The sequence below is a fragment of the Cottoperca gobio genome, chromosome 23 (genome assembly GCF_900634415.1).
Source record: "Cottoperca gobio chromosome 23, fCotGob3.1, whole genome shotgun sequence".
Lineage (NCBI taxonomy): Eukaryota > Metazoa > Chordata > Actinopteri > Perciformes > Bovichtidae > Cottoperca > Cottoperca gobio.
This window is the reverse complement of record NC_041377.1, coordinates 2110001-2372500: the sequence shown is the minus strand read 5'-3', so window position 1 is coordinate 2372500 and position 262500 is coordinate 2110001. Positions and strand designations below refer to the sequence as shown.

The 262500-nt window shown below is 43.8% G+C and overlaps 8 protein-coding genes and 1 long non-coding RNA gene across 16 annotated transcripts in view; 4 read left to right on the top strand and 5 right to left on the bottom strand.

The window, feature by feature from the left end:
• Nucleotides 1-274: 274 nt before the first annotated feature.
• tulp3 (TUB like protein 3) lies at nucleotides 275-17021 on the bottom strand. 5 transcript variants are annotated; one of them, XM_029461728.1, is made up of 12 exons: nucleotides 16871-17021; nucleotides 10701-10742; nucleotides 8345-8396; nucleotides 4636-4798; nucleotides 4289-4525; nucleotides 2130-2260; nucleotides 1820-2008; nucleotides 1627-1739; nucleotides 1283-1400; nucleotides 1091-1189; nucleotides 839-1010; nucleotides 275-759 (listed from the first exon to the last, which is right to left on the bottom strand). In XM_029461728.1, exons 1-12 carry the CDS (start codon nucleotides 16888-16890, stop codon nucleotides 626-628), a joined length of 1470 nt encoding a protein of 489 aa, XP_029317588.1. In that variant the 5' UTR covers nucleotides 16891-17021; the 3' UTR covers nucleotides 275-625. The 5 variants fall into 5 exon arrangements, with proteins under 5 accessions (XP_029317588.1, XP_029317589.1, XP_029317587.1 ...); XM_029461729.1 differs by having other exon boundaries at nucleotides 10701-10791; nucleotides 16871-16912; XM_029461727.1 differs by lacking the exon at nucleotides 16871-17021 and adding an exon at nucleotides 13265-13320.
• A 300-nt stretch (nucleotides 17022-17321) lies between these two features.
• rhno1 (RAD9-HUS1-RAD1 interacting nuclear orphan 1) lies at nucleotides 17322-19473 on the bottom strand. Its single transcript, XM_029461733.1, has 3 exons — nucleotides 19288-19473; nucleotides 18938-19125; nucleotides 17322-18747 (listed from the first exon to the last, which is right to left on the bottom strand). The coding sequence occupies exons 2-3, from the start codon at nucleotides 19100-19102 to the stop codon at nucleotides 18034-18036; spliced, it is 879 nt and encodes a 292-aa protein (XP_029317593.1). The 5' UTR covers nucleotides 19103-19125; nucleotides 19288-19473; the 3' UTR covers nucleotides 17322-18033.
• A 51-nt stretch (nucleotides 19474-19524) lies between these two features.
• On the top strand, nucleotides 19525-25173 carry foxm1 (forkhead box M1). The gene is made up of 9 exons (XM_029461726.1): nucleotides 19525-19715; nucleotides 20738-21223; nucleotides 21348-21487; nucleotides 21682-21873; nucleotides 21971-22099; nucleotides 22242-22301; nucleotides 22705-22753; nucleotides 22870-23042; nucleotides 23180-25173. Exons 2-9 carry the CDS (start codon nucleotides 20776-20778, stop codon nucleotides 23999-24001), a joined length of 2013 nt encoding a protein of 670 aa, XP_029317586.1. The 5' UTR covers nucleotides 19525-19715; nucleotides 20738-20775; the 3' UTR covers nucleotides 24002-25173.
• A 13-nt stretch (nucleotides 25174-25186) lies between these two features.
• On the bottom strand, nucleotides 25187-35082 carry LOC115028186 (cystine/glutamate transporter). Its single transcript, XM_029461732.1, has 13 exons — nucleotides 34844-35082; nucleotides 34523-34752; nucleotides 33977-34103; nucleotides 33788-33903; nucleotides 33584-33709; nucleotides 26854-26953; nucleotides 26701-26745; nucleotides 26475-26598; nucleotides 26277-26380; nucleotides 26087-26183; nucleotides 25830-25979; nucleotides 25559-25736; nucleotides 25187-25476 (listed from the first exon to the last, which is right to left on the bottom strand). Exons 2-13 carry the CDS (start codon nucleotides 34746-34748, stop codon nucleotides 25412-25414), a joined length of 1458 nt encoding a protein of 485 aa, XP_029317592.1. The 5' UTR covers nucleotides 34749-34752; nucleotides 34844-35082; the 3' UTR covers nucleotides 25187-25411.
• Nucleotides 35083-60481: 25399 nt separating this feature from the next.
• ppfia2 (PTPRF interacting protein alpha 2) lies at nucleotides 60482-190527 on the top strand. Its single transcript, XM_029461695.1, is given in 33 exon segments — nucleotides 60482-60735; nucleotides 69337-69592; nucleotides 147946-147993; nucleotides 147995-148048; nucleotides 152030-152194; nucleotides 153312-153386; nucleotides 159328-159438; nucleotides 162275-162496; nucleotides 164745-164891; nucleotides 167144-167278; nucleotides 167887-167970; nucleotides 171357-171488; nucleotides 171596-171658; nucleotides 172037-172128; nucleotides 172686-172818; nucleotides 173592-173809; nucleotides 175914-176154; nucleotides 177016-177045; nucleotides 177169-177299; nucleotides 177918-178099; nucleotides 178595-178685; nucleotides 179993-179995; nucleotides 181991-182072; nucleotides 182426-182626; nucleotides 184775-184837; nucleotides 185645-185677; nucleotides 185768-185943; nucleotides 186057-186154; nucleotides 186237-186412; nucleotides 186791-186859; nucleotides 187084-187240; nucleotides 188613-188650; nucleotides 189840-190527. Coding segments are annotated over 32 exon segments (3711 nt in total). The 5' UTR covers nucleotides 60482-60735; nucleotides 69337-69343; the 3' UTR covers nucleotides 189852-190527.
• Nucleotides 190528-190982: 455 nt separating this feature from the next.
• acss3 (acyl-CoA synthetase short chain family member 3) lies at nucleotides 190983-213496 on the bottom strand. The gene is made up of 16 exons (XM_029461696.1): nucleotides 212944-213496; nucleotides 212397-212541; nucleotides 211819-212007; nucleotides 211012-211146; nucleotides 209974-210114; nucleotides 209290-209370; nucleotides 208975-209070; nucleotides 207851-208002; nucleotides 203903-204006; nucleotides 193792-193887; nucleotides 193510-193573; nucleotides 192509-192590; nucleotides 191882-192004; nucleotides 191691-191790; nucleotides 191367-191542; nucleotides 190983-191248 (listed from the first exon to the last, which is right to left on the bottom strand). Exons 1-16 carry the CDS (start codon nucleotides 213279-213281, stop codon nucleotides 191168-191170), a joined length of 2103 nt encoding a protein of 700 aa, XP_029317556.1. The 5' UTR covers nucleotides 213282-213496; the 3' UTR covers nucleotides 190983-191167.
• Nucleotides 213497-218244: 4748 nt separating this feature from the next.
• On the top strand, nucleotides 218245-249678 carry lin7a (lin-7 homolog A (C. elegans)). 4 transcript variants are annotated; one of them, XM_029461921.1, is made up of 6 exons: nucleotides 218245-218384; nucleotides 228951-229069; nucleotides 237477-237548; nucleotides 241557-241766; nucleotides 242161-242372; nucleotides 249325-249678. In XM_029461921.1, exons 1-6 carry the CDS (start codon nucleotides 218348-218350, stop codon nucleotides 249521-249523), a joined length of 849 nt encoding a protein of 282 aa, XP_029317781.1. In that variant the 5' UTR covers nucleotides 218245-218347; the 3' UTR covers nucleotides 249524-249678. The 4 variants fall into 4 exon arrangements, with proteins under 4 accessions (XP_029317781.1, XP_029317784.1, XP_029317782.1 ...); XM_029461924.1 differs by having other exon boundaries at nucleotides 242161-242376; nucleotides 249325-249446; XM_029461922.1 differs by lacking the exon at nucleotides 249325-249678 and adding an exon at nucleotides 243963-245819.
• A 5671-nt stretch (nucleotides 249679-255349) lies between these two features.
• myf6 (myogenic factor 6) lies at nucleotides 255350-257018 on the bottom strand. The gene is made up of 3 exons (XM_029462047.1): nucleotides 256462-257018; nucleotides 255945-256038; nucleotides 255350-255876 (listed from the first exon to the last, which is right to left on the bottom strand). The coding sequence occupies exons 1-3, from the start codon at nucleotides 256975-256977 to the stop codon at nucleotides 255767-255769; spliced, it is 720 nt and encodes a 239-aa protein (XP_029317907.1). The 5' UTR covers nucleotides 256978-257018; the 3' UTR covers nucleotides 255350-255766.
• Nucleotides 257019-259032: 2014 nt separating this feature from the next.
• The window catches only part of LOC115028435 (uncharacterized), a 25552-nt gene continuing 22084 nt past the window's right edge, over nucleotides 259033-262500 (top strand). Inside the window, exon 1 of the long non-coding RNA XR_003834561.1 lies at nucleotides 259033-259160. This is a non-coding gene — a long non-coding RNA (uncharacterized LOC115028435). The remainder of the gene's footprint in view (nucleotides 259161-262500) is intronic.

Here is a 262500-nt window from a genome sequence, read left to right as displayed (position 1 = left end):
CTCCAAGTAGACGGCAGAGCCACATTTAACTTTGCTTTTTTTTGTTGTCCCTTATCGCTAAATAACTCTAAAGTTTGGCCCGAGGGTGGCGCCAGAGGAAAGGCCATGTTATAATGAGTAACATCTGAGAGAGTAAACCATCAGTAGTGAGGCAAGAAGCGCAGTGAGATCAAAGGAAAACAGAAAATACATAATTAATGCACAAATCACAAACGACGACTGAGTCACACGTTTAACATCAGTTCTTTTTGCTCCAGCACGGCGAGTTCTTCTTTGTCTTTTCCCTTTTGAGTGTGTATACATATGTACACACACACACACACACACACACACACACACACACACACACACACACACACACACACACACACACACACACACTGTACAAGATGGTTACATTGATATTAAAATAACCCCACGATAAAATGAAGAAGAAGAAAGAACCGGGAGCGTTTGTTGGATGGGGCCAAACGTCTCCGATCGGTCTCCTCCTCCTCCTTCGGGCTCATGTTTGTTTTCGTGACTTCTTTGTGAACTGCTCCTCGTGGATGTACTCTGAAGGCTTCCAAAGAAAAGATCCCCGTCAGAAGAGTTTTGAGGGAGGACATGTGGAAGTGAAGGAGGTTCATTCGCAGGCCAGCTTGCTGTCAAAGCTCGACAGGCCAATGGCGAAGGCCTGAAGGGCACACATGGGGTAGTTGTAGTCCAGAGTGAAGATGTCTTCAGCCACTCTGCCAAACTGCATGACGATGTAGTCAGCTGGAGACAGGGGGAACGGCAGGTTAATCGCTACTGTACAGAAACCGTGAGGACAAACAGTGATTAGTGGAAAACTTACGGTCGTTGTCGTGAACTATTTGAAAGTTTTTGACTGACGCTTGAGTGACGCGCCCGTGGAAGTTCAGCACATAAGACTGGGTGTCATCGTTCCACACGGGGGCTTTGTTGTGCAACTCGATCAGGTTTTCCAGGGAGTGATTCTGCCACCTGCTCAGGAGGCTCTCCTGCTCCTGTAAAACAACATGTTCACGTTTCATGCGGCTGGACGCTCACGTTCAGAGTCAATGATTCCGGGAGCGTCAAGACTCACGTTTTGAGGCCTCACGGGGACTCTATCGAAGTTCATGTTCATTCCCGGAATGATTACGGTCATCTTACGTGGTCCCTTGAATCCCAGCACGTTGGTCTCCTGCCAAGTGGAACAGAGAGTGTGACAATTCTAACGTTATGAATGACCGGCGGACGCAGTGAAAGCTCGCGTGGGTCTTTGTGGTTTACTCACGTAGCAGATGGCAGCCACTTCCTGTCGTGTGTTGCTCTCTTCCAGCAGCGTCCCCGGGTGTTTGCAGGGGTTGGTGCCGTTGTCATACACTGTGAACTTGGTGCCCATGAGGTTGGACCTGTAAAATGTTTGGAGCTTGGAATCTTAATTCATAATAGTTTTCTACTTTTTGTATTTTAAGATGATCCAGTGGTGGCTGCGCAGGATTGTTTTCACACCTGAACAGCTGTTACTAAGACTTCCTGCTACGTGTAACTTGTGTGCAAAGCAGATTTGGGGTTTTTAGATGTATAGTTAGTGACGGTGACGATGTGAGTCCAGCTAAAAGAAAAATGGCTTTCTACCTCAGTTTGCCGATGAAGCTCTCCCCCTCTCGCGACAGATCAGTGGCATCCACTGAAATCAGGTAGTTGGACGTCTTACTCTTCTTCCTCTTCCTCCCTGCCAGCAAAAAGACCTGGAGAGAGAGAAAAGACTTTACTGTACACACACTCTATGCTCCCGACTCATCTTCTTTGTATGTGGCTGTGCACTCACTCTCTTGCCATCCTCTCTCTCCATGTGCATGAAGTACGTGGGGTAGAGGCCGCGGTCCATGCCCTTCTTGTCGCGGGTGATTCGACATTTAACGGTGACGCCACGCGGCGCCGGAAGCAAGACGAACTCCTCTAGATTGGCCACGTCGATGAGTGAGCTCTCTGCTGTGGGTGATCCGCCGCTCACCTCCTGGGAACAACACGGTGCGAACGTTTGTTAACATTTGTCCTCTCTCCCCCCCCCCCCACACACACACACGGTTTCAGTATTGCGGTTGGGATTATGATGCTGGAAGCTTTTATTCACTCACTGGAACGTCCTTGCCACTGGCGGCAGAGACAGGTCTGGTGTCTGCGCTGGGGGACAGAGAGCGCGTACGTTCTTCCTCCCCGTCGTCCTCGTGCTCGCTGGCTTCATCGAAGTTCATACTGCCAGACAGACCTGGTGACAAAGATGTGCGAGGCTTTTACACATTTCACACAGATTCACAGCAGAGGAAGAAGAAGTCCCAGAGGCTCTGTGTACGCTTGCAACTACAAAAGAGTCCCAGGAGCTTCTTTGTTTTTGGGGACAGAATGTGTTTTTGGTTCATCTATGGTCTTTGATATGCGACAACTCGTTTCTAAAACAAACTGATGCAATACTTAAGCAATGATTGAAGCACAAATCAGTTGAAAGGTTCCACTTGAAGCTCTGCTCAGCACTCAGGCTACCGAAAGGTCACATTCGGTGCATGGCCTCAATACCTGTCACAAACAATGCATCTTTTTCTAAGTCGGTTTCTGCAAGGGTGAGATTAATGTGAAGAGATGAGTCTGACGCCCCCCCCCCGCGCCCAAATAGCTTGCATCTGTGTACTTGTGAAGAGACAGCCCCGTGCAGTCATGCAGATGTAAGATGGCTCACTGATGCCAGTCTAGACCGCTTGAGACATCTGTCTCTTCATTGATAATTGGATTTATCATCCAAAGACGCTCCTCTTGGCTCCAGCTGTAGCGTCCAATGAATGTTGTGATGTGCTGTCAGAGGACGACGGCGGTCCTCTGGTCTGGAAAGATCTCAGTCAGCAGGGTGTTTCCCCAGTAGCTTATCAAATTATGACATTTTTTTACTGTGATTTAAAATCAAATTGCTTGACCAGAAATGACATTTAATGACAATAATGTGGTTGTAGCTGTAATCCAATCTTCAGCTTTAAAGTGATTAAAGTGAAAGTCATTTTGTCCCACCGCCGCCGCTTCTTCTTCTTCACACTTGTCCCGGGCGGGTTAGAGAGCAGGAGGGGTTGGGAGAGCGCTGACCTATGCACTATTGAAGAAGTATAATGACACGGCCCAACACGATCTTTACAGCGGAGTATCTCAAGAGAGAGAGAGAGAGAGAGAGAGAGAGAGAGAGAGAGAGAGAGAGAGAGAGAGAGAGAGAGAGAGAGAGAGAGAGAGAGAGAGAGAGAGAGAGAGAAGAGAGAGAGAGAGAGAGAGAGAGAGAGAGAGAGAGAGAGAGAGAGAGAGAGATGAAGCCAGGACGTGCAGCTCCTGAGAGAAAGCAAGTCTTATCATGAAATACAGAGTCCAAATGTTTCCCTCTCACAGCGGCACCGGGGCTCCAATTAAAACAGCCGACAGCGCTGCGCGAGCCAGCGGCTTATGAAATCAACCATGTGGAAATGTCAGAGAGGACCGATAATTCTGGAACCAACAACCTACTTTTAACAGGAGAAGAATATCACATGTTGCACCAAGTGAAAGTTACGAACCTCGATCAGATATGAGTGAACCACAAATGTTTTATTAAATCCCTGCCAGTTGGCTGGCGAGTGTGGGTGGCAGTATCTATAATGATGCCATAGATGAGCACTGCAGTGTGAGCAATGCCCTGGCCTATTATTAAATGACCCATTTCTCACTGCGTCACCATCAATCACCCCTCTGTCTGCATCCATTATTCCATACTGCAGCAGCTCACTGCTTAAAAGTCTTTGGGGATGTCAAAAAAAAGTCGGACTTTGCGCAACAACAGCTGCTTATCTGAGTTAGCGGTACAACTGCATTAACGCAGAGTGGATCGTAGAGCAGCATCGGGGGGGGACTCCGCAGAGTCGGTGAGGAAGGCAAATAATTAAGCAAGCGTGCTCATGAAACCAAATTGCCTCTTATAGTTGACTGAACACTAAGAATAAAAAAAATCCCTGAATGCGGGATAAAAGTCAATCAATGGGGCTTTGTGGATTTAAATCACTAATCCTTTATGGAGTAAATTAACAGGATATTTAAGTCATGAACTGTAACTTCTTATGAATTACTCAACATTGTCGTGTTGTATTCTTCACTAGGTCTGAAATGTTCCAGTGAGACTACATGAATCTTTATTTTAAGGGTTTAACAATTGATGCAAACACTTTTTTGGGTGAAGTATCTCTTCACAGTGTATTTCCTGTTGAAAAGCCAGCTCAGCTCTGCCAGGACTCACCTTGCTTCTGCAGTAACTCATGGATGTCTGTCTTGGGCTCGAGCAGCGTCTCGGTGTCTCCATCTCTCTCGGGCTCCTCAGCAACAGGGGACTGGGGTTGAGACTGGGACAGGGACTGGGACTTGGACTGGGACTGGGACTGGGACTTGGGCAGGGACTTGGACTGGCTCACTGACAGGATTTTCATTCCCAGATCAGGAGCTTCAGACCCCATGAAAGCTGCTGGGCCATCGATGCCTACGGCCGGGGAGAGCAGACAGATGTGGTAATCAGCAAACACAAACTCTTGTTGTCCTCAGTGTGCACTCATAGCATATCAATGCCTATACTTCCTGTGTTTTCCTCACCGTCCATGATGACATCGTTGGTGATACTGACTTGAGACTCTACCAGAGGGGCCTGTTCCTCGCCACGCCGCGTCCTGGAGCGCCGGGGCCGAGCCTCCGTGTTGGGCTGGACCATCAGAGGCTCCTGACGCTTCCTCCGTTGCTTCTGCTCCAGCAGTGCCCTCTGTGGAACCAGACAGGGGAACAGAAATGACATGAAACCTTAGTTTAAAGTACAAATGCGCGGAGCGACGAGGCACGAGAGCGGAAAATCGCTACATACACACACACACGCACGAGGCTTCTACTCCCACGGGAGGAGAAAAGAAGGCCCCGTCTGTTAGGCAGCGAGATAAATGTTGCATAGCTTCTAATGGAATAAGTGGCTCAAAGTATGAATATTTGACATAATAGAAATGAAAACCTTTCAAACAAAAAGGTGTAGAAAACTGCTTGATCTAAATAATGAGTGGAGTGATAAACACCCACACTGCATGAGCGATACAAACACGAACGCAGGATGAGTCACACGACAAGAAAATAACCTTAAGAGGGGCTAAAGAATAAAGCCATAATAAGACCTGAATACCTCGCCGTTCAACGGGTTCAGTGACCAGGATGCTGCGAGAGCCTCGTTTGCTTTTAAGCTGTATTCTATATTTTTTTTTTAATCACAATTTTGTTGATTGAAACTTTCAGGGCACACGGGGATTAGCAGTTCCGTTTATACGTTTCAACGCCACAAGCTATGTTCTATATTCAAGAATCCGTCCTATGAGGAATTGTGTAAAGAACTGAGGCACGTCTCTCTGGAGCCAACACGCCATCCGGGTCATCAGGGTCATCAGGGTCATCAGGGTCATCCGGGTCATGGCGCTTTCTATCCTTTTCCTTAGCTGGTATCTTTGCCTAATGACTACGCAGCATTAGTATACTGTAGGTGGTAGTATTCGTTTAGGTGGTGTGGTGTCGTGTATAAGGATTTGTGCATCCTGTCTGCTGTGTCCACCAGGCTCCCAGTCTCTGTGGTCAAAGCAGCCGATGGATTACGCAAGCGCATTAATTAGTGCGACAACCGCACGAGTACCGTTTAGTGAAAAAAAACGAAGAGACCAGGAGTCCTTGTCTCATATTTGCCCGGACGGAAAAGCTTTCATAACTCATCAGAACGCACAGAAGCAACATTAAAAAACAATCGGCGTGAGTGTGAAGAGGACAGAAGGGAAAATATACTAAGTACAAGAGAAATAAGTGCTTTAAATACATTAAATCTTTAAGGCACAAGTGCATGATAAGTCTGTGAGCTTCACAGTTTATCATTTCGAAAGAGGACCTGGATTTTATGGCTATAAATAAAAGGCGACAAATGCATAAAACATAAAGCAGGATCATCAAAATCGAATGTCGTTACTCTTAGTGTGGTAGATAGATGTGGAAATAAAGCCACCTTTCAATAGTGATGGGGGGGGGAAACACAGAACGGGGTATGTAAAGATGAGTCCTGAGTGTGATCTGCCTTATGTGGAGAAGCGAATGAAGTAAAACTGCATCAGAAACAACTGAACATGAGACTAAAGTCAGAGTTATTGACTTCTTAAGTTGGATTTTCCTTGTCGGTCCACACTCGTGAGTATTTCCTCCTGTAATCAAAGTCTGGCCCGTTTGTGTTGCCTTCCCTTCTAGTTGCTATTTCAAGCCGATCCATTGTAATATTGCATTCTTTTGTTAAGACTCAGTACTTGGCATTTTGAGACCAGGATGTGACTTCATTCAGTCTCCAACAGTCTTTCCTGCATCAGCCAAAAACATGAGATAAGCAAGTCTAGAATAAATCCCATTTGAAGCAGAAATACTGAATATTAACGTGTGTCACAAAAGTCAGAGAGAGATTACTGGCTGTCCTCTCTCACACGAGACCTACAAACTGTTATCCTCAGACAGATGACAAGGAAACATATCAGAACAATAAATACTACGAACCCGTTCCATTGACATCCTGATAAGTGTGACGCAAAGTTAACCCGTTTGGTTATAGAAGAAACATGACAGGTCTCATTTGTCTTTAGGTCAGACGAAAGAACGTTCTCCCCCAAAGAGAAGCACTCCTGCTGGCCATGACTTCGTCTCCCTGTCCCCTCATTCCTCTCCTGGAACTGGAGTTTGACAGCAGATAAACCAACAGCCTCCTCTGCACTATGTACTCCTCTGACAGAACAAGGTCTGGCTCTGAGCGCCAGCGTGCGTGTGAGTGTGAGTGTACGCGCGGTGTGAATCAGCCGTCATTAGTGCTCCAGCAGGAGGGGGGGAGAGAGAGAGAGAGAGGGGGGGGGGGGGGGGGGGGGGCTGTGAGGTGCGCTCAAAGTGAGTCGTACTATTGTCTGAATGGTTTTCAATTTACTATTTCAAATGGGATGGGAAGTAGTAAATTGAGTGGGATCACAGTAATAAGAATGGATTTAACTTTAAGTGTTTAAAGGCACATATTTGCATTTGTGTCTGCCATTTTCGTAGCTTCTTCTTGGCTGCGTGCTGACAATCTGGCACCTTGTTGCGACGGTTGGCGGGCAGAGACGTCCCGAAGACGGAAAAATAAGTAAATACAGGCAGGTGCACGTTTGCTGCTGAGACACACGCTGACACACACTTCTAGTGGGTCATAAGTGATGATTAAGACTCAAGAGAGGCTGTTTGGACAGAATAACTGAGTGGGACCGTGGGACCATGGGACACACACACACACACACACACACACACACACACACACACACACACACACACACACACACACACACACACACAAAGCCAGGCGCCCTGTACTAAATCCTTCCCTCTCTTTGAACTCGGCAATCTGTCCCTCTCATTCCTGTCTGCCTAATGTGTGAGATAGCGGAGTACGGCTTCCAGCTTAAATCAAAGCTCTACAACCCCGGGCTTCTTCAGCAAAGGTTTGGGATAAAGCGTCTTACCGAGACTCGGGAGGGAAAGGGTGAAAAGAGAACAAATGTGTCACTGGGGGTGGATAACAGGAAACTATTTCAGACTCGGGATAAGTAAGCATTAAAATTCCAAGTGATCGGGCAGGTGAAAAACTGGAGGTTTTCCGAACCAACAACATTAATCACTCAATTGCACATCACTGCGGGGGTGTTGAAGCTGCTCCTGCCAACAGCTGGCTCCCCTTGGTGACACCAGAGTGGCAGAACACGGGGTCATCTCAGCCCTGATTTGACTGGTTCCAATGCTAAATCTTGACAGGTGCTTACAAATACAACAGGTTCGCTTTCCAAAAGCACCATGTATGTGTGAGTCAGAAGGCTAAAGGTGCAGCGTAACAGCCATGAACTACAGCAGAGGGGGTTTGTAAGTGTAATGTCAAAGGTGTTCAGACATCGAAGTCCAAGGACATTTGGTTCTAATGAGGTTTTCGGAAGAAGCTTCGGTCATAGCCCGTGTGGTTATATATAAATGTAACTTATGGTGCTTTTAGACCGCCCCGTCAATGCAGGTGCGTGCCTCCCTTTGTGTGAGGCAAGCAGGAGAGCAACCCGCTTTTAGACTGCAGCGGAAAAAATGTTTCTGAAAGGCTCAACGTCAATAAATATGGATATATGGAAATATGAATATGGCCTAATCTTTATCTGCAACTGTGCAGAAAACACCGGCTTTAAACAGAATGAATAAAACAGCATTCTGATGTTGAACAAACGACAATAAAAGCGTGTGTTCCTACCTGTTTTTCCAGCTTCTGTTGCATGAGACTGGCGCTGTCGTCTTCGATGCCACTACAGAGGAAAAGGGAGAATGTTTACTTATAAAGATTCACACACATCTCTAAAAAGCATTCTACGCTGAATTGGATTTTTCCTTAGCAAACCAGTAGAGGTCACCACTGCTGTCGCACTTATACAAGGCAATAAAGAATGTGTATGGTCTTTTATGAAATAAACCAATTGGCATCTTTAAAAAGCAATACATCAAAAATAACACTACAGGCCAAAAAGTGACCTTTTCAATTTGTTGGTGAAAATGGCCGAAAGAAAAAAAAAGACACAGCTCCTGCTGGGAGAATGCCTTGAAGTCTAGGTCCTCGAGGAATTTATCCCCGGACAACTATCTGAAGGGACCGGGCCCATGTTGCTTAGCTACCGTGAGGAGAGAGAAGGGCAACAGCAGGAGTCTGTGCGGTCGGAGACCTACAGGGCTCCTGTCGCACACACAACGCGGGTCACTCACACAGGCTGATGCAACGTGTAGGTCACTAACTCCATGTCTCATTACTTTCATCTTTCCCCGTCGGGTAAATCTATAAATATCTGCTGGGCTGAAATTACTTTTTTGAGAAAAGGATTAAGAGTATAGGATGAGAATTCTTTAAATCGCATGGCCTATCTGTCCATCAGGTAAGCTCATCTGATATCTGACCCCCCCCCCCCCCCACTTCCTCCACTCACATCCCTTCCACAGCTCTGGTGTGTAGGTGATGACACACACTACATAAGGACCTCAAGCACAATTGCGGGTGGCATCACAGCACATCTCTCAAGGACAGTCACCGAATGTCAAAAGGTGACGCCTTCCAGAAACCCCATAATGCACCAAGTGCTTTAATGAGCCTGCTCCACTTTTCTTACAACAAGCACGGGCGTGATTCACGATTTGTCAATTCTACGTAAAGAAATCAGTTTCAATATTTGCTTGTTACGGGGAGAAGAGGTGGAGAGCGGAGGATGATAGTGGTTTTAATCATCATTTAGGACGTGAGGAAAGAGATGGGGGGGAAAGTAGTGCAGGTGCACTTCTAGTAACCGAGAGATAACGGTCTTAAGCGTCGGTTGTGGAGGTCTTAGAGCTGTGGATTGGGATACTATTACCGCATGTCCAATAATCTCTATAAGCAGATATCTATGGTATCTGTGTGACTGCAGAATCTGTAGGCAAGTTTTGGTTTCGGAAGCGTTTCCGTTTGTAGTCCGATTTGTATTGACCAATCACGTTTGAGTCGGCTTTGGTTACATGCAGGTAAAACGGTCCATGTTGAGAGCAAAACAGGCCGTACGCAGTGGTCGAAATGCAATCTCTGAAACCAGCGACTATCGCCTGACTTTCTCAACTCCGACTCCATTCACGCATCCGAAGTTGCTAATCGGACCGATAGGAACAATAGCCGGGTAAACGGAGGAGGCGGTATTGGCCCCATTGTCGGCTGGCTGCACCTGAACCCCTGAAACGTTGGCCCTTGCCCCCAGAGGTTTATCATCATCAGTCCAGTAGCCGATGGGTTCTGAGATTATATTTCCAATAATTAGACCAAGGCATAGATAACTGTGATTAGAGTGTTGAGCTGTGCCATTAATAATGCTGTGTACAGCCATGCTACAAAGTCTGATTAATGGCCCTGATGTTTAAAACTCTCTAACACGATGTGCGGTACACCCCTGAGGCAGTCTTTTGTTTGAGTAGTGTGATTAAACATTGTTATGGTGGCTTCGACATAGTGGAGCATGTTTTCCCAGACAAGATATGGCACTCGTTAACGACGGATGAAGCACATTGAGTTTGCTTGTAGCCTACAGAGCAATCACAAGTGATTAAAGAGTCTTAGCGGTGAAGCATCTCTGACGTGCCGTGAAGCAGCTGGCCATGTGTCAAATAAAGTTGTGAAAAGTCAGACAAATAATAATGATGATGATAATACTTTGTTGTCAGAGCGAGTATTTTTCTTGCATCAGAAGCAGCTCAATTTGCAACATCAACGTATTTAAGACGAGTAACAAGGATACACACATTTAATATAAGAGGACAATATGTTCAAAACCCTTCGAGCTCCATATTTAGCTTCAGTCGTGGAACCCTGTATCCCCGATATGATGGTAACAATTGGTATTCACTGTGACATGGGTGAGGTCAGAGATAGTGGTGTTGGCCAGTCTTAATATCTTATTATTGAAGGCTGATTCATTGTTTCTCAAGGGGTTGACCTACAATCTTTGAGCAGATATTCATTTGGTGGAGCAGTTTGGACTTTAAAAAGGGGTGGACAAACACTTGTACCCTGTACTTTGCACATTCAACATCACGCCGTCTACCTTGCTGTTGAGTTAGAGGAGAAGCTGGCAGAGCTCGAGGGTCTTCGGGGAAAATGGCAATTTGGCACCAAGGCAGCCAGTGGCGCAGGACATGTGGAAAACAAGAGAATGAAACGTTCAGCGACAAGATAAAGAACTAACAAGGACACAAATAATACTCCATATTCCTATAAGGTTTTACCGATTCTTGATTAAAACAACGGCACTTTAGCAGTCTAGTAACAGAGGTGACGCTTTAGGAGTAATTATATCAAACGAGCTGATAATTAAGACCGAGGACAGCTGATGAACAGGTGCAGCATAAAAAACAAGTATTATCATTAATACTTCAACCTGTTGAGAGAAGATTTTCTTGGAAAACACACACACACACACACACACTTCCAGAGTGCCTCTTCACAGCTGTGAGTGATCAATGTTTCATTAGTCCATCACAGCTTGGGTGACAAGAGGAGGATGAGCCCCTGTTGTCCCTTCCTTGTGTGTCAGACGACAGTCACCATGGAGATTTGAGCTCCGTCAACAGCGCACCTCCACCAGCATTGATTAAAAAAAAACCTGCAGCCGGTTCTTGGCCTTCACTGTAATTGGAGGTCTTAACACAGTGCTGTAAAGATGTACAGACTGACAAAATGTTTTAATTCAACCAGCTTCTTCTTTTTCAGGTGACAACACCAACGCTGCTGGGACATTGCATGGCACTAACCAGAAGGATCTTGTTATCGGTACATGTTGGCTGTTGTTCATTTTAATTAAAAGCCTTCCACTTTGCCACTTCTAAAAGGAATTTGAATGAGCATAATGTAATGTCTGCCACAGGCAATTAAGCTTCCACCTCAGAGAGAACATGGAATGAAAGGGAGGACTGATGAGATGAAATGCTTAATTCCCTGTGGAGTTGTACATACTTAATCTGTGTAAAACTCATCAACTGACACCACGAGTCGAAGTGTGTCCACAATAAGTTGTTTGTTTACAACTGAGCGGGCATAAAACAGTGAGGTTTGTCCTTCGGCTCAGTACTTCTGGGTAGCGTCTTGGACTATAATGTGGTTGCCAGATACTGCTGGTGAGCACAAGTTTCTGAACAGGTCTCTGTGTACAAGCACGGCGCCACCCAAACCTGGCAACCTCACTGCGATAGCAAGAAACAGTGTTTGCTGATATAAAGTCCCTTTTACCGTTATGGGATTATTAGGAGTTGGATCATCGATATAGGCAGGAGGTAGCGCCAATTCTCCCGTCGGAAAACCATTTTACAATTACAGAAAAAGAGGGCGTAACGAGATGGCATAATAAAGAGCGCCAGTCACACATCAAACGATGAAAGATAAGTGTTTGACGGAAATGTGACATTTATGTGTTGATGCGAAGAACGTTGCACATAAGATCTTTGTGGAGCGATGAGGAGACTATTGTCTGTCTCTTCAACAGAGCAGAAGTTTCAGTGGACGTTGAAGTCACTGACTTCATAGGCTGAATCTGTTTCCATTGCACAACTTTTCCACTTCAGCCAAGCAAAAAGAAATGTGCGATATTTCAAGATTTTTCCACTCAATGTGCAAATTGAAAATATGCATAAAATGTATCATAAACCTAATGTTGAACTATTCCTTTAAAGCGTTTTGATTTTAATGCAGGAGGTGTGAGTGATGACAACAGTTTTTTCCCCCTTCTCATGTTAGGCAATCCAAAACAAAAAGACACAAAGTTTATATGACGGGAAAGCTATAAATAGTTGGCGAGCTAAAACCTCAACAAACTAGATCCCTAATAAAAGGCAAAAAGTAGTTCCATAGGCAATACTGCCATTTCATTAGAATCCAAACCTCTCTGAGCCTTGACAAACAAAATGCTAAGAGGAAACATTTAACAGTCACAGTCATTTCAGCTGCTTCAGTAATCAGTTGGATATTCTAAGCTTATCCTTAGTTACATGATTGTTCCAATCTAGCAGCCAACGGCGAACGAAAACAAAAAACAACTAGGACACACACACACACACACACACACACACACAAATCACCAACTCTGGTTACAGCGTAGTCACAGCCTGATGCTCTGAATAAGTAACGACATGGTGGCAGAAACATGAGCAAGAGAGCACATCTTTGACTGCAGGTCAGCCGTTCAGCTGGCAGAAGGGATGGAGCAGCGACTGCAAGGAACATTATAGTATCGTGGCCTCTCGTCCTGGCACAGGCCACAATTGTCAACCCTGAAAAGTCAATACAACTTGGAGAAGTAAAGCAAAAAATGTGTTTGTCTGTCTGTGTGTGGTTAAAGCAGGAGCCGGTTGTGCTACTGGAACAAATAAACCGTAAGTCTCAGGGAGCACACAAGGAAGGATTCTCAAATAACCGCCTCTATAGTACCAAGAAGGGCTTTGGATCTTTCCTAATCTCACAATGCGATTCAGTTTAATTCAGTATAATGATTGACACAGCTTTGACTTGGTGTGTAGAGTGACTGTCCATCTGTAGCAATATCTAGGTTGTTTTGAACCCCCCCCACCACCTGGTATCCAGAGCATAATATATGTATGTGTGCCTGTGTGCAGCTACCTGTAAGACCAGCGACTGTAGACAGGCTGAGCTCCCACATTCTTTATAGTGTCCATGGATACGGCTGCAGGAAATCTAATCCAGGGTTCTCCCATCTTCAGTATCACAATAAATCCTTATTCACACTGGAGCTCAGAGTTACTGTGCGGTCCGACCTAACGGTAAGCTCGCAGGCTGACTAAGAGGAGCTATGTCCAACCCAGGGGAGTGACAGCTACCAGCGCTGAGGCAGACTGAGGTCGGGAGGCTCGGAGCTGTTACCATGACTTCACACCTTAGGCTACTCACAAGGAACTAGGGATAGGTATGGGAGTGACGGGCCTAAAGACACATTCACACAGCAAAGTCTGAATGTTCTATGAATATCAGCAAAGTTATTCCTTAGTCTCTTTTTGATATAAATTCACTCCTTCCCAGTAGCTGAAAAAACTTTGTGAAAGACTCAGCAATCAGTCGCAGCTCATTTCCTCTGACTCATAAGGGGGCACTGCATGTATCAAACCACAGATGCACATTCTGTCTGGCATCACAGTTATATGCAATAATGGGAATTTATTCATCTTTAAATAGCCCAAATCTCCTCTTTAAAAGTAATGCCCCGTCAACATTACTGGATTGTTCAACTGTCAGCATATGAGTAAGATACTCTAGTGTTCCTCATAATAGTATTGAAAAGCACATGCTGTTTTAAAAAGGTAACTCAATAAACTGAAACCTATAGATTACTTTCTAAATACAGGCATGGTGTGGGGATCTTAATCTAGTTGCTAGGAAACCAGAGCCTTCCAATCGTTTTCCTATTATTTGCAAGAGCGAGGGGAAAGAAAGCGCAGAGAAAACGAAGAGTATGTTTGTGTCCGTTTGTCCTGAGAGATGACGGTAAAATGGCATACAAGTCAACTGATGATAAGCAGGGGAATCATTCACCGGAGGGAGTAATTATAGAGCTCAAAACAAAGGATGGAAATAAGCTACATGAGTTGAGAATAATGCCATTTCTCTTAAGGGACCCAAAGTGACACACTCCACTCATGGCTCTCAACTTCTACGCTCAAACACTGTCCATTAAGTGTTTGAATCTTCTCGTGGTGAAGCCACTTGGCACTGACCAACAGTGAGCATACAGCAGAAACTAGAACTTCAGTGACTTGTATGCAGCGCTGTAGCATTCTGCAAGGAGAAAGTGAGTCCATTACAAATACCAGGGATGTTTTTTCAGTGTCTCAGTGATTGAGCAACAGAGTCAGATATTCTGTCCAGCTGCGCCATACAGTATGTGATTGGAATCCACTGGACAACCTCAGTAAATCACAACTCCACCGCAAGCCATTGTCGTAGTTGCAAAGGTCAACAGCCATCCTTGTGCTCTTTTTAATTGATTGATTTATAATGGTGGTGTTACGATGGTCAACTAAGAAGAGTACTGAATCTTCATGAATTTATTCCTCTTGGGGCATCGACACATTCCCCATTTGGCAATTTAGTCAGCTACATTTCTGTTTTGATACTTCCTTTAAACTATGATGTAGGCCTATGTTTTGGAAATGAAAACAACAAGAGATAGTTGCTTGCTAACTCCTGTAGCAGCTGGGAAGCTCAATTATAATCGTTCTGACCTTGTTCAACACTTTACACTGTATAGGATGTTCTGGACAGTAATAATGGCTGCTTTTGTGACACTGATGTTACTCAGTGATATTATACGGAACATTTGAGCAACTGTTGCATGCAGAATCATAGAAAAGAAAACACTCCGGTTAGTACCAAGCTAACGGCTTCACTCTGAGGTCCTTGTATTTTGAAAAGATCTGCAGTGACACACTGCAAAATTAAACAAAAAAGGCAACAAGAAGCAAAAGAAAAAGGTCCCTTTTCCAATTGTCTTTGAAGGCTGATCATTACAAACGCTGAGTCAGCCATCTGTGAACACACAAGCTATCTGGGTTGGTTGAGCCTACGGAGCAGTGTGCATCACAGCATGTGTGCTGATAAGGAATGAATCCGTCTCACATTTCTAAACTGACAGTTTTCCTTGTTTAAAATCGCTTTGTTTGTTCATCAGGGGAAACAAAGTGGTAGCTAGTCATCTTCTAACTCATGGACCAACTGACACTGACTGGCCCCACGAGGTCATGGATGTATGTAGTACAAAGACAATTCAACAACACTATTCCTGGATGAAAACAAGCCAAAACAAGTGCAATAAAAATAAAAATAAATAAATTCAACACCACTGTTACTGTTATAAACGGTATTGTTAATGTGTCAATGCCTTGAATAACAGCCCGTGTCTACAAACTGAAAAAAAAAATCAAATAATCACACTGGAACTATAACTGGAAAGGGTGGGAGCTACTTTGATTTGTATCCCTCTGCGAAATGAAAGCAGACCTCTGCTTCCATCATGCGCACACACACACACACACACATACACATACACATACAAGATCCCTTTTCCCAACACATGTTTGCATAACCATCTGAGTGAACATCAGAAGAAAGGTGTAGGAAGCACTATGGTGCATTGTGCTGAGGTCTGACTGTAGCTGTCAGGCTTTTGCTACATGTTTACAATCCATCCCTCCAGTAGCTTTCAAATGTAGAATAAAATCCACGTTTTGCATTAACTGACTGCCTCAGTTATTTACTAAACTGTAGTTTTAGAAGCTCATTTTTGGGGTGATGACGTACTACATTACAGGAATGCTTTGACACAGAAATAGACGGAGGCTACAAGACATGCACCAACATGCTCCCTGCTTCACTGTATTCAAGGCAAAGGAGCTTTAAAGTGTCTGTGTGATGAATATCACGTGGTACGTTGTAATTAAACAGAGGACGCTTAATTGTACATACTACATTCCTAAACTCGACGCAATCCTACATCTTCGGGGAGGTGGAGTGTAACTATTTTTACTAAAATAACATCGACGGAAATACCGCAGGAAATCTCTCGTTCAAATACACAAATGATTTACTTTGCAACAAAAAAGCCTCTTCAGAGGTTTGAAGTAAACAAAGAATCCCTGCCAATTAAAACATACATGAATCTAGTTTGAGGTTTTACATTATTAGATAAGATTAGTTCGCTCACTATTACTGAAGTAAATTGCTTTCTAAATGTGTTCCATTTGAACAGGCAAGTAGGACATGTTGTTTGTCATCGAGCAAATCTAAACACCATTAAAAGCACTTTGTGGAAACCGTAATGGAGCTGAATTATTCAGGGTTTTTTTTTTTTTCGATTTCCATGGTTCAGCTATCAGGTTAAGCAAATTGCGAAGCGGTTTTGTGCCGTGACGTTAGCTCGCCCATTAAGCATGACATTCAATGAGTAACATATATAGTACAAATTAGTTAAATGTGACTGGTATCTGTGTTTATCAGCCAGCCGGGTAATGTTAGAGCTAGCTTGTTTCCATTTGAAGCTAACGTTAGCCTCTTCGGTCCAGCCTCTACTGTATGCAATGGAGCCCTTATAAAAAGTTATGGGCGACAGTCAAGTTGTTTCGGGGTAAACGACACCGGGTAGCTTCTCATTCCACAGTTGGCAACACAGAACAAATGCTAACACAAAGTACAAGCTATGTGGGTTTTATTTTTTACCTTATGCTGTAGTAACTCATGTTTATCCACGGTTGCTAAGGAAGATCCTCGTGCAGCAGGACACTTTTTGTGGACGCGGTTGAGGAGAACTCTGTTACTGGGTCCTTAGTTACCGAGCACACGAAGAACGGACGTTCCTATTGGTCGACCGATTACTTACGCAGATGTTGATTGGCGGACATTCTGGAGAAGGGTTGAGAGTTGTGCTCGGTATAGAGCAGTTTTTTTTATTATTATTTTACCTTGAAAAAGTGTAAAATATCATTGATTTCAATTCAAAAGGTGAAGAAAATAAACCTATTGTCACAGAAACGGTGAATACAAAAGGAGTTTGTTTGAGAATGTGCTACAGTGACCAGTAACCATAACAACATGTAGACTTTCATGCCTAAAACATAAATCCTGTATGATATAATCTCTACAACAATAATTGGGTTTGTTCTTTGGATTTATACATTTATTCCATATATTTTATGCAACACCTTTGAAAGAGAAAATGGGTTCCAGTTACACAGCATTGTTCACAATCACCAACAGCATTGTTGAAATGATTCAGCAGCCCCCTTCGATGTATTACACCAGTGACACAAGATTTCACGTCAATGACACAATTATATAATGTTAGCTCCATGTTGGGCATGTGATTTCAGATACAGTCCATAGGGGCATGACTTTGTTTCTATACATCCGCCATTAAAATGTTGAAGCCGAATAATAAACAAAAGGCTTGTGTTGACAGAGGTCAGGATTATATTTGAATATAAAGACTGCCTCTAATTTGCAACATAATCTATAACAATAGAATATAAATTAGGATAGGTCAAAATAAATGGAAAAAGGCTCACAATTTGGATATTGCCGTCATTTTTCATTTTGATTTGACCATTATTTAATTCAATTCTTAGAATGATAACTATCAGGGCGGTGTAGAGCGGGTAAGTGAGAGAGTTATTTCATAACATCCTTGGCTTATCATTATGATGTTCAATAAAAGTAAACAGTCAATGAACTGAAATGTGACGATCAATTTAAAAGAATGCAGCAGCTCTGTTCAGTGCAATAAAAGGTTGTCACAGAAAGAATTCTGGTCACAGAAGCAGTCCAATGAATAAACAATATCTCTTTTCATCATTGTCTAATCCTCTTCTTACCAAATCTCTACATCAGTTGTGAATTAACGCATCTGAATCAGAAAGATGGCCCCTCTCTTTTAACAACAACATCAGACCCCTCCTCCTCCTCCATGTCACCTTCAACCCATAATCCCTCTCTGGTGTGTTAGCCACTAAAATATCAGGTGGCTCAGGTGGTGGACATGGCTGAGCCTGTGGCAAGGGTAGAGAGATGTGGGTGGGACAACTACTCCCTTCTTGAATTACTTTTGGCGTGTCAACATCAGGTGGTGGACTGACACTGCTGACCTCAGTGGAAACAGGTGTTGCAACACCATCTGTTGGAATTCTGCATTTCTCTGTCACTTGAATAGATGGAGTTACAGGCTGGTCCAAACATGTACTAGAGGATGCAGTACCTTTGGAACATATCTTCACATTCCTTTTTCTGCTTGATGTCGTCCGTCTTTTTGGTGTGTCTGAGGACTGTGCACTTGAAACTGTCCTTTTGATTTGGCATGATCCGTGTGGTTGATTTCCCGCCTCCGACACAACAGTGGACTCTGTAGATTTCTTTGTGCATGTACTCTTTGGTTGATGAGATTGGTCTCTTGACCTAGTCTGAAACGATAATGTGGGAAATTTGCACACACTCTTTTTCCTGGACAGCTGACTGCAACTGTCAATGATGCTTGTGGCAGAGAGGCATTTTCTCCTCCCTCGCTTCACTGGAGCTGCAACTGTACAGTCAAATTCTGGTCTTACCTAAAAAGAGTAGAGTAAACAAACAGCTGAAAAAACAGTCACATGTAATAATAATGATTATTATTATGTGACATAATAATGCACAGGAAGGTCAGGTTTAACTGCAGTCCCTTTAAGATGGAACACATTCAGTGATATACTCAAGGACACTGGCAATCTGCAATATCGCACTCCAAAAAGAACAATTTACCCAAGAATTCAGAGCTGAGCTGTTCTGTGCTTGCGTCTCTGTGAAATACTCTTTGGGATTGAGTGCTGCTCGGACATCAGGCACATTTTGGAGTCTGGCTCCACGCAAAGGATGCTCCAGGAACAGCAGGGGAGGCTTCTCTGTCTTTGTGGCTTTGCGGGGCATTAATAGAAATCATTCCTGAAGACCTGTTGAAATGAATACATCGCGAAATCAATGTAATTGTCTGATTAAAATACCATAGACTGCTGCCTGATCCAGATTACTGTTTACGGTTTAGATGTCAACAGTCAACTGTACACTTTTTAAACGTTTTCCTATTGTAGCTACTAGCACGACATTGTACTTACCTAAATGTGATACTTTGCGCAAGACATAGCCATCTTTGCAAACAATGAATACGTATATAACACGTTAGTATTCCACTTTCTTTGTGTACTATAACCTTCTTTTGTTTTCCGTCTTCTTGTTCCTTATTATTTCCCGGTTTCCACCGCCGTCGTCTCTGATTGGTCATTTGGGCCAACGTGGTCTTTTTGTCTAGCTGCTATTGGTGCACTTTTATACCACGTGATCAAAGTGACGGATGTGGCACCCACAGCGCCAAAATTCAAAAACGTTTCTGAATCGACCAGACAGCATGTAAATAAAACCAAATGAAAGACTATTATAAATATCATGGATCCTTTGATTTAACATCGATTATGAACCAAGTGTTTCAACAACAAGTTGGAGTCCAGCCACGGGGATTTGCCTGAAACGTCACAATAATATGAAGGTTTGGCTTTAACTAGTTTCGTTACAATGGTGTAGTTAGCTAACGTTAGCGGTTAACTTACGTGATGGCTAGCTGACCTAGCTTAGCTTTCAAACGGATAGCTGACGTTAACGTTGGAGAGAAAGTTGTAATGTTAGTTAGGTTTGCCAAATGCAATAGCTAAAGTGTAATCTGACAAAACAAATGTTTCCTCCATAATCTTAATTGCTGTCCTCTGTGCATGACATTCGTGAGTCACATCGAACTCAGTTTAACGAATAATACATTGTCATACTTCAGTATTAAAACCAATTAAAATATGTTTATCAATGATTACAATCAAGCTTTTAATTCGGCATGCATCACAAAAACAATGCAGCATTTGTTTTATATAAAATAACTTAATTGCAGCACTTCTTGATGCCACACTTAGCTAGCTAACTAGCTTTAATTTGCAATAATGTAGAAAGCGTTGTGAATCGGTTGTATAATGTGCTTTATCTTTCTGGTGTCTTATCTAAGTGTTTTCCTGAATGCATTTTTTAAACTATATGTATATAAGCCAGTTATGAATCAGCGGTAAACGTTAACACAACACGTCGTCAACTGCAGACATGTAACGTCTGTAGTTCTAGAAGGCATGAGTCGCCAGGGAACAACATTAACTGATCTGTCAAAAGGCGGCTAAACTGACAAATTGCAGAGCTAAAAAACAAAACAAAGGGACAATGTGGAGCTGAATTTCAACTTTGAGGTCCATTATTAACATATAACTCGTCCTACTCGTGCACAGTGTGTTCTGACTGGTAACGTTATTTGACATTAATTGATTTCTTCGTGTACATCGACCTGCGTACAGAGAAACGGTTTGAATCCAGCTTGCTTATATTGTTATCGAGCTAGCTAGTAATTTAACATTGACTTCATACCTTCTGCCAGGTAAACTAATCTACAGGTATTCCTATTCAGCATGTACAGCACAGAGGTTGTAAAACAATCGATGTTATTTAAATCCTATTTGTCTTTGTGTGACTGTTGTACAGAATACCAGTGAACACCAAGGAGTATTTTCAATCATTTGATGACCATGAGACGGAGCCCAAGGAGACCCCTGATCCTCAGAAGAAGAAAGTTGCCCTTTCAGCAAAATGATCAGCCAGCAGCTGAATCGCAAAGCCAAGATGATGCATCAGGCTTCAAAGAACCTTCAAAATCAGCTGCCAATCAGAGCTTCCTCGATGGTATCCGCATTATGGATCACCCTTCCATGTCTGACACACAGGTGGTTGTTATCCCCAAAACAGCAAACCTTCAAAGTGTTATCGGGGCCCTCACAGCCAAAGGCAAAGAGTGTGGCGTCTGGGGGCCAAACAAGTTCATCCTTCTGAGTGAGAAAAGCAGCCGTGACGATGGCTCTTTTTGTCAGCCTGCTGCTGAAGGGGATAGCGTCTCTACAGTCGAACAACCGATGAAAGCCGAGACCATGCACAGCTCCCCGGATGCTAAACGTTTCACTGGAATTCAAGCATGTATGGAAATAAGATGTTTGGGATGTGGGGGTTTGAATGTTTTTCTTTAATAGCACTGACATTAATCCTTCCCTCTGTTTAAGCAATACTGTTGTTGTTGTTGTTTTTTGCTTTTCCCTATTAGTGAATAAGGAACAGGAGTGCGGTCCTTTGGATGACAGCCTCACCAACATTCAGTGGCTGGGCAGAATGAACACATGCACCTTCCAACCGGACGCTGCCAAGCAGATGGCCAACAAGGAGAACCCAAACCCCACTTTTCAGGTCAGCTGCTTCTCTTTGTCACCTCAGTGTGATTGTTACCGGTGATGTGAAACACATGTGTAGAGGAGGGGATGCTGATCTCAGGCATGTGTCGCTTCATTGTGAGTTACAATGATCTCTGTAGTGTTGGGATTCCAAAAGATGTATCTTATAACAATTGAGGTTATTGTAACAGCCTTTGTTTTCTTTGACAGGCGCAAAATGCACAAATGGACGCGGGGACTCCTCAGCAGCTCATGTCAGAGAGGCCACCGTACTCCTACATGGCCATGATCCAGTTCGCTATCAACAGTCTGAAGAGCAGGAGGATGACACTGAAAGAGATCTACATGTGGATCGAGGACCACTTCCCTTACTTTAGAGAGGTGGCCAAGCCAGGATGGAAGGTAAATGTATAATCCTCATTCATCTCATGTAGCAGATTCAACTCGTCTACGGAGAAACGGGCGTTAAAGATTTATTTTTGCTCGTTCATTATTGCAGAATTCCATCCGCCATAACCTGTCTCTACACGACATGTTCATCCGTGAGACGTCACCAGATGGTAAAATTTCTTTCTGGACCATCCGGCCCGAGGCCAACCGCTGCCTCACTCTCGATCGGGTGTACAAGGTGAGCAAACGAAGGAGGTTTCTTTGTGCCATCGTTCATCATTGTGTGTATTTGACACGGTTATTATCGGCCGTGTTGACGACGGATTATTTCTGTTTTTCAATCTTTATGGTTTTCTTCCATTCCACGTCGTTTTCTACAGCCTGGTTGTGACCCAATGACTGCTCCTGTTCCGGTGCCAATGCTTTTATTTTCCCACCAAGTAAGATGGCTTTATCCTTTCAAATCTCTAGGTGTAACAGTCTTCATCTTTGCAGTCAGGGAGGAGAAAGCAGAAAAAGGGACATTTGTCAGCAGACACTTTGACCCAAAAGGCTCCAGCTGGTGCTTTAAGGTCGAGGGAAATCTTTTTGTTGCAGGAGGAGATAATATGAGCAGCAGGGAGGCTGAAGTCACACTGACAGACTGACGCCTCCATAGAGTGTAGGGACATTTAGAAGAGGGTCCACTTTGACTTTTAGTCCGTTCTCGCTGCCCGAACCGTAAAGCGAGGGACATGAAATGGTCACTGAAGTAGTCAGGATCGAGAGAGCGCAGTGAAGGCCACTGAGGCATTATGCTTTCCAACTGAATCATGTGATGTTCTGTCGTTTCATGTTTCACAGCAAAAAAGGAGGATTCTTCCTGACACAAGAAAAACACCAATTAGCTCCGGTGAGTTAAATGGCGGGGGGGGGGGGAGCAAAATGACAGTAATTGTTAAGTATGAAAAGTGGTCATTAAGATGCTTTGCTCTGAGTTGTTGTTGTTGTCGTCTCTTCTACATTCAGAGAGAAGGATGAAACCTCTTCTCCCTCGGACCGATTCCTACCTGGTTCCCATCCAGCTGCCCGTCACCTCCTCGCTCTACCTGCCGTCCATGTCGGCCCCGTTTCCCCCCTCTTGCTCCCAGCCGAAACGGAACACTTCGCAAGGAGCCAAGAGAGTCCGGATAGCGCCTAAGGTAAAGGATGTTTTGTCATGCTTTGCAGATTCTTCCCGCAGTCAAAGGACATATGGGATCAGCTGTGCAGCAGAACGATTGGTCCACAAACGCAGCATGTGGTAGAGTTGTAAAGTGCGTGGTTGTATGTCCGACAGGTGACGCAGAGTGACGTCCCGGCCGTGGTGATGCTTCCTCACACGAGCGAAGACCTCAAGGTGAAGGAGGAGCCGGTGCGTGTCCCAATCAAATGCGAGACTCCTAAAGCCCCTCCGAAGAGACAAGCCAGCAGCTCTCGACGCAAACAGCGCCTGGTTCACTCTCTGCACGAGGAGCCCGTCCTCCTCTGCCCCGATAATACTTTCTTCGACTCTGGCGTGGTCTCCGATGCTTCAACTTTCCAGGACATGCGGGACACCGAGCTGGACGAGCACCAGCAGGAGCAGCACAGCCCCGATCGGGACTGTTCCCTTAAGACCCCCATAAAAAGTAGCAGCCACCTGACCTCCTCCACGCCCAGCAAGCCTCCGTCTCTTGCCGTACCCGAGCCCTGGAAAGTGACCCCTGTGGGCAAAGGGCGCCAAAGCGCTCTGGACTTCAGCCCCATCCGCACACCCGGCGGTCCTGCAGTCACGCCGTGGCACGACTACACCACCTACAGCTTCAACAGCACTCCCTTTAAAGACTGGCCTCTGTTCAGCTCCCCCAGAGAGCTGCTCACGTCCCCTCCCCCCAGAGCGACGGGACGGGCAGACTCTCCCATGGACTGCCTCAGGAGCAACTGCTCCAGAGAGCTGCTCGAGGCAGGAGGAGGCGCCGCGACACCCGCTAACCGCTCCATCACAGAGGGACTCGTCCTGGATACAATGAACGACAGCCTGAGCAAGATACTCGTGGACTTTAGCTTCTCTGCTCTGGAGGATGAGGACCTGGGCATGGCCAACATCAGCTGGTCTGAGTTCATCCCTCAGTTTAAGTAGCCTGAGGGCCAAATCACATTACATCTTATTTACACCAACGTGTCATCTGTTTCTCTAAAACACTATCGGAGAAAATAGGAATAAAGTAAAAAATGTAAAGACAGGGACATTTTAATTTGAGTTACCAGGTCCAATCAGCAACCTGCTGACTTGTTCCTCTTCACCGTCTGGCTCACTCCTCAACTGCTTCTTTCCTCACTCCTGTTTTTCTTTGATCATTTATCCTACCTGTCATTATCCCGTCTGTACTCTTGTTGGAATCGCTAGAGAAGAGAAAAATGTATGTACGTATGTGAATACACACCTTTTTGTATGTTGATTTGCACATTTTAATATATAATTTTTAGCTTTTTGCATTTGTAAATGAAAAGACAATATATCGCCAGCGAGACGAGCGGCCTCCTGGAATCCACTTTTAGATTGTGAGATTGTTAGCAATAAGCGATGTCAAGGTAATAAAAGTAGCACTAACAGCAATAGGATTAATAGAAGTGTCATCAGTGGGCACTTTGTACCTGCGCAGAAGGAACAGCTCCTGACGTCGTCGCCATAGTTTACGGTAGTCTTTAGGAGCAACATATTTTTGTATCCATCTAGCACAGATAGTTTTTAGATGTATTGTTCTGTAAGCACCGATGGGATGTAAGGGTGGGGGGGGGGGGGGGGAGCGCGTGCGCCTCCAAATAGTTTTTCCTACAGCACCATCTTCAGAGGGCAGACTGGGACATAATCCCCGTTTTTGAAAAAAGGCCACAGAATAATGTACGGCTTTGATGATTCCTTCGGGTTTCGTTAGCACGTGTGTTTGCATGCGAAAGGTTTTGCGTTGCCTGCGAGTCGATGTCTTTGCAGTTGGTGCTGAATGGCGTGCGTGGCGTGGTTTGTAGCTGACAGATTTCAGAGCATGTGTTCTGTTTTCTGAAGTGTTTCTGTGACTGTACAATACATCTGCTGGTGTTGTCGCCTTAGACGGCGTAAAGGGCTTTTATTCATTCATGTGTTCTCCACCATAAGTACGCTGGGATTTGCTTCGCTCGGGTCACATTTAAAAAAAAAATGTAAATAAAGGTTTAACCAACCTCAACACAAACTACAGTAACCCCTCTACAGTGTACTACTGCATAGCAATGTCGCCTGTTTGTATTTATACTTGAATAAAAGTTCAAAAAACATTTAGAGTTTGTGTCAGTGATTCGGGAATGACTTTATTGGTCCTTTGTTGAAAGTAAGACTTGAGCAGAGTTTTAGAAACAAGTGTGAAACATGAGCAACGTAGTTACAACATAGTTTTCTCCAAACGGCATCGTAACATTCTTTTAGTATCAAAATGCACACTTAAAACATACAGTCGGTTCAAACCAGACAGATTATTCAGGAAGTCTCGTCAGTGGAAAGCGGTCTTTGGGGTCTTCAGTATGTCTGCACTTCCTGTTGAGCCACTTCTAGAAGAATCTGCAGCTGCTTGCTGAGGTAGTCTGGGAAATATCAAAGAGAGTCCGAATGAACTTACTGTTAAGTGCATCCTCTTATAACACTTTTATTTTTGGTGTGACTTACTGAAGATGCGACTCCATCTATGGGGCAGGCGGTAGCGGTAGACGGTCACATAGTAAACTGGGACCCCGGTCAGCGTGAGAGCGCAGCTCCACCCTGTGTTCCAGGGGTCCGAGTACAGAGACAGACCCACGATGAAGAAGCAGACCACGGTGAAGGTGACTGCGATGATCAGCGGCACCTTTGGGGTCATCAAAAAGAGCAAATAAAGAAAGCGCCCGGTCAGTTCGGCGTGCGTTAGAATGGAGAACGCTGCACAGTTTGACACACTGACCTTGAAAGGTCTCGGGTGGAGGGGGAAGCGATATCGATGGATGAGCATCCCCAAGGTTGCCAAGGCGATGAAGAACCAGCGAGCAAAAGAGGCAAAGTTGATGAGCTGGTAGATCTCTTCAGTGATCAACATCAGCACCGCCAAGGGGTACTAGAGACAGACACTACAGCTAATAAATACAGTACTGACAATACAAACAAATATACATTCTCAGAGAACAGCTGGTAAGTGAGTCAAGACTGCCCGTAACAAAGTACCAGTAACAGCACAGCGGGCAAAGGTGTGCGTCTGCGGATGTGAATCATGGAAAAGATGGGAGGCCAGTGGCCCTCTCTGGCTCCCACAAACAGCATCCTGCAACACAAACAGTAAGACTTCCAATAAGCCTGTTAGCAGTCATCCCTGGCTGATTGACAGCACACACATACGTGACAATAACAAGATTACCTGGGTGCCCCGAAGAAGCCGCCGTTAAGCGCTCCAAGGCAGGATAGAGCCACAAGAAAGGGAATCACGGAAGCCATTCCATGGAGAGCACGGTTCGCAAACGTCTGCAGAGACGCAGGATCAGACCGACATTTAAACATAGAGTACATATTTCTTAAGCTTTTCCTTTAAAATGCGTTGTATTAGTGCAGCACCGACCACAGCCACAGCGTCAGACAGCAGCAGCTCAGCGGGGGTCATCATCGTGTAGTAGGCCACATTAACAAGCACATAACAGACTGTCACTGTCACCATGGAGCAGATTATTGCCAGCGGGATGTTTCTGTGAAGACGGCACACATGCAGAGAGATATGGTAGTATTTACAAGGCAACAATGCTTTTAAAAATGGATTGAGAGGAGAGCAGACGTCACATGTCAAATACCTATTTGGGTTTATGACCTCTTCTGTGACAAAGTTCAGATAAAACCTAAAGGAAGAAGGAAAAGCCAGACATATTTTATAATATTTATAATAAAATAGTCATAGAGACAGTGAAAAAGGGTTTTGATACTATAAATAATAAATACATTCTTACCATCCACCGTAAGCATATAGGCCATTATAGAAGGCCAGTGGCAACCTGTCCAGTGTTAGTGAGTCAACCTCAAAACCATTCTGGAAATTCTCCGTTTTACCTTAAAACAAAAGAAACAGGGGGGGGGGGAGAGAGAGAGAGACAGAGAAGAGAGCGAGAGACAAAGAGAGAGAGAGAAGAGAGAGAGAGAGAGAGACATACAGAGAGAGAGAGAGAGAGAGAGAGAGAGAGAGAGACATACAGAGAGAGAGAGAGAGAGAGAGAGACAGAGAGAGAGAGAGAGACAGAGAGAGAGAGAGAGAGAGAGAGAGACATACAGAGAGAGATTTTTTTTTGATTTTTCAAAAACACTTTATTTACATATTCTTAAAACAAACAGTTTACTCATAAAGTGTAACGAAAAATCATATTATCATATCAAAAAATATACATTTATAAATAACAACTCTATAAATATATAAAAATTATCCAATAAAAACCTGTGCAAAGTGTAAACATTCATTGTTCACACTGCAGATAATATTTTTAAAACACCAACGTTCTTTAAAAGTGTCGAGATCCCCGGTATGTTTGTGAAACCTAAAATCGAGCCAGAGTCTTGCCCTGATATTGCACAGCCACACTGTCTTGGCCTCCTGCCCCTCTCTGTTCTCTACTCTGTTTTTCCTGCTAATGTATATGGCCATTTTTGCCTCTCCCGAGAGGAAATTTAGGAGCTGCCACTTTTCTTTGTTGTCTTTTTTGTAGGCAGCTCCCATGATAAAAACACTCTCGGTAAAAACTACGTTAAAAAGACTAAAAACCAATGTTAAAAGAGAGAAAAACTCTGTGAGTCTCTTACACTCAGTAAAAACATGGAATACAGTCTCACGTAGGTTGCAGAAAGGGCATTTGTTAAAAACAGCGGGATTAATAACGGCGATAAAAGCGTTACAAGCGACGGCACCATGTAAAATCCTCCACTGGAGGTCGGCTGTCCGCTTTTTGAGGGGAGGTTTGTAAAAAGACCCCCACTGTGGGCTTGGTCCACTTCCTGAACCCAGTCTGTTGCTCCACACAGTGGAGGGTCTGCTGCACAGGCCTTTCTTGTGGATGCTTTTGACACAGTTCATATATAGAGTCTTTTTGTCGGCTCTGTGCAGCGTCAGTCCTGCCGGGTTAATGACCTTGAGCAGGGGACCGGTCAGTTCTCCCAGCCCTGGGCTCAGGTTGATCTCTGGAAAAGGGTCTGCTGGGTCTGGAGAAGCCTTCCCGTCACTGTAGTCTTTTATTATTGTCTTCTCCTTCCCCGATAGCCTCTGGCTCCACAGCTCCAGAATCCTCTCAGCCACTCGAACGGAGGTCAGACCCAGCAGCAAGCCCAGGGCTCGGGCATCACTCAGCGCCGGCCCCACTGCATCCACCAGTTGCTGCAGGCACAGGGTTCTGGACCTGCAGAGCGCCACCATCAGGCTGGGTGTGCTGCTGCTGCTGACGTCCAGCCTGGCTCTGTAAATTAAAGGCTCCTTCAACAACCAGTGCAGAGAGTCCGACATTGGACACCTTTTATGATTAAAAAGGGCCCAAGACTTAAAAACACCCTGATAAAATGGAGGCAGCCCATTTAACTTAAAAAAATTAGAATCAGTTAAAAACAGAGCAGCATCCAGCCCCAGGTTATTTACACGTCTGAGAATGCAGCTGGTCACATCTCTCCACACCAAATCAGCCGGGCCGGTAAGATATTTTTGTACAAACTGAAGTCTAAAAGTGGCTGTTCGGCTGGCCAGGTGGACAAGGCCCTGTCCCCCCTCCTCTCTGGATAAAAACAGCACCCCCTGTGGCACCCAGTGTAGACCATCCCAAAAAAAATCTACCATTTCTTTCTGCAGTTTTGCTAAAAGGCCTGAGGGAGGGTCTACACAGGTCAGACGGTGCCACAATTGGGATGCTACAAGGTTGTTTAAAACCAAAACCCTACCTTTAAAAGACATCTGAGGGAGCAGCCACTTCCACTTGGAAAGCTTTCCCTGAATCTTTTCTGTGACGTTCTCCCAGTTCTTCTGGACAATAATTTCTTTTCCTACAAATACTCCGAGATATTTCAGGCCGTCAGTTCTCCAGGTGAGGCTCTGGGGAAGAACTGGGAGACCGCCACGCCACTCCCCGACAGCGAGGGCCTCACTTTTCTTCCAATTTACCTTCGCTGCCGATGTTACACTAAAACCATCTACTATATCTGTTAAAATGTCCGCATCTCTCTGGCTTTTTATAAAAACAATAATATCATCTGCGTATGCGGATAAAACAAATCTGCTATTAAAACCAGGTAAAACCAGACCTTGTAGGCTGGAGCGTATTTTGCAGAGGAGAGGTTCCAGGGAGAGCGCATAGAGCATCCCCGACAGAGCACAGCCCTGCCGGACCCCTCTACACACTCTAAAAGGAGCACACAGAGTACCATTAAACTTCAGCACACTCTCAACTTCACTGTACAACACCTTGATCTTGCCTATGAAACCAGCGCTGAACCCAAACTTCTCCATTACTTTCCAGAGGAAGTTGTGTTCAACGCGGTCAAAAGCCTTTTCCTGGTCTAGAGAAATCAGACCAGTATCACAGCCCAATGAGCTGGAGACCTCCAAAACATCTCGAATTAGGTAGACATTGTCTACCATGGACCTGCCGGGCACACAGTAGGTCTGGTCCCGGTGGATGACCTGCTCCATAGCCCCCCCCAGCCTGGTGGCCAGAGCTTTGGACAGAAGCTTGTAATCCACACACAGCAAAGACACAGGGCGCCAGTTTCCGATGTCCTGCAGGTTTCCTTTCTTGGGCAGGAGCGTTATCACGGCCCTGCGGCAGGACATCGGCATGGAACCAGAGGCCAGACTCTCGTTAAAAACATCTAAAAGATCTGTTGCTAAAATGTCCCAATATGCTTTAAAAAACTCAACAGTGAGGCCGTCGATGCCGGGAGCCCGCCGTCCTTGCATTTTTTGCAGAGCAGCCTGTAGCTCCCGTGTGGTCAACGGCCCCTCCAGCTGTGAGTTGGTTTGCTCTGCTACCTGAGGTAGTCCCCCTAAAAACCCCTCTAAAAACGTTTCCTCCCCCTCGTACTCACTCGAGTATAGGGAGGAATAAAAACTCACAGCCCGTGTTCTGATCTGGCTTGGTTCCGTTATCTCTTGCCCTGTGACTGAGAGCAGTGAGTGGATTACCCTCTTCTGTCCGTTCTTCTTCTCCAGGCCGAAGAAGAAACTGGATGGAGCATCCATTTCGGTGGCGTTTTGGAACCGGGACCGGACCAGTGCGCCCTGGACTTTAACGTCTAGCAGGTCGGCTAATGCCATTTTTTTTACTTTGAGGATTTCAATATATCCTCGATCTCCTGTGGACTCACTTATTTGTTCTAGTTCCACTATATCACCCTCCAGGTCTTTCATAGATCTGGTGATGTCATGTGTGACATTGAGGGTGTGCTGCTGACAAAGCATTTTAATTTCAGTCTTACCATGGTCCCACCACTGCCTAAGACTGTTAAAATCACTCTTCCTTTGCCTAAAAACACTCCAGAAATAAATAAAAGCTTCTCTAAAATTTTTATCAAATGTTAAAACTGAGTTAAAGTGCCAGTATGCGCTTCTTGGCAACACATTTCTTATAAAAACATTACATAAAAGCAAAGAGTGATCGGTAAAACCAACAGGTATAATATTACACATTTTAAAAATGTTAAAATGATGTTTAAAACAATAAATACGATCTAACCTGGCAGAGGAAATCCTATTCCCTCTGCAGTGGGACCATGTGTATTGTTTAGCCTCTGCGTTCATCCTCCTCCATACATCCACCAGACCATGAGAGCGGACCAGCTGCCTCAGAACATGCTGGGACGCTGGATGCGGCTCTGCGTGGTTCCGATCTAAAAAAGCATTTTCTGTACAGTTAAAATCCCCCCCCAAGAATAAAAAATCCTCCGAGGCACAGCTATTTAAAACATCATTAATTTTTTGTAAAAACAACTTCCTCTCTGCACCGATTGTTGGGGCATACACATTTATAAAAACAGCATTAAAAAGGTCAAACCGGGCTTTTACTAAAAGCAACCTCCCCTCGATAAAATGCTCGACCTCCAGTGAGACTGGAGTAAAAGATTTGGAGAAGAGGAAGCCCACTCCTCCACTAAGAGATGTGTTGTGGCTTAAAATGACTTCCCCTTCCCACTCCCTCCTCCAGTCTATCTCGTTAGAGCCGTCGCTGTGCGTCTCCTGTAAAAAAAGGACATCAATGTGTTTTAATTTTGCAGTTTCATAAATTTGTGTCCTTTTTTTAAAAACTCTGGCTCCGTTCACATTTAAAACACCCACTTTAAAAGTATCCATGGCTGACATGTTAAAATAAGAAAAAATAAAAACAAATAAATTAATTAAGACCCCCATCATCACTGTTTATTTGTTTTTTTACTTTAAGCACCAGTTTTTTTAATCTATAAACCTCCTGCTCAATGAGGCCAGACTCTTTTTGGCTCATATGGAATCTGCTTGAGCTAATAAAAACGAGTAAATCCGGAAAATAATCCTCCACTTTTACTCCGTGTTGGTTTTTTGTGTGTTGGAGGAAAACTTTCAACATTTCAACTGAGTACATTTTTGTTTTCTGGCTGTTGGTCAGAGTAAAACCAGGGATGTCGCTGCTGTCTGACACACACTCCTCTTCACTAGCACTGTCTTCTGCCTGTCCCTGCTTCCTGCCTGTCTGTCCTTCCTCCCCGACTTTACTATTCTTGGCATCACTGGATGCACTCTGACTTTTCTTTTTCCGTTTTGTGGCAGGTTTTGTTTTTTTAACCTCTTCCTCCATCTCTGCCTCTTCTACCTGCTCACTCCACGGAACCTGTATTTTTCCTGTCCTCTCTCCTTCTACACCACCCATTTCCTCCACTACATCGCCCGCTTCCTTTTCCTCTTCTGTCCTTACCTCACTCACCTCCTCTGCCTCACTTGCCTCCTTTACCTCTCCTACTCCTACTACACTCACCTCCTCTGCATCCCCCCCCTCTTTTGCTACATCACTTACCTCCTTTAAATCTTCTACTCTCATCTCCTCTGTACCACCTACCTCTTCCCCACCACCCATCTCTTCTACAGCACCTATCTCCTCTACCTCTTCTCCTCCCATACCACCTGACACCCCCTGCACTTCCTCTCCCTGTTTTTTTTGTTTTTTTTCCCCATTTTTTTCCACCACACCAAGTGAATTAACACCACCTATCCCGTGTACAAAGCTGGACACAGCAGCTGCGCGTCCTGGCGCGGCGCGTGGAGCGGCCACCGGCCGCCCCAGCGGAGAGCCCTCCTCCGAAGCCGCGGCTTCTCCCGGCGAAGAGCCCCCCGCCGGGGGAGCGGCAGCCGCTCCTCCAGGATCAGGCGGAGCTGGACCCCCGCGCTTCGGACAGGCTCTCGCGGTGTGTCCCTCCTCCCCGCAACCAAAACATTTCATAACCGATGAAGTTGCAAATAACACGTATTCATAATCATCTACCTTAACGTGGAAGCGGAGGTTGAGCTCCGCATCTCGGTTATTCAGTATCATATACAGCTGTCTTCGGTGAGACACTACGTGCTTCAGCAACTGAGACTTACATCCAGACAGAATCTTTTTTACCGGGGAAACAACTTTCCCGTGTCTGGATAGTTCTCTGCTGAGAAACTCATCGGTTATGAACGGAGGGACATTAGATATTACCACTTTGGTTGCGGGCAGAGTGAGTGGCATCACCTGCACAAACACTCCGCTCACCGTAATACCTGTCTCGATGACGCGGTGCACCCGCTCCACCTGGTCCAGGAAGATGACAACAGCCCCGTTCATCCGCGCCAGAGACTTCACACTGCCATGTCCGACCTTGTCTCCCACAGCTAACCCGATCTCCTCAACGCTACACGGGAAGCCGGCTGATATTTTGATCCCGTGCTTCCTCGTTAGCTTGGTATAGTCTCCATTTGCCATGACGTCAGACGCCGGCCGGCAGAACACCGGCAGGAGAAAAACACCCAAGAGCACCCCGACTATCCACCCAAACGCACCAAAAAGTAAACTAAATCAAACTGTCACCAATGAACTAAGTTAAATCAAAACCCATTATTAAATAAAGTAAGAAAAAGAAAGTATCGAATTAGCACCTGCTCAGCGTCTCACTCACACAACCAAACTCCCAGCATGCACCGAGAGAGAGAGAGAGAGAGAGAGAGAGAGAAGAGAGAGCGAGAGAGAGAGAGAGAGAGAGAGAGAGAGAGAGAGAGAGAGAGAGAGAGAGAGAGAGAGCAGAGAGAGAAGAGAGAGAGAGAGAGGAGAGACAGAGAGAGAGAGAGAGAGAGAGAGAGAGAGAGAGAGAGAGAGCAGAGAGAGAGAGAGAGAGAGAGAGAGAGAGAGAGAGAGCGAGAGAGAGAGAGAGAGAGAGAGAGAGAGAGAGAGAGAGAGAGAGCAAGAGAGAGACAGAGAGACAGAGAGAAGAGAACAGAGAGAGAGAGACAGAGAGAGAGAGAGACAGAGAGAGAGAGAGAGAGAGACAGAGAGACAGAGAGAGAGAGACAGAGAGAGACAGAGACAGAGAGAGAGCGAGAGAGAGCGAGCGAGAGAGAGAGAGAGAGAGAGAGAGAGAGAGAGAGAGAGAGTAACAAAGCATTATCATCATCTAACAGCTGGAAAGTAATCTGTATCCTCAGGAGAAACGATGACATCCTCCCACCTTTGGCCAGTGCGATCATACCCGGGACGATGATAAGGACCAGAGCAAACATCTTGATGAAAGTCAAAGTGATCTGAGTGCGAGAGGCCAGGGTCACACTCCAGCAGTTGATTGCCACGACGACAGCTACGGAGACACAGAGACAAAGTTTAGGAATCTATATTTTTGCACCACATGGGAACATGGGGGATGGGAGGGACTCACTCAATCCTAGGATGCTGACAAGTTTGATGAGCACTTCGGGAGCAGCACAGGGTGCAAAGAACGGCTCCACCACATAGGTGCCAAACGCCAGAGACACATACGAAGCCACAGCTGGCCTGGACACATAAAATAACCTTGTCATGTATTGTGCTTTGACTTTAAGTCAGGACAGAACAGAACTAAACAAACCTGATGAATATGAACTCCACCCAGAGTCGTAAAAAGGCTGGCAGCGGCCCCAGTGTCTCCAGCAGATAAGTGTAGTGACCCCCTGATTTAGTAAAACTGGTGCCCAGTTCAGCATAGCACAGGGCCCCTAATGGAACAGAGAGCAGACAACATATCACATGTAACCCAAGTGTTGATGTGTTGCGTCATCTGTTAGTGTTTATGTTAGAATGGCAAACATTATATAATGATGTGCAATGCACTTTGTTTCATTTACTTTCTTGGCCACGCTAGATGTGTTGCTCTTTGAATGGCTTTGTAAGACTGCTGGTTGGTCGGTGCCCCAAAGTCTGGCAAGAACATCCATGCCCCCCCCCCCACCCCATCTAATTAGCATGTATTTCATGCAAATGTAGACATATGCAAATGTAGACATATTAGTCATTGTGAGAATGTTAGCGGATGTTAGCATTAGCACTAGCATGGCACATGACTAAAATATACTCAAAGAGCTGAACAAAGTTTTACCAAGAGAGCAGAGATACGTTATACCATAAGGCATCCTACCAAACAAGGAGAGGACCCCACACAGCGCCCACACCAGCAGAGAGAGCCCCACGCTGCCGCTGTTTATCAGGACTCCCTTGGGTGCGATGAAGATCCCACTGCCCACCACTGTTCCGATGATGAAGCACACCGCAGGCAGGAGGCCGATCTCTCTCCGAAGGTGCACCACCTCCTCTTCCTTCTTTTCTTTCTTGTCATCCTCTTTCTTCAGTTGTATCCCGTCCATTTCTCTGTGGCAGTAGATCCCACTTAGACACCCCAAACGGGCCACACTTGCTCATTTGAAGGTACATATTCGTCCTACAAAACTTAAGTTCTTACCTCTTTGTTGTCTCAGCAGCAGAATCCTTCCCTCTTCAGCTATCAACAGTCCTCTTTGGGCATCCGCTTAACCCTTCTGGACACACATTTGCAGCAGTTTAGCAAATGAGCATGAAGCCGCGGTAGCAAGAAACAACACTGGCATCAACATGTCCCCCACTACCCCTAACTTCCCTCTTTCTCCCCTTATTGGCCCTAACCCAAACCGCCCAGTCTGAGCAGGGAACAAAGCCGGCACTTTAACAAGCTTCAGCAAGTTAATTACCACAGTGCATTGTACTGTGGGTACGTGTGCTCGTGCTCTTATATGTGTGTACAGCTTGATGGAGGTCTTTCAGGCTGTGGGGGGAAAGGGGTCAGGGTGATGTAGAGGCAGCTGCACAGACTGCAGGAGTTCAACAACAACATTCATCTTGTCCCATGATAGCTCTGTCTTACAATATGTACGTTGGTTTGATGTTAAATTCCTGTATTGGAGTAGTTCTGTTTCACAGCTTTCATGCACACGTGGCTTCGGCTAAACCTAAGATATTTGTGCAACATTTGTGCCAACATCAAACAGCTCAGCGGAGAGAATCACCGAGGCCACGATTAGCTTGTTTTCCCCTTGTTTCCACTTGACTGCATGGATGTCAGATTTACTTCATCAACGGTTGCTCTGCTTGTTACAATCCCTCCGCACCCAGTGCACACCGAGAGGTTCCTTTGGTAAAGATTCATGAAGTGCGTCCGCAGTCAGATGTGAGGATGGAGACGTCTTCTTGATTTACTCAAAGCCAAAAGGGGCTATAGAAGATATTTCAGGACTATGTGATTTTCTTTTCAGCACAACAGGATCATGTGATGTCTGATGTTGAGAAGCAGAGAGATGCCGAAATGGGGGGGGGACGCTTGTGGGAATTTCCTGCTGCTAAAGCCAATAAACACTTGAGTTTAGGACTTTAGTTTCATCTTTATGTTGGCACAGTAGCAAATCAAAGGACGTTTTTGCAGCATATATCTTTATCATTCTAAAAAAGTGTTTTAGAAATCTGTTATTGATGTTTCATTCTTGTGCACACGTCAAGTTTTATCTTTGCTAATTAGATTCTACTGGACAATTCACATGATTGTATATACTGTATAGAGATACATCTTACCTAAATAGAGACAATAAAACTTTATAAGCTTCAGTTTCTGCAAGGAAATGTTAAAGATGTTGTTCACCCTGATGATGCTCTCCCTTTGACCAGCAGAGGGGACTAAACTATTTGACTTCCTAAAGGAAACCATTTACTTAAAGCAGGCTGCACTTTGTTTTTCTTCCAGAAGATGGCGACCTAATCTCACACTAGATATTGAATATCAATCACAGTTAGTTATTACCTATCTCTCTCAGGTAAGGGCCCTGGGACACCTTGAGTATGGAGCTGTGAAATCCCAGGGCAGGTCTGAATTTGGCCCGTCCCTGCCACAAGCTCACACACCGGCCCCAGGAGATGTGAGGCCAACTCCCCTGCTGTTTTCCACCTGACCTCCCAAGATCCCTGCCTAGTCAGCTGGAGGCCAAAGCAGCCTCAACCGCTCACTCCTGACTGTTTCTCCCAGAGGCTCTACTCACATAGAATACAAAGGGAACATTTCCCATGAGCCTTTCACGGGAAGATCCCTCAAGGTTTTTCCATTTTTATAAATCACTGGTTGTCAGAGTGCAGTTTGAGGATGTGAAAGTACAGGAAGGCTTCACAAAGCAAAATGAGGAACATTTTTATTTAATATGTAGCCTAGATATCCCAAAGCATCACGTTAATCACAAAATTCATCACACAAAATTCATTACACCTAACATATGGCTCTCTGATAAATTGGGATCTTTGGGGATCTTGATTTGAAAATATGTTAGTACGCTCGTTGGGAATATATAATAAAAATCAAACGTCATCATCATTCATCTCTCTCTCCTTGTGGATTATCCCTCTCAAATTAAACAAGGTGAGGAAAGTCATCCTCCATACTGTCCTCATGGAGACAATGCCCTTGACAACGAGCTGAGGGCTTTGCATGCATGGAACAAAGTCTTGAATCTCCCAATTACAAGCGTGTGTGTGTGTGTGTGTGTGTGTGTGTGTGTGTGTGTGTGTGTGTGTGTGTGTGTGTGTGTGTGTGTGTGTGTGTGCAGCTTTCCTGGGAATGAGTTAACCCTAATACACACACACACACACACACACACACCATAGGCTACTGCCAGGGGTGGATATAGCATTTACTGTCGTTACTGTAACAAAGTCGTGTTGGGGGCTACTTTTATGAATATGTTTTAGAATATAATATATATAATATTGTATTTCGCTCCATCTCAATTCATTCAGTCATTAAGGGTTAGTGTTATGTGTAGAATTACCTCGGCATAGCTTTAAAATGGTCGCATAAACCTTAATTAATGACGGAAAGAATGCACCACCCGGCCAGCACGCAAAGTGACGCAAATCAAACACACCCAAAACACAGGTGAACAGTGCTGTGGTCTAGCTAAAATGCTAAATGCTAAACAGCAGAGCATCTTTCAGCTCCAAATGTTGGAACACTTTGAGGGCCGAGTGGACTGGTTATACTGGGACAGAGGGACAAGGTGGACTGGTTATACTGGGACAGAGGGACAAGGTGGACTGGTTATACTGGGACAGAGGGACAAGGTGGACTGGTTATACTGGGACAGAGGGACAAGGTGGACTGGCTATATTATACATTGAGAATGTACAAGTAGAGAAGTACCTGGAACAGACTGTGGAGGACTTCCAGGTGCACGAGACTCACAGAATGCAGTCCAGACGGGTGAGTACAACAACACACTAGCAATGTAGTGCGCGCGCTCGTGTGTGTAAAATGTAAAATAACAGTAGCCTACTTTTTACTTTAGTATAATACACTGGTACTCTTTCCATCCCTGCATACTACACACAGTATATTGTATGTGTATGTACCCAAACAACACTTACAGGCCTACATACACAGCAGGTCTTTATAGAAAAACACATGGTGTTTTATTTGATTACTGCAGTTTACTGTAAATGTCAAAAGTGTCACATAGTGTGACATTTAGATACATAAGATTAAAGAGTGTGATTAAAAAATTAAACACAGAGGGAAAGTCTTAATATATAGAGGTTATGGGAGTTATGATGATTTCCTCAACTGGACATCATGGGTTTTAAATGTGATCCTGTTTCTAAAATGACACAGGACCTCAGGATTCGGTATTAAAGTAGGACCCACCTTCATTTTTCGGTGTAGCTTTTTGCCCATCTGTTATTGCTCTGATTCCAACTCGCACACACACACACACACATACACCTTTCAGCTTACGTGTCTCAAATATGAAATGTGTAGGGTGTGGGGAAGAGGATCATCACATTAGATGACATACTGTACATACACACGATGGATGAAGTTGCGTAATACTTCATAGATAAAGCCAGGCGACAGAAAACAGCAGCGCACTGGAGCGTGCTGTTTAATTAAGTAGCTTACAGTGCATTCTGAAATTACAGTTCTCCCCAAGAGAGAAAGACAAACAGTACAGAAGTGACGGCAATGTCATGTTGTTGTTGCATTTTGGGGTGTAGATTTGACGCCAAGGGTTCTTTAGCCTGTAGACAAACAATAAAGGCTGCGATTTCGAGGTCTTCCCAGTGTCGAAAGTGTTTTTAGTTTTAGGTCTACAAAATGAAATTGATTTGTCTCTATGGGATCGAGTTATTGACCGACACTCATTCACATTCTGACAAGAATCATGTTGTTGGAGAATCTTTCATTCCCTTAAATGAATTCTAGTTATCAGGAAATGACACCCTCGTTTTATTCCAACAAATGTCCTGGTTCCCTTTCTCGTGACATCAGGTGAAGATACAATTAGAATCGGCACTTCTGATTGGCTCTTCTACCTCAAAGCCGGCTATTCTCAATCTAAATTCTTCTGTCAAATTGCTTTCTGCGATTTGCCCTCCATCCAATGAGAGGTGACTCCGACAGAAGAGCGTGCGTCATCAGGCGGCTGGATTTCCCCATGTTGCTCACAAAGCAGTGAAATATCTGACAGTCCTAGTTCGATTAGTACATGGCTAACATTTGATTTATCATGATTACACCCCCTGACCTTATTTGGGTTAATATAATAAATATGACAACCTTTGTCTTAATGATGTTGCATCAGTAAATCATTCAACAATCGCCATGAAAAATGTGATTTCAAGCGCACAAGTCATCAAAAATAATGAACACAATTAATAATTCACGCCCTTCACCGTGCGACGGCTTGGCAGTGACGGCACCCATTTGTCGCGAATGTACTTTGCTGTCATGAATGGCGCCCTGAGTTATGGCTGTAATTGTCATATCTAAATGTTTGCATTATTTTGAATTACGTCAGTCATTACAGGAGCGTGGCACTGATGCATCTACAAGGTGTACGATCTGTGCGAGTCTAAAAGCATCGTTGTTGACTCATTGAGACTGTTTTGCATCCCATCCCACACTTTAACCCTTCCTATTTAGCATATATAAGCACAAATATAAAATGATTAGAAGGTAAAATACACTATAATGAGGTTGTAAGCTGACAAATATTGTATAAATCTAAGTTTCTATTTTAGCCCTCCTGTATGTGAAGATAATGTTCCCATCATGCATTGTGTTTCCTCAGAGGACTCATTTATGAATTTACAATAGCATTAAGAAACACCCGCAGTGTCCGTTTCATTGCAACACAATAAATTGCTCGTTAAAGCTAATTCTCATTCAACAGATATTGATTTGGTGTTTTACTTCCTCTGTGATGGACTGTGGGGGGGGCAGCCTTGTCTCTGCCAACCTCCTCACGCTGCCGATGCAAAGCTATGGTGATGAGCTCTAAGGTGTGTCGTTAAAACAAGCTCAAAGCGCCGTGCTGAGCTGTTTGTTAACAAAAGGAGGACGGATAGAATCTGGCTGTCCGCACAACCTTAACGCTGAGTTCAGACTTCTAGCTTTTAGTACAGTTTCCATTTCCTTTGACCTTCTGGCATCTTCATTGTCAAGCCTTCGTTACCGTGGTGTCTTTGCATTTCCCAGGGATCACTTGTCAATTAAGCAACTTGACAAGGGGACGTCCTCACTGATGGGGTCTGTGAGGGAGGGAAAGATAGTGGAGCAAAAGGCCAGATGACTGCAGTGAGTTCATTGGACCGCTGGGAGAACTACCTGGAGCCACTGTCGATCATTCATCACTCTGAATGCATCTTACATGCAGAAAACAGTTCCCATACACACCAATAACAACATGTGTCCAAGACGATCGAATGCCCAACAGATGCATAACGCATTCCTAGCGTATTCCTTTTTTTGCATCTTTCATTTGTAGCGGTGTTGGATGAGTCAACGCTCCTCTGCCCTGAGGGGCATCGGATCAGACGGCGCTTACATGTGTCATTTCTGGAAGCAATGACAAACGGCATATTCTGTCATTTAGCTCGGAGGACAAATTGGGGAATCAATCCAGACATTTTCTGTTTTTAAAAACCTCTGTTTGTCCCATCCCCCCACAACAGTTGCATCAATCCTTTCTGAATCATAATCCATTAACTGAGATGCATGAAGAGATACTTGGGTAATTACATAGTATTTCTTTCTGGTTTACTGCCAACCTTCCCTGCTGTATACATTAAATAACCATAGTGATGCACTAAAATAGGTAGTTCATCACCATTTTGCACCAACTACAGGTCCAGAATGTGACTTGGTGATAAATGACTACTTTCAGGAGCAATGGAGAGGCCACACATCATATGTATGTCAGAAAGCACCACGGCTACACGGCTCCTGTTATATGTACAAGCACAACGATATACTGCGCGTGGTGCACAAAGTGCGTAAATCTTCTCAGGGAGTTGTAAAACATAGTGGACCCCTCCTAACCTTGTAAACGGGCACGACAAGTGTGACAAACGACGTGCACGTCAAAATCAAAGAATGAGGATCGGAACGAATATAATTAATTTCTGCCTTATTTGGAAAAGGTTTGCTATAGGAAGAAAAGAAGTCACCGTGGAGCTGTGTGGTGTTTTGACGAGCAGCCCATGGGTGACACAACCTTTCCTATTCTATTTTTTAAACGAGGTAACAAATCTGCCCCCGCCAACCTAAAAAAAACCAACAACAATACACTGCCCACTGAGGGACTGATCTGTGAGCGGCTTGTTGAGCAGATAGATGCATGAGAGCACTCTTATCACATTCATCTGGACAGCGGCTGACCCAGCAGATCACGCTGATGGATGAAACGTGCGGGGCATCTCTCTCTCCCACCGCCGAGGCTCAACCTGACTGGGCCGCCGTCCAGCTCTGCGGGAAGCGAACGAGTGGTCCGCTCTTCCTCAGCTTGTGACTTGCATTATCTGCCCAGGTAAATCAAATAAGCCTAAACTGCCGGCGATGGACTGCTGAGAGAGAGAGAGAGAGAGAGAGAGAGAGAGAGAGAGAGAGAGAGAGAGAGAGAGAGAGAGAGAGAGAGAGAGAGAGAGAGAGAGAGAGAGAGAGAGAGAGAGAGAGAGAGAGAGAGAGAGAGAGATGGCTCCCTTCAATGGATCTCTTACCGCAGTTGTTCTTTCACTTTGGATTAGTCCCAAATAACACGGTTCTGTTCAGAATATCAATAGGCTAACTTTCCCTTTTTAAACCCCCCCCCCCCGAGAAAAGCAGATAAATCATTGTATTCTTCTCCACATGATTAAAGCCAACCTCGGGAGCTTTCCTCATGTCGCTGTTGTCAAACTGCATAAATGATGGTGGAGATGTTGTCTTTGTTTAATCTAGCTATCAGGCGCTGTCAAATGTCATCAAGTCGACATGTTGTTTACCTCATCGGTGTGGAGAGTTGAAGTCCTCACATCACTGACTCAGTGCAATCTCGCATTGAGGATTTATTTCATTGGATTCCCACAGTTTCACTTTCCATATTGTGAGAAAGTATCTACTACGCTATGAAACAACATAGTAGTACGTCATGGCGGACTGTTTGTTGGCTGGCTGCAGAGCTTCTGCGGCGCTGGTCGGTGGATCCAGACTAGCCGTTTCCCCCATTTGTCCCTTAACCATCGGTATATTAGCGTTGATTTGATCTCCTCATCAAACTCATTTGCAAGAACGTTGGGAAACACGCGTACCTCAGAGCTCTAAAAAATAATAATAGACTGGCCAAATAATAGTTTGTATGACTTATGCCTCACTTATTATTCTTGGCAATGAGTTTAAAAAAAAAGAATGGTGTCGTTGACTACATCACAGCCCTGTCAAGTTAATGCAGCACAGTAAAGCAAAGCACTTCATCACATAGGACATAAATTCCCTGGCCGGACAGATTTACATTGATTGAGCGCACTGAGATGAGCTGAACACGCCCCTTTAGGTAATAAAGTGCCACAGTCGATCACCCATCACACTCTCATCACAGCTGTATCCTTGCCGCCCCGGCCAATCAGGCAGCTTTGTCTACAAGCTGTCCAGCGATATGTGGAGCCTGTTTGGACTGAGAGGGATGCAAAGACAGGGGGGGGGGGGCACGACTGAGCATAAGATGTGTTCATTAGGGGAAGAGATCTGCGGAGATGGCATAAGTTTGAGGTCGGTGTTAGTTGATCTCCATCGTTGGGGTCAATTGTATTCTGCAGGATGTCACAGAGCAGCGTCTGCTACTGTCCTCATGTGATATCGTAGCATGCGTCGTCTGCTGATTTGCTTTCCAGTATTTATGGCAGTTTGTCCCTGACGTTTGCTTAATTAATCTCTACATTGTGTCAGTTCTTCTGAGCCACCGCAGCGCTGTGCCAGTGTACTCCTCTTGAGAACAAGCCAGCTGACCGAACGCTCTAGCTGAGTGTGAGAACCAGTTGCTAGGAGACACCTCCTCCCTGCCCAGTGGAAGTCTGGGTAGCCCATTGTAAAAGTGTGTGTCTGTGTGTACAAATATCAATATCTCATTGCTAAATTGTTTATAAACAAATAATAGCACAATATATTATGTTATTATAATATTGTCCCATAAACTGCAGGTGTATCGAGCAACAGCCTGACTTCACCGCCTCGTTGGACGTCATCGAAAGGAAAAGACTTTTCACTTTCACTGCACTTCTCTTGTTTTGTTATGAACTGGTGGTTACTGGTGTGTGTGTGTGTGTGTGTGTGTGTGTGTGTGTGTGTGTGTGTGTGTGTGTGTGTGTGTGTGTGTGTGTGTGTGTGTGTGTGTGTGCAGTTTCTTCTGTTGCCATGCTGTGAAGCAGAGGTTTCCTCTAACAAGTGGTCTCCGCTGGATTAACTGCAGTAAAAGCTTTCCTGCCGTTTGCGTGGTGTGAAGCTCAGAGTGCACATGGGCAGTGGGAAGAGACACAGAAGTGTGTGTGTGTGTGTGTGGGCTGCTGTTGTCATGTGACCTTTTGATTCAATCTTAACCTACAAAGAAACTTATGCTTACCTTCCGCACATTGTGAGACCATGAAAATGTTTTGTATTATTTCTCGTGTATTTCTTCCTTCTTTGTAGCGCCAGAGATTAAATAGTTTCACTGCTCTCCAGAAGTTGTGTAAAACTCATTCCTAATTCCAGTTTTGTCAAGTCGCTCCAATTGGCCCCTGCCTGCCCCTGAGCCTACACAGATTAAAGCCTCCTCTCCTACCCTGACCCTGCGCGCTGACTCACTCTTTTGTTACTAAATCACCACGTTTTCTCCACATAGAAAAGCAAGTTTGCCCGATTAGTTAACACAATGTGTGCACTTCCTTTTGAATAGAGTTGGGATTGAATACAAGCGTTCCCTCATCATCAGCTGACTGTGATTAATGTGCCACTGATGTTTGGTTTGAGGTGGAAAATTGATTAAAAAAGACGGATATTTTCTTGGCAGGGGAGCCATTAAAATGAAAACCGCCATTGGTAATCATTTTCGAGACAGGAAGTCACACGTGCAGTCAACAGATAAATAGATTCTGAAATACAGCGTCCTCAGATTTTGTCCCACAAGTTGAGAGGCTGTCACAGACCGCATATTCCCCGATCAATAACGCTGCTGTTTGTCTGCCCCCGCCTTGGTTGATGGAGGCTCTGTCTAACTTGTCCATCTTTACTGTGTTTGGAGTGTCACTCTGGGAGAATAAAGCATGCAAAGCTTGGCAGACAGATGGCGAGGCACGTCAAGAATCAATACTAAATGTGAAGTAGAGGTAGTTAGATTAAAAGTATTTGATCGCTTTATTGTTAAGTACTCGTCGTGTTCCTTGGGACTAACCGCTGTCAACAATAGTTTTGCATATTTTGTGTTTTAGACCATCTTTAGTCATGTTAAATTAAGGAATAAAAAAGCAGTACATTGAGTTTTTTCACCAGACTCCCTGTTTCCTCAAGCACATCCATCCTGCAGTCAGCATTTTCTCCGGTGTCTGTGAAACAGCAGAGAATGTTTAAGCATCAAAAAAGTAAATGCACATTGACGGCAGCAGTTTGGACAGAAATGCACTCTTATATGTGTTTTTGGGAGGCCATGAAAGATGCTTTATATCAGAAGCTATGACAGTAACTCCTCTCCTGCCTGATTGAACTGCTCTCATTTTATGTTTTGTATGTTACCACTAGAAAACTCTGTGTGAATATGCTTATTGAAAAAACAAAACGGTTAGAAAAAGATCTAAAAAATGCTGTGCCAGATGGTATTTACAAAAACCTCCCCTCCCATCCATTCCTGGTGACAAGAGAAACGTAATTAGCATATTGCTTTCTAGTTGAACTCTTTTTTTCTCCCCACTTCCTATTACAATACATGAAGCAAACTTTGCTGCACTTTATTAATTGTGAACTATGTCTTACATATTCGGTTTAAACAAACATCCTTTTTCAAAAAGCAGCGTATTGGAAGCAAACTGGATGAGCTTCTCAGATAACTCTTAACAAAACAGTCCAATTTCATTGATTTCTGATTGTTGTTTGAGCCAAAGTTATAGTTCTCATCACACACATCTTCCATCATCACCTTCTTGCTAGCCTCTATTGATTCACCTCCTTCCTGTGAGGAAGACCCGAGCAGAAAGTTGTCATGAATAAATCATGGTGCAGCAAAGCATGAAAGAAAAAATTCAAATGAGGACTCAAAATGTCTAAAGGTGAACAGATCGAGCAAGATCTGCTAACTTCTATTTTTCTACCGCACGTACTCGGAAGACTTTTCCCAGAAGAACTTGTTCTGACCAGATCTGTCCGTGAAGGGTTGATTGAGCGGTTTGTTCTGAGGCGCTCCCAGCAGGCGTTGCTGTGTGATTGTGCTCAACAGGCTTCGCTGTGCGGCCGGAGTGTGTTATTGACATTCAGCTTGGCCACAGCAGCTGACCTTTGCTTCTCCATACGTTATGCTGCTGTTAATAGGGAGCAAGTCGATTTCATCCCATTCCAATCGCTGTGTGTTTTTTAAATGGTGAGCTGCCATTCCTGCATAACGTTAGCTAGAGAGCATGGACGGCAGCCACGCTGCTTGGATCTGTCGGGGATCTCTGTCAGCCAGAACAGACCAAGAGGTTGATGGTCCAAAAACGTGTAAAGACATTAATATCAGTATCCAATCATATATGGTTCCTGTGGGACCGGGTGGGGAGGCACAGGGTGTAAATCTACTGGAATGAGCCCGACCCCGGCCTAATGTCGCCACGGGTCGACGGAGTCTGCCCTGCCATGATTAAGTGGGTAATGTTTCGGGCTTTAAACGCATTGAGCTCTCTTCCTGCTGGGCTCCTGGATGCTCTCGAGGGAACGACCTTCTACCTGGAGGAGATGACTTTGAAGCGCCGGGCCTCCAATTTGAATTTGCAAATTCATCGTTGGCATTGACAACATTGAAAGCTGTCGCCAGTTATTCAAATGGCAGCATCCTGGCTTCTAATTTGCTTTTTTCTAGCCTCCAGAGAAAAAGAAAAATGAGTGAGCTTTGGAGAGAGCCAGTTTAGCAAAGCGAAATGCCTTCTGGCTCTACATTGCAGCTCTATAAGCACACACATGAGTGGTATTGATAAACTCATGCGACTCCTGGCAAAAAAAAGCAGATTTCCTAAAATGTCTCCTTTTAAGAGGGAATATTAATTATGCATTGATGAAATTGTCTTTTTGTGTATCCTCAAAGCAGCCATATTATATAAGACTGTAGCTTCTTTAAAGTGAAACAAAGCCTGCGGACAGTGGTGGGTTCCATCTTGCTTTCTGTTCCAATGGACTCCCAAAGGCTTGCTCTTTAAATGTCGCCTCCAGCCCCTCCCTTTTATATACTCACCTCTCCATTTAATCACACAGGTGAGAGAAAGAAAAGTGTCTCCTGTGGTAGAGAGACTTAATGAAACGTAAGGGATTGAAATGCTGTGAGGATAAGGGGCGAAGAGTGTCGAACACGCGCACAAAGCAGCCTCAAAACTGTGAGACGTTACGTGTGTGTGTTTGTGTGTGTGTGTGTCACATAATGTCTATGTGATATTGAATTGCTCGAATGCATCCGTGCTCTCAAAATGAACATATCAGATGCGGGAGTTATTGCACACATTTGGATACGTGGTTTGTGAGGTTGGTTTTTCCGTCACGCTAAAGGAATATGCTCAGTGTCCGTAAACATGGGGTGAGATTTAGACCACCCTAAGCCATGTTTAAATTATGTGTGTGTGTGTATCACACAGTTGGCTGAAGGTGAATGTGATGGGAAGTGTGGCTCAAAGTCCATTTCCCCTTACTGAATCAAACTCTGAGATTCCTCCGCCGAGCCGGGGACACTGGGGTTTTCTGGGAAGTGACTGATAGCGTGGAGTCCCAGGAAGTACTCTGAGCCCGCGGTTTCTGTCAGATTCTTGGCAACAGACGGCAAAGAAAGCTCCAGAGGCGGCTGGGCAGAGAGAATCACAGTTGTTGGCCGGACAGTATATATGACGAGGACGAGAACAATGAAAAAGAATAAACAGATTGTGCCTGCATGCAAGGGTACATAAAGGATACTCTTCATGTTTAAAAAAAGATTATTCTTTTCTGCACATGTTCTGGAGGGTTTAGGGTTGTGGAATTCTGGGCCGATACCGATGTTTAAAATAACTGAATGAATAATGTATAATATGTTTTTGTTATTTATTCCCCTTTTGGAAAGAAATCTTCACTATAAAAAACCTTTGTTGAAGTCCTTCAGCATTTCATTACACTATCTTTGAATGAGCACACATTCCACTATACAAACTCATGAAACAACCTTCTTTAAAAAGAAAATGTTCTGGAAAATAACTGCTTCAAAAGCCTTTTTAGCCTACAACTACCTACTCCATTAGAAATATGTTTCTATGTAATGTGAAGGTAAACATAAATAGTGCTATTTTTCACTCAAATGTTTTCTTTACTAAATGCAACGTCCTTGTTGCCGATCTTTCTGGGAGACGGTGTAAACCTCCCACAAAGCCATCTTTTTCTTTCACTTTTATTTGTTAACAAACCACACGTTGCGTACGCCACCCTTGATCCTCTCGCGTCATGCCAGAGTCGTGGCACTCGACCAAATCGACAGCTGCAGTCGCAGCATGCCGGCTGCCGCTGTTCGTCTCCGACTGCAAATAACCAACACAATAGATAAACCTCAGCCACTGCCATCAGCGAATATCATATTCGCCGAGAGGCGAATATCGGCCGATAGCGATGTTTGTTGTATCCCTTGGAGGATTTGATCGTAACACATGACATTGATCCGAAGAAGGTTTGCCCAGTTACCATGGAACTGTAAATGTTTATTGATTTTTTTCTGGACACTTGAAGGACTCTAAAGTTTGCAGTTCCCATATATAGACACAGTCCTGTCAGTTCTGATCATGTCACATGATCTGTTTCCAACGTCGACGTCATTTTTATCCATCTGTAGAGCTTTGGACCTGTGTAGCACAACAGTCGATCCATTCAACCTTTATAATCGTCTCAACGTGTAGATACAACTTAAGTGAACTGACCTTTTGAAGAACTCTCAAAACCAAATGAAACAAAATTGAGTAATTGGTCTGATTTCCACCCAGACGTCTTCAAGCCAAACATCAATAAGCGCTGACTTGCTTGTTTGCTTACCGATACTGCTGATCACCCTCCGCAGTGATATCTCTTGATTACATGTCGACAGCACTTCTGTATGCATGCATGTACCGAGCCACGGCTTGTACAGGGCTTCACTCTCATTTCATGCCTGAAGGATTTGGCTAATTAGCCTTTCTGTTTAATTCTAAACTTTTCCACTCTCCAGAAGACTTAATCAGCCTGCCTTGGCGTGTTATTTATACTTCCGCTGAGAGTACTAAATATAAAGTGTCCGGTGCTGCCGATGCTGGAGGAGGCATGTACTTTTAAGATCCATTGGAGGGGAGTGGAAGTTCCTTGGCAGCGGATTCGAGGAATGCTTCCCTGGCGTTGTGGATGAGTCACAATTATCAGCTCATTAATTGACTCTGTGATTCAGTCACCTCTCTGTCAGTCCTTCCTTGTGCTTCCTCTGATCCTTTTGCCAAGCTCGTTTGAGTGTTTTGATGAATTGACCCACCTTCATTTAAAGCTATTTTCACCAGTCCCTCGGGACAACAAGAGGACGTTTCTCATCAAAAGATTGCACCTGTTTTCCCTTAAGCAGCGCTCTCTCACACGTCTGTAATGCAGACTTCTCTTTCTGTTCGTAGTATCCAACCGGTGCTCCATCCAGGTCTTTAACCCCAGCCAATTACAGCCTCAGCTGTAGCCACATCTCTTATTCAATTAGTCCACTCCAGAGATTTTCAGTATCATTTTCAGCCCGAGAACCGTCCTGCATCAAAACCTCCCAAAGGCCTCGGGGGAAGACGTCAAAGCGTCCCCCGCACCAGCCTAAATAGTCTAGCACTGGGGAGATTCGCTGGTTTCCAGTCTCTCACCACCCGATTTGTATCCTGCCCTTGCTGCCGCTTGAATTATTTATGTCTGCTGCCTATCTGGCCTCTCGGCAGACCCAAGACACTTTGCCTTTTGAAATAGAGAGCACACAACATTCAGGAGGAAATAATGCATTGTTCAGAAGACAGTAGGATGGGGCCACTCGGGCGTTTTATACGTGCCATCTGTTGAAAAAGGCATTTTCTGTCAGCTACATAAACAAGCAGGCGGTTTAAGCAGTTTGAGAAAACTCAATAGCGGTCATGTTATTGTTAAAAGACGATCAGGGGGACACTTTTTTAGAAGTATAGTGTTCTAGATTGTATTTTAATTGCTTTGAGAATAAAAAGTGCTTCCAGTTACTCAAAATATATGATGCCACTTCAGTACATAACCATTCATTCCCTTACTGCATACTCCCATGATACCAGACAGGTGGTCCATCATTCCTCCCAAACATAGGAATCACTGCAGGTGAGAGTACAAGGCCCTTTTGACATTGGCCTCATAAAAACTTTATGGGGATGCGATCAATCAGCTGTCGCCTGGAGAGAGTGCAGAAAGTCCTTGAGGGGAGGTTCTTATCCATCGAGAGACCCTGCCATCTTGTTTGTCCCACATAACAAGATTCATTGCATATGAAAGATGTCAGACATGATGCTGCGACAAGCCCGGGTGTCTGTGGCGCGGATTTCTAAATGGCGAATAGGACTGGGTAGATGGACTGATCCAGTGGCTGCTAAAGTGCAGAGGGACATAGTGAAGCTACATTAGGAGCTCATGAACGCTGTATTTCATCAGGCATTCCCCGAAATGTGTCACAGCAACATCTCGAGCAATAAAGAAACAGTAAAGTACAAGACTGCATCATTATAGCAACATTACATGCATGAAATGTTGCTTAAAGCACAATGAAACACTAGGGAACGGTTTTAGTCTTACAGGCCCCACACTGCCTAAAAACATGCACACACACCTTTCTGGAAACACTTGGCCAATATTCATGATTTGACATACTGTAACTTATGGAAATAAAGCAGAAGTATATTTGTATTAGATTTCCAGTTAGTTCAAGCAGATTGAGCGGGACTCGCTGCAGGATCTGTATGTGTGACCTGAGCATGACTCATGCTCAAGCAATCAACGACTCTGCTCTGCGGTTGCCATGTTTGCGTGGATGCCATCTGTGTCTTTACACCTCTGAGTCCTCTATTTTCTCCAAGAACCTCTGACATTGCGGAGGGAAAAAGAGACTCCGCTCTCTGAAACCTTCTGAACATGTATCGTGATTACGCAGGCTGCTCCTTCCTTTTGCTGTGTAAATATTAGTCATCAGGTGATGAGGGGGATGGTGATGGTGTAAGAGGTGGGGGCTGTCTAAGACATGATTGCATTCAAGCAGCTGACTCTGGCCCCTGTGGGAGGATGCTTCACACACAGGAAGGAAGTAAATGAGTGTGCCTGTGTGTGTGCCTGTGTGTGTGTGTGTGTGTGTGTGTGTGTGCCTGTGTGTAGCAGGAGCCCGGGACGTGTGAGGCATGAGAAAGGAGGTCGGATAGTCCTTTTCTGCGGCGCGCTCCCTCTACCCGCCACCCCGGCTTCATTAGCAGCTGTCTGTCAACTAGGCCCCATACACCGCTGGATGGTTGCCTGGCAACTGGGACCGTGCTCGGCCAATCAGGGCCGGATGCAACAGGAGTTGTCTCCTTGACACATAAAAGAGAGAGACAGAGTTCTCCTCCAATTCAATTGATTTTGCGTCGGTGTCATTCACTTCAAGGGCAGAGGAGGCCCTTCCTGTGGAGCGAGACAGCCGGACAGAGTTGTGTTAACGGAGGTCGTTCGGGGGGGATTTTCCTTCACGAGCAAATCTTCGAGAAACAGCCCCGCTATGTCCTGAAAGGCACAGAGAAAAAAAAAGATGTGAGACGGGCACAAACCCTGCTCTTAATCAGGAATGTGAGGCACAGTAAAGCATCTCTGCAGCATTCATCTGTGACTTATGGTAATAAATAAGAGGCTGGGGCCATTTGCTCCAGATTATGCACCTGTAGATAAGACGGTAAAGACGGCCATTAGAGAGTCTGTCCCCGCGCTCAGTGAATCATTTCTAACTGGTCACCAACTAATGGCGGAGGGAGGTGGAGGAACACCGGTGCTGCATCATTGTTCTGAGCATCAATGTCGTGACGTGTCCCTCTTACCTTTTTTTAAGGCTTTCTTGACCTCTCAGTTCATTGATCCAAGACATTCTCGTCTCTGCGCTGTTGTTCGTCTTTTTGTCATGCTGCGCTTGAGCACAGCGACAGGGAATCTTCTCCAGGGGTGCGACATAATATGTTACAATTACATCCTCAGAAGACTCATGGATCTTCATTTAGTTTTTAAAGGTTCTCTTTGCACTGATGTTGCTAAGAGACCGTCAGGTTTCCACTGGGTGGACCTGCATGTCTGTGGTACATCATACATACATACACACATACAGTGCCAGATAGTGGTCCAGAACCAAGAGAAACTTCCAGCCCGGAGACATCTCCTCAGAACTACTGGATGATGGGAATTCTGAAGTTGTTAAGGTTGTTCAGATTAGTAATTGGTATGCTTCCCGCCAAGCCAATTAAGGCTGGAAATGTAGGAGCCATATCTAAAGGTGTATTTAATGCTGGATAGTATCTGGAACAATGCGCACCTTCTTAATACGTTTCCACTAACCATTGTCCTGCTCCTGACTTTACTTACTCTACATAATTATATGCCTCTTTTTCTAAATATATCAGGATGTTCCTTAATAATCTATTGTACAAAGAGATGGTTCTCATAGGAATATCTTGTCTGACAAAGTTGGCGACAGAACTGTAGATTCTGTCAAGCTTACTCCATTTGAAAGATTATATTGAGCCACATTTGAAGCCCTCTCCTTCTCTGACACACAACCTCTCCCGCACGGCTCACGGCATCGTCTTTGGGCGCGTTAGTAGATGTGAACAGTAACTTCATCGCGTCAACACAAATGTGTCAACCTAGAACGCCCAGCAGCATGAAGCAGATAAGAGTTTGAGGAGAAATGTGTTGGACTATGAGGCTGTAATTGCTCCCGGCGAACACTACATCACGCCAGGGGTTTTGGTCGTCTCAAAGCTCCACTGATCTCTGCCGCAGTTGAAGGCAGAGCTATCTCTCCTAACAGCCAGAGCGCCCTCCATCTCCCTCTCCCTGCCACCCTGCTACAAAATGTCAATTGGATTTAAAATTGCTGGGGAGCACACTCCATAAATACTTAATGGCTACAGCGGCGGTGGTTGTCGTGTGTCCGTGCGAGGTATGATGAAAGCAACGTACAGTATGTGGCCTCGGAGCTCTGACGCCGACCTCTGACGTATGGCCTCAGTGAGCGCCAAATTGAATTTTCTGATGCTATCGTATCCATGACGTCAAACTAGGTGGATACTCTCTGTCTCATAAAGACTGAAGCGTAGAGTAGATGCAGAGATGGCCGACTGCTAAAGTGGCTGGAGGGTGTACTACTTGGCAGCAAGGTGTCCACAAAGAAAGCGTTTTATCTATCTGCTTTGGGTACAGTAAGTCTGGCCTTTTGGACGCCCCAAAGAAGCAGTGGAGGATTTTATCTCCCGGACACCTGCTCGGCCTGTAAAGTGTGTTCCCAGAATGAAACCAAGCGGAGCACACACTAATAATTCTGCAGAGGTTTGACACCGCTGCGTCATGTAATGTGGCTTCAGTACATTGCACACTTCCTTGACCTTTTATTCTTCCAAGTGACTCGTGGGAGTGAAAATGTGGGTGTGTGTAAACACACACCCACCTCCTGTGTGTGTGTGTGTGTGTGTGTGTGTGTGTGTGTGTGTGTGTGTGTGTGTGTGTGTGTGTGTGTGTGTGTTACATTAGAATTTCGAAGAAAAGGACAAGATTCCTCTGTCATCTGTCGTCATCAGGTCGTTTTAAGAGCTCATGAAGAAATGCAGGTAGCTAACATGCTAAACTAAGATGGTGAACACGGTTTTACCCGCTAAACCTCCGCGCATTAGCTCTGTTCTAGCTGTGCAACGTATCTATGGCGCTTTTAATAAGTGAAGTGGCTTCTGACTTTACGCATTCTCATCCACAGTCCTGCTCACGCTGTGTTTTGGAACAAGAACTGAACTCTTTCCTCTCTCGACGCACAATTTGTCCCGAGAAGTGACATTTCCCATCTGAATAGGCTTTTGGAGGAGGACAAAGATCTTTCAGTGTTGAGGTGGAGAAAGGTTCTGAGAGAAAGGGAGAGGTAGATAAAGACAGTTATTTCTGACTAAGGGAGAAAGGTTCCCTTTTGTTAGGGCCACATCAGGCTATGTGAGATGTCTCGAGCTCTTTGAACGGGGCTGGTCTAATGCTGGTGTCGCTTTAGTTAACGCAGGCGGACAGCTTTCTCTCTGCCGTTGAGCGATTCTAAGGAGTTGGTTCATCAAGTAGGTGGCGCCACATTTCCAGTCAGACGCCATTATACCATCGCAGAAGAAGAGCGTAATTACATGATGGAATTAAGAGCGCCAGCCGGACCTGCAAACAATGCATAACAAAAAACACACCCACACGCACACATAAGGAAATACAAGCATCACCTGTGCAGCATGGATGAGACTTCACACACCGAGACAGTCAAGCTATTTATCCTTACATACTCTCCAACGCCGTCTTCTCTCTATTCAAACAGCCGATCATCCCTCAGAGATGGTTTCCTTATATTGTCCCGTGCACGAAGAGTGTTTGTCATAAAAATCAAAGGCCGCTCATGAGGGTAGTAAATGTAAACGCGGCCATAACTTTTCCCTCGCCGTTTTTAGTTAAAAGGCGAATGCTAATGAGATGAAACATACAACCTGTCAAGCAATGGGAGCATATGGTCGTAGTGTAATAATTCTTATGGTGCGAGTTGTTGTACAGCACCGAGCGCCAGAGGTCAAGACTGCATGAATCACCGCCGGCTGTAAGGTGTCATTTATTTTCATGCGTGTGGGTGATGGAGCTCTGCAGTCACTGTGAGATTCTGAAATCTGCCAGTGTGGGATTGTACCTTAAACGTGTCAGAATAACAGATTTAAAGTCTTATTCTAAGTGGTCATTTGATTTAACGATGAGTCGATCGATGCTTGTCAGTCCTTTTATCATGCAGAGCGTTCTCCGGCTCCCGCTCCTGAAATGTGAGGATTAGAAGCTTTCTCTGAATGTAAATTCTGTTGGTCAGACAACACAAGTCATGTTAACACCTTAATGGTGACGTGTTTGGTTAGTTAAAGGATATAAGACACTTTCAACAGATACGCAGTCATTCCAGCACACAGAGCTTTAAAGAAAGAGTATTACAACTGTTGAACGTGGGGTTATGACTTGTGTGTTTAACGCTGAGACACCGAGGAGATGTGTGTTAAGGTGCAATAACGTTGCCTTCTTAGAGGGTGGGCTCGACAGATAAAAAGATTTACAGGAGTCCAGACACCTGTAATCCCTCTCCGTTCTGTCTGTCTAATGCATCTCACACCGCAGCCCGAGCTCATCTCTGTTATCAGTGTATCAAGCTGCAAGACGTCGGCAGCCCGCTTCATTTATGATTCCAGCCAGGCCTTACAAAACACAGGTTCAAGAAAGTCATAAAGATAGCAGAACCTCTGGCAGCTCTGTCTTTGCACAGGCTGTGGCCGTGATATGTTGACGTGTGGATCTTCCATCTATCCTCTGCACTACAGGACCGAGGGAAGGGAGGCTGAGATGATGGACTTTCAAATAGGCACGTCTACCAAAACCATGTTCACCAAATGTCAGCCTTGATAATACACATTTTCTTTGATCTCCTGTGAAGATACCTGAAGAGGCAGTGGCTTCCTGCCGGGCACGATCCACCTCGTCTCCCTCCGCATCATATGGACGGCTTGTTTACGTTAGCATTTATTCATTAACATGAACCGGCCCCTCCATCATCCTGGGCAAACATTTGCATCAGCATTTCTGAAGCCTGGTGAGTGCGAGTATGTATGTGTGTGTGTGTGTGTGTCTTTTTAATTGGCCGTGAGGAGCTCAACCGCTTAGCCTTTTGAGATCATTGAGATTTTGATGTGAGATTTGCACGCACTAACCCCGCGTGTGAAAAGAGAGCCAGTTGCATGACGAAAGGGGGTGGGGGAGGGTGACTCGCTTAATGACACTCCAACATTTAGTGTGTCGAGCTCTGAGGAGGATAAGATTTGAGCAGCATCACAGGTCTCTTTTCTTTTATAGCTTTCTTTTTATAGCTTCTTCTTCATTCCTTTATCACTTTGATCATTGCCTTTTTAACTGGCACCCGTTTTAGAATAATTTCCACTGATAAGCGCAGTTCAAAAGATCCATCGTACAAATCCCCCGTTTAAGCTTTGCCCGTGCAACTGTCTCTGAGACAAAACCGTACATCATGAGTGACTTTTTGGCGTCAAGGTCTAAAGATATGGGTTTCCATCACCTGGCTGCATTGTAACCATTCATATGCAGAGGCTTATGCTAACTCCTCGAGGGGGAAAGAATACGGAACATCAGGAGCGATATGACAGCAGGCCCACGGTGGGTCAATATAGTGGGTGGGATGGTATGGGAGCAGTCAGCTGCATTATAAATAGGCAATGAAATGAGGTTATCATCATGTGTGATAGTCAAGAGGAAGAAAATGAAGGTTTTTATTCATGAATCCTTCCATAAAATGAGCCAAACCCTCCCCTCAACACTACGATTCATCACCATTCACTGTTCAACTCTGGAGTCAGGAGAGACATCCCGCTAACTTTTTTTGCATGAAGTTCTGGCCGTGTCAGTGCCTTCCTAATGCCTTCACACAGGCTTTATAACCCGCAAGCCGAGTATTTTCTCACTTGAGAGAAGAGCCAGCACTCCACTTCACCACTTAGCGCCGCGTTTGTTTTGGTAATTTATCAGAGAAGAGGAAAAGAACAGGGGGGGGGGGGGGGGAGGGGGGGGGGAGTACTTGGGGCTACAACACAGAAAAGAGGCATCTGAAAGCATTTTCCCAGGTGGGATTCAGTCCTTGATGAAGAGGGGAATGAGATGGGGAAACACCAAACTAGTGCTTACTGTGTGATAATTAAATATCCTGGCCAATGACGGGCAATAGAAAAACAAAGCCACCAGAATGGATGTTTTCCCAGAATCCCTGGGAGAGCAGATTCCTGTGACACAAGTCCACGGATCTCAGACGACATGTAGCGAAACACCAAAACATAACTTGTCATGCACTGGAAAGAAAACCTCCAAAATACACATTTAGGGGTTTATTTTATTACACTTTGTCTATTTGTGTCTGCAGATTTCTCTTCTGACTTGCATTAGATGATGCATCATTTGCATATTCAAACATAGAATTTCAGAAAAGTTCTCGTACAGAGAAATATTGTTTTAATGTAAGTAATCACCTGGGGAGGTGTCATGCTGATAACTAGCAGATAAAAGAGTTTCCCAATTCACCCAGGAGTGTCTCCCCTTAAAATATCTAAATGTAATGTTCTGAAGTCGCAACACAAAACTGTCGGTTGCAATACTTCCAACACACCCTGCTGTATAGGCTGCAGTGCCGCACATACACAGCGCATACAGGATTCAGCACCATGGACAGTGACATCAATCGCCGGTCAGTTTACAGGCAACATTTAGTCACGAGCCCACACTGCAGCGGAGGGAGCACAGCGGGAACAGAGGTGTCCAGCGGAGGGGAAGACAGCTGTTCCATTAATATTCCAAATGTTGCTTCATTTTGCATAATTTGGAATGTAAATGATCAGATTCTCACCCCCTAGTATTGTGTTTTTGTACCTCCTTGGATATATTATTTGATTGTGGGATGAAGAAAGCACAATTTGAAGAAACAAATGTTTATAAAAGGAGACGTGTGCACAGGGAGAGCAAATATCAGGGCATAATTAACCTCGACACTGAAGACGCCTAAGACTTAGATAAAGGATTTAATCGTTGCATGTTAAGTTTTAGGGATGCATCTTTCCTTTCTTTATCAATGATTTCTTTTGAACAAATAGAATAAAAAAGTGATAAAATCCCATCTGTGTGCACAAAGTCGCATCTTCAAATTGCTTGTTTTGTCCGACCAAAAGTCCCAAACTCAAGGATATTCAGTTTACAATCGTATAAAATGGAGAAAAACAGCAAATTCTCACATTTTTTAAGTTGAAACCAAATTATGTTTGGGCTTTTTGTTGAGTTCTGGTTCATTCTTTATTGGGAATTTTGCAAAAAAAACTGACTCGGATGAAGAATAAAAAAGAAACGTGAAACGAAAAAGTGTTAACAATAAGTTAAATATGTTAAAACAAATTAAATCAGCAACAGGATTGAATGGCTCCATATCGAATTACTTTAATCAATGTAGCCTGTGTGTAATTTATGTATTTTGGCATTACCAGAAGACTTTGTATAAATAAGGACTCAATTATAATCACTTATCTCGAACTTCCTGGAAACACACAAAGCACGCAGGCTGCTCTAAAACATTTATGCCTTTCTTTAAAAAACCCTCTTCTTATAAATCTAAATAATACCGCGCTCGGTGACACCCAGACACAACTTACTCAAGTTCTTTAATATTTGATGAGCAGAAAAAGGCTGTTTCTCTTTCAGTGATCACACCCTTGCCGTCATTAGGTAATATTTCACCGTGGGTCGATCGGTGCATCGTACAGAATAACATTAATGTGTGTAATTTTGCCCATTAGAGCAAGTAAATGTAAAATGTATTTAACTTTAATTTAATATCAGAAGCATTGAGAAGGAGGAAACCTCAGTGCTCCTTAGTTTATTCTGAAGTTTGTAATAAATTCTGAGCATTCAAACCGACTTGTATATTTTCAATCACAAACACACCTTCCAGGTTCAATTCTTAAGGACAACATTACGTACGGCAGCCTGGTCTCATAAAGTGTATGTTCCCATACAACGAAACTGCATACACATTCCCAGATTACGTTTGTTTTTGACGTATCACATCAAAATTCACGTAAAAAGGACAGTGAGGATGGCTAGGTGTGTGAGACAAAAATTCAACATTGGCAACGTTACGTAATGTACTTAACTTTACATCACAAATGTGACATGTGAAATGTGACAGGCTACATAACTTACGTACGTACTTAACGTAAGTCACATATGTAACATAGGCTACTTAACTTACATACTTAACTTACGTACTTAACGTAAGTCACATACGTAACATAGGCTACATAACTTACGTACGTACTTAACGTAAGTCACATATGTAACATAGGCTACATAACTTACGTACGTACTTAACGTAAGTCACATACGTAACATAGGCTACATAACTTACGTACGTACTTAACGTAAGTCACATACGTAACATAGGCTACATAACTTACGTACGTACTTAACGTAAGTCACATATGTAACATAGGCTACTTAACGTACGTATGTACTTAACGTAAGTCACATATGTAACATAGGCTACTTAACGTACGTACATACTTAACGTAAGTCACATACGTAACATAGGCTACATAACTTACGTACGTACTTAACGTAAGTCACATACGCAACATAGGCTACTTAACTTACGCACTTAACTTACGTACGGACTTAACGTGAGTCACATACGTAACATAGGCTACTTAACTTACGCACTTAACGTAAGTCACATACGTAACATAGGCTACATAACTTACGTACGTACTTAATGTAAGTCACATACGTAACATAGGCTACTTAACTTACGCACTTAACTTTACATCACAAACGTGACATAGGCTACATAACTTACGTACGTACTTAACGTAAGTCACATACGTAACATAGGCTACTTAACTTACATACTTAACTTACGTACTTAACTTATGTCACATACGTAACATAGGCTACTTAACTTACGTACGTACTTAACGTAAGTCACATACGTAACATATGCTACTTAACTTACGTACTCAACTTGCATCACGTAAGTAACGTAGGCTACTTAACTGACGTACATGACTCAAGTTACGCAACAAACGTACTTGTGTAGAATTCACAATGTTTACCACGTGGTTTAAGCGGCCACCATTATCCAGGAGATATACGTTTCCCTCAAAACGTAAAAGAGAAAGTTCGGTTGTATGGGAACGTCATTTTTAGGAGGCGGAGTTGAGTCTGGACACGTCAGGTGGAGACGTTTCAGTGTTTTCTTGCCTTTGGGCCACAGTTTGTTTTAGAAAGTAGAAAATGATGCAATGATTCAGAGCTGCTGTCTAAATGTTCATCGTGGAAGAACATATGTGTGAGTAATCCTCCCCAGCTTCAACTGCAGAACAATCTCTTCAGCATTTCTTACATCAAACAACACATTTTGGAAAATAAAACCGAAATCATAGCATTTATTATTTGTTTAGGATAAATATTGTGTCTTTTAGTGCCTCCTTGCTGGAAAGTGGCTACATTTGCTAGATGTCCACTGAAAGGTGACAGCTCAGTGTTGCTAGCACAGCTGTTATTATGAGCAATATCTTTTTTTAATGAAAATGTGAGTGTGAATATATTACCATTTCATTCAGTGTGTGTGCTTGCTGTACCAGGCACAGGAAGTCCCGGTGGGTCCTTAACCCTCATCCTACCAACCTGCAGAACCTTTCATGAGTTTGGTCTATCGTATAATAAGGAAACTTTTTCTTCTTCAGATGAAATAAATGCCATAACTAATAATGTTAAGAGAAGAAATGTGTTGGAAGGATGAAGGTTAAGGTGGCTTCTAGAATATATACTGTATATACACAAACAGATGGCCAAAAGTATGTGGACACACAGACACCACCTTCAAAATGTGTTTGCTAAACATCATTGCAAAATCATGGGCATTTATCTACAGCTATAACGGCCTCCACTCTTCTGGTTTCAGGCTTTCCACAATATTTGGGAATCTTGCTGCAGGGATTTGGGAAATGAGAAAAACACGTCTTAATCACTTTGTCCATGGAGACAATGTCATGTTTAAATAGGAAAGGGCCTTGGAAGAACACTTTTCACTTAAATATCATCATCAGAAACCTGTTTAATATAATATTGATGAACAACATCTTACTAAAAAGAGAACTGAGCAGAGGGGGTTACTTTAATTTCCAAAATGTCTGGAGTCATACCAGAGTAAATGCAACTGTCAGCGACTCAGAACAATCCCAAATACAACACTTGGATCCCGGCAGAGACCATCTGTGAGACAGGAGAAGGTGAGCTTCTTTACCGACTCTGGGGGGGGGGGGTGTTTCTACTGGATGGAAAGGCGTGACTTCATTGGTCCAGGAGCACGAAATAATTCTACATTTTATACAAATGCTGTCAGGATAAGGAGACATTTTAATAAAAAAAATGTATAGAAAATATCCGCACTATTAAATAATTTTCTATTATTAATATTTTATTATAGTATTAAAAAAAAGTGGATTGATACTGGAAAAAAAAAAACAATTTCTAATAGTGTTATTATTATTATCCTATTTATAAATATAGGTCTGCACACAGAGGTGGGGAAATAATTGCACAGCTGCAACTTTAAGACTCAACACGCCTCCCCTCCGCCAGCTCCGACAATGGTCTTTTCCAGCTCCACTTATCACAGCACAATTTGTAACATGCCATAATTTCTTAACCGGTGTGTGTGCAGCCCCGGAAATCAAATGTCATTACCCGACGCGGCTAATTTGGCGATTACTGCTGTTCTTTTGCTTTTCGACAATGCCAGCGGCGGGGATCAGCCGCACCTTCCCGATCGGATCCTCGGCGTCGCTGCTGCTGCTGCTGCTGCTGGCTCGCACTGAAGAAGCCTCCTAGGATTGCCCGCTTGATGCTTTAGCTCGCCGAGACCGCAGTTGTCATTGATCCGCTGCCCGAGCCTCACACTCATAGTAAAGGAATACATTGTGAGTATGCACACTGTTGCCGCCGGTATTGCGGTGACCTACATTGCCCTGCTTCCTGCAGGCTCAAGGTGATTTTTTCCTGCGGTGCCCTCCTTCACATCCTCCAACCAGTGGTGTGATGATGGGTGATGTTGGGGGGGGACCAGGAGGCTCCTGGCGTGGATTTGATACGTGGTGTATATCATGTACATTTCGTGCGTGTGGTTGACATTGTGGGGCTCTGCAGGGGGAAGATATACGGCCGGCTGTCACAGTGAGTGGAGAGACAGAGGAGAGAGTTAAAGGGGGGCGGGATGCAGACTGAGAGGCTGGCATGATGTAATGCACTTGAGACAATAGCCAAGGATTCTCCCCAATTATCATTTGAGAGAACAAGGAGGAGATGTTACAGCGGTGTAAAGACGTGATCAGCCGCAGTCAGGCCGCCTGGTGTGTGTGTGTGTGTGTGCGTGTGCGTGCGCGTGTGTGTGTGTGTGGTTAATAACAGTAAAAATAGGAGCTGTCATAGGGGGAACAGCTGCCCCTCCTATAAACAGTATTATTACCTGCTATTATAGAGATGCAGGCAGGGACAGAGCAAAAACAGCCTCTCTGTCATCCATCCACATCTACCATCCCATTCACACGATGAATGAATGAATGAATGAAAAGACACACACATGCAGGGGCTGCTGGTTTAATTTTTAATGCTAGGAGGTTAATAGCCCGCAGGCAAAGCTGCGATCCAGCTCTGAGCTCACAAATGAACATTTTGCAACAGTGATAATAAAGGAACATGACAATATTTGCGTTCACATGCGTTAAGCCTACATCTCGCTGAAGTTGTGGCACAAGTGTGATTACAGATGCATTATGCAGAAGCAGGGATGCTTAATTGAACAGCTTTGCATTAAAGAATGGGACTTTGGGATTCACATCAATCATGCAAATACACTCCGCTGCCTGATATGTCTGGTGTGCAGACAAAGCTTTTACTACCTTGAGGTGTCATGCAGAGGGGTGGCTACCTGTGGCAGAAGCTTTAATGTCTATAAAATGATGGTTTAAGTGCAGCTTTTATGAGCCAAGTTTAACTATAGAAAAACCTTCATAATGAAGAAGGTAACGTCGGCGGTGGTGGCAGGCGGCACGGTTCAGATCCGTTACAAGCCGAGCTTTATTTCTTTTCTTGATTTTGTTTTCTTTTTTTCACCTCGACCTGTGCTCGTATTCAATCTCCATCGATTGATGGTTTGCATGACCTTGCTGCAGGGGATTGTGGGCGATGTTATAGGCTACATGCTGTCCTTTGATGCTTTCATGTGCATGCAGACTTATTTCCAGTTGATCACACAGCCAATGAAACACACATCAGAAGACACACACACACACACACACACACAGAGAACCTCCCTTCCTCCCTCACAGATGCGCACACAGGTGGAGGTGAAGCACACTCAGACAAATGGAGACGCACACACTTCGCACACAGCCTGCTGTCCCTTTCCCGCCTCCCTAATGGCAGCAGGGTGGGTGTAACTCTACTCTACACCCTCTTCATCCCATCTCATTCACTTTTTACCGCTCAGATGTGTTTTTTGGATGTTTTTTTCCCACTAGTCTGAAAGAAGATGTGCTATGGAAGCAAAATACTTTAAATATGTTTTTGCCTGTAGCGTCTCGCCTTAATGTTCTGCTGTATGGATCTCATCATGCTGTTTAATATGGGCTGAAACTGATGTTCAAGGAAAGCAACAGTTGTTGGGTCCATCAGATGGGATTCTATATAACATAGATGTTTGAGGGTTAGGCTTACGTCGTCTTCCCAGTGACATCACTTTACATGCGGTGTGTTCTCTGTTATGATAAAAGAATATAGGCTTCCGCACACCGACAAGAAATCTGGTAAATGAAACCGCTTTTCTTGTTGCTTCCATATTTTGTTCCTCTTCTGATGAATGTTCGTTCTCTCCCCCCGCTTCTTTACTAAATCTCTGTTTTACACGTGTTTTTAACGGTCACTTGCGAAACGAAACATGAAAACAAGTGTTCACAGATTGCTGTAGATTATTTTACACAACTGTCAGTATGTTGGTGTCCTAATGTCACTTTACAACAAGGCAGTTTATTCATTAATCTCTCTCTGTTTCCCTTCATGTGCTGTCTAAATGTTGTTTTCTAAGAGCCCTCTGCACATTCCAGGAATAGCATTCATGTATTTATATTTCTTGGCCTAGAAATAGTCAAATATTAGAATATGAAACTGACAACTATTGCCACCAGCCTTTGAAAATCCCACCATGTCGTTGCTGTTCAGTGAAAACCTTAGCTTCGTATTTTCCACAATATTTCTAAGACCCTACCTGGCGAATGTCGGTCCAACATTCACTCTCCTTTTAGCTTTAGTCTTTCAACTCCTGAGGGAGATATCTTGCTCTTTAGCTGCTAAATGCTGCACTATGTTCACCTGCTAGCAGCTAACTTTATCTGTGCTGCCTGGCAGCTGGTGCACAGTGGAGTTATCAGCACTTTTTCACTGAAGATTGCTGCCTGAGAGCAGTGAGAGTGAACCAGAAGAGTAAAGTTGCAGGCTGTGAAACCAAAAGAGCCGATAGATGCTAAAAGGCTAATCTGACCCTGTGCTAATCTACATAGAAAAGCACCTTTAGATCTCTGAAATGCCCCATATCCCGTGACAACATCCAGAGGTCATGACCTAAATGTCTCAATGCCTCAAACCAGTCACATGACATTGTGGCTATAATGGCTTATTCCAACATTTTTCTGAACATGCCCGGTTTTTATTACTCCTCCAGTGTCCGAGAGCCTTGCACTGTATTGTAGTGACCGACGTTTTCATCCGAACCGCATCAATTAGCCTCAATATAACTTTTCATCACGCATGACTGTTGCATCACCCCAGAATGTCACAGCACTGCAGGTCACAGATCAGCTCGATGCAGCGTTTGGAGATGAGATAATAGTTTGCTCCATCCGCTCAGCAGACTCCCGCCTGAGTGCTGTTGTATGTTCCTGTGGCTGTGATTCAATTAAATAGACTTGAATTGTTGTTTTCTTGGCAGGCAGTCTCTCGGTTGTCAGATGTCTCTCTGGTGCTGGGATCCATTTGAATGGGATTTCTCAGCACTATGAGTGCACCATGCAATCTGGTCCGTTCCATTCACAAAAATGCCGCGTCACACTTTCTCCACCTGTCGGCCTGATATGGATGCCAAAGTGGGGAAGAGCGGCATGCAACAGTTTACCCATTACACTATTTGTGCTCATCAATGCAGTCTGTAGATGCACTTTGCGCTCAGCAGCATGCCAAGAAATCAAACACAGACGTTATTTAAAAGTAACATTTCCCATTAGTCAGCTCCCCTGACGGCCGCAAAGCGACGTGTGTAATCAGCCCAGCGCTTGTGGTACTGATGTAAGTGAAGTGCATTATCATCCAAACAATTTGGTGTAACATTCATGTTGTGATGAACTGAAGCTAGTTACAAATGTTTGAAAATTGACCTCGTATTTCATAAAAGATTGGTTTCCTAATGGGCTTTTTTTGCGCCTAGTTTTCGTTTCTAAATGAGCATCTCCTTGCTTAATGAGTTAAAGATTTAGGAATCCCATGCTTGATAATAACAAAGCTATAAACACACTATTAAATAATGCTGGTCTTATTTTTAGCATCTCCAAAAGTCAGCTCAACAAGCATACAGCGGCACGGCTTATCTGCAAAGCCACAGAGTGTCGTGTTCAGTCCTCTGCTTGTTCTGCACACGCTCGCTCCTACACATGCCTTTTGATGTTTCCCAGGTGGTGAATAGTGCTGAATTGGCCTCACATTGGCCGTATATTGCTCGGCAACACACTGCTGTTTTGTATAGCTGCTCCTTATCTACTCACACAATTGTTCCCATTAATGAGATTAACTGAAGACATTCAGGAAATTAGCCGCCGCTTGCTGATTTGTTCTTCCCAAACTGGAGTGTTTCTACTAAAGTGGCAACATTTACATGTGTCCCATATAGATAGCTCACTGCCTGCTTCAGTTAAACTCAGGGGAACTCTCCAGCCAGAAGTTTGTTCTTCATTTAGTCTATTTTACTGTGCGACAAGACATGAACTACGCTACACACCCGTCCACCACCCACGATCTCCACACTACTTCCTGTGTTTGACCTTAACCTGATGGTTTGTTCCATCTGAGAGGTCATCATTGGAAACTGTTCGCTACTGGCAGGTGATTGGATGAACCAATCTATCGCGTGGCCAACTTCCACCAATTAGATCAACGAACCATGTGCATATGCAAACTCTTGACACCGTCAGTCGGGAAGACATCTTTTCAATTGATGCCTTCAGTGCCGTTCTTTCTCTCTCCAGTTCAACTGATGCAGCATCTACGCTAGGAACAAACACACCTAAACCACACCTGTCGCTTCCAGTAACTCCTTACAGGAAGTTCAAATCTGTGGTTCAGATGCAAACGCATTACTTGAAACCTGACGAGATGGATTTTCGTGTTCTCATGAGATTGTTAGAATCTAGCCCCAGTGCGAGGTATCTCAGCCCTGTCATCGGATGTAAATTGTACATATAGATGTGATTTTGATTAATACTGGGCTGCAGCAGTAAACCCCTGTGGTTTTAGAGTGTCTCTCACACCCCGAGAGTCCTGGAAAATACCCAAAAAAGAACCTTAACCTGTGATCTCTTCAGTTTTAGTGTTCTGTAGGTTGTGAGTTTGCTCAGCAAATTCCTGCTGCCAGCTATAGACTTCAGCCTGGAGCCAGGTGTCTGAGCTTGGAAGAGGCTGCTAAGCGGAATAAAAAGGCCCTGGATTTGTTGCACTGATTGGGAAGAAAACCTCACTCCTATCCCTCTGAATAATTTATTGATTGGCATATGGCATGGAGAGAAAAGCCCAGATCCCTGCCTGTCTGTCTGTGTGCATTTCTCATTGAATCTGTGGCCCACAATATGTTCAATTGAGCGAGTTGACGTCCCTCCCTCCCATGATTTCTGCATAATTCCAGACTCACATTTAACATCTTTAACCAGCCGGGCTAAATTCAGTCACTTAGGGTTCATCTTGTTTGTACAACATTCTTAGTCTATTGCTACAAATAGCAATTTCTCTCCGCTAGTATCATTCTGACGGATACAATCGTATGCATCATTATTAGACATGCATTTATGCTAAGCCAAAGTCTGACACGCTAGTGGAATTTGAGGGCAGATTTCTTGGTGTACATTATCATATCATGTGCCATGATGTTACATTGCAGAGGAAATGAGCACAGAACGACACCACTTCCCGAGTCGCCCTGTTTCAGGCTCTATGAATATCTGTAGACCAAACAGCTGTTGTAATGAGGGTCAAATTGGCTGTTCAGTTGTGAGGAAGTAGTATTGTCGCTGCGAGCGAACGCAATCTAGACAACATCTGCATCCCAGCTGGCAAATGGAGCTCAGGCCACACATTTTTCACACTGCCCACTGTGGGTGATTTATTGTTTTATCTGTCCAAGAGGATCACACGAGCTCTTACCTATCATCACTTCTGCTTGTCTGCTTCACTCTAGAGAGAAACTAATGACTTGCTGCTCAAACATGCACTACACTGACAAAATCGAGCGGCAGAGGAGCACATTTTCATCACAAAAGAGGACATTTTAGGGAAAAGCAGTGGGTGTTTATCACGGCATTTTGCTTCATGGCTTTGCCGACATGATATTTTGTCTTTTCCCTTTTGTGAATCTGCACTTTAGCTGAAAAGACAGGCCCGATGCCTGTTTGATTGACAAAATTAAGCGGATACATGTTTAATTGAGCGATATGATTTGCTTTTGGTTTCCAGGAAGGCTGCTTAATGCGTCTAAGGGCGCAGAAAAAAAGTCAGTGCACTTTCCCTCCGTGTCTATTGATTTTTCATAGACAGTAGACCTGATCTAAGGGGCAGTCACGGTGAGATCAAAGCATAAGGTGCAGGAATAGGGCAAAAGGGGATTGTATGTGCCATGAAGCAGAAAACATCCTCGATACACTTTGCTTTCCGCATGGCTTAAAGGAGAAAACAAAACGCCATTAAACAACAAGAAATGCGCCTGGCAATTCAGGGCCTATTTGTCGATATATTGAGGAGACCACAGCGAGATGTGGGATCACTGGGAAGTTGTAAGCTGTGTAAGGTCAGTTTTTGCTGTTAAACATTCAGAAACAAGAGCTGCCATTTTGCATTTTGCCGAACAGTCAGAGTTAAACATTTCCGCACCAACAGTGTCAATAAAGTTTGACTTTAAATCTTTAACTAAAATAAAGTTAACTTGGTGGGAACGTACCAAGGAATCACTTATACTTTTTTCGTAGTAGAATATGACCTGAGGGTGGATTTCTTTCTTGTAACGGATTGCCACAAGCAACACAGACATTTACAATCAGCGTCGATACTTTTTGCCTGTAGTCTGTTTTGATATCAACTGCAAGATGCCATATTTGTATGGATTTGTATGCATCCAGCACCTTCCTCCCTGCACTCAACTGACACGCATTGAGCCAGAGTCAGGAATAAATCACTACTTTCTACTTAAAATGCATCACCCATGTCCTGGTCTGTCCGCCGGCTGGCTTGCTCTCTCCAAGCAAACGGCTGACATGTGCAGAGAGTCCAGCCAAGCAACACACAGGCTCGGTCTCTCAGGTCTAAATGGCAGCGGATGGTGGCTGAATGGTGAACTGGTGAGTCTGGCCAGCTGCCTGAAGAAGATTTGGGAGACCCCATCTTGCTGCCAGAACATGCTGAGGCACAGACCTTCCATTATAACCCACCCAGAGGGGAGCAAGTCTGGGCAATGGGATACTGAAATCTCACAACCTGGCCTGGGTCACCGCAGTAAATACGATCTACTGTTGAGATTAAATGGAAGTGATTAACCTGTTAGTATACGTGTGTTGCTTTTGGATTGTTGTTGGTACATTAAGCACCAGACTGACACCTTTTTAATATATTTGTGTAAGACTGAAAAAGGAAATGGTCAAAATATGTTGTTGGCTGTTCTTTGGGGTTAGTTTATACCATGAATCATGATTTATGTCGGTATGTGTTCTCTGGAAGGCCTGCAATGAAGGACTAACTGAGCTAACCAAACTAAACTAGCCTACTTTACCTTGCTGGGGGAAATGGTTAGCATAGCTTTTTGCCTTTTATCAACTTAAAGTCTGCTATATTCACACATTATATCATGTATTTTACATGTGTAATGAGAAGACTTAGATGTATGACTAACGAGCCAACTGCTCGTGTCCAGTGACTGTCAACGAAGCACTTCAGAAGTCCTCCTGAAGATGCTAGCTTCACACAATGTTGCAGCTCTAAATGAAACCCCTAATGATTCCTAGATGTATTAGTAACTGCCTCGCTTGTTAATAAGATATAATAAGTTGTTAAGACAACTTTGGTGCTGTTGGAAGGTGTATTTCTTAATGTTTTGATGGAGGCTAACTGTTTCTCCCTCCTTTGAGCGAGGCTAACTGTTTCCCCCCTGCTTTGAGCTTTAAGCTAGGCTAAACATATCTGGGTATCTCTTTCAACTCAACGCACTGGGATTAAACTGATATTAAATCACGGTAAGAAGCAAAGTATTCCAGTATCCTAAGTGCATCTCTCATACTTTGTTTACCTCACCTCGGTAAATCTTTAACGCATGTTTATTGCTAGCTTAGCTTAGCTTAGCTTGCTTCTTCACATGACTCTGAAGTGTGACGATGCAAACCTGGTTTTAGCTCATGAACTATTCCATCGGTTAAGATGACTCTGGAGGATTTTAAAAGTCCTTCGGGGGAAGCTGGAATATGGTTTCACATATCCACTATAGCATAGATATGGTGTATTATGCAACTTGATCTGGGCTGGATCATCAAACCGCACAAGCGTGAAATCTAGGGCAGAACGCCCAGCCTCCCAAGACATCTCTGCAGCTTGGGGTGACGCTGAGTCGAGCTCCGACTGTCAGGCCCGGTCACATACTCACCGGCCATCACAATTTCTCCATCACAAATGATTTTAAAGTTGGTCTTCAGAACTGGCCTCACCTTTAGTAATGGTTAGCCTTAATTTAACCAGCTTTATTTATGTATGTATATATTACAATTGAAGAGTGTACTCCTTCACTTGATTGAAAAGTGAATTGACATTTATTGTTTTTCTATTACATAATGGAGCCTCTTGCTGTTGAATGTGTTTTTAAATGGTTTCCTGTGTACACGCTACATTTAACGTTTTTATTGAGTAATGGAGTTAGTGGATTACTTCTGATTCATGCTAACAAATGGAGGCTAATTTCCTCTTGGGGGTCAGTAAAGTAAAGAGTGCAGCATGAAATGACCTTGAAGTTATCTCGCAGGTTGTAATAATCAATATATGAAACATAAAATTGTTATTCAATATATACTTAAATATATAAAAGGCTTCCTGCTAGAGACTGGAAATCGATGACTATATTTGACGATAAGCCAACAGAAATAAGTCCAAACACAATTTACCTTGTTTTACTGCGACACTGTCTTCATGTCCTGTCGTAACTCTGTCTTCTCTCCGATCTCCCTCTTCCCCGGAAGCGCCAAGATGATGTGCGAGGTGATGCCCACCATCAGCGAGGACACGGCGTTGAACCAGCGCGGCTCTCAGAGCAGCTCCTCAGACCCGGACTCCCACTTTGAGCAGCTGATGGTCAACATGCTGGACGAGAGGGACCGGCTGCTGGACACGCTGAGGGAGACGCAGGAGAGCCTCGGCGTGTCCCAGCAGCACCTTCAGGACGTCATCTACGACCGTGACTCTCTGCAGCGCCAGCTCAGCTCCGCCCTGCCACAGGTACACAGCAAGGATTTAGACGTTTTTTAAAGATTATTTTTGTGTCATTTGACAGTTTAGCTATAGGCAGGAAAGATGAGGAGACTGTGAATCCGGGTATTTTATCTGTGTTGATCCAATTTGCCAGGAATATTTTGTAATTTGCACTTAAACCTTTGTATTTAATAGCTTTTACTTAACAGTTTGGTGTATTTTGCCCACTTTGAACCTTCCTCCAGTTTTGTTGCTTTGCTGTCTTGTTGCATACACCATCACTTTGTTCTCATTTAGATTCCTACAAACCCTTTTTTTACTGGATGAACTACAACTCTCAATAAGAGCGATGTAATATATATTCATCCCGAGCAGTATGCCTCATTTAGAATTGGGTAATTATCTTCCAATTTGCACTAAATTATTCTTAAATGAACATGGCACAAATATTGTCTTCCAGTACCGCTACTTTGGAACATTTTCCAACTCAGTGACTCTTGCTAAATCAAAATTAAACCATGCAAGAGAGTTTAACAGTTTAGGAGAGCAAATTTGTGGAATGTTTTTGCATCGTTTTAAACATTTGGGAACTGGGGTCTAATTATCAGTTGGACTTCCATTGCATAACGATGGTTTATTAAAACGTTGGATAAATAATGGTATATTAGTGTGTTAAGCTTGCAGCACTTGTAATGCTACTCCAGTGCTGTGTTTAACCAACTCAAATGTCAGATTTCAGACATCCCCCAAACAAAACCTGATGGTAGTTGGTATTTAAAAATCCCAGGCACAGTTCTCATTCAGTGTGCATTCAGCCATGTTGGTTGTGTGACACTGCAGGCTCGCCTTTTTGTTTGCTGTCAAATCAGTGAAACATAACAGAGATATTGAGCTTGACATTTTACTGTGGCGTGTTCGTATTTGTAGCAATATGTGGAGGGGAAAAGTATTTCCTCATAAGTCCTACAGTAAGCAGAGATTAGCACTTTGTAAAAGTGTGTCAGTAATTCTAGTCACACGCTCTCCCCACTCTGTTTCCAGAAGACTCTGGAGGTTTGCTGGTGGTGGTGGTGGGGAGAGGAGGACTTTGTTTGATGGGCACAGTAATCCGCATGGTTTCAGAGACACAGGCGAGGCACACACTGTGTCTGCTTCGGTGTGATCTCACATTACTCCTTAAAAGGGGTTTGAAGTGTTAAAAATGATACTTCCAATTTTTGAATGAATCCAGCCAGAACACTATTTCTGTATCTGCTTTAGCCCTATGGCCTTTTAGAATAATGTGAATTAACCCACTTACACCTCTTCATTCTGCAGTGTGGAACAGATCGTTGGGAGTCTGGCGGTCGAGATGTTATAAATATGCCTTCAACAAAAGACAGCCTCTGCAGGGTTTTCATCTGGGCTTCGCCTCACGCTGTGGGTTTGAACTCGGGGTTATGTGGTTTCCAGCTCCTGCTTCGGCCTCGGGGATTTTTACCCTCCTCGGAAGTTACACACAGAGGACATAATATACCGTGTGAGAGTACGTGACAATATGCTGTTCATAGCTTCCACACAGAGTAAGGCATCTTACCTCTTGGAATAGCACGTTTGGATCCATCTTCCTCTCCTGTCCAAAACCATTCCCACCGCTTCGTTTCCACACAAAGCAAAAGCTGCCAAGAGTGAAATAACATTTCCATTATCAGATTATTTCATTGATATCCACCGGCAGTGACGGCTGCGTGGTGGCGCTGTGGTGATGTATCGGTTGTCACCGTGTAATGACAGAGCTGACATAGTGTTCTGGTGCTTTTCCTGACACCCGGCTTAAATTAGATGTCACTCCGGCGATTGGGATCCTCCTGGCGTCGTGCCGGCATTAACGATTCCATTAATTAATCTGATGGCGTTTCATTGGCTTGTATGATATCAACATCACTCTTAATAGTTTGTGAAGAGGTTTGTCAGACCTCGGTAATCACACAAGAGGCATTTAGCGAGCGGAGAAGTGCCTCTGCTGAGCTTCTGTTTAATATGCAGCAGGTATGATCTTGTGCTCGCAGCTTTTGCATGTCTGGACAATAAGAATGAGCTTTATTCCACAGAAGCAGCCGTCACCTTTTGTGCCGGTGCGTTAGACTGTCTTTGCTCTCGATTAGGCCTGTAATGATCGCACTGCCTCCGACACCTCTTTAACGCAGATGCAATGTTGCAGCGATTGAACCGGCAGCGTGGAGCAACGCTCAGATAATCATGTAGTGGGATTCTTAAAGAGGCGAATAAGTTTCCAGGTCTCCCTCCACTCTGTGATTGCAGAGGAGGTGGCGAACGAGGGGAGACAGAAGTGGCCTCCTTTAGACGATAGGCAGGCTGTGAATGTGTCTTTACTGATATCACTCCTCTGTTCCTGAAGCCGCGAGCGCTGGCAGGATTAGGCGTTGGCCCCTCCACAAACTTCCCTTCCACTTGTTCTTCTTCTCTCCCGCCCCCCCCCCCTCTGTCTCTCTCTGTTTCTGCTGTCACTGCCTTTTCTGTTATGTTGCACTTTGCCTTGTGTCTCCCTCTTCTCCTCTGTTTCTCCCCTCTCCCCATCAGAGGCCACGGCTCCACTACTTGTCATGACACTTTCGACCGATCGGAGTGACATTCGCTGTCCCCACTCGGCGCTTCCAGGCAACACCGCATCCCCCTCACCCCCCCCCCCCCCCCCTTACATGCATAACTATCTCAATAGTGCCCCTGTCCCTTCCGTGATGTGCCTCCCCTCCACTGTCCCTTGTTTTCTACATTTCATCAGGCCATTTTGTTACAGAGCAGAGGAAAGAGGGAGGCAACCATTAGCCGTATATGTGTCATCAGCCGCTCGCTGCATGACATGCCCTGTGTGTGTGTGTATATATATATATATATATAATATATTACATCAGGAACTTCCTTGAATCAATCCATCGCTGATTGGTTTCACAACACTCGCAGTTCTGAAGCTGCACTGGATGAGTGTGAAAAGCCTTTTATTGAACACACTTTTCAAGCCTGCGGGTGAAGAGCACTTATAGTGTACTTAATCTGCAACTCATTTTGGTTCGTAGTTTAAGTGATATTTCAAGCAAAAAATGCTCCAAAAGTAATTGGTTCTTGCTTTTTTAATAATCAGGAACTTCTGCTTTTCTGTGTTGCGTCTGTTTTCAGATGAACAAATACCTACAGCTCTAATAGATGGATACTTTATTGTCTCTTCCACACTGTGTGCATTCTCCATTAGTCTGTGTGTATTAAAATAAAAAGGGGAAATGACATTATTCTCATGAACTTACCTCTTAGTTTAATTATGTGGTATACATTATGAGTATTTCTGTTACAGGTGCTAAACACTATTCAGCACATAAAGCGACAGATTTACCCTCAACTGCATCGCTGCTGCTCATGTAACTTGTGTTTTATTGCGCAGGGTGAGCAATTTGTTCTTGCCCCGAACGATAAGCCTCCTCCGTGAAACGATGGGGCCCCAACTGTCATCTGAGAGCCTGGTGTGTTTCCATGTCTTACTTGATAAACTCAGTTCAGAGAAAGAGATGGACATGTAGAGCGTGTAGACAACCCAAAGCCATGGCGCACATGTGACCTCCCATCCCCCAACGCCCTCTGTATCGGGACATCGGCAGACGAACTGGCGTTTCCCCCGTAGCACTCAGCTGTGCGTTACTGTACTCGCGAGGGCCCGGAGGGGCTACGGGAGCCTTCTCCCCACGCTGTTTACTTACTGTTTCCAAACATGGTCTAATGAAAGCTGCTGCTGCATATGATTGTATGTGCAGCGCCAGCTTCTGCTCCCGCTGGACATGCGCGGGAGACGGAAACTGTTTCATTTGTTTAATTGATCGTTAGTGCGTTGAGCCAAAGTGTCACTTTTCCTGTGATCCTGCACGATTAGCAGGTGTCCTTAAGCTCGTAGGGAACACCAGAAGCCCAGCTGACCTTTAAGGATGTAGTTAAGGGAAGAACATCAACATAATGATTCTAAATATACAATAAAATGTCCACGAGACATGTGACTTGACTTGGGGCGAGGGTGTAGAACCCTGTACGGTTTGTAGCGGATCCACATCACGGGGTGGAGACACGACCCGCAGCTGCATTCATGTGCTTTCGTAACAATCTGAAAAATGTGTTCCCAACTGGGAAACTTCAGGTGCTCGTGTTGGGACACATTTTATGTCTCACATGATCCGTTCCCTTTTGCTCTGAGCTATAAAACAAAGTCCCTAGAACACATCTTCTTTGTATCGTCCATGTAGTTTCCACATTACGACTCAAAGCTCATGAACACACCGAAGTCGGAGGAATGACTTCTAAGCTCGGGACATGGGACTATCCGAGGATTTGCCTTGGCCCGGATGTAATAACGTTAAATCATATATGAACGTGTTGGTCAGCGTCTATGTTTAAATCTCGCCTATTGGTCACTCAGGGACACTCTGCACGGCCTGACCTCCCCAGACGTTGATCTGAGTGCTTTCGCTGCCCGGCCAGACGGTAATGAGACACCAGCCAATTGATCACCCGCACACCGGTGTTGTAATGAAAGCTAAGACGGCACTAGATCACTGTACAGAGCGGCCGATTGATCTGTGGTCTGCTCATTCATGACCGTCATACTGGCTTCAGTAGAAACCTCCTTGCAATGTCTTTCATCCAAAAGGGTGATTGAACTTGGAAACATGCTTTCATTTCACACAGCAATTATAGTTTCATTTAAAGATGAACAATTAGTGGATTTATCTACGTCTGGTCATTAGCACCCTGCATTTAGTCAATGATCCAGTCCTCCACCCCACTGTTTATTAATCATACATGACACGACCATTCGTCAAAGAGGCTCCCCACAGGCGCACGGCCATGTCCTCCCATCCTTCTTAAAGCTCCAGCCTGTATCGCCAAGCGAGCGCTTGTAGTCATGGAATGTACCACTCTGTGGACCTCCACGGGGGTGAGTTGTGAATGAGAGGATGGCACGGCGGTGGGAGGAGGGAAGGGGAGATTGTGAAGCTCCATGAAAAAAGGGCAGAATGTGGAAGCGAAGATGACTAAGCTTGTCGAGGCGAGGGGATGAGAGGTGAATCCTTCTCCTCTTTGCTTTCTGAAGGGGTTTTTTTTCTTCCTCCTCCACCCCCTCTCTGTCTCTCTGTTGCTTGTGCAGGAGGCCCTCTGGGCTCCAGCAGTCAGCCAGTCAGCCAGTCAGCTGGTCTCCTCCGCCAGAGCAGCACATGATTTTCCATGATTACTGTTATTGTTTGTGCCCCAGTTCACGCTGCCTGCGGGCTCGATGTGCAGTTGGATGCGTGGCAAGAAGAGAGGGAGAGACTGTACAAAGGCGAGCATGAGTGGGTTGCACAGGAGTTTACCAGTTATGACGACGCTAAGTTCACAATACATGATGATGCATCATAAATAGTAGGGGTGTAAATCACCGTACCGTACTCCTTTCTCAGGACAACGACACCATTTATTCATTTAATTCGGCGGCCTGCGAGCGCTATGAGACGATATTACATTTAACACACCAGCTCTGTAGGAAGGAGGTGTGCTTGGACTGACATGGCGACCCAAACGTGCGATGGTTTTCACTTCTGTGATATTTGGAACATCGACCCACATTCACACCCCCAACAACTGGCATAACAATGTCTGTGGACACGTGGGTTTGATATAATAACACTGAGAAATGTGGTTGATAATGTCTTCATGTCCTTGACACGGCCATCTTTGATCTAATATACTCACATGCTGATAGACAGTGGGAGCGCATTTTCCAATTTTCCTGTCTCGCAAGCTTTGATTTGCAAACTAAAGCCTTTCTCACTATTTCTGCTCAATTTACCCCAAAGCCCTGTTTTTCCTCTCCTCCCTTAATTCTTTTCTCACTTTAATCTTCTTCACATTGACAGAAGCAGGGATGGACCCTTGGCACACACCATATGCATCAAGTGTCTCTAATGGCTCTGACAGAGATGCTTGATCAATACCCTTGAAAGTTTAGTTCAGTCTGATTAGGGAGACGGATCCTGCCCCTCTTTCGGATGAATCATCGCCGCTGGTGCCGACGCCAAAGCGCTGGGCGCTGGCTGACCGGCGTCTGACAGTGAAACGGGAGAAGGGGATGAGGTAGGGGGTTCTGAACAGACGTGACAACACAGTGCAGAAGGATCTCCTGCAGATGTAATTCTCCCTCTAATGAACGGCACAGTTGGGCACCAGAGTGCTGTAAAGTCAGGAAGTTGCAGGAACAGTAGATCAGCCTAACAAGGACACAGCTGCTGCTTAGATACAAAGTCTTCCATCGGGTTATTCAGCGTGTGCACTCGGAGATCACGCCAAGAGTTTAAATTGTATGTATTTTGAAGTGTTTGGCAACAAAGAGGATTTCATTTGCAGTGTTCTCGTCTGTGTGGAGGAGAAGACGCCCATCACTGACTGCTGAATGTAGTTTAGATGACTAAAAACAGTAAGAGCTCAGTGGAGATGATCCCTAAGGACCCTGAATCAGTTGTCAAGCCACAAATACAAAATGCTACTGATGCCCGGGGGAAACGTTCCTAGATGGGGATGTATCATCGCGTGTTAACTGTTTAATATAAGCTTGTAAGTGCACTTATTAGGGATAAAGGGCCGAATCGCAGCACCAGTCATTCAGGCTGTCTGCAGCGTTGTGGAGACAGGAAGTAATTACTCAAGCGTGGCAGACACAGTTGTAGGATGAAATATTTGGTGCCGCTAAGCTACTGCTTGTAGTCGGCGTTTGCAAGGTATTCATTTTTAATCTAAGTTTCCTCACGCACCGCATCCATTTCAGAAAACGGTCTCTCTCCACATTTGACACGCGTTGTAGAGAATCTTTTTTTTAATGCGGTTCATCCATCCAGTCCTGGAGTTATCTGGAGTGAGGACTCTCTTAAAATGACTTGGGACACTCGCCGAACCCTTTCGTCTGCAATTGTGTGGTGGAGTTTAGCTGGCTGCCATTTAAAATAAGTGAATAATAATAATAATAATAATAATAATAATAATAATAAAATCGCCATTGACGGTAGCTTGACTATTTAAAAAAAAAAAACCTGTGGTTTTGAGCAGGACGTCCCGTGTTGCACTAGTGACGAATCCCTCTGACCAATCAGCGGTCTGCAGTGCTTTAACTCCACCTTCTCGTATCGGCTCAGCTCGCTTGGAACAACGACCGATGTCCCCAGAAAACATTTGATGATGAATTATTTGCGTTTATGACACTGCCTACGCACTGTCATTTAACAGTGCGTAGGCAGACACACTCTGAACACTTTGATGTAGTGTGTGTGTGTGTGTGTGTGTGTGTGTGTGTGTGTGTGTGTGTGTGTGTGTGTGTGTGTGTGTGTGTGTGTGTGTGTGTGTGTGTGTTACAGTTGCATCATTGTGGATAGAACTTGGGCATGAATCAGACCCTGAGGCAAGAAATACAGACATTTTCAAATCTTACTTCATACACACACACACACACACACACACACACACTGCTTGCTGGCTCTGGCCGAATGAATTGGAGAACTGGTCCCTTGAGAGCCACTTAAGTGAGCAGAGTAAAATGAGGTTAAGACCAATACTTAGTTCTCCTCTCAGTGCCGACCTGGAAATGTAATCCTCCCTCCAAAAGCCACTACATTTGTTTATTTTGCCTCCACCATTGATGGTTTTTACCAGTGTCTCTTAGCGAATCACTTGGTTTTCCCTTTTTAATAGCTCGATGCGATTATTTAACCGTAGCTCAAACATGTCACACACTGCTGCAAATGTAGGCCGACCGCTGAGGAATTAGACATTAATTTCTGACACAATATCCTGAGGACATGTTGAAAAAGACGAGCAGTGATTCGATGTTTGGCAGCTGCGCTTGACTCCTCAGAACGGATCTGTGGTACTGACTGGTGTTTCCGAGCGTGCAGCTGGTCCCCATTAATGGATACCTTTTTTAGCTTCTGAATGCTCCACTTGAAAGCCAGAAATGGAGCATGATGTCACCGGCTCCTGGCGCCGGCTGAGACTCTCGTTTCGAGGACTCCTGAGAGAGCCGATCCCATGATGCATCACAGCGCCCGCCCTATAATGTGGAGTGATGAACTGTGTCTTCAGCGTTACACATCTGCAGACGTCACTATCCAAATCATTACATTCACTGATGCTACACACCCCGCTGGCTCCTCAGAACGTTTACATCTCATGTACTTTACATTTGTCTGTAACGAGGGCTAATTGAAGTGGACACAGTGTGCGAGAGGGTTAAACGGGAGCTAGTTGGTGCATCTCAGCGTTGCACTTTATAATGTGGCTACTGATCACATGCCCAGTGTTAGGAAATACAGTGTGATGACCAAGTTTAGTCTAGGCAGTGCTGCAGGGGGCGGTGGGGGGGCTTACATCTGACATTGTAATGCGGTCAATGAGTCAGAGATGCTTGATATAATTAAGCCACGGCTTGGTATGTCTCGGTGTTTAATCTCTTCCACGTGATAATAAGTATCCCAGCCTCAGAAATGCTTTGTCAATGAAGAGTTATGGGACGTTGAACTTCTGACCGTCTGGTACGTTATCAGTCGTCCTACAAAACGAGGCCACACAAACAGACTTACTTTTGTGTCGGTCGTCTTTATCTCGAATGTCGACAATGTGGCACGACGTCAGACATTAAGCGTGTCGAGTGTGACTGCTGCGTAAAGCAAAACTGCGAATGTCTTTTTAGGTGTCAGTCTCTCAGAAGTCAAACGGCTACAGTGTGGCGTCCTTCATTTTGCCCTCACATTCAGCGCGTTGGAATAAATCAGAAGCAGCAGAGAGATCTGCTTGTGAACAGACAGCAGCCGCGATACACAATTCAAGAACACAGTGTGTGACATATTGCTTTCTGAGAAGTTTCTCCGTGACTGGAAGAGACGCTTGTCTGGCTTTTGCTATCACTGTTGCTGTCTATATAATTTACAGCTGAGTGCAGCATGTTTCCAGGCTCGTCAGAGGAACACTGGGATTGTAGGAAATCACAAAATGGACAAAAAGGGACAGAAAGGAAGGATGAAGACAAATGCAACATTCAAAGTGACCTAACTCACTGGTCACTCTTTTTGCTTTGACTCTTGCGGACGGTCATTTATATTTGTCGGCCTACAAGGCTCCTGTCTTCAAGTGTTTTCAGCACCTGGTGGTGCACGTGGTTATAGGGCAGAGGACATGTTGCACGTGGTTATAGGGCAGAGGACATGTTGCACGTGGTTATAGGGCAGAGGACATGTTGCACGTGGTTATAGGCAAATAATGTAGTGTTTGTATCTTAGGTTGTTTCTTTTCTTAAAACACATTACATTTAAGTTATTTAAATATTGACAAAGTATAGTTTGTTCTGTTTTCTGCCATCACTTTCATTGTTAAAAGAGGATTCATCAAGTGTATCCTCTATCTATATATCTATATATATATATATATATATATATCATTGTTAGAACAGATCGACGGCTCATCCAGCGTCAGAATTGTTATTAAGCCGCAGGTGTCGGGAGTTAAATAGCATCAAGTGTTAGCTAGCTGGCCTGATTATGTAAACGGCATTTTGTGGGCCCTCGATTTGCACTGTGATAATCACAGGCTGGCTTCCTTTTTAAAGTCGGGGGGCCAACCCACCCACCGCTCCCACAGCTGCTTGTTTTGTTCCCGGTGCTGAGAACAAGCATCGGGTGCAGGCCTCGTGTTGCCAGCTGCTGCTCGGCCAGCTTCTATCGCAGGTATCAAATTGGGGCACATCGTGTTCTGTGGCACGGCCCGTGTCCGCTCCACTGTGGTGCTGCACTGGAGCGGCCAAATTCTCATAAGCGCCATTGAAATAATCAACCAGATGAAACCCAGAGGTGGTGTTCTCTCAGTTGCATTTATTATTGGGTGGAAAACATGTCAAGCATGTTGGCTGTTCAAAGCCCCAAATCAGACGGGGTTAGCAACACCCCCCTGGAGCTGATGAAGTGTCCTTAAGTCCTTAATGTGTTTTTAACACCCAGTTAGTGAGAAGTGATGGAAATTAGCCTCAGCGTTAAAAGAAGAATTGGCTCATGGCTTAGTTTCATTTGATAAATGGCGATGGTCCCTTACAAATAAAACAATTAAAGACTAAGTGTAGCTAGGAAAGTGTGACTGTAATGCTTTTCCTATAAATAAATAAATAAATAAATAATTAAACTTTCCCCAGATAAATAAAGCTTTGAAACATCAAAGTAATAAAATTGGGTGTGAAGAATGCTTAATTTGTTGCGTGACTCATTGTTTTTGCTCTGACTAAAAGCATCCGAGTGCACAGAGCATCTTGTAACAGTGTTAGCAGGAGCTTGATACAAATTGAGGCACAGGATGCAGGTTTTTAAAAAGATAGTTTAGTTAATGCAGGCAGGCGTTCACTTGGGTTGTAGAATCAGAGAAATTGTCAGGAAACGGACGTAAAGGGAGGCGTCCTATCTCTTCACATGTTGAGAATGTCAATGAGCTGTGAGCGGGATCGTGTTTAATTTGAATCATGAGGTTAAACTATCCAGTATTCCACATATAATGCATATATGTTGTGTAGGAGAACTGTGTTGTTTCTTCTCAATGGGCCAGCTCTGAAAATAGTATTTGCCAATACAGCTCAAGGTGGCAAAATCTAGTTAACAAAAGATGAATTAGTCAATATTATTGTATGATTATTGTTGAGTGGAAGCTTTGTCAATGTTATCAGCTCATGCAGTTTCCCACCCACCACCTAAATTGGGGTTTAAACGCTGGTGCATATCCTCATTTCGGCTTTTATATCACGACCCCTCATCTCTACCTTAAGACCCTTCTGAGGGAGTGACACCCCAACATCTGGGATTGTACCCGGTTAAGGTGGCCAGCACACACAGAAACACTCCACAGACTAAACTGCTTGTAGTTCCATGTACCAGCGTTGCATTCTCTGTCTCTTCACGGATACAGGGGAAGAGCAGATGTGAACCCAATCAAAGCCAATTTTACCCCCGTTAGTTCTCGGTGGATGAATTTCACATTTGCGCCTCTTTATAGAAGTTTCAGGAGAATTGTAATCACATGGCACTGCCTTATCACTAATCCAGCTCTCTGCACATGGGTCCATGTTCTAGAAGGCTGTGTTGAGATAGTGCCGCCTGCAATGCTGCAGAATCCGAAGCTGTTCATACAGCACGACGCTAACTGAATTAGTCGGACTGTGTCTCTGTACGGCTAAATGTCTCCGTTGTTTCCAACAAAGAAGCGTTTGACCGAAGCCATCAGGCTGTATCACAGGATCACAGGTCTCATGCTTTACGGATGCCTTTTGAACGACTGATGGCTTCAGGGGACAGTGGTTTTCTTTATATTTCATTGAACACTTTTTCTTTTGAGAGTTTTTAACTCGGCGTACATTATTATTCCCTCCTCTCAAAACGCACAGAGCATATAGATTAGCAGCAGCTCCTTTTTATTTAAGCTGCTGCCTTTTGGCTCTGGCTTGCTGCTGAAATTCCCTAATGCAGCTAATTACCATCTTGATTGGCCAATCTGAGGCAATCTCCCTCCATCTCTGTCAGCGTTAGTCATGTAATATGCAGACAAATGCACGGTTGATCACAGATCCCCTGGAGTTTGGATTAGTAACCAAGTATGTTCCATGTCAATCTTTTTGTCTTATGAGCCGTGTCGTAGGCATGTTTGTGGCTGCCGTGCGTTGGGATCGTAATCACTTCTGGGCTGCTTGTTTGACAGATTCTCTCTGCTCAGTGTTTATCGTTTCCAGCCATGTGAAGAATACACTTTTGCTAAATTGATTGACTCATGTTTTGAGTCCGATGAATCGTACGCTCTGTTTTATTGACGTTGGATTAAAAGAAGATCTGTTTTGATAAATGTAGCAGTGCAATGACGCAACCTTTTCTTTCTGACTGAATAGATGCATTGAGAATCTCCCAGACCTTAAAAACTCAATGATCGGCTCGATCACTTGAGCTCTTTATTGATATCAAATATGGAAGGACTTCTGACCGGCATGCGAACACAATAAAAGTAGCTGATTTGTCGTGGTTTTCACCAGGAAGCCTCACGGAGGCTGAGGATATTTGTATCATATGAAAGAAAATGATGAAAGGAGCTTGGCACAAGACTGTTTGTACACACAACAATAATGCAATCTATATGCAAAGGTTATCAGGGAGCTGGAGGGGTTTTGATCCAGTAGAGCAAGTGTGTGCACGCACGTGTGGCTGGCTGGATAAATAAATGGCGGCTGGATGTGCACTGTATGCACATAAAGCTGTGAATTGAGGTAATTATGCAATTCATGATTATATTTGACTGTATAGTGTATTAGTGGAAACTAAATTACGATACAATAATGTTGATATTAGTAGATTTGGACACACAGTCTCTCTTGGGTCGTGGCGACCGAATCGGCTCTTTTTATCAGCGCCTTTTTTTATGAAGCAGTTGTCTAAGAACACAATTGGCCCCTGAGATGACTAATTGTGTTCTCGTTTTTTCATTGAGCATGATGTGCAGTTGTTATGACACATATCTCCGCGGCTGCGATGCCCGTCTATATTTGGCCGTCAATGTGACAAGTGATAATTGACGATTTCCTCTTTTTGTGGAGCGCATGAGATAAAAACGGTACATGAGAGGAAAGAAAGAAGAGGAATGAGCACGGAGTGAGAGAAGCTACGGCGATGAACACAAAGCGCCATGAGAGAGTGATGTGCTGCGAATGACACCGGGGTCACGCTTTTATCACCCGCTGCTCAGACATGCGCTAATCCAGGCTGTAACTCACCCTGTAACCTCCTCCCAGTACTTCTCTCTGTCTCCCAGTCACACTGGACACCACTCATTCTCAGAAAGGGACCAGCATTCATACACACACTGTACTCCCACAAATGCTCACCCAAGTTTTTGCTTCTAGTTAAGGTTTTTCTGCTCAAGGGGTAGAAATGTAGCTGGATACAAGTGGCATACAAAGCTATTGACTTGTTGTACACTCTAGTGCTTCAGAGAGAAATAAGTCTTCTTCAGTGCGGACCTTTTTCAAATTTAATTCATAACAGTTCTCCATAAAGGTTCAATCAAGTGGCTATTAAAGTTATGTGTGAGGAAGGATAAGCCTCAAATTGAGCAAGTAACCAAGAGGGGAAATGTTTTTTTTGTCGGCCTGCGTGGACTTTTAGACCGAGCCGTGTGTGTGTGTGTGTGTGTGTGTGTGTGTGTGTGTGTGTGTGTGTGTTGTTGTGACTGTGGTGCTCAATATTCCTCTTATAGACTTATTCATTGACTGTTTTATTTCTTCTCAAGTGAAGTCTCGAGTGACATAATCGAACTAAATGCAGTTTCACTGACTGTGAAAGCAATGGTGATATACAGCGTTATTACAGCTGCCTTCACTGCAGCTGCCACAACTACAGTAAACTTAACGGCCTTTTTACTTCCTACTGCAGCCTAGATTAGTCTGTAGTGGTGGTTCCCAACCTAGGAGTCAGGACTCCCCAAGGGGCCACAAGTTTCACCTCTTCAAGCACTTAGATATTTTGGCTTTTGCGTCGCTACAGTTGAGCTACCTGCATGAAACATGGTGGAGAGCAAGAGGTTCAACGTGCTACCAAGGTCCCTGCCAACAACCAAACTGGCAGTTTCACCTTTTGTTGGGTAGGTCATATAGAGGCAGAAAATGAGGGGGAGACCGGGAAATGATGGTCACTGGGTTGAATTGAACCTAGGACGTGGCAGTTGTGTTATGTGCCTTAAGTGTTTGGCTACTGGGACACCCTATGGTGGTTCATTCTTGACTTTGGGCGCATATATACTGTACATAGTCCGGTCAGGCAATGACAACTGAGCAAGGTGAGAAAGGCAGGAGAATACGATCTGGAAAAAAGTAAACCTTGAGTTTCGACTATTGGCAACCTGGGACAAGGTGTCCACATTGCTTCCTATTGAAGGGTCACCAAGCCAAAGAGTCTGGGAAGCACCCATCTATAGTTACCCTCGTGTGCTCTCTGCTGATGTTCGCTTCTACTGTATCTCTGAGAGATTAATTAAATATTCCAGCGTGTTGTTTTTAGCTTTGGAATCATCAAACATTTATAGGGTCTACCTATCATCCTCCCCATCCATCCCTCGGCTCTGTCTCTGTCTTGGTAGTTGTTTAAAAGCAGTGAAGGAGTGCACTGTTTTAGGCTTTAGCTTTATTGAGACAATAATGAGTTTATTGACGTAGATGCAGCTGTAGGTAAAAGAAATAAAGAAATCTCCTGCCAGCCAGATCCTGTTTAGTTAATGGATCGACCGTCGTTCGCCAAGATGTTCTCAATAATTCAGCCGCCGTTTATGTCTGAGCTAATGGATGCAAACGCTACCTTCCTACGCTAATGGAGCCAGTGGACATGAAGGAGGCCTGAATCATCTTCTACCTACCAGGAGCCACTTGATGATCACCATACTTCCTGTTTGTAGCATTACGCAAATAGCTTCTAGATTTTCTTTAGAAAGAGTTCCGCTCCTCGTTTCTTGTTCATTGTGCAAAGAGACGCAGAGGGGCGAACGAGCCGCGGTTGAAAGCTGAAGATATGATCCGGTGTGGAAGCTTCTACTGCGGTGGTGAGTTATGCGGGCCAGAGTGAGGCAGCAGTATCCTCTCAGCGGCCTGTAAGGCAATGTGACACACAGCTGCATGACTGACAGCTCAAGTTCTGCTTTGCAAAGTAGGTCGCAGCCAACTTCCCCCTCTGGTGAGACGCTGGCAGATAGACATGGTAGGGGGTATACCAATGAAGGCAATAGGCTGGTGTGACCAGGTTTGAACTCTGATATGGATGGTGTTCTGTGAAATCCTACAAATGATATCTTAATGTTCACAGTACCAACTGATCTTTGAGGGTCATCGTCGGGATGAAGGGATTTAGTACGTTTTGAAATGTCACTTGTTTGGCTGATGTCTGCATCAGTAGCAAATTAGGCATTGAGTCACCTAATCATGACACACAAGGCCCCGTCAAAGGACCCAGTCACTGAATAGAGTCCTATTATTGTCCTAAATGATGGGCATTAGATGTGAAAGTGGCTGTGACTCTGCTTGCATGTGTTCTCTTGCGATGAACCTACATTTGAAGCGGAGCGTCGCCTCGTCGTGTCCCCTCTTGACCTCTACACGCCGCACACACCACGTGATCGCCATCCTCCTTGAGGCTCGAAAGACCAAAGAGAGATATTTTGAGTTAGACGATGAAGCGAGAGGCGATGAACAAAGGCCTCTTTGCATGGAGTCACAGTTCCTGTGATAATTACAAATGTCATCAGTGAGTTCAGTCTGTGGGAAAATGCCACTGAAATACTGTAGGTAACGGTGCAGTGAAGGAAGTGTACAAGAATATGAAGTGTTTCACCAAAATGAAGTTCCCTGTTGGCCCTGCTAATGGCGCACTGGGATGAATAGTTTCTGTACACAGAGGAATTGATCATTTGCTTTTACAACTTCCATATAATACATATATATTGCATACATACAGATGCATTACTCTGCCTGGTGTGGCATGAAATGATCCTCCTGATTGCTAACTGCTCTCTTCCAACATGTCTTGAGTGGAAAATAGCCATTTCCCACACAAACTGCTTTGAACTTCATCTCTCACAGCTTAACATCCTTTATTTTTAAGCTGTCGGAGGCATCTGAAGTCATCCGAGGAACCGTTTGACATGTTTTGTTTTCGAAGACTGACCTCACGGATGATGTTCTGCGCTTCTCCTCGTGGGTATTTTTTTTTTGGTTTTGCATGCCTGGCCAGGTTTTCTGGGCTTCATTGAGGAGAAACTAGCCTCTAGACTTTTTCCACTAGTTTTAAAAGTGAGATCACGTTAACAGGGGCTCAGGTTTTGGGATTTGATGCTCACTTGGCCAGTATGGCTTTCAAGAGGGAGTTTTACAAACATGTTGGATCACAGCTGAAGCATAAATGGTCTAAATACAAAGTCCTGAAGGGGACATGCTTTGTTTCTTTAATTAGGTGCCTCCGTATCTCGGTGTTTGTTTTCACGCTATGCTTGGTGTCAGTCCCCCTGAGAGACCCAGCCGGGGTCCCTGAGAGCACCCAAAGGTTACCGCTGCACGAGAGGCAGAGAGATTCTGGGCTTCCATGGTGATGGTGAGCGTTAGGGGAATGTAGAAGAGGACAATCAAGGAGATTTGTCGGGAACACGGCTCAAGGGGAAACATAAGAGGGGAAGAAATCAAGGAAATGTTATTATGTTGTTAACTCCGGGGAAGTTTAGACTTTGGTACAGATCACACAAAAAGGGGGCCGTGTACGGATGGCTGGACATGTGATGGATGCGCTGACGAAGCAGGTAGAAAATAAAATAATAAAATGTGTCTCCTTTGATGGAGGATGTGTGTCGAGCTGTTGAGGGAGCTTAGTGGAGTGTCTCAGTTAAGTCTTTTAAAGCTGCGCTGATCAATAGTTTTCATATCAACAATGGAATAAAACGAGCACGTCTGCGAAAGGAGCCCACAGTGAGTTCATCACCCAACTCTTTTTTTTATTGTGCTGCAATCGTGCCGTATTTGAGTCCTTTTCTGCCTGTTGTGACGCCTCGGTGTCCTTTCTGTAGCACAGTCCTGCTCCTCTCCATCTCCAGAGTGCTAACACTTTCAAGATGTGGTTGTTGTTGTTGTTGTTGACGACAGTGTGAGTTTTACATGTTCAGTGGAGAAAAGCAGAGAGACACTGGAGCACAGATGGCCAGCGGGTAACTGATGAGAGAGAGAGGGGGGGAGTGTGTCCTTGACCTTCACACACTGACTCGATGTGGAGCCCACCATAAGGAAGCATCCCAAACACTCGACACGCGCACATTGACGCTTATTTATACGCACACTGCCCAAACACGGTATCTATCTGAGCAATCTAAGTGCACATAAATCTCCTCTATTTGTTTCCCTTTCTGTAGTCCACTCACATCAGTGAGGCCGTGATCACACCTGATCCATCATTTGGTTTCATTTGCATTGCCATGGCCCTGTTTCATGTTTCATCCCATCTCTGCTTCTGTTGGATGAAATCAATGGAGGAGAAAATGATTTGCGTCGTTTCGGGCTTTCATTGTCTAAACGGACTCATCTAAAATATAAACTCCCGACAGCTAACGAAGCTAGCTTTGTTTGTACAATACAAACCCCCCCCCCCCCCCCGATTTGAATAAGTGACACAGTTTCTACAATTATTTCCTTTTTTAAAAACGAAGTAAACCTTGAGATGTCGTGTCGGGTGCGATTTAGAGGAGCTGCACGGTTGAGTCATGTTGAAAGCCTAATGAGTTCCACTGTGTCTTTCACATCTCTATGTCATGCTGAGCCATAGGACACAATGGGAAATGTGACTTTGCAAAGTTTTGTAGACTGGATGAGCTCATGGCACATTAACTCGCTAAAGTGTGCGCACGACGAAAAGAATAGCGTCTGCGTGCGTGCGTGGAAGAGACAGAAGAAAGCGAGCGGCGGCCCTGAGGATTAGAGTTGTATTTGATAAACACCATGGGTTAATGTTTCATTTCTGTAATACAACAGAAATCTTACTTGAAATTTGATGCCTCAAGATTCACTCCATTAATCTCGCAGCAGCTCAGATGGTATCTCCCTTCATCACATATCATGATATGAATATTGAAGTTATCGTAGATCTTGATCTTATCACACATGTGTGATTTGATTTGAGCATTAGCATCTTTCCTCCTCAGCTTGTACTTCGAGAGCATCACGTGTGATTGACAACAGATTACACATTTGTACTTGACAACCTTCGAGGCGAGGGCTCGGACAGCTTTGGACACAAGTGTGGACGAGTACCCTCGATCCAAACGCACCGTTATCAGTGTTTCAGAAAGTAAAAGGGACGAGTTTCTCAAAAGGCAGCACACAACACTGACCTGTGAATTACATAAGGCAACATGACCCAGCTTCCCCCTGCTTTTATTCTTCCCTTACTCTGCTTTGTCTTTATCCTTTTCACCTTACCGCCAGCACTATCTCTCTCTCTCTCTCTCTCTCTCTCTCTCTCTCTCTCTCTCTCTCGCATATCAGGCTCTTTCCATGCTAACACACACACACACGCACACACACACACACACAGTACTCCCTCACTCTCAGACCTTCACTGTCTCTCTCCCTTGCACTTCTCATGCACTTCTTTAAATCTTTCCCATCTGGGCTTTTGTTTTTTTACCCTCGCTGGTCCATTTCTGTCACACACACACACACACACACACACACACACACTTCCCTCTTGTACTCGTGTATACTCACTGGTGGGGACCTCCACAGTATAAATCACTTTTTTTCACTGACGTACAAAAAAAGAAAACCCCACACACACACACACACACACACACACACACACACACACCAGCTTTGCTCTTTGTTTCTGACATTATTACTTATCGGGGCAAGAGCAAAACACACGTCAGCACACACACACACTGTACTCCCATTACTTCTTGTGCGATGACTTCCCTCTGTTTGATTAAGGACTAGCTATGGGAGGCATGTGCTGACTGACCTGGCCACACACACACACACACACACACACACACACACACACACACACACACACACACACACACACACACACACACACACAGATACAGTGGCTCATGTTGTGATAGGATGAGAGCATGTCCCCGGCCCAGGCACCGCGGTCTCCCTGGAGCCGCCTGCCAACAAATGATGTCACCATCTCTGTTTAGACACATCTCTCCCTTCAACAAGGGCAAAGCACTTTGTCTCCCTCTCTCTGGTGCACACGGAGTCTCGCACACTGTCGTAGCAGTCCTTTTCTCTCGCGCGGCCACCGTAGTAATGTTGTTTCGCCTTCACATCCATTCTGCTTCACGTCGGCATTCACACAGGCAATTCAAAAACCCTGCTTTGCCCCCGTCCAAGCTCAATTCATAGCTTCCAGCTATGCCCTCAGGCTAACGCCAGAGCGCTCATGCTGCAGCTAACACAAGTCTGAGGGAGCGGTGGGAGGAGAGGGGTCAGAGAAGTGACCTTGCGGCTGAGGGGTCTCTGGTTTGACCGACGGGCACAATGTTGGCGGGCAGAATCTTTAACACTCAACGACTTCTGTCGAGCACGGCAGCCGAATAAATCTCCAGCACTAAGGGCTTTTAAAGATTGTTGATATTAAGCATCACATATGAAGCAAAGCCTGCGAAGCTCGTTCAGGCTGGAGTCTCGCATGAAGCGTCCTCACACTAATAACTGCTGTATCAAGCGGCGTGTATGAGCTCCCACCTGTACGCTCTGACCTTCTGGGATGTGGTAGTTTGTGGTAAAGCTCCGGTTACGTTGCTTGAGATTAAGATCACGCTAAATCTGGATTGATTTAGCTTCATGTCGAAACACTTGAGTGATAGATGTTCAATTTTTATACTTATAGGAACAAACATTCACCAGTAGAAACTAGTGCAACTGGTTCACTCGTGCAGGTAAAGAGCGATCTATGGAGTCAAAATAAACCAATTAAATCAGTTTCTATAGCCGTTGATAAACTGAAGGGGCAGACCGGCTTACTGCACCTTATTCTAGATAAATAAAGGATTAAAGTCGTGTGAGTCCACTTCTCTACTCCATATACTTTATGCATGGGAACCCATGACCCACTGCAGCCGTACTGCGGCCTTTAAATCCTAAAAACTCTCCATCTTAAACGCCTGGAAGCCGACACTCGAAGGGGTTTGTGCTTCTATATTGATATTTAAATGCCAAACGGTGCGGAATATGTGAAGAGATGTATCTGTACGGAGGGCTGACATTTGTGAGGAGGAGAGCGGGCGTAATGAGAGGAAGAGGAGAGAGCTGCAGCGAGGAGGTGGTCTAATAGGTGTGTGTGTGTGTGTGTGTGTGCGTGTGTGAGCATGTACACTTTGTGTCTTTGCACCTGAATGCCCGGCGTGTGAGTGACTGAGAGCGCTGGTCATGTGACGGTAGAAATAGAGGTCATCAGTGATGGAAGTCACGCGTGTCGTGTCTGAGTGTCTCAGTTTTGAATGTGATCAGTTTGCTGACTCTTGTACCAGCTCTGCTTCTTTAAGGCTGCCCCCCCCCCCCTTTTTAGAGATGCACAGGTATGATGCATCTTTCTGCGATTTTTAAATATTTATTATCTCCGCCATGCCTGTGGGGAGATGATGTGTTCGTTCGGTCGTGTGTGTGTGTGTGTGTGTGTACTGTAACTGTCTGTCTGACTGTGTGCAGTTAAGCTTGCATACTGCTGGACCCCTCAGCCTAATGTTTCTTCGCTCATTTATGACTGTATGCTCAAGGACCTCTCGTGGTTGCGGTGATTCACAAAAAAAAACCCAGATTTAGTTATTTTATGCCATCATCGACTGCTGACTCACTCTTTTTAACGGGTCGGTAGGAGCGATCGACAACTGCTTCAGTAGCAAAAGGCATTTCCGGCAAAGAAAAGCCTCACGTAGTCTGCTGCAGGTCACATTTTGGCCTTTTGTCGTTGCTCAAGAACTGCCATCCGCAGGAAAGTTTGGTGTCACTTTAACGCAATTGACATGTTGCGTCCTGTGAAGGAAAAGTCCTAAAGACGTGCTGTTTATCACCTTCTATGCAAATATTAATGTTTGTAAAAGTCTAATATAAACACGGCGGCAAACACGTCCTTCATTTGCAAGTGCTGAATGATTTCTGTGGAGTTTGTACAGCCTCAAACCACAAATATTCTGATCAGATGCCCATATGTTGTTAGCACAATCTGTATTCCACTGGCAGAAGCGACGAGAGCAGGACGTGGACATTAGGATGCAGCACGGGACGTGGAGCAGCGAGGTTTTAAAGTTGTAACTGATGTTTAGAATAATACATCATAATAACAACTAGGGTCTTATGCTGTGATGGAAAACATATCAGAATCCTAAAGACATTTCAGAAGTCTTGGTTGTATATTTAGTTTGCCCATGGGGGGCCGTTGTAATTAATAAACAGATCCAGACGTATCGTGCAGTTTCCTCTAGTAGTACAGTTCATTCAGTGCAAGAGTAATCGCTCACTATCCTCGTCTTCCTCTCCTAAATTCCCAAAACATCCAGTAAGAGATGAGATGAGATGAATGGGGGGGGGGGGGGTTGTTGCGTGACAAGCAGCTCAAAAAACACATGTCCGAGTCTTTGCCCTGAAAGGTGATTTGGGTTTGTGCTTTTCTTCCGCTGGGTGATTCTGTCCTCTCCATCCCTTTTCCATCTCCCCGCTCTATCACCATCACATACAAGCACTTACAAGACACAAACGTACAGAGCAGGAACAAGGAGCGAGGGGGGGTGGGGGGGGGGGGCTGTCATAGGGAAACAGAGTGCAAAGTTTTCTGCAAACTCTCTGTGCGTCTAACATCACTGAGCTCACGAAGCCTGATCCAGAGTTATTTTGAGAATCCATCGCGACCTCTCAGCTGATTTCTCTCAGTCAACGACTCTTCGTGAGACTCATTCACGTGCCTGGCTTCAAAGAAAAGAGGGGGGGGGGGGGGGGGAAGATGAGGTAGGGGTGCAGATGTACGAGTGAAATAAAGATATCGCTCAATCGGCGGCTGGAGGAGCTGCACGGGAGCAGAGCGCTCTTTGAAGTGTTTGTGTGATGCTCACAAACGCCGGCAGCTCCAAATGTGCATGTTGTGTCATTTCCTTCGTGTGTGTGTGTGTGTGTGTGTGTGTGTGTGTGTGTGTGTGTGTGTGTGGGTGTAGCAGCGGTTTTCTTTAGCCCAGAAGACAAGTGTGTTTTAAATGTCCACCTGATCTAATGTGTTGTTTCTTTTCTCTCTTCCCATTGGCTCACGCCCTCTTCGCTCGCTTCCACTCCTGCACCACAGGTAAATAACTTTCCACTTTCATTCCCTGAAGAGTGCAGAGACACCATGCAGAGAGAGTCAGAGCTCTTCTGCAGACTTGTTGTGTTCTGTATTTGGGGTTTTGAGCACTGGAAGGTGCGGCACGGCACATTAAGAAGCGCTTCTATATTTGGCAGAGTGTCACCTGCTTTGTGCCGATTTACAGGCAACTGACATGTTCGGGTCTCACGGCGACTCCTTGCTTTTAATACCTGAGCTTGAGGCCCGCTTTTGACGAGGGTGAGTCACCCACATATGAATGATCATCTTAAAGGGTGAAGTATTCCTTTTTACGCTGAGATTGCTTTTTCAACTGCTGTTTTTTCAAAAGTCAGGGATGAACTGTGAAGCTTAAACTCTCCCTTTTCATACTTTTATGTTGCAATTTAGTTTTAATCAAATTTCCACATCACAGGTCTGGGGTCAGGTACTAGTCAAGTCCAGACAATTGCACATCGCACAGAGGATTGTAAGGCTGCTTTGTGCCACTCGGTCCTCTTTTAGTCCTGCTGAAGAGGAAGTGAATGTCTTTGTGGCAAAGAGAGGTATCGTAAAATACGACTCAACAACGCGTACACGTATAAAATGACCGCTCGAGCTGAAGCCTCACCTATTAGACGTCGCTCACTCGGTCTTTCCACAAGCCCACAGGAGCCCCATGGAGACACTTTAATTTGGGAAATTGAGTGCAGCGGGTGCGGCATCTCATTACTGTCTTAGCTTGAAGTGGGGTGAGAACCGGGGCTTCGCTTTCTCATCCAATATCAAGTGCAGTGAGCTGCAGTGAGCTGCTACTGCGCTGCACACTTCTGCTTACACTGTGGAGGATGCTCGGCGGTAAATAAAACCAAAAAAGATGAAGAGAAACTGGCGAGTGAGTCGACTGTGCTGTTTCCCAGGGCTGCTTTTAAGTCTTTGAGATAAAGTGTCATGTCAGGTCTTGGAGGACAAATGATGAGTCAAGTCTCAGGTCTGCATTAGAGCGCTGCAAGTCGAGATGCAATCTTCTCAGGACACCGAGATTATTAATGACACGGTGGTTTTAGTGTGTTACCCAGTCCCTTCTTCAGTGTCTTTTTTATTGGAAGCAAAATGTGTAAAAGCGCAATTACAGCCAGCGAAATCTGACTTTCGGGAGCAAAGGAACACACCGTGGATGAACGGCTACGTTCCGCCTGGATCGCGATGTGCGAACGCGTAAATCTAGATGCAAGACGTTTAATACCGGCCAGGGGAACACAACACCAGCAGCTTCCCTTCACAGCATTTTGCCCGTGTTGTACAATGGCAGGAGCTGTGAAATGTCACACAGCTAAAGGTTATTTCCTACTTAGTTCCCCGGGAGAAACAGCCACGCGTGTGTTCCGACTGAGCAAGTTGCAGCGTTAGTCTGAGATGATGTGAGAGGCATGCTGAGATTGTAGAGAAGTTCATTTGTTGAGGAGTTAGTGGACAGTACTGCTCTGCTACGTATTTTAGCCACCTAAAAAAGAAAGCAGTTTAAGTTGCACACTATATTTAGAATATTTACTGTAACTGTAACTGGAGCTTTTTTCCAAAGGAGTCCGGTGGCTTTGAAGAGAGCATAAATAACCGATTCAGTTCCCCGTCGGAAAGGGCTGTCTGACAGCAAGGTTAAGTGGTGAGAATATTCTAAATATAGCGTACATTTAAAGTGATATTGATTCTGTTGGGTGGGCCTTTCTTTTCTCTAAAATACAATCGGTTGACGGCCCTGTCCACAGCGGTAATCTTATAACTTTTAATATAGCCTTATAACTACACAGCGCATCACAACCCCCACTGAGTTAGAGAGTGACCAGTCATTACTCAAGCTCATTTTTGTTTTTAGGACTTGAACATTTGTGATCGGAAGTGCCAGCTGGATCCCCGTTGTGAGGTTATTATAGTAGCGGCTGTAATGTGCTGCTCTGATAAGGTGCTGCTCATGTGGATTGTGTGTGTGTGTGTGTGTGTGTGTGTGTGTGAGAGTGTGGGAGGATGCTTCATTCTGATGGCTGACACGAAGCCTTGTGATGCCGAGCGTCTATCGATCGCAGAGGCTTTACAAGTAGATACGTGCAGACAGACCGTTTCCTGTCTGGATGAAAGTGCAAAGCTCACGCCTGACGTCTGGGCACGAGGAATGAGAGATGGCAGCGATGAAAGTACAACATGTTGGGAATACCGTTTGGGGAAGTGCACCGAGGTGATGGCTGTTATTAAACCCGTAACGACAGAAATGTAGGTAATAAAAAAACATTTTAAATGAGGTGTCAAACAAACAACACAGTTCATATAATGTAACAATTGGACATGAATGCAGAAACACCCTCCCCATCACCAAATCTAGAAAAGACTTTACCTACAAAAATATAAGAATGACATGTTTCGACTTCATGATCACAAACACTGCATGTCTCTGTCATCTGTCGGTTACCTGCAGTCAAGTTTATTCTTTCTCTCGTTGTGAGACTCCGCCATCTTGTGGCCAAGCAGGGTATCACAGTCAACAGGGCGACTAATAAAGGGACAATCCCCCCCCCCCCCCCCCCCCCTTAAAGGAATATCCAGTAATGTTTGTGATTTCAGAATTTGATCACATTTCCATTTAGGGATATTTCTCTATCGCTTGTGTTATATGTTATAATACATTCTCTGGAAATGACATTACACAGCAGAATGTTTGTTTACCTGATTGATGCAAAACATATTGTCGTAAAGCATTCCCGATTATTGATTTTTTGACATTTTTAGTGGCCTCAGTATCTGCAGCATGGCAAATATCTCTGATAGTTGACACACTTGGTTGCACGTTACAGTAAATGTTGTCATATGGACTTTTGAATGGATTTAATTGTTTTAAAGTGCATTTGTTGTTCTTGTCTGCCCTGGGGACAACAAATGTAAAGTTAGCTGTAAGTCTGGTGCAATTACTTTTAATTGTGTGCAAAAATAAAATAAATATATATTTAAATATCACCAAACCTTAATGTGTTATGTATTAGCTCAAGCTCACACTCTACTGTAACACTTGCCTCTCCCCAGCAGATGGTGGTATGCACCAGTAAGAGTTTTGTTATCCTCCAATTTGCCAGCTCATGCTACACAAACTCCTGATTCACCTGCTGGTTTCTCCACATCCTCTACTGCACACAGCTCATATATCTCCTCCAATATCTCCCAACATGTCTCAAGTCATTAAACAAATCCATTGATCTTGGCAAATCGATGTTGATTTCTGAGACGATGCCTCCACCGGCGGAATATGAATCGACTCTCCAGCTAAAAAAAAAAAAAGGGGCGAATCAAAGCTATAAATCACGAGTGATTTGTGTCAGCGGACTCCTTCAGACTTCATAATGGTCTTTATCAGGGTAAAGCAGCAGCACACGTCAATAAAGATGGAAACGCATGGTTTTCTGCTCCCGGCGGCGTCACTGGGGGGCGTCACTGGGGGACGCTGTGTTCACTGCCTGCAGGAGTCGGATGAACTTGACCTTGGCAGCACAGACCCTAAAAACAAAAAAAGATCTCAGATTCTCGACAGATTGTTTCCTGAAGCTCCATTCGTCTGCGCCTCCATATGAGTGTTTGCACTGTCGGGGAGGGGGGGGGGGGGGGGGGCGCAATTAAGGCGTGTGATCAAGTGCGGGGCCCCGCTGTTTGCCGGCGACAGGCCAGAAGACGTAGTGCTCTGTGTCCACGTCTCGCAGGATGGATGGTGTGTTTGGGGGACAGTGTGTGTTCTCTCAGTAGAACAGTTGGGACAGCTTTCATTCTCATCCATCACCTCCGCCGGGATGATTTGGCCTTTAGAGAAGCGGGCCGTCCCTTTTAATGAGCTTTTGAGGGATTTTGCTGCACACAAACTTCCTTAAGTTGATGCAAGAGTTTTGTTTTTCTTCTCTGGAGCATAATTGTTCTATAAACTATACAAGATAGTTCCCGGTCTTAATTGAACAAAATGTTATAATATGTTGGAACATGATGTGGATTTATGGCGAACCTTTTGGCAATATCCGTTTCTATTTGTTGTAACCCGTACCCTAAAATGTGCTCAGTTTCAGCCTCTTTTTCATCATCATGAGAACTTTAACCTTATTTTCTTTGCCCCTTTTATTGGATTACTTAATGAGTTTCCGAGTCGGAAAGCAAAACTGCTGCAGAAATGGTATTCTGTGTCCCAAAAGCAAAGGATTGTTGTTATCTGTGAGCAGCAGCGGTGTTCTTCATGAGGCTGGGGCGGTAATGAGAAAGTTATGAGATTGTTCCTCCACCCCTTGCGCTGCTGGAGAAGAATGATGAGCCTGAATTTGCAAATAAAGTAAAAACAATCAGGGGAGAGGGTGGGAAGGAGAAAGACACACACACACACACACACACACACACATACCAAATAAAAGGAGATGTGCTTGTATACTCCGGGAAGATTGATTGTGTCAATATCCACTTCATTTCTGTGGTGCAATGTGTCTCCTCTTAGAGTTCTTCCTTCACACTCAGCCTTCAGCTGCAATGTGAGTCTCATCAAATGGCAACGCTGATGGGACCAGTTAGGATTTACTGCAATACAATGGCTTTAAAATCTAATTAGAGTGTCAAATGTGGCTAATGTGGGCTGAGGTTCCTGAGATCAACATGATTTGGAAAGAATCTGACGGCGTCCTCAAAAGGTTGGATGTTACTGACTCGGTCACATTGTGTTGATGCAAACTTAAGGGGAAAGTAATTACTTGAGGTTTGCCTTGTAGAAAAAGTTCCAGAGTCTGTGCTGCCCCGCCCTGCTCTTCTTTCTCTTCTTCTTCTTCTTCTTCTTCTTCTTTTCTTCTTCTCTTCTTCTTCTTTTATTTTTCTTCTTTTTCTTTTTCTTTAGGTTTCTTCTTTTTCTTTTCTTTTCTTTTAGTTTTTGCTTTTCTTTAGTTTTTTTCTTTTTCTTTTCTTTTCTTTTTCTTATTTTCTTTTAGTTTTTTCTTTTCTTTCTTTTAGTTTTCTTTCTTTTAGTTTTTCTTTCTTTTCCTCCTGTTTCTCTTTTCGTTTTCCTTTTTTTCTTTTTTTCTTTTAGTTTTTCTTTCTTTTTCTTTTCTTTCTTTTCTTTTAGAGTTTTTTCTTCTTTCTTTTCCTTTTAATTTTTCTTTTCTTTCTTTTAGTTTTTTCTTTTCTTGTACCTATGTTACATCTACTTAAGTCTAGCTATTGTAAACATTGGATTTTGGATATTAAGCGCGGCACAGTACAGCTAACTATGAGGTAAAAAAACCCATTTTGAACTAGAAGGGCATTTGGAAAGCGCAGACTTCCGTCAAGGCCAAATATCCTATCTCGGGATGTTAACAAAAGGTAAAAATAACTTGTGTATCCGCCCCCCCGTGATTCAGATCATTCCCAAATTGAATTGAATCTTCTTTGACCCATGCTACACCCTTCCACCAAGTTTCATAAAAATTGGGCCAGTAGAATTTCCATAATCCTCCTTTTAAAGACAAACAAACCTGAAAACATCACCTCCTCCTGTAATAACGTTAGATAGTGGAGTGTGTCCAGTGTGAAATATAAAAGGAGCATTCTGGTAGATTAATTAAATGTCTGTAGTCAAACAGCTGCACAGGTTGTGTTCCAGATTACAGTGTTAGTTCTGACAAAGACCAGTTTATATTCACAGATTCAAGGTTCCATTGCGAGACCGAGAACAACACCTAGGACTTGATCTTGGCTGGACTTTGAGATGAACATGAATCATGAAAAGGCCATGTCATGTGTGTCAGCCGTTAGATCCACCGTTGTGTTAACATTGTTTAGTGTTATAAGACCATGGACACACATGCGTGCACAGACGCTTGCTGCATAATTTTGCTGTTGACTCCATTTAAGAGGCATCAGCCACCCACACAGGGCTCTGCGGACTGACAGCAGTGTGTGTGTGTGTGTGTGTGTGTGTGCATGTGCATGTGTAAGCTCTCATTAAACCTTCAAAATGACTCCTGTTAACCTGTCAGCCAACCCACATCACTGTCCCAGAGCTGCCACAGCAAGGGCATTTTGGATATTGATAGCATTGTAATCAAGTAGGGGAGCTTTCTGCGTATCATGTTGGAGATTTTTTTAAAGTGTAATGTGGAGGATTCCACCGAGAGTCCATTGTGATAAATATATATATATATATATATTTTGAAGAAACATGATTTATCACATTGAGCTTGAGGAAGTGTAATCCCAGTCCGTCTGACTGCAGCAGAATCCGATCCTGCAGATCCCCAGAGGCTGTGTCAGCTGCCATCTTGTCTCTGCTCTGAGCTTCTCTGAGGTTTAACAATCTGTAGGAGGACTGTCACGCTTTTGTTGGACAATACATTGTCACAGAAATAATTGCGAATATTATTCTCATTTTAAGACCATTTTAAACACAATGATAATATAATAGCATAATTATGCAAGTACACCCTTTCAAAGAGCAAGGAACTTTTATTACTTATTCACAGATTGGAATTTGAAATATGATTTTTCTTTTTTAATGGCCTAAATAAATTAATAAACAAACAACCAAAACAATAAATAATATAGGCTCTCGGGCTCCCGTAACTCAAATACGCACGGTCACCATGTATCGTACGATAAGTCGATAAAGTCATTATCGTGACCAGGCTAATCTGTGCACAGCAAAGTTAGGTTGTCTCATTTTTATTCCTCAAAATGCGTCTCCATGGTCGGTGGAAGTGTATAGTTGCTTACTCGTCCAGTTCCCAGCTCTATCTGGGTCAACACGAAAGAGGCACCTTGAGAAATGTGGCCACAGTTCTTCTTCACTGAGCCCGGGAGGCTGTAGCTCTAATGGTCTACAGGCCAGCTAGCTGCTCTGTGAGCTTGTACTTGAGCTAAAGGCTTACACCTGCATGCTAACATGCTCGCAACACTTTAGCAGGTATAATATTGTCCATCTTAGTACAGTGCGTTAGCGTGCTGAGATGACCTAATTAACACTTAACATAAAACACAACCTCTGGGAATGTCATCATTTAATTTAATCATAAACTTAAGCACGTTAATAAAAATACATGTTGACCTGATGAAGTGTTAGATGAAAGTCATCGGGAAACATCGTCTGGGAACCATGAATCCGGTGCCATTTCATCAAGTTTAACCTGCTGCTGGCGCTACGGAAAGGTTGCATCTTCTATCTGAAGCCACTTCAATGGCTACCCCCCCCCGTAAATGTGTGAAAAAGTCTCGAAAGTAAAAGCCATAATTAGAATTGACTCTTTTTTCTGCAGTATTCCTCTCTTTTACAAGAAGTGCCAAGGCGTGTTGCATGCAAATTAAAACATAATCTAAATGTAATTTGGTCCTTAAATCACAAAGTAGTGCTTAGTGTAACAAGTAACAGGAGACACGAGTGAACAACATCCCAGCAGGAAGCCTGCAATACTGCGCTTTATTACACACCTGACGGCAGGTTTGGATGCAACATGAATGTTTGACACAATCGTTTTTGACGCTGTTTGCAGACATAAATGTCTTCCTCGCATTTACCCAGAAACATTTGGAGACACATGTCAGGCGGTCGGATGTCGTCTGACTGCTCTGATGTGTGGTTACTAAGCTAGTGGTGCATCCAGAGCTCCAGCACATTCTAATAAGACTGCAGAGCCAACTTGCAAAAATGAGATGTGGGCGGTTTCACATGGAAGCTCTTCATTCTGTGACTCAGCCGTTATGTTTGACTTTTGGATCTGATTTTTATTTATTTTCATTATGCTCAAAAATAAGAATAAAAAAAAAAAAGAAGCTTCAAGTAGGAGTGTGTTCTGGTGCTTAAAAACACTTCCACTTCTCTAGTGTTAACTCATTTGCATTTGCATTATGCACGCTCCGATATAAATGCATTGATATTACAGCTTTATGTAACAGCTTTGACCTTTTACAGACGATGTTGGCTGAGATGGAGACGGTAACGCTTCGCCACAACACCTTCACACTGTAAAAACAAGACGTCAGTGTATTTAGTCCTAACAAGAAGTTTTACAGTTAGTTATTGAGTCATGTCCAGTGCAGAGAAAGTCCACACATGAATAACTACACTGAATATAATGATTGACAGCTCGTATACCTGAATCAGCACGTGTCTGTGAAACTGCTGAGCTCAACAGCGCACGGGATCGCCACGTCTGCAATGCAGTTTGATTACTTTCCCCGACGGACTCTCCAAATACGTCCTGTAATCGGCTCTGGCTGTGTTGTTTTATGTACGAGTAAACAAATAACAGAGTTAAACACAGTATGAGGAAGGCCGGTGGCCAACTGGAAAGCAGCCATCTTTCTTTTTTTCTTCTCTGTGGTGACAAAATAAATCTTCATTACGAGGCTTGTTCTGCGCACTGGCTTTTAATATCCATCGTCTACACAATGAATGTGTAGCTTCTCTATTAGGAAATAGTCATGATCTCATTTGTAATGCACCGTAAGCAGGGAGACCTGAGGAGTGGACGGATGTGGGAATGCCTATAGTGAAGACATTAGTCTCTGGCATCCTCTGACGGGAACTGCAGAAGTGCGATTGAGAGGTCAGTCGACCACAATAGGTGAAACCTCAAGTCCTTCCTGCACGCGAGAGCTGAGAGGAGCCTGGAGCTCCATGTCCTGTCTTTTATGTTAGCGACACTGTAGAATGAGAGCGTTTTTCAAATGTCGACCTGCTGACAAAATCTCCTCCTTGAGACCAACTTCCAAGGGGAAACGTGTCAAAGGCTGTTTCAGCTTGTGGTACAGCTTTAGTGAAAACAACTTGATTGTTGAGAGGACGTGGAGTTTCCCAGCGGGTGGCAAGCGACACCATGAGTTATCGAGCGCCTCACTAACCAAAATGAATCGTTCTTTCTCGTGGCACTGGATGTCTTACACGACCTGCTTTGAAATCTTGCAGGTCAAAAATGGAGAATAATGGTCTCTTGGATTTCATCAGCTTTTATCGAAGGGCTTTTATCAAATGTAGGAGATTAGAAGAGTGAGGCAAAGGAAGGTTGAACAGAATACAGTGAGGTACGATAAAGCGCACGTTAGCGGAAAGGGAAATGCCCTGAAAATACTCCAAATAGTGCAATCCAAGTGTTCCCAAGCCAAAGTATTGCACTGCGAGTCCAAAAGATGACATCACCCCAGTCCGTTTGATGTGACGGCTCCGTCTGAAAGCTAAAGCTAAGAATCTAACATCACAAACCTGATTGTTTCCTTTCGGCTTAAAGCGGCGCCGACTGCCTTCATCTGGTAACAGGAAGTGAAAACACTAACCTGCTGTATCTGTTGTACGTGTGCTATTTGAAGCCGCTTGATCAACGAGGTCTTTAGTGTGTGTGTGTGTGTGTGTGTGTGTGTGTGTGTGTGTGTGTGTGTGTGTGTGTGTGTGTGTGTGTGTGTGTGTGTGCAGATATTAAGTTCAGTGGATGACCCGTGTTTTCACAAACCTGCATATTATGCAGAAATCAGCAGAAAGGCTACCCTTCTCTCCACAACCATGCCAGCATCCACCTGCTATCTGCTATCGTATTCTCCCACTGTACGCGCAGCGCTCTGTACTTTAGCCTCGGGCACAGCACTTTCCTTATGCACATGCCTACACAAGCAGATATTTTGTCTTACGAGTTATTACAGCTTTTATAATGATTATGACGCCAATATGTTAAAAAATCACATGTATGCAATTTACAAACTGTTTAAAAATGCAGTTATTAGGCAAAGCTTTTGTCTCAGCGGTACCATTAAGAGCTGAACACACCTCTTCTCTCCTCCACCATTTTGTTCGGTGAGTCAAATCTTATCGACTGAGGTTACACACACACACACACACACACACACACACACACACTCTACCCTTGACAATAGTTCTCTAATGTTTCAGCAGTGACAGGACCAGGGCAGCGTCCATTACGGCTGTCTGCCCACACATGGCCGTTGATGCGATCAATATGCCTCCACCGAGAAGCCTCCGCGCGGGGAGGGACGCGCAACCTTCACTGACACCTGCACCTCCAGTGGGAGCGTTCATCTGTAATCCTGCGAGATCCTCGAGCCGGCAGATATTAAGAGAAGCCAGTTAAGACACTTGCGGTTGGGGCAGCATTAGGTGCCGTGCTCAAATTATCAGAGCAAAAGCAATCTAAAAAGACTTAATAGCAATTTCAAGGCTCAACTGTTTGAGAGGACTTAAAGAAATGAAGATTCAGGTTATAAGGATGGAGCAGTTACACAATTCATTTGTGAGAAAGAAAAACAAATTATAACAAATATTTCTGCCCTGAATTTGGTGCGGAGCATGGCAGCAGGGAAAGAGACAATTAGGCTGCAACAAGTGTGATAATGGAAGGTGGCAGTGTTGTGCGGCCCCTAGGGACCCTTCAGCTAGAAGCTGAGCTATCCTACAGGACGTTGCTAGAAGAGAGACACACACAAGCTTCTCTTCGTGAAACTTTCAGGGAAATGTGGAATAAAAATCGATTTTCTTCAATGATTTGTCCTCAAAAATGTCCTATTTCTTCACAGTGTTTTGGAGATAGAGTTCTTGACGCTCATATATCTTTGTGTCTCTCTGTAATCTGACTCCACTCCCAGAGGATGAGTGCAGATTTGCAACTTGTTTCGGCTGACAGTTGAGCTCTTCGGGGAGCTCTATAATACAGTGCAGTCCGTGACAACACCGCTTCAGCACTTTTTAAAGGGCGTGTATATGCAGCTTGTTAAAGAGTGTGTGTTTGACACCGTGCGCCAGACACGGTGACAGCGGAGTATGTTAATTCTAACATGCCACCATCTCCCCAATGCTGCGGTCCCATAGTGATTCATCACCTGCTGCACATCTAATGTAAACCTCGGCGAGTAGCCAGAGCAGGGCCGAGTTCTGTGGAGCCGTGCTGTTCACACACTGTCATTAAAGCAATCACACGCTGTATGTTATTGATCTATTTTTAGTGCATTTCATGATCCTCGCCATAAAAACCATGAATAATGCAAAATGAGTCAGTAATGGAGCATAAATGTTCATCTTGTGTCCGTTTAATATCGGCGTAAATCAAATGCTATCGCTAATTAGCTCGTTTTAGCATGCTAATGCACTCCAAAACACCTTCCAGGGATGTTATGTTGGTACGCTTTGCATTTGTCAAGCATAAAAGAATGTATTCAACAGCTAGAACAGCCTGCCCACTGTGGTTAATGCCAGTCCATCTCTTCGCTTCCTGACAGCGTCCTGCCAAAGCCTCTTTAGGTATGCACAAAATGTTGCTCTTCGTTTGCAGCTCATTTGCAGTTTAAGTGGCAGCGAAGTCATCTGTCACGAGCTTACAATGTGTGTTCGAGACACACACGCACACACGCGCAGGGTAAATGAAAATGTGGGATTTCCATACATACCCTAAGGTTACCACAGGCCTGATTATCATCATCATCATGTGTGGCCTCATACTCCCTCTATTGTTGCTCAGGGTCAAGTGTTTTTGGGCTTTACGGGGAATTCTTATCTGCGCCTAACAAGACCTCTCCGAGCAGCGTCACACGTTCCTACCTGAACGCATATTTGCTCCACATAAAAAACGCAGATGCTTCCGACTCAATCTACGCATCGCCGCTGCTACTCTCTGATATATCTGTCGGAGGCTGTAGCCGGCCTCATAGATTAGGAGCGCGGACTGATCAAACACCGGCTTTCAAACCAAAAATCAATTTGCTTGAGCTCTTTGATTGATGAAAAAGGACTGTGTGTGTTTTTCTTCTTAAGGGATTTAGATGGAGAGAAGGGATGCATTCAGAGGAGACGTGCAGTCCTGCATGAAAACACACACACACACACACACACACACACATATTTTTTTAAATACCTTACTTTGATCAACAATAATAGCTGTTTGGTTTCTTCCACAATAACCTGTTTTAATGAATTGAAAACCGTTCTGGAAGCGTATCGGTCTCTCGTCTCCAAATGTCATTTCTCACGTGTGACGCTTTGGCAGCTTTGTTGAACGGCGGAAGACGAAGAGCAGTTTCGATCAGAGCCGGAGGAAACGCAGAGAGGATTGAGAGGCTCCAGCCAATGAGCACTTAGCAGCTGTAAGCCAGGCCCACTGCACATCTGTACGGTGACGTCAGAGTCCAGTGCACTGCAGCACACAGGCCGGTCCCTTTATGTCACTGATGTGCAGAAGGGCTTAGTCGCCCCTGATGGCAAAGATCCTGCACGTCCACTGTACTCCGTGGTGATGCTGCAGCAGGAGAGTGAAGCGCAGGAAGTCTCGTGTGATAGACGGACGACAGCGTCGGCCTTTTATTCGTTTGAAACTCGTACTTCTCTAATAACAATACCTCCAATTTGTCCCGGTGTTACATTAACTATAGCAATGTTCTTTTTTTAAACTGAACATCATTACCTCTGCGAGTCTGTACAATTGAACACTTGGACAACTTTGATTGATTTCAGGGAACACGACAGTGCTTTGGTTCCTTTTTAATAATTTAGCGTAACATTTTTGAGTGTATTTTTCTTCCCGTGCCAGCTTTGGTTTCTATCCTCTTCTGTATGATATGCAAATCCGTCATCAGAGTGAACACGGTGAGCCCAGTGTCCGAGGAGTCACATCCACATCTTTGCTCCTTACTAAGGTGTGAGGTTGAGTTTATTTACCACCATAACCAGGATCCAACCCTAAACCACACAGGAGATGCCATGTGTGGACTTTGTGGAAAGGAATAATTAAAAACAAATGTTGTTAATGGATGTAAAAATGATATCGCGATTGCATTTTCTGCTGAAGAGACTGAAGCGACCTTTACTGCCCTCAGGGACGCTTCTCACCGAGCGCTGTGGGTTATATCGGCCAATCAGATGCCTGCACTTTAGACCCCATCTGGAGCGACTCTGCTCGGCTCTCTCCTGGCACCATCCTGGGTAGATCAGTGATTCACTTCCCAGCATGCATTTCTCTGACAAAGATGCAGGGAAATGGGAATAATGATTTTTGACACTTTTGAGGTCCTTTGCTTTTAATTAGCAAAACTTTATTTATTTGGTCCATTTCAGCATAATGTGCTGCACAGTGTTTGAGTCACTACAAGCCCCAAAAGCTACACATATTTTCACCACTTTTCATTAATTGGTGCACCTTATCATCCCCCATGGGAAGCTGAGGCCACAGTGACTATAGGTGTTACAGTTAGCGTGAGCTCGAGGAGCAACCTCAGCTCAGTGTGGTTAATGGGATCTGCTGCCACACAGCTGGAAATTCTGTTAACCTGCGATGTAAAGAGCAAATACTTTGAAGTCTCCCGGATTCCCAAATCCCTCTGAGTCGTGCGCGGCTAGCTGTGAGTTCAACCCACTCAGCTTAATCAAGCTCAGCGAGCTGTGTCTAACAATGCAACATGAGGCCGGAGCACGGGCTGCTCGAGTCGTTCCCAAAGTGACTCGACTGCATAAGATGTCTGCAGTTATCAATTTGATGTTAACTTGAATGCCTGCACCCAGTTCAATGTAACAAAGGGAAATAAGTAAAGTGTTTTCTAAATGTCCGGTAGTTTGGACAGAGAATTGGATTAAACGTGGATTACTCTCATGAAAAGGCCACTTGACGAGAGCAAATTGGATGAAAAGTGGAGACGAGTCACTCCTAGTCTGCTAAAGTTGAAGGTGTTCTTTAGTATAATTGGAGATAAAAGCTGTGCGCTTGTCTTAAATTGGATGAAGCAGCTGTATTTTATAGAAACTTAAAGAAAGAAAAGAAATCAATACAGGGCTGCACATGAACATATAAAACAGAACCTGAACATATTATGTGTCAACTGAATAAGTTTGGTTCAATATCAACACTGGTCTGACATTTCTAACCATAAAGAAGTTACATAATCTTTCATTTCGGTGACCTATATTTAATCTCTCGCAGCTGAAAGGGATTGGTCACAATAATGTCACCTCTGAGTGAACACACAAGACCATCTTTCACACCTGTGTGTATTAGACAGTGATAACTGTTCCACAGAGAAGATTGCCACAGTTAAGGAATTTCGAGCATCCATCTCCTCCTCCAATCAATACGTAGCTACACTGCAAAAAATGCACACCTATGAAATACAAGTCATTTAATAATCCATATGTTTTTCCCTCCTGTAGTAGAACAAGGAGCAGTATCACTTTTCCCCACATGCATACTATATTCTCTAAAAAATAAGTGATACTTGTCTTTATTTATATATATTTTTTTAACACAGATGCTTCAAACACAAATGCAATAATAATGAATAATCCCACATTTCTTGCACCTGTTATTCCGCCGTGACTTTAAATGACTTTGCAACCAAAGCCTGTTTTTACAGTGTAAAAAAAAACAAAAAACAGGGCGAATGTGCGTCTCTGCTGCCAATCCAGGCACCCAGCATGTTGTTGGCTGAGCCGTGTCGTGATGCACTGCCTGATTATTGGTGAAGCCAGAGGAGGAGGGAGGCGATAATCCGCGCACAGACGGACCCATCCGAGCCGCTGCCAGAGCTGCCTGCAGCGGGCGTCGGGACACCATGGAGCCGCCGTCTCTCTGCGGGTTTTACTCTCCAGGCAAACGGCTGTGAGGACACACAGAATATTCATCTCGTGCGAGGAGGGGGGCGCACAACGAAGATCGGGAGAGTTGCGTTGTTTCTACGGGTTCTCTCGGAGCGTTGCGCATCTTATACCGGAGCTCTCGATCATCTGATGCCGGGAGCGCAGCTTCGGGTCAGGGGCTGATCCGACAGCTCGCCTCGGGTCTTGTCTCTCTCCCCCCCCCCCCCCCCGTGAAGCACACCCCTTTTGGCTGATACAAACCGGATCAGCTGTGGATTGTTTGCCCATCAAAGGGATTATGATTTTCTCAGACATGAGTACGGGGACCAACTCCCCGAAGGTGCACCCACCGAACGGGACGAGGTTCTACACATTCCAGGCAAGTCAGCTGTGTTTCCGTGTGGGCATCACAACCCAGATGTCAGCTGGTTCTTCTTTTAATGCCCTTGTTTTCTTTTCCTGACGGTTCTTTGTTGATGCTTTGTGGCTTTTATTGTGGCGCATGTGGAGGTGTTGGACTGTGTAAGATTGTATGCAGGGAGTGTTGGGTGTTTCCTACCTGCCTGTGCAGACACACTCCCCCAGACTCCCATCAATCCTAATGCACCTTCACTTTGTATTGGATTTGCATTGTTTTGTATTTAAAGTGGATATAGAGACATGTGGCCTAGAAAGAAATAGTCTTTAAAAAGGTTTTATTGCTTAAAGTGAGAGTACAGAGCATGCTCAGGAGAATATATGTGCATCATCAGAGTCCTTAAAGAAATAAAAGCAGGGGCTCAGTTTTGATACAGTAAAGAAAGAATATCAAACGAGTGTCGCTGAAGAATTTCACACTTGATAAATAAAACATCTGAGACCGAAAAGTTCATTTTCATACTGTATAATGTTGTTCAATTATTCAAGCTGTGTCTCATCAGCTGTTGAACTATATTTGAATGGTGCTCTAGTTCTATTATATACCTCCCTGTTTCTGAAGGCACACGTGTGCACAGCGCTCTACATTGATCACTGTAGTCTACCCTTCGCATATTTCAGCTCGGGCCCCAGAGCCCATGCACGGCAATGAAGCCGTGTCAGAGGATATTGATCGAGTGTGTGTCCACATGACTCTTGTAACCAAGCCAGCGCTTTCTGTTTTTACCGTGGGTGGAGAGAAGGAAATATTTTTACTGCAAGTCTTCAAGATCCTGCTGGTTGCCTTTTTTGACATGAAAGGGAGAGGGGGGGGGTGGAGGGTGGAGGGGGAAAAGGTGATGATGTTGAATTTCTTTGCATCCAGGTGCAGTCAGCGTGATTTGAGAAGCTGCCGCTCCACTGAAGATGAGTGGAAAGTGTGTTTGTGGTTTGCTTTTACAAGTGAGCCGATGTAGCTGACGGGAGCTCGGATGAGATGTTTATGTAGAAATACACCCGCCTCATCAATGCAGTCACAATCTGGGCCAGCATCAGAGCCGAGTGCCTCAGCCCCCACTTCTAACTTCTTTATTTCTCACATTTGTTTTGCCACTTTAGAAAACAAAGAAAGGCCAGAGGCTGCAAAAGTCCAACAAGATGCAATATCTTCAATCGCTCCATCCAACATCATGTTTGTCGGCCCTGTGACTTTCGCATTTAAAGTTTTTGCCCTTTCAGTGTCATTAAGTTCGCTTTGCCTTTTCATGTCTAATCATTAGTGAAGAAGAAGAAGAAGAAGTGCTCCCCCGGGGGCTCGTACCTGTTGGAAGAACCTCCTCTGATATCGCAAAGGCGTCCTATCTCACAGATTATAGTCCCAGGAAATCCCCATTTCTAAAGTCAGTTTTGGGCCGCTTCAACGCACATAAATCACACTTCCTTTTCTTCCACCCTTGAGGTGATCGAGCATTCATCATGCTTGATAAGGTAATAAGCATGCATCACTACATCGAGCCACGCCAAATCAGGGCGTTCTCAGTGCAGCCTTTTTAAACACGGCTCCCGTCAGATTGTTTACCAACTCCTAATGATATTCATTTTTATCAGATTACCCTTCCTCGTTTGCAATTATAAAAGCGGCCGGGGCAATTTGAATTAAATTGCAAAGCGGGTGCATTTTGAAGCCTCGGCGGCTCCATCAGGCTGCTGAAGTTATTGAGTTCCTTTTAGTATTCACTGTCAGGCTCTGTAAACATGTACTCAGAAGTGTCAGAGTTTGCTTAGTTAGGGAGCTCGCTAGTCTGCCACACAGCTGCGAGTACAGTCTGCATCTCGCTCCCACTCTCCATCTCCTCTATGTCCTCTGGAGGCAATACAAGTGGCACATTAACATGCAAAGACAAGAGGAGGCTAAAATACCTAACCTGAAGAAGACTAATGCCGCGTTCACACTGCAGGCGACAAGGCGTTTCCAGGAGAAGCTGGTGGCATGAAGCTACAGAGTTGAGCTGGCCATTGTTCCCATGACGCGGTGACAACCCATCATATGTTTTTGTTTCTCTCTGTTCCGTTCTTTCAAAGAAATTGCCAGTAGCCGCTTCCGAGTGCTTTTTAAGAGAGCCATTTTGTTGCTTTTGTCTCTTTTTAAGTGTGAACACAGCCTTCCAGCAGCTCTGTGAGGCACACGGGGGCTTTGTTTAACCATCAGGAGCTAATTCATCCGGTATTTCTGGAGATATTTCACTGAAAAGCACAAATGCCGAACCTCTTATTGGGGGGGGATCACCAAAGTCAGTCGGATTCCTTCTCTTGGGACGATGTTCAGAATGTATCCAACAGCTAGATATTACTGTCTGGACCAAAGTGGTCCAACGACATCGCTATGATTGTTTGAAACTTGTGACGACGGCTCCTTTAACATGTATTTGTGCGTCGTGACGAGGAGGAATGAGGTACATGGTGTGTATGCCTCCGCCTGGGCCTTTGTGTGTGTGTGTGTGTGTGTGTGTATTCCCTGGTGCTGGAGTGACATGTAATGAGGTTTCTCCCACGGGGAGAGGTTTTGCTGGCAGTGCTGTGAACCCACTGGACCATATTAGTGGGATCACAGCAGAGTCTTAGCCACGAGTCTCTTTGATGTGTCACTAGTTAATAGAGTCCAAGAGATATGTTGGATGCTCCGGTCGGCCATTGTTAGAAACAAGGAGAAGTCCATGTCATGTCTTTATCGAGCAACACTTCTTGCACTCGTTCTTGTAGGAGGCAATTTAAGAAACAGTGTGCACAAGACACCATGTCATCTTCCAACTGATGCAGTACATCCTGTTTTTAGTAGGTGTTACTTTAATAAGAGTCCCTTCAACTTCAGTTCAAGCCTGTATCTTTCCTTTGCTGCAGTATTACTTTGTCCACGTCATTGTGTTTAATATCCCACTGTCAGGGTTGAGCTACCTGAGAAATGAGATATAATTGTTGCCCAGTATTTGTCCTTGGTTGTCAAATTAGCGGCGCAGCATGTAATTAGTCTCCTCAGCTGCCCTGAAGGCCTCTCCCTCTCTCGCTCAATCTTAAATGCATTGTTTTCCACATGGCTCGTGCAGCCTGTCACCTCTAGCAATAGAAAGTACTATTACTACGAAAGGCTCCTACTGTACAGTTAAGAGAAAGAAATTGCCTTATGTAATCAGCGCCGAGGCAAATCCACCTTGGCAGCCGACGTCTAGACAGATTGTCTACGTTTCACTCGTCCCGCTGGTCTTTTTGTACGGAAGTATCCCTGTGGCTGCCGGTTAAAGTGGAGAGAAAGAAAATTGGCCTGCTCTCCTTCTAAGTTATCCTGCAGAGAACTGGCATTTGGGCAGTTTATGGCAGCGCGGCCGCAGGGGAACTTTGAGCTGCTGTTTGCTGTTGGATTCGTCTATGAGCATCTGTCCTCGGCCACAGCCTAGGCCAACCCCACTTAACCAAACCACGGAGGTTGGCTTCCCTTCTGACAGTCCGACTGAGAGTTTGCGGTGGTGCTTGACAGACGAGACGGGGCTCCGCACGCTGATTAAAAAGTGCTTCTTCTCATTTAGCCTGGTGCTTCACCTCCACACGGGGGCATTCAGACCGACGCTCGGGTTGAACTTCCGTTGTACGCTTCTTAAACCGAGTGCAGGAGCGGCACGGTGCACCTTCACACCCACAACACTTTCCCCAGCCCAATCAGGCTGTTGGAGCAGGGAAGATCTGCGAGGCAGGATAACTCACCAGGTGACACCAGACATCATTTTGAATGACAAGTAAGCGCCAATTTCTTCAGGGCGACGCCTTACCTGTCTCCTACTCTGCCTTATTGTTTATTCTCTCAGGGGAATGGAACATTTTCTTGCCTTTGTCAGTGAGGGAGTTGCATTTTGTGACAATGGGCTGGTGGAGAAAGCTGGTGTGAGAAGTTTTACAACAACCTATCAATTATTTCTGTCATTTATCAAGCAAAAATCCAAATGTTTGTCTGTTCCAGCGTCTCGAATGTGAGGATATTTTAGGATTTCATCATTATAAATCCAATTTCTCACTATTTTGATTAATCAGTTAGTTTCAAATGAATTGACAACTCTTCTGATCATCAATAAATTGTTATTTCTAAGCAAAAAAAGCAAAATGATCACCGCTTATTTCCTTCGTCTTCCACTTTATAACATTAAAAGATGTTTTTGTAATGGAGAACTCGACATTATTCAGTAAGATAAGCGGTTGTTGCAGCCCGACACGTGTTTAATTGAAATAATGATTGAGAGTTGCAGCCCTTGTGACATTATAACGCATTTCCTTTTTATCTTTACTCATCTCACTGTATTAGTGACCTCTCACTATCTACTGCAGGTCCACACTTAATCTTGGAAATCCCCATTTGTGCAGCATGATGATGGGCTGACTGCAGAGTCCCGCCCCTGTGATGATCTCTGCACATCTCGCCGTATCAAAGCAAACCGCTGTTACTCCTCTCGTCACATGACACCGGGACGGTGCTGCGGGTTGACCCGGAGGGAAACATGTGGAAGCTTTGCGAGAGCTTTCCCCGTGTTGCAAGCTGTGTGTCTCTCAACTGATTTAGACTATTTCTGTTCCGATTGGAAAAACATTGTTAATACACTCATACATTCATAACTACACGTGTGCCGACGTATCCACGGCACACGTGTAGTTATGAATGAAAGCGCACGATTGCGAAGAAACAAACCAAAAGAAGACACCAAAGCGGGAAGTGCACGGGAAAATGTCTCATGTCACTCAAACATAGAGCAAACACAGATTCATGTACGCACACACAGTAATGCACACACAGCTGTGGGAGCAAGCTTATCCCCCCCCAGCTGTCTTACCCAGCGCCCTGTCTCACACACACACACACACACACACTCCTCCCCGCGTGCCCCGCCCTCCCTGTATCATGTGTTCAGGGACGGTTGATGGAACAACAAAGGTGGCCGCATGCAAATGAGCACAAACACGGCAAATTGGTACACGACCGGCAGATTGGAGTCAAAGTGCTTGACCTTTTGTGTGTCACACTGGCACACAATTGCTTACACACCACACCCCCCCCCACACCCCCCCGGACATAGAATCGAACGAACTGTCCTCCCCTTAGTGTCTATTCCCGCTGCCGGTCTCCTGAGTGCTGCGCATACGTGTGTGTTGGAGGCGTTTGCCCTATTTTCTTGGTCTTTTTTTAATCAGCCCTCGTGCATTTAAAATCTGGCCGGGGCAGATGGGGAAGGGAGTTTGACCCACTTTGATGGATTCCACACCGATTAAAAGGATGAGTGAGCTTTCGAAAGCAAGAGGCCCCTGTGTACGTACGTGTGTGTGTGTGTGTGTGTGTGTGTGTGTTTGGGTGTGTGTCGTTGTGTGAACAAGGGAGAGGAATAGCAATAGAAGACCGTCTATTTATGTACCAGCGATGTGTAAAGCCTGTACCTCGTAGGTAGCAGCTCTGACCAATCCCTCCAGGAATTTGTGATTTTTGCAATCATAAGAAATGAATACAACAGCATCCAATCAGAACGGTTAAATAATAAACACATGTTCCAAAGCATCAAGTGTCAAATCTCACAGACTTATTGTAACAGTGGAAAGGACTTTGTTTCCTATAGTTTGTCTTCTTAGGCAACATATGCACTCAGGTTTTAAAGTCAACAAAAACAGTGAAACTCCCTCATAGACTCTCACACACACATGCACAGAGATTTTCGAGTGCACACACACACACACACACACACTATTTGAACTGGCATTTAGTTTCGCCTAATTCTGACATTCAACTATTCAGTAGCAATTGGCTTTCGAGCTGATGCCATTTTCCTTTGACAGGGGACGCTGCGGTTGTTAACTTTAAAGAAATGTGCCCATTTAAGAGTTTATATTTCTGTACATGGACTTAATCTCGTGCGTGCTTGATTCCATTTCTCTGTCGCCATTTTACAAGGTAGCTGGCTATGTAGGAAGATTACATTCCCTCTCCTACATATGTAATCAGTGGAATGTCTCTCGGCACAACAGCGGACCTATTTGAATTGCTAAACCAATCAGAGATGTGGCGGTGCAAATTGTGAGGTCTATTGTGAGGCCCAGATTGTGATACTTGAAGCACACATTTAAATCAATTCAAATGTCCGGTTGATCCTGTGGTCCTGTGAATTTTAAATCCAACTAATCATTTCCCAATAGTTCCACTTTCAAATGAAGTACCAGCCCAAGTGCTTGTGTCCTGTTGGGTCTGGGGTCCATTGATATTCAGCCAGTGTACGCAGCGCTGTGGCTGTCCGGTTATAGATGACTCTTTATCGTGATAAGAGTAAAAGGACGCCCTGATGGAATAGAAGTCAGTAACTGTGTCGTTTTTTTATCCTCTCACTTACTTTGCGGCTTTCACTTCAGTGACAATTGAACTGTCTTATTCCATTCAGCTGCTCATCCATACATGCAGTGTCCTAGACTCTGCTGATATCCATCTTTCCCTCCATCGCTCCATCTGGGAGACCGGCCTCTCTGAAACTGAAAGTACCTGTTCCATTAGGCACTCCTCCACGGCCGACGACTTTTATACCTCACACGTGCTCTGTAATTGGAGTAGTGGGGGATGTCTTATATTCCAGCTCTGTCTCTTTGTCTCTCTCCCCCCCCCCCCCCGCCCGCCGCTCCTTCTCCGATCGTAACAAACATCTCCATTTGTTCCACCGACCCATCACTGGTGCCGGTTTGATTAAAAGGCGAGACACGGCCGTGTTTCAAACTATCGGGATACATTCCTCTCATCCCCAGCCTCTCTACAGCCCGCTGTGTTGGACTTTAAGAAGCGCCTCACCCACACGGTCTCTTTGCAACATTAGATTTCCCCTGCAGTCCTCCACAAGAGGCGATACAGTACACAGTGGCCTTTGTGAATAATGCAGTGGCAATAAAATCTTTTGCTATGTTCAATTACACCAGCTTTGACCGCCTCCTCTTTTACTGCCGCTCCTATTCTGTTTGTGTGTGTGTGTGTGTGTGTGTGTGTGTGTGTGTGTGTGTGTGTGTGTGCTGATTATGGCAAGACCAGGCCATAAAGTCCCAACAACATCAATTTGATCCTCCTTTATTTCTCTATTAAACTGGAATGGTTTCCAAAAGTGGATTGACCTGTTAAATTAGTTTTAGTTCCTGTAAGCAGAAACAATGTTTTCACAACACTGTTGGAGTTTAAAGTCGTCTAATTGGTCATCCGTCTGGTCTCTCACATTGCAGTTCTCTATTCCTGCTCGGCCTGGTGATCTCTCTCTGCTGTGACCTTTACCATGGATGTAAACGTGTTGCCTCGCAGTCAATACACAAACGAGAGGCAGTCTACTTAATTAGCAAGACATGCTAAAGAAAGTGAAACCCCTCTCTAAGGGAGGAAGTCAATGCGTGGCTATTACACATCCCCCGACCTCTAACCCCCAGCGTGTATAACCAAGTCAACACAAGATAACCGGTTTTCCTTTTCATGGCATCCGGCCTACATTCCTACTCAATAGCCTTAAGTTTGAATGCTGATATTGTGAAGTGAATGACAATTGATTTGTGTGTACGTGACACAAAGTAGAAGGCAGATCCGCGTCGTCTATGAAACAACAGGGCTGTAAAGTTTACACGGTCGTGGTCGTCGTTAATCTGAATCTGAGGTATGTAAACAGACGGATGAGGTCTGTATTTTCACTGCTACCACCGCCCTCCCATCATGCACTGAAATGAAACCCTCTAAAAATCAATACATTAGCTGGCGGCTTCTCATGGGATAAACTGCATGAGTTCATCCAGCAGCAACACAGACACTCCCTGCTGAGACAACACCACCTCAGCAACTAATGTTTTTCCATAAGGGCTACCGGCGAGCATCTGTGTGTCGAAAGCCAACGGAGAACTTAATTATCTGAGATCTTCACAGCTCTCCTATCCGGTGTCAGTTTGTAGAAACATTCTCACCCGCTGTGGTTTCCCTCTCTCTGGCTAAAACACATTGAAGCTGAGAACTTTTTTTGTTTGTTTGTCCTACAGGTGAACTGGGAGCCTCGAGCCATTCAGGATGTTTAATGAAAGTGTATAATATCTCAGCCGGTAATAAGCTTGAACAGGACTCGCAGACGGGGCACTGGGGAGGGCCTGAGTCAGTTTACCAGGGGCACAGCAATCACCGTGGAAAGATATTGAGACACAGATTGGATTGGCTACCCCTCTATCTTTTTTCTTTAAGTGAGAAAATGTGATCACCTTGTTTACCATTTGATTGTGTTAAACTGCTTTGGAAGCACACCGCTGGCAACATTGTGATCCCTGATTCTCACCCAAATGACGCTTTCAGCTTCCATATTATGCTAATAATTCTGTTGCTCGGTCATTATAGCATGCCTCGCGGCTTGCGTCCATATATTTGCACTGAGGATGTGTGGAGTCTGTAACGGAGGCATGAACCTCATGTAGATTTCCAGAAGCAGCAGCTGCTAACAATCCCGCTCCCTGCTGTAAACAATATGGTAATTTTGGCATCATATCACCTTTGTGGATAGTTTAGTTTCCTTACATATGTTCGCTACAGTTTTGAGTTGGACCAACAACCCGTTCTCATTCCCAACTTTCATTCCCACCTTTTTAACGCACTGGGTTAGGGTTAGGGTTAGGGTTAGGGTTAGGCATCACACGTTGATGCTCCACAATTCCAACGCAACTACTTGGTTAGGTTTGGGAAGACATTGTGGTTTGGGTTAAAGTTAGTTTGTTACATAAGTTGAGTGAAGTTGAATTTTGGTCTTGTGTGTTTGTTTGAGCCATCCACCCCGACAACCCTTAGTGGAGCGACAAAGCATCGACAATTGGCATCCTGGGAATGAGAATGGTCTGGATTGACGGTTCCCCCCCCCACTACTATCTTTTTCAGTTATTTCTATAATGAACTAAGAAGCGTTTGACCCACTGTGGCCCGTCACAGAGGCTGAGGCACAAGTGCCGCTCTTTCCATCCATTAAAAAGCCTCTTTGTATTCAGAGGGTAATCGCGCGCTGCAGGCTGCAGCTATTGAGTTCCTCTATCATTAGATGTGGCAGTTCGAGTCAGCTGTTTTAAATGTGGGACGGCAGACTTCAGGTTGCCGTCAGACTCTCCGTCGCTCTGAAGGTGAAGTGTGTGGTCAAGTAGCTCTCGTTGTACCGCGACCAGACTCGAGTCAGAGGCTTTAAAGGCTGTCTTCTGTATGTTGAATACATGCAGGTGTTCAGGATAAAAAGAGCTAATTTATTATAAAGCAGGTCTAGTTGCTATGTACATATAGCGTGAGAGTATCAAAAACCTCAAACCACGGAGAAATGCACACAAATATATAATGCATAGAGGTAGAAAGTGCGGCTACAGTTTTGCTTTTACTGGAGGAGAACTTAAAGAGACAGGCGCTAAAACGGAGCGTTTCACAATATTCAGATGAACAGTACGACAAAAATAATGTTTAAACATTAAAGCGTGTACACATGTTCCAGTAGAAACCTAAAATACAAGTATGAACCTGAACATGAGCAAAATATGCTCCTTTTTTAAAGAATGCTTCGACTCCCCGGACCCTACCTACAAGAAGGGGACATTCCTTCTGTGTCTCCGTCTCTGTAATAAGCCTGATGTCGACACAAAGCAGGCCACTGACTGGCGTTAGCTCTGTGATCTGTGCTGATGTGAGCTGACAGCTCGCTCGGCATTGGCATGGCTCCGACCAGGCCCTGTGGCCCTGCAGGCCATTTCAGTCCTCTCTGAAGGAGGGGGCACCACCTGCTACATGGCTATCGCTTAATCACGCTACAGAGGCCCTGTCAGCCCCGCAAAGACCTCAGCTTCCACCACCGGTTGCCGTGGAGACGGTGACTGCGGCTCGGCTTTGCCACACCCATGGGTGTCTGGAATGAAAGAAGGGGGCGGTTTAGAGGGAAAGTGGGAGATTAATTCGAGAGAAGAGAGCAGCAGCGGGCTTTTAACGCAGACGAGAACAAAATCTGTGCTTTAGCAAGGAAAATACTCTGTTACTGTAACACTCAGGATTCAACGCATGATGTCTTATTATCCTGTAAGTCAGATGATATGCTGTGGGAAGTACAAACTAGGGCTACCGATGAGAAAGATTTGACAATGTATTGGTTCACATTAATCCCCCTTTTTGAGTTGTTTTCCGAAGGAAGATCCGAACATTTGCAACATTGCTTGGAGGAGCAGAGGGTCGGGATGTTCCTCAACATGTGGGTGTTTTCTGCCACGATGCTGCAAGCAACATGTGCTAAAAACAAACTGACAGGCTTGTGAAAGGGAGTGCAGGACTGTGAGATATCGAAGGAGCAACAGAGAACGAGGAGCCAGCGATGCGTGCAAATCAGTCAGCTGTAAACTGATTAATAAAGGCTTATTCTTTGGATACATTTAACAGGAAGGTTGAGATTACGTTTAACATTCATCTGAAAATGTAGTGTTAAAGATTTCTATTTTAACAACGCATCATGCCATCTCGCCTCCAAAAAAATTTCCCAGCATGCTTCACCAGATTCCTCCAAATGTCTTGAGATGATGATCTGTTGGGTTTGATCCTTAGCCTTGAAGTTATCTTTGCAAAAATTGTTTGAAAATGACCCCTGCAGGCTTCGGTTGTGTTACGCGGTAGCGAGCAATGCACGTTAACAGATTTCCTCCCACATACCCGAGTAAACACAAGAGACCCGGAGGCGGCAAATTATTACAACTGGGATTTGAATGCAGCACAGTTCATTATCCACAAAGCCAGGAGGGCTCGTCTGGGCCGTTAAGCAGAGCCGCAGCCTCGCGTGTACTGTACCATCGACGCTGATTTGCACTTGGATGGTGACTGTGAGGACAACAAATGAAGGATTAGATGTGAATTTAAAACAATAAATAATCTGCAGTTCCCTGAAATGATGGAGCTAGAGTACAATATATAGTGTGCATAAACCAAATGATTGGTACCTTGCTGCTGAAGGGTAAGATTAATATAGGATATATATATAGTATATTATATAGAGAAAGAATTGGAGGCACGTGTGATCATATGTTAGCTGTATATGTGAGGAAATAAAACTATTGCATGACAATTTTGCTTAGATGTGAGAGTAAAGCAAATAGTCAAAAGCTTTTTCTCACATTTATTACAGTATAAACCAGAAAAGTCTTGTTTTGAATCACTAACTAAGAAAAACAAGTTAGCACAAAAAACACTTCATTTGTGTTGCATATTTTAACGTGCAAATGCACATCTCCAAGACAACTAGAAAACATAAAGAGGATCAGACGATCGACAGTAAATGTGTGGATTCTTTTTTTATTGATCTGCTACCCTGATCTCGCATGAACCTCGACAGATTTGCACGCATCAGACATATTTCTCTACAGTCATGTGACATGTTTGGACTCATTAGGGCTCAACTAACGACATGTTGTTGTCTATCGGAGTCTAATGGGTTATTCATGGTCACGTTTACACAAGTGCTCCCACTTAAAAGCGCTGAAACCAACGTCTGTTGCGTCACCTCCCCGTGCCTCTCAACACATAAATCTTCTGTCTGTTGAAGTGTATGTTGGAGAGAGTAGGCATTAACGGTGCTGTCAGTGTGCCATGGGAACCGTGAGTGTTCTGTGTTTGACCTCCCGTGTGTTTGTATAAGTGAGTCCCCTGATGTTTTTGCAGGTCTTAAAATGAACTGGAAAATCCGATTATTGAGGCACGATGACTTCCCTTCCACGCGTCGGTTTTTCAGTTCAGTGGTCTTTGCACGACATTGCTTTCCTAAGAACATTAGAAACAAGTGGAATTACCTTGCATCACGGGAAGCTTGTCTTGCATATTTGATGGAAAGCAAAAAAAAAAGAAGAAGAAGTGAGATTTAAGGTGGATTTTCTGCACCGTGTGCATGTCTGACAACTTAAGCTGCTTCCACATGATCAGCATCAAAGCGCTTAACACCGCGTTAAAGCGTTTTAGTTTGAATGGAAGGAACGCTGCTGCTCTGATGGAGCAGCGATGTCACGCCTGCTGCGGGGAAACACAACAAAACTCACATCCCTGATGCTCAGTTTGAATAGTTTTTACACTTTGACCACGTTTGGCTCTGACCTTTCGTAGGATTGTTAGCCGTCTTCACTCCTCATGAATGCTCAGTGTTGCATCAGTGTTTGCTAGCAGCCACTGGTATCCTGCTAAGTTGCTAAAAGGCCTGCTCCATATACAGCCATGTATCTGTATATAGAGTCTGTGGGCACTTCACCATGCTGTCATACCACACGGCTCGGGGAGAGTGTGTTTGAGTGTGTGCAATAGCGCGCTTGGAGTATTGAGAGTGAGTGCCACGTGATTTATTTTGTTAAGAGCCAGCTCTCTGTGGCAAGTGAGGTTTTTTTTTTTTGTTCGTGTCGTGGTGAGAGCAGCTCCTGGGTGTGTCGCAGCTGACATGGTCTGATGTTGAAGAGGTGATTGACAGGCTTGGAGTTGCTTCAAATGCAGACTGTTTTCCAAAAGTGTCATCCTCAGCCATCCATCACCTCCTTTCTATTTGTCCTTACTCACTGCATGTGTCCCCAGAATACCAATGTTCCAGCCAGCTCTAATGCGTTTGTGCACTTTGCACACATTAATTAAAGTCAATTTCCCTAATGTGTTTGTTCCCAAAGAAATGAAGGCCCTGTCAACATAATACTACAATGAACACATTTTAAAAAACTAACAGAAAATAATTCATTTCATTCAACTTTTCGAGCAGATATCTGTCCTTCAATTTCCTGCACATGTCTTTTAATTTGGGATTTCATCAACAGGTGTTGAGTCATATAATTATTACTGAAAGCAGGATGTAAAATAGTATAAAAATTCCTTGCTTTGAACGATTGAGCCCCCGTTGTCTGTCACAGGCATTTCAATGACACTTGATATCGACCTCCTGACTCCATCACCTGTGTGTGAGTGTGTGTGTGTGTGTGAGAGTGTGTGTGTGTGTGTGTGTGTGTGTGTGAGAGAGTTTTGCTGCCTGTATTCCCCTCCTTGATGAGATTTCACACTTTAGTAGCGGCAACGATTACTTTATCCCTGTGTAATGCTGATTTCATGCTTGGCATAAGCCTTGTCGCAGATGCTGCACCCAGTTTTCCAGCAACATTCTCTTTTTTTTTTTAAACCTTCAGGGCGCTCTTCAATTTGACGCTGTTATCTTTTTTGCTCTCGGTTTAATCTTCGTTAAAACAGTCCATGGGAGCGAAAATGTGGCTCATTATCAGATTTGTTTGAGTGCAGAAGATATTGCTTTTACACACTCTTGAGCTAAATCTTTTTTTTTTTTTTTTATCATTGTGTGTTTTTGGTCTTTTGGAATGAAATACAAACGCTGGAGAAAAGTTTTTTTAATTTCCGAAGTCGTGACATTTCAGCACAGAGAAAGGCTTCCTCGCACTTAAACCCGTTTTAAAACAAACGTCCTTGTGATTGCAGTCCTTGCCTTTTGTGAATTTGTGTCTGTGTAAAACCAGTAAAGGTTGAATGTCAGTTGTATGATCCCAGCTTTGAAGAAACGTGGCCCTTTTAGTGGCTTTGAGGCACAATGTCCCCACGTTTAAACGGGCTCTAAACCCAAGTAATGCATCAAACATAGTGTGTACTTTTTCCTTTTCAATGTATCATGAAATGTGTCAAATATTTCTAAAGTTAAGCCCCTTTCTGTACAAAATCATACTTTTTAATCTGATGTCTTCCACATGAATGATAATTATCTCTCTGCATGCTGTTTGCATGTTGGTTGAGGAAAAACAAGCTGCAGGAATGTGCACAGATACACAAAGCTCCAACAGGCACTTCTCCCATACACATACACATACATGTATTTCTGCTGCTCTGTGTCTGTTTACTATGCATGGAATTTGGAGCGAATGGAAAGATGCATTGGAATTGAAAAATGGAGACACAACTCGCACACATTGACCTAATCTCAGTTCCAAAAGTCAATTTTGTGTCATTCCTGCCTCCGTGTCGTTCTGGCTGAATCTGCCGTGAAGTCCCAGACCAATAGATGCCATCTGTGGGAGATTTCAGTGACCCAATCATCGCCGCTCATTTTGCCTATTTCTGCTTCTTCATTGCGCGTCTACCATTTCTTTCTTAGCAACTGGTCATCTGCTTTATACATTTCCCACAGCTAGTCCGTTGTGAAAACACAAACTTTATATGGGTCGCTGCATAAAAGGTCAGAGGAAGACTTTTTAGGGTAATGCTTAATTAGGGTTTTGCAGAATAATAAATCACTTTCTTTCCACGTGTAATGGGAAAACAGACTGTCCACCCATGAGAACATATTGTCTTTAACTGTACTTGCACAAAGTCACATTTCCCAGAAGACCGATTGTGTCATTATTTTATAGAAGCGCCATTGTTCACCTCGCCTTAATTTCTCGGGAAAATATCCTCTTAAGAAAAGTACAGATGACGAGATTGGTTAACTGTATTAGGGGCACAGATGCTCCGTTCACCCTGCACAATCCTCTCATTGTTTAACATGCAGACAAGCCTCTCTTGGGTATAATCTCATAAGAGGTGCGGCAGGTCGTTTTATTAACTCAGTTTTAATAACTTCATCAAATGGGAGCGCAATTGGATGTGTAACCCATTACTGCATGCTGCCCTCGGCCATTCATAAGTCACTGAGAGGGTTATTGGATCATTTTATCTTTTTAAGAGTGATTTGAATAAGTATTTATGGGAAAACTCTCAGTAGTGGGAGCCTGGAATGCCAAGTTTTGTCTTTCAACCGGTCAAAGAAACCTTAATGTCACAGTGTGTGGATCAGCAGTCCAACAAAGCAGTTCTCCCATGGCTCCTACGACTGCCAGTCCTATACCACCGTCTTTCCTTCCTTATTGACGAGCTATCCAGATCTATCTATCTATTGTGGTTTCATACCTATAGCTATAACCTCCGCCAAGGCCAATGGTGCGTTCACATGCTCCTCCAATCCATCTTCCGTGTATGGATCCGATATTCATGCATCGGGCCATTAGTTTTTCTGTAATCCTGCTGACAGACGGACAAGCCAAGATAAAAACATGTCCTCCTTGGTGGAGGTAACTATATGTTTCTCTCTCTTTCTTTAAGAGCAATGAACATCAGTTCAGAATCCCAATCCAAAAATAGATTTTCCGTACTAAAAGAATCGGCATCTTATTTTCAGTATTCCTTCATTAGATTATTTTCCATCTTTCTGTTTTATGTTTCTCTGATGCACAGGCTCACCAGCAGCCGAACCAATCAGCTCGCAGGAGGCTCGGGTGGTGGTCAGTGGTGGGTGGGGGTTGTTTGCTCGGTGGTCCAGGAAGTTGATTTGGTTTAATCCTGGATGGAAATTGCAGATGTCTGCATATAATCCCATACAGTCCGATCTAATTACAGTCCCAGGGAGCCTCTGCTCATGTATGCTCTCCTGTGTAAGCTGGTACATACAGTCCTGCACGCGTCCCATCAGGAGGAGATGCGTGAAGGGACAGAAGTGGACGTGTGACGTGATAGGAGCAGATATGAAGGAGTTGGATGAATGGCAGGTTATCGCATGGTGTTCGGCAGCAGAACGCCTGTCTCTTTATTCATTTCCTCCCCACAGATCCACTTCCTGTCCGTTCTCCATGATGCTATCCAGCAGACAGGAAATAACATGTCACTATTTCTCCCATTAGTCATTATATGTGTCAGTCATGCGGCGGTCTCCCTGCTCATGATGCAACACTGCTGATTGTAACGACCTGTCCGTCAGCCATCAGCAGGCTTTATTTTGGCTTCTTGTCACGGTTGTTTTGCTTCCAACAGTCCCCTTCTTTTCATCCTGTCACTGCTCATTTGAACTCAGGGGAAATGTGGCGCTTCAAAGACTAGAGCGTTGGTGTCGCAGTGTCCCACTGCCGCACTTGTGACGTGCAGAGACGGGTTTGTTTTGTGTGTGTGTTTGACTTTATCGCGACACTAGTGAAGCTGATCTCTAGAGAAAATCACCAGCTCCATAAACGTCCCACTCCTGTGCTGTTCAAAACCTCTTTCAATGAACTATTCAAGCCCTCAATCAATCGCTCCTTTCTCCTGCGAGAGTGACAGCCTTCTTTTAAATGTGCTGTCATTATTATAAACTAGAGATATCAAAGCCAAAGTTCAAATGCCGGCATCCCCGAGTCCCTCCACGGGAGCGTTACTTTGCAGTATTAGCAGTCGGTCACACTGGCGGAAGTTTCACTCTCGCACTTTGATGTTTGGGCTTGTTGGTGATAAACCGCGAAGTCTGAGAAGCACAGAGATTGAACGAAACACCTGGAGAGACTCCATGCTCTGTGTGTGTGTGTGTGTGTGTGTGTGTGTGTGTGTGTGTGTGTGTGTGTGTGCTTTCTTGAAGTCAATCTGAGCGTCTCACAATAATCACTAACGTAACAGAGACGAAGACATGCTGAGGAGTTATCAGCGAAGGTTTATTAGTTTACTCGACCTTTATTAGTAGATAGGTAGAGACCTCATTTACAATACAGCTGAGTAATAACAATAACAGAATTAAGGCAAATGAATCAAATACAATACAAACTGGAAGTAAAAAAGGATGAAAGTTTAACTTTAATGCCCATTGGTCGACAGAAGAAGGTCAGACTGGCTGCTGTTTGGTCTGTGCAGGCCAGTTAAGTTCTTCCACAACCAAACTGGGAAAAGCACGACTTTAATGGACCTGGATCTTCATGGGAACATTGTCAGGTTGAATTAGGAAAGCGAAGACTTCCCTAAACCTTTACCACAAAGTTGGAGGCTGTAGAGATGAAATGTCCCTTCACTGGAACACAAACCATGACAAACAGCCTCAGACCAAGAGACATTATTTAGACATTACGTCCATATACTTCTGGCGATACAGTGTTTAAAACATAGGCCTAACGTCAGGGCCGATCTCACGCTGACACACTGCGGTGCTTTTAATATGTGAACGAGAGCTGCGGCATTTATGTCAATCGCGCACAGTGGAGAGTAATTTAAGAGCAGAAAAATGATGTGTGTGTGTGTGTGTATAAAATCTATATTTCAGCTTGTGTTGATTAATGGGAAGTAGGGTGGAGTTTCATATTCCAGTCAATACATAATAGGATTTGTCTTGCCATGTGCATTAATTAACACGCCATCCAAAGTTTAAACCAGGCCACTGGGGCCAGTTTTCCACACTGAGTTTGTGCAACGACTGGAAATGGATCATATGGTAGAGTAGGTCACACTGGTGTTGATTATCGCTGTGTGTGATGTGCATGAACAATACATGTTCCCACCATAGAAGAAGACATGATTAGAAAGTGGTAGCAGTAGTCAAGTCAAATGATGGTTGTTTAACTACAACCAGCGCCTCCCAGAATGACTATTACAGTCATTCTGTGTCGTTATGGATTTCATGTTTCATGTCATATTTATGCCAAAGGGCAGTAAACACTACTGAGCTGCAATCGATAGTCTTTGATTAGCTAGTCATTAATCTGTGCGACGTCAAGCCGAACATGGGGAATCTCCTCGGCCTCCATTAGTCCCACGTTGTTCTGGAAAAGATCCTCCGTAATGAGCCTCAATGTAATCAACATTATACGGACGCTCTGGAAGCCTCTCGGACTCATCACACGTTTGTTTGGATCAAATGAATCGCAGACACACAAAAAAAAAAAAGAACCCAATGTTGTTTAAAGAAATAATTGAGATGAATTTCAATTAGTGAATTAGATTTCCATAATGCAGTGTGTGTGTGTGTGTGTGTGTGTGTGTGTGTGTGTGTGTGTGAGAGTCACCGCTGGTTGTTGTGACTACTGCCTTTGTGAATAAAGATGAAAAGGGTTGTTTGCTCTCCGAGGCTCCTCCTCCACGAGATCATTCGCCGCCACTTTAAGAAAAAGTTGTAAACTTGTGTTGTTTATCAGAAGTTTGATTATGTGTTCTCCCAAAACCTTGAGTGCAGCAGCGTGGCCCAGTGAAGCTTGAACAGATTTGTCTTTTTTTGGGGGGGGGAGGGGGGGGGGGGTGAGCTATTGGAATATTGGATTTGCAGGCTCAGCTCGGTTCTGCATGAATGAACCGCTTCTGCTGTGTCCTGGAGGAAGCGCCGCTGGCAAATGTGCCTCCGCAAAACTGCTTTTACATTGCCGTCGAATGAATCGCAGACTTACATCGTTTTAATCTCGAGACGCGTTCAAGGAAACGGCTGAAGGGATTGTTCCCGTGCAGAACGCTTATCTCTGAATCTTCCCCTGAGGTAGAACACTTGTTGCAGATCACCATTCGTACGCAGTGTTGAATTCAGATCGTTTACTCGAGTAAAAGTAGCTCAAACACGCTGTAAAAACGACATTATATACCGTTTAGCATACAGCACTACATCATATAATATATATTGTGTGTGTAAAATGACAATAGCTGCTAATAAAGCATGAAATACATACAGTGGAGTAAGACATATGCCTGAATTGTTTTGAAGCTTTACGTGTGGGTTCTCTGGATGACATAGTGAACAGCAGAGATGTTTACCATATAAGAGAACCTTTTTTATCTGGATTTGAAGCAGAATTGGACAAATATCAAGTTTTTTTTTTTAGTATTAAGCAAAAAAAACCAAACACATTTCCTTGTTTATTCCTTGGGAGGGTCAAGAGACTCAGAAGGTAACAGTGTTGACCACAGATGTGCGACGCTGCTCACAGGGATGGGTTAAGTATGCGGGGCTGAAACGCAGCCAGAAGTAGTTTGCAGAGTGCAGCGACTGCACAGCACCAGCCGATAGGATCTCCTCGGCCCCCGTGGAACAAAACATCAAGTTGATGCATGACTTCTCCACAGTATTGAACTTCCTCTTCTCTCCCCCTCCCCCCTCCTTAGTACGAGCCTCGGAGCTGATCATGCCCTTTACTTTGCAAAGTGAAGAAAGATAGAAACACAAGCAGCGTCGTATGGTTGCTTACAGGATTTCTCTGCTGCATGTTTTGGAGTCAACACACCAAAGGCCTGTCTGAACGTTTTGATCATAGGCCACACGATGAGTTCAAGGACTCCCCTGCCGCCGATTTCCCTTCAGATTGCTTGAAGTTTGAAGTCTGCTGCAGACGCAAAGCTACACCGCAGAATGCACTCATTGAATTACTCGAGATCAAAGCGATAATAATAATCACATCAAAGAAAACAATACAGTATCAAATCTGATTATTTTCTGCCTGAACTAGTCTTGAGATCATTACAACACAGATTTTATTCATAACTTGTGAGTCATTTCCAAACACCTTCTGTTACCCTTGAAAGCAGAATCGCTTCTCTCTTTTACAAATGACTTAATATGAAGTATTTTTTACAGTGTTATCCACCTGTGGGTATTTGTTCCCTAAATACCAGGATGCACAATGTTCGTCTTGTGGTGCGCAGTATTTCTAAATATAGAAAAATCCAAATTTACTCACCAGCAGCCGACGTGTGCGGAGATCTGGAGGATGTAGGGGCCGCTTTTAGAACACGGATGTTCAGAGATAATACTGGCATGAAATATTTAAAGAGATGAGGATCTGTGCTCACCTGCTGTCTCGCAGCCTCCCGACAGCTAGAGGTCTTCTTTCCTGTGAGCCACGTTATTTTGTGATAACGTTACAGAACTGAACTTTTCCCAACACAACCTCTCAATGTCACCTTCAGACTGAGAACATTCATCAGGAGCCTTTTGTTCACTCCTAGAGTCATGATTGTTGTTTTGATCACATTTGCAATTAACGTAAGTACGACGGCTACATTTAAGGACTTTGCGGATGTAATTGACTGCTTTTGCTTTTTGCTAATGGAGAACGTGACTGCACATGTGGATGGCGAAAATCAAAACAGTTTCCAAGGAAACAAACAATTGTGACTCTCTTGTTTTGTCCCCAGATAATAATAGGCAGGGTTTGAAAGCATTGTGTACCCTCCACTAACTGAGAACATCCTCAGGCTTCATGTCTAGTTTAGATCCGTGCTCTTTTTAACTCTCGAGATCCCAGTAAATGGCACGCAGAAGTCTGTAGTGCTAATCAGCTAGCACGCTATCACGCTAAAGCTAAAATGGCAAACACGGTAAACAATTGTCGTTCTCAAATGTTCTTATTGGATACTTTTATCTCGCCAGCCTCTAACATTTACACAACACACACCGCATCAGTTTGTGGGCGAGCTCGTCATGCTCCACACACATTTGCAACAGCTGACGATGTTATTTCATCTTAAAGAGGTTGGCCACCACGACCCCAAATGTACCCGCCGAGATGCAGAACAGATCGAGGCGTGTTGTGAGCAGAATGTCTTATTTCTACACGTCAAGTGTACCAACATCCATATATGGATATTTTAAAAGTCACCTTTTTTAAAATAAATTCACCTGGTCATGATCACTTCTTAAGTTGAAGATTACGAGGACCATGCAGAAGACAAAGCGTTGCAGCACACCAGAGGGGAGAGGTCACAGGCTTTACTATGGTAACAATGCTCAGAGAAGAAGAATACTTGTTTCCAAGGTGATGTGTTGCTACATTGCAAATATGGGAAAGGGGATGAGAAGATGCTCGACCTCGACGCGGCCTTGATTTTTATATATATATATATTTTTTTTTAAACGCAGTCCTTCAAGTCGTGTTATTAGGAGCCGCTTATTGTTCCCAGAAAAATCTGTGATTTAAGTGTTTCAGATTGGAACATGCATCTTTAATCTGCGGCATCATCGTATGATTGCAGCTCTCTCAGGACGAACAGAAGATCGATGTTTTCTCTGGAGCAATCGGTTAAATACAGAGAAATGTTCAATTCCTTCAATCCCTCTCTAGTTTTAATCTCCACCGTCATCGTAACAATGCTATGTGCAGTTTTATAATCCAGAGATCGTGAAGATTACGTGTGTGGAAATATAAAACGGAATCTTATACCTTTAGTCTATATTCAGTGTTAATGAATCATGGATGGTGGCTCTCCTCTCATGCTGCAAAGTCATTTCAGAAAGCCCCGCTCTCTTTCCCAACACAGGTCTTTACAGATTACACGATAGGAGATCTTGTAATATGTCCGGGCTGCTTAACTGCCGAGATCCTAGTTGTAATTAAGGACTTTTGTCTGGGGAAGCCAACACCAGTGTTAATGAAAGGGACAGACAGTGGGAGAACTTGGGAGGGATATAAATAGCAGCTTTTGTAGGCTAGGATTCCCTGTCGGGTTGGAGCCAAGCTCGCAGCAGATCCCGCCAGCTGATTAGCATAGACATGCTCCCGTGGCTGCGGATGCAGATGTCGTATCTGTGTCTGTGTTGTGGGGAAACAAACCTTGTTCCTCCAGTGTAGACTCTTATTTGCATTATATGTGTGCGTGTGTGTGTGTGTGTGTGTGTGTGTGTGTGTGTATGTCATGGCCACAGGAGGACGGAGGGTATGAATCCACTCTGAGACAGCACTCACTTGTATTTCTTGTATTGTTTGATGTGTTTGTTTTATTCCGAAAGAGACTAATGGCCGATAGCACAAACTGTCAGGGAACATCAGGCTGATGTGTCAAGTCCTTCAGACGGGAAAAACCAGACTTCAATCTTAACCCAACATATTGCATCAACACAGCATTACAATGTGAAAGAGTCAGTAACGTCAGCAGATCATTGTATTCACATTATGCAGACATGATTCTCAGCTTAATTCTATTTCCTCCGGCACGTAAAGGTTAGATTTCCTGCTGCAGAAGGACACTCATCACTGCAGCTTACTGTAAACACGGTCTTATTGTGATGTGGACTGTTCAAAAAGCCGTTATGGTAATAGAGAATGGATGGAAAGTGCAAATGAGCTTCTGATTATGCACCAGGGTCCTTCTGCAATAGTACAAGAAATCAAATAAAACAATGAACGGTCTTTAAATTAAGCGTTTCCCAATTGTGTGAATCCTTGAGGCCCCACAGTCTGCAGCTGGAGTGCAGCTTCTTGGTGCGTGAAGCAGTCTGCAGGAATGTGTACAGGGGCAGCAGCGGATACAAACACGCTCGTCACAACATCGCAGGTTCTTTAAGTAAAATTATATATATTTTTTTTATTTTATTGTGTAATTTCTCCGTTATTGTTATTATTATATATATTTTTTTAATATATATTTTTTAAGAAAATAATGCAACTATTTTGATAATCAAATAATATTTTTTATAATTTGTCAAATATTTATTTTTCACAATTTTCTGACATTTTATCGACCAAACGATTAATCAAGAAAATAATCAAGAGATTAATGAATAATATAACTAATTGTTCGCTGAGTTATAGAGGGCGGTTATTTATCACACACTAAGCTTTGACTGGAAGCAACAAGTGATCCTGAGTAACGCAGGAGATCATCACCTGGAGCAGATAAAGCACGACACGCTGAACGCTAGAGTTTTATGGATGGCAGAGTTACTGGTTACGTTACGGCTGCTTCCCAACTACACACCTTACAGCAGCGAGGTTGAAGTCTTCCAGGCTGACTGGAAAGTGTGATTTGTGGGTCAGCATGGGGGATTTACTTTGAATGAAGAGCACATCCTCCCAGTTCTCTACATTCTGCTCTCTTGAGTCGCTCAAGGTCAGCCCATCCTGCTGCAAAGTCAACCATCACAACCTGAACAGCTTGTTGTATCTGCGTGTGTGTCTAACATCGTGTCGGTGTGTGTGCACTGTGTGTGCACTGTGAATGATGTTGTGCTTAATAAGAAGAATGAGGACTATGAATGAAATATGAAACAGAGAATTATCGTGTCTTCTTGTTTCCTCCTTTGTTCATAGCAGTTCTCCAGAACCGTATCTGTGTTTTACCCTCCTATTCCTGCAAAATTATAATAATAATAATAATAATAATAATAATAATAAAATGGACACAAAAAGCTTTTATCCGGAACCTGAGTGGTTTGGTTGACAATATGAAGCACAATTTGCATTTAGAAATATCCTTATCGACCACTTATTGCCGACTCCTACATTCTTAGCTGCAGAGCGGCAGCGGCTTGTGTACATTAATTCAGTCTGGCTATTGGTTGGAGAAGAAAAGAAAGCCACTAAACTCCTGCTTCTCTGAGTTTAACGCGGTCTGTAAGTCTTGCAGGCATGAATCATTACAACACTTAAAGTGTAGGAAGTGAACAAGCGGACTCATAAATCCTTGATCTTTGATTACATCACAAACAGCATATAATTCAGGATTATTCCAATAAAGGACACTTGCACTGTTAAATAAGTCATATTTCACCGACTGTGGCATTCATCTGGCAGCCCAACAGCAGATGAGAGCTTCTGGTGCCGTCAACCTACTAACGTCTGCAACTTGAGACAGAGCTGGCAACCCAGTAACCGTCGAGGTTTGAGGCAGAGTTGGCAGCAGCCCTCTTAACCCAGGAGATTTCTGACGCATATTTGACAAGCTCAGTGATCCTTGAGATTCTCAGACGCATATCTGGCAACGCGTCATCCCACCAGGGCTCCATCCACATGGTGCATCTTGATCTGGCAACGCGACGGCCTCCGAGGACTGCAGGGAGCAGACTGGTGCAGAGGATGGAGCTGGCAACCCACCAGGACCGGCCACTTTCTGCCGTCACATGTTTGGCCTTTTGTTGAATTCACACAAGGCAGCTATGACAACAAAGTTGTACGCTTGGAGTACTTAACAACTACTAGTATGGCATATACTGTAGTTGCACATATTTTAGTTCTTATAAAAAATTCACAAAATGATACCCTCGTCTCCCCCCCCCCAAAAAAATACATTTTTAAATATATATATAAATACAACTGAATATGAGAAAAGTACATTAAAATGTGTAAAAATAAGATGTATTTATGTCATATTCCTGCACGACTAATTAATAACTGTAATTACAGTATTTGTCATAAAGAGTGGGATGTTCATTTCTGTGTGTTCATTGAGTTCTTGAAGCCTCTTGTTAAGAAGGTCAGATGTGTGAGGCTCTAGAACAATGGGGCAGTGGAACAATAGAGAAGACTTGTACAATCACGCTGCTTTGCTGACTCGTGATTTCCTTTAATGCCATTGTTTTGCAGTATAATGTGTATTATGTTAGAACGCAGGACGAATTCATACACCTGCCACTTTAGTGTCATCTAAACCCTTTTAAAATTTCATAGAGAGCTTTCAGTGTCAGAGAAATCTGACGTTGACCCCTTTTTATAGATCAACCCTAACCCTAATGTATTATTGAAACGGGCTTCGAGTGTTTCTCTGTCATACTTTCCTCGACGCTGCGTCCTGCAGCAGATCAGTCGTCCTCTACCCTTGACGTGACCCCGTCATCGCAATAAGGTGCCACTTAGGGAACCTCCGCACTTGTTTGTGTCGATGCCGTAGTGCTTCTCGGTTTCTGTATTCTGGTCTTACATGCTGAAGTACGGTAGTGTGCATACCTCGGGGGCATAGGAACGTGGTTAGAACTTGCAGAGCATCTCACCTGTGTGTGATGTGTTTGATGTATCTGCCTGTACATGCTTTCAGGGAATACGTATTGGCACTTCTCTCTATATCGGAATATGTGGAGCATGTAACTTAAGGTGTATGGTGAATTCTGCCCTGTCATGCTTGTGTAGCACATACTGAGGGATGTATTCCCACGTCTACCCTTCAATTTCACCAAATCTGTTGCCATGTAAAGGCTAATAAAAAGCTTCACAGAATAGTTCTTTACACAAACTAGCACATTTGGTGCCTCAGAATATGAGTGAATGTGTTTGCTGTCGCCCTCTGAACGCGTGAGGCAGGACTGCAGCCTGTGATGCTCAGTGAGAGATGGAGGGAGGGCTGCTGTGAAGTAATCCTTCCTGCTGCGCCAACACAGCCCAGTCCGAGCCCCGGTCAGAGCTGCAGCGAACACACAAAGACTTCCTGGGTGCTCACTTGCCACTGCAATGACCGGAGCATGTGAGGATATTAGTGAGGGCATGTTGGGGCCGAGAACACGTGCAGACTACATGTGTTTTATAGTTACCTCTGCCATTGTTCTTGTTTGTCTGTTAATCAGCAGGATTACTGGCCCCATGTTCATGAAACTTGGTTGAAGGGTGTAGCATGGACCAAGGAGAAACCCATTACATTTTGGAGTCAGTGGGTGGATACATGCATTATTCTTCCCTTATGGAAACGGCCTTGGCGGAGCTTTGCGCTCTCAGAGTGCCTTTCTAGTTGATGCGTTTACTTGGAGCTTTTAGAATGTTTGTATTCGGTCTGAACTATTACTTGAAAGTAATGTGGTAGCTCACTCCACTCTTCCCTCCCTCCTTGAGATTCTGCCTGAAAGGACAGGTTTAAATGAACGTGTGCTGCAGAAATGTTTATCTGAAAAAGAATCTAATACTGAGTTCAAACATCTTGGCATTGAAGAGCTCTTCCGACCACATTGACCTGCCGTGTGCACGTGAGGGAGTTGTGTCTCGCAGCATGTGAGCTTTGTGTCGAGGCGTGATGGATGCCGCTTGTAACGGGACACTGGGGCCGAAACTCAGGCAAGCAGGCAAAGCGAAACATCTAGCCACCGAGTCCTCGAGGGTCTCGGGGACGTTAGCCTCCCAAGGACAACTCTCTCAGTCTGTGCACCCTAACACACCATCACCTAAGTGTGTGTGTGTGTGTGTGTGTGTGCTGCATGTGTAAGTGCAGCTTCCCTACCCCTGTCCTATAATCTCTCTTCAGCACTCACAATCAGTCCAGACCAGGCAAAGGAATGCTGCCTCATAAACAACAACTCATTTGAAATTCAAAACTACTACCGTGCGTTATCGCCGCTTCCTGCTGGACCCAATCGCAGCCGCTTTCTCACAAAAACAAAAGAACACAACTGATCACTGCGGGTCGTTGCTCAAACGTCGACGTATGCGGTCAGCACATACACTGCTGGACTTGCATGTTCATCGCCTGGGAGTTGTTTGTGTGTCCGTCCACGTTTCCTTATCTCAGCACCTATGCCTTGGCTGCCAGCATTATCATCCCATTGTGCCTCGGTCTGTCTTAATGTTTGATTTCTGCTGCGCGTTGGAAGAAACGAGGACCACGATTATAAGCTCGGTTTGTTTCGCGAATGTGAACTTTAAATGGACAGTGTTCGTTCACATACAGGAGAGAGAACTGTTTTGATCAGTGTGTGTGTCTCTGAATGCTGTTTCCTGAATGCAAGCTGACTCTCAGGTGGTCTACTTTGTGCCACAGACCTTTATAAAATGCCAGAGATTCACAGCACCAGGCCTTCTACACTAATTCATTTTGAACAGAGCCGGAGGCCATTTGACTTTCAGTGTTTACCTGCAGAAAATACTGGCAGCGAGGAAATACTAGAGTGTATTTGTAACAGCACGTCTTCTCCTGTAATCTTCTCTGCCAATTAATTATGTACATACTTGTCTGTCCAAGTAGACGTGATTAAATATACATCCAGGTATATTTTTCTCAGAGATCTTAAGTGTATTATAAGGAGCCGCCGTATGTCATCGCCAGTGGTTTGACCTTTAAAAGGCAACACTGCTGCTACAAGACGGCATGGATGACACGGGAGTATCAGGCAGGGATCAGTGATTATCTTAATGGATATTTCTGTGTTTTCTTTAACCAACTTGCAGTCACCGTGCCACGACTGTGTTTTTTCCGTTCGATTCCATACAACTCATGCGATCTGATTGAGAGTTTGAAACGGCGGGAGAGAAGGCTGGACGAGAGCGATAACGCCGCTGGCACAAAGGCAGCTCAGGTGACTGGAGAAGACGAGAGCAGGAAACGTTTTAATCGTGACCTTAAAGGCACCGACTCTGTAAAACATCTGGCCATTAGTTCTAGACATACTGTATCATATGATACTAAATACTAATACTATCATATGTATTGTAGTCATTTTCAAACTGTTCAATGACCTCTTGTTGTATCTTGACATACTTATAGTTTAGGGTTTTATTTCTCCCGTTCTGCCACTAAATTAGCCTTTTTCTTCAATTTAGCAGCAACATCTTTTTCCAGAAGTATCCCTGAGGATGATACACTGACCTTATTTTCAATGGTTTTACAGGGACTACTTTTTCTGTAGAACCTTGTTTCCTGCAGTGGGTGCCTTTTTTTAAGGTTGGGCCATGGGTGCCCGCAAGATTTGTTTGTTTTTACACATTTGTAATAACCACTGCTTAAGAAAAAAGGCACATTTACATAAAGTACAGTACGAAAGTGAAAAATAATTATAAACTCCAGAATGTAATAGGTTCCCTTCGGCCATTCTACACCTCCTTCACCTCCTTTCATGAAGATCGGGCCAGTTTTTTGCTTAATCCTGCCTGACAAACAAACAAACAAACAAACAAACTGAACCGCAAACGGTAATGAGAAGAAATAGTGCAGTTATTCCGCACCCGACCAATTCAAAGAGTTCAAAGAGATGCTTTTAAATCTCAACCCTCGGTCTGAGAGGACTGGAACATTTGTTTGTGGAAGGTGAATTTAATTAAATGTCACCAAAGATCTTCCGTTCACCTCCATTGTATTGCGGTCGCACATAGTTGTAAATCTAAAAAAGTCTGCAGATAACACGAAAACTAACTGCATGGCTGGATAACACGAGATAAATGTAAATGAGAAAGAAGATTTTGAAGCAATAAATGTGAAATGCCAGTGATTGAAGTGTCCCTCCCTGCGCACTACGCTGCTCTAAAATGCCATCCTCGGTTGAGAGAGGTTAATTATTAATTCATGCCGTTTGATATTTACAAGCCATTTAGCTTTAATGCTGTGTCCAGGACCAACACTACACCACACTGGGTGTTTTACAGGGGACTATAAACTGGCATTACGTGATCACCTTGTTGGTTTGAGGTGCCATTAGACGACGTTCTCCTCGTCGGTGTCGTCAAATAGAAGCAAATGTTAACGCATGCGTCTTAACTTGTACACGCAAGAAACAAATCCCCCTTGAGAGCTATAGAAGCAGTTCTACCTCTGTGCAGTAATTTCCCTTTAATCTAGTCTTCTTCTTGGGCAGCATAGTTTTACCCATATTGGGATATATTTCAGAGGATTCTTCCATGTAATCTCTGAGTTTTAGATTGCTTTGCTTTCGAGGGTCTGTGATAAATGAAGGCGAGGTTTAGGTCACTCGGGCCTGCAAACTCCCTGAGGGGCCGAGATCGCTTTTCAGCCTCTATTTTAGATAAAGCCCCAAGACCACAAAGCAGGTGAGGAGGAGAAGGGAATGTCAAGGGGTCAAGAAAGTACAAATGACCTAATTCCATGTCTGCTGCATTCGGCGACCAGACTAGTTTGAGAGGGAGTCACTGCTCTCTGCGTGAGCCTGGATATCTAGCTCTCTTCCCTCTAAAGCAGCTTCCCGCTCGTTAGTGCGTAGTCCCTTAAGATTCCAGCGATCAAGCTTTCCCGATCTTACCAATGTTTTTCATATCAGCGAGAAGTGAACATCAGACCTCCTTTGATGCACAGAGGGTGTTTTGTTTACCATTCCTGTCGCTGGATGTTATCTGCATGGGCAAGGATTGAATCATCAATGCTCCAAAGCCCACCCCTCTCTCCCTGCTGTAATCTTTGCAAATCCCACCACTTGTCAGATGAAGTTTTCAAATGTGGCATCACGCCCGCACCAAAAGGCTCAGTTGCGCACTTGGTTATCTGTCCTAACTAAAAAATTGCCATGCTTATCTGGCAACTGGACTTTGATTTACAATACCACACCGAAGCTCATGTTCAGTGGTGTCCAATTCATCTGCTCGCGCAGTGGAGCAGCCATGGGTTTTCTTTTGAATGGATTCGTCTCATTTCAGGCGCTTGGTGCTGTAGAACTAACTGTGCCTCAGTGGGCCTCTGTTCAAAGTCCAGCCTCATTACACCCACGCACATAAAGCCTCAGAACAAAGTTAGGCCTGAAACAGTCGCTCATGGTTTAGCTGATTGACGGAAAATGAATCTCATTGCTTGTGTCTTTGTTTGCATAGTTTTCAAATGTAACTTTTTTTCCCTCTGCATTGCATTGTGGGTCCATCAACACAAAAGTCTTTTGCATGACTCTTATGATTATATTACATTTTGACAGTTTTTCACATTACATACAAAAACCTGATTAGATTAGTTGTCACGCGTTCCACCCACTATTAGTTTGTTTTCATTTGTTTTCACCTTGTCAGCAATTCTCTTATCATTTCAGATCCTGGTTCATCCTCACTGCCTGCAATCAACTTATTCCCCTCACCTGGTTTCCACAGCCCCATCTCCTCACCTGCTTCTCATTCCCTCATTAGTTCTCTCAGAGGATATATACCAGTTCTCTCCCACTTGTTCCCTGCCAGATTGTCTTGTATTTTCCTGCCAAGCTCTCCAGCGATCGTCTAGTTTACCTGTTTAGTTTTCCTGACTTGCCCGTTTTGACCTTGCCTGCCTGTTTCTGGACTCCAATTCTTCTGCCTGTCCCTTACTGGATTTGTTTGCCTTTTGGACTGATTCGCCGGTATTTGACCCTGCCTGGATTACTGAGTAAACTGAACTATATTGTATTCTGCCTGTCTCTGTGTCGTGCTTTTGGGTTCAGTTCTGTCTGTTCCAGCGAACCTTACATTAGTGTGTAGTATGAAGATCTAGGACAAACCTAAAGGCCGGTTGCGATATGATTTTAACCCTCGGTATGCAAAACTCTCGCAAGGCGATTAAGGCTAGGATAGGTCGTCAGGCAGCAAGTGTCGCGAGAGTTCTTGCCAAGCTTTGAAAATCAAGGGTTACCATGTAGACACGACCCTAAAGACTCTGCGGCAAAATTGTACTTCCTGTTTGTAGAATTTTTGATATTGACATTGTCCTCTATTTAGATATGTTCTGTGTGTTGTAAACCTTTGCATAAACTGTACAGACACGTATTGCACGAAGATATTTTACATAAAATTCTTCAAGCATAGCACCACGCACATGCCAAATAATGGCATTTCTGAGTAGCCTTACTTATCAATGATAACTTATTATGACCTATAAATAAAAGTACTGGAATCTGAAAAATAGCATAAGGTTCAAAAGGCTGATTGGTAATGAAATGTGCAGTTAGTTGTGGCCCTAGACAACTAACTTGGAAAGAACATGAACTATTTGTCCCCTTTGGAGCGCTGTGCTCTCCATGGGTAATAGATGATGGATGGTGTGACATTTCCGGCCATGCTTGTTTGCGTGTTACATAGCGATACGCAGCTTCGTTGCTGCCTTATGCGGCATTATTGGAACCAAATGAGAAAAGCGTGACAGAAGAGTACAGGTGGAAAACAGAGAGTGGGAATTCTCATCGGGTGATAAAACGCTCTCCCCCTGCCTGACCTTTTTAATATGGGCACAGTATCCCTGTGCATTGCAGTGGCATCAATTTATGTCAGGGAACCATACATTAGAGCTGAGCGTGTCACGTCGAGAGCTCCTGTCTTGGAGAAGGGATGCCCATGAGATACTTTCATAGCCTCATTCTCATTTCCCCAATGTAAGGCAAATAATCCATTTTGAGATGAGGCTTCTTTTCCTCGAATTTGCCCTCAGAAATTCTCAGACACACACACACACAAGTCCAGGCAGATCTCTTACATGTAAGCGGAGTTCTTCTGCACTGACGGCACTTGTTGTTTGCTGTCCAAGGTGCATCAGACAAAAGTTCTCCGAGACACAAAGGAAGTATTTTGTTATTGTAAATTCCTAATTCGAAGTTTCCTTTTTAACAATATCATCAACGTTCTTTAACATTCATAGAAAAACGAGAGTATAATTTTACCGAACTATAGGTTTACGCTTTGGCCCTCAGTTTGGTGTGACGGTTGGCTCTACATACTACATTACCCATGAGCCTCAGCAACTGTTGCAGTGTAGAAGAAGCTAATCAGAGCTGAAGCAAATTCAGAAGGGTTGGTTGTTACAATTAGAAACAAAACATTCCCCCATAGCTGCTGGATGTATCTCGCATTGACCCAAATTCTGAAAGTCATCTGAGTTAAACTGACAAACGTTCTTCTACTTACTTTTGTGTACTCGCTTATCTTTTGTACTGATGATGGTCATGTCCATTCAAGCCTTGAAACTGCTTTTACTTCCATGAAGTACAAAGTAATCCCCCCCCACACTTCACTCCTCCATGACTATACCACATTTCCACTTATTCAATCCTAAAAAGCTTAATTCCCTTGAATGTTGGAGGTTAGAGGCTGAAGGCTGTGGCTGATGTTGTGATGGGAGGGTGTGGAAGGTCCTCATACAGGAGTTCAAAGGGATCAAAATTAGTTATTAGGCGCTGGAAGGGTAGTAAATTGTCAGGCTGTAATTTCCACTCTCAGATTTATGACTTGGCCTCAAGGGGCCTTTACAGCGTAGAGACGACCCCTCTTACCTCGCCAGCTAAAGGTTATTGTAAATCACACCCCTCCAACCCTCAATGCCATCAAACTCTCTCACACAAACACCCTTACTGACCTTTCATTTACCTTTTTTGGAGGGTTTGCTTTCCCTGAAATAATCATCTGCCATGTACAAGTTGCTGTTTTTATTCTGCTGTTCTGGTCATCAGCGCTGTGACCTGTCCTCTGCTGCCCTGATACAACGTCACATCATGCAAAGTCCATTCAGGACAACCCCTCATTGTCCTTCTCAAGAACTGTCTCTTTTGTCTCTTTTAGCGCGTTAGTTAAACACTTTGAATGTCCAATTCCAAAAATAATCACAGGCAATCAAGCTGCATAAAATCAATGCATTATTCAACCGAGAAAATTCAGCAGTTTTCTTTTTATTCATGGCTGACTCGTTTTAAGTGTATGGTTAATTGTGAATGATTAATTTCTGCTCGGTTCATTATGGGGAAAAAAAACTATCAACCTCCGGGAAGTGCCATTAGATTTTATGTGGAGGACGTGAACAAAGAGATATAACATCAGACGCACATAGTGCTCTATCGAGTGTATTGTGTTGCCTGTGTATGGAAAGCAATACAATTCAGCTTGATGTTTTTTACAACGGCCCCCTACAGCTTCTCTGTATGTATATTGAATCATCTTACCGTGTGCTCTTTGGTTAGAGCAGCTCTTTGAAGTTGTGATGGCTTTACAAGCTGCCAGTTTCTCTTCCGAGAATAAAAAGACGAGTGAGCTGACAAACACTGGCATATTCATGCCTTAAAAAGATCTCACATAGGTAACCGCAATAATTTGATTGTCAGTAGTGTTGGTGTGTCCTTGGTGTTACTTTGACAGGTACACAGATTAAAGGCAACTACATGGCTCCTGAAGAGGCTTCATAGAAGCACGTGGCTGTTGTCGTCGTCGCCCACCTTCAACAATGTCGCTGTAAAGAAGAAGACGTGCTCGCTCAGCACAGATAACCTTCTTGAATATTTAACGCTGAGGAATGAGCCTGCTGGCTTAGCATAAAACTTGTGTGCGGAGGCTGTCCCTCAAGGTCTCTCTGGCTCCTCGGTGTCCGATCTAGAGTCTCTATGACCGATCCTTCTTCATCAGCAAGATGTAGGCCAAGAATGGTGCTGGCACCAGTCTTGGGTGGACTGCTGGCTGTTGCAGTTATGTGACTGATGCAATAGAGGTCCATTCTCTCTTTAACCAACAGCTTCAGAAAAGTCCATTTGTAAAAACCTTAAAAACAAACTCGTCCATGAGTAGACGCACGCCTCCTTATATGCGGTAATATGGTTGAAAGAAAATAGTTCCTACATGAAACTGCTTACATGATTGAGCTGTTGAGTTTTCCAAATGTATTTGTTTGCCGCTTTGAGCAGCGCCAGTGAAGTACAATCTAGTTATATTATATTGGAGAGAAGGCAGACATCTCTACAGGCGATATCTCCAACACTCCAAAACACTCTAGATTGATAAATAGCAATACAGGTAAGAGGAAAAATATGTATCTTTCATTATGGGGTGAATTTTCCTTTTACAAAACCTTCTTTCCAATTCCCAACACCTATTGCATGTGACTTGAAAGAAGATGTACAGGTTTAAAACATTTTGTAAATATATAGATATTAGATACTTAAGTAAAACAAACAAACTGCAGGTTTTCATTTATCTAATTTGAGTGCTTTACCCCGTTCACGGAGATGATAGTCCATTTTAGTGCAGCGTCACTCCTTAGCATGTGTAGACATTTATTAACTGGCAAATGCAGGCATTCTTATTAATAGCAAGAGGCTCATCTCATCATTTATTTATAACCACCCTCTGTCCTGCCCTCCCTATGGTCTCAAACTGTAAATAAAACACTTTATCAAATATTAAAGAGCTACAGTATAGTGGAGCTCTCTGAAACTCACATGTAGTAATTTAAAAAATCACAACTATCACAATGAGGCTTCTGTTTGTGCTTGTTGCTCATTATCCGATACTTTCCCAGAGTGTTTTTAATTTGTGCATGCATTCACAAAGACCTCCTTTTTTGCTGTTTCAAAGCTTCTCGCTATGCAAGTTGTCAGAATGTGCCTAATGTATTCTTCGAATCTGCTGTTGGTTTCAGCTAATAGTGCTCATCATCTATTCCCTCACAAAGATTCCCGAGGCTTGGCCGGTAGCGTTATCACACGGATGGCACTTTGGGTTTTTTTTTTCCCCGAGCTCCTTTCTGTGTTTCATTTGGTGAATCAGCGTGCCGTCAATCACGCCAACGCTTCTCCGTCTCTCCTGAGAGGGATTGCCAGGGTTTGTTTCTAACCTGCAAGCATGACTCTCTTCCATTTAAAATAATAATAATAATATAGCTGTAGTTTGGATCCTGAGGGAGGAAGCCATGTCCACCATCTCACTTAGAGTTTACCTTCCAGGCAGACTCCATGCTCACACACACACATACTCACACACTACCTGACTTATTGCAGTATAGGCAGTTTGTACAGGTAATGAGATGTGAGGGAGAATGGTCCAGAAGGTCATGGGTAAAATAGTGCTAGAGAGAGGCTTGTGGACTGTTATACCTCCCAGTTGTTAGAATGGACTATGAAATAAAGCTGCAACACTTGGCCAATGATAAAACGACCTTGGAGAACATTTGAAAAGAAAGTGTTAAACAGCTCACACACTGTATTCGCCACAACATACTGTAGCTTACACTATTGCAGATGCTTTTTCCTCATTTAACAGTCGACTCAGCAATCAGAACCTCCTCATTATCCAAACCACAGTTGTGCTTTTGTTATGAGACGCCGCTGCTGTTCACAGCTGGCCAGCAGTTGGAAACAGCGAGGAATGTCAGCACTGCTCTTATCACTTCCCCTGAGGGACTTCTCAAACGTCCTCAGGGCACCCACAGTCTAATGTGTGTGTGTGTGTGTGTGTGTATATAGACTGTACATCACCCACTACCTCAGCACAGCAGAGGTGAAAGTCCACTTAACTTGTACATTAAAGATGCTCTGTCACGCAATCCCCAACATGTTCATCTTCACCTTTTATTTATATGCTCTTTTCCTCTCCGTGCTCAATGAGTCAGGATTTCCACCACAGTTCATATTCAGCCTTTTGCTTCTCTTTATCTTTTCCGACTTGCCATCCAATTTTCAGGTGTTTTATGAGAGCAGCGCCTGGAGGCGGCGTTTCCTGGGAATACAAATTCACCAGGTTGTGTTTTCCTTGCGAGATAGAGCAACAATAAATATCATTGAAGGGAAACAAACTTCCATTTGTTACATTTTCAATGCTGTGAATAATTCCGTGTTGCTGGTTAAGCATAAGTTACATATTTGTTATGTTTTTGTGTGTTATGGATGTTGCCAAACAACTTGCTTATACGGTATAAAAGACCACAAGCACAGTGTGATCGGTTGAATTGTAATGTCGTAAAAAAAAAGGAATTTAGTTCAAATTTAATACATTCTTTTTGTGATTTTGTGTCAGAATATAGTCTACCGTAGTTCATGCTGTCTACTGCATCAACTAATAATCTTACAGTACAACTATAATAGAGCATAAAGACGCTAATTGTTGCCAGGTTTTAGATATCAGATATGAAGATCTGGACAGGAAGCGGTTAGCTTAGCTAGCATAAAGAGCATAAACAAGCTAGCTCTCAAGGCTCTCTCAATCAAAGTATAGAAATAAATAACTTTTTTTGTGCAGATTAAACAAAAAGATGTCAATTAATGTGTTAATTAGTGAGTCGTAGAGTGCAGGACGGTATATTATTTAACTTTAGAGAGCACTAAGCTAGCTGCTCCCCCCTGCTCCCTGTCTCTTTGCTAAACTAAGCTAATCGCTTCCTGGCTCTAGTTTCATACTGGACACAAAGATATGAGAGTGTTGATTTATTTCATCTAACTAATCTAAAAGGAAGAAATTAAGAAAGTGAGAGTATTTCCCCAAATTGAAATAGTTAATGTGGAAATGCTTATCTAGAAACACTGCTAAAGCCTTCTTTTTCCTATGATTTATTAGCCTGCAGTTAAGATTCATCAGCGAGTTACTTTTTAAAGCGTTGTCTTGTCTTGTTTGATGCTTGTCTGAGCATGCCCTTTGATTATTTTCTTAACACTCCCTCCCAGCCTCTGTGTGCTTAATTAAAGTGGGTGTCAGCATGCTAGGTTATAAAATGACTGAGCTAACACCGTGTGTGTCTCAAAAAACCAACATCCAGTTCCATTATTTATTATTTCTTGTACATCTCGCATCTGTAACAACTTCTCTCTGTGGCTTGGAAAGATAATATCTGTAGTTTAGAGCTGAGATTTAGTGGATATTCTGGAAGCCACTATGTGAAATGTTGTTACAGTGGATCCCATAATCTGTCAGGTTCCTGCCAGCGTGGCCTTTAGGAGGAGCCCGTTTTAAAAACATCCCTGGGATCATAGCCTTTTCTTTAACTCCCCTCTAAGAGAAGGGATTGCTCTGAGATGACTGGTTTAAAGAAGAGCTCCAGAGGGAGGGAGTATACTGTAGGAAGTTGAAGCTTACCAGCAGTGTCGGAGCACTAGTAGGGGATTGTTGGGTCTCATAGGCATTAAAGCAAATGATGCAATTTGCAGAAGGGTTTTTTCTTAAGAGGAGGTGACTGCAATTAGCTACTCTCCTCTGGGAGGAAGATTTGTGAGCGTTAAGCTTCTTTTTTTGTGCCTGACCTACTGCACCAACCAAGTTTGGAAAATGCAGCAAGGCAAAGAAGTATTGTGTTCTATAATGAGACAAGAGCTTGATCTATGTAATCTTTTTCTCTGTGCTTCTTCTTCTGTTGTGTTGTGTTGGTCCGTTCTAGGTCAATTCTCTATAGAGATGACTTGGTTACCACGCCAACACTTTTTCCTCCATATCTCCTGTTGCTATGGTAACAGACAGGGTCATTACAGTTGACCTGATCTTCCTCTGTAGATCATCTTGTAGTTAACTCAGCATGCTCTTACATATAATACACACATTTGTCCTGACAGTTTAACCTTTGGCTTGTTGACTTTTGTATTAGGTCTTTATTGGTCTTAGTGATGTCAGGCCTCGTTGTGTCTGTGTGGTCACCAGTGGCATGATATGGTCATGTCACTGCTTCCACAGCGATATAATCCCAGGTTAAAGTTTTATCAACTAAAAACTGTTGTCCCTCAATGCTTTTTTTTTCCCCGGGCAGCAGGGCTGTTGTATTGGACTGAATGAGATGACACGTGTGTATCCAATAAACTAGCATGAGCATCAAACTGTGGCGGGCCGTGCATTTCACACCTAGGCCTTCAGTGATGTCCTACACAGTCCTACCTGAATTATTCCACCTCTTAATACCATCATTATGACGCCATGGCTATAGAAACTATACATTTAGACAGAAACGCAGTATAACCGGGCGTTGCATCACCTTAACATAGTCAGTACAACAGAGTTATATTAATATTTCCGAAGCATTTATAATCAATAAATCGGCATTTACAATTAAGAGTGTTAAACTACGAGCTTTAAGATCGCTAGGATACGGTCCAAACTTAAAAATAAAAGGCGCTTTTAAGGGATTAGTCTACAAAGTTTTATTAAGTCCACTAAAAGTATCTGAGCTTTAACAAGTGTGTTCACTAAACAGCCTACGCCTGCTAGCTGGCCCCGATGTCGCCAACTCGAAATCTGATTGGTTAACGCCACAGTTTTGTCTCCGTTCACTTTAAGCTACAGGCGCCCGCACTGTTGATTCTGAAGTCATCAGGGCAGATCTCTTGGACCCTGGCAACACATTATGGCTGAAATATGATTGGATAAAAGCTCTAACATAAAGGCCAGACCTCCAAATCTCCATCTGAGGCTGGAAGCAGTGCAACCAAGAGGAAAGCTATGAAATGAAGAGAAAAGACTATGGGGAATAATTTAATGCATATTTGTGGAAGAAAATATATCAAAATTAAATGTATATTCTGATGATGTTTAGGCCAGCAGAGAAGGCCTTGCTGGCCCTGACGGCCCGCCACTGGCACCAAATAATGTTAATTCATTATGAGATAATTAAACACACAGATGGGATGATTTAGTTATGATCTGAAGACAACAAGGCCAGAAACATTTATTACCACTCTGGGCTTCCACATTTGTGTAACTGCTTCCACAACTTCCAGCTGCTCCAATTAGAAAGCTGCAACAGCAGCCTGCAGCAATCCACTTGGAAATGAAAGATGCTGAAAGATCCCAAAGCCTTTGGTGATGATTGTAGATTGATTGGCTGATCAGCCAGAGTTCATATCATGACCAAAGCCTTCAAGCTCTGGTATTTTACACCATGAGGAAAGAGAGGCAACGTTCCTTTGCCTGCGCTGCACGTTATGACCACCTTTTGATTACAGAAGTAAATCCACTTGACTTCTTCGAAGCCTTCACTCATAATACAGAGTGAGAGTCTGTAGTAATTTGGGGATTTGCATGGTGTCTGTGTAGAGGATTTGTTGCTCTATAAGGTCTATAAGGATTTGTTGCACCGCTGTAGCTATGAGACACAATATTGTCACATCCCTGGAGTTTGAAAGTTATTGTCCTTGCCTCCTGAAGGGCAGATGGTGTACGGATTCAGAATTACAATGTGTACTCGGATAGACTCGCTGGTTGTATTTATCTGACAGCTTTTGAGAAGTGATTTATGATTACATCATTATTGCGTACTGTTGTCCCTCCCATTCTTGTGAAGGGGATATCTCAGGAACTCCTGGAGGGGATTTCTTCATATTTGGCCCAAAGGTCCACGTGGACTTAAGGATGAAAATATTAATCAAAGGTCGCGGTGATCTCACAAAACACGTTTTTAGAATTGGTTCTAATTATGACATTGTGACAATTTCACACACATGTCTAAAAGGATAAAATAATGAAGTGATGACATGTTGTTCAGACATGGATGTGAACTGGAACTTGACTGATTGGCGGAGGTACTGTATACAAGGTGGCAATTCTAATTCATTATGGATTTGTTTGTCATGTATTTTGTTAATTACATGATTAAGTGTTTGGTCTATAAAATATCAGAAAAAACTGATAAATGTCTGTTGTGAGTTCCCAGAACCAACGGTGATATCTTCTTATTGATTTTGTTTTGGGATCATCAGTCTGAAACCCAAACATATTTGATTCATAACAAGAAAACTGAGAAACTCAACAAATCTGGAAGAAAAAGTGTACATTGTTTTTTATTATTTTTAAAATGGTTGATTATTAAGCTTTTTTCTATCAATATTTTAGTCCTTAAGTATTTTTCTGATATAAACAAAGTTAATATTAACTGAACCTATTCCTATTGTATGTGTCAGTTCAATACTCAGCATACTGAACGCTCAAAGAAATACACACTTTTTTTATTCTGAAATCCAACACAGAGCATGGTGGTTATTGTGTCACATCAACTGGTACTAAATCAAAATATAGCATCACTCAGGAGTCACATTGGGACATCTATAACTGAAGTTTGATCCCTTTGTTCCCGCCTGATGTGACTCGCACCAGAGAGGTGTCTGCTCCACGCTTAATTTAGATCGGGATGACGGGGACAATGGTTTGAAGTGTTCCTGAGCGACAGGCTGTCTCACCTCCTCTGATGGTTGTTTACTAGTGTTATTGCCGCATGCATACAGCTCAGAATCCCTGAGTGAGTTTGTGAATCCAAACCGTGTTTAGGAAAACAATACCGCTGGGAGACTTGTTGTTGTGGAACGGGTCTGGAGGGGAGCAGCAGGGTGATCAGGCAGTAATTGGTGTATAAATGCAGTTCAGGCGTATTTAAATCTTTTGTCAGTATCCATCTGCAGAAAATGGACTGAAACACAATAAGAGAGCAAAGCTGGTGGTCTGGCAGAGCAGACCAAGGAAATGTCACGACAGTCTGGTGCTGTTCAGAGTTAGTGGTGCCATTAACCGAGAGTTCGGTTATTTGGTGTTTCAGTGTTCATTTAGATGTTTATGTTTTTGCACTAAAATTAAAATGTCGTCTTCTTCTTCTTTTTCAGATTATTTTCCCTCCTATTCCTCCTTCTCTTTATTGTTGTTTCTCATCTTCTGTATCATTATTGTTATTATCATTATTTCCATCATCATCTTTAATAGTAACAGTAGTAGTAGTAGTAGTAGTAGTAGTAGTAGTAGTAGTGTTATTGTAGTAGTAGTAGTGTTGTAGTAGTAGTAGTAGTAGTGTTGTAGTAGTAGTAGTAGTAGTGTAGTAGTAGTAGTGTTGTAGTAGTAGTGTTGTTGTTGTAGTAGTAGTGTTGTAGTAGTAGTAGTGTTGTAGTAATAGTAGTAGTAGTGTTGTAGTAGTGTTGTAGTAGTGTTGTTGTAGTAGTAGTATTGTTGTAATAGTGTTGTAGTAGTAGTAGTAGTGTTGTTGTAGTAGTGTAGTAGTAGTGTTGTTGTAATAGTAGTAGTAGTAGTGTTGTAGTAGTAGTAGTAGTCGTCGTCGTCGTAGTCGTCGTCGTTTGTTCTCGTCGTCGTGGTTGTTGTCGTCGTGTTGTCGTCGTCGTGTGTTGTTGTCGTCGTCGTGTTGTTGTTTGTCGTCGTCGTGTTGTTGTTGTCGTCGTCCTGTTGTTGTCGTGTTCGTCGTCGGCGTGTCGTCGTCGTGTTGTCGTTCGTCGTCGTCTCGTCGTCTCTGTTGTTGTTGTCGTCGTCGTTGTTGTTGTCGTCGTCGTTGTTGTTGTCGTCGTCGTCGTGTTTGTTGTTTCGTCGTCCTGTTGTTGTCGTCGTCGTCGTCGTGTTGTCGTCGTGTTGTTGTCGTGTTGTTGTCGTCGTCGTCGTCGTTTGTTGTCGTCGTGTCGCCGTCGTGTTGTTGTCCTCGTCGTCGTGTAGTAGTAGTAGTAGTAGTAGTAGTAGTGTTGTTATAGTAGTAGTGTTGTTGTTGTAGTAGTGTTGTAGTAGTAGTGTTGTTGTTGTAGTAGTAGTGTTGTTGTTGTAGTAGTAATGTTGTTGTAGTGTTAGTAGTAGGAGTGTAGTAGTAGTGTTGTAGTAGTAGTAGTAGTAGTAGTAGTGTTGTTGTTGTAGTAGTAGTAATGTTGTTATAGTAGTAGTAGTAGTGTTGTTGTTGTAGTAGTAATGTTGTTGTAGTAGTAGTAGTGTTGTAGTGTTGTAGTGTTAGTAGTAGGAGTGTAGTAGTAGTGTAGTAGTAGTGTTGTTGTTGTAGTAGTAGTAGTGTTGTTGTTGTAGTAGTAGTAGTGTTGTTGTTGTAGTAGTGTTGTTGTTGTAGTAGTAGTAGTGTTGTAGTAGTAGTGTTAGTAGTAGTAGTAGTAGTAGTAGAAGTGCCACATTTTATAAATGACCTACCTCCTCATCTCCCACATTTTGTGGGCGTCAATTTAATCTGCACATTGAAGTTCAGATCAACGAGATTATTTATTATTTCTGCCTCTGAAAAATATTAGTATGACTAAAACTGCAATCTGCCGTCCTGATGCAGCCCAGTCCCACCCAGCAGCCACACAAGTCTGTCATCTCAGCTGTTGTCCTTAGTGCCGTGCTCGGTGTGTGTACTACTACTCCACAGTGAATACAAGGCTCAGTCCTCCCTTCACACACACCACAACTGGCACCGTGCCTGCAGCGCCGTATAGAGCCAATCCTCTTTCTCCCACAGATTACCATTAGACCATTCAATCCTTCCCCCTCATTGTACCGTGGATTGAACCTTTGTTCCCAGATGTGATGGCATGCCTGACCTGTTCTTAATATAATACCTCTTATTAGATAAATGATGTCAATAATCACATCTTAACACAAAAGAATAAGACATCTGTCACTAAGAAACTAATAGAACAATCTGAGTTGTTTTCACTGTAAGAGGGGAGATTATTTATCATGTATTATTGAAATATTCGTTTGAAAATGTGAAATAAAACCTGACATTTGTCTTTGATGCTTTGTACAACGATGCTGACCCGTGTCCTCTCTTTCCTACTTGTGTTACTCAGGAGTTTGCTGCGCTGACCAAGGAGCTGAACACCTGCAGGGAGCAGCTGCTTAGAGAAGGAGGAGGAGATCTCTGAGCTCAAAGCCGAGAGGAACAACACCAGGGTGAGGACAGCATTGACATGCATTGTTAAAACATTTACTAAACTGATTTTACTGCCACCAAACTAATCTGATTTATCATGACAATTCTCTGAGGCATTCAGTGCACAAAGAGAGACAATCAGTCAATGTTGTTTTGACATTTTCAACCACAAAATAGGTTTATGACGATGCTTCTTTCTTCCATATCCAACCCACTTATATGTGCATTTCACAAGTTTCTCTAAAGTTTGCACAACTTGGCCCAAATGTTCATGTGTGCTGCAAAAAAGCCGGCTGCACACTGCGATAGCTTGTGAAAGCTTAAGCTATCTGTGGGGTACGGTTTTAAGGCTGTAGAAGCACTGAAGCAGCCATGCGCACCGTCTGTTTCCAATGCACAAACATACCTCATTAGCTTCCACATTTCGCCTGAGCGTTTTTCCACTTACTTCACATGGATGGCTACTCAACAGTAAAACTAAGTCCAAATGGCACTGATGCCCGGCAGTGTCCAGGTCAAAGTATTTGAGGGACAAAAAACAAACAACTGAAGACATTAGCGGATCTGCTCGATTTTGTGGAGCCGACGGCCTGTATCTTCAATAAAAAACATTTCCTTTTTAACGCAGTAAGCGCACTCTGCTGTTGACAGATAAGACCCTGTTTTCCATCCCCACTGCTGATTAAGTGTGGATTTTCAGTCTTGCACTATCTGTCTGAGTGGAGGCAGAAGATTTTAGCACAACAGCGACTGAGAAAAACAGAAAGGAGGGAGGTGAGGCGCAGGAGACAAGTCTTCGTCTCTCTCTCACTTTATTATCACCTTGAATCTTCCGATCGGCAATTAGCAAGCGATTTTAATTGAGCTCGGTTTTGTCGCTGGGAGGCTTTTACAGTTCATAATCAAATCTTTGAAGGCGTGTGCAGGCAGGAGCTGACAACAGATGTGACGACAGTGGAGAGACAGGTCAACTCTATTGGTTGTTGAGACAAGCACTACATCCAAATGACGTATTTATAAACTGGAGTCATGCAGAGATAAAGGATTTAAATGTTTACCGAACAGTGGCTGAAGTCAGAACTCGGAGTACACATTCACTTCCTGATTGATTCAACAGTGGGCATTTTGTTGAGTGTGCAGTAGTACGTCTGTAGACATGATGACTCCTGGTAAGACTCCCGGAGACGGTTGAGACAAACAAGAGAAGAGAACACTAAGTGTACAGGAGAGATGTGCACAGGGTCTTTTTTTCCGACAGCTCTGCATGTAGAGCTGCAACCATTAGTTGACTAATCGATGAGTCGAGCGACAGAAAACGAATCGCCTGCAAATAAAATGTTTTCTTTCTGCCCCATCCTGCAGGGAAAATAAGACATTAGTTTTGCTTGAGAAATATTATGGATTTTGTCCCTGTTTTTCTTAAAGTTTGGGTTGTTTCCAATAGCAACGGATACAAACCAGATGCTCTGTCTGACTTGATTGTATTGATTAGATTTGGATAAAGGACAGCAATTTTGCTCCACTTTTGTTTCTGTTTGGAAGTATACATGTTTACTGGATGCAGGCTCAAAGGAATAGTTTAACTTCTTGTGGAAATGTGCTTTCTTGTTAAGAGCTAGAGGAAACGATCAGCACCAGTCTTATGTCTGTACTAGGGATACCTGAAATTTAGTAGGGAAAATACCCAAAATCACGAATACCCAATTCAATTCCAAATAAAGGATTGTATTTTATTGAAAATTCATTCATTTTTAAATGAAAGATTGCATTTGAACATATCACACTAACATTATATGTTAGAGCTTGGACGCAGCATGATGTAACTCAACGAAACCTCGTTCGGTGTTGCCAGATTGCATAGTTTTTTTTGCCCAATTTTGAAAATTATAAGAAAACATAATTACCAAACATGCTAATAATAATTTCATGCTCAAAAACACAGATACAAAATTCAGTAATTTTCGTTGTATCCACTCTGTTATTGTTTTGAGAAACATTTGATTGACATGTATTCAATCACCCTTAGGGATAGAGGAGGATCTACTAGTTTGACGTCATCACTATTAACATTAACATGGCAGATTGTGTATTTGGTTGTCTGATAGCCTATTGATCTAACATTGTGTCGTTGGTAATTTGATGAAGATATAAAGTGCTTATGATATGTTTTCTACCGCATATGTTTTGCTTTCACACGGGTTTCTGACAAGGTTATGATTGGGCTTTTATTTTATTTATTGAATTGTACGGGTTTTAACTTGTTATTAGGCTGGAAACTGTCTGATCTGGCAACACTGACTTCGCTCTTTTAACGTTTTAGCCTTTAGCTCAGTTATTTAGCTAAGCAGGACTGCGCTGCCCAACGTCTGCGTCCCAAACTCATTTTCTACCGACGACGGGACGCCGTTAGTCTCGAGCCCCCCGGTACCTGAACTGTAGAAAAAAGAGTAACTTTACCTTTACCGTGGCATCGACTTGATACCGAAGTATCGGTTCTCGTGACAGCTCTAGTCCGTACCCTAACTATACAGCTACCGCCAGTAGCCGGTTAGCTTAGCTTAGCTAGTTAGCATGAAGACTGGAAACAGAAAAAACAGCTAGCTTGCTCTGTTCAGAGCTAACTCAATTATTTTCATATAGATAACGTAACATCTTTACGTGATGCTTATGATGCACAATGTTTTTTTTTGTACTTCTATCACTAACATAAACAAAGATGAGTATAACATTGGATTAATGGATTTAAATTGTCACTCAAACTCCCATTAGACCCTTTCTGTTGTTGGGTCCAATGCCTGTGCATCTCTGTGTACTGCATGTTCGGTTTTCTTACATTACATTTTCCACAGTTTTCTTGAATAATTAAACAATGCATTTCTCACTGCTTCTTTTAGTTTACCAAGTGAGAACTTGATTTCCTAACCAGAGGTTAACCACAGAATACTATAATCCAGATGCAGTCAGTTGGGCCGACTACAGCTGGGGATGGTTAGACCAGTGAAGCCGTGTCAGGGAAGAAGCCAGTGAACCTTTTCTAGGGAAGGATGGGGTCATTTTGAGCTGGAACTTAACCCTCTAACCAGATCATTATCTTGGGAATGTAATATTATGTCCATGGACAATTTCCGAGAGGGAATGAAGTGTTGAGATCTGCATCACCACAAAACCGCTCCAGTGTTTCCATAATCTGGCACCGATGACTCACAAGGGGAAATGAAAGAAGATGATCGTATACACTGATCCCAAAAGTGCAAGGAACGGTAATGAATAATGTTGTATCTCTCTGGTCTAGCAGAATTGGTATCCTGTTTGTTTACTCCCAGTTGCGATTGTTGTGTATTTCACCCTCTTTTTCCTGAAGTCAGCCCCCCAGCTCTGCTTCTCATCTTTCTCTGTCCTTGTGAAGCTGTCTGCTGGCAGTTGATTTGGCATGCTACCTTGCAGCCTAGACTAGCATTATCTCTTTTGGGCACTGCTGGAAGGATTGCAGTTACTTGCATATTTCATACCTTTACTCTGAAAAGCTGCGACATATACAGCACAAAAATGTGACAACATTACTTTTACGTTTAGCTTGAGTTGTGACTCTAAAAACTAAAATAAATGTTATGAACAATTTCTAACAATGTAGATGATGATGATTATTATAACAAAGTTAGCCAGAAGGGCACTCAGAGAGCGCAGACGTCGGCCAGATCGTTTCCATAAATGATGATGTGTGTATCCGCCCGGTGATCGGATCCGCTCCAAAATTTAAATGGTTGTTTCTTGGCCCGTGCTCCATCCTTCCACCAAGTTTCATGAAAATCAGGCCAGTGGTTTTTTTTCCCATAATCCTGCTGACAAACCGACAAACTGAACTGAAAACATAACCTCCTTGGCGAAGGTAATAAAATGTAATGATGTTGATGATGAAAAAAAGGTTGAAGGTTGCTGCGATGAGTATTTAAACGCTTCCGATGATGAAGACGATAACTGATTTCTCCCGTGTGTCTCTTCAGCTACTGCTGGAGCATCTGGAGTGCCTTGTGTCCAGACACGAGCGGTCGCTTCGCATGACGGTGGTCAAGCGGCAGGCTCAGTCTCCTTCGGGAGTCTCCAGTGAAGTCGAGGTCCTCAAAGCGCTCAAGTCCTTGTTCGAACACCATAAAGCCCTCGATGAGAAGGTAAGTCTCCATTAGAGCAGCTTTTTGTAATGTCAAGGTCTCTGCTTTAGCAGCACGTTCAGTAGCATCATGAATCAGTGTCTGCTGTATCTCGGTGGTTTTAAATAAGCAACACAAACTAATTACGGTTGTAGTTTCATTGTTTGCACAATTAATCAACGCAGCAGAAATACAACAACAAAAGAAAAGAAGCAAGAGCTCACCTCAATAAGCAAATACCAAGTATATTCAAGTATTCAAGTATACACGTTGAAATCAAGTGACAAGCAGCACAGATTTCCAGTATTTCTCCTCATAATGTGGTTGAGAGGCAGATCATCGATCCCTGTTAGTGAGTTTGAAATCTAGATTTGTTGTCATTTAACCGTATTGGCAATCATTTCATTCAATTTGATCATTTCTAACTGTGTAATCATATACTGTAGATTCAATGAGTCAGTGTCGTTATGTTTTCCTGCTATCATTTGTTGGTTTTAGTCCCAGCTGGCGTTTCTCCTGCCTCCCGACAGCCTGCTGATTTATGACCTTAGCCCCCTGAGTGATATCACCACCGCCCCCCTGTAATTCATTCATCCAAAAGCCATCATTTATAGAGCATGTCAAATGACCTGCTGTTCAGAAAAATAAAAACTGTCTTGGGCAGCAGGGGGGGCCGTCCTGCCTCGGACCCCGGCTAACTTCTAATCTCAGATCAACCTCCTCTGAGACCTGGCATCCTGTTGGGCCGCAGCAGCGGTGGTCGGTCCCCACGCGGTGCAAGTGATTGCTCCATCACAGGCACCGCACCGAGGATGCTCTGAGTTTCTGAGAGTCCACAGAGGAAGAGATGAGCGTAGGAGGGGACTATCCTCCCAGCAACTGGTGCTTTGAAAGCAATAAAAGCACGCTGCTTTGAAGCCGCAGTAAAGTGGTATTGTGAGGCTATAAGTGGGGGGAAAGTGGACAGCTCTGCTTGTTGTGTTAACCCTTCATTGCCTGGAATATTAAACGGAAGGCGATGGGAGTGCATGAATCTGTCAGACCCTTTGCTTTCAGTCCAGCTCAGTGACAGGTAAATTAAAGAGGAGATCTACAGGTAGATCCTGATGCACGTTTGCTTTTTTGTTTTGTTTTCCAGGTAAGAGAGAGACTACGGGTGTCACTGGAGAGGGTGTCCGCCTTGGAGGAGGAGCTCACAGCAGCCAATCAGGAGGTAAGAGCTGCCACAGCTGTTGCGTTTCAGATAATGAATGTTGTTGAGTCTTCTTTGTGTTGTATTGTTTCCTCAATGGATGGATGGATGGATAACGACATAAATTAAAGTATTCTAACGTACCAAGTAATGGCTCGCAGGTTGTTTTCATTCTGAAATATAGAATTAAAATGTCACTATTTTTTACATATTCTTGTGTATATGTGGAAAAGACATAAGACACACAGGGATTAGTGTAAGAGCACTGGAATTAAGTACAGCAACAATTGAAATATAAAATGTAATGTAACGGATGTACTGAGATATGGAAACATACTGCATGAATAGTGCAAATGTACATTTTATTCAGCTAATAATTGGAAACTAATCATTTTCATAAGAGTAAATCGAGAGAAGAAATGTAAAAGACAATACCAGAAAACGTACAATTTAATAGCCAGCTTGAAAAAATTAAACCGCAATATAAAAAGTCAACAAGCCGGATAGTGTAGCACAGTGTGCAGCCACGACACTATGCACTCTATATGCTGCTCGTTTATGTGGTTATAAATCTAATACATACTAAAATATGTCCTGAATTATGTATCAACCCAAACATCCATAACCCTCTGCAGACTTCTCTCATCTGTACAGAGAATAACACAATATAACACTGTGCACATGAGTGGCTGAGGCGTGTTGCTGACAGAAAAGTGGACACTTTTGCAACGGTGGCCCTAACTCCTTCTCACCCTCCTGGCTCAGGCAGGCTGAAGTGCCAGAGCAGCTCTTGCAATGCAGATAGTTGTGTTCCAGATGAGGGAAAACCCTCAGGCTGGCACTTCACAGCCTGTCAGACATGCCAGTCTGACACTCCAGCCTAGAATAAAAGCCGGTAAGGAGAGGAGAAGACGAAGGGCAAGCAGCGAGGGGGAAAGGTTGGGAGGAGTGTGGAGTGGGTTTAAGGACGGAGGAAATGCAAAAAAAAGAGCAAAGACAGAAATAGAGATGGCAGGTGGCAGGTGGGAAGCAGAGGCAGGTTGTGTGCGGAGGTGTGTGTGTTAATGTGGTCAGAGAAGCACATCTGACTGAGAAACACAGAGAAGACAGTTTGATAGACAAACTGCGTGTTCTTTGGATGGTAGATGGTCGAGTTGCTTGTGGTCTGAATCCAAGTTAAAAACATATATATATATATTTATATATATATATATATATATATATATATATATATAAAGTCTGCTTTTAAACTGTAAGCCCCTGACAGACATCTCGGTCGAGGATGTAGCACTTTGAAGACTCTTCTCACATTGCACAGCCGAGGTTTGAAAGACATCTGAGGGGCCGTCCCTCCTAAATGCTTAACACTGCACTTGTCACTGCGGCGGACAGATGAGTGATTGGACCTCGAGGCGGTGGAAGAGGCTTTCAGAATAAAAATGGCCACACTCATGGGAGGCGGGCAGGGGCCGCGAGCCAGCGGACCGGTAATTGATTAGTGATGGAGGTCTGGTATGAGTCCCTTCTCCCCGCGGGGGGTTTGGACAACACGGCCATGCCAGATGAAATCAGCGCCCTTTGACCTCTCGCAGTCGCAGGTGTTTAAGCGGCCACGTGCGGATTACTGCTGACGATTGCAACTTTAATTCAGACTGTGTTGGAATCTGAGGATTAATTGTTGTATGTTGTTTATTTATACGGACATTAATCAACACATATTGAAAAAGCTTGCAATATAAACGTGCCAGGGCTAGCTCAACAGCTAATTTGCACCCGTAGTCTCATCACAATTAGAAACGGACAACAGCTATAGAACCCTTAGCACACTATAAAATACTCCCTGTCATCCGTCCATGAAGTATTTCTCTTTAAAGCCCTTTAAATCTGGTTTCTTATATTAAATATTACTCTATAATATGATGAAAATTGCAAAAATCAAAGGAAAAGCTAATATTTAGAGTTTAAAGTGTAAGAGCTTAGTGTGATTGACAGGGGCCTGTCGCCACGAGCAAACAACCGACTGTCATCGAATGTCATTCAAATACCACAACGTCCTGATTGGTGCCCAGAATCACCTTTTTCCAGCCAATTCAAACCCGTTAGAGGGAAATGTTGTTTCCATGTACGACCGCACCCCTCGTAGTCCAAAGGTTATTTTTTAATTGAGACAAATTGAATCGGTTTTTCCACGTCTTTACAGAAAACAAGACTTTTAAGACTCAATAATGGCGAACAGCCTAACAACATAAAGGAAGTCTGTCTCGGGACCAGTCGAGTGTAAGTAAGATCGAAGGAGGAAACATGTTCCTTTTTTCCTTTTCTAATCCCGTGTGGTAGCTCTCACATCTAATCCCAAAGTAACACAGGAACATTCAAACACACAGAATGAACTTTTGTGTATTTGTTGCTTTCAGGACTCGTATGTGTACTTGTAGATATCTGTCTGTGAATGGATGTGCACATGCATTTGCTCCAAAGTGTGTGATTGATTGTAATTTAAAAGCATAGCACCATTCCCCCAGCTCTCACCTTGACAAAATCAATCTTTCATACTCTGAGACCCCCAACCCCCAACCCTCCCTCACATTTGTCCACTCTCTCCTTCATCACATTACCTCAGACAGTCCTCTCCATCCAACACAGAAGTGCTAAGGAAAGATAAGGAAATCACGATGCTGTGCAGTAAAAAGGCCCACCTCGTGCTTCTTGTCCCTCCTCTCCCCCTCCGTCAGATGTCTTCCTTTTGATGAGAGGTAGATCAACCACATCAACAAAAAGAAATAATAGGCGCCATATTCATTTTGCATCTGTCAAACGTCTCCTCTTTCAGAGTGCAGCACTATACTCGTTGTTCCTTTCTGTCAGGGGTGGTGTTAGCGTTTTGATCTGTGAGACAGGCGATCTCAGAAGAATAGTCCAGAAACACACGCGGGCATGAGTGTGCCCTCGTTTGAGATGATAAACGAAGAAGCCTGAGGCGGCACAAAGTAATGTCCAAGCTAAATGTGAGGTAAACCCTATCTACTGTCCCACATTTAAACCAATACTGACGTCACTCTGCCAGTGAGGGCCGATCACATCAAAGTCACCAGAGTGCGTTGTTTCTTCTACGACAGGTCCCGAGGCTTCCTCCGCTTTGATCTCAGAACACATCTGATTTCCAAGCGTCCCATTGTATTTGATCGGAACAAAGATGACCTTGCAGTAACTGTGTTGTCTACTCCTTGTGAAGCAAACTGTATGAATACTGTGATTGTGATGCATTAAGTCACAGACGCAGTAACTGAGCAAACAAAAGAGCAACGACGTGCCGACTTCAGAGATCAAAGCATTTCCAAAGCTATCTGAATACTCCGAGTCGAACAAGCGTGATGCAGCTGTAATCACTTCATGCTAACAGCGCGGCACGTGCACTGTAGCTTGATTGATTGACTAATTGAAAATTAGTCATTATCATTATCATTACATAATTCTTTATGCAAATATGCTTTTAAATATGGAGATTTCCTTTTTTTTCTCTGTTGAAAACAAGACATCACTTTGGATTTGAATGCACATGTATTCATTATTTTCTGCCCATTTATTGTCCAATCTAATGAAAGTAGTCCCTGGTTGCAGCGCTACATGTTCACTGTTATCTGTTTCTTCACCTTGCTGATAGTGATGGAGTGAGTTCCCTAATCTCAGCAGTTACTTTGGTGAATACATTCTTATCATAATTAATAGAAAGATGGCCAAAAGCATGAAGATAAGAAGCAAAACATTTGACTCCAGACTCATTTCGTTGTGATTTAAATTTCTTACAACTTCTATCATAGTTGGAAATAAAAGGGGATACGGCATAAAAGTTGTAACTTAATATCTTATGTTATGTGACAAAAAGAGAAAATGCACCGAAAAATAACCAAGAGAGAGAGACACACACACGGAGAGAGACACACACACGGAGAGAGACACACACACGGAGAGAGACACACACACGGAGAGAGACACACACACGGAGAGAGACACACACAGAGACACAGAGAGACACACACACACGGAGAGAGACACACACACGGAGAGAGACACACACAGAGAGAGACACAGAGAGACACACACAGAGAGACACACACAGAGAGAGAGACACACACACGGAGAGAGACACACACACGGAGAGAGACACACACACGGAGAGAGACACACACAGAGAGAGACACAGAGAGACACACACAGAGAGACACACACAGAGAGAGAGACACACACACGGAGAGAGACACACACACGGAGAGAGACACACACACGGAGAGAGACACACACAGAGACACAGAGAGACACACACACACGGAGAGAGACACACACACGGAGAGAGACACACACAGAGAGAGACACACAGAGAGACACAGAGAGACACACACAGAGAGACACACACAGAGAGACACACAGAGAGACACACACAGAGAGACACACAGAGACACAGAGAGAGACACAGAGAGACACACACAGAGACACAGAGAGACACACACAGAGAGACACACACAGAGAGAGACACACAGAGAGACACACACAGAGAGACACACAGAGACACAGAGAGACACACAGAGAGAGACACACAGAGAGACACACACAGAGAGACACAAGAGACACAGAGAGACACACAGAGAGACACACAGAGACACAGAGAGACACAGAGAGACACACAGAGACACACACAGAGAGACACACAGAGACACAGAGAGACACACAGAGACACACACAGAGACACAGAGAGACACACACAGAGACACAGAGAGACACACACAGAGAGACACACACAGAGAGAGACACACAGAGAGACACACACAGAGAGACACACAGAGACACAGAGAGACACACAGAGAGACACACACAGAGAGACACAGAGAGACACACACAGAGAGACACACACAGAGAGACACACAGAGAGACACACACAGAGAGACACACAGAGAGAGACACAGAGAGACACACACAGAGAGACACAGAGAGACACACACAGAGAGACAGAGAGACACACACAGAGAGACACAGAGAGACACACACAGAGAGACACACACAGAGTGAGACGCACACACACAGAGAAAGAGACACACACACACATAGAGACACACACACAGAGAGAAACACACAGAGAGAGACCGAGATAAACACACACACACACAGAAACACACACAGAGAGAAACACAGAGAGAGAGACACACACACAGAAACACACACAGAGAGAGACACAGAGAGAGAGACACACACACAGAAACACACACTCTCGTTTAGTCGTGCAGACAGTGCAGGTGAACTCCACCCTCCAGGGAGAGAGGGTCTACAAGCCTGACCAGAGGGTCAAAGGGTAGTGAGGCGTTATCATTTACCAAACTACACCAGTGTTTTTTTAAATCTGCACTGAAGTAAGAGGAGGATGTTTCACAAGAAGTTCACGCTGTTGGTCTTTTCTAATAGTTTGCGTGTCAGATTCTGTAAAGTCTTGTTTTGGAAAGTAGGAGAGGCACCACGAAGTCTCAGGGGGCTTCAAGTTATTTATGAGAGACAAGTAGCGGCCAAGTGTAACTTTCTCTTCCGCAGCGTGAGGAGAGCGATAATCACACGGTGTCTGTCGAGGAAGAACCTAATTATTGTTGTTGTCGGTCACCCCTCTGACAGCATTATGACTTCAGGACAGATGCTAAAGGTGGTGAAACGAGACACCCGCTCCACATAACATGATAATTATAGTGATTGAATCAGTGCTCACATGCTTCCAGCTTCATGTTGGAAGAAGAGAGGGACACACTGTAAGAGAGAAACGCATTGGTGCCGGTGTGCTAGTTTCATGTTCAAACATTGAGCTTTCAACATGTTCTGCTTGTGTTTTTATCTGCGCTCTCTTTAACCTCCAACATGAACTGTCTGCAGGTCTTCTGACGTCGTGCCTATTTCCGCTCTAACCTGTGCGCTTGTTGCTTTCCGGCAGATCGTGGCCTTACGGGAACAAAATGCTCACATTCAGAGGAAAGTGGCTTCTGGGGACGGAGGAGAGGACATACTGGAGGGCACTGAAGCTCAACAGAAGGTCCATGGCAAGGTGAGCCTCCTCCATGATGTAATGGATTTGATTGATATTCTACATATCGTTTGACTCACGAGGTCTTTTTGGTGCTAAAGCTTAGTATAAATCTAATTCGGCACATATAACATATACATTTTTAGAAACACTGACGGTGAAATACTAAATCCAACACGACATGTTTGGCAAACTCGTGCTATCTGTTCATCAAGCGAAACACTTTTGCCAATGGGGTACGCCCTAACCCTAACCCTAACCCTAACCCAGTACAAAACCTTAAAACTAGTAGCTGTTAAAGATTAATTCAAGCAATGAATTGTCAACAATTCAAGTTAAAGATGCTTGAAATGAGGTCTTAAAACGTCACACAGTACAACATATACAAGCGACACAACCTATGTGGGTCTTTTGTTCACAGAAGAGGACTACATTGCTCTGAAACAGCTGAAGTTGTATACTTTAATACGTAATCGTCCTCAAATGTCCTCGATGTAATATCCACAGCTTGGTGGTATAACACAAATCCTTCCTGCGCACTGATGTCGCTCTGCTGGCTGTCTGAAGGTGACCCAGAGTCAGACGAGAGCTCTCGCTGTGACCTCAGCCTCTCTGCTATTATGCGGGAGCACACGGGCACCTGCGGAGCTGAATACAAATGTCCCTCTGGTTATTAATTGAAAGACAGAGGTGTAACTGCTTCCACATCTACAAAAGAGCCCAAGACAGCTGACCCCAAATCCCAAAGCAGACCTTCAAAATCCTTTTACATGCAGACAGCGGCGTCTACGTGTCACAGAGGAGATACCTGGGCAGATCGTCGGAGACTCCACCGGTCTGCTGGAGGTTTTGTAAGATAAAGATTAAATCTGAACGTCGTGAAAGGAACGAGTGTGAAGTGCGTTCAGGTGAGAGTGAGGGCTGGTTACTCAGTGTTTACCGCCGTCACAGGGACTGACGGGCGTGCCGTCAAGGAGGTCAACCCTCATGTGCAGGACACGCGTCTCCGTGGAAGCACAATCCTCTCCACTTGATCCGCACGTGTCCTTCGCTTGTCGTTAAAGTGACGGGCGGAGAGAGGTGACGAAGGCGCAGCTCCCCAAGTGCATATTGACCCACGGAGCTCTCAGACCTGGATCTGCCTGATAACCAGCTAATGCAGTGTGACAGATGATGCCTGCTTCACCACTTTATATGTTATTAACGCTTAGCAGGAAACCTGGATTAGTTTTATCGGCCTTCACACATTTACTGACATCCTCTTCAACTGGGTTACTTTTGAACTTCTGTAACACAATAACAGAAAAAGAGGTTTTGTGGAAGAAACTAATTCTATGAATGAATGAAGTTAAGGTACATTTTTATTATTCAACTCTGAGAGTTCATGTTTTTTTGTGTATATGACAAATAACCCTCTTGACTCCACTCGAGTACGGTAAAGTTTAAGGGAATTTAGTTTTTGGTGCTCATAATATTGAGAAAAAATAAAAAGAAATTCAAAGAAACATGTCTGTCCAGAAAAAACCCATCTGTGGGACTGTTGAGACGTTTCGCAATAAAATGGAGCTAAATCCTATAAGTTGGTCCTTGTTTTTTTTACGAGAGCGGCCCAGTGCCAGAGCGCATGGTATTAAAATCAGTGGTGGGGTTTAGTGGGTCTTGTTCCCCGCTCGGGTGAATCATTGATCGCCGGCACAGAGGCCCAATTAGGTCCCACAGATGGATGGACGAGGATGGGCAGCTGGGCCTGATGCAGCGGAGAGAATAAAGAGATTCTCCTTAACGTTCCACTTCCACTTGCTTTACCATAATTACATCTGAACATAAAGAGAAATGTTTGTTATTTAAAAGGGGGGGGGGGGGGGGGTGTTTAGCAGTGGTAATGAAGTTGTTTTCCGATGTGTTATCTTTGGCTCTAAACTCCTGCTTCAGTTGGATCTCTTTGGCTTCCTCCTCATTAATCTACCTCATGCAGAGACCCGGGAAGCTGCGCTGGGCGAGAACTCAGCGAAACCTAATCATATTACGAATGCAAGTGTCAAAGCAATTTTTCCGACGGAGTCTGGAGTGATTCTCAGTCACCCAGTCGTCTTTTGTCACCATCCCAAATCAAAGCAGGGGAAGAGCCGAAGCCTTGAGCTCCCTAACGTGAATTTATTAGAGTGCTCCTGTGTGTAACTCTCAAAAGAAGAAATGCTATCTGAAGTGGGAGCGAGGCTGATTTCTCAAGGCCCACTTCGGCACACCGCAGGATGCCAGGAAATCAGAAATGAGTTTTCCACCTGGTTGATTCTCACATGCTAATTTCTGTTTCTAGTATTGGATGTTTCCAATGACTTTTTAACTTGTTTTTTTCCTTGTGGTTAAAAACACGTTTGCAGAAGAGAATGTCTGGAGTGATTGGCACATTTTAAATTGATATTATATATATTAATGCGCTTAAGTCTTAAACCAAATGGTGCCCAGCCAAATGGTCCTATAATAATAATAATAATAATAATAATAATAATAATAATAATAATAATAATGGCACCTTTCATAAAAGAAATGCCGCACAAAGAACTTTACAATAAGTTAAAATAATTAACATAAGATGGAAAATAAAACCCGCTGAATAAATAACATTATTAAACTCTGTATCCATATTTGCAGCATGCACATATACATCAATAAACACTTCTGCAGCATCAAAGACGCATAACCGTTCACTATTTACACATCTTGGACGACGAGACAAACCAGGACTCTGTAGCTGTATTCCTGAGTAAAGTGTATGTGGGGCAATGAAATACGAGGGTGTTTGCAGTCAAACTGAAGCTAAAGTTGTTCTCCCCTCTTCACTCATCTCTTCCCCCAGCGTCTGTCCAACGGCTCTCTGGAGTCGGCCCATGAGGCGAGCCAGGTGGTGGAGCTGCAGGACCTGCTGGAGAAGCAGAACTACGAGCTGGCCCAGATGAAGGAGCGCATGTCCTCCCTCTCCTCCCGCGTGTGCGAGGTGGAGCAGGAGCTGGAGACCGCCCGGAAGGACCTCATCAAGTCAGAGGAGATGAACAACAAGTACCAGAGGGACATCAAAGAGGTTACAGCACACACACACCGGGGACAGGGAAAAGCATGCACGCGCGCACACACACACACACACACACACATTTGCAAGGGAATAACAGTTTCAAGAGAGACATCAAAGAAGGCGCGCAGTGGCCTAAAAAAAAGCTTCTATTAGCATATACTCTCACAATCTGTCTTTATGACTATGTATTTCTCACACACACACATGCAGATGTAATTCAAAACACACTGCTTCTTTTAAAGTGCAAATATTATTTAAAAGCCTTTTTTAAATATTTGTTTTAAATTTTCAACAGTAATAAAAAATATGCAAAACACAGACACACAAACAAACACAAAAAGGTGAGCAACCGCCGCAGTCACAACCCAGAGGGTTTGCTAAATGTGGTTTGAATTTACTTATTCGGTTATATTTTTTACCCCCGTACATATTACTCTGAGGTTCATTGCTGTTGGGGACCAGAACCTTACAAACTCCTCAAGAGTATCTCTACACGCATGTGATAGTGTCTCCAAAATGGAGATAAGACATGAGGCATGCAGCGTACATGTACCTGTACCATGCATGTACCTGTACCATGCATGTACCTGTACCATACATGTACCTGTACCATGTACCTATACCATGCATGTACCTGTACCATGTACCTGTACCATGCATGTACCTGTACCATGTACCTGTACCATACATGTACCTGTACCATGTACCTGTACCATGTACCTGTACCATACATGTACCATACATGTACCTGTACCATGTACCTGTACCACGCATGTACCTGTACCATGCATGTACCTGTACCATACATGTACCTGTACCATGTACCTGTACCATACATGTACCTGTATCATGTACCTGTACCATGCATGTACCTGTACCATACATGTACCTGTATCATGTACCTGTACCATACATGTACCTGTATCATGTACCTGTACCATGCATGTACCTGTACCATACATGTACCTGTACCATGTACCTGTACCATGCATGTACCTGTACCATGCATGTACCTGTACCATGCATGTACCTGTACCATGTACCTGTACCATGCATGTACCTGTACCAACGTCTAATCCCAGTACAGAGTAATTTGTAATCTGTTTTTGACTGACAGCCATAAAATTGCAGTTTTAGGGCAGGACCACATAGGATTGCTATATTTACCACAGCTATTCATAGAAAGTAAATCTAATATGAAAAGCCTTTTATTAATGTGTCATTCTCAAACAATCTCACACACACGCAAGTTAGAAATCTAACAGACCCCGGTAGGCTACATAAACACTTCTCAAGGACGCACACTTAACAATACAAGGGAAAAAAACTCCCTAGAAAAACAAGCAGCTGCCACTGTTTGGTCCTCAGGCACCATTTCAAGCTGGAGTGCAGACATGTAAAGCACCAGACCAGCCAGTTAAATGCCACTTTACAGGAGAAATTAGAATGTTTGTGTCATACAATGCAATTAAGGAGCTCAATCATAAGCCCATTCAGTAAACGCCTGTGTGAGGTGGACTGCATATGAATATAAGATGATCTCTAGCCCTCGGCTGAAATTGCTATTGATTGCTAACGATGCAGGCAGAGGCGGTAATTGTGGCCTTATCAGACCAACCCTGCGTTATTCCCCTGCACTGCCTCCTCTTAGAGCTGCTGTTTATCCAGCTCTCGCAGCGACTACTATTTGTAGTGTTGTTTTTAAAACCCCGGGTTTGTACCATGCAGGAAATGAACTCAGAGCTTTAAGAGATAGTGTTGCCGTCTTGTTGCGTGGCAGCAGTGTGAGATACAAGATCCCAGCTGTGTGATGAAGCTTTATTGTTTGTCTTATTTGGAATTTGACATGTCTCTGCTGTAGATTACACTGTGGTCATGTCATATGTGGAGATAATCCGATGACAATATCTTCATTGTGTTAACATTTTTAGCTTCAATAACTGTGCGAGGGCTTCTGGATATTATGTTGTTGTAGCTGTAATTACAACTTCCCTCGTCATTCCAGAAGTATTTGTACTGATACCACGCTGTAATGAAATGATGGAGTGGTGTAAATGAAGCCTTCTGTGTGTATATATATATATATATAGAGTTGGAGCTGCATACCACCCACGTTTAAGACAAAACTAAGCAGCAACCAGAAACACGCTTTGTGCCCACTCTTCAAAATGACCCAAATAGCTTAAAGAACGCTCTCATCTGTATTTTGACTTTCCGTTATGCTCTGATTGCTCTGACTATGTGTGTCTGCATGCAGGCCATGTGTCAGAAAGAGGACATGGAGGAGCGGATCGTTACATTGGAAAAACGCTACCTGAGCGCCCAACGAGAGTCCACGTCGGTGCACGACATCAACGACAAACTGGAGAACGAGTTGGCCAATAAGGAGGCGTTCCTCAGACAGGTCTGTATAATCCAAGGAGTGACTGTGAGGTTCAAGTGACTTGATGATCTTTAATCCTGAGAGATTATCAAGATACTGTGCTGTGGGTCCAGGTGGCCCATTCAGAGCTGAAATGCCAGACATTTTCTCAACAATATAAGTGCATTCAGACGAGAGTTAAACATGCATGCAGCTGGCTGTGTAAAATAGATGCTTCCTGTCAGTTAACAGAAACCTCACAGCTGATCCACAGAGGTTTGGTAATGAGAGAACCTCTTGACATTGTGTCAAATAAGGTCAGAGGAAATGACTACCGGGAAAGGAATTTTTATTTTATTTTTTTATGAGTAGATGCACACGGCTGAAAGTTATCTTCATAACTTCTGTAATGCAAAAAAATAGGAACCAAACAATGATACAGATTTGTTGATGATTCTTTGTGATTCTTCGCAGCCAATTAGAGAAATTGCCTGGCCACAGAAGATGGAGTGACATTTTCATGAGTACAGGCTTAAGCACCAGCTGATCTCTGGGAGGTTAGAAAGAACGTCACACTAAGATGAGCAGAAGATGAGACACACAAGCACCCTCAGGCTTTGCTTAGACACCGTTGAGACAATGGTTTGACATTTTGGGAAATACGCTAATTTGCTTTTCTTTTTGTTGCTCCCATAAGTGTTCATTAAATATAAATTAAAATTAATAAACTAAGTGGAAGCTACAGCTAGCAGCCGGTTAGCTTAGCTTAGCACAATGACTGGAAACGGGTATAACATCTAGCCTGGCTCTGTACTATGGTTACAAAATCTGCCCAGCAACACCTTGAAAGCTCAGAAATGAAAGCGTTATTTCTTGTTTATTTAATCCGTCCAAAAAGTGTTAGTGTTTGCTCCCAAAGAAATAATGTGGATAGAGTCGGGGCTAGAAGTTTCCCCCCGTTTCCAGGCTATATGCTAACCTAAGCTAACTGCTAGCTCTAGCTACATATTTATCGTACAGAGTGGTACCACCTGTTTTCACAGATGGAAAAAAGATGAATGGAACTTAGAAAGATTATCCTGTTCTTGAGTCACACAGGAGAGAAAACTATTTAGACCAGACTGAGAAAATGTCTATTCCTTAGAGATGAAATGTTATTGTAGGTAATCAAGCTTTTACCTTTCAGCTTGTGCACAATCAACCATAATCTCCTCGTGAAGTCGACTAGGAGACCACTCCACACAATAAATGCATCCCAAAAGCGCTCTGCAGAACGTTTCAGAAATAACCTCCAAAGCCTTCGGGTTTAGCTGCTGCTACCACACACAAACACACTTCCTCGCTGGCTGTGTAATGAGTTTACTTGTTGTTGTGCCAGAAGCGGATGTTTGAAGATGAGTTGTTCAGGGGGATGTAGGCTTGGCCGTCGGTACAGAGGGATGAGCGCAGAAGAAGAAATGACGAAGAAAAAAAGAGAGGGATGGATGGAAGGGCACCTTTAGGGAGGATATCACAAAAACACACTGCCACGCTTCCACAGTGTCATCGCAGACACCGATGGGATGGTGGTGCGGGTAAAGACAGAATATCACTCGCACACAATACAACACAACACATTCCCGGCCCGCTCCAGTCTAATTATTGCTTATTGAGCTGCCAGGCCCGATGCTTTGGGGAGCAGAGCATCTGTCGCTGATGGCAAAGGCTGCCGAGCCAGCGTCTTAAAAGCGATCAGAGCCCCAAGGAAGGCAGGGAGAAATGTCTCGACACGCAACAGGGAACTACAAGTCACTCGGTGGCATCGTCACCGCGAATGCTGGGTTTGATTGCCATCTTTATAATGTATCTGAATGCCTTATCAGGGCAATTACCGGAATGTGCTGAGTAAAAAGTTGCCACTGTCACTCTTGGCAAGTGCAGAGCTGCTGCTATTCTGACTCTGTTATGGTGCTATTTCGAAGAAGGGTTGAGGCTCGCTGCCAGAGCCTTCAGTAGCCAGTCCTCCTACTAAAGATATCCGTGATTCTATTTTCTACCAGGCGATGATGCTCTGCTGACATTGACACTGATTTACTGTTTGCTGTTATTTCTACAGCACATCTGTACAAGTCGTTGTTTTGTTTGTCCCGTGTTAACAGAAACAGCCTTTCTCTCGTACGAATTAATTCCATCGGTTCGACTTCACCTTTCTTTTCGGTGAAGCTACTGTCAATAAAACTTCCTGCAAATGTTTCACATTAGAAGCCTTTCATTGGCTCAAAAGTCATTTCACACTTAATCCCATGTGTGTACAGATGGAGGAGAAGAACAGGCAGCTACTGGAGAGGCTGGAGCTCGCAGAGCAGAAGCTCCAGCAGACCATGAGGAAGGCGGAGACGCTGCCGGAGGTCGAGGCCGAACTGGCGCAGAGGATAGCAGCCCTCACCAAGGTAGGAGTGCACACACATACATTAACACTGTTTACACATTCCCACAGATGCCCTCGTCTCTCTATGTTTTTCTATACCTGTGTGTAAGTTGTCCCTCTCCTCTTCCTCGGCCACATAGTCTGACTCCAGCTCCTCTTCCTCCCCCGATGATTATCACTTTGTTATGGAAGCTAAACTCCAAGACATGAAGTCCATTCTTAGGAAGGTAGTCCCTCAGGGCGTCACAGCTACTGCCAACTCCTGTAGAGCAGATTTCATTCATTTATCTTATTAGTGTTTTGTGGCGAGCGTGTTTACTGGCTGTTCTACCACCACGGGACAGCTGCATGGCACTTCTGGCTGGAGCTCATACTTGGCAGTGCTGGAGGACCTCTCTTCCTCTTTCATTCTGTCCTTTTGGTGGCCTCGTTCTCCATCTACTCTTTGTTTCCTCCAGCTCTTTTTCCCTGTTCTGCTTTAAAACAATAGACATCCATCTTTGAGTTTGGGGGTAGAGGCTTTGGCTTGTGTCGTCGCCACTGCTTTTCTCTGTTGCCCTTCAGGCTGTCAAACACGCAGATCATCGTGCCCTCTTTTGTCCCGTTCTATGCCGTGTGATCCATCTGTAGGCGGAGGAGCGTCACGGGAACATTGAGGAGCGAATGAGGCACTTGGAATGCCAGCTGGAGGAGAAGAACCAGGAGCTGCTACGGGTGAGTCAGCACGGAGGCGTCGTGCCAGGCAACGTTAACCAGGCAGCCACGCCTGCTGCAGGAGCATGACAGCTTGAGGCGACTGCGACTGATGACACACTGTCTGTCTGATTTATCACCACTAGACACTAGACCAAATCAATGTTTCACACATTATCGTTTGTGAAATGCTCACAAATGATGCAATAATGTACTTCTTATTTTAGATCACATCTTCAAAGTCACATTTTTATACTATCATCCCAGAAAAGTGTATGAAAATATAACTGTAACCTCAGGGTTCAATAAGTTCATGTTCCTACTTGGAGACATGCATATATCTATCTATCCATCTCTAAATCTATACAGCTATACATCTATCTATACATCTATCTCTACATTTATACATCTATCTCTACATCTCTACATCTCTACATCTATACATCTATCTCTACATCTATACATCTATATCTATACATCTATCTCTACATCTATCTCTACATCTCTACATCTATGTCTACATCTATACATCTATCTCTACATCTATGTCTACATCTATACATCTATCTCTACATCTATACATATATCTCTCCATCTATACATCTATCTCTACATCTATACATCTATCTCTACATCTATACATCTATCTCTACATCTATACATCTATCTCTACATCTATACATCTATCTCTACATCTATACATCTATCTCTACATCTATCTCTACATCTATACATCTATCTCTACATCTATACATCTATCTCTACATCTATCTCTACATCTATACATCTATCTCTACATCTATACATCTATCTATACATCTATACATCTATCTATACATCTCTACATCCATCTATACATCTATGTTTACATCTATGTCTACATCTCTACATATATCTCTACATCTATACATCTATCTCTACATCTATACATCTATCTATACATCTATACATCTATCTATACATCTATCTCTACATCTCTACATCTATCTATACATCTATACATCTATCTCTACATCTATACATCTATCTCTACATCTATACATCTATCTCTACATCTATACATCTATCTACATCTATACATCTATCTCTACATCTATACATCTATCTCTACATCTATACATCTATACATCTATCTACATCTATACATCTATACATCTATCTCTACATCTATACATCTATCTCTACATCTATACATCTATCTCTACATCTATACATCTATCTCTACATCTATACATCTATCTATCTCTACATCTATACATCTATACATCTATCTCTACATCTATACATCTATCTCTACATCTATACATCTATACATCTATCTCTACATCTATACCTACATCTCTACATCTATCTCTACATCTATACATCTATCTCTACATCTATACATCTATCTCTACATCTATACATCTATACCTACATCTATACATCCATCTCTACATATATCTCTACATCTATACATCTATCTCTACATCTCTACATCTATACATCTCTACATCTATCTCTACATCTATACCTACATCTATACATCTATCTCTACATCTATACATCTATCTCTACATCTATACATCTATCTCTACATCTATACCTACATCTATACATCTATGTTTACATCTATACATCTATCTCTACATCTATACCTACATCTATACATCTATCTCTACATCTATACATCTATCTCTACATCTATACATCTATCTCTACATCTATACATCTATCTCTACATCTCTACATCTATACATATATCTCTACATCTATACATCTATACATCTATCTCTACATCTCTACATCTCTACATCTATCTCTACATCTATACATCTATCTCTACATCTATACATCTATCTCTACATCTATACCTACATCTATACATCTATCTCTACATCTCTACATATATCTCTACATCTATACATCTATCTCTACATCTATACATCTATGTTTACATCTATACATCTATCTCTACATCTATACCTACATCTATACATCTATTTCTACATCTCTACATATATCTCTACATCTATACATCTATCTCTACATCTATACATCTATGTTTACATCTATACATCTATCTCTACATCTATACCTACATCTATCTCTACATCTATCTCTACATCTATACCTACATCTATACATCTATCTCTACATCTATACATCTATCTCTACATCTATACATCTATGTTTACATCTATACATCTATCTCTACATCTCTACATCTATACCTACATCTCTACATCTATCTCTACATCTCTACATCTATCTCTACATCTATACATCTATCTCTTCATCTCTACATCTATACCTACATCTATACATCTATCTCTACATCTATACATCTATCTCTACATCTATACATCTATCTCTACATCTATACATCTATCTCTACATCTATACATCTATATCTACATCTCTACATCTATACCTACATCTATACATCTATCTCTACATCTATACATATATCTCTACATCTATACATCTATCTATACATCTATCTCTACATCTATACATCTATCTCTACATCTATACATCTATACCTACATCTATACATCTATCTCTACATCTATACATCTATCTCTACATCTCTACATATATCTCTACATCTATACATCTATCTATACATCTATCTCTACATCTATACATCTATACCTACATCTATACATCTATCTCTACATCTATACATCTATCTCTACATCTATACATCTATACCTACATCTATACATCTATCTCTACATCTCTACATATATCTCTACATCTATACATCTATCTCTACATCTATACATCTATCTCTACATCTCTACATATATCTCTACATCTCTACATCTATCTCTACAGCTCTACATCTCTACATCTATACATCTCTACATCTATCTCTACATCGCTACAGCTATATCTAGCATGATTAAAAACTTGATTTGAACCCTGAATTGGTTAACTCGGATATCATTATTTGTTGTAGTGCACGCTGAGGTTCAGAACGGCTTGTGGGAGATATTTCATCACTTTAAAAAACAATCAAGAACACTGGCTTACAGCGCTTAAACAAGTCATCTTATTGCAAAACTCACCCCAAAACTAGACATTTCTTGCTTCCATAATACCATCCTTTTAAAGCAGCGGGGTTTGCAAATTCAATCTGTGAGATCACAAGATTATTATATGATATGAAAGCCAAACAAACATTTGTACTGCACAGAATTGTGTTGTTGTTGTTTCAAACCTTTCTCTGCCTTTCATTGGAAATGACTTAATCATTATAGATAGTTCTAGTAAACTAAAGTATCTATTGGATTGTACTTCCCACAACTGATTGTGGGGAATCACTACTTTAAAGTAACCAATAGAGGGTTGCGGTAACATAAGTTTGTAGATATGACTTTGAAATATAACTCTTCAATTGTGTACTTGACTCGCTGCAGGCTCGCCAGAGAGAAAAGATGAACGAGGAGCACAACAAGCGCCTCTCGGACACGGTGGACAGACTCCTCACAGAGTCCAACGAGCGCCTTCAGCTGCACCTGAAGGAGAGAATGGCAGCTCTAGAAGAGAAGGTTAAACATGGCTGCCATTGTCGATGTCGATATCAGTTCAGTCCAATGAATGTCAGGAGGAAGTGGATTCCTCTCACCTCTGACTTTGTTTTCCCTTCTCTTTGCAGAATGTGTTAATCCAAGACTCAGAAGGTTACAGAAAACAGTACGAGGATTCAATCCATGACAAAGTAGGTTGCAGAGATCATTTTTTCATCTCCTACATTTTGCATAAGGTTGTTTTAATTCGTACTTTTTAATAGAGAAATATTGATGTCGGTTGCTGGCATTCTTTCATTTTTTATAAACCTCTGCAGTTGAATATTCATAAGCTTCCTGCTTAGGGGGGGGGGGAGGGTCATTTCACAAGCAGTATGGAAAACACTAGAAGGTTTCCCCAGATGTCAGTTAATATATAGATATTCAGCCCCAATGGCTCTCAGCCACGTCGCTCCACGGTGTCAACGTGCGGCGATGTGACGAATGTATGAAACAATAATCTTTCTTTGGGCTTTTAATATCAAAGACAGGTGCTGTAATGACGTCTTTGTCACAATTGTTTCGTCCAGACACATCTGGCAGACGAGATTGATAAACTGAGATCAGAGCTGGACCAATACAGATTGAGGGCAGGCTCCCTCACAGAACCCAGCCTGTCACGGTAGGTTGGCTGTGTGTGTGTGTGTGTGTGTGTGTGTGTCTGAGAAATAGGTCCAGACTACGTAACGTATCTACAGCCAAGGAAGCATCCCCATTACTTTGTTTTTGGATGACATTGACCGGCTAAGATCCAGTAAAGATTTATTCAAATGTGTTTATAACAGGAAGCACATAAACTGCTGGACAACAGAAAACTCTCCAGCAGCTGTCCTCTTCTTTTATCTGTCGCTGGTGAAACAATTTGCTCTGCACTATTGTTAGAAACACAGGTATCACTGAACTCTCCATATCTATTCTTGGATGTTTCCTGGCTTCCTGTTTTCATGCTGCATGAAGCCCTACTATTACAGCACCGGTGTGTTGCTAGAAGCAGCTTTAATCTCCTCCGTGGATAAACAATGTGCAGCCGTAGAGGATAACAAGCGCTGGGTCCTCTTGAAGCACTCAAACACAAGATTTGATTGGTTTACTGTCTGCATAAGTGGGAACGTTACAAATAATCTTCAATATATCAGATGTTTTAATGTCGGTAACTTAAGGTGTAGTGTTGCTTCTCAGGTCTCATCTGGACACATCAACTGAGCTCCGATTCTCATTGGGATCTCTGGCTGAAACGCAGTCGGACCACTACCGCTCAGCCAAGGTCATCCGGCGGCCAAGGAGAGGTCGAGTGGGTCTGCACGAAACCAAGGTGAGCCACAGAGTCTTGCTGTCTGTCTGCCTTAGATCTGTCTGTGCCTTTTTTATCATACAATGCTGGGATTTCTACTTCTAAATATTAATTTTTTAATTCCCTTGAGAATTCCTCACTTCTGCGTTCAATATGTATTAAGGCATTTTTAACATTTGAATTATGGTTTACGTGGGGAGAGATGAAGCCAAGTGTGAGAAGCGTGATCATCCCATTTGTGTAATTTCGGTGACACCGTGCACCAGTGTAGTACTAGTGTAGGTTTTATGTGTTATGGGAGAGTTTACAGTAGAGGAAATAAGCTCGTCTCATCTCTTTTTAATGGGCTAGGAGGGGAAGAGTCCAGACGAGCCTCTCCCAGGGAAAAATCATTTCTGTTTAGCAAATATTAGCATGCTGTACAGAATGGTTTTAAATGAAAAGTCTCCCGTGCATATTCTGTGAGGACATAATAAGGCAGCAGAAGTTATTCAGGAGGATGATGATGGGAGCTCTCAGGCTACAACTAAGGCCAATCAAAAAATGTGTTTCCATCATGTTGGTCTGTTGTCTATACTTTACTGAGATCAAGAAGCCGTTCAGTGAGTTAAGCTTACATACATTTACATGCAGAAGAAGAAGTCTCCTACAAATATTGTGAGAAAAGGGATTAATGCATAATTTAAGAGCTCCTCTGATTATCTGAAGAAAGGTTCCCTGAGGATTCCTCTCGTTCCCCTAAAGATGTTTATTATAGATCATCTGCTATTCATAGTGCCCGTCTTTCTGTGCAGGCTAAATCGCTGGGGGAGCATGAATGGCGCTCGCAGCAGCTCGGGGTTCTGGGAGGCCATCACTTCGAGAGCGACACGGAGATGTCCGACATCGATGACGACGACAGGGAAACGATGTTCAGCTCCATGGACCTGCTGTCACCAGGCGGCCACTCTGATGCACAAACTCTGGCCATGATGCTGCAGGAACAGCTGGACGCAATCAACAAGGAGATTCGGTACCTGACGCACACTGCAGGCCAGGTTTATTATACCAGGCCAGGTTTATTATACCAGGCCAGGTTTATTATACCAGGCCAGGTTTATTATACCAGGCCAGATTTAATTATACCAGACCAGGTTTATTATACCAGGCCAGGTTTATTATACCAGGCCAGATTTATTATACCAGACCAGGTTTATTATACCAGGCCAGGTTTATTATACCAGGCCAGATTTAATATACCAGGCCAGGTTTATTATACCAGGCCAGGTTTAATATACCAGGCCAGGTTTATTATACCAGGCCAGGTTTAATATACCAGGCCAGGTTTATTATACCAGGCCAGGTTTAATATACCAGGCCAGGTTTAATATACCAGGCCAGGTTTATTATACCAGGCCAGGTTTAATATACCAGGCCAGGTTTATTATACCAGGCCAGGTTTATTATACCAGGCCAGGTTTAATATACCAGGCCAGGTTTAATATACCAGGCCAGATTTAATATACCAGGCCAGATTTAATATACCAGTCCAGGTTTAATATACCAGGCCAGGTTTATTATACCAGGCCAGGTTTAATATACCAGGCCAGATTTAATATACCAGTCCAGGTTTATTATACCAGGCCAGGTTTATTATACCAGGCCAGATTTAATATACAAGGCCAGGTTTAATATACCAGGCCAGGTTTATTATACCAGGCCAGATTTAATATACAAGGCCAGGTTTAATATACCAGGCCAGGTTTAATATACCAGTCCAGGTTTAATCTACCAGTCCAGGTTTAATATACCAGGCCAGGTTTAATCTACCAGTCCAGGTTTAATATACCAGGCCAGATTTAATATACAAGGCCAGGTTTAATATACCAGTCCAGGTTTATTATACCAGGCCAGGTTTAATATACCAGTCCAGGTTTAATCTACCAGTCCAGGTTTAATATACCAGGCCAGGTTTATTATACCAGGCCAGGTTTAATATACCAGGCCAGGTTTAATATACCAGGCCAGGTTTAATATACCAGGCCAGGTTTAATCTACCAGGCCAGGTTTAATATACCAGGCCAGGTTTAACCTACCAGTCCAGGTTTAATATACCAGGCCAGGTTTATTATACCAGGCCAGGTTTAATATACCAGGCCAGGTTTAATATACCAGGCCAGGTTTAATATACCAGGCCAGGTTCCTAGACGTATTGATTTGCTTCCTTTACTTATTGTGTTCCTAATTCATTTGACTTCAAATCGAGTCAGCACTTGATATGTTTTTAAGATTATTTCCTGGAAAGCTTTGCCTTTTTTATTCTGTTTTTAAAGATTATTTCAAACATTTCTGACTTTGTGGTGATATAACCTTTCCCTATTTCTGCCCCAATCCTGCCCAAGTGATATTCCACCCACATCTATATTCACTGTTGGTAAGAAGTATTAAAAGAGCATCACAGAGAACCATACCTGCAGCATAATCCACCTGTCCGCCCTTATCATCACCAAATATGATAAAACATGGCTAAATACACTTCTGACCCAATTGTCACGCAAGAAATTGACACGCGTGTATAAATTACTCTTCCTGTCTATGAACCAAACACTTATCTTCTATACACTAAATGTTTCAGGAAATGTGATCTGCCTCTTGCTTGTTAGTGCTGTAATCATCTTGTGCTGATAAGTATTCGTAACCCCGGGCGTAACTCCATTTAGATCCTAATTTCAAGGGTTCTTCATGTGGCTTTTACTCTTTGCTAGTTTGCATCCCTATCGATAGACACAGTGGCACATTTCTTTCATTTAAATCTGATGGCAGATAGTGATCATCAATGCAAGGAGTCGAGCTCTGCTAATTACAAAGTTAAACTCTGGGTAAAAACTAATCAGACTTTTAGCCTTTTTATCTCCTCACTTTGGCCTTTAATTAGTTTGTCTTATACTTTAGGTATTTAATGGAGTTTGTGAGGCAAATCTCCATCAATCCACCTCCATAGATGAGGCGAAACTCTGTAGCAGGAATGCTGGGAAAAGGAGTCGCAATTGGATGTTTCCATTACTGTATAAGCTCTATGTTGCAGAATCTTCATGACCGTGTGAGATGATACTTACTGCTCCTTCTCCTCCTCCAAGGCTGATCCAGGAGGAGAAGGAGTCGACGGAGCTGCGGGCGGAGGAGATTGAAAACCGGGTGGCGAGTGTCAGCCTGGAGGGTCTCAACCTGGCTCGCATGCACCACCACGGAGCCTCCATCACTGCCTCAGCCACCGCCTCCTCCTTGGCCTCCTCCTCCCCGCCCAGCGGACACTCCTCGCCCAAACTTGATCCTCGAAGTCCCGCTCGCGACATGGAGCGCATGGGGGTCATGACACTGGTCAGTTGCTTTACTAAATGTACACCTCCTCTCCACAAAGTGACGTGAAGTACATCAGGACACAACACTAGAACCACCTTCTCTTTAACTGTTAGAGGAAGTGGTAGAAAAAACTAAGTCTGACCCCCGTGTGTCCGTCTCTGATTTTAGTCCGTAGATCTGTGATTTAAGGCCATTAAGGACTTCCTGTCCTCGCATCACACGGCAGCCTTTGAGTGTTTGCTAAATCTGAGTCCTTTCAGGGATTTAAGATGTATTTTTAGACATCAGACCACTTTTGTAAGTACGTAGAGAAATGTATTGTATATCATATTACTCAATCCTGTACTATATGTCCAAAGCAGCTGACGCATGGTTGTTTCTATCAGGAGTAAACATAATGTGTCTGTAGAAATAAGGAGGCAAAGGAAATGTAAACACATAATACATTTTTAGAGGCTTGCTGCAGAGTCAGCTGTCATCCTGCCGCCCGGGTGTCAGAGGGACGGGTGCAGTTTCTCCAAGAATAGACAATAATGTGTTTTACAGCTCAGTTCCTCTCCAGCTCTCTCCATGTTGACCTGAGGCCCAAACACTCCAGATGTGCCCATAAAAAAATATGCATCCATGCCCCCATATTCCACTCGAGCAAGAGACGTGCGTGTCCTTTACCCAGAGGCTTTATAAGAGAATTAGGCTTTGATTTTATTGATCGGTCAAATGACTTGTTTTCCTCCTTTTGTTCCTCTGTATTGATCTGTGAACTGAAGCTCTGGTATTGCACAAAGGTTCATTCGAATGAGCCAATAGTCTTTCATTTATCAGCAACACGGACCTGTGTTTTTGTCTTTGCTTTAACACGTGGATATTGTCTTTTCACAGCCCAGTGATCTGAGGAAACACAGGAGAAAGGTACGCTCGGCGTCAATCCCCTGATAAATAACACGATTGCTCTGACGAAAACCCTGACCACACGGGTGATTTAGTATCCGAGGGTCATATCTAACGTCCCGCTCTTTGCCCCTCGTCCCTCAGATAGCGGCGGTGGACGAGGACGGCCACGAGGACAAGGCCACCATCAAGTGTGAGACATCCCCCCCTGCAACGCCACGCACGGTCCGAATGACACACACACTGCCAGCCTCCTCGCACAATGACGCACGAGGGTAGGTCTCAGCTGCACGGACGTTTGTTAAGGAGAGAAGTAGCCTCGCTGGCGGAGATAACTTCACGTCGAATGTTTAGACTTCTTACTGCTCACTTTTAATTGAATCCATTTAGCAGCGGCTGCATCTTAACTCTCTATCTTGGATGCAAATGATATTCCTTCTTGTAGAAATGTTAGCTTGATGTACGTCGTCGCCTTAGCTCGGCCTGTTTCTGCTGTGGATGAAAATGAGATGTTTTATTTAGAGGCTGCAATTCTTGCCGTGCATCATTTTTTTAAGCACACCAGAGATAATCTGGGTCCTTTTTCAAACTTAAAAGCACAGGCAGGTGGCAACAAAATTAGATGAGTCTTCAGTAAGTGGCGTGGATAAATGAGCTCGGGGAAAGTCGCGGCAAATACTTTTAGGATAGTGCGCACGACACGCAGAACAAAGACATGAGGTACGTTGAGGGGACACTTCTTGGAAAGGTATGAAATACACATTGAGGTGTGCACAGGTGAGCCTTTCCAAAATGAGAATACCTTCGTCACAAGGTTATTAATGACGATCTAAAAATGTGGAGAAAACAATCTCATGAAACTGAAACCTTTCTCCGTGCGTTTGTGTCCTCAGGATCGTGTCCTCTCTGGAGGCTGAAGCCAGCGCACTGAGCAGTGTAGGCAGCAGCCAAGACTCGCTCCACAAGCAGCCGAAGAAGAAGGGCATCAAATCCTCCATCGGACGGCTTTTTGGCAAGAAGGAGAAGGGCAGGATGGCACATATGGCACACAGACATGTCATGGTGGATCCCCAAGGTGCGCACTGGAGACATGTTTTAACAATACTTCTGAATTGTACCAACAACCCCAAATGTGTGTTTGTTTGGAGGGTGTTGAGGTAATACGGTGGGACTCAGGCTGGTGCAAGAAAACTCATCACAGGCATCAGAACCAGAGAAAACGTTCGGCCTCAAATGTATCATCCTGTGCAAACAACATTAAGTGAATTATATCTCATTTATAATTCAAAGGAAAGATCGTAATGGTAGCACAGCAATTTAATCATACAACAAATGATGTTATTATAAGTGACAAATGTAAGCATTGATTGATATTGTGTCAAGAAATCACAATAAATACAATTATGTAGTCTTAAATACAATTATATAAGTATCACCTGTGTCGATTTCACCCCAACATCACATGAATCTGCCGTCCTTAACAAGTCAAACACTTATTAAAACATTTGACTATTTATTTCATATTATACGTCGTCTTCACTGATATCCTGTGTTCCTCCTCTTCTCTCAGCGACCATGATGGACCCAGACATGGCGGGCCAGGACATGGGCGTGGGCAAGCTGGGGACTCAGGCTGAGAAGGACCGCAGGTTGAAAAAGAAGTAAGCTTTGTCCAAAGAAGCACATCACTAGACGCCAAAGCAGACACACAAGTAGTCCCTTAGTCGGGTCTTCTCCTACACAGCCTGCTTGTACAAATGGCTTTATTAAAGTCATGGTCCTGTTGAAGAGAAGTCTTCTAGCTGTATGTTTTTAGACGTATATAATCCAATCTTTGACACAGACGGAGGCTATTACCTCCACCTGCTGTGTTTACTTTGAGCTCTCTCCCTCTATGAAAGCACGGCTCTGCAATACCATAACCCACACTGAGAGCAGGATCGATAGAAAGCAGAAGCTGGATCAGTATCCAGGAGCTCAGATCGGCCTCACTGTAGTCAGACGCAGAGCCAAAGTCAGACTATTGATCTCGGCTGAAAACCCAATTAATGTCACGCGGCTGCTTTGTCAATTTGGAAGCTATAGATGACTTTCCCAACACACCACCCATAGATCTCATTCACAGTCACATCAGGTGTGTCCTGCCCTGCAGGAAAAAGGAGGGAACCCCCTCACAAATGTTTCAGCAGAATGTGTGTGTGTGTGTGTGTGTGTGAGTGTGTGTGCGCGCATTTGCCATGCCCCTGTGCCAAATGATGAATGTCATTTGCTCGAAGTGCACATTGAGTTGTCATGACGAATAACTTTGCCTCCCATGTAGTCGATAGAGAGTATCGTTTGTTGTACGTTGACAAATGTGTTGTTTTTCTTCCACCGCACTGACTTCTTCATAGCAGTGTTTCCGGGATTAAGGCCACACCGCCACCGCCACCACCACCTTGCATCTTGGCGCCTCCTCCACACTGCATGCCATTTGAGCTGCCTGCACTACTTCCATTTCAGCATCTTGATCGATCAGTACCGCTGTGGTTCTCATTGTTGGTTGTGTTTTTATTCTCATTTCTCTTCAACGAGGTAACGCCAAGTATCTGAATGTAACTGAGCATTTGAATGTAAGGCCACGGAGGCGGTCTTGCTGTGTTTCAGTGCATTTTCTCATTTCCTCTGCTGCACGAGATGTGGTCAGGACTGCATTGTAGAAGATGACTTTTTGTATTTATTTGTTTGACTGGTCTACAGATGCTCCTGTAAACAAATGTCCTCCATTGTGAGATATATGTGTGTGGCTGTGTGAGCGCACGTGTTTTTTGTGTGTGTAGAGCCGTATCTTTAATTGCCTATTAACTCATTAACATATGTGTACTTTTGTCTCCCCGTCGCTCTCCCTCTTTCTCTCCCTTCTTTGCTCTCTGATTCTCTCCTCTCTTACCCTTCCTCTCCCTCTCATCATCCTCTGACTCTAACAAAGCGGGTAAGTTGTGAGGATGTATAACTGACCTCCTGGATATGACCATTGTCTCAGCCATTTTGCCCTGTCTGCCATCTCTTCCTGTCTGTCCGCCATCTCCCGAAAAAGACCAGTGCCAGCGCTGACGTCTCTTATCTATCTGTGTATCTCTCTATCCTCCATGGCTGTTAACGACGCCATTGCGTGCTTTCTTTTCTTTTTTTCATTTACCATCTGAAGACGTTTCTTCCCCCCTTTTTACAGTTCAATGGCAGCTGCATCCATGGCTGGACAGAGAATGTGTGCCGCCGCTAAAACTGGGGCCCACTTTTTATACCCCGGAATGTCTTCCTCTCCTTTATATGTGTCTCTTTCTATTTGTGTGAGATAACCAGCTGTAATACCTGGTTATGGGAATGTCAAATTTTGTTTGTATGATTTGTCATAACTGTTTCCTTACTTCCCTTTCCCCAGCTATGTTCAGTGGATGTATTTCTCCATGCATTAGACCTGACCTGAACATAAAACATGAGCTATCTCCCCATGTGCCGGATAGATAAGACAGCGAATGTACCTGGTTGTGTTTGGACGAACACATTTCTTCTGTGGCCTGTCGGCTTTTTTTGTGTGCCATGTATGCTGTGTTTAAGTGCCCTTTCTCTGTACTGAGGCCTTCAACGCTCAGAGTGCTACATGTATCATGTTTATTACCAAGCGCACTCTTTCCATTTGTCAAGTTCTTTGACAACACTCTCAGGAAATGCGTCGACGAGTTGTTGTTATGAAATGTTGTTCACTGAATAGAATAAGAAGTGTACTGTTGTGGTGCGAGTGTGTGGGGAGGATTCAGCACAAAGAGCTCAGCGGATGATATTCCAAGAGCAAACTATTCACTGCTCTTTGTCGATAAGGTGCAATTTACATCGCTTTGTGAGAGACGAAACAAAATACCGCTCGTCCCCCCCCCTCTCTTAGGTTACACTTTCAACACGGAGCGTAGTCCAGGCACACTGTAGCACAGGGCCTTCCAGGTGTAGTGTGTTGTATTTACACTCAGAGAGCACGTACAGTACCTCCGCCACTGTACAGGCCTTCAAATGTGTTATTTTAATCAAATATTTACATATTTTCAGTCAATGGTTACCTAATCACTGTTTGGAAATATTACGACTCTGCAGGGATTCATATTGCCAAATTGTGAGTGAGATAAACCACTGAGTTATAGGTATTTAAATGTTGCTATAGTGTCTCCGATGTACGCTACGCCATCACATTTCTCTTATTTGGTTGCAAATGCCTCGTGTGTTTAAGAGTCGACAGTAGTGTCTCCGGATGTCAGATCGGCCATGTGGAGGAGCAAATCATTTCATCACTCAAATACATAACGTATCAAATGTGATCGGCGAAACAATCGCAATCTCGAGTGCATCAAAATGACTATGCAGAGGCGCTATCCACACCGACATTATGGCCTTAACTTCCACCTAATGTCATTAAATCTGATAATAGATTAGTTTAGACACTAAAGAAACAATAAGGCAAATACATGTGGGCATACAAGGCCGGTCCTGGTTTCTACTAGCAGTGAGTTTAGGATTAGAAGTACTGTCGGTGTCTGACGGGGAGAGTGTAAACGTAAGAAGTCAGTGAATAAGTTAAGCAATACAATGTGCGCTCGTCTGCGCCGCTCTCTGGCAGCGCCAGAGATGAAGGATAAAACGCTGCCCTTTTCAACGCTCTTAGTGTACAGGCTGGAAAAGGAGATAAAATGTTTGAGTGCTCTCCTCTCATGTATTACACACACAGACACACACACACACACACACAGTCCTGTACACACACACACACACACACACACACACACACGACTCTGTGACAGCAGGGATTTGTGAAAGCAGTGTGCCGTAGTGGGAGAGTTTAAGAGGGTGTGTGTTGTTGTATCAGAGTGAGAAAATGTGTGTTTATTATGATGTATAAGTACATGCGTTCATACAAGCACTCCTCTGTCCCCGCCCTCAGACACGAGCTATTGGAGGAGGCCAGGAGAAAGGGTTTACCTTTCGCCCAATGGGACGGTCCCACAGTTGTAGCCTGGCTGGAGGTAAGTACTCACTTTGTTCTCTGACATGGGATTTTCTATTGCAAATATACTCAACTGCAAGTTATACATTTGTGGATTTACTGATTATTGGAATACATTGAATATACGTTGAATATATTGAATACAGTAGAAAAGGGCAAACTGCAGAAACTCTACTGCCCCCTGGTGTTCAGAGGATGACTTGCAGCCAATTCATGACCGTCCACCAATCCCAGACTACAATGTTCCAGTAACTGATGGAGTTCAATTGGATCATTGGGGCTGAAACTTTCTTATCATTATTGAGCAGCTGATGAAGCAGGATTTTGTGCTAAGCATCCCGTGCTCCTTTGTCTCCTCTCTGTGTGGTAAAGCTGTGGTTGGGAATGCCGGCCTGGTACGTGGCGGCGTGCCGCGCCAACGTGAAGAGTGGAGCCATCATGTCGGCGCTATCTGACACCGAGATCCAGAGGGAGATCGGTATCAGTAACCCGCTGCACCGCCTCAAGCTTCGCCTGGCCATCCAGGAAATGGTCTCCCTCACCAGCCCCTCAGCACCGCCCACCTCCAGAACCGTGAGTTGTTCAGACAACATGGGAACATGGACGCAGACTAGAATTTTAGATTTACAAGCATTTGTTGTAGACGGAGCTGATCAGGAGGAAGAAGTGGAAAACAATTTAATATTTAAAACATTTTTTAGGAACTATTTGTATAAGAAGCTTGATTAACTAGCCGCCTGTTAGCTTAGCATAAAGACTAGCTTGGTCAGAAAGTAACAAAATACTCCTGCACATCAAAAACGTATCAATTAAAAGTCTAAAAATGACCATGTGTGGTTATTAATATGCTAATGAGTGAGTTTTAAAAGTCCTGGTAAGTAGATATTGTAAAGTTTGGACAGAGCCAGCTGTTCTCCCTATTTCCAGTCTTTATGCTAAGCTAAGCTAACAGGCGGCTGCTTCATATTAAACAGCACCATCAATATTCCCATTTGACTAACACCAAAACAAACGAATGAGCAAATATCCCAACGTGTAGCACAACAATGAACGTTTGGCAAAGCTAGCATGCTAAACTAGGCAAGGCTGAAACTATTGTTCTGTTGTCTCGCCTCGTTAAAAACATGACGTATTCTCTGCCTCCAGATCAGCTCTGACACATGTTTGTGCGACTGACAGTCCTCTCTGCTTACATGCACGACACCTCCAGACATGAGTGACGACAGACTAATGATTAAACAGGCACATTTTCAATCCTACTTTGTGATAAGTGAGTATTACAGTCAGCGGTTTGTGTAACAGCGCTCCAGTGTGCGCTTTGATTTAGCTCCACAGTTACTTCACACCACAGTCGCTTTCATAGCTCCCTGTTGTCATGGTAATTGCACACGGTCTCCACGGACCGGTGCGGCTCCTTAATGATAGTGACTGTTCACGCTGCAGAGCTTTACACTGAAGGCACACAAACAAAGCAGACCATGCATCGCACCGACGTGAGAAGTTGCATTAAAGTTGGTGTTTTTAGTCTCAACACAGTTGTGTGTACGCATGCGTTAGTCGTAGCTCATGAGCTCTTGCACTTTTTCTGTCTCCTCCTTGTTGTAAAACAACACTAGTAGTACTCTTTCTATGCTCCCCCCCCCCCCAGTCCCCCCTTTACCTCTCCCTCTCATCTAGCACTTAGCTCCACTTCCACACCTCATGAAACTTTCATTACAGAGCACGCAACACCACGCGTCCGATCACAAACGAGCCCAACTGTGACGGGCCCCTCCGCCTGTTAAAACCCAAACACTTAAAAAGAGGGGGTTAATTGACCTTGTAAATATGGTTTGACGTGTATGCCGAGCAGAAAATCGTTAGAGGGGAAAGAATTGGTCACTTTACCTCCACTATTACAACTGGATCGCCCTCAAACACGCACGTGAAGGAGTGGCTTGCACTGCAGAACCATCACTGCTGCTGCAATGGCGCAGAATAAAAGGTCGGTTCACACGGATCGAGACAAGAAACGCCATCTTTTCAGTGTTTTGCGGAGCGGCCAGGCAGATAGTGTTGGAGTTATCTGCCTCCACCACTACAAATCAGGATCCACCGTCCACAGTTTTGATTGGAACTACTTTCTACTGAAGAAATAGTCCCCATGCAAACTATTAACCGCATGTTCTGGGGATTAGATCGATGGTTCTCGACCTCAAATACATGACCAACATAAATATACTGCTCACCCTCAGCCATCAGCTGCCGTTATGGATCCAAATGTATTCACTGTCACATTTCCTCACCACACACTTTAATTGGCGCAATAAATGTTCTCTAATCATTAGATAACACTTGAGTGTCCTTTCTGGGATTTGACCTTTACTAGTAGAATGCATCTTGAGAGGGATGAGTAAAGTGGGTTCACGTGTGTGTGTGTGTTGGTGTTAATGTACTAATGTATCCTCGTGCATGGCACCTGTGTGTTATCTGTAAGTGTACTGTGTGCTGAAACCTGGGATGTTGCTGTACTGTGTTGTGTTTTTGTCTTCTTCATATGCCCTTTGACCCCTGGCGGGTTTGGGGCCAGTTCATGATCTGATCTGATAACACTATTGGCTTACAGTGGTGCTGCTCTTCTTCTTTAACACTGCTTGCCCCTCCTACCGGACCTCTACTACCAACCCTGCTGCTGCTGCTGCTGCTGCTGCTGCTCTGTCTCCCGGGCTCTGCCCCTTGTAGCCGTCAGGCAATGTATGGGTGACCCATGAGGAGATGGAGACCATGGCAGCCCCTTCCAAAACGGTCAGTCCCCCTTGTGTCCTTTACCGTCACCCTTGTACTTTCTCCGTCAGTCATGTGTGTCTGTGTGAGAGTGGATACCGGAGGGATGGAGCCGGGTGTGGTGACTGACGGAGAAGTCAGGCGTCATTTAACCCGTTTCCTGATCTGCGAGCCTCCAATCGGGAGGAGCCTCCGTCAGTACTAGACAAAGTGCTAAAGCCTTTTGTTGCTGATGTGAAGAGGAAGGTGTGAGTGCGTTTGTGCTGTAGTTTCACTCAGTTGATCTCCATGTTGAGAGGGTAATGAGTCATCCGGGCCGGACTGTTTAATCCTGTCGTACTCAGCATTTAGTATTTACCTTCTTGAGTTATTCAGGCTGAGACCTGATTTACAGTGAGATTAGAACGTATACATCACTGTCAGACTGTTTGAAGAAGATGTTTCATTTTGTGAATTGTAAATGCAGACTGCCAGGCCACACCAGACGTTCCCCTGGAGACCATGTCACATGCCATTTTAGATTTGAGCTTTCTTCCCTTTTAACTTGCTGAGCAGTAACTTTTCCACAAGCTTGTATCACGTCTTGAACGCACCCTGCCGTTAGTACGGGCTTGTGAACGAGGTTGTTTAGAAGATGTAAGACAGCTACACTCAGAAACATATTGAAATATAAATCATGTAACTTTCTGATACTTCTGTTTACCCAGCATGCACTGTGTTTTCAGTCGGCTTTAGGTACGCGGTGGGTACGGTGCGGAACATTCAGATCACACTGTGCCCGTTATTTCCTGTCAAGTCAACTTTCTTTCTTTTCCTTCTTTTAATCAGAAGTCAAACTCTGAAGAGGGGAGCTGGGCACAGGTGAGGGGCAACGCTGCTGCTGTTCTGGCATTTGTCCATTTCAAAGTTTAGGATCCAGTAAAAGCATCAGATCTGTGTCTCTTCTCTCAGACTCTGGCTTATGGCGACATGAACCATGAGTGGATAGGGAACGAGTGGCTGCCCAGTCTAGGACTGCATCAGTACCGCAGCTACTTCATGGAGTGCCTGGTGGACGCGCGCATGCTGGACCACCTCACCAAGAAGGACCTGAGGGTGCACCTCAAAATGGTGGACAGCTTCCACAGGTACTCACCTGCCTCATGGCGACCGTCGGCAGAGAGGATCCAACATAGATCTCATAGATATTAGTACAAATGTGACACGTGACTGTGTATACGTGTGATTTTTCTACCACCAGAACAAGTTTACAGTATGGAATCATGGGTCTAAAGAAGCTCAACTACGACAGGAAGGAGCTCGAGAGACGCAGGGAGCACAGCCAGCACGAAATGAGAGGCAAGTTTACCCACAATCCCAAAAGGCCAGAAGAGATGCAGCAAATGAACAAAGAGAGATTGAGCTTCTCGTGTGTCTGCAGACGTGCTGGTGTGGAGTAACGAGCGGGTGATCCGCTGGGTGCAGAGCATAGGCCTGAGGGACTACGCCAACATCCTGTTTGAGAGCGGAGTACACGGAGCTCTGGTCGCCTTGGATGACAACTTTGACTACAGCAGTTTGGCGCTGCTCCTCCAGATCCCCAACCAAAACACTCAGGTACTCCAGCGGCCCCACGCTGCCTTCATCCGGGACGGTATTGTTGCTTTATAAAATAGAGGAATGAATTATCATGTAAGAAATGACAGTTTTCATTGTGCTGAATATGGTCAGAAATATCTTCTGTCATCAGCTTCAGTCCCAAAGTAGAGGCATGTTGGTACCAGCCTTCAGAGCGCTGATCCAATCTAAATCAGAACATGCCAACTGTCACTCTGGCAGGTTGCCCCGTGAATGTTCACGACTCATCTCCTCTATACTCCGGTAAAATGGATATGCGGTGCGAGCAACATAACGCGTCGACTGCCTCTGGAGCCATTCTGCTAAAAATAGCCTCGGTTTCTTCTTCTTCTTCTTCTTCTTCTTCTTCCCCCTCAGGCACGTCAGATTCTGGAGCGAGAGTACAACAACATGCTGGCACTGGGCACCGACAGGAGACTGGATGAGGTGAGATCATGTCAGACCACTCGCATCAATTACACTTCCTGTTAATGTCCACGATGTTGTATAAGAACAGGACGGTGAAGCTTCTCCCTGCTCTCCTCCTCACAAACTGCTGACGTTGCGTTTCCTTTAGAGCCACGAGGTCTTTTTATATAAGTGGTTTAATTTAAGAAGTTAAGAATATTTAAGTTTTCAGTCTGAATAAAAGCGGTTTCTCTGTCCATCAGTGTGACGACAAAGACTTCAGAGGTCCCTCGTGGAGGAGGCAGTTCCCGCCCCGGGACATTCACGGTATATGTATGATGCCCGGGTCAGCAGAGACGCTCCCTGCTGGGTTCCGCCTCACCGCCTCGGCTGGTCACTCCCGAAGATTGCCCCCAGAGGGTAAGTGCTCGTCCGTGAGCAGATTGTTGGTTATTTTCATAGCTGCAAAGCAAAGGTTAGCTCCACACCTGAGCGCAGGAGTCGCTGCTCCTCGCTGTGTTGTGACTCTGTCTCTTGTTCTCTCCGACTCTGTGACGGCTGCTCTGCAGTCCTCTATGAGGCGCTGGATGACAGCCCTGACGACATGTATTTGGATTGGTTTCAAGGTCAGCTACGCCCCTTCGAGGGTCCCGGGCTTGTTGGCCCTGCGTGTCGTTTTATTCTACATCTACTCCCTCCTCTTCACATGGTCTCTGCCAACCTCTCTCCTTCTCTCTGTGGTCTCCCCCCCCCCTCTCTCTCTGTACTGCTCTTGAATCTCTGATATCCAGCACAAAGGGTGTTTGTTTTGCAAAGTTGCAAAATAGTTGTTAAGTCGCCCTGGTTGTAAAAGCTGGGGGGGGGGGGTGTCAAGTTATGGATTGAGACCCATGCTTGCTGGTGTAACCCTGACGTTACAGTAACTTAGCAGCAAAACACAAGGCTGAGCGGCGCTATGTAAGTTCTGAATCAGGAGGTTTACATAGGTAACAAGAACTCTGTCTGTCATTCCTCATCCCGCTGCTGTTAAAGGAGCACACGGGCTGAACTGGGCTTCGATTAAAGGATCGCTCCGGGCCGTCGCAAGTCGGTCGTCGTTTCAATTTGTTCTGAAAACAACGAGCTCAAAGTAACTGTTGAGAAGTGGGAACACGTCACGCCAGATGATCGAAACCACTTCATCTGGAGGTGAACGTTGGCGAGAACCCCAAGTGGTGACGTCTAAGCTTTGGATGTTTACAGTCGAGCAATGTCTCCACATCCCAGGTCTCAGCGGTTTGACTTAAGTTCAAAGTCATTAGTAACAATTGGAACGATGGCCAAAACTAATATTGACTCAAGGTCTACTTACTCACTTGTTCTGGAGCTTTCAACCACATTATTAGTGCTCCGTTCAAACTCGTGATTATGAGCACGTTGATCCGAATCTGGAAACCATCCGCCCAGTGTTCTCCTCTAACATGGTGTTCCAGGTGACACTGAAAGCCTTCCTGCCCCCCCCCCCCCTCTCTCCCTCTGTGCTCCCACAACACACTCCAAGTCTTGTTGCTGCTTATCCACTCAAACGTCTTGAGTTCCTTTGAGTGCGTGATACACGGCTCTCCCCACTGAGGCCGACACAACAAGAGATCTCCGTTGTGTGAGAAAAGTGTCTTGCTTGTGATCTCACTCGTCCCGCCGAGGCGGCACATGTTGAGGGTGGAGAGATGTTTCCTTCCCACTCAATCTGATAAAGGAGAGGCTTCAATGTTTAGACTCAAAGATCTTTGTCTCTCGCTGTCTCCCCCTACAGTCGGATCGTCTACAGTGCAGCGGATGGACAGCTCCACGGTGAGAACCTACTCCTGCTGAGTGGAGGAAGAGAGGCACCATAAACTGTACGCTGTATGTAACACAACACAGACTCTCGCTCTGTTGAAATGCCACGCTTGCGTCAGAACTCCTTAAAGCAGATATTGGATTAAAGAGAGGCAGGATAAGTGTTTGTGTCATCAATTTGGCGAGCATGTGATGAGGAGAACGGCCAGCAGCGAGCCACAGTCTCGTACTGAACAAAGATGAGTCAGTACCTCACACAGACACGGGTTAACACAGTTCCTTTACATGACTATGATGTGTTCAAGGCTCCTAAAAATAGGCCCTTGTGAGATTTATCCAGATTTATATGTGGGCATAGTTTCAGCCACGATGGAGCCAGGTCTCCGTGAAGACGTTTCCCACTTTCTGGGCCAGAGTCTAATTTCATCCACCTTATTTATGTTCCTGCGACCGGACATCAGCCGGGAGCAGGCTGGCTGCTGGTCAACAACAAACATCCTAATTATCTAATATAAGAAATGTTCGCACCTCTTATACTCGGTGACACAGGGGCCACTATATCATGCTTTACCAGCTTCAGGGGGCCGCGGGTGCAACACAAACCTTTTATACCTAGACCGGTATCATTACAAGCCTCCAGAATGTAATAAGTGCCGAGGCTAGCCGACAGATAGTAATGACATACTGCTCTGACTGCAGGGTTATCATAGAAGAGGAATGTTAGGAAAATAAATAACACAACACAAGCAGAGAGGGGGGGGGGGGGTTTGTGCGAGTTCTATCTTCATAACCATAATTGTGCGTTTCCAAAGACTGTGCTCGTCCCACGAGGCCCCCTGCGGCGGCTTCATCACATTATTTTATATCGTGCTCCCACACAGCAGAACACAATATAGTGCAAAGTTCAGGAAAAGCAAAAGGGTTGAGTTGTGGTGCATGTGCATTAGGAAACAAAAGCAGATGTTTACACGCGTCCACTGCTTCACGATGTGACCCCCCCCACCACCCGGAGAAATAAGCGCCAGTTGGACTCTCTTCATGTCAGACTCGAAACATTCACACAGTGTGTACGTGTGCATTCTTATGAATAAAGGCTTTTGGATGTATTGTTTGAACGTTCACCCCCTCCCCCCCCCCTTAAGGTTACCTCATTCAAAACTTCTCGTTGCGCTCCCCCTCCCCCCACCCCCCTCCCCCTCAGGTACAGTTCTGAAGGGAGATGAACCAGCGGAGCCGCTGGACAGGCCAACCTGCCGAGGAACAAACCATTCTGACGACACGCACTGCCAAGAAGCCCTGCTCCCCTCTCTGCCCCCCCCTCCCCCCTCCCTGACCCTCCTCCCTATAATGTGGGCACCAGATGCCGGTGCTAAACTGTCCTGCAGGCTGCCCCGTTGTCACCATTTCTACCTTTTACATGTACAGTAACTTGTCGAAGCATAACGTACTGTGTATTTCTTCTACAGGAGATGTGTAGGTGATCTGTAAATAAATGCCATTTTTTTAATATATACACACACACATCTATGTATAAAAAGATATTCAGAGTTTGTGCAAAAAAACGTCCCTGCCACCTCATTTAGTGGACCATAGATTAATATATGCTGCTCTTTTAACTGTCTCCATATTACCCCTCTCTAGATCATTTTGTACATATGGTTTTATTTTTTCATTGTGAAGCTGACCCCAGTGCTGCGCCAGAGAGGAAGAGACTGGATGTTGTGTGAAAACCTGCCCTCTAGTGGTGTACAACAACACCCACTCCGAGCCCCAACAAACTCCATCCTCCTTTTTATGGACACGCGGTCATAAAACAAACAAAAAAAAGGAGCATTTTAAGAGGACACGTCGACACGACAAGCACTTTGATACAACCGCATCAACTCAACGGACGACACTTCTTCTCAGAGAACTTAAAAAAAAGAAAAAAGAAAAAGCAGGAAGTCCTTCATAGAACCTGTCACTTGTTGTACTGTATGTTTTGTCAGGAGATACATTAACACACTCAGCCAAGCTGGCCTTCTCCCCCTCCCCCTCAGACACAACAGAGCCGATGGAAATAACTGAAGGACGAGACGGCTTTAGCTCGTCGTGTGTCCGACCTGCGTTGAAGTGCGGCGACATTTAAACGGCAAAACTGCCACCGGCATCTCGTCTTTGAGTTATTTCCGACGGGCGACTCCGACTAAAGTCTCACGCTTTTCATTTGTTTTCACATCTTCAATTTGCACGAACGATGAATCATTTTATTTTGTGTCCATTTTTTTTATTTATTACTTCTTGTACTTTGGTCAAAACTAAGTGGTGAGCAAGCAAAATCATTGTCAATGAAATAAAGAACTGTCAGTGAACGAGTCGTCTTCATTGTAGGGTTCAAAACACAAAGCGCTCGTTAATTATGGAAGCCCACATGAGTACAAATGGAGATGTTAACCCTACTTCATGGATTTGGCACATCTCATAAGGTTAAACTTACATTCTGCTCCATTTAAAAAAATAACTGTTCACATTTGTGTTGCAGAAATGTCTCTAACTTCTAAGCCTCAGAGCTTTTTCCACCTGCCTCTCGATGTCTTTGAACACTTCTGGGTCCTCGATTGTTGGAGTGATCTGAGGGGGGGGGGGGGGGAGAAGTGTAATGAAGACTTCCACTGGCAAAGTAACACGAAGCTAATTGAAGGATCAGCAAAGTTTAATTGTGTTTATTTAAAAGAGAGTTGCGTCACACCTTGTAAGGCTTGCCGTTGACCAGGTTGGCTAAAGCGGAGCGAGGGATCTTTCCAGAACGCGTCTTCGGCAATCCTCGAACAAAAAGCACCTTCTTAAAGGCGGCCACGGGTCCGACGGTGTCCCTCACCAGCTTCACCATCTCGCCTATGATCTCCTCTTCGTTTTTCTGCACGCCTGAGACACGGAGCACAAGATGCACGTTTTAATTTGAGTTAAGGTCTTTGTTTTGTGGGCCGTCGTGAAGGTAAAAGAAGATGTTTGTGTGATATTACTTCAGTTACTGCCTCACTATATATAATATTATACATCTGTCATGCCTCACCATTCTTGAGTACACACAGGGCCAAGGGAACGACACCCTTCAGAGAGTCCTCGAGACCCACCACAGCACAGTCTCCCACTGCAGGGTGCCGCAGCACTGACTGCAAAACACACACACGCGCACGATAATACCACAGAAGAAGAGTTGGGGGGAAAACCTTCAGGTCACCTCCTCTGTAGCCGTTCTCCTACCTCCTCCAATGCTCCAGCTGACAGCCTGTGGCCTGCCACGTTGATGACATCATCAGACCGGGACATGATGTAGAGGAAGCCTTCCTCATCCACAAACCCTGCATCCATGGTGTCATAGTAACCCTGGGGGTGGGACAGAGAGGGACAACAGTTATGCTTTTGTTTTGGAGAGACGGAGGTTTGTTTATAATAATTACGTTGTTATAAAATGTACATTGTCACTTGTAATATTAAGACTTTAGTACGTTTCATATACATAAACGATTCTCTAAGTCCTTCCCAAAACTGGAATCATTGAGTTGAATTTAATTTGTACAAAAGATGCACAACATAAGTTATTGCATTTTAAACCATTATCTTGTTGTAGTCCTTAATTAAAGTACAGAACGTCCGACTCAATCTGAATTATGAGGGCTCATTATGGAAGAAGCTGCTCTGTGATGAAACATCTCAACACCAGGGGGCGACCTCTCAACACATAATGATCACGACATTAATAATCCAGCGTCGTCGTCGTCACAGAAGAAATAGAAACAGAACTTAAAACTAAATCAAATCAGACGGCTGAACAAATTATTCCATGTCCAATAAACATCTAAATGATGAAGAAATGATGGAATATCTTACTGGGAACTTAGTGAAGTAGGTCTCCTTGAACAGATCGTGGTTCTGCCACAGTGACAGCGCTGCACCAGGGGGCAAAGGTAGTCTGAAGGGGGGGGGGGGAAGGATTTTAAAATGAGGTCAGTTACAATACTTTTGCTTTAAGTCTGCAAAACAAGCAACAAATAAAGTCACACTTAGTATGTTAAAACAACTCTGTTACATTCAAGGAGCATTAAGAGCTCAGATTGTGCCCAATAACATCAGGGATAACTAACACACACACACACACACACACACACACACACACACACACACACACACACACACACACACACACACACACACACAGGCTTTGTTTATCCAGGGACTACCACTAATTCCCCTTCTTGACCAAGATGATCCCATTTCCCAAGTTTGAACCCTAAACATGCCTCTGCATAGATTAATTTCCCGTCCGGGAGAATATTCAATCGCAACCCGAAAGAAAGAAACTAATGTACGAGTCTGTCACACTGCTGAGAGCTGCCCCGAGCACCAAGGCATTTAATTGACATTAAAAACACATTGCTTAGAAGCCACGACACAGAACAACAAGCTCACTCTGTAAATATGAAGTACAGCTCTGCGTGTCTCTGTATGCACAGCACGGGGAAGTCCCCCGTGTTGGCACTGAGTGAATACCAGCAGTTACCAAGAACAGGGAAATGGAGTTGGAGAGTGATAACAGAAAGGTAGCAGGCTGGAAGATAAGGCAGCACAAAGGGCTAAGGGTTGACAGCTGGAGCGTTTGATCAAGTCCACTTTGCAACAGGCAGCTCTGTAACACGAACAGACGTGCACGTTTCCCTCTCCAGCCCCGGCAACAGATGGCAGTGAGGTTCAGACATTATTATTATTATTAAGATGGACGACTGAAAGATTGAAGTTTAAATGTAATTACAGCATTGATGTCACAATAGAGAAAAGGTGACGCAGTGACTGAGTCGCTCACTCAGGCTGTGAACATGATCGCTCCCGCTTACCTCACCACAATATTTCCCAGGGTTCTCGGCTTCACAGCCTGCATGTCATCATCGATCACTGTGACTAGTGGAAAGGGAAGAGCACGTAATTCATATTCAGAGGTGGTGTATCATCCCGCTGGCACACTGGAGGAGCAGAAATGTTAAATTCTCTGCAGGGAATGACGAGCAGTTGCTAATATTCATATGTGTTTGTAAATCAATGCAGCAATGACATTAAAATAATGACCAGACAGGGAAATGAAGTGTGTAGGATGTGGGCTGCACAGTTGAGACTCTTACCATTGTAACCTGGAACAGGTTTGCCAGCCTGACCTGCAGGTGGCGTGAGTGAGTTCCCCAGACCAATACATGAGGAGGTGATGGCTGAGCCCGTTTCTGATGAGAGAGACACACAGAAAGAGACGGATGAAGACTCACATCTGTGTGGGGGACCTTTAAAGCTTTAGTCAAAGCGCTGGATCTGTGGAGTAAAGCAAAGTGTGTTCTAATGGCGGGTACTGTGTGCTTGTGGGCTGCATTGCTTCTGTGAGCAGCTTTAACCTACATCATGCAAAACTATGACCGCTCCTATGGGCTGTGTGTCAGACCCGGTGTGGCCCACCTGGAGCACGAATAAGAGAAGCCCCCTCCAGCTCAGTGAGCACATTATATCCAACAATCACGCAGTTTGAAAACGCTGTCTGACGAAATATGATGCGTGTTTCTCGCCGTAATAAATCCAAAAACAAAGACGCAGCTGAATGCTTCCATCTGTCTGTCATGTTTTCCTTATTCCCCCCCCCCCCCGAGCGTAGAGTTTTACTGCAGCTGATGTCTCAACTAACATGCACACAACAGGTGACAGGCAACACAATGATTTCCATCATCTCTCTACTACACGTTCACACACACACACACACACACACACACACACACACACACACACACACACACACACACACTACGGTACATCTGGCTGTTTGCTTGCGTCTGAAGGTGCGTGCACCGAGGGGAGATATTAATCTTAAAGACAGGACGGAGAGCTTCCTCGGCTGTTTATTAAACATTGGATACATTTGACATTGCAGAAACCAGCTGTTGACACTAATACAGGTAAACAAACAGCAGCTGAATGACCTCATGTGCTGTCATCTCTTCTTCGCCAACATGCAAATTAACGCACACGCTGTTTCCACACAGGAAATCAGATCAGCTGCTCTATACGGCGTTCCTGTGACGTGTTGTGCTTGAGTTATTGTGGTCATGAGTGTCTTGGCATTTTATCCTGTTAATATGCAAATTCATGCAGCAAGGTGCATCAGATCAGTTATTGCATGGGGCAAGGGGGGGGGGGGGGCTGAGTGCAGAAGCGACTTGTCTTATGAGAGGGCAAAGGCCACTGGCAAAACATTCAAGCTAGCAGGCCTGTAATGCAAACGACAGCTCAGTCGATACAATGGTGATGTGCTAAAAATGTATCTTAAGACTCCTTATACAACTTTTGCAAACCCTGCGTTGTCTACTACTGGCTGGTTGCTGGTGCTTGAGGAGGGGAGTAAGTTATCAAATGAAGAGAGGGTAGAGGGGGGAGGGGGGGCAACCACATACGCCTCATTCATCAGTGGCAGGTTAGCCACTCCCCTGCAGGGTTCAAAGCCCGTCACAGAGGCAGCATTCAGCACCAATGATAAAAGAAAGGATTTCTTTGTCCCGCCCCCCCCTGGTCAGAGAGCAGCGTCACGAGATGACAGACTAATCGTGTGCCCTTTGCTTCCCCCCCCCCCCCCCTCAAGGAACACGCTACTCCTCGCACTGCAACCTTTATGGTCATCGTATACTTTAAAAATGGAACGAGGAATGACAAAGCACAAAGTCAGCGTCGACACTTTTGGATTGGTGGAAGTCTTTTGTGCCGAATACAAAAAGTGATACGATGTATGGATAATCAAACGGCGTCATAATCAACTTCTAACGAAGCCAACATTGGGCCGAACAACACATCCGTCCGAGCCTGAAGGTCTGAGCTTTAGAAGCTCCACTGAATTGCACGTCGATTAGGACCCGACGCGGCCGCTGAACCGTGTCAGCGCGAGTGCAGTGTTTAAACCTGGCTGTTTACAGGAGCTGGCGGCGATTCAGGTCCGAGTCGAGTAAATTCAAAACCCAAATGAAAAAAAAAGACAATATAATTGGACCTTGACATTTTACAAGGCATTTACAGTGCGGGGAGACGGGGAGACGGGGAGACGGGGAGCTGGCTGTCGACATCGAAGCATTACAAAAGCAAAGCGATCGCAAAGAAAGATTCCCCTCAAACATTTGCCCTTCACATTTACATGGGAGATGGTAAACTGACACGAGCACATGTCAGTTTCTAAAGGCCGACTCGTACGCTTCCCTCCTCAGCCCACAACAGGAAGACATGATAGATAACACAGCAGTTGATGTCCATCTACATTCCTCCGCCCTGTGGCTCAGAGACCATTCAAACATTTCGCTGACCTTGAAACACTTCTTACAGTCTGGCGTTTGAATTCATTTCCATAAATCGGACATTATTGATGTAGAAATATGAGTATTGACGCCGTTAACGCCACGATCTGCCCCCAAAATGTGTCTATTTAAAAAGAAAACTTCAAGATGATAACAGACAAAATACTTCAACTGCTACTATTCTGGTCACATTGTGCAGAGGAGATTAAATATGCTGGATGAGAAAGGACGACCGCACAGGCAGAGGCAGGTGAGTGAACGCTAGTGGGGAATGAGAAGGAGGGAAAACATCGTCTGTGGCACACACACACACACACACACACACACACGCTGACTGACTGGGGGTGTGAGTCTTTGGCACACACACAGACACAGACACACACCTTGGTATCAGTCTTCCTCTGCTCCCATGTTCCTCGACTCCCGTCTCTGTTTTATTCCTTGCTTTTGTTCCTTTGCCTCTGTGCACAAACAAATCAATCTTCCTCTTCAGGTGTTGGAGATGAGCTCGGCCAGTGAGAGGCATTTCGAGTGTGATGAATGGGTTGTGGGAGGGGAGGGAGGGGGGGGGGGGGGGGGAAGGGTTCGTCGGAGGGTATGTGGGCAATACTGTGGCGCCTTTTGAGCTGAGAAGGTGCTATCGAGACAGCCGTGCTCATTAGTAGTAGCTTGGGGGGGGGGGGGAACTGCTGCTCAGGAAAAACAAAGATGGCTCTGATCCTGCACCATATTCTCTGCAACTGCTCAAGCATGTAACTTCTGTGTATAAACAGATGAAATAAATGTCCACACACACACACACACACACACACACACACACACACACACACACACACACACACACACACACACACACACACAGGAGTGCGGAGAGATTCTGGTTTTTTCTAAGAACTATATTTGACAGCATAGTTTGCAACTTTTCTTAAATGTAAAATCTCATTGAGTGTTCATTATACACCGTGCATGTAGGGTTATTACAGAGAGTCCACTTTCTAGCCACGGGGGGGGGGGGGGGGGAGCTTTCTGTACATCATACATATGCACAGCGGTGTCGCGGTTCGTCCTGGTGACGTGTGGTTGCTGGAGTAACTCAGTTAGGAGTTAAACAAGATAGGCGACCCCAGGGTCATTTGAAGAGACGGGGAGAGAGAATAAATCCTCGTCTTCTCCGTTGTGCGAGTGTCAGAGAGAGGGAAACACTATGAAACATTTAAGTAGGAAGTCATAAATAATACTTTGGCAGCACACTACAGGATTGCAGGTCGTCAAACCTTTAAGACAACATGACGTTTTCTTATTTCCCCCGTCTTTTCTCATTTGGGTCCAAGATTGAGTGACGAGCAAATCTCACTACAAACCCGGTGGGATTAGTTCTGCTCGGAGTCGGTGTTCGACAAAACAAGTTAAACGGCTCAGACTAAGACGGCCGTTGGAAGTGTGCTGAGGAGCCAAACAAGAGGATAAAGACAAGTGAAAGAAGAACAGACAAAGTAAAACATGTGGGGGCAAGGAGAGAAGGTTTGGTGATGCCACCCACACAAGATGAGCAATCATGTATAACACACACACACACACACACACACGCTCTCCCATTTACAACTCGGACTCTTCAAGGGACCATTGTATTCCATCAGCTAAAAACATTGCCTCCCTTATCGCTCCTCAGCCGGCTCGCCTCCTTCGCTCAGAGCTAAGTTTATGCATACAAATTCACTACTTAACTTGCTAATGAAAGACTCCGGCTTGTGCCTTGGAAAACCTCCGCATGCAAATAACATAATGGCTTGGAATGAATGCAAGACGGATTCCCAGGTTAGAGAGCCGATGACAGCGGCACCCGGTAAACAACGAGGTGACGCAAACGTGGCACCTCGGCGCTCGAAAATGTAATTACAGGAGCCGCGACATCTGCGCTTACAGTCTCTGCGGCGCCGTAATGACACCAAGTGAGCAGCTTTGAACTGCTGTTGAACGATATGAGACACAAAGCCAAGCCCGTGCGTCTCCCCACAGATGGGGAAACAAGAGCACGAGGGTGACATGACTCAGGCATTCACCGTGTTCTCGTTTGGGACAGAGTACCAAGACGGTGAAACGTTTGTTTATATAGTTAAGGCAGCAACTGTACACTGAAGGTGTTGTGCTCAAACGAAAGGGCGTCCAAATGTTTCCCTGGGAAGGCCAATAACTAAGTAAAAAATGCTTTGGGAAGGGTTTCTACAAGATGTTGTGCAAGTATTGAACTATTTCATGCAAAACAGCGTCGTCCCGTCAATGCACCACCTATTTCTCGTAACACAGTAACAACCACTGAGAAGCTAATTATGCTACACATCCTCCTGTAGATTAGGCTATACGCAGATTTATGGGGGGAATATTCCCGTTGAGCTGGTGGGTTTCAGGCTAAGATGTGTCATTAACCCCCGGGTCAGCGTACTGATGTCCACAGTGTGTGCCGAGTTAGTGCATGATAGGCTGTTAAAGCCTCGATTCTTCTTCTTCAGCGAGAGAACGCTTTTTTCCAAAGCTGTAAAACTGCCCGACAGACTCTCCTGAGGCTCGGACATTTACAGGGCGAGGATGATGTGTGGGAAACGATCCTGTGCCAGAACAGCAATTCTGCAATTTATTTGACGAGACAGGTGGTTTGTGGAGATCCAGTTTACTTTCTTCTCATGGTAATTATGTTCTGTTTATAAGGACATCTGCTGTCAGTCTGAGAGAGTCAGAGAAACACAGACAAACACCGAGAGACCTACAACTCTACTGTAAGTCCATCCGCCAGCACTCACTGGTGAGGCAGCCAAACCCTGCCAACTGGAAACACACATTTGTTGCCAGGCAACACCAGTGACATCAGCAACCTTCATCATCAACCCTCTGCCAATGGCACTTGGCTCTTAAAATAGCGCACAGATTATTATCAGTCTTCAAAATGGCAGACATTTTCTCATATGCACATAAGGGGACGTGAGCTGGGCCGGCTGCAGGTGACTCAAGGGTGACAGACGCATGTCGGGCTTGGGTGGGACGGGGGGGGTGGGACGGGGGGGGGTAAACAGATGTTGCTCATTTATGTGTGCAAGTCTGTGTGCATGTGAAAGAAGCATATTAAAAACACAAGTAATTAAGTGAAAGAAGTGAAACTAAGCAGTGTGGCGTCATATCTGGGCTGATGAATCAGCATTTCAGGTGATAGTGGGAGGCTGAGAAATGATCGAGTCGGCTGCACATGGGAATAACGAGCACACCAATCACTTCCACTCTGTATCAGAAAACGAATCTCGCCTGCACCAGCCAAGCGTTCCAGTGAGTGAAAACTAATCAACGAGCTAAATTGGGCAAATTAGTCAAATTCTCAGCCCTGAGCTCGTTAGCACAATCAAATATTTCCAGCAAAGAATGTGTAAATGTGGCGTTGACGCGCCGACAAAGAAATGTCTGACAAATACAATACCACTTGGCGTGATACAAAACCATTTGTCTCTGGAAATGTGTTCTGCAGAAATCTAAGCCTGCAGGCAATATTGTTTTTCACATCCAAGGACCCGAGACGAGCTTCAACCTGTGACCTCCCCTCTCTCTGCTGTACTCGGGCTGCCTCTCGCCCCGGCTCCATCGTGGCAAACCGCCAATGCGTCAGCTGACTTTCTTTCATTTATCCAACCGGGGCTTTGTGCAGCTCTAAGAAGAGCGACTGCCGCCGGCTCTTTGAGTGATGCGACTGTTGATACACAGTTGGCTGCAAGGTAAGGAGAGTCTCCAGGGGATGGGGAAATGATGCCGAGACGCTTTTATAATCTTTTTTTTTTTTTTTTAAGCGGTTTGCGCCTGGCAACAGCTGATGAACTGTTTCCAGTGTAGGCAGATGATGTCAGAGATAATGAATTAGATTATGCATCTTCTAACAGGAGCTGGAAAAACACACAGCCGTATATTTACTATGTCGATCAACAGATCCAGGTACGTTGCGAGGCTGGTACCAGAACCCGAAAGGAAAACGTTGTGTTACTCTCTTCCTGTCATCGCTCATGGCGCCTGTTCTCTCACCATCGATTGCGCCTTTTGGCTGCTGAATATTGCATCGCAGGATTACAAGCATGCAGCAGGAAAGATTTATGAGCCACTGCACCGGTGATTGATTTTGTTCAATTCTTGTTTTTTTTGCAGGTGAGGTACAAGAAGAAGGACAGCTCTATCAATATTTATACATGAAATGTGTGAGAGATGGACTTTAAAAGTCTATCGCAAGTTTGAGAAATGCGATGATTCGGAGTTGGAAACAAACTTTGCTTTTCAGGTGTTCTGACTATAATGAGTTTCTCGAGGAGTAAACCAGCCATGAATGTTAAACTGCTTTCCATTGACAAAGTTGAAGCTCTTCCCGTAGAGGGGAAGATGAAGGAGACAGTGTTGAAAGTTGCTTGATGGATGCCTCGTCTCCAGAGAGAGAGAGAGCTGAACAATGCATAGTGACACTCCCAACAGGGGGACTCATGAACTCAGTACAGTCAGAAGGAAACTGTGCACACACACACACACACACACACACACACACACACACACACACACACACACACACACACCAGTGTTTCCCCTGGCTGACTGCTTCGGGGCGGCGGACTTTTTTGTTGGAAGAATGAATCAATATAAAAGTAGGTCACCCATATTTGTAGTTCTGGGAAAACATAAATAATTAATAATCAGGCTTATAGGAATACTTGCATTAATTGTTGCTTTTACTCTCTTCTGGGAAATTGCTGCAACAAAGTGGAAGTTGTTCCTTCTGTAACTTAAGGTAGACATGAGAAAGATGTAATGTACATGGCGGAGTGTCTTTCATCCAAGCGTTTGAAGTCAAACTGCCTCAGACACGCAAAGAGAAAGCAGGGAAGACGAGGAGTTACCCACTCTACAGAGTAAAAAGTGGAGAACACATTTGGATTGCAGCGCTGCAGCCAGTTATTGAGTTCAGCAGGGGGGGGGGAATCCAATGGGATTTACACATCGAGACAGAAATCAAGAGGTCGGCAGAAGTTTTCTCCAAACTCAGTAAATCACCTGGCTAGGTTAGCCTCAAAGTGTGACAGGATTGTGTCCGGGTGGGTGTGTGAGGGAGAGAAAGGGACGAACGTTCGTTCAAGTCGAATGAAATGTTATATCGCAAGCGCCGCCGCTACAGAGAGAAAGACGGGAATCAGCCGCTCTGTTCAGCACAAAGTTCTGCACTGCCATGATCTAAGATGGAGGTACAGGTAAAGAGTGTATTATGCAATGTGTTATACATACAACAGAGTAAACAACTAAATCACACAGCGCCAAGAGGCTTGCAAATGACATCATCTTGTGTTTGCATCGGTGCCTGCTCTAAACCCTTCGACTCCCACACTGCCAATATAAGCAGTAAATGCTCATCCAAAAGCCTTAATAAAAGATCAGTGTCTGGGTATTTAAACTGAGCATAAAAACACCACACGGGGAGGGAATTCACTGCCATTATTGCACTTTGGTAAATTGATTTTCACTTTATGGAGGCACCTTCAGAGCACAAACCCACAGTTTACAAAGCAGTGTCCCAATTCAAGGGCTGGATGGTCCTCACTCAGGACACACAGACCGAATTCAGACTACTAAACGGAGCAAACATTGGAGTTTATCAACGGCTTTCCTTGAATACATCTGGAAGACTTTTTGCTTTGTGTACAGTAGGGTTATCAATTCAAACCCAAGAGCCTGAATTGATTAATTACATTTCTGCATTATTACAATATTGAGCTCTTCACACTCACATTGAGCCTGGACAACACCAATCAGACCGAGTGGGCTAATCTGCGCTCGGATCAGAGAGCGCTGTCTGTACAAACTCAAGGTCGATGGCTTTCCAACGGTCCAACAACAGTATTGATCCCATATTTAACACAGAGATGTCGTCTTGTCCGGCATCGATCCTCCGTTCTTGCAGGCAGGATATATTACTAAACAAAGAGACACACAAGTGTGGCCTTTCGCTGTCGCTGGCACATTTATCATAGTCCGCGATTACTTGGGGAGGACAACAATCAAACGGAGGTGGCGATGAGCGGGGGGGGAACGACATTAGCATGATGGCATGCTGCCTGGATTCAAGCCTTACAACCAAGAGGCCAACACGATCCTACCCATCCAGACCCACAACAGAATCGGTTGATTGTGAGGTGAAGAGAAACTTTCTAGGCAACTGGAAAGTCGCCCATCCTTGTCTGATTGTACGACCACTGGACTGTGAGTTAAGGGGCATGACCTAGCAAGCATTTAAAATGGTGATCGTGACTCCTCGGTGAGCCTGACATTAATCTTAAATGCACTGGTGCAATGTGGCACTGGGATATTGACTGTGTTAATGGGGTTTTTTAAAGAGTAGTCAGATATAAATGAAAGCCCTTCTGCACAAAGACTGATTAACCACAAATTAGTGTCATTTTGTTGAAGTGAAAATCGACAGTATTCACACAGCGTTGGTTAAATCCGGTTGTATGTATTTCAGACTCTCAGTTAGGACTGAGACAGTCAACACTCATTATCAATAAAGCACGCTTCAGTGAGGAAGCCATTACTGTTTCCACTCCCGGACTGACAAGGTACCCGTGATTGTTTTCTTTCCTTTATCTCTTTGCTAAGCAAACAACTTAGTTCTCACACAGCCAGTCACTCAGCGTCCCATAGGAGTGCAAAGTCAATTAAACATTAGTGAGCTCAATGAAAGGCAATGCCAATCAAAACACCTGATTTAATAGCAGCCCAGGAATGTGACCGGTTGAAGTAATGCATTCTGGGAGTTTTCCCACCCGTCTACGGCAGACTTTGAGGTGAGCACTACTGGATGCTAATCAATAATATATAGTAAAGAAGTTGCACACTCGGGGAAAGTTCAGTGGCGATGACGCCGTTGCATTTTATTCTCATTTTAAATTGGTGAATGTTTCCCCCCCCCCCACCCCCTCTCTAAAATGATCTCCTGTGATTTCAGCCATCTGCCCCGTCTGCACATCGCCCCATCTCATTTGAATTGCGATTGAAACAACTTGTGCAAATGACGACGTGTCACTTTGTGCGAGAATCGTTCTCAAAGAAGCTTAGAAAATCAAACATTGGGGTCTTTAACTTCCTAATTATCCTCGGTAAAAGGGGTCCAATCCCCAGGTCCACAATACAAAACATAGAAGGGATTAATCAATGAGGGAAGTGTGATAAAATGTGCTTTATAAAGACAGCATGCATTCGAGGGAATAGTGATTTCCTGGAGTTATGTCTCTTCTCAAGGCCAAGTTAATGTCAATGGGCTAATAAAATACAGCAAAGACCACATTTATAGTCCTTTCACACTGATAAGCTTAAAACGAGTCTTAAAGACTGAATTAAATTAAAACATTGCATATAGTTCCTGCTAATAAAGTACTCAAGGTCCTTGAAATGCTTTCTCAGTATCTATATCATAAGTACTTCAAGTTTGATGGTAAAGTGCTTCTCAACCTACTAGACCGTCGTAATTAATTGGCAGCTTCACACAAAGCACATGGTCGGGGGGTGAATGCCTGAACAGTTTTAACTTCCACCACTAGGGATCATGTGACATTCAAGTCCATGAACTGCACACACTGTGTGCTTTGTAGGCCTGGCTTATGTGACGCTTTATACCAACGAGACAAAAGAGGAAGGAGAGCAGAACATAAAGTCATAGAGTCAGTCAATCTGCGGTTTCCTGTTGGGCTTTGAGCTGAAGGGAAAGTGTATGGAATCAGAAAAGACAGTTGCACTATATATTTATATCAAAACGCTTCCCGGTGCAGCTTTAACTACAGGCCACCAACAAGGTAAAACTTCATTGTCGGCTCTTTGTCTCGGCTTTCTGATCTTTAGAAAGTAGAAACCTTCCTACCGGTCTGCCACCAGTGATCCAGGACAGGAACCCCAAAGCTCTTCTTTGCCCATTCGAGCGTCTCCACATCACAACGCTCTCCAGCCAGAAATAATGACCGCAACCTGCAAGGACACAGAGTACATCTGTCAATCACCTTGAGGAAACATGACACGTGGATCTTTTCAATGGCAAATGGTGATTTTCCACATGCTGGATGTGACTAAATTTCCCTTCGAGGAACATGTTGTTGGACCACGACCAGTTTGCCTTCCAGGCGCACTACTTCACTTTCCATGTGATCAGCTGTGACTGAGGCATCCTTTCCCACTGCCTCCGACAATGTCAAGCAGATAGTTCTCGCCACCTTTGCTGACTAAAGGATCTTTGAGAACTGCCTGTGATGGTTTGCCTCCTCGCAGTGACACGTATCAGGACCGTAGAGGGTGAATCAGCGTTTGTGTTGAGTCAATGCTCTTTCTCCCTCTATATGAGCTCTCAGTCAGTACTGATGTGACCCTGAATCATGGGAGTACCCAGAGGCCACAAACTCTTGCAAGAACTTCTGCATCCGTCACAATTCTCCCTCCCTTTTCTTTCCTCCTAGTTTGGATAAGTGCTACTCCCTGGCTTCATGAAACCCTCCCTCTGTGCCCTACAAGTGACCCAAAACACTGCAGTTTCTATCTTCATTTCTCCCACATCATTCTCTCCAGAAGCCCCTCTTGATGGCTGCCCATGGCTGCTCATATCTAATTCACAACACTTGCTCGTTGCTCACTACAAAGCCGAGGAGAGACGTGTAACCTCCCTATAAGTCCAGGCCACGGTGTGCTAGACATGCTAGTCCCGTCGCTCGCTTTCCCCACTGCTGGTCATCTCATCGCTCTGAACTCTCCGCCACGGCGAAATGACTTTCAAACTCCAATCAAACTTGAAGTCACATTCCATCTTCAGTAACAGGCAAAAAAAAAAACAATTTCATCATGTCAATCTCCCCCCCCCCCCACTGAATCGTACTTCTGTTTCGCTCCCAGGATTATATTCTATATCTTTTTTCAAGCAGTACTTTCAAATCGTGATTGTTCTTTGCTCTCTGTGTTTGTCTGCGATTGTAAAACACAGGCTATAAAAATGTGTGATTTCATGTTAGTAAGCTGAAGAACATGATAAATATTCATATATATATATATATATATATATATATATTGTTTATCATCAACCCAGATGTTGAAGCCCTGGGGGGGCTTCAGTCAGGCGACAATGTTGAGGCTAAATGTTTGTTTGATACGTTTTCATGAGTTATGATTGTTTAAATATCTTTTAATTTGTATAAAGATTAAAGAGAACATGGCAAGTGTTCATCATATATCTAACATTAATAACAATTTCTAACAGGATTATTCAAAAGTAATGACTAAAATCAACACATAGCTTCCATTTGATTAATAAAGTGCACCTTTATTATACTGCTACTTATATCGTATAGAATGTGGACGTTGTATTTGTGTACTCTAAAAGGACAAAGCTTTAAACTCGATCAAATCGCGGAGCATAATGAAACCTCTGAATTAACAACGCACCATCAGATGGATCGTGCCCTGCAGGAACATGTGGATTACAAGATGCATTGACGCACTGCTCCTGACCTTATGTTCCTGCTAAACCAAAGACCATTCAGATTCTCTGTGCTTTATTAATGTTTTCTGAAAAGTTTGGAGGATTCACAAGGACACCGTGACCTCAGAAATGGTGGCGGGAGGGTGATGGTTTGGCTGCTGCCCAAACTCAGGGAGTCAGTCGACAAAGAAAATCTCTTTAGAGAATCAAGGACAATATGCGAAACATTAAAGACGGTGATGTGCAAGTTATTTCAGATTTTAAAACTACATAGCATAAAGAGACACTTTTTTATTTTCATGGCTCAACAGCTTGTTTCCATCTTTAGATTTGGATTTCACTGCACAGGAACATAATTACCTACAATTATGGTCTCTCAACGATAACACAGGTTAACCAATAACAACTATTTCTATGCTAGTTTGTAAAGACAAGGCCAGACTAATCTCTACAGTCTGAGGCCAATAAAGTAGAAAGCGTCGGTGGTCAGGGTGATCCACGTGACATTTAATCTCCTAAACTAGTGGTGTGAACCCAGAATATGTGTGTGTGTGTGTGTGTGTCCTATTGTGTTCGTTAAGGCTGCAATTGTGCGATATGGAAATAAATCTGCAACATTGGCTATGACAAGATATTTTGTTGAATGTAAAATGTAATCTGGAAAGCAAATATTCAGTGTATGTCTAAGGCTTTTATTGTGAAAGGGAGATCGCAACCCAGAGGCGGGCGGAATCGGGTGTCATTATTCTACAGCCATTACATTGTGTAATCAATATTTACTTCATAATTGATAAGTTAAAGCAAATATGTTCTCTATTGCCCCTTTTAAAAAAGGCAATCAAGTTGCAGACGTCACCAGCTTTAACACCACCGACGTTTACTGTGCACCAAAAAGCTCATTTACGTGCAGTCGTGCCATTTGTCGCTTGTTTACGACCGAGGCTCTCAGCATTGAGTTGGTTGAGCATTGAGCGCTCCTGACAGAGTGTCTGCCCCTTCTGTCATGCTACATTTATGCAGAGCGCTGCTGCCTTCACAATTTTAGACAGCCCTCCTGCAGCCAAACTCCCATTGTCGTTCTCACTCTGAGGTTTGACAAGTAATACGGCACCAGCACGTTGATGAGGGTCCAGTGCTGTTACAGTAGGGCGAGCTCTGGAGGGAGTGAACGTCTCACAATATCAATACACTGCACAGCGTATTTGAGCTGTATCAAATTATGCTTTAAGTCCTCTCTATCAACACACTTTTAATTAAAAGCAGCATTATTGGTATCGACATGTCCGTCCATGTGTTAGAGGAAGTGGCCAAATGCATAGAGTAGAACACACATTGTCAGCAACCTCCACGACACACAGCATTTAAATACCACGATATTATTACAGAGGCCATTCTGAGGTTCAAAGTGCCACATTTTATAGGCAGAAAACCTGTTTTTGGAAGTGTGAAATGGAAAGAACATATCATATGTGAGCGAGTTAAAGCCTAAGACATTGAGCTGCGCTGCGCTAAAATGAAATCGTGTTTTATTGCTTCCTTTGTAATGCTGCCTCTGTGTCATAGTGACATGTTGTGTTCAGGGACGAAGGGGAAATGCAGTAATCTTTCACCAACCCGCCTCCTCCAAGGGGAAACGACACATTAAGATTAAGAAAGTCAACACAGGAGCAGTCTATGTGCTATGTATTCAGCACAGCAAACGACCGAAGATCGTCACATTCAGCACACAATGCCACGTGTTACTGAATGATTCACCGGGGCCAGAGTTCACCTGCACTCAGAATTGCTTTACGATTGTGTGCTTAGAGGCATTTTCAGACTGCTGAAGAGAACGAAAGTGGTGAATTGACACCACAACACCTTAATGTCCAAGTTTTGAATTCGCATTTCACTCTCTGTGGCCAAATTGATGCCACAAGAAAACAGTTTGTTTTCAAAGACCTTTACCTTAAGAGAGAGACAGCAGCCGGAGAAACAAGCGCACGCTGTGTGATTTAATACAGGTGAGCTGCGGTGACTTCGCCGTCGCCATCCGTCCTGATTAACACTCAAGTGAGGTGAACTGAAGGGTACGGACGGTGAGCAATGGAGGTGGGGGAGGGCTGTGCATCAACAGATGGCCAGAGACTAACGAGAGGCTGGACAGGCCTTCATAGCCCGTGGTAACAGTTCCAGAGTCGCTTTACTCGCATTAAAGCAGCAAATCTTCACCTTAGAGAAGCTGCAACCAATCTGGCGTTTAAAGATGAATTAGTATCGGTGATCAGGATTGTGTGCGATTCATTCAACTGCTACAATATAGAAGCTTCACCGAGTGCTTCATGTGTTAGAAGGAGAGTCGCCGTCTACCTGGACAGGGGGTATTTCTTCCCAAGTGCAACGTCGGGGTCCTGCTGGCGAATGGCTCGGATGGCGGTGGGCGCCGTGAACATGGACGACGCTCCGTGTTCAGAAAGGACGCGGAAGAACGCCCCGGGGTCCGGAGTCCCCACAGGCTTACCCTGTGAGACAGACAGACACAGCAACAGCAGCTTAGTTCACAAACATGTGAATACCGTGTATTGATTAGAGCAAAGACACAAGGGTGGCAGCATCACGCCTGAAGAGAGGCCGTCTGTCGGCACACGAGCCCCGACAGACGACAACTGTGTCCGCAGTCAAACATTGATTTAAAGAAGGCAGATTCATTCACAGTTCTGCTTCCTACAGGTGAGGGCACACATCCCTCTAATACCCATCCACATAATAAGACGCCTGCAGAGACTCCACTCACAGAGCAAAGCCGAATGACCTGTAGTAATGGGATGCATCAATATCTAATGGATGTTTAGAAACACACAGTCATGCACAAGATGTTGCATGAAGAGCTTGTGTATTCCTTTACCATTCCTCTTTATGAGAGGTGAGGTAGCTGCATGTAAATATTCTTCACATTTCCCCGTTCCCTCCGACGTTTTAGAAGATCATCGTGCCGAACAAGACGCGTAAGTATCGTAAACTTTAGAATTTATTCATCCATTATTCCAACATTTTGATGGAGAGATCGAGAGCGATGCATAATCATTACCAAGACAATAATTAGCATCGCCTACCCGGAGTGTTGGCTTACAAAAATACTCCATCCCTGCAAGCACTCGATTTAAATAATTCTTCCGCACCACTGCAAAAAGACTGAAGTCAATACAGTCGTCTGTGAAACATAATATTCTTTCAACAAATGTATTCTGCAAGCTGAAATGTCTTTTGTGTGCATAAAGCACAAACTGCACAGGCAGGTGGCACGTTCACTGGCATTAGTAAAGTCCCAGAAACTGGAGTCGTTAACCAAATATGGACGCATTAGGTGCAGATACCAAAGTGACATTCAAACCTAAAGTTGTAAAGCTCAGGCTCGGTTGCCAGTTTGTGGTATTTCTTGTTCACAATACTGCTGGTGTGAGTGTTGGATGTTAGCAGGGACTACAGGGACATACCTCATAGAGAATGGTGCTGTTACCATGGAGCAGAGGCCCATAGCAGATGTAGGAATGACCAACCACCCAGCCCAGGTCTGACGCCGCCCACCAAACCTGCAACAGGTTCAGAAAAGATTCAAATAACAACTTAATAAGTGGCGGTAAGTCAATTAACACTTTTGCACCTTCAAACGCTGAAAACAATACAACACTTGCGGCACTTGAAGGCACTATAAATGTAAATCAAACTACTTCCATAAAGATTACATGATTCAGAGCGATCTATCTCTTTGCTGACGACATGCCGTGTTCTTAAACATGGCTCTAACTTACATCTCCAGGACTGAGTCCATAAATATTCGACATGGTCCATTTCAGCATCGCAGCGTAGCCTGCGGTGTCCCGCACAACACCCTGCGGGGGGGGGGGGACAAGATAAGACAAACATCAGACTGGTGACAGGTATTGCACTAGGTGTTTCATTATCAATCACAACACAGCCGCTGAGCCGCGCCGTAGTGAAAGAGATGTTATTAAATGGCTGCTCCTCAAACTGACTTTCATTATGTGCTGTATAGATATTTTTGAGCAAATTAGTCCTCAAGTCCTCCTGAGATTCTTTTCAAAGATAAGGGCTGCCTACAGCAACAACTGAGAGTCTCAGTCACTCACAGAGTGGCAATAATAACACTATTACACTCAAGAACTAGCCAGCAGGTGGATATTATATATCATCTGTTGGTCAAAGACAAAATGATGCGATTTGAAAGTCGCTGGGGTTTTTTTTTTTCCCATTTTCAAAATGCCTGCAGGCAATTCCTCCTGCACTTGAGCTCCGGCTCCTGCTGTGGAAACGCTCCGTCTTGTTTTTGTCACGGCGATGGCGTTTGGATTGGCCCTGGATTGTTTTGCACACTCAAAAAGATGTGTGACAGAAGTGACAGCGTGCAGACAAACAGGGCCAACCGTAAAAACCTCAAACTGCTCTACGTGGGAACGTATGTTTACGTCACGGACCTTTGGTGTTCCAGTGGTCCCGGACGTGTAGAGGACGTAGAGAGGGTGGTTGGAGGGAACAGGAACGCAGTCATGCGGCCGAGCTGTGGCCATCTCCTCCTCCCAGTCCAGACTCAACTCCGGGATCGTTGATACTGTTTCCTAAAAGAAAAAAGTACTCGTTTTGGTAACAACTGAAACTGCTCTATAGCTTCAAGTGTCCATAATATATCTCCAGGCGTTCATACTAGTTATTGATCAAGTCCATTGACTCCGGTGGACTTGTGAAATATATATATATGTATTACATGTTTAAATTCTGTTCTAACTCCCATCAGTCTTTATAATCTCTTGTAGTCCCCCAACAGAGGTCATTTCAGGTCAGAGTTAATGCCCCTTACATCCCTCGTTGCTGACATACGCCTCACTTCAAATGTCTTTGAGCCTTTTATTAACATTTAAATCTTCCCAAGAGGCTAAAGAAAAGTCTGGGCCATTTCTCTCTTTGATTCTCAGAGATAGAGCGCGAGACTATTTCATCATTCAATATCTCCCAGACTCTTGAGGCAGAGGACAGACGAGCCCGTATAACCTCCAGCTGGCAGAACTGCTCTCTTTACTCAAAGCCAAAATGTGGCTGATTTCACAACGCTTTCATGTTGGGCGCCATGTTCACAGAACCACCTCTCGCTGGCTGAATGCAGTAATTGATAAAGCAGCCGCAACCGCCTTCAAAGTGGTGCTTCTCGTCATTTTAAGGGGATTAAGAGTTTCCTGTGAAAATCATTTCCCCTGAATTCACTGCTAATAGACCCATATCCAACATGTAGATCTTCCAAAAGAAGATCATTCAGTGATAGAGAACATCAAAACTGCTTATGACAGGCGGCAACCTCCAAAAATACTACTATTTTAAATGATTAAATCCTTTCTTATAAGTTAAAAACCTAGCCTTGCGTCAGGTTTACATATGGATATGCAAAAAGTTCTGATGCATAGAGCCAGCTGCTTTGGAAACAACAGCACACATGAAGCGTTGTGATGCTTTGTGCTTCTTACCATGTTAGGCCTGTTGTAGATGAGGACTTTAGAGGGCCTGTGAGAGCTCAGCTCCAGGGCCTTCTCCACCAGAGGGATGTACTCGACTCTTCTGCCCGGCTCGATGCCAAATGAAGCCGTAACAATCATCTTGGGCTGAGAAACACAGATTAGGTGATTGTGTTGAAATGTAAAGAATGTACAGCATGTTTCTACATCTATATTAGATCTAATGATCCTTCATCTGCCTTGAAAATGTGTTTTGCTGCATTTTTAACAGGGTATTAGTGGTACGAGTCTGTTGCCATGCTCACACAGCTGGACCGGAGAGCGCTAATATAGCTATAACACAGCACTCTCAACTCAGAACATCATTTTCTGAAACAATCTCAAAATGTCAGATTAGTCCATGAATTATATCATTGCCTTGTAAAAAACCTCAGTGCGGATGTTATCGACATCTTTCCCTATTGTTTGACTGCGAGATGAAAAGTCCAGCCAAGCACTTTCCACTGCTGATGATTCATTTTGAGCTCACAACAAACAGAGAAGCCTCAGGCAACTCTGGCTTTGAGAGCTTCACATGTTTTGCAGGGTGAACGGTGCACATTACTAAAAGCACATAAAAAAAATGGCAATTGGAAAGTTATTACTTGCAGCCGTGTTATTGGCCCCGCTTCACATCGGCCTGTACTCAGTTTTTTTAATGAGAGGTCAAAGGTACTGGAGAGTGACATTGAATTAATAAAAAAAATCATATAGTCTTGTTGCCGTGGCTCAAGAGAAGATAAATCTCAACCACAAGGTGAATACCAAGGTTTTCCTCACCTTGGCGTGATCGATGCGGACAGAAAGCTCTTTGGAAGCGAAGCCGCCAAAGATGAGGCTGTGCGGGGCACCGATCCGTGCACAGGCCAACATGGTGAACATGGCCTGCGGGACCATGGGCATGTAGATGACGACCAGATCTCCTTTCCCTACACCGTTCTTCACCAGCACTCCTGCTAACCTGGACACCTGGATGAGGACACAGCAGACAATGAAGGGAACTGAATATCAACATTGTCTTTAATTGAACAGTATCTGACAATTCTTCTCTATTAAATTAAATCAAATTAAGAGTTTGGGGCAAAGGCCAGTAAAAAGCACATTTTGATTATAGTACATGCACTTGAGTCTAGATTGAACTGAAGCATCAGCCCAAGTGTCAATCCATTTAATAATGCAAAATTGTAATTTGCTGTCGTCCATGCTAATGTTGGCCCACGGGAAACTTCACCAACCGTGTTAGTTATAGGATGGACAATGTATTTATTGTCATTGCAACACAAACAGACAAAAAGCAACGACTCCAGCTCTATAGGCTGTTCATTTCTGTGACTTCTGCCTCTAATCCTACTTGTTACCTGGTCCTGAAGTTCCCTGAAAGTGACGATCCGTTTAGTTCCAGTCACTGGGCTGTCATAAATGATGGCTGGCTGCTCTCCGCGGCCGCTCTCTACATGACGATCCACAGCATTGTAGCACATGTTCAACTTCCCTCCGACAAACCTGACAAGAGACAAAAACAACAACGTTTAAAAATAAAATACAAACTAAATGTACAGTTTTTATATAGGCCTACATATTTTAGGTGAACAAATATATCATATTTCTAACAAAAAAAATGTAATACATTTATTGCTTTATCTACAAACAATTTCGCAATCCCCCCTGCAGTACCTCCACGGACCCTCTGGGGGTCGCGGACCTTCTGTTGATAACCTATGATTTAGACTATAAATGTGATTATGTGTTATTATTATTATTAATAAACTGGTAGCTTTTCAGGGTCATACATACATTCCTGTTTGAAACACTGTTCTTGATGCAGATAAGCATGCTTCCTTCTCTTTCTGTATGCATGTTGCATGCTTTAAAGCTGGGATGTTCGCTCGCCACGTTGAAACCTACCAGTCTGGAACCGCTGGATCCTCAACGTGCAAAGTTTTGCTCCACGGCTCAAACCAGTCAATATCCTGTCCCACCTCAGCCCAGAAGGTCTCAGGGTTGTCCCTCGCTGAGACGAAGGCTCGGCTGTACGTCGTGTCGGATGCATAGTTTCTGCAGCACTTCAGGGAGAAATACTGCGTGTTGTTTGCAGATGCACGTGAGCCTGCTGCTCTAAAGCCACGTTGTTGTTGTTGTTGTGCTGCAGAAACTTCGGTCCACAGTTTCCTCCAGAGTGTCCCCTTGCGCTGCACAGAGGCAAAGTGATTCAGGAGCAGGAATGGCTTGTTTTGGAAGTGCATTGCTGCTGTAGTTATTTAAAAAAAAAGAAGAAGCGAACTTTTAAGTGTGTCGCTTGCTTCCGGTGTTTTCCTGCAAGGTGATGGACCAGTTTGAATTCAACTCAGCGACGTCATCTGGGGCCACATAAAGGGAGAGAAGCCTCCTGCAGAAGTCCTTACACTAGCCTCAAGGAATGCGAACTATGAACTGGATGTAATTGATGCAGGAGGAGCTTTGAGCAATAATCTACACTGGTGCACATACACTGGAGTGCAAATGTAAATTGTACTTATTTTTTTTGTCAAATTCCGTTTTTAAACCCTACATAACCCTCAATACATTTTTCAGGAATAGTTATTTATCCTGTGGCATATCTTTTATTATGCAAAACAAAAATAAATACATCATTTATATTTACTTGGGAACAGCTTGAAGCTCATATTCATCGCAAATATTAGTTTTCTAGCTGCAGCATTAAACTCTCAGGGTCCTCAGGGTGGCATCAATAACCCTTCTCTTGTTAAGAATGCCACTGCTTAAAGTGATCAGGGAACGCATGCTTGTTTGAGAATATTTTATGAGCATAATTGGGTTTATTGTATGGAGTCAAATTCTAACAAATCTCTCGTTAAGCTGAGTCACTTGTTCTGGTCTCATCACAACAGCAGCCTGTGCGATCCTGTCCCCACATGGACTGCAGCTCCTCTCTAGATGCTGCTTCGCACATCTCTTTCGTCACTGCCATCCTCCAATCTGCTCGTAAATACCCATAATCCATCTGACCCCCTCCTGGATGTGACCCCTGCACACCGCTGCCCCCGAGTAACTCATCCATCTGATATTTCAGGTCATCTGTTTCTATTTATACATGTGGAGCAGCGTTTTTTTTTCCGTGAGACAGTTCTGAAAGCAGCATGCACTTTCCAGGAAATCCATGCAGCTACAGGGGTCATTACATTCCTCACAAACTGCTTTTATTTATTTAAACACAGCACTTATTACATCCTTTTGCCAACATGAAACATCGTGTTTCCATATTCTGAATTAATGATGAATGCATTCTTAAATCCATCACATCCCAGACTTACCCTGTGGCTTTTTGTAATTGACAAACCTGTGGTTGTTGTTTTTTTATTTAATAATCTCATTACATTTCAACACAGCATTTAAATTACAATCTATATTCATGTATAACGGTGATCAAACATTGGCAGAGAAAGGGTCCCTCCCTTCTCCTCGTGCTGTAATTTGTCCGGCTTAAAGGTCCTGCTAAATCACTCCCCCAGGCGCTGCCATAACTCTTCTTATAATACAGATGCTATTGACAGAATACATATTATTCTTCTGGCGCCGGACGTGCACAGAGAGAGCACTTACTAATAGCTGCTTGCAAAGAACTAAACCGGAGTCCAAGATCATTATGGCCCATCCATCTCGCACTCTTCTCTAATTTGATGTAATGACTGTGAATCTTTTCAAGCAGAAATCAGTCGGCTGCCCTTCAGAGAAAAAAGTTAGCGCTAAATTACCAGAGTTTATCTACAAATGATTCATCTCCAAGCAGTGTTTTTTACCCGCAGTGTCTGAATATGGATTTATAATAGAATTAGTTTGAAGATAGTGATTGCCGTTTTCGAATGGCTTTCAGACGCAGCAGTTGGCGGAGAGGCTCGGGAATAATTTCCGTCAACATTATTCACAGTTCAGAATAATTGATGCATAATTACAGATTATTACAGATGCAATGTATTAGGGACACTTGCTCATTTTCTTATTATTGTTGTTGATTGTTTCCTTGTATAATGGCAGCGCTGTAGCTCAAGATGTCTTCAAATGTTTCACTGTCAGTCTATGAGCAACTAAAATGCCAAATAAACTGCAGTAGCGCTTGAACTTCCTCATTTCATGCTTTGTAATAATGTGATAAGAGGGACAAATATACTCCCATTAGTTTTCTTCTCAAATGAAATCCCCCAGGAGCGTGCAACGTCGTTACTTTTATGTCATCTATTATTTCCATTTGACAAAGTGATGGGTTCTGTTTCCCTGAAGGGGGCGTCAGTAGCCTAATGGTTAGAGGAAAGTTGTGCCAGAGGTTAAACTTCCATGACAAATGCATGATATGTGGAAATCAGTGACGCAGGCTAATCTCAAGGTGCCATGAGCAAGACATTTATTCCAAAGAAGTTGCTCCAATTACCAATAATAATAGTCTGTAGGTGAGAGAATATCATCATGGAGCTACGTCCCTCAGTTGTTCCTCTAAAGTGTTGCATCTGTTGTGTTCTGTATACCTCCCTCGTGTTTACATGAAGATCTGCTTTTATTGTCTGTCAGAAGCAACCTGATGGAGCTTGGTAATAAACAACAGAGCAGCTGTGGGAAAGCAACCTGTCATCAAGTAGGACAACCTCAACGCAAACTCGCAAGACTCTATCAGGTCACCAGGACATTTTCATCTACTTGTTCCCGAAATGCAATATAGATCACAGTCAACGCTGCACAGGGATTAGTCATGACCCTGTTCCAAACCATGTTCCTTTTGGATAAGTACAAGATAAGGCCAAGACACAACGTGACATGTTTACACTTGTTTGTTTGGTTTTTGTATAGATTGAACAAACAAGATCCTCTTTCCTGTAAGTGCTATTTATCAATCTAGATTGTTGAGGTGTGAGTTTGCTTCCTACTGTTTTCTTTCTACCGAGAAACTAGTTCCTACGAGGAACTGCTCACACCACTTCGTTTTCATTTTCTTTGGTGCTTTGGGGTTAGGGTTAGGGTTAGTACCTTCTACTTCCATTATATACAAGAGAAGGCAGGCATCTCTACGGCCGACATTTATAACTTGCACTAAAGGTAACAGAAAAGTATGCTTTTGGGGTAAACAGTCCCTTTAATTAGTGAGTTTTAAAGGTGCTGGAAGGCAGATTCTGTTCTCTTTGGACAGAGCTAAAATAGCTCTTTCTCTCTTGTTCATTTTTTTTTTAAAACCCTGAACCAAGGTAACCGGCTGCTGGCTGTATCTCATCCCGCACAGACTTGAGAGTGGTCTTTTCATCTAACTCTCGGCAAGGAAGCGAATAAGCATATTTCCCAAGTGTTGAACTATTCTTTTAACGACCTGTTGGATTTTCTTTTGCATGAGCACTGATGGGGATTGGTGCCTACAAACATGCTGACACTGACTTTATGAGCTTGTATCTGATAGGTAAAGATTCTTCAGTCCAGTCGTCTATATTTGCCTTGTTTACACGGCATATACTTCCGTGGGAGTGGAAACTTTCAGAAATCAATTCACTTGCAGTTAAAGGGCTTTGAGACCACTGCAGTGTAATCCCACCTCTTTAAAAAAAAAAAAGCAGTAGTGTATTGCAGCCCATATGGGTGGGAGCCTTTAATCTCCCCGTGCCCTCTTTCCGTGCACTCTCTAAGCCCTCACCCTCTCTAACCGGCCGTCCAGCCCACCACTTACCAACCAGTTTACATCTGCATGCAGCTGGGTGGCTGCAATTCACCAGCACATATGGACCATGTGATTAGGTTTAGTAACAGTTTCAATCAAAAACAGAGCAGATTATGATGCAGAATACAACCGGAAATGCTTAAAGATGATGAAAATGCAGCAGAAATACATCGATATGACATTTCTAAAATGTTATTCTTACTGCAGTGCTGCTCATTTGAAGTAAAGTGATGTTGAGAGTGAGATAAGATTCAGATGAGTTTAGTGTCTTTATGGATTTTGCTGTGAACAGCTGTGCACATGTCTAAATATTGGTTGTTGCCTCAGGTTGGTGGTAAGTCATGTGACTCGTCATCCTGCCTGAACCAGGGATTTGCTACTTGTTTTTGTTGAGCCCTGCTTCTGTCGAGTGCAATGACTGGCCAGGTATAAGGTATGCCACAATAGCAGGCACCATTAGGCAGCAGATCTACAGTAGATGAAGTCAGTGGTTTGGCTCCGTTCGGTGGTAGCACATAAACATGAGGATTAATCCTTAAGCCCTTCAACAAAGGTTCACTACCATCATTCAGTCCTTATCGGGCTGCATGCAGTGCATGTAGCCAAGAGAGGAGATAACAGGCATCACGGCTCAGCGGTTCACAATAAACCTTTATGGCAACCGTGGTTGCCATCAACTGATCTCTGAAGTGCAATGGATGAATGGATCATACGCGGCTACGCATTTACACATACAAGCACAGAGACACATCATTTACAGATTCAGCATGAGCAGGGCCACGGGCACACCTCTGTGAATGGTGAAGCCACGTGACTGACGACCTTTTATTTAGTCAGGGTTAATACGAGAGAACAGTTGATTTATACGTGGTCTCCATATCCACATACTTCTCGTGGAAAGCCTGAAAACAAGAAGAGCAGATGCTGTAATAGCAGCATATTAAATGCTCAGTTTTTGTAACAAGATTGTTCAGCAAACATGCCTGGGAGTGATGCTCATTTGGTTTTATGTGTGTGATTTTCTTTTTGTATATACATTTAATAAGCATTGTTGGAGGGAGGCTGGGATCCAAGATTTTCATTGCCAGCGACTGCTTCATTGTAATTGTTGTGCACATGGTAAATAAAGAACTTGCTCAGGAGTCCACACACTTTTTGGTCATGTAATGTGCTGTTTACAAATCTGCCCCCTGAGCAGAGCTGTGCCTTTTATTTCCCTTTTTATTGTAGTACAATATTGTGACTTTTTAATAAGCAATTTTCTTAAAACGTGGGAAAAAAATGTGTTTAATGGTTTAAATTGTGATTTTACTTCCAATTGCATGTCAAGAAAATCCCGAATAAAGTGCCACATCATTGTATAGTTGTGGACTGTCCTGCCTCATCGCATCAAGATGGACATTTGTGGTCGTGCGTGTGTTTGTATAGCTGCTGTCCCTGTGTAAACAATGCCAGGTTATGAGATATCATGAGGATGGAGGTAGATTAATCTCTCTCCCAACCACTCCCAACATCCCCTCATCTCTCTCTCTCTCCCCCCCCTCCCTCTCTCTCCCTCCCTCTCTCTCCCTCTGATGCTGCAGCTCCTGTAGTCTCTCCAGTCTCCAGTAAACAGCAGTCATGGCGACAGTGGTCCAACCGCTCTCTCTGGATCGAGGTAAGGCGCTTGTGCTTGTCATCTGAGGTTTTTTTTTTCCTACGTTTTGTAAAACTTCTGCAAGGAACTGGCAACCCCCCGGGGTAGATCCAGGTGATTGTGCCCGGCTCGTATTTCCTACAGCTTGTTTTTACGGGTCCTTATTTCAAGGCAATATGAGCTCGCGCTAAATAAAAACGTCCAGCCTTTTCCTATTCCGTGCGTGCATTTTGTAGAATGGAGCGCTCGCTTCCTCTGTTAATTTATTGCATGGTCTTCATGGCCACACACATTAATTCACCATCATTTATTTGAAAAATGGACACCCTTACACCGTTTACAGCGCATTTCGTTTATCCTCATCTCCATTATATAACATCCTCGGTAATATTATCCCGTTACAGCTCGCTTCTGCAAACATAAAGCCTCAGCTACTAGAGCGCTTTGGCACGAACATCTTTGTGATAGGAGACAACTTTTGTATTTGATTTGCAGGTTGCAAGGCAAGGCATATATAATATGTACAGGACACAGCTGTTTTCTTTCTGCACTTGTTGGAAACGTAAGCAAATTGCAATTATAGCCTAATGATATACTGCGATGGTGTTACTCTAATGCACCACAGGTAGTGTTTACTATGAGCTGGTATGTAATTGTAGACCATGTGACACGTATGTGTTCATCCCAGTACAGTACAGTACAGTTTGTATAATTTAGTATTTGTTTTATTTCCCTCCTTAAAGAAAAGAGCTGAATAGATTTGAGGATATTGTACAAATGCTACAAGCACACCTCAGGTCCCCTTAGTAAGATCATAGTAATACCACTAGGAGATGGTGTATTGTTTTATATTCAAGATGTTCTATATACATGCTTGCTTTAAATCTCTATAGCTTTCTTTTTTTTTAAAGTGGTGTATTTTTAGATCACAAGTAAAATAATCCCAGTCTTACATTCAGACCACAAGCTTCCACTGGTGAAATGTAATATTGCGCAAGCCTTGCATAGGAAACGGATGTTGTCAAATATAGAGAAAGGAGAGCTTTTTCCTCTGTGCCAAGTAAAACTAGCATCAGCTCCCCAGTCACTTCCAGGTCACAGAAGGTGACTATAAATACACTTTATCTAGTGGGAGCATAAATTATCATGCAGGAATTCATCTGACTGGTGTCACTTGTCATGCAGAATCAAAGTAATTAGCCACAATTGATTATTTTCTGCTGTTAGAATTAGATTTTTGTCCCCACCATGTACTCAATTGCAATTTATTCTTCACTAAAGTGTAATGCTTGTGGTGCATTCAAGCTTTACTGATGCACAATGGGCTATACCACGCAGAGGTAATACAATGAGGCTAAGATTGCACCAGGCAAACAGATAAACAATATAACCCACGCCTTTCCAACTCACCACTCATCCTATAAAATTACAGAAAGGGGCTTAGCTGTGCTGATAAACACGCTTTTAAACACTGAGGATAAGACAAATGTCTTCCATCTTGGTCAAATGTCAGCATTTAGTCTATTCAGCCTTATCTGATCATGGTCATTTGCTGGGCCAGTGATTTAGACGTGACCTCAGCCTGTATGCTGATCCATATTCGCATGAATTCGACCAGTCAGCGGCCGGCAGCTGTAATGGCAGGAGCTGTAATAATGATAGCTTCACTGAGCTGCCAGAGAGAGAGAGACATTACAGGCTCTCTTATTTTCAGCTGTTGCCACTTTCAAGAAAACACTATAATTGCTAATGAAAAGGTACTCACGACTCGTGTGGGGAGTAGGCTTTAGCTGCTGAGTTGCTGAGTTTGTCAAAAACACACTGGGAGGAAGCAGACATGTTCACTTCCAGAACTCCCACTTGGCTTGTTGGGTGTCAGCAGGATGAAAAGCATATTGCATCACTGGCCTTCCTGTTATTGTAGGAAGAAATGACTTTAATAAGCAAGCGACAGCATCGAGAACAATACATTTCAACCTCCCTGAACATTTGATAAAATCAGTCTGTAGTCTCTGCGGAGCTACGATTAGGCAAATCCCAGAGATGACATTCTTTCTGAGATTAAAGAGTGAGAGCAGAGGTCATCGTGGTGTATCTCTCTTGTAAACTTATAGAGAAGAAGAGACACAAGTGTCATCTGTGCGCAATAATTGCAAGTTGTAGCAACTGGACACACAACTAAACCAAAAAGTATTGAGCTAGCTAAATGCTAAGTCCCACATGCAACATGCTCTCAATGAACATGCTAACAGATGTTTCAGCAGGTATAATGTGTTAGCATGCTAACATTTGCTATTTAGCACTAAATACAAAGTATGAATTTTTTATTTTTGTACAGATTTTCATGGCAATACATTCATAGTTAAGGTAAGATGTTTCATCCTGACAGACCGATGAACAAAGGCTGCTAGCATGGCTAAAAACATCAATTTCACAGAAACTAGCTTCACTAAAAGAGAATCAACTGTACTGTGAATGAGCTGCATGACATATATTAGCATCTGATGTATATTAACCTGCATATCTATATCCCATAACTGAAGAACTATAGTGCTATTGTGTGTGTCTACACAGCGATTAAAGGAAAAATGCACTCTCAAAGTCTTACTGCAAGGCTTTCTAAAGATTCACCTTATCTACAATACTTCTGCTTCAGTTAGTGACTTCCTCGAGAATGAACTTTAATAACCCAAATGCACAGCTGCAAACGTGTTGCATTCATCTGTTGCTTATAGTGAAAGAGAGCGATAGCCTTTTGTTACATTTGGAAGGCATGAAAGCGATAGATTTTCAATTTGAGAAAATATGGGTTGTGCTCTTTACCCAGAATGCAACCTCCTGTAGCTTTATCATATTCTGCTCTATGAAGGATGGTGTCTCTGTTGTTCTCTGCTTCCCAGTGTGATAGGGTTTAAAGAGTTTCTGACAGTTTATATAGTTCTGTCTTAATGAAGGGAACATCTGCAGGACTCTTCTGCCCCAGTCCTTGTTTTCTCTGTGAGAGATCATGGCAAGTGTGTTCACTGGTTTAAGCCATAGACCTTGTTCCCATCACATGCTCTCAGACCAGCGAGCTGAAGGATTAGAGGGCTGCTGACGGGCTGACGTCACTCATAGCTGTTGATATCTCAACCCACTTCCATTTAATACAGAAACAAAGGTTCTTAGAGGAATTGTCTTGGAGGGACAGTTGGCAGCAGAGTTGCCAAGGGCGCCAAGGACAGGTCAAAGCAACGTTGGAAAATGGCAGGGTTCTTTAAGGACTAATTATTCTAGCATGCATGGCATGTCAGATAGCATCTCTCAGGGTACAAAGGTGGAGTGGAGTCAAAGGAAGGTCATTTAAGCATCATTTAAAAAGATGATTTAATCACGAGCACATGGTTTAATGAGCTCAGCCTCTGATCTGACCCGTGTTTATTTACAGTTATTCACAGAACCACTATGTTGTGGAGCCTTGTCTACTGTTAATGCCTTCATTACATGTCACTGTGGCTTTGTTCAGCTCTGTGCCTTTTCTCTAATCAGCAAATAATGAGGATGACCTTTTTTCCGTCAGTCGGAGAAACAGTTTCTCTACAGTGCGTAGGTTCCTTCCTGTCAGGCTGTTGAACATCACTTCAAAATGGCAACTCTAGAAAGAATTCCTCGCTCCTTCGAGTGCGACTCCTTTTGGTTTTCTTCCCTGTGTGTCAGAGTTTTGTGACTCAAACAATCTCTGCCCAGTTTATAGCGTTCTGTCTTAATAGACTGGAGGGAACTTCTTCAGCCCTCTACTGCCACAGTCCTTGTTTCCCCTCTGACAGATCGTAGCGAGTTCACTGATTTGAGGCCCGGCCCTGTTCACGTCACATGCTCTCAGGCACACCAGCGAGTTGAAGGATTAGAGGTCTGCTGACAGGCTGACGTCACTCATGGTTGATGATATCTCAACTCACCTCTGTTTAATACAGATATATATTAGAGTAATCGTCTTGGATGGACACTGTCCTGTAATTAGCGAGGATGAAGAAGACAATAAGTGCCATGTTTTCAGTCTCTGCTCTCACCGCAGGCTCCCACAGGAGCCATTAGCCCTCAAGGAGTGATTTATTTGTCGTGCTTCGAGGGGATCGTGGCAGTAGGGCAAATTAGAGCTTATTCTCCTGGCATAGGACCTGTTTGGTAAAACCCTGTTGTGACATTTTACTCATACAGAGTGTGATCATTTCTGTTGTTATGGTCGGAATTTGCAGCAGTGTTGCCAAAAGCACCAAGGACATTCAGGTCAGCGTGGCGGTGGCAGATGGCGAGGCCTTTTCAGGACATTTTATCCTCGCATGCATGGCGTCTTGGATAGCATCTCTCAGGGTACAAAGGTGGGAGTGGAGTCAGAGGAAGGTCATTTAATCAGAATTTGAAAAGAAAGGATCTTTAGGAGATTTAATCACAACCGTATGCTTTAATGAGCTCAGCCTCCGATCTGGGCGTGTTTGTTTACATCGCAGCAGTTTTGTCGAAATTACACTTCTAAGTACTGAAAACAGATTACACTCAGTTCTGCTGTTCGCTGTTATATATTGACTAATTGTATTAGAAAACTGGAGCGCTGCCCGGTGCAAAGAATACAGTACATCTACACAACAACATTGTGGAGCCTTGTTAAGTGTTGAAGCCTTCATTACGTGTCACTGTGGCTTTGTTCGGCTCTGTGCCTTTTTTTATAATCAGCAAATGATTACGATGACCTTTTTTTGTCATCCTCATTTTAGAAGCTCAGGGAAATGAGTTTTGGTGCCACACAGACATCTTATACCGTTTACCGTTCTTTTGTTGCATTTTATTCTTTTAAGAACAAGGATTCAAAAGCATATTTGTGATTAGACTACTTAATATAATGTAGATCATCATGATTGTTAAAGGTTGGAATACCAAGTGAGAACTGTTTTGTTCAATGTGCGACTTATTGTTTAAGAAATCCCAACTGATGCAGCGAGCTCTTACATTATTTATGATCCATCTACGACTTCTTCTGTCCTTATTCTGCTTTGTGTTTTGTTTTCCTTTTATTTCTACAAGAGCGAGAGAGAGAGAGAGAGAGAGAGAGAGGAGAGCGAGATAGAGAGCGAGATAGAGCGAGAGAGATAGAGAGATGAGAGAGAGAGAGACGACCAGACAGAGAGCGAAAGAGAGAGAGAGAAGAGAAGATCGCGTAGAGTATAGATGAGAGACAGAGATATATAGAGAGACGAGAATAGAGACTACCTTACAGTGAGAGAGAGACAGATAGAAGATATAATAGAGAGAGAGGAGATAGAGAGAAGAGAGAGAGAGAAGAGAAGAGAGAGAGAGACGACAGAGAGACAGAGAGACAGAGAGAGAGACAGAGACAGAGGAGGAGACAGACAGAGAGAGAGAGAGACAGAGAGAGAGAAGGAAAGACCGTGGCATGTGAGAGAGAGACAGAGAGAGAGGACAGACAGAGAGAGAGAGAGAGAGACAGAGGAGAGAGAGAGACAGAGAGAGAGAGACAGACAGTGACAGTGAGAGAGAGCGAGAGAGACAGACAGGAGAGGAGAGAGAGAGAGACAGGACAGTGAGAGTGAGGGAGAGAGGGAGAGAGAGAGAGAGACAGAGAGAGAAGACAGACAGAGAGAGAGAGAGAGGACAGGACAGTGAGAGTGAGGGAGAGAGGGAGAGGAGGCAGAGAGACAGAGAGAGAGACAGACAGACAGACAGACAGACAGACAGACAGACAGACAGACAGAGACAGATTCAAATTGATTGTCATGAGGTCATATTTCTGACACAGGAGTAAACTTTATGTTTTGTGTTCATGTGACTTGTATGATCACTGTTGCTAGGCGACCGACAATAAAAACCGACCAATCCCACTTGAAGAGACGATCAGGCATCTGGTTCCAGATCCTTCGGAGGATCTTGAAGTTTGGGGGAAATTAAAAGGAATATTGCATGAACCTTTTTGGAGAGTGTGTTATTATTGTGTTATTCTCATTCTGTTTGAAGCACTGGAACATTTCTAACTGGTGTGAGAGGCAGCATTAATATTCTATTTAATATCATTCACAGGTTTTAGTTTGACTTAAATGCTACATTTATTTAGTATAACTAAGTATATTTACTCAAGTATTGTATTGTACTTAATCTCCACTACATTTATCTGACAGCATTAATAACTAGTAACTTTTGATACAACATTAAAATGCTTTTATCGCTATACGTGTTCGCTAGTGATAAAAACTGATCTGATATCCCTTTGAAAGGAGCCATTCTGCATAATGAGTACTTAAAGTGTTTTGACATAACATTTAGTATTCTGGACTTTTACTTGTACTGGAGTAATTTCAGACTTTGTTATTTCTACTTTTACTTAAGTTAATGACCTCAGTGTTTCATTAGTGCTTCCATCATCAACACACTATGATACTCATGTCACGTAATTAAAAAACTTGCATTAAACTTACTTTAATCCTCGAGTATCACTAATTAGAATGCCCTCTCCCTAAGTACAGCAGAGGGAAATTAAGTGCTGACAGGATGTGTGCTGGTGTCACCGCTCTGCTCGATATGTCCGCAGTGTATTACACTAACCGTATCTTGATGCACACACACTTTTCTGATTGGTGTCACAACTCCTCAACGACGTCAAAGATCACGTTGTGATATCTTGCCGTGTTTTTCCTGCCCATCTACGTGTGTCCCTTTTCTTTAAAAAAGACATCTTCATTTAGATTCGTCAGCTCTCTTTTCTCTGCCTTTCGGAGAAGAATCCGTCAAACTTCACAGTGAGAATGACCTAATTGTACGCAGTCTGCGTCAGAGATATGCTTTTCGGTTGTCAAAGTGGAGCATGTAGCTTTCATTGAAGGCGGATGTAAAAAACGTACAGATGTTGCACACATCTGGATCCACTGAATCCCACTGAAGATTAAAGTCAAAACTTGATTTCCCTCCACTGTATTTTCAGTGACACAGATTTGGTCAGCGTGAACCTCCAAGGGAATGTTGCTCTGTGTCTGCTGGATGTGTAAATACGAAACTGTGTGCTACCAAGTTGGCCATATTCCACTGTTCAAGTTTAAGATGCAAAACTACAACTAGTGCTGAGGCAACAGGGTCGACTACAACACTATGGTAAATGTGTGAGAAGTCACTGTTAACATAACATTATGTGGACATTATGTTCGTAACACCCTAGTGTGCAAAGCAACCAGTAACTATAGCCGTCAAGTAAATGAAGTATATTTTCCTCTCGTAAGGAAGTGGAGTAGAAGCATAAAGTGGCATAATATGAAGCACCTTAAACACAGTGCTCGTGAAGTGACGCATGGCTTGAAACACAGTTATTGTTATTTATTTAGGACGCAGTGTAAAAGTGTTCATGCATGTGGTTATTGTATATAGTAGGTTAGTCACGGGTGGGATCATTTCCTGTATTACCCTCCAGCTGAAGTTATTCATAGAATGCATGTAACAGGACCACCATGTGGGCGTTGAGCACGTACTTACTGTTATCTTCAACTGTGCTTCTGTCAGCCTCTATATCAGACGAAGGTATAACATGTGTGGTCTTCCACCGTGGTTATGATAGTGTTATCAGAGTGCAAAGGGTCATCCAGGACGTCCCCCCCAGTCCCCCCCACCCTCTCTCTGCCAGACTGTTCGGTAACGTAATATGTCATTTCGCTGCACGTTTGATTCAGGAATCCTTTTCTGTTATTGTGACGTAACTGCGACAACCCCCCCCCCCCCGCAGTCATCTACAGCTACTCTGTGATGGAACACAATCATCGTTCCATGCTTCTTCCCCTGGGTTCTCCACACCCCTCCGATCAGTCACACAGCTCATCTGATGTCCCACTTCGGCATCAAGCGTGCAGAGCAGTGGGGATTGAAGTGCACTCGTGGGACATTTGTGCTTGAATCTGTTTGGCTCACAACTGAAGACGCAAAGGGAGAGATTCATGTTGTGTTGCGAGAAAAATAAATCCAGCAGGCACGTGCCAGTTTATCAGACCTGTTTTTCTACAACACCAAGATCACGCTTTGATTTGTTTACACATTTCCTCAGCACGGTATCTCCCGTGTGAATGACACACAGCGTGACAGCGAAGCAGAAAATCTCCAGATTAGAAATCACTGGAAGCAGTAAAAAGGTAAATGTGGCGATACAGTGCCAGCAGACATTTCAGAGCGCTATGATTACTACTTATTGTATTGCCACACCTGTAACCACCTTTCCTGTGTCCCGGCGCTGTAACATTAGGATACAGCTGCAGAGGGACGTGATATATTGTCTGGAGCAGACTTACAATATTAGTTATAGCTGTCAGCGTAGGTGACATTGGAACATTTTTAATTGAGCAGCTTCTCTGTTTGATGCAAAACGTTTAAAATGACCTAAATTCAAGTTAGAAAGGTTATATCTGGAAATGTGCAGGCCTCACTTTTGATCAGCGAGATGAAAACACTGCCAGAAATGTCTACATTAGCACTCTTTGAAGTTCAGTTCCAGACGCCTCGTCAAAACCCTTGATGTGGATAAAGAAAATGGAGCTAATGAGCGTATGAAAGCTAATAATGGTAGAGTAGGGGGGGGATATTTCCTTGATGGCCCCTGACCTCTGTTTAATGAGAAAGAAATACTCATAAACCTCCTACACAAATGTCCAAATGGATGTTCCTTAACGACCAGATTTATAAAGATTAAGCGGTTTTCTTAAAAGTTATGTCAAGTCTGTGTTCACAACTTGTTTCTGCTGCCCTCCAGTGGCCAACGCATCTGTGGTTGCAGGTTTAAATGGCATCACAGCTCACCTGAATATCAAAAAACACACTTTTATCGCTAAGATTTTATAATAAAGGGTTGTTTCATGGACATGACGTGTTTCACATACCTTTAGTGGTTTCTATCCGTGCAGTCTATCCCCGTCTGAATCACACCAATGAAAAGAAATACTCAGAATTTAATTTCTCTGCATTCATTATAATTATAAATTGCATTATGTGTGTGTGTGTGTGTGTGTGTGTGTGTGTGTGTGTGTGTGTGTGTGTGTAGGGGGGGTGACTGGAACTGATGCCAATTGAGTTATAGTACGTGTATATATACACGTACCTGTGCCCCTATTAACATGAGACTCATGTCTCTGACTCATTACAGGCTGATTAGCATCATCGTGATGACTCGCCCCATCGTCAGCTCTCATCTGCCAACAGTTCTCCCGCTGGACTACTTCTCGCTCGCCGTAACTGGTGATGATGGGAACTGAACTTGCATTTTCAAGCAGATCAATATAATCTTCAGTTTGCTCTTTTACTCTTTTACTGAGCGCTTGAAATAGAGACATTAGAGGATAGAGGATGTCTATGGTCATTGTCTCTACATAAAATGCGATAAAGGGTACGATCGTAGTGTTTCCCACATTTCCTTTTTATGGAGAGCTGAGACTTCGTTTCTTGTCTCCCACAGGTCTGCAAACAGTAAAAGCTCCTCTGTCTGCCGTCTGCTTTATTGAGTTACTCCCATATTCCCTGCAGTCAATATCAGTGTGTGTGTGTGTGTGTGTGTGTGTGTGTGTGTGTGTGTGTGTGTGTGTGTGTGTGTGTGTGTGTGTGTGAGGCCTCTATGCACAACGTATCACTGTTAACTGTGAAAAGAGACACTGATGCAGCCTTTTAGTGAGATGACAGTGTGGAGAAACTGGTTAGTCCGTTTGTATTTACTCACCGCTTGTCATGATTCCAGATTTTACAATGGTATATATTCTGCTTTACTACTTTACTGCAGACATAACGGTCTTCAGATCAGCTGTGATTGTTGCTTGTCGACTGGCATCAGCACTATTTCTGACCCACAGATATTTAACTTGAGATTGGCCTCACTATTGCCTGACATTTTAAAGACTAATTGATTAATCAACCAATCAACAGATTATTAAATAATACAAGTAGTCGCAGCCCCTTTCATGGGATGCATGCAACAAGAAGCTAAATACATTTAGGTGTGAAACTTAGAACTCTACAGCTCCAATGTAAAACCAATCATTTCTCTTTGTGAGGTCGGAGGGCTCTGGACACACAGGCTGAATAAAACATGTTATTGAGAGTCCAGGCCCAAGTACCAAATCACTTCCCTCTCCTTCCATTATGTATTTGGTCAGCCCGTTTCAAGAAATGAATCATGAGAGCAGGCAGACTCATTGAGCTCAAGCTAATTCGGGGATGAGAGCTCAGTAGACCCCAGAGTCACAACCTCTAACGTCAGACTAAGGTTTAGTGTAAATGCTTTGTAATGTCCGCAGGTGCCTACTCTTACCTTTGAATAAATGAGTGCCTGACTTAGTCCCTCTCCCCTTTATTCACAGGTCTATAGATAAAGCAATGCAAACAGTCCATGGATTGGATCGCTATTCTATCTTCCTTGCCCCAGCTGGCCTCGACTGAGTCTATTTCCATTATCCCACCTATTGATTCGCCTTTCTCATGGCTGTGCTGTTAATGTAATTGAATGGGGCATTTTTTCCCCCCCTTTGTCCGCTTGACTCACACATACACTCCCAACCCTTTCTCTGTCCCTCTTTCTGCCAGATGTTTCCAGGGCTATCGAGCTGCTGGAGAAGCTACAGGAGTCGGGTGACGTGCCCGGTCACAAGCTCCAGTCTCTGAAGAAGGTCCTTCAGAGTGAGTTCTGCACAGCCATCAGAGAGGTGAGTCACTGTCAAGGAAGGGAACCGCTGGTCCGTGAACAACCACATGACTCATGTCTTTTCACTCTTTTCTTCTGCGGGACTATTTATTTATTTGTGTTCGCTACCCTTTTTATGGTGACCTTTCTCGTTCCATCCCTCTCACTGCGCTGCCAATCAGTCATTGTGCTCTGGGATGTTTTGTCCCTGGAGCTTCGGTTGGTGGAGTTGTTTCTCTTTCGCCTGCTCAGTCATGGATGCTATGTTGTCAACTCCTTAATGCTGTTTCTGTTTCTTCCAAACAAACCACAAAAGTAGAACTTTCTTTGAAGAAAGGCAACATAGCTTAGCTTCAACATATGGTAGTGACTGTGTTATTAATTATCACCTTCTATGAATGCAATGTAATGTACCGACTGTGCAGATGTTAGCAGTAAGCTAGCTAAATAAAGCTATAAGCTAGCCAGCAATGTGCGCTGTTTGTCTCTGTCTCTGATCTACATTTCTTTGCCTCTCTCCTCTTTCTCCTCTCATCTCTCTATGTTCACAATATAAAGTCAATTAATTCAAGTTAAAACATTTTCCACACACATACATGTTACATTTTTGTATCTAATCATGGCGTGAAAACACCTTCAAACTGGGCTCATTAGAGTCATGCCATATGTTCAACATCAACATCCTTTGAAAAGCCTACTTAGAAGCAAACTAAGTAAAGATCTTTCTTTAAAAGTATTATTATTATGAGTGCACAGTGACCTAATGTGGAGTTTGAAGTGTTGAATCCGGCAGAATATTTTATACCAAGTTTTCTGCAGGCTTGTGGTGATGTTGGTATTATTTATGAGCATATTTACAGCACCTCGACCTCAGCCAACACTCGAGAGCATGCTTTATCTTTCAGATGTGTTGTTGCTTTCTCTCTTTTTACCAGAATGCTGCACAGGATGAAAACTTCCCTTCCTTTTTGTTGCGGTCAATTTAAGTTATGATATTAAAAATTGTCGTGCTGCGAATAAAGTGCGAGTGTTCATTTAGTTACAAAGTTGCATTTAGTGTTTAACATGTAATAATTTGTGCTAATTTGTGACTAGCTTGTGCTGCTATTGCTGCGCTAAGAGATGTTATTGGGAGTTGTTCTGTGACTTGGCTAGGTGTTGTAGCACACAGCGGTGCCAAACTGTGCTCCCAGGTTGATGCTTTGGAACTGAGCAGAACAGTAAATTGGACGTAATAGCTATAAAACACATTTGAGATTGTACCTTTAGGTTACTGTTGTGTTACATCAATCAGAAATGACCGCGGCATAATGAAAACGTTGAGATTATTGCTCTGCTGCAGCAACAAAAGCATGAAAAACTCACACGGAGCATTTCAATGATGACGAGGCCAGAAAGAATGATGAGCATTTCATTAAGTTGAAGGTTTAATACGCTTGTTACAGCGCATTTTAATGAAGCAAATCACTGATAGGGATTGGTTTTTAATCACATTTTACAGCGATGGAATAAAGTGTGAATCATAAACAGGAGTTTTCCTCCTCTTGCTTTCAATGCTTTTATTCGCACGCACGCAAACGGCCACCCACTGATCCATCATCTCAGATCCATTCGTCAGGAGGACGGGGTACAAAGCAAACAAGAGCATTCGCTCTACATGACGCCACTACGCAGGAGAATAACAGAAGATCGTGTGTGTTTAGTGTCCTGTCTGTTGTGATGTAGAATCACCCAGTGACATGTATTTGTTCAGCAAACAGGACTGTGAGCAGAGAGACGATGACAGATGCCACGATGGCATCCTTGTTGCAAGGTAAACAAGTCAACAGTCAACGTATCATTTGTTCTGAAGTGAAAGGAGATTGTTGCGTTATCATTTTAAGGACCAGTGTGTAGGACTTCAAATCAAATCAAATTTATTTGTATAGCACAATATCACAAATTATACATTTGTCTCAGTGTGCTTTACAGACTGTACAGGTTACGACATCCTCTGTCCTTAGACCCTCTGTCCTTAGACCCTCTGTCCTTAGACCCTCTGTCCTTAGACCTCTGTCCTTTAGACCCTCTGTCCTTAGACCCTCTGTCTTTAGACCCTCTGTCTTAGACCCTCTGTCCTTAGACCCTCTGTCCTCAGACCCTCTGTCCTCAGACCCTCTGTCCTTAGACCCTCTGTCTTTAGACCCTCTGTCCTTTAGACCCTCTGTCCTTAGACCCTCTGTCTTTAGACCCTCTGTCTTAGACCCTCTGTCCTTAGACCCTCTGTCTTTAGACCCTCTGTCCTTAGACCCTCTGTCCTTAGACCTCGTCCTTAGACCCTCTGTCCTTAGACCCTCTGTCCTCAGACCCTCTGTCCTTAGACCCTCTGTCCTTTAGACCCTCTGTCCTTAGACCCTCTGTCCTTAGACCCTCTGTCTTTAGACCCTCTGTCCTTAGACCCTCTGTCCTAGACCCTCTGTCCTTAGACCCTCTGTCCTTAGACCCTCTGTCCTAACCCTCTGTCCTTAGACCCTCTGCCCTTAGACCCTCTGTCCTTACACCCTCTGTCCTTTAGACCCTCTGCTCTTTAGACCCTCTGTCTCAGACCCTCTGTCCTTAGACCCTCTGTCTTTAGACCCTCTGTCCTCAGACCTTCTGTCCTTAGACCCTCTGTCCTTACACCCTCTGTCTTTAGACCCTCTGTCCTTAGACCCTCTGTCCTTACGACCCTCTGTCTTTAGACCCTCTGTCCTTAGACCCTCTGTCCTTAGACCCTCTGTCTTTAGACCCTCTGTCCTTAGACCCTCTGTCCTTACACCTCTGTCTTTAGACCCTCTGTCCTTACACCCTCTGTCCTTAGACCCTCTGTCCTTAGACCCTCTGTCCTTAGACCCTCTGTCTAGACCCTCTGTCCTTAGACCCTCTGTCCTTAGACCCTCGCATCGCAGAAGGAAAAACTTCCTAAAAGAAACCCCATAATTAAAGGGGGTAAAATGGAAGAAACCTCAGGTAGAGTTTGTCACTTAGATATTAATTAGGGGGTAAACAAAATAAGATAGGAGGATACATATTATGTACTACATCACAATTTAAAACACTGCTTCAAAGTAATGCACTTATATTTCTACAGTCTTTTCAGCTTAGTTCTTGTAGGAACTCATTATACGCTTTGTTTACAGCCAGTGCTGTGGTATAGTAATGAAAAGGTCACCAACACCCAATAACACCAATTAGGAGAAATGTCTTGTGACAGAGCATTAAGTAAAAAACCCCGACGTCATGCAAAGTGACAGAAAGGTAGAAAGTCTTCTCCTCTCAGAGGGTCCAGCTCTGCTCCGGCCCTCTCTGGGGAAGCTGGCACATCCTGACACCAGCTGCACTGCTGGCAACCGACTGAGTGATCTCAGTGCCAATCACTGGAGTACACTGACAGTGATTCTCAAAAAAACTCTGAAATGTGCCTCGGCAGCAGCAGCAGAGACCCATTTCCAAGAGGCAAAGATGCAGACCACTTCACCCACAAAGAGCTAGCTAAACACAGTCACTAGGGCAACCGTCAGAGATGCTCTGGGATAAGTAGGCTGCAGAGAGGCTGACTCTGGTTTATAGTCGATTACAGGTTTGTGAGCTACCGGTGATACATCAACTTCTCTCTGTGGAGCTGAGCCAGCTGGAGGACAGGTTGTAAGTGCTGGCCATTGCATACTGTAGATTATTATTGTTATTACGCAGAGCATTAAAGGAGTTGTTGTGGTGGAATATCACAGTTCAGAACAGCTGGGTTTGTACCAGAAACAATTAGAGGAGACAGTAATAGGCTGGATTTAATGGCCTGAGTCTATTTGAATGTGTTTGTTTGTGACAGAAGATTCTCTTACCAGAGGATCTGTTCATCTAACACATGGCAAGAAATGTTTTCAATGTCAACATCACTTTGAACAAACGGTGGTGTTTTAGCCCGTTTACTGCAATGTACGTATTCTTTACAATGCCAGGCATTCATCAAAATATTGTGTTTTGTATTTTTGAATGTGTTTATCCTCCTTTGCAGGTAGCCATTGTAGCCAAAAGGACTTGCGATACTGTTGATACTCCATTCCCAAGAACACTTTAGTGACTCATATTTCAGTCAGTGCCACGCATAGTTTGCAGATTGATGCGGTCATGTGTGTGTTTTCATGGAGCTTCAAGTCGTTGCACTTCTACTGTCAAACAGTAACTTGTGTTGGTGCTGAGAAAGCTGTCAGATCCACATTATCATTTTCACCACTTTTGGATTTGATCTTTTTTACATTTTGGAGTCTTGGATGTCTGAGCTTCGCTACAACGCATGAACGCACCACTCTGGAAGGAATAAATCATAACCTTTAACAATAAAAGCTACCGCAGAATGATAATATAACACTTTCACTGTGATGGAATACTAATCTCAAGCAGTTTTGAAGCATAATAATAACATAACATAATGATACTTCCAGTATCCACCTGGAAGAGGAGAAATGCATCCATACGTCTAAAAGGCACTATATGATTTGGTACAATTTAATTGCAACAGTGTTCCTCCCCTTCCTGCTTTTGTTTTTGTTGCACTCCTTGCTATATAATGATATTCTAATTAATGTTGACTGCACTCACTTCTCATTTCTGCATGTCATTCATCAGTGTTAACTACCCTCAAGTGAAAAGAGCTATGAAACAAAGGTTAAACTGTAAGTCCAACCCTCCTGTTGTGCATTTTGATCACACACGCACCTCCCTGACATTTCATTATTACAGATGACCTTTCTTTTAAGTCGATCCCTTGTGTAATCTGTGATATGATTCCCTCCTTCACACGCATACAGTGTGTGATATAGCTCATTTCATAGTCTGGTGGGCTGACGCAGAGCCTGACAAGATGGACATACTAATCTTGTCATTATAGTAAAAAAATCCCCACCTCCAAACCTGATCCTGTACTCTACGTCTCTGCCAATAGATTCTACCAAACATGAATCAGCCTTGTTAAGGATGACAGGCCGGCTGTCAATGTGAGCAATGGAGAGTAGGGAAAAGAGTGTGCTCAGCAGTGTTGGGCTAAATGACAAAGAGGCAGAGTTTGATGAGCTGGTTGTCTTTCCCCCCCCCGCCACGTTTATCAATGACGGAGGGGGGGGGGATCTGGAGTCTGCGATAGTCTCACTGCATCAGCCTGAATGAGTTGTCAGGGTCAATCAGCCTTGCAAATGGGAAAGGAAGGACACAAGACGAAATGACTGGAAGAGCTAACCAGCTGGAAATGATGGAGAGTGGGAATTTCGCAGTATATTGGGTTAGAGAGTGCGACTTGACGAACACAGGAAGTGCAACAAGCAGGCCGGGGCGATAGCTTTAACATTGCAGTTGATTTTCCACTTCTGCAGAGATTTCCAATCACTGTGTTCTTTTTTATAAAAGCGAGCGAGGGCGGCGGATTTGAGTCAATTCTCTCCCAAAGCCTCGGCCTCCCACGTCACATCCAGTTAAAGGATGAAAGGTGCATTGGGTCGGTCCGTGCAAGTTCAATATTTTCCCCGCTGTGCCGTGGTTTGCTTTGCAAAGAGGGAAAGTGTATTGTTAAGTCCCGTGCTGGTTTTCATCCTTTTACAAACACATCAACCAAGCTCAGCCCCCCCCCCTCCCCGTCTCTCTGACTCAGTAGAGGAAGCAGGAAGCCATGGTCACAAGCAGCGTTGTCACGTCAGTGTGCCTTGCAGGCATCTCTCTCTACTCTCTGGCTTTGTGACATGCTGCTATAGATGCCACGCAGTGCCGGTATCCTATCATAAATAATGTGTGCTCGTGTTTAACCAAAGATCCATTGCGGTGAACCAGGCAAGAGGGACACATATAGCAGAGGGTGGACTAGTGATGTCAGTGTTTTAGGGATGGCTAGTGACGACGTCTGGCAAAACGAAAGGCAGAAGGGTAATTGAAAAGATGCCTGCAGGACAGCTGGCCTCTTTAGAGCAAAGTGCAGCCACAACAACAGCAGACTGACATTCAAAAGCACACAGCGATTTGTTCCGTGCTACGGCTCTCTTATTCAGGGCACTGCATTAAATGTGAGAGATATTAAATGTGCGTCTTGTTTCGCCTGCTTTAAAACATACATACATCAGTTCATTATCATTTCATGAATACTTAAAGCTGCAAAACCTACCTGATAAACATAGTGGAGCAGCTAAAGAGCCAAACTATTTCCCCAAAAGGAGTTGGTGGAGACCAAAATCAGAGCTAAAAGAGAGAGAACGTTGGACTTACATTCGCCACGTGGCAGAAACACGACACCAAATAGATGCTAATGTTGCTCTGCGTCTTCTGGACGGGTTAATACAGTAGGCTGCATGCTAACACTAGTTGGCGGAGGCGTACAACTGCATTGGGGTAATTCTAGTTTAACTATGCTTTGGCATCGTCAGACTGCATCGTATATTCAATGTAATAAATGAGGGAGGAATGCAAGACTTTATTAGGGTACCCGCTAGTGAAAAGGCAGCTTCCCCTGCGCTCACGATGGTCATTAATTAAGCCTTCAGCTGCAAAATAAGCTCGTCTTCGACTCACCACCGTGCCGCTGCTCCCTCTCACACGCGAGATGCCAAATATAGCATGAGCGTTGCAGCTCTATCTGTACCTCCTGTCAGGTTTGAAAAGAGACATTGCTACACTTTGTACGTCACAGAGATCAATGTTAGAACGCCTAAAAGCCAGTGTTTTTTAACAGATGGATGAAGAATGAGAGTTAGTTGCAGGTGAAATAAATAGGTGTAATTAGCAGTTGCAGTAGTGAAGATAACAGGGGAATAAGGAAGCTGTTCTGCAGGCAGACTGAGGCGAGAAAAGTCTTTCATGGCATTTATAACGCTGTGCTGAGCCTCAAAAAGTGCAAAGGTGGAAGAAGGCCTCGGGAACAGGCATCATTTGGGAGGTGTGTGTGTGCGTGTGTGTGTGTGTGTGTACACTGCAGGCTCCTTTCCTCCGAATTCATCAGCGCTATAAATCTACAAACATGTGTTGCACTCTCATTTGGTGTTTGAGATTCATGAGCAGTCAAAGACAACAGAAGCTCAGGCATCTCTGAGATCTTTACATACGAATATCTCAGGATTCATATCCGATAAGCACACATCCTTTTGAAGATTGAAGAGAGGCGAGGCCTTTGTGATGTTGTACAGCGGCGAGCCACCGGGCTTGTTTGCTTCCAGGCGAGCTGCCATGCTTTGATGAGAGACATCATGTAGTGAGTGGAGCCGCAACATAGAATATGTCATAGAGGAGAGTTTTTAATTTATCTCACAATGAGACATTTCCAATGATTAGAATTTGATTGCTCATTTGCTCAACGAACTGAAACTGGTATAAATGTAAATTTTAAGGCGAGTCGATGTGTTTGTGCTCGTAAAACTTATCTTATGCGATAATTTATGTGTTTCATCGAGTCAGATGCGCCGACTCAGCAAAAGCCTTTCCTCTTGAGACTTTTTTGTAATCAGCCCATACATCTCAATCACTTTCATCTCCGTCCTCCCATTGTACTCTTCATTTCTTTTGGTTTCAACAGAGTTTCAGTACAGACGGCATCCTAAAGCGCTCTAACAGGAAACGGTACTTTTGTGTGTCGGTATACTAACCACACGACCGTGTTTTATTCTTTGAACTTCAGTTGTTTGGTGTCAAAGGTCGTCTTTCTGCATTACTTTTTACGTCTGCCTCAGCAAATAGGCAGAAATCCTTCTTCTTCTTTTTTTTAACCTAACTGCACAAAGAGCAACCCATGCACCAGTTCAGGCCCAGCAGTAATGTGTTACTGCCTGCTCTGGAGCCTCTTTGTGCTGTGTATTAAGGTCAGGATCAGATTGTGCCTGAGCCAGGAGTTCTGATTTGTATTTATTCGCAAGAGAAATGTATTCATACCCAGGTGCTGCACTTATAAAGAGCACTATTCAGCTTAATCTTGTTACGACTAACCATATATAATCTTCGTGTCTGGTACCGAGTGCACCCTCAAACATCCTTATTGCAGTAATTGAAATATTCTCTTATCTTCTCTGGAGTCTAGACAGAAATGTCTCTCCCTCACTTACCTGATTTGCTGCTGATGTCTTCACATTTCAGAGGGAAATGACACAAAACCTTGATTTGCATGGTCTCGCTTACGAATGCAATGAGATTTACACATTGTTTTGCGTGTGTAAGGTACAGATTCATGTAAGCGGACTTCTTTTCAGTCATTTTTTAAGCAATTCTGGGTCTGAATGAGTCCATTAGTCATTCTGGTAACGCAGTACGTGTCAGTACAGCCAGCTGTGAAGGAACACGATTATTTGAGTACGGAAATAAACAGTTTGAGCTGAGACGCAGGGGGGTGATCTCACTTTCCAACCATGTAAAACATGATTATAACACCTGTCTCTCTTCATTTCTTTCAGGTGTACCAGTACATGCATGAAACCATTACAGTAAATGGCTGCCCAGAGTACCAGGCGCGTGCCACAGCTAAGGTAAGAGCGACATCTCTTCATCAGTTTTTTGATAATAAAACATAAAATATGACCGTGACTAATGAGTGAACTACCTGTGAGTGAGCGACACTGTTCTAAGCTTTTCATCTGGCCAAAGCAAAATGAAGACAATGTTCTACTTTGCTCATGGCCCTCATTAAGAGTGTGTGTGTGTGTGTGTGTGTGTGTGTGTGTGTGTGTGTGTGTGTGTGTGTGTGTGTGTGTGTGTGTGTGTGTGTGTGTGTGTGTGTGTGTGTGTGTGTGTAACAGAAAATCAATAGTAGCAACAGTAGTTTGTTTGTACACAGGACGTTCCTGCTTCACTACATATGCGAGACATTACACCCAGATAACTACAAAGTTTTGCATAAATCCATAGAAGATCCACTTCATCTTCTTGAATCTCCTCAGAAGACAATAACTTAAACCTTCTCTAGCAAAGTGACCCACAGTGTCACACATACAAGTAAACAAGCAGTGTAATCCCAGTGCTGTTAGCTACAGTAGCTAATCCAAGGGGCTGGCATCTTTGTTCACTTTTGGTCGGACTCAGAGACGTGATGGATGGATGTTTCCGTTTGAAAGGCCTTTTTAAAGTGTCGTGTAAAGAGCAAAAGGACTCTGGGAAACATAGATACGCTCCCGTTTGAGCAAACTCTGCTATTGAAACGGCTCAGAAAGCACGAGTCACAGAGAGGCAGGTGTGTTAAAAGTCCTTGTTTACTCAGAATCATCAAAGCGTGGGTCAGGATCCGGCAGAACAGACAGAATAACACTCGCTGAATGCACACTCGAACAGTCTGGCAAGGACGGTCTTTCTGTATCAAACTCAAATGGATTCTTTGAGTCAGGCTGCAGAATGTTTCGGGTTTATATAAAGTCACAAGGTCATACTTGTAGTCCACTAAATCGTCCAGTTTCAACAATCTTCTGTCACTAAATGTCTTTGTATTCGAGCTGTGAATCTTTCTTTAATTCCACACGTCCAACCCTGAATCATCAGCCCACTAGATTTCCATCTTTATTCTCATTTATTCCCATTAGGCACACATATCTTTAATAGAAACACTGACATCACTTTAAATCCTGTTACTCAACCTGGATGAAAATGGACTCAATAAAAGCATATATTTGTTTTGCCATTATCCCGACTGACGCGCTCGCCGTATCCGATAGATCGTTCGGTTGTTTGAGGAGACGTTTTTATTGCACATTGAAATCAGACTACGTCCATACTCACTTTGCATGCAGTGATATTTAATCACGATTCACTGCTCATATGAGATATCTTTATGTGACAGCTCATATGTGTTCGTTGATCTAAACAGCGAGATACCAATCATTGAAACAGCTCGTTCTGTTTTATATCTTTGCTTCTTCTACTTTAATATTTCAGGCAGATTTGTTGTCTGCTGTATAAAAAGCATCAGAGCAGAATCAGGAATAAGCACATTTTAGTACACGAGATACTCGAGCAAGACTTTTACCTTTACGAGCGAGAACTACGCGGGCTGGCTTCATTTGGACGATGATGAGGAGAATCGATGAGAGCCTCCTTCTGTTGTTCATTGTCCAGCTGGGTCCACTCCTCTTCAGTTCATCACAGTACTGGGTGAGTGTGTGGTGGGAGGATATGAACAGAAAAGGGATGATGAATGCAGAGGCTTTATTCGACACTCTGCCTCGAGCACAATCGTGCGAAGTTTGGTAAATCGCCTGGTGGAAGTTCAGGCGTGTTGATGAACATACTTTGGCTTTCTTGAGAAGTTTTTCATGCAAACAGAAATGTAAAACCAACACGCTTGTGGGATTTTCTGTCTCTTGTTTTGTAGATAAAAACTTTGGGTTGTGTCTGTGCATTAAATATGAAGGTTGAGGCAGCAGGTGATTAGCCTAGCTTAAACGGCTGCTGCAGGCAGCTAACCCGGCTCCCCAAGAAGCTCACTAATTAACGCGCTTGTTGTGTTTAGTTCACACGAATGTAAAAACAGCAAGTTTGTGGGATTAACAAATGACATGTGTTACTTTGTGAGCTTTAGAGCTGTATTTCACAATGTCGGACCGAGCCAGGCTAGCTGTTTCCAGTCTTTGTGCTAAGCTAAGCTAAGCTAATTGTCTGCTGGCTTTAGCTTCATACTTCATGCAATGAAAAGTCAATCTTATTGATTTCTTCCAATTACTTTATTAATAAGCAGAGTTAATAAACTGGTTATGCTGGAAGTTTCTGTCTCTTTTCTTCTGAAGTCTGATGCAACCATGAAGACATGATTTAAGCAGCTTTAAAACTCATTCCTACTTTTCTTTCTTTGCCGCAAACTTTGAGGAAGTTCCTGCTCCTAAATCTGTATTAAAATTTCATATCCACTGAGCAATTAGACACTCAGCTAATGGCCTGAGCTGGTTTAGCTGTGGGGACAATCTCCATGTAGAGCACTGGATGTTTTTAAAAGTTGTTTTACTCTCTCTCTCTCTCTCTCTCTCTCTCTCTCTCTCTCTCTCTCTCTCTCTCTCTCTCTCTCTCTCTCTCTCTCTCTCTCTCTCTCTCTCTCTCTCTCGATATTGACTAAGCCAGGCCTCAGTGCCAATTGCAGTCAATCAGCATCACATATATAGTCTGAAAGGATAAAAAGGCGCATACTGTAGCGTGGTATTGAAAATGAAGTCTATAAACTGCCGCTGCAATAATGATGTAATGTGTGAAATGTGCTGACGCTCATCTGTCTCTAGAGAATAGTTAGGGAGACAATAAATCTCACGACAGTTGAGATTTGTGTTTCACCTGAACAACTCAGATCTCTTTGATTGCTTCATTAATTAAATCTTTTCCGCCTGTAATTCCTGGCTCAATGCCCTTATTACTGATCATAATGGAGACAGGGACTATCGGGGCTGCATGGGCTTCAGAGACAATAATGGGAGCTGATGACTTTGGATGTTTTAGGTCATACTTAAACTGTACAGTGTTGCCAAGACAGTATCCTCCAGCACTTCTTTATTTCAAATGCCTCCTGTGTTTGAGAGGCGCCGGCCATCTGCCAGATTGTTTTTTTCATTCGCAGAAAAAGATAAAGTGGTAAAGGTCAACGTGTGAGGCCTGGTGAGGTGACGGTATTCATGTTGTCCTTTTAGCTTCACAATGGGACAGGGAGGGGAGGGAGGGGAAGAGAAGAAGAAAGACAGAGAGAGAAAGTGAATGGGGAGAGGGGAAGTTGGTAGAAAACAAGTAGAAGATTAAAACAGGCAGCGGGAGAGGAGAGAGAGAAATGAGCAACACAGTTTGAGCACAGATGGATGTGGATATGAAAATGCATATGAATATGGAAGAGTTCGGGATGCTGCCTGGAGGGAGCGTCATGAACCTGAAAGTGCCAAGATGCTTGCCTGCTGCTGGGGAATTTGGATACACATCTGCCTCTACTTTTTTATCCTCCTTTTTCTCGATCTACCTCACAAATCATAGATGATGCTGTGCTTGACAGCGAAGCCCCTCTGGCATTGCATCTGGATCAGTGGGCACGGGGTGTCTCTTTCTCTGTTCGTCTGCCATTAGCTTTCCCAGCCGCTGCTAACAAGCTCCTGGATGCTTTGCTTTGAGCGTAAGAGCAGCGAGGAGCTTTCAGTTCAAAGAAAGCCCACAGCCAGCCAGCAACGTTAACCAGCTGGTGGAGACACAGAGGGTGAAAGTTGTCTGGCTGATCCTCCGCTGTGAACTTGGATGTGTTAATCCATGTGCTTCGAAAGCCAGAGAACTTCTCATGTGGAGACAAAATCCCCAGCCCTGACTAAATCCTCTGTAATAGCCTTCCTCGGTGACATGAGAAGGTGTTGTGTTGTGAGTGTGATGAAGTGCTAGTGCAGACTCAAACAACGACAAGACAACTGGCTTTGGTCGGTGTAAAAACTACATTTCCCATAAAGCCTGTTGTCTCAAAGATGTCTCAAAATGAATATGTACAAAGTAGTATTCAGTTAGTAGTAAGATGATGAGAAGTTGTCTCTTCCTTCCAGGCAACAGTTGCAGCCTTTGCAGCCAGCGAAGGTCACTCCCACCCGCGGGTGGTGGAGCTACCCAAGACGGAGGAAGGGTTGGGCTTCAACGTGATGGGGGGCAAAGAGCAGAACTCACCTATCTACATCTCCCGCATCATCCCCGGAGGTGTGGCCGAGAGGCACGGCGGCCTAAAGCGAGGCGATCAGCTCCTGTCCGTCAATGGTGTGGTACGTAGCACAGTTACATTCTACGCAGATACGCTCTTCTGTCCTTATTTATTATTTAAGCCTGCATCCAAAAAGATATATCCTCAACTGAAAGACTTTTTTGCAACTTCTCACAAAATGGAGCAATGTTTAATTTCCAGTTTGATATGTGAGTCAACCGTCAGGAGAGCGATTGAGATCAAAGTGCTGCACATGTGGAGCATAAAACCTTCTCCAACCGCTAGAGAGACTTTAATAACACCAGCTGTAAGATGATATTTCCACATAATATCACAGGGTGTTCAAATTGGAGGAATTTTCTTTCCCACAGAAGAGTTGCTGTTTTTAAGAAGATATTCAAATCAGCTTCCTTTAACTTCAACTCTCTCTTAACCCCCCCCCCTCCCCCCCGTAGAGCGTCGAAGGCGAGCACCACGAGAAAGCGGTGGAGCTGCTGAAGGCGGCCAAGGACAGTGTGAAGCTGGTGGTTCGCTACACCCCCAAAGTGCTGGAGGAGATGGAGGCTCGCTTTGAGAAGCTCCGTACGGCCCGGCGGCGCCAGCAGCAGCAGATCCTCATGCAGCAGCAGCAACAGCAGAACGTGGCCTCGCAGCAGAACCACATGTCGTAGGTGAGGCGCTTCATTGCTTTAAGGGTGAGGGGTGGAGGGGGGGGGGGGGGGCGGACTCCAGGAGCACAAGGTAAGGACGCGCCAAAGACGACGATGATGACGGGTATTAATAGCCACTCCCAAGTTGTAATAGGCTGGGGAGACAAATGTGCTTGTAGATGCGTGAATATTTACTCGTGTAGCTTTAACGCAAAGCCTGAAAACATCAGTGGTGTATTTTGCAAACTCAGCAGTCTGTGCCTTCACTGTGTCTGCTCTGTTTTGCCAGTGATTTTGTTGTAAATGCCGTAAACTATTCAAGCTTAAACCGATTACATCTGTGGCTCATGCTCTGCAGGTATGCTGATAAATAGATCCAGCCTGCAATGCTACAGCTGGATAGAGACATCTGCTTTAAACAATGTTTTTACAGTCCAAATTTAGAACAAAGCTCTGCACAGCCTGTCAAAGTGAAGCACACTGTATGAAAATAGCTCAACTTAAAAGCTAGAAGAAACTTTTCAGACACTAATCACACCATTAAGCTAAATCATATCACGCTACGCCTAATTCTGCTCAGGCTTCTCGAATTATTAGCGTTTCCCCGATGTGTCCAAGATCACTGTGTCACTGGCCGTTTGATGCTAAATCCCCCAAGCATATCTCTTGGCACGGCGCAGCTTGGGAAGGTATTTGGGAGCTTGTAACAGTGTGTTATGTTGCAGCTACAGACTGAGCAGGGATCATGTTTTATCAATGGCGGCAATGCTGACCGCAGAGATTTGCTTTGGCGGCCAAGAGGCTGCTGACCAAGTGACACGCACAAGCTGACAAGAATGCAACATAAGCCACTGGTTTGCCTTCATCTGTCTCTGTCTCCCTGACTGTGGCTCTCCGGCCACCACACGCAAACACAAATGACAAGAACCTGAGACCCTACATGCATTTTTATAAGAAGAGTCAGTTTTTTCTTGGAAGATGGAGAATGTATCACCCCACTTTTATTCAGCGGGTATAACTCTGCATTGTGGTTCCCAGGGTTTGTCGTGCATAACCTCCCATTAATTGTAGCAAAAACAAAGCAATCACAGGGTTTCTCTTGCATAGAAGCTGTCACTAAATGCCCCATGCACACATGCCTCGACAACCCTCTCTTCTAATGAGCAGATTCATTATGAAAATACATCAAACTTTAGCTCCAAAGCGTAAAAATATCCATACTTTTTCACATTTATAACGGTAAAGCTACCCGAACATACCTCACATACAGTTCATACAATGGATTGCTTTACTTCCTATTGAAGCACACAACCTTCCCTCACATAAATATATTTTGTCCCATAAAAACAATTTAGTAATACTTGATGTGAAGTCTCTCACCTGTCATCTCTCAGCTTTGTGTCTTCCTTGTATTCGTCGTCACATTTAATGTCACAATTCTGCCTTAAAAAGCGGGTTTGTTACGCTAAAAGTGCAAGAGTCGGAGGGATTGAAAGCTGGTAAAGCTGTAATCGTTGAGCAGAATCATCCTGCAACACAGGATTAGCGTGATAACTCTGAGTCCGTCAGCGAACTCTCAGCTTGTTTCTCTTTCGAACGATCCGCAGGTTGTTCCAGAAGAAGAAGTGAAGGAGAGCGAAAAGGTGGATCTCAGAGACCATCCGTTTGCATCGAGGATCCCAGAGCAATCTCTCCGTCATGGAGGAAACCGACACGTAGAAGACTCTTTGACTTCCTCTCTCCTCCTCCAGTGTACCGCCGATTATTGAACAAAAGCAAAGAGAGCCGTTTGTCTGGTGCTTTGAGAAACAAGTACGAGGGAGGGCTAGCACTGAAAGTCGTCCATTTTAACTTTGTATTCCCTTTTATAAGTTGTTCTCCCCGGTTGTTGAGTTCTACTGAAACTCCCTTTTCTTGTGTTTGTTGTTTTGTTTTACGGTCATCCATCTTCGATTGCTTTCCGACATCCATTACACCGTGGCACCTTTTGCCATTTTTGCAATAGATTTAATTTGTACAGTGGTGTTTCTATCGATTCTTCAACTGGTGCTCGTGTCTCGTGTGTGAATGAACCATCGGTTTCTTTCTGTGCGTCGAACTCGTCCTGTTTTGGATAAACGTGAACTCTTTTTTACCTTCTATATTGTAGCAGGAACGATTTTCTATCTCGTAGGTTTAGCAATAACACACATTCCTCAGTTTTGACGTTTCGCCGCTAAATTCACGATCGGACACTTGCATATATATATATACAGAGTTTATGGGGTAGGTGCACGTGTAAATCATTGTAAAGCTGGGTCTTATTAAGTGTGATAAGAGTCTATCCTCCGTGCCATTTGAAGAGATTATTGTCAATTGTGCAATAACTGCGATTATTAACAGACTTTGTAAACTACTCCCAACTGAGATTCATCTAGAAAATATATGAGATTTTAACGAGGTTCAAATCAATCCTCAGAAATGTGAGCTGCGTCCTGTTCCCGACAGAAAAACAGAATGTCACCAGTTTTCATTTGTGGGAATTAAATCCAAATATGCTCTAATTATTTTTCAGACGTTGCATATTTTATAGTTTATGAGATCAGAGACCTAACATAACGTTTTAATTGTTCCTTTTTAAATATTATGAGATCAGAGATTTAACATAGAGTTTTATTGTTCCTTTTAAATATTATGTTTTCTGTCTTGAGACGTGCAGATTATCATTTCAGGATCTATTCCTTGTGTAACAGCTCCCTGCGTTTCTGTTTCTGACAATCATTTTGAGACGTTATGAGACTGAGTGGAATGTTTCACTTTATGTTTTTCTCCATACCTGTAAGGGAAATCTGTTTTTAAAACTAGAATTAAAGTGGTAGACCGCCAGGTTTGTGTTTGCTTTCCTATCGTCTCCATCTTTGGTGCTAAAGCGCTCCTCGTTGTGTGTTTTGTTTTTGTTTGCACTACACTTCCCAGAGAGCACTGCTTTGTGGTCTCTTGTGTTTTCATGTAGGCGGCGCTTTATCTCTGTTTGTTCAACCACGCAGGCTTTCTTCTTCTATTTACCATAAACAAATCAAAAACACAACGCATCACTTCCTGTACGCCAGAGGGTTTTATTCCCCCGCAGATAAAACGCTGAAGTTGCATTTTCATTTCCTTTAGAAAGTGACAATTTTCATCTTTTCTGATTTTCTACATTATATCTTATTGCACAAGTCCAGCAGAGCTAAATCCTCCTACATGCATAGTATGTGCCACGCTGCCATTTCCTAAAAGAAATCGCCACTCACTCCCTCAATCCCTTTTTTCTATCTTAGAATCACTGGTACTCTTTCTTAATTGACTTACATTTTTGAAGCTGATGGTCCTGCACCGTACGTTAAAGATTAAACAAAACAAAAAAAAGACAACAAACTGTTGATATGCAATTGTTATACATACTATATTTGTATAAATAAATCTATGTGCTTGTGTACAGTGAATACTTTGTCGAGCCTTCATTCATTCACATCCCATACTACATCTTTGTGGCATCATTTGGTATTTAAAAAACATGTCACATTACAAAATATAGATTTGCAAAAGAATGGCTGGATTCGGGCTATAGCTACATCCCAGGCCGTGTGCCCTGCAGGAGGCAAACATCTAGTAGCATGCAGCATAAGGAGGTTACTCATCGTTTATTTCTGATAACAATGACACAGCAGCTTGTCACTGTCTGCCTCTCAGAGATCTAAATGTCTGAAGGTGAAGTGATTAAACCTTGTGCACTGAAAGGTCCCTCTGAACACACGTCCACGTTTTCAGCCCTGGAACAGAAAGTCAATGGCCTTCTGTTAGCTCACTACAAAGAGCAGACACAGAAACTAATAAAGAGACGGTTGTAAATGGAAGGTATTAAAGTGAAACGGTGACAGTAGAAGCACAAAGCAGTGCTGTTTCTTCACCGGCAACGTGTCGGTACACAGTGTTATGTGCAATAAAATCCCCGGTGGAGCTGTTCTACAACAAACATCCCACTGACCGAAAGCCTGAAGTGACAAAATTCAAGACTTTAATGCAGGTGAGAAATCCCTCACACGTGTCCACGGCTGTTTATCGGGAGCAAAGAGCCTGAATGTAGCGCACATAACCACGATAAAAATAAAGAAATAAACATTTCATCATGTGCATACCTACAGTCATTTCTTTCTAATGTATAAACCACCTTCTTTTGTAATCTTAAATAAAATGCAAATACATCAAAAACCACTAAGAAGTAGAAATTCTACAAAACAAAAAAGACGGAAAATTCTTAATAAATAATAATAAATAAATAATTATCAAAAGGGGAACAAAAAATATTAGAATATATGTATATATAATATATAATAATATAATTGTATATGGTTGAAATGTGTTTTAGGGTGATCAATCTAGGAAAGGATTATTATTTTTATAAGTATTTCATGGCTAATAAAAAACCTTCCGAATTCCAAAAATATTATTTAAACATAAAATATTATTTGACAAAAGGTCAAGAAAACACTTGACCTTTAACCTTTCCCTCCCAGTAGCACCGTCCCGCAGACAGGACGCCAAGAAGCGAAATGAATTCTGATCGACACTCCGCTTCTTAATAGTGATTAAATGCTCTTAAACTCCTTAAGCCGAAGAATCGACACTCAAAGCTGTAATAGCATCAGAAACACCAGCTCCAGTGCTGGAAACATAAAGTTTAACAGTTAAGAAGTGTAACTCTGTGCAGGTCTTTGCTCAGACAGCTGTACAACATCACAGATTTTGCCAGAGGGCAGATTCAATTCTCCAAAGAGCCCAGTTAAACTTCCTCTATACGATCAGTATTCCCCTCAAATATGAAGAAATTAATAAAAAATGTGCTTTTAAGAGTCAGAGTTTTAGGATTATGATTTAGAGACTAGAGTTCCCGGGGGTTTAAACCTGCCCGTTTATATCGATTACATTCAAATCCAACCACAGAAGCTAAAGATGTCAAGTGTTAATGTAGGAAATACAAGAAACACCTCTCCCTTGTGGCCACACTGGGTACTGCAGGAAGGACTGTGCTGCCGTTTGAGTCATGCCATCCCCGAGTCAACATATTGATCACGTCCTTCCTTAGGAAACATTCAAATTCAGCCAAATAGATAATAAAAATCTGACGTTTCTCAGTTTATCTTCCATCTTCCCAGATTCCATGGTGCGAAAGTCGTTAGTTTGTGTTTGTGTTGACACGGCGAGTGAGCGATTCATGAATCACAACCAGAGTTGTAGCCATGGAAAATGACATCAGTGACATTTGGAGTGTCGCACACAGCCGCGGTGGAGGGTGAAATACAAGCCGCTGCTGGAATGTGAACAATGTTTCACAGCACTGTCGCAGAGACACGGTGGAGCTGCTAGTATCCGCAGTCTTTGCTGGATGACTCGTGTCTTTTCTGCTAAATCACTTCCAAGTGAAGCTTCATTCACAATTTTGAGCATTTTTACCTGAGCAGCAGTGGAGGGAAGTTTCCTTTTACTGAAGTACATTCACTTTTCAAGGCACTTTAAAGATTTTCATGTTATGTTACTTTGTGTTACATATATTGCAGAGTTAACAGCTTCAATCACGAGTTAATTTGCATATTTTTGCATAGAAATGTAGAGTAAACCACGCAAGAGTGCCACTTTATACTTCTACTGCATTTCACAGGGAATTCTTTGTACGTTTTATACAGAGATCTTCTGTATCTTTGCAGGACTTTTACTTGCCAGTGTTGCCACATTGTGGTACTGCAACGTTTACTAAAAGATCTGAATGTTTCTTCCACTGCTGCTGACCAGGAATAGCAACAGTGAAATAGCTTTAGTTCGCTTGTCATCAGCATTTCAAACTAAAATAAGGAACACAATGCCCCCGGAGCAGAGCAGAATGAAGATATATTGAGCCACACATGTATTGCCTCTCGACAGAAACTAAAAACAAAACACAGCATGGTCAAAGTCATGATGCAGGATGACACACACACACGCACACACACACACAATTAGAGGCCATTTGTTCTCCACTCTGGTGTTGATGGTATAATCAAGGGTGTTAATGATGACTCACATTTGGAAGGAGAGAACAAACAGGTACACAAAGTGTTGCCTCCCCCCTAAACACACTCCTGGGCACCAAAAGAAAGTACAAAGAGATGGTAAGATGTGATCAAAGACGCAAATAAATGTGCAATATTTTTCATTTATTGTTAAGATTTATGTCTGTTTTTGTTTTAATCCTTGCTATGGTGCAGAAAAATACATTTTAAATAGATAAAATGCACTTTTTCACTGTTGTAAAGACTAATGCGCAAACGTGCGACGTGATTAATGGTCTCAGCAGTTTCTAATGTGATCTCCACACCTTGTTAGCTGCAGCTTTTCATTTGAAAAACACCTTTTTGGGACTCATTAACATGCAAAAGCACGAGAAGATGCTATTTTAAATGAATCATTTAGCTGTTGTGTTGAACGCAGATGATGCATCGTCCCAACAGTTTGAACCCACTAAGTGCTACAAGGATGGAAACCGCTCTCATTACTCAGACGATGTGTAACTTCTTCAAAGAATCTTGTAAAAATGCTACAACAGTGAGAGCTAGTCACCAGTTTTGGGTGTTTACAGTTGAACGACGTAACCCTAAGTGATGATTAACATCTGAACACAAAGAAACAGAAACTTTTATACAAAACAGTGAAAAGATTTAATGTTCATGACAACATGGAAAGTAAGAAATTGAAATTGCTTAAATACTTCATGTTGGAATAATTAAATATGTATTGGGTATAATCGCATGTATAGATGAAATGGGCATTTACATTACATATTTACAAATCTCATGTACAATATAAAAGCTGCTTTCCACAGGTCCAGCTGCACAAAACTAGTTCTTATCTCTTGTTGCAAATGCAGCTGGTGTTTTGGTGACAGCCTGTGGCAATATATCCACGTTGTCTTCACAGGACGTGGTACACGGGCCTGGTGCCGGGGCTCTCCGGCGTGCAGGGCTGCGAGTCGGAGCTGCCGGGGGAGAAGGTGGCCATGTCCCTGAGAGCAGCCGGTCCGCAGCTGGACTCCACCGAGGACAGACGGTCCACGATGCTGGAGAGACACGCCAGACTGGAGGCGCCGGCTGACTTATCGCCTAAACAATCTGATTAGAGGAAAAACAGAGCACATGTGTTGATTTCTATGTTTTATCAGGGGGGGTTTTTCTGGACACATTTAAAATAATTTAGCATTCAGTTATCAGGTTTTTTAAAGCACACATCTACGTCATATTCATTTCCGGCTGTCAAAAGGGTCTTACCGTTCTTGGCATACGAATAACTGCTGCAGTAGTTTGCATTCAGATGCTGCCACACTGGACTGTTGCTGTCAGCCTGCAAGGAAACCAGAAATCAATGTACCTTTGAATTCTTGCAAACAGAAATGATGTGTTATGTTTGCTAAATATATATACTGTGTATATATATATATACATATAGAGATATATAGATATTTATATATGGGAAAGGAAGAAGCGGGAAAAATTGCAAAAACAACCAATGCCCTTCACGATATTCTGGACAGGCTAATAAATCCTGAATTCCAAAGTTATGGGCTTCTTTATTTCACTTCCACCTTAAAGCCAAAGTGGCAGTATGCACTCCCTTCCCCGGGCCCGGCTCTGAGCGTGCCGAATCGATTGTATCAGTGGAAGCAACACCAGTTTGTGCAAGATGACACTTTCTCCTAGTAAATCTGCAGAAAATCCTGGCAGCGGTGCAGAACATGCAGTCAGGATGGAATGCAGAACAGCGCCCAGTTTTTCCTGCCAGACTTCAGTAAGGTGGATTTAGCTCGGTTTATTAGGGCTATAAAGTGTCCGGTGGTGGGAAAGCCATTACTCCATCCAGCATGATAAGTTCTTTTGTATGAGCTGATACGCTGTCACCTTCAGACTGTTGCTGAGAACAACTAATTCAGCCTGACCTTTAATAACAAGCATCACACACACACACACACACACACAGGACAGAGATAACTTGTAAAACCACAGAATAGATTGTTGTTTTAAAGAACTATAAGAGAGTATGACATGCATGGAGGAGCATGGTAATTGAGGTCTTGGGGCAAAACAAACTTGTTTGATTAATAGGTTTTTAAATTGGAAATCCAGGCTGTGTTTTGAAATGAAATACTCTACATGGTAATGAGAAGTGGCAACAGCAGGGCTTAAAAGCCTTTTGAGGTGAAGTTTGCACACGAAGAGGTTCTGTTGTGGTTACTTCTCTGCCTGACCTTGTATTGCTTTTAGAGCCAAGACTCTGCACAACCAGATGTTTGCATGTAGAGGCTGAACATGTGTTGTAGAGGTCTTACCATGCCGTCAGAGCAGCTGGACAGCGGGCTCCCGGGCTCAGAGCCGCTCCCTCCAGGTAGGCCGTAGTAGTTTTCCACCTGCTCGTGTAGCAGTTCCTGCAGGCTCTCGATGTAGTGGATGGCGTTGCGCAGGATCTCCACCTTGGGAAGACGTTGGCTGGGGTTGGCCGAGGTGCAGCGCCTCAAAGCCTCGAAAGCGTGGTTGACCTTCTTCAGCCGCCGGCGCTCTCGCATGGTGGCGGCCCTTCTGCGGTCCACAAAGTTGGATTTGCGCTTGCAGGCCTTGCAGGCCCACTGCAGGCAGTGTCCCGGCTGGTGAGGGGCTCCGGGGATCCTCACATGCTCGTCCTCATCGGAGCCGTCGAGCTCCATGCCGGGGCCGAACTCCAGGCTGTCTGGGGACGAGGTGCACGCTCTGTCGTAGTAGACCTGGGATGGTGAGAAGACGTCCATATTTGCTGAAGAAAGGAGTCTGAGTGGATGGAGATGGCTGCAAAGGAAGGAGGGTAGAGGAGTCGGGAGAGAGAGAGGAGACCTCTGAGTGATATGAGGGGTCTGTTGCCCCGGGCCCCCCTTATATGCCCCCAGGCCAGAGCCCAGGGCCCACATTGGCCAGATCTAATTACCATGGCCCATTGGCCCAGCCAGAAGGCAGGCTGGGGTTAGCTCAGCTCCCTCCCTGCCCCATCCCAACCCACTGCCTCTCACCCCCCAGTACCCTGCAGAGTTTCCCACATCTGCACTTACTGGTGTTTTCCTACTCATCACCCGACTCTCCCCTTCCATCCTGCAAGGCCATGATGAATACAAAGCTTGGGAATGTTTCAGGAGCTCTATCCACCACATGGCCTCATTTTGAAAAGTCATAAGTTCTTTCTTTCTTGTTTGATTTATCCGTAACCGGCCTCCAGGCATCACATCAAGGCAGACAATGAAAGTGACACTTAGCTATGAAGACGTACATTTTACAGAGCGTGTTTTGTTTAGTCAAACAGTGCAGAAGAAGAGGGCGGCTGCTTGCAGGAGTATGCAGGGCCAATTGTTCCGGTGGAGACAACAGCGTTGCAGATGCAGCCCAGCTGCAAAGGAAGGTGTAACATTTCAAGCCCTGTGAATTCACATTACAGTGGTAAGCCCCCTCTAACCACCCCGAGCTCATCACTGAAGGTGCTGTGTGAATGAGGTGATCCGTGTTTGCCAAAGCTCATTAAAACAGTAATTACACAATTGACACCGTAGCCCAATTCCCTGCGCCATTTTGCCTCCAAGGACCAAATTTTAGCCATTAAAAGTTATTGACACAATTCAAGAGCTTCAATTCAGCACACAACAGATGGTGCAGGAGTTGTATTCAAGTGGAGGACGGAGGGTTTAAGGGCCAATGAGGAATGCAACGTTGTTAGTGAAGAACATTCAGCGTGGCTTTTATTTATTAAAGTGAAAATAAAGCGAAGCGGTGATATTTTACATTTTTGCACATCAAACCATCTCAAGGTATTTCAAGGTAGTGTCAAATATTATAATAGAAGATCAGACATTGTGTCAACTCTCATTTCCATTTAAATGAAAGCTTCATATGCTTTCACAGATATGATTCGGGAGATATATAAAAAGATTTGAAGGATTTTATTTTTAGAACAGCATCAAAGGTGAGTTATTGAATTAAATAAAGAATTTAAATATATACGTATAACCAATTAAATCTAAATCTAAGCATGAGAACACAACTCTGCACATGAGTAGAGATTCTGCCTCATTCTGTTGACGTGTGATTCTAGAGAATAAAGATGTTGACATTGTTGAAACTGCTCTGGAGTGAAATGTAATTGCCTCTCTATTTGCAGAAACACAGATTATTAGATTGAAGGGTTGGTTTCTTTTTGCAGCTCGACCCTGACGAGCAGACAAGTTTAGGTAATTATGTTGTTGACAGCTTACAAGGATACAATGCGGATATTCTCACAATGTGTCAAAACGTTTGGCGAGCACCCTTCTCTGGGAACTGTGCGCACCTAAGAAAACACCACTTATTTGCTGCTGCCTCTGAATTGCCGTCGGAGTTTGGATTAGGGCACAGCTGAAGAAGACATCGGCTCGTAGCTGCTGAGAAGATCAAATGCAGTTGAGTGCTGAGAACAACGTGGACGATGAGGAAAAGCTGCAATCAAACGATAGATAATGAAGGCTGGATTGGCGCAGCACATGGTGTTGGATCCTCGTAGTGGCGCAGTGGTGGCGCGCAGAGCGCTGCTGGGATCTGTGCGCTCGGCTGGTCTCTTGGGAACTCCTTGAGTTTGCTTTCTTGTTGTTCTCAGGGGTCAGAGGCAGAGTTAAGTGAAGGGCAGGAGGTGATCTTTTATGTCCATCTCCCTCACGTCTGAAAACCTTATTTCTTCTAAACGGCCTCATGCTTTGACTTAATATGCTGCTTATTTGGTGCAACACAAACCCCCCCCCTGACAGAGGCAATTTGTCACTTACGTTCCTGCAAAAATAAATACCTCCCTAAAAGCTCCTTTTTATGAAATGAAAGCCCGCATTGAATCATATGTTTGTGTATTTTAACCGCCAAAATACTGCTGGTGAAAAAGGGGTTTTTAATATTTCCTCTGCAAGTGGAGAGATAATACATATTTATGCAGATGTTCTTCAACAATTAAATACAGTTTAATACAGAAAAATATTGTCTTTTTCAAAGATTTGTAGTGTTTTGGTAAAAAGCTATTTTTCCTCCACAGAGAGTCAACTTTCCTTTCCCCACAAGAATGAATAAAACAAAAACTGTTTTGAGTGGCAACAGCATTTGTTTGGCAGGGAGCAGAGAGCGGTGCACTGCCAGCTCGGCTGCAGGATATTCAAGGAAAGTCTTGGATAAATCAGAGCATTCAGCCTCCAGGCTTAACCCCCCCTCCTCTCCTATAACTGCTTGCCTTTCATCAGCTTTGACTTTTAAAACACTGCCTTCACAGCCAAACGAGAATTATATGGTGTCATCGGTAACACCGAAATCCCCTGTAAAGCTAGACAAGAGAAAGTTGGGGCTCAGTTGGAGTCTGATGGAGGAAACATAACAGAGACGGTTCAAAACACAGCTGGGTGTTGAGTTTGTACAGCAAACACAACAGGTTTATATGCAATATGTGCACCGAAAATTAGATTTTTTAGACTCACGTTGAACCAAACACTTCTTTTTCTAGGACAAACTGTGATTGTTGCTGTTTAGGTCATTACCGATCAGACATTATATTAGCAGATACCCGTGGAGCTGCAAAATGTAGTGAATTAACTCTGCTATCAGATTGAGTGAGTGGGCAGGAGGCCATTAAAATCGCATTACTGTTTTGGGGGGTTTCACGTTTCTGTCTGGTTTCTACAGGAAGCAGAATATTTGGATTACTAAATGTTTTTTAGCTCCTAGTTCAGATCAGTGGTGCAACAAGTCTTCATCGCACACGGATAAATGTGTAAGAATACAAGTCCTGCTTTCAAACTTTTACTTTTTAGTAGAATGTAAAACATTGTAATCGTGCAGAATGACCCCAAATAGAAGCAAGAATAAAAGAAATGCGTATTAAACCTCGTGAATTACGCCAAAACACGTCTGTTATAACTCAGGAAACATGCGAGTATCACGTGTCATTCAAACGTTTCACAGCTGTGGGCACAAAAGAGCTTCTAAGTTGTGTGTGGAGCATCTCGACATCCTTAACCGGTCACTCAACACATTTTTAAACACTAAAAACGCCAGAAAGGGGATGACCTTCAAACTTAAGTGTGGTTTGAACTTTCCCCCTGGTTCTTTGAAAATAGCTTTGTTTTCCTCTTGTTGGATGTTACATTGAAGTCGGATAAACCTGACACATGTGTGACACTTTACATGGACATGTGTGTGTGTGTGTGTGTGTGTGTGTGTGTGTGTGTGTGTGTGTGTGCGTGTGTGTGTGTGTGTCTGCAGGCCTGAGAGATGAGGCCGAGTCCCAGAGGTCAACCGGGGCTTTGTGTCGTCCACAGAGATCTGAGGGAGACCAGCACACCCCGACATCATCAACAAACGCCCCCCCCCCTCCCTCTCTCTCTCATGTCAATACACGACAAACAAGACGCAACAGATTCCCATGCCGTTTGCTTTGTGTCACGCGTTTTAATAGCTCGCATGTAAACGCTTTGCCATGCGATGACGAAGCAAGTGATGATGAATTAAGACCTCGCGGCTCAGATATCTTCTTTATCCCAGCGGGCTTTGCACTCGAGCCCGCTGCCCACATTTCCATGTCCCCAACATTTGATAGGAGAGGAGAGGCGCGCTGTGTTTGGAGGGGACTCGAGTTACTGTTGTGGGATCAGTCCTGCTGGAGGCCCGTCGGAACAAAGAGAAGCAGCCCAGCAGCAGACATATTCTCGGGTAGTTTAAGCAGATTTTATGGACTTCTAATAGCCGTGAATGCTGGGGGAACTGGAAGACCTTGAACTGGTAATGGGGTTGTTTCACTTTTGGTGTAAAACACAGAGATACAGTGAGGGGTAGAGTGACCTTTTATTTGCAGATAAGGTTTTAATCACCAATTGTGTCTGAGGAGAAACTTTAAACATGTCATTTTGACGTTTTGGACATTTCACTGGTAGCAAAAAGAATCTTTACCCCAACAATTACTATTTGTATATCAATGCTTTTGTTTCTCAGATGCAACACAACCCTAAAGGAATGGAGCCACTTTTCCAGCATGCCCTAGAACAATGAGGGATACAGCGGTTTAGAGTATTGCAAAAGTTTAATTTATTGTATTGGTCAGTTATGTACAAATATTTAAATACAATATCAGCGTTCTTAAAAGAGTTGATCTGCTTCTGAATATAAAATAAATAAATCTAAACATCACATTATTACAAAATATGTACAAATGTGTTGCTCCTGCTGTACAAATGAAGACTACACATCCAACAGAAGCCAGAGTGGCTGAATATAATGGAAATAATTTAGGGATAAATAATGGAAATTTGAAATTTGAAAATTGCTGTCTAGTCGAGGTCTTCGCTCATATTTCAGTTTTCTGAGGCGTCCTCCCTTAAGTTGACTTTGTCGCCGTTGGTGATGCTGTCCACGATGGAGGACAGACGCAGGAGGCTTGAGGACGCAGAAGACTCACTGGTTCCTGGAAACAAAGGACAATGACTCACACTGGTGTTGTTTATTTCTGTAAGTGGAGTTTGATAGACGTACCTTCTCTCTGGTTTATCATTGCGGCAGTGGAATGGTCGGCAGAGGTCGGCCAGGACTCTGAGGACTTTTTCCAGTGACACTCATGACTCGCCACCTGTAACAACCAACGTCACATGTTATCCAGGCTTGGTCGGTTCATGTCATGCATCAACATAGCTATCAACAACACTCAGAAACAGGCCTAATAGTTTTTATAACATACATAAAAACCCAATAAAAACAAAGAAAGAAGAAGAGGATGAATGTTATTGTACATTGTGCGTAAACATATATAAAGAGGCCAACATTAACGTCAGGGACATCCTTACTGAATGTCACACATATGGAATAAGAGTATATAATAGTGGCACTGAGATATAAACATGCAGTAAACACATCATAATGCCAAGCAGGAATATTATAGGGGTGTTACAGATACAATAAGCACACCATTAAGTCATCATAATGTGATTATAAAGACATCTGAATACCACAGGCACACTGGCACACTCCTGAGGAATGTCATGGGAAATCTTACACTGTGATCTTTAAAGTTGTGGGATGATCCGTTTTGCGGTTTCTCCTGCTCGTCCAGCGTCTGCAGCAGGTCCTGTAACCTCTCGATGTAGCTGATGGCGCTGCGTAAAATCTCCACCTTGGGTAGCCTCTGGTTGGGGTTGGCCACGGTCTTTCTCTTCAGCACGTCGAAGGCCTCGTTGATCTTCTTGAGCCTCCTCCTCTCCCTGAGCGTGGCGGCCTTGCGTCTGTCCGGCGGCGCTGACTTTCTCTTGCAGATCTTACAGGCCCACATGAGGCACTGGCCGTCGCAGTGTGCCCGGAGACCCGGGGGCGCGAGGACGTGCTCCTCCCCGCTGCTCTCCCCTCCGGTCTCGGACGGAACATTATCCTGGCCCGGGGACAGCGGGCTGTCATTGCCGTTGTACAGAGGAGACACCCCGGACATGTCCAGGTGCTGTAGTGGTCCATGATCCCCTTCATCCAAATAGCGCAAATCATTGAAAAGATAAGGGTTGGTCTCAAAAAGGTCCATCATATTGTTGCTCCCCTCTCTCTCTGTTTTGACAGTGGGACTCTGGCATTTAAACAGAGCAGCAGGGACACAAGTCACCAGGCTTATATATAGAATGTGAAACTCTACCCAACACTTTGGCTGTCACACTGCATCATGTTTTTTTTTTTTTTTTTTTCAATGGCTCTTTACAACCAACTGACTTTGTGCAGCAAATACATATAGGTCTACATTAAGGCCTTCAGGAGCTATCCAAATGTCACCGGATGTTTCCGGGCAAAATGGCAGCAGAGATATTTCCCAGCGCTGCCACTAAGAAAGTGAAAGACATGAAACTGTTGTTCCACAGTTGAGGGCAACACTGAATGTTAACGCATATGGAGTTATTGGTGCCACTTTCATATGAGAACGGCTTTACTGCATGCGTTGTAAAACCAGCCACTTTCAAACCCTCACGTTTGCTGTTATAAGCCAAATATTACAGGGTTATTTATAAAGGTTTGGGGGTTTCTAGCTCTTTAATAAGATACTTCTGCACTTACAATCGCCAATAAGTTGTTAATTAATGCATTTTGATTCAGATGTTTGCAGAATTTCTGATGAATAAGAGCTAAAATGACAAAGTAACTCGTGCTGCAGGAGGATAAGCCCGTTTGAGTTCATTGTTGCAGCCTTACTGTCTTGGTTCAGTCTGATCGCTCTCATCAGCCGGCAGCTGCTTTCAAAAGGTTGCAGACTGGTGAATATAGTGCAGCATTTAGCAGCTAAAAAGTGAGATATTTCCCTGAGGAGCAAAACAGAGCTGGAAGGAGAGCGAATACTTGACCTACATTCATCAGGTGGACACGGACATACATGTTGGACTGATGTCCCCATACAACTAAACTCCATTTGATTTGAGATGTATACCTAAATAATGAAAGTGTTACTCAGAAACTAGGAGCACTTAATGCTGGAGAACAGGTTGACCGTGTCACCCAACGTCTTTGTGAAGGTAAAAGCGCGGAACAGTCATGCCCACTGAGAATATAACATCATTCACAGACCGAAGCAGTAAAATCCTATACACACTTTGAAAGTTTGTGTGCCCGTTTTAGCCGGTGGGAATGGTATGGCCGATTGTAACATGTAGAAAATCCTCAACATAAATAGATGTTGGAATGTGCCGTGTCAAAACAGCTTTGTGAAGCGCATGCACGGGATGTTATAAATAGAAACGTGGCTCATTCATCTTGGATTAATAAAAGAGATAAAAGCCAGCGAGGAGGTGATAAATATCCTGTGGCATTTTTTTTTTGCTGCAACCTGAAAGGTCTACAATTGGGAATGTGAGGGATTCCTATTTTTGTATGGCTGTCGTTCTAGTGGGGTTTTACTTTTACCCTGTCCCTCCCCCGTCCCTCCCGGCTTCTGTTACGTTGTTGTGGAGTCACGGGGGGTTTTTTCATCATTTGCCAGGGTGTCTGAAATACTATTACCAGTCAACATGGTCATTCACGTCATATTATACAGACGCTAATTAAGAGCAGCCACGTGAGAAAAACTATTCATATCCTGGTTGTGATTTCAATCTGTGAATACAAAGACAGTTATATAATCAATTAAGGAGGTTTTACACCTTGTAAAAAAGATACAGATTTGTTTACTAAGCAGAGTAAGTAACTAAATGTTCATACTCCTAACCCTAACCAAGTAGTTGTGTTTGAATCCACAGTGTTCACCACATGTTTGAAACTGCGACCGTGCGCGTGTGTGTGTGTGCGTGCGTGCGTATGTGACAGGATGGAAATGAGAACATATGTTAAATGACTCACGAGAAGCGTTAAATGCATGACAACGACAAATGAATGCAGCATATCTCACATAATTATGAACATTTAAAATATCCCATTCGCATTATTTCGTGGGTTATTTTTAATGTATTATAATCAGCTCCACTTATGTTAATGGTGTCCGTACTCTATCTGTCTCATCACTAATATCAACTCAGTTAAATGTATCTGTTTTAAAGTGTGCAGGTTGTCTGGTCTAACACAGGTGTCAGTAACATCACTAACGACTTCCTACTGGGACGCTGCAGTGACGCACAGCCCTGATCGGCGTTATTAGTTCCACCTGTGCAGGTCACAACGCCTGCTGTGAGATCTGCTTTTTACATCACTAAGATTCTTGTCAAGCAAACTGTGCGCTCAATACAGGCCTTGCAGGTGGGTAGAAAGTATGGCTTAATGAGCAAATGTTGTTTAAATGAACTCACATTGTGTTTATGTTTTCCTACATTTTTATGTTCGGTACACTAAAAGCGTGAAAACCAGGTGCGTAATGCAGGACACGAACTCTGGTGAATCCTGCCTTCTGCCCCCCCAGTCCTGCAGGTGCATAATTAATGTTATTGATTACACCTGTGTGTGTGTGTTTCCTGCTGTGTTAAACAGTGGTCTATTGTATTGCTGTCTCTGCTTGGAGTTTCTGTCCATGACATTTAAACTGCTTCAGAGTTGTAACTTTCAGGAGCTGCTTGGCTGAATCAGCACTTTTGTTACACGAGATGACATTACATGGAAAATGTCAGGTGTTTATAATTAACATTTTAACCCTAATTACAATGTGTTGGTATTTCCTCGCTGCTAATGCAACAGGACAGAATGAATATTTAATTCTCAGAACCTTCTAATGCCTTCTAAGAAAGCCAAATGTACTCTTGTAAAACGCTTTTAATCCTGTTGTCAGTCGTGTTAAAATTGTAAGCACACTACTCTATATCAGTATTCATGAAATACTGCAAATGTAAGAGAATTCTTCAGGGGTTTTTTTTACACCGAAGGGAGTTATTCTCGGGGGCAGTCATGCGTGGAAACAATATAGCTTTTATTATTGGTTTGCTGTTTGTGAGCTTGCCATGCAGCAGAAATCGTGTGTGTGTGTGTGTGTGTGTGTGTGTGTGTGTGCCTCTCTGGAGTGGGAGGTGTTGGTATCAGAGTGCATTTTGTCAGGTAAGATAGATTTTGCATCCCATAGTTACCATAAAAATCTAAACAAAACTAATGCTGCGTTCCCTCTCACGAGCGCTTTCTTATTTTCATGCAAACACAAAGTCACGCTGTAATTGGTCTCATTAGCTGAGCTGAAAATGAAGTGCACACGTTTTCGAGTTGAGACGTGTCCCTGCTGTGCCCCGATCCTTGTATTCTCTCCCCGGGGCTACTGTGCATCCTGAACCGGACCATAAATTCCCGTCAGTGTCAAGGGGTTGACGCTTCAGCTGTCAGGGAGAATCATGGGATTGCCTGGGCAGAAACTTAAACTGGAGGATCTGGCCTCTCAGGCGAGGAGGCGGGGTCTGCAGAAAGGCGTAAATCTGTCTTGAATCCAAAGAGGCTCAGAGTCAACACCTCTGCAGTCTGAACTCTGCATCTAAATACTGAAAACGTTTGATGAAATGTGAGTGCATGTATGAGCTGACACTATGTAAAAAGTTCAGTAAGACATATCGCTTCTTTAGATTGTGTTGCGCAGAACTCCAAGGCCGTGCCAAAGTGGAAAATAATATGTGCGTTTGCCCTGTGATTCAGATCCACTGGGTTCTCATTTATTTAATTTATTAGAGTCCCCCTGTCGCTAGTCTTTATGCTAAGCTAGGCTAACAGGCGGTGGTTGCTACATATTTGCCATACAGCTAACTGTGAACACCTCCCTGCATACCTGTTTCCAGCCACACGAGGAAGACTAAAAGAAAGTATAGTTTGGCAGCCTTCTGAACTTTATCAGTATCTCTTCCTGTGGCACGTTTTGTTCTCGTTTGAATAATTGATCAGGCGCTGGGGGGTGAAGAGAGAAAAAGATTATAACATACAGGCACAGTGTGCTCCGGATTCATTTTTACTACATCGATCGTATCCTTTAAAAAAAGAAGAAGAAACAGATTAATGCAGTATGCTTATGTTTGTTTAAGGCACAACTAGTTGACACTAACAGTATTTCAGTAATATAATAAAGAATAATTACTTTTAGTTTGGTGAAATGATTGGAATTTACTTTTTTGATACTAAATGGTTTAATTGTTCATATTTTTGTCGAATCAAGCCGTGAATATAAAAAAGAGAATATGCATTGTCCTGTAATCTGATGACGTATGAGTGAATTCATCACATTGACCAAATAATAACTTTAATATGTTGTTGTTGGTCACCAGGCAGTGCTCCACTTATCCTCAGGAAAGTTATTAGAACTGTTCCTCATCTCAAATGTCCACAGTTTAAAAGAACAACCTAACACCGTGCCTGCGGTATCGTGTTGTTTCACAGTTCGTATCAGCGCTGGTCCGTGTGAGTGCTCTCCCTCCAGCAAGTGTTAGAAGGGGGATCCAGTTAGGACCAGTGCTGACATGGGGGTCACAAACAGAACTGATGATGAACATGAACTCTCCTCTGTAAACTCTCCGCCCCCCTCACGCTCCTCCTACACCCCGCCCCCCCCCACCTTCCCCGAGCTTAACTGGACCTCCTGCCTCATTGGGCTGTTTTAGAGGAAACTCTGATCACCGTGACGGACACACCGTATATAACCTAGCTCCACACCTGGGATATGAATTAGCCAATAAGAGGTTAAGTACCCTGGTCATGGGCCCGATGACAATGAGATCATGGCCCTTTAACCTTCAGGGCCTCCAAGTCCCCCAACTGCAATGGGAGGTTGGTGAACGAGTGGAAACGAGCTCATATCTCAATGAAGTTATGGATTTTGCAACCATCTGCATGTATATTTGATAGTAGCTCTTGCACTACATTGCACACAGTCGAATTGAAACTATCAAACAAAGAAATGTCACTAGAGTTGTTAACAAGAATGCTATCTAATTAGTTAATTGAATCCTATATTCCTAATTTTCATTATGTTTTGTAATGATCATTTGAAATTGAAATGTATTTACGTAAATTGTAGAAACACAAAGACTGTCGGTCGTAAAGGGGAGAGGAGCAATTCAATGCCGCTAATACAAAAGGCATCAACTAGCAGCCGTGTGGATTGGAAGGCTATAAGCGAAGACTACAACAGGTGGTTACAATGAGCAGACATTCCTCCTCTCTAGTTACTCTGCTCATTAGCCAGTTTCATTACCAGCCAGAAATAACTTCAGATGTCATACCCGTGCATGCAATTATTAGCGGAGGTAATCTGCAGCCCCTTCCTCCTGCAAAATCCTTCTGCTTTCAAGAGATTATTTTGTAATCAGTATGGCCTCTAATGAGACGTAAACCTGTGTTTCCATTTTCTGTTCACACTCAATATTACAACTCGAGCTACTTGCCTGTTTGTTCTCCGTCGTCTTGTTCAAACCGCTGCAGAAAATGGATTATGCGACAGTAACACAAACTGGGACATGCCATTTCCACAACCTTGCCAACATTGCAGAGTTATCAGTTAAGTTTTTGGAAAAGCTGCATATCTTTAGGGCTGAGAATACAATTTTTTGGGTTTTGGCTGAGAAGAACAAATTCTTTCACGGCTGAAAACCACTTTGCAGGAGTTGGGAATTAGGCAGGTTGT

What these genes read in the sequence shown, in the direction of transcription:
- acss3 (XM_029461696.1), bottom strand. Translation starts at nt 213,281, where the DNA reads ATGCACTTCCAAAACAAGCCATTCCTGCTCCTGAATCACTTTGCCTCT. An exon ending in CCTACTTCACTAAGTTCCCA is followed by an intron (nt 192,005 to 192,508) that starts GTAAGATATTCC and finishes TCCCACCCCCAG; the next exon opens with GGTTACTATGACACCATGGA. An exon ending in TCAACGGCAAGCCTTACAAG is followed by an intron (nt 191,249 to 191,366) that starts GTGTGACGCAAC and finishes CCCCCCCCTCAG; the next exon opens with ATCACTCCAACAATCGAGGA.
- tulp3 (XM_029461727.1), bottom strand. Translation starts at nt 13,320, where the DNA reads ATGGACACTATAAAGAATGTGGGAGCTCAGCCTGTCTACAGTCGCTGG. An exon ending in CCAGTGGCAAGGACGTTCCA is followed by an intron (nt 2,009 to 2,129) that starts GTGAGTGAATAA and finishes TGTTGTTCCCAG; the next exon opens with GAGGTGAGCGGCGGATCACC. An exon ending in AGAGAGAGGATGGCAAGAGA is followed by an intron (nt 1,740 to 1,819) that starts GTGAGTGCACAG and finishes CTCTCTCTCCAG; the next exon opens with GTCTTTTTGCTGGCAGGGAG.
- foxm1 (XM_029461726.1), top strand. Translation starts at nt 20,776, where the DNA reads ATGACCATGAGACGGAGCCCAAGGAGACCCCTGATCCTCAGAAGAAGA. An exon ending in TTTCACTGGAATTCAAGCAT is followed by an intron (nt 21,224 to 21,347) that starts GTATGGAAATAA and finishes TTTCCCTATTAG; the next exon opens with TGAATAAGGAACAGGAGTGC. An exon ending in ACCCAAACCCCACTTTTCAG is followed by an intron (nt 21,488 to 21,681) that starts GTCAGCTGCTTC and finishes TTTCTTTGACAG; the next exon opens with GCGCAAAATGCACAAATGGA.
- myf6 (XM_029462047.1), bottom strand. Translation starts at nt 256,977, where the DNA reads ATGATGGACCTTTTTGAGACCAACCCTTATCTTTTCAATGATTTGCGC. An exon ending in ACAACTTTAAAGATCACAGT is followed by an intron (nt 256,039 to 256,461) that starts GTAAGATTTCCC and finishes TGGTTGTTACAG; the next exon opens with GTGGCGAGTCATGAGTGTCA. An exon ending in AATGATAAACCAGAGAGAAG is followed by an intron (nt 255,877 to 255,944) that starts GTACGTCTATCA and finishes CTTTGTTTCCAG; the next exon opens with GAACCAGTGAGTCTTCTGCG.
- rhno1 (XM_029461733.1), bottom strand. Translation starts at nt 19,102, where the DNA reads ATGCCCCGCAAAGCCACAAAGACAGAGAAGCCTCCCCTGCTGTTCCTG. An exon ending in GCTCAGCTCTGAATTCTTGG is followed by an intron (nt 18,748 to 18,937) that starts GTAAATTGTTCT and finishes TACTCTTTTTAG; the next exon opens with GTAAGACCAGAATTTGACTG.
- lin7a (XM_029461921.1), top strand. Translation starts at nt 218,348, where the DNA reads ATGGCGACAGTGGTCCAACCGCTCTCTCTGGATCGAG. An exon ending in ACCGCTCTCTCTGGATCGAG is followed by an intron (nt 218,385 to 228,950) that starts GTAAGGCGCTTG and finishes TCTTTCTGCCAG; the next exon opens with ATGTTTCCAGGGCTATCGAG. An exon ending in TCGCAGCAGAACCACATGTC is followed by an intron (nt 242,373 to 249,324) that starts GTAGGTGAGGCG and finishes TTGTCTTCACAG; the next exon opens with GACGTGGTACACGGGCCTGG.
- LOC115028186 (XM_029461732.1), bottom strand. Translation starts at nt 34,748, where the DNA reads ATGGACGGGATACAACTGAAGAAAGAGGATGACAAGAAAGAAAAGAAG. An exon ending in TGCCCGCTGTGCTGTTACTG is followed by an intron (nt 25,980 to 26,086) that starts GTACTTTGTTAC and finishes GTCTGTCTCTAG; the next exon opens with TACCCCTTGGCGGTGCTGAT. An exon ending in TAGATGGAGTCGCATCTTCA is followed by an intron (nt 25,477 to 25,558) that starts GTAAGTCACACC and finishes GATATTTCCCAG; the next exon opens with ACTACCTCAGCAAGCAGCTG.